The sequence below is a fragment of the Rhinolophus hipposideros genome, assembly GCF_964194185.1.
Source record: "Rhinolophus hipposideros genome assembly, chromosome: 19".
Classification (NCBI taxonomy): domain Eukaryota; kingdom Metazoa; phylum Chordata; class Mammalia; order Chiroptera; family Rhinolophidae; genus Rhinolophus; species Rhinolophus hipposideros.
In genome coordinates, this window is record NC_138065.1 from 6,395,077 (window position 1) to 6,642,654 (window position 247,578).

Here is a 247,578-nt window from a genome sequence, read left to right on the forward strand (position 1 = left end):
CTGATTTGTACTTTCCTATGAAATTACTCTTTCCCTTTTTAATTAGAATGTTTTCAGAAGCAAACCCTATCGTTAAGACCATGTGTGCTTCTGTTATAAATACCAGTTGCCAGCCATTAATTATCTCCTGATGAATTACTTTAGAAGGAGGGTGTGTGTGTGTGTGTTTTAGTGCTTGCTTTTAAAAATTGGGATTTCATTTGGAATTTCACATCATAAAGAAATGTTCCCTTTTCTTCGGCTCCAGGGGATTTGGATGGGATCTGCACTCAGACAGTATGAAGAATTTTTTTTCATACTTTAAGGTGGAAGCTTTTTGTATGCCTGGATCTCACTGCTCAAGAATGTCTTGGCTTATTGTGAGGGGAGAATATAAGAACATTGGGTAGAAACAATTGAATAGTCTCTGAGAACAAACACCTAAACATTTCAGAAATATCCAGAGTTGCATAACCATTTAGTGACTGAAGCCCTGCAGCTCATTCAATAATATTGTGGTTTGATAATTACAGAGTTGTGGATTGCTGCTGCTCTTGAATTGGGGAGATAAACCTGATCCGGTGTCCCAGCTCAGTCCTTTTCCACATCATATGTATGAAACGTATACACACATTTAGGAATTGAAGTGTAATACCTCCCAGCATAAAATAATGAAATGTTTAAGTCAGGCTATACTACAATGAGCATTCTTCTACTGTTTCCTGCTCATGGATAGCAGAGAGTTTTGGATTCCTAGTTCAGTTTTACAGGGAACATTCATCACATAGTACATGCACTGGAGAAGAGTTCATTATACACGGACAATCTTCAATTTTCCTCTCCTTGACATCCACCAAATGGAGATAATCACATTCCTAAAAGAGCAACAGTATGTCAAGAAGCCCCCATGACAATTTCTTATGTTGCTTTTACCCTTAATCAGAGCAGAGACAACTATGTCTCTGCTCCCTTGAAAGGGCCTGACTGGTTCCTAATTCGAAGAGCCAGTTTGAATCTGGAGATTGACTCGTGCCTTCTGGAACTCGTCCTCTGGTTGGCTGCACCTGATAGACCTCAACATATGCATTCACTCTGGGCTCTCTGGGAGGCAAAGAACCAGCTATGGTGGGTGGGGTTTACAACCACGAATAAGAGAGAGTTCCTTTGGTCACATTGTTTGTAGTCAAGGGGTGTGGGGACAGAGCCAGGAGTGCAGTTTCCAGGCTCTCGGCCTCATGTGGAAAGGTGTTCACTCATGTAGTAAATGGCCATCAACTGTGATCAGATGGCCATCAGCTGTGGCTAGTGGCCGTCAGCTGTAACCAGTGAGCCATTGGCCGCTAATATAACTGCCGTGGCTATGCTAGCAGCAAAAGGGGAACTAGCAAGAAGATGGTGGCTGAGCTAGCAAGAGTTGTCAAGTGAGGATGGTTGGCAGAGAGAGGTGGACGGCAGGTTGTGGCTAGTGTGGCTCCTGCTTCCTGTGTCTCCAACCCAGCCGCCGGCGAGACTATAGTGGTATGACTCCCCTATCTATGGCTCCATGGGTGTTCCTTTTAGGCCTCACCATGTCCTGCGTTCTTACGTGGGGAGCGGGACCAGAGACCCCGCATGCCACCCTGCATGACAAGGGGTATGGGCCACCTCGGTCCATTCAGATCTTGCAGGCTGGGGACAGGACAAAACGAAAGTGGCCTTAGCATTAACCACAGTGCTCTCCACTTTCCCATAGCCCTGTGCGTTATCTCTGTTGTAGTTATATTGTTTGTTTGTTGACCCCCACCCTCCACTGTGCACTGTGAGCTCCTGAAAATAAGAGCTGCAGCTGGTTCATGTCTGTATTGCCACAGAGTCAAGGGTGTGCTTTGCAGAGGGTAGACTCCCTCACAATTCCATGAAATCAAAGAATGCATTTCTAATGACAGTGGGTCAGCTTGTTCTGCACCAATATGGCAGTGATAAGAAGCTCGTGGACCTTTGCCCAGAGGTCCCTACACTAAAAATTGTCTCGGACGAGCGTCACTCTGTTGCAGAAAGAAACCGTGGAATGAGACTGAATCAGAAGTCAGACGTAGGGGGCCGACAGAGCTGAGACAGTTCTGTCACTAACTACTTATTCAACCTCAGGCAAGACACCTAAACTCGCAGTTTCCTCCTCTGGGAAATGGGGATAATAATGACTGGCTTGGCTATTTCCCACGATCGCTTTGAGAATCAAATGAGATAATAACTTAAAAGTGTTTTTTGGAAAGCCTAAAGCACGGCACAAATGGAAGGCATTATTTTGCAAAGAAACCTTTCTTTTCATTCCTGTTTCCCTGGACACTTCATCACACACCGCTGGGTTCCTGGGTTATGTGCTGAGACGTGTGGAGTAGCTCAACCTAGGCTTGATATGGACCCCAGAATCTGTTCTGCAACATCTATGGTGTTTACCTGATACATCCTGGAATGCTCCAGAACACCTGATCATTCTGGCACTCTCTCCAATTCACACGGCTATACATGCCCCTCATTCAACGTTTATTTGAAACACACATTGTTGTACACATATGTGCACTAACTACTGTGCTAGAAACTGAGGCAAAATAGACAAATAACACAGGCTTTCTGCCCTTAAGGGCTTTTACAGCCTCCTGGGTCTGAGAGAACAGACATGAGAACAAAGTAAGAGCCAATTCTGCGTTTGTTTGGGGGAGACAACTTTACATGGGAATTTTAATTAGTAAAGACATACATGCACATTTTCAGTGTCGACTACAACGAAAACGAGGGGTGGCCCTTATTCATGATTTTCTATTATTAATGGTCTGTAGATGTTAATGTGAGCTTGGAGATTGAGAAAACAATTTTTTTTTCAGATCAGGGAAGCTATGGAACTTGAAGAGCAATCACTGTAATTAGTTATAGGATTCCCTGGTAGTTTTCCGGCCAATTTCTCCTATAAAGTAGAACTTGCTTTGACTCCAAGCCGTGTCTGTGGGGAAAACCATTCCGCACTCCAGTTGAGCCGTTAAACTGCGGAGCACGTTTGGGGCTGAAATCTCCAGGCACATCCTGACTTTTCACGTCCTCAGCTGCTACTCCTGTTTTGAGACAGCAGCACAAGACCCCCTGGTTTCTGCTAGGGATCGGGGAACCAGTCACCTAAACGCACACAGTGGAATTTAGGCTTAGCTTGCGGGAGAGCTCAGTAGTAGGAAGCCTATTGCAACGCAGTTCCGTCCTTTAAATCAGTCAGGCTTCTCCAGCTCTCGCAAAAGCAGTCAGCAGCCACTGCTGCTACTCTCGAACCCAGTTTCCCTCTTCCAGCTACATCGATTTCTTATCTTGCCTGTTTATTTATCTACCAAACCTCCGTTTCCTTCTCCTGTGTTTTCTATATCCGGGAGTAGCTCACCAAGCCTCAGGATACGGAAGTCATTGCTGATGGCCCATCCACCTTTCCACTCTCATCGAAGCGGGTACTAACCTTAGGAGCCAATGCCCAGCTTTTCTGCATTCCCACAGCCCCTGCCTAAGTCCTTGCCTTCCCACTTTAGGGAACAGGCTCTGGTCACTATTGTTCACCAGCCTCTGTACTTGTTGCAAAGAAAGCGCTCTTTTAATTCCTGCTTCGGCAAGCACTTCATCACACATCCCTGGGTTATGTGTTGAGATGCGTGGGGTAGCTCAACCTAGGCTTGATATGGATCCTAGAACGTGCCTGGAAGAGTTTAGACCACTAAACATGAGCAGTCTCCTCTTCCTCTTTACCTGATTAATCTTTTGGTCCTCTAATTCTTAGACCAGCTGTTGAGACCTTCCCTGATTGCCCCTGGGCGGAGACAGGTCTCACAGTCCCTCAGCTGTCACACTGGGTCTTAATTGTTGGTTACTCATCTCTCTTGCTTTATCCCTCTGCTGCTCATACCGGAACTGGCCCATAGTAAATACTCATCCAAATGTCAGTTGACTTACGGGTTCTCAGCTCTTAGTCTTTGTCAATTCCAGTTTCTTCCCTTGATTTTCAGCTCCCCCTTGTTTTGTTTTCTTTTTTTACCAATTTATATCCATAGCTTCCTTCAAAACATATTTTTAAAAACACCTCCTCAGTCATAGCCTTCTCCTACTTCCCTTCATAACATTTTACTCTCCTTGTCCTTATGGGAATGTATGCGATAAGTTTAACATTATAACAAATCCTACAAAAGTTATTATACAAGTAACACAATGATGGCTTTCCTGAAAAGAGTCACCTTGAGAAAGTCCGCACCTATTGTCATAATAATGTCACAGCCACAGTCGTTTCTGGACCTGCTCTTTGGGGATGATGACATTTACATCCTTCTGAATATATCTCAATAGAGACAAATTTAATCTTTGTAGGTGGTTTTCAAAATTCATATACAGCCAAGTCACTGCGAACTACATTTAGTGAGGAAAGAGAACAATCAAGCTGGTAACTATCAGTCAGCAGCTAAAACGTAGTGTTATTATCTTTCTCTGAACATATTTGCACAAGGGAAATTCCAAAACAATTGGACTATGTTGTTTTGGAGAAGAATTTCTAGCATCCCAAGGTGACTAGTTTCACTAATAGCACTTTGCTTATCTATTATAAAGTGCTTATGAAAATCCGGTTTGGAATTTCAAAGGCCGCTGATCATACTGCTTTGTACTTGTTTAGTGCCATTTTACCTTCTAGTTCAACATCTATTATGTGATGGACTCTGGGAATGAATAAGGCCGTGGGCCTTACCCGTAAGGACCTCCTGATCTAGAGGAAAAGATAGAAATACAGACAGTCTTGTGTGAAAAATAGAGATGAGTGTCAGATAAAGAAGCAGTACAGTGGAGGGACTGTCTGTCAGGGGTAGGAATTGGTTACAAGGTCGGCAAAGCCTTCTCAGGACTGAAGGATAGATGATTAGAAGTTCACCAAGAGGAGGAGGGGAGGGGACTCCAAGTCATTCCAAGGGAACAGAAGGTACAGAGACTGAAAGAAGAAGATGTGTTTGGGGGGAAATCTCAACTCATTCAATACTGTTATTGTGTAAAGTTCACAATGGGGCAGAGAGGACAAGAGAGGGGGGCCAATGAAGTGAAGGCCTTGTATTGACCATTTTTAGAAGTTTGGACTTTGTCCTCTAGGAGCCAGGGAGAGGCTCTGTGGGTAGGATTTCCCTTCCTGACAGGATCATAAACCTTCCACATCCAATTAGTCACATTGGGTTGCCCCTCCCCCGTGTTTTTCTTTTTTTTTTTTCTTTCAAGATTGTCTCCAATCTATCCCTTCCTTTCTATTTTGACATCTAACTCATTAGTTCAGGCCTTCGTCACCCATGCCCGCCGGGACTGTTTCACAAACTTCTCACTAGCCCTTGGACTCCCATTCGTTCACCTTTTGCACCTGACAATTTTGCACAGGATTGTCAGAGCAACCTTCCTTTCCATCAAGTCTCACTCCTGTTCAGAAACCTTCAATGGTTTTTCTATGACCTGAGAGACAACTATCACCCCTTCCTACCCACCCCTCCCTTTTTCAGCTTGTCATTCAAGGTCCTGGTCCTGACCCCCTTTCCCTCCTTGACCCCTGTCACTGAGAATAGTGCTAGAATTCATCTACTTCTTCCCTTATCTGTACCCTTTTATGATGGCTCTCCTCTGGAATGCTATGCCCACACAAACTTTTTCTTGGATTTATTTCAACTCTTTTCTTACAAAACACAAGCCCACTTGTACCCCTACCTGATTCCGTCCCTCACTCTCCTGCGCTGGAAGTCACCGCTATTCTGGTTATATTCTTTTACTATATACTGTGTGCTGTGCACCCATAAATAATATATGGCATTGTTTTGAAATATAAATAGACATACATGGTATACTTTATATCTCCTTGTGCAACTAGTTTTTCCACTACCATTTTATGTTTAAAATTTATTTCTATTGGCGTATATGAACACGATCTTTCAATTGCTGTGTATTTTATTTTCTAAATATACTATACATTATCCATCCATTCCTCTACGGGTGGGCATTTCGGTTGTTTCCCATTTGGGGTATTGCCAACAATGTTACAATGACTATCCTTAGCTGCTCTCCTCGTCCTTACAAATTTTACCAACCTTTCGAAATCCTGCTCTCATCCCATGAAAGCCTACCCACAGCAGCAACGTCTAAAATCCTCAAAAGTAGCTTGAGCACCATGAGGCTTTAGTACCATTCCAACTGTGCCCAGCCAAGTAAGGCGCTTAAGAAATATTTGCTAAACGAGTGAATGAATGCGTGAAGAATGAATGCATGAATGAATGAATGAATGAAGGAAGGAAGGAAGGAGGCAGCACAACCCAGCTGATGGCTCTGTGCATTTTAAACGGGCTTTGGCGCCTGAGCCCCCATTTCCTCTTTGACAGCACTGGCCGTCTCCCGCTTTCCTCCAGCCAACCCGGGGCGTGTGGGTGGGTGTGTGGGTGTGCGTGGGTGTGAGTGTGTGACGGGGGCGACTCCTCGCTCCCTGGATGAGTGCAAGTTCACGACCTCAGTGCCCGTAGGTCTGGAGTTGGGCGCCGTCACCCCCACCCCGTGGGCACGGGCCGGCCCAGCCGGGCGCTCCAGCGCCGAAGGCGTTAAGGCGCGTGGGGCCCGGCGCGGGTCGGGGCCGCGGGGTCTGAGGCTCGTCGTGGATCCCTCCGCGCGCGGCTCGGCCGGGCCGGCGCTTCTTCCTGCGGGAAACCCCTGGGTGGCGGCGGGGCCGGCCGGGCGACAGGGGCGGGGCGTGCGGTGGGCGGAGGCGGCCGGGCGGAAGGACACACGGGGCTGCACACTCGGGAAAGTTAGAGCCCAACTTCGGGCGGCGGCTGAGGCGGCGTCCCGAGCGCGGCGGCCCGGGTGCGGGGAGTGCAGCCGTCAGGCCTGAGCTGCGGGGCCGGCGCGAGGCCCTGAGCCCCCGGAGCGGGCGCAGGAGACGAGAAAGTGGGGGCTCCTCTGTGGGGACCCACTCTCCATGTGGATCTGCCCCGGCGGCGGCGGAGGAGGAGGAGGCGACCGAGAAGATGCCCGCCCTGCACTTCGCTCGGCTGTGGGTGCTGCTGGTGTTCGCGGTGTGCCGCGCGCGTGGTGAGTATCGGGCCCGGGGTGCTGTCCCCGCGCCCTGGTCGCGCCCCGCCGCCCCCGCCCGGCCCTCGGGGGGCGCCCGCTCCCCCCCTTGGGTCCCCTCCGAGCTGCGAGAAGGCCGGGCTCTGCCGCCGGCGCGGATGGAGGCCACTTGGTTCCAGAAAGTTTGGGCATCGCGGGGGCCCCCTGAGCGCGCCCCTTCCCCCGCGCGCCCCGCCGCCGCCTGCGCCCCTCGGCCCGGGGCCCCATGCGCGCCTCCTTGGCCCAGGAAGGCCGGGCAGCGAGGCTCCGAAACTCCCCTTCTTGGGCGCCGGAGTTCTAGGAGTCGGGCAGCCTTGCCCTTTTGGTTCCGCGTTTCCTGGGGTTGAAGGGGAACCGAGGGCGGGCGGCCGGCGACACCCCCCGCGGGCCGCCGGCCGCAGAGGGGCCGAGCGAAGGAATGCCAGGTCCTGGCGAGGGGATCGGCGCGGCAGGGCCTCCCGGCCCAACGGCTTGCACCTTCACAGCCAGCAGTAGCTGTGCCAAAGGGGAGGCACACGGTCCGGGTGGGTGGGGTTGCTTTGGAGGGGGCCGGGGGTTCGCGGGGCGCCTGAGCCTGACACCCCGAATCCACGGTCGGGACGAATGCGATGTGTTGCACGGAGTCTTTGAAAGGTGGAGGCAGGAACAGTAGGAGAACTGGTGGGGCTGCATGCTGGGCCACATGATTTAAAAATCTCAACTGCTGTTATTCTTTCCGAGGCGCGCAGCTCGGGCGCTGTTTCGGTCTGTGTCCAGCCCCAGGAATGCGGTGTGACGATCACCGACTCCTCTAACCTGGCAGCAGGATTTGCTGCTCTTTTGGCAGGTTGGGGGTGGGGCATAGGTGGGTGAGGAAAAGTGGAGACGGTCATTCAAAGTGCTGCCTTAGCAGGCCTGTTTCTGGTTGGATATGAGCGACAATTTCTGAACACGGCTGGACCGAGGGAAGGAAATGCAATGACGTCTTACCCATCCCACCCACAATTTCAGATTCCAAGTTTCTTCCGACCGTTTAGTGGAAAGCGCTTGGGTTTTGGACCTTTATAATCCTGGGTTCAAATCCAGCTCTGCTCTATGAACGCCCCAATAAAATGGGAATGAAATTACCCAGGTAATAGGATTAATCAAGAGAATGGTGTATTAAACCCATGGCAGTCAAAAGGTATTCCGAAAGGGCAGGGCTGGGTTTTGTTTTTTTCTGAATCTCTGCTTCCAGTGGGAAGATAGCTTGTGTCTGTTTGTTGAGCACCAAGGGGCCCGCCCCTGTTTTACCTAGCCTAACCTGAAGGAGCATTTTACTTTGACCAAAAAACTGGTACATGAGCTATGTCTCTTTACAAAGAAAAGGTTAAGAGGATGATGAGCTTCAGAAAAATTTACTCTTTGTTCACTTTCAACAGGTGGAGGACCTGCCCATCATCGATGTTTGAAAGAGAACAAGGTTATTTATCACCGTGCTGGGTTGTTCAGCACCCACGACCGTGTTTCCCCGGAAAATAAGACCTAGCCGGACAATCAGCTCTAATGCGTCTTTTGGAGCAAAAATTAATATAAGACCCAGTCTTATAGTAAAATAAGAGCTGATTGTCTGGCTAGGTCTTATTTTCCGGGAAACACAGTAGGTCCTTCTTGGGAAGTTCAAATTCCATACACCTCTAGGTCCCTAAGAATTTCAGAAGTGGGCCAGGGGCTGTGTGCTGATGATCGAAACTGTTGTTTCAGAAGCATTTAACAAAGCACATAAATGTTGTTTTTGCCTTTCCTTTTTCTTTGAGTGGAAAGCTTTAGTATAAGTCAAGATTTAGGATAGAGAGGAGTATAAACAACGGGTTAGTTTGAGAGTTACAATCCTTGGTCTACCACTAACTTGTTTTAGTATTTACGAAAAGTTATTTAGCTCAACCTTCATGATTTGTAGGCATCTCACCTACGGAATAGAAATAAAGAAGCAACCTGCTTCAGAGAGTTGGAGGGAATAAGAAATATGATTGCAGAGATTTGCAAAATTAAGTGTGAAATGGTGACGGATGTCAGGCTTCTCTCATTCTAGAACCTCAGTGTGTAGAAAGACATCCTTTTTTAGACTTCTGCACTGATGAGGTATTGCTATGACTGACTAATTTTTAGGTGGACAAATTGAGTGTTAAGTCAATTAGTTCAAAGGACAAGATTTAAATATTTTGATCTTTAGGCAGGTGTTCTTCAGGTGCTAAACGGCAATAGAAGAGAGATTAGAAACCTATTTCTTAGTACAAATCTTAAAACTTTTTCAGTGTCTGGCAGGGAAGCCTTCTTCAATCTTCTTAATCTTCTACTATCATTTGTGTTTTGCCAAGATACCAATTGTAACACACCCGTCCCAACTTTTGAGTGTTCCTGCTTTTGGCTTTTTGGCTTTTTTTGTGGCCAATTGTTAATTTAAACATCACTGAGTTCCTAAAGTAAAGAGGTGTCCACCCATCTGTCTGATTGTCTAAACAGCTATCCAAGACCACCCTTTTCTCCTTGTTTTCTTTTGCTGTGCCATGTGAAGTGACTCCCTGGTTTTACAGCCTGCTAGATAATTTCTCAGCCACATTCTTCCCTTGCTTAAAAAAAAAATCACAAAGAGTAATTGTTGTGTGTGTTGTTTTTTTTTTTTTTCCAGATGGAGATGAAATTCATCCCCAAACTATTTTCCTTTATCTTTCTTCTTGTTCTTTCTATATTATTATTCGTTTTGGGGGTGGGGAGAGAGGGATAGGAAAGAGAGGGATTATTTCTAGTCTCTCTTTTCTGTTTCCTGATGTTTTGGTTTTTAAAAATATTTACTCACATCTCCTTGGCAGCTGTCAGCCCCATTCCCACTCTGCTGCCTCTTCTGTAGGATTCTTGTGGCATGGAGGAGGAACTTCTGGTTCACCTGAACTGTAGTTGCTGACTTCGGGACCTTTAGAAAAATGTTTAAATTCAGTGGGATATGCTTGGGTGCTTCAGAGCAGCATTACAATACATTTTAAAAATATCATACCCACAGAAATTCTATTTTGCCCACAGAATTTGCATTGATCTAGTTCCCACTCTCTGATGCCATTCTTAGTGGTCTCCCTTCTTGTCCTGTCCACTGTGAGAGAACAGAGCTGCACATCCTGGCTGCCTCAAAACCAGCTGGGGTGATTCTGGGAGCCAACACCCAGGGATTCTGATGCTGTCGGTTTGAGCATCTGTATTTTTCAAGGTTTACAGGCGATTCTGATGCAGTAAGTTGGTTGGAACCTACTGACAGTTCATGACTCTGCCTTCAGGTGTGAGTATGGGGCCTTTCCTTCTTAATTTTAATAATTTCCAGAATGAACCTAACCTTAGTCAGCCATTCCAGGGTGGAACCCTCTGTTGAACATAAAAGCTATAGAGTATAATGCCATTTCTTCTCATTCACCTGGCACAATAGATCCCCATTGTCTCTTTAGGAAGACTTCACGTATTTGAATAATACGATTATAAATCCTCCACCCCTTTTGCTTCTCTGTTATCTCTTTTTCTTCAAGCTTTATATACAGAGGGCGCCAAAAGAAATGTATACACATTTTAAGAAAGGAGAAAACGGTATTAAAATTGTAATACTCAATATATACCGATAACAAAAGATGAATACAAGTCATGTGTATACATTTTTTGGCACCCCCGGTATATATATATATATATCTCCTTAACGGTTTTAGAGCAAAAAATTCTAAGCCACAATTTGGATGAGCATATAATAGGAGATTTTACATTATTCAGATATTGTGTTTATACTCTTTATTTAAGTGCTTCCTTTCTTGAGATTTCTATCTGCTGTCACAACTTAAACATTTCATTTTTCTCCCACCCTTTCCAGATTCTCCTCCTCTCTTCTTCCCTTTCGCTGCAAGTGACATGACATCAAAAGGATTTTGTTTTCTTCTGCTTTTCTCCATCAGTCTGCCGCCTGCATGATAGTTTGGAAAGAGTAGGAGCTAGAAGAGCAGAGTTCCCCTCCAGGTCTCTAATTAGTCTTGTGACTTTGTGGGAAGGATACTGTCCTGTTTTGGTCCTCTTCAGACTCCCTGAGCCAATTTACAGAGTTGATGCGAGAATCTCTCTCTTTTGGTCCTCAGTCCCATGCCTCATCCCCTCTCCACACCACTTCCATCTCTTGTGCAAATGAGCTCATGTACACAAAACACTTAGAACATTCTCCAGTGCTTATCGTGAATCTGTGCTTGAGGGAAAGAATTGTGTCTCCACACCTGTACCTAGCATGGTAGCTTGGAATCTAGCAGGCTGTCAATAACTATTTGTTCAATGGAACAATTGCTTTTAGTTATTTTCTTGTTTGGTGCTGCTGTGGCACTTTGAGACAATTTTCAGAGGAGTATTTGCAAGAGTCGGTGCCTAGCTTACGTTTGGGGAAAAACCAAATTTTTCCCTTCCCTAGATGTTTCATTTAAACTTGCTATTTTGAACTTCTCTCTCTCCCCTGTAGTTTCTTCTCTCTTTTTCTGATAACTTCTGCAATTCATAAAGGTCACTTTGACTTTGGAATTTTGCCCCACAGGCCCTGGCACCCACCCCTTGCCTCTCACTTTGGTTGCCTCTACAGCTTCCTTTATTACTAGGCCAGCCATTTCTATTATTTTGCCCAGAGTTGCCATCCCTGAGTGTAGTTTGGTCATTTTCTGAACTGTTGGCATAGTATTTTTAAATTTTTGAAGTTAGAGTTAACTAAGTTTATGTTCGTGTAGGTAAGTTTTTTGAGTTGTGTTTTTTTTTTTTTTTTCATTGTGAGCTGGGTATTGCCAACTTGTACCAGCCTGAGAGAACATGCACATTTGGTAAAATTTGTTTTGTTCTGTTTTTCCCCCCCACCAAGAAAGTTCCCTGAAAACCACTACCACCAACAAAAGCTCCGAAGATGAGACTTGATCAATAAATGTCTGAGTGAGCCGGGTAGTGTGTGCAACACGATTCACTCCTTGAGGGCAGGGACTGTGTCACACGCAGCTCTTCTCTGGCCAGCAACACTCATCTGGCTCAACAGGCAGAATCAGCCAAGTGGCAGGTCTTGGTCTCAGTACCTGTGACTCCCGCTCTGTCCTCTCCACCTTCGGGCGTGCTGGAGGGAAGGCTGATGATGAGTCAGGGGTGTGTCTTTATGCTCCTTTCTCCTTTGAAGAGAAAAGATCAGTTGAAAGCTGACCCCACCTACAGACTTTTATGCTATCTCTTTTTCTTAATTAATGGGTAGCTGGACTTTTCCTCTTTGTGGATTTGTGGATTGGCTGGCACTTTAAAACTCATCTGATCTTTCTACCCATCCCATGGTGGATGTGACCCTCTTACAACATCCTGGTGAAGAGGTAGCCTGCCTTCTCTCTGCTTGAACACCTCTTATGATACACAGCTCTCTGCCTCGGGGGGCAGGTAGTACATCCGGAGACAGCTCGAATTCTTAGAAGGATCTTCTTTTCAGCTGTACTCTGTCTTCTTATGACTGACTTGCCCCCATTGGCGTGTTCTCAGGAATTTGCCTCATAAAGTCCTGACCCCGGGTGGGTGACAGAATCCCAAAGCGGGACCCTTTACTGAATTGACACCTACCCCTCCATTAAAGGAGCTTAACCCACCGAGGAGCATGAAGACGATCCAGTGTGGGGTGTTCTCCTGGAGATTCTGAGTCAGTGGGTCTGGAACAGTGTCGGAGAATGTGTGTATTTCAGAAATTAGCCAGGTGATTTTTATATTAGGGACGTTCTGGAATCAATGCAGAGTGACTCTGGGGACACTAAGAGTTTTTTGTTGTTGTTTAGTTTTTGTTTGTTTGTTCTTTGACAGTGCTAGAGAAGTGAGTTGCTTTGACTGGGTTCTGTGGTCGTTTTTCTCTCTTCGAACGTGCCTGCTTCTTGCTGAATGCCTAGCTCACTAGGGAGAAGGCAGCTGCTTGAGCTTCTCCATAAGGCTGGTAAAGTTCGTTTTGTCTTAATAAAAAGAATCTGCCAACTATCCAAAGTCTTAGGACTGCTGCGTGTGTCATGCATGACCTTGGTGGAAGCCTCCTTAACCCTCCATCGGAATGTTACCTGAAGTGCCAGAATACACAGGTGTTCCACACCCTTTTGGGTCCAGTACGGAATTCTGTCCTCAGCCCTCTTGGAGGCTGTTGCCTTGGGGATGTCTGCCTTGTTAACCCATGAAGACATACCTAATGTCAGAGGTTTCCCTCAAACGTGTTTGTGTAAAAAGATATCAGGGTCGCCCGTTGCAGGCAGTTCTGCTTCTGGGGTGTCTGGGTTGCTGTAGCAAATGGAATCAAAACAGGAGAATAGAGGAGAAATCAAGGACCTCTTGAAGCAAACAGAGCAGTCAGCACGAAGGGGCCCAGACAGGCCTTCTGACACAGACACTTGATGGGATTGTCCTTGACGGGAAGAAGGAAGTGGCTTCAGATCTGCCAGGATTTGCTCATGGCCTCTGGCTGGGACGAACTGTGATGCTTATTGGGAGAGGGGGAAGGTTTGCTGGAGATCGGTTCTTTCTCTCCTTGCTTTAGAAGGGAGACATCATGGCCTTAAGCAGAAGAGGAAAGCCAAGAAGAGGGGATGGGACAGGCCGTAGGTTGGAGTGAGAAAAGCTAAGTAGTTATTTTATTGATATATTTATACATGTAAATATATGTGTCTATATAATACTGTGGGAGGAGCGCTCGCTGTCGGCTCTAAGAGTTATCTTTGGAGCTTGGCTCTCTTGGTGGTGTGTTGGGGAGGACGGTGGGGTGTTTTCCTCCTTAATGTGTGTGTTTCCCTTAGCATCACATGGTAGAGAGTGTAGGGTATGCTGCTCTTCTAGAAGTGTGGGAATCCCTGGCCAAGTAGAAGATAGTACAGTCCTGCCCCCCAGGAGCTGACATCATCACGGAGATAAGACAGATGAGCACACAACGAGGAATACGAAGTCCAGTCATTTGGTCACTTTTCTGTGCTCCCTGAAAGCGGTTTCCTGCAGTCAGGGTGACTGAGAGCTCTGGGGTGTGGGGGAGGGGATGCTGGGTCCCCCAGGAAACAGCGACCCCCACTTCACCCCTGCTGGGCTTGGCTGATGTTCTCCTCTTCCTCTGCTGTAATTTAGAAGTATCAAAACTTGACTTGGGGAACAGACAAAGACCCCTTTGTCTGGGGAGGGTGTAAATATAAATTGGGCACACGTTGTGGTGTCTATTATGTCTATTAGTGGCTTTGTGGCAAGAGAGAGGGCTGTGTTCTCAGGCCTGGATGCCAAGCCTGATCTAGGCCACGTTAAGGTGGAAGAATCTTTGGAGGATCTAGTTCTCAGGGGCAGGAGCCGAAGGAACTTCTCGTCATAGCCCGGCGATGACTCTGGTCACACCCAGAGGTGCTGCCTTTGGTGGCATTGATTAATCACACCAGCATCTCCCTCACCCTCTTCAGAGTGCTTGTCTTGGCAAAACCCTGTTCTACCAGCTCCTCCAAGGTGGGGCTTTACTAGCTCTGACTGAGCAAGCTCTTGGTGGGGGGGGGAGGGGGTGGCCGTTTCTCTGTCCCTTGCCACTGTTGAGTGGCAGGCCAGTTCCCTTGGTCCAGCTCTGGTGATCTTGGTCTTCTGGCCAGGCAGTGAGGGGCCTGGGTCTCTCTTGCCATTGGACTGAAGCACCTTCCCCACAGGTCTGCCTGGGGCAGTTTCTGGTCTTCAGCTTTGTTCCTTTGGCAGGATATTGGCAGCTGGGCAGTCACTCTGGGTCTTTCACTCCATCAGCCAAACGTTGTGCCAAGACATTCATTGTCTCCCAAAGACAGGTGGATCCATGGGTGTTGCAGAACCTGTTTCTCGGTGAAGAGTAGCTCTCCCACCTTCACCTCTACTTATTAATGTGAAGAAAGCATGTGTGTATTTTGTGAGGTAAGGAAAACATGATGATACTATTTTGATTGGAGTCAGATGTTGTCTCCGTAATAATACGTTGTCTTTTAACAAATAGCATCCCTTTAAAATACAGTTTTGCTTGCTCAATCAAGGGCTCAAGAGGCTGTGGTTCCATTCTACAGTATGCTGTCTTGTTCAGAGGCAGGTGCATTTTTAAATCGTTGTTTGCTTCTTTTTCATCTCTTTTTATACTCATGCCTCTTTTGTGAGGAGATTCTGGCAGGCTTTTACGCCTCAAAGATGAAACAGCCTACGTATTTAAACCAGTACCTAACAGGGAGAGATTGCCCTGTTGCCAGACTTACCCAACATTTGAGGAAGAACAATTGAATACTGTTTACTCACTAATATATTCTGTTGAGTTGTTGGATATGAATAGAAAACTAGATAGTACTCATGTGTTAACTTCTCTAAATGGTAAATGTGGTAAGCTGCAAAGAAACTTTTGCTTAATTCTCTGCTTTCATAAAGTGTCAAGACTCACTGAAGTTAGAGGATGTGTGTATTTTGATTATTCTTTTGATATGTTTTTCTTTGCTGTGAGCATGCCTTTATTGATTTGCTAGATCTTCTTTAATTGGAAACATCGAGGACATTTACTTTCTTACAACATTTAAAAGCACTTTTTAAATCTTTATGAGGATTATTAGAAAAAAAAAGTGAATTGTTTGAGTCTTTGGCATTATGTTGCTATTTAAACTATGTAACAATATATCATGGCTCCTGTGACACATACTTTCTAAAAGATTTAAGGAAAATAGTTGTAACTAAAAACAAACATTGTTACACTTTAAGGTAAGTTTACATAGCAACAGAATTATTTCTTATGTTTACACATAATTAACTCATATTTATACTTTGTTCATTTTTCTCTGGCACCTTTACAAGATTTTCTGGGGTGGTTATTTTAAAAGTAATTACATTTAAAAGTAGTTAGAAAGATTTGGAAAATCAAGAGAAGTATAAGAAAAATACCCACAATCATACCACTGTTAATATTTTGGTGTACATCTTTTGGTCTTTTTTTTTTTACCCTTAGTCTTAGTTTTAAAAAGTTGTTGATTCATCATAATACATATACAGTCTTCTGCCTTTCTCTGGTGGCTGTATTTTTCATATTTTCAAAATTTTTTAATGAATTGAATTTTAAAGGTTAAATAATATTCTAATTAATGGGTTTACTATGTTTTGATTGGTCTCCTTATAAAAAGTATTTATTTGATAGGTTCCTCTTTTTATCCTTTGATTTCCAATGAGCTCTGTCAGTTTTCTAGGTATTTGTTAGCTGGTATTTTCTGTAGCTACTTCAAAATTCTAATCAGACTGTATAATAAATGTACAAACTGTCAGTTGTGCTTGCCCAGGAAATGCACGTTTACTTTACGACATTACATTTACTTTATAAAAAGTATTAAACAGTATATTCTGGGGCCAAATATGTGATTTTTGGGTGGGTGTAGGGGAATCGACTCCTGTTCTGACTTCCTAGATATCCAAGATTTGGGAAGGGTGTAACAACCCACTACCAAATCTAACATTCTGACCGTGTTTCCCCGAAAATAAGACCTAGCCAGACAATCAGCTCTAAGGCATCTTTTGGAGCAAACATTAATATAAGACCTGGTCTTCTATTATATTGTATGATATTATATAAGACCCGGTCTTATTTTATTATAACATAAGACCGGGTCTTCTATAATATTATATAATATAAAATAAGACCAGGACTTATATTAATGTTTGCTCCAAAAGATGCCTTAGAGCTGATTGTCTGGCTAGGTCTTATTTTTGGGGAAACACGGTCATTGATCGTGGTACAGTGGCCTAGACAGTCTACTTGGTCAGACAGCAGAAAGACTAAGATTCCCTCTCCTCCCCCCTCACCAAATTGATTAGTTGTGCGACAGAACGGACTGAATCAACCTGTTGTTTTGGCACCCTGGGGACACCACCTGTTTCTTCCATTTCTCCTGCCAGCCTCCCACCACACCAGTGCAGTGCTGGGTGCACAGTGGGTAGGGGATGAGTGTTGTTGCTGAGGAATGTTGTAATAAAGAAGCGTAGACAGCTTTTTTTTTTTAAGTTTGTCAGTTCTTGAGGCACCCTGCTGCTTTTGACATTAAGAGCTCCAGCTGAATGCTCTGTGCAGAAGCCCTGCAGGTCTGAAGTGTTTGATTCAGAGTCATTTTGGGCAATATGAATGCTTTCTTAAGAATTATTGGAATTTACTGGGCTGGTTGTTTGCCAGCTGTTACCATATTTAGCATGAGGAGACCTGGGGCACAAGGACATTTTTGACCAACCAAAGAAGGAAACCTCTCTGAAAGACTGAGTTTTTTTTTTTAAAGGTGGAGCTAAGAGAATGCCAGTTAGACTAGAGTGGCATTCTAGTTGGTGTCCACTGGTCTTTGTCTCTGTGCCCCATCCACAAAATTACTTCATGGATGGGAAGAGAGATTTGACAGCAAAGCTCTTTCCCACCCTAGAGTCTAATACTGTTTCTGGGAGGAAATTAGAGAATTCTTATGCCTAGATTATTCAGGGAGAGGCTTAATCAGCAAGTGGTACAGCTGATTGAAAACAGAGGTGGATGGGTGTTTCTTCTCATCTCTCTTCTGGGAGGGTTATTAGTTTTCTGCTTTGTCATGGTCTGAATTTATTTTGGCCCAGGCCTTTGCTCTATTCTAATTTGGAACCATCTGTGGCTTAAAATTTCTCTGCCTCAGTTTTTCCATTTTAAAGATGAAGGTGGTATGTGGAAGCCTTAGTCAATAGATTAACACAAAACTTATTTTTATAAAGTAAAACAACCCCAACATTTACATAACAATGTAGAGTTTACCGAGCATTCTTACCCAATTGCCTCTTTTACTCTTCACAGAGGCTTGGTGAAAACTGAACCGCAGAGGGGTTGGTTGGCTCCTATGCCATTGTTTAGCCCTAGATAATATTAAGTGACAGAGCTGGGACTTAAATGTGTGGTTTGACTTTTTAAACCTCAGCTTTTTTAAAAAAAAATTGTGGAATTCTTACTATGTGTCTGTCATTCTGCTAAGAGCTTTACATATATTTCCTCTTTTAATTCACATGGCTATCCTTTGGGATGGACGGTACTTACCTATATTACAGGTAAGGAAATTGGAGCTTAGATTCGTAGCTTTGGGTGTTGGGGTGAATCTTGTGGTTAGTGAGGGATGGAGCCAGGATTCAAACTTCTGTCAGGTGCTAGCCAGGGTCTCCGCATTCATACAGTTGCACCTCACAACAATCCTAAGAGTTGGTGAGTGGCTAAATGGGGGAACTGAGGCCTCCAACGTACTCAGGGTAACGCAATTCATATGTGGCAGCGTTGGGAGTTACTGTTAGATCTCTCTGTCTCCATAACCCTTACTCATTCCAGCACACCAAAGATGAATGTTTTTATAATAGTATGGAGAATGAAAAATCAGTTTGTAAGACTGTCCTTGGTTTGAATGTAGGGACCAGCTATTAGGAATTAGTTGTGTCTTCTGAATAAAGAAGAAGTGGGTGATTGACCGGATCTTGCCTTCTCTCCGTTGATTTCTATCACCAGGACTAGCAAATTGAATTGGGGTTGAGAGGAGGGGCGTTCCTAGTGAGGACAAGTATTGAAGCCCAATGGGCCACCACTATGGGCCCTTCAGAGGGCTGCTCTCAGGAGCAGTGGCCTAACTCTTGAGGACTCTGCTTGGGGACATTCCTGTCTGTGTTTCTGGACACCTCTCTTTGAGAGGGAGTCATCAGCGAATGCGGAGAGAGCCTGAGGACACTTACGAGTCTGGCTCTAAACGCACTAGCCCCGTGTCCTTGGGCACTTCTCTTCCACACCCTGTGCCTCTGTTTCCTTATTTAGGAAATGAAGGTAATAGCAGCCTGGAATTGTTAGGGTTGTCGTGAGACTTAATTAAGTTAAATGTTAAATTCACAGCAGTGCAGTGCCTGGCACGTAGTGAGAGCATGGTCAATTGTCACTGTTGGTGGTGGCATTTTATGTTGCAGTCTGGACAGGCTTTTTGTTGCTTTCACTTTTCTTTAGTGGGTGAGTGATTTTCAAAAGTGGATGAGTGATTTGGACTCTCGGTGAGAAATAGGGGGCTTCACCTTTTGCAGCATGTAGATTGTTCACTGGTTTCTGGTGACCATAGAAATACTTAGGGGTATTGCATTTGCCTCTGTTCCCTTATTGGGGTGTACTTCCACTTTAAAGAAATGTTGTCAATTATACAAATTGCATTGATAGATGTTAAAATCACTTCCCTATTATTTATTAACCAGACATTTGTGGCTGGATGTTATGTTTAGTACAGAAACTGATTTTTCTGAGTTGTAGCTTTGAGGAAAATATCACGTCCAACACTCTTGTTCCCTAATTTCCTTTGATGTGACAAACATCCTGCTGTCACCATGTGGACTATACTGGCCTATAAAGCCAAAATATTTGATGTTTTAATTAGCCTTCTAGCACTTCGTGGACTCTCTCTCTCAGACATTTTGAAATAATAAAAATATCCCATGGTCTGTGTTTACAACATCAAGGACTCCTGGAGATTTTGGGATCTCAGACTGGGAACCACCCATGTAGTCCATCCTTGTTTTACTGATGAGGAAACCAGAGCCAAAGCAGTAAAATGACTGGCCACTGGGCCCAGAGCTAGGTCAAGGTGGAGGCCGAAATCCAAGCTCTGGAGTCAAGGGATCTTTCCTCTACACTCAGGACTCAAATGACGTCTCAGTATGCCCACCCTCTGTTTTTAGAGATCTGAAAATGGAACAGTGAAGGAGTGGCAAGGTGGGGGAGGGGAGAGGTGTGTCTACATTGAGCACCAGTGACAGTAGGGAAAATATTTGCCTATGAGCCCCTGCCTGTCCCTTTGGACTTCTTTGTAGTCATTCAGACAACCCAGTAGGGCTGGTGTCATTAGTGATTCAGCATTGGATTAGCCAGGACTGGTGGAGTTACTTTCTCAGAAAAGGGTTTCATATTTTAACATTTGTTTCCCATGACAGTTTGCTTATTTCCAAGTTTTGGCAGGCTTGCGCAAATGGTTGTCAAGTTTTTTTGTTTTGCTTTGTTTTAAGACAAAACTCCAAATTTTATTTTGCCGATTTGGTAAACTATCTTCTACCTACCACTCCCTTCGCCTCCCTCTATCATTATTTCTAAGACTTTGTTTTTCAGTTGTGGGAGTACTATGAAAGGTTTTCTTTTATAGTCAGAGATGTTTATAAATATTGGTAAGCACACTCTTTACAGAAAATGTAAGTGGTACATATGTTGACTCAAATATCCTTAAAACACTTAAAATATTTTCCAATAATTTAAGTCTTTCCAAAATAGCATCTGAAGCCACTGACAGTAAAAGATAGGAGAGATACACTGAGGAGAGCAGCATTTGAAAGATTGATAATGAATTCGTAATTAATATAGGTACCTGTGAATGTCTTTGGAGGAACTGGACTATTTGCCTTCTTATTAATAGAGTGAACAAAACAAATGAACTTCTCTGTCCTCCTGGAGCTTATAAGAAGCAACAATAGTTTCCATATACCGAGTGCCTAGTCGTCACTGTAGGTGTTATGATTCCTATTACTGAAAGGTTAAGGGATGGCCATGTAGGTCATCCAGCTAATCACTGGTGTAGAGTGGCATTTGGAACCCGTCTTGCCTGACTCCAAAGCTCCCACACTTACCCACTGTAAATAATGCCGCTGTCTATTTGGTGGAATCGTGTCATCCCACAAATAAAAACTTTGGATTTAATAATGTTTTGTGTACTACACTGATGTTCTACTCTTCTTAACCTCTTACCTCTGAATGAACATATTTATAACATGGAAATGCTTTCCACTTCGAAATTCCATTTTGAATAGGTGCAGTTCTTTCTAAGTCTTTTTGGAAAATGGGAAGAATGGATTTATGTTTGTCGTGGTTGAAGGAAAGTTGTTGAGCATTTCTTGCCCTGTTAACGTCTTGACCCTGAAAGAAGCTCTTTAGGAGATTCAGAACAGGAATGCAGTTGTAACTTTTGTCCTTTGTAATAAAAAAAACATTTTGAAAGACTGAAAATGACACTGCAGAGTCGTACTTGTGCCAGCCTTTTTAGTTACAGGTAGCTTTTTGTTGATGGTGCACTGGTATTCTTATTGTACCATTCTGAAAGGGAGGTAAGCGGCCATGTGAATGATTGGCAGGCCTCAGCATACAAACAACGGACATAGCCAATGACTAAAACTGCCCAGTACTCACCTATCTTGGCCTGGGAACTTTGGAATTAACTATGTGCAGCATTTCTACACATATTGTTCTAGAAAATGCATGAGGATAACCTTGGTTTTTCTTCTTTTCGGCGAACGTTTTCCTTATTATTACCTCCTTTGCTACTTGATGGTCAGCTGTACTAGTAGATGAGAGAAGTATGTTTGACACCAACAGATAATCTCTTCTGTTTCAAAGCACGGGCTTCCACATGCATACTCAGACATGTGGGTCCTTTCAAACATACTGCACTTTCTCCTTAAGGTTTCGTTGTGTTAGCTGCCAGTTGAATGGTGAAGGAGCGAATGTCCAGGGATATTAAGAATAATAAAAGAGATAAATGACAGTGAAGGTTGAAATTGTTTGTTTCGAATGATCTCTTGGAGTGACTTTTAGGTCCCTTTCCCCACTACATTTTGATTTTCACTTTTGCATAGCTGGTGAGTTTTGGAGCCAGCTGGTAGACCTGGCTCTGCTTCTTAGCTAAGAATATTGGGCAAGCCACTTAACTTCTCCAAGTCTCAGTTCCCTCATTTATATAACGGGAATAACAGTAGTACCTAACTTGCAGGATTATTTGTAAATATTGGAAACAACATATTTCATTGCATGGTTCTGGACACTCAAGTGTGAGGTGGGGGCCCAGAGTTTGAACTTCACTGGCCTCCTGGTAATTCCCCCTTTGGAAGAGAAAGGCTGGGAGTCCTTGTTTCTGGACCTCCTCGTTTCAGTTTCTCTTAATGATTCCCTTTGGACTCTGCTCCATTGCCAAGGCAAGATTATGGGTCACCCAAAAAACAAACTAAAGCACTATTGTCTAGCATTTGCAAGTTTGTAGACTGACTGTGTCTGAATTAAAACCCCTTTGTCTGCAAGTAGTTTGCAGATTATTGCACCTCTCACCTCAGAAGCAATTTATTCATAGAAAAAAAATTGTTTAGTGTTTTGAACCAAAGCTGGAGAACTCTTTCAAAAAAAAGGAGGATCTGTTTGTTTCCATCTTTCACCCCTCAGTCTTCATGGAAATCAGGTTTGACATGGTAGAAGCAGTTGGTTTTCAGCATTGGGAAAGCTTATCTAATCAGGCATGTGAAGTGGCCGATGTCGGATTTCTGTGCCAGAGAAAGCGAGGGGAGGTTGAGGAGATTATCACTCTTGCTTTCATTCCTGAGCATGGTTGAGACACGAGGAGAGCGATGGGGAAATTAAAAAAAAAAAAAAAGAAATTATTAAGGTTGGTTACACTAGCTCAACACACATACATCTTCTACCCCCATTTGGGCTGCTCTCATAGGTGTATGTGACCTAATTTGAATCATATGATAGTTTACCATTTTGTGAGCTAAATGGTGAGGACTTTTTGTTTTACAGAATTTGGGATTGGGAATTTTACATAAAATCATATTCGGAGGTTATAGCTTTCCGGTTTAGAATCACTTTTCTAAACCTGATTTTATTTGAGCCACACACAAAGGCTGCTAAGGAAGGAGGACCGGGGAATATTATTTTACAGATGAATAATAAGTCTCAAATAGCTTAAGGGAATTCCTGTAGATCACACGGTGAGTATACAGCGGGGCGAAGCCAGGGTAAGACCCCAGGGCCTGATTTCTAGGGCAGCTCTTATTTCATGATACCACACTGCTTCTTCTATAATATCCCGAAATCTGAATTCTGTTCCCCATGATAGAAAAGCCTTCTTTTCTGCTTGATTAGCTGTGTCAGGAAGAATATGACAGCACTGAAGCACAAGTTGAATGAAGACTCTTTCCCCAGATGGGTCAGTTAGCTTTTCTTAACATGATCCTGTAACCAATTTTCCCTGTTCCCTACACAGGCTGTTGGTCCAAAGTGAAATAGTCAGGAGTGTGTGGCTGACTCAGCCTGACCCCAGCTTCCCTACGTTCTGCCACTGGGTCCATAATGTTGTGTTTTTTTTGTTTTGTTTTTAAATTTTTTATTGGGGAATATTGGGGAACATTGTGTTTTTCCAGGACCCATCAGCTCCATGTCAAGTCATTGTTTCCAGTCTAGTTGTGGAGGGCACAGCTCCCTGGCCCATGTGGGAATCAAACCGGCGACCTTCGTGTTATGAGCACTGCGCTCTAACCAACTGAGCCAACCAGCCATCCCCATGTCTTGTTCATTTAAAAATGTTTGATGTGCTCTGCTGTCTCTTTCTGAGTCGTTTTCCTCAGCTGTTGTTCATGCCTCCTGCCTTAGTTCTGCCTGAGGGGCCTGAAGTGACTTTGCTATTCCTGAAAATGTCCCTAAGTTCTCTCAAGAGCACACAGCATGGGCTAGTTCTTCATATAATTTTATTTCGTACCGTTTCCCCGAAAATAAGACCTAGCCAGACAATCAGCTCTAATGCATCTTTTGGAGCAATGATTAATATAAGACCCAGTATTATATTATATTGTTATGTAAGACCCAGTCTTATAGTAAAATAAGACAATATCACAATACAATATAATATAATAATAAGACCGGGTCTTATATTAATATTTGCTCCACAAGATGCATTAGAGCTGATTGTCCAGCTAGGTCTTATTTCCAGAGAAACACGCTAGCTCTTGGCATTCCTCTCTGGAATCACTACAACCTTACATTTCAAAAGCATCTAAATTGTGTATCCAGATAGGCATGTCAGGATGACACTGTCACCCACATAAGGGCACTTCAGCATTTTTTTTCTATCCTTCTAATCAAAATGAGGAAATAGAAAATGTTTTGTTATGGTAGTTTTACACATCCACCCACAAGGAAATGCACAGCTAGTCTCTGTGAGAACTGGAACCTACACATTTCACGGAAGACGATACATGATGGCTATAATTTGAACTCTGTCGCATGGTCATGGGGAAAGAAAAAACAATGATCGAACTCACACATCGCATTTCAGTGTAGTGTACTCATCCTGCTCGCTGCCTTGTGTACATGTGTTCATATGTGAAAGCGTGCTTGCCTTCCCACAGAGCACATTTCACAAGCTGAGCTTTTCCTCCAAGGGAGCCGTCTCGACAGACATTCTCTCAGGTGTACAGTGTAGGACATTTACCGCAGGAACGGCCAACTAGTGGAAGGTGTGATGTCTCAGTTTCGGCTAAGTGCCAAGTGAACCATTTGGATGCCTCTGGCAATGCAGCTGTGCTTTGGCCATGCCCTGTGGTCAGCGGAGAGCCTCCTTTAAAGACCACTGCCATCTAGCCACGTCAGGGCCATGCACCTCTGGCAGCAGGAAGAACTCTGGCAGTCGTGTCCCGTAGACCTGGGATTCCCCATTCCCCATCATCCCGAGGAGAGCTTTGACAGCAGGGCCGCTCCTGTGACACACAGATTATCCAAAATACATATAATATGTTCATAGAAAATTGGGAACTGATGATATTCTTTTTTTGTTCGTGACAGATTGAAATGAATAGACTTGTGACATCCACTGCAGTCAAGGAATATTGATGGTTTGGGTCAAGTTTTAAATTTGAAATTTGATGATTTAGGTATTTGAATTAAACAAACATCCCCCTGCTTTCAGTGTGTGTGTGTTGGGAAGAGGAAGGACCTTGGAACTGATTTTAAAACATTATCTTATAATAGTGCCTGTTCTCAGTTGCTCCAGCCTAGTGAGAAGATTTAGGGAAGTTGTAACTAGTTTAATAACCATCTGTGGAGTGACATAGATGGACACACCCAATGACACAAGACCCGAGTCTGAGAACTGTTGGTGTGCAATCCTCTCGTCAGCATCTGGTCATCATTAGTGAAAATGATAGTGACCCCACTTTTTCTTTGGGGCCACCTGAAAACACAGTGTGCCCATAGTGAAGGGTAAGTCAGACCTGACAAAAACACAGCCCTCCCTAAACCCTGCTTCCCAAACTTGCTTTTAAACATACTCTTTGGTGAGGCTTTGAAGTCATGCACTTTATTTATTGTTTGCCATTAATTTTCCTGCTTAAACACCATGTCTTTCCAGCTCCATTTTTTTGCCAGTCCAAACTAGAAAGAGCCAATGGACTCCGGGCCATTTTTCTCACATATTTCTTTGTCATTTGCGAGCCTTCATGTCTGTGGCTTCCTGCTTCTTTATGTGTACGAAAGTCTTCAGTATCTTTGCTAGTTTACATTTTTGTTACAACTGCTGCCTAACCACTTAGGACCACTTTCTAAAATAAATCATTTTGGTCACTGTGAGTGGGAGGGAAGGAATGGGTTCCCAGGAATAAATTTGCATGTTGAAAAGATGATATCTAATAGCTTGCAGAGCACTTTCATGAGTGTTGTAGCCTTTACAAGGCCATGTGTTCGTTTGTGGAGACTGATGCAGAGACTCTATGAAGCCTCACCCAAAGTCACACTATTGGTTCTCCAGGGCTGGATGGAGAACCAAAGCTGGGTCTTCTCTCTGTCCCTGGGTATATAACTGGATCATTATTTTATTGGCAGAAAGGTGGAATCTTTCAGTTTTTACAAGGCATCCTTTTGCCCTTGGAAGGTACCGGTATGTTAGCAATTCTTTCCAGAGTGGAAAGAAGATAGTTACATTTTCCTACCTTTTGATAAAAATCATTGTGTTTTCTCTAATTCTTGTTTCCAACTAGAGTCTGATGGGACTACAGGGCTTCAAACTCAGGTGCCTTTTGGAAAATTAGGGTTTTATAGAAATTAGCAAGCTTTTCCATGACTTTCTGAAGGAGTAGACTCAATCTAGTGATGTATTCATAAATGTATTCTTTGATTGATCAACCCATGACAAACTAATTTTAACTGATTGAACTAGATGAGTAACTAGTTCCTAGGACTAATGAACTTTCCAGAAGTCCCTTTGGCTGTACATATGGTTCCCCCGGATTGCTACAGGGTTCCAAGTCTTCATGGTTTGGAACAGTGGTTTTCAAAGTTGAGTGTGCATCAGGTTTCGGGGTTTGTTAGAACACAGATTGCTGGGGCGCCTCCCCCCCTCCCAGAGGTTGTGATTCTGTAAGTCTGAAGTGGGACCTGGAAATTTGCAGTTCTGGCACGTTCACAGGTGATGCTGCTGCTGTTCTGGGAATTGCAATTTTAGAACCTCGGACTTGGAGCCGTCTCAGGTGTTTGAGCTTTAGGGTACAGGGAGCTATGCAAGCTTGGCTGGGATCTTCCCACAGCTCTTCCAGTGCTTAGAGGTAGGCTTCAGATGTGTTTATCCATTCCTTCAACACATACGTGAGTGTCCACTACATGCCGGGCACTGGAATAGTTGTGAGGGGCTGCTGTGAAGAAAGCACACAAAAATCCCTTCCATGAGCACAGACCAGGGCGAAACCGACCTCTGTCTTGCTGGTTATCGATGCTTGCGGATGGCGAGTCTGTTCCTTTTTCCAGCTCCTGTCCACTTATTTTGCTGTCTTTCGGAGTCTTTGAATTTAGTTATAATGACATTGCTGTGACTAATCATCACCATAACTTTTCCTCCAGTGCTTGTTCTCTGTCAGACACAGGGCAGCCAAGTGTTTTCCATTCATTACGTGCTTAATTTTCAGAACAACCCTGGTGTTTCCATCTTTGATCTACAACAGCCACTTCGAAAGGGTTGGTGACTTACCCAAGATTATGCCACTAGTTAATGGTGGCCCTGGGTCTGTCTGTCTGCAAGGCCACGCTCTTTACTACCATGCGTTAGTCCTGCTTTGTTTAAACTGCAGATTGTGACCTCTGGTGAGTCATGAGGCCAATGTGGTAGGTCTCTCACAGTACTGTTTTTTTTTTTTTGGGGGGGGGGAATAGAATAGAATAGGAAATCATACATAGTAAGGCTAAGCATTATTTCTTGAAATTTTTGTTTTTTGCTACGTACATATCTATGTGAATATTGAGTTCTGACTTAAAATACATTTCTTGTTGTAGATCACAGTAAAAAATATTTATAAGCTACTACCTCATTGGCTATGGGACTATAGGTCATCTAATCATTAAAAAAAAAAAAAAAAAGATCAGAAAATTTAGGCCCTGGAAAAGTAAGTATATTTTCCAGAGCACAAAAACAGTCAGTGGTGGTTTGAAGACGAGATGCCTGACTTGTAGCCCTTGGTCTACTGCTTTATCTCTCACATGGGGCTGCTTCCTTAAAAGTGCACTCTAGGAGCAGCCGGATGGCTCAGTTGGTTAGATAGAGCGCAAGCTCTGAACAACAGGGCTGCCGGTTCGATTCCCACATGCACCAGCGAGCTGCATCCTCCACAACTAGATTGAAGACAACGAGCTGCCGCTGAGCTTCCGGAGGGGCCGCCAGATGGCTCAGTTGGTTAAAGCGCGAGCTCTGAACAACAAGGTTGCCGGTTCAATTCCCGCATGGGATGGTGGGCTGCGCCCCCTGCAACTAAAGATTGAAAACAGTGCCTGGACTTGGAGCTGAGCTGCGCCCTCCACAACTAGATTGAAGGACAACGACTTGGAGCTGATGGGCCCTGGAGAAACACACTGTTCCCCAATAGTCCCCAATAAAATTAAAAAAAATAAAAAAGTGTGCTCTATTGCCTGGGAATTGAGCCTTATCTTTCCACATGATGGGAAATATGCCATGCAACCTTTAGAGATGTTGACAAAACCTGAAAAGGGAAGTTGACTCTCCGCCTGCTCTGGGTAGGTGAAAATCCTGCCATGGAGCCCCCAGAGTCTGCAGAGAAAGAGGTAACATTCCTCCTGTTGGTGCTGGTGTGCTTGATAGAAGGAGGATAATAATATTTACTAACAGTGCCAGGCTGTAAGCACGGTTCACATATTAACTCATTTAATTAGGACTTGTTTTGGCGGGGTGGCATTGGCTGGGACGTGAACTCGGCTGTTTTGAGTGAGAGGGGGCATCCTACCAGCATGAGTTAACACTTCTCTATGCTGCTCCCCACTTCCTCATTTTGTTTCTGCTGAGTTCAGAGCGATTTTCCTCATAGCCTGCCATACCTAGGCATGGTCTCAACTTCATTTTCTTGGGCCAGACCGTATGCCTTCATTAGGTGGGTGATTTTAGATTCCCATTACTTTCCCCCTTCAATGAGGGGTTTTGCTGATTTGCATCAGGAGCAGGGCTGTGGGTCGTCAGCTCGATCAGGTGTTGATATATGTTGGTGCCCCGGGCAGAATGCTGCCCCGACACTGGACACCAAGGAGCTCATAGTCCATCCAGGAGTACTGGGGGGCTCTTGGAAATAACTTGAGGACGTTTACAAACACTTTACATCATGCAGACCGTCCACGGGAGTGGAGGGAAGGCAAAGGCAGGGCCTCATCAGGGAGGGAGGCAAGGCATGTGATCGGTGGGGGGGAGAGACTGATACTTTCTAGTTAGAAGAGTGACATGTAGAAGCAAGTAAGGGTGGGATGAAAATCTCAACCCGCGAGTCATAAAATTCAAGTGAGAAGGAACCTAAAAGGCCCGAAGACTGAAGCGATTGGCCTTGGGTTAGATGGCTAGATGATAGCCAGGCATAGAACCTTGGTCCTCTTTCCATGGTCCCTTCCACTCAAAGACATGTTCCCGGAGTTGTCTTCCAAAGCATCTGATTACAGAAAAGAGTGTTGGTCACTTACCTTACAGTGAATGCCATAAAGACACTAGGAATTTGTAGCAGGTCCATCCAGTGTCTGCATCCTCTGCGCAACTGCTGTGTACCCCTAGGGCTGTGTGTGTCCTAGTGTGTGTAATGCAGGGATGAAGCAGGAACCTCCAAACTTAAAAAACAAACGTATGCCCCAAGGAAAACGTTTTCCTCCTTGAGGGGGATCCTCTCCTCCAAGTAAGTAAATAAATATTTATAAATGATATGCATGTACACGACGAAACCATACATGCGGAGGTTAACTCAGTAGAGTGCAAGAACTGTTTGTTAGACTGTAAATATGTAGATAGTTTAAACGTTTGTCTGGTATCCCCAGGGGATGGGCTTGTATCCCTCCACCTCTGCGATACACACATCTCATTTTGCAGACCACTGGTCCAGAATGAACTGAAGAGTGTAATGTCAAAGCAATTGGCTCTTTCATTAGATAATTTTTTACTCCCAATATTTCCAGGGTCTCTCTGCAACATAGTTTTTGAATTGAAATTTTGAGTGCAAATGCTCTCTTTCCAGAGTAGAAGAAATGAGACTGGTGGATGTATGTAAATTACATCAACTCTCCTTGAGAAAGAATGCTGTTTTTGATCTGAGGAGAACAGTCAAGTTTCCTTTTCATGGCTTACGTTGGTGCAAAACCCTCATTTGATGTCATTAAGCCTTCCCTCCCCGCCATCATCGTGCTTATTAACCCGCTTCATAATCCATTTTAGGACGTGATAAGTGTATGCTGATTTTTAAATCATTCTTTTGGCCTGAACTAGAGAGCAAGCTAGAAATGACAGAGCAAGAGAAGGGAGAAAGTACCACTTTCCCATGGAACACGGGCGAATGATACCGGTAGCTTGCAAGCGTTGTTGATTTGTTGTAGACTGCAGTGTCATCCGGAGTTGAGCAAGGCCTGTCCTCAGGAGGAGAGAAAATAAAGTAGTTCATTTCATTTCAGAGTTGGGAAGCCCAGGCTTATGGCGATTAGCTAAGACAAAGATACACCAGAGTAAATGGCAGTGCAAGATTATTTTGGTAATTAGAAGAAATTGCGTTCTTGTAATGAAACAAAAAGGATTAACACGGGTCATCATTTGTGGAGAGGCTGCAGAGTAAATTCTGGAGAGGGCTAAAACTCACTCTGGCTCCACAGCACCCCCAGGCAAACTCAGGAACACGTATTCCATTATCTGGAGGTATTTCCAAGTACCTGCATGTGTTTTGTTTCAGTTGTGAGGATGCAGATAATTTCCATATTAGAGCAGCTTAGTTCATTACTGTTACTGGAAAAACAAGTTAAACCAAGCACATGTCCTACTGAGGGTGACTCAACAGTGTCATTTTAACATAAGGAGGGGACAGTACATTCAGTGAGTTATTCCAAGTCCTGTGGTTTTCCTCCAGCTGAGCAAAGACAGCTGTTGTTTCAGAAGTGGGGCTTAGATGCAAAAAAAGAAGTCGCCCATTTCCTTTCTTTCTCAGTTATAGCCGTTTAGTTTTCTTTTTTGCCTGCGACGTTTCAAAATCCATTTTTCTCCATAGATTTCTGTCATCAGATTTCCTGAATTAGAGAGTATATTACTTATGATAGACCGATGGTAGTTCGAAACTTTTATTTTGAATTCATCCACCAGTTCATGACCAGAGTTGGTACATGGTGTCAGATATCCTTTTAAAAATGTCATAAAAACACAGAAAAATCATCTATTTTAACATGTCGTCATTTTCTACAGTACTTAAGTGGCATGGACGTGAAGGAAGGTGGTGTTTTATGGAAAAGTGTATCAAACTGTAGTGATGAAATTTATCCTTTTGGCTTTGGAAGGCAAGCAAGAGTCTGGTATTCTCCGCTTTGTGGAAAAATAGAGCTGTGAGCTGTCTGAGGTTTGCTCAAGTGGGATCCAGTATCATTCAGGGTATGTGTCTGGATAGTTTATTTCTTGGTTTGGGAAGGTGAGTTTTTGTCTTTTTTTTCCTCTCAGTTGATTAAGTGGAGAAAAGCAGACCAGATGAAGAAAATTGTCTATCTCTTAATGGCATTCTTGGTTTACCACGTTAGTTATTACCCGCCTTCTCTGAGCAGCAGGCCACACTTTTCCTGTTTAGTGGTTCAGTTTTCGCCAGCTGAACTGCGGATGTGTTCTTTGGAAGGATTTATTTCTGATCAATTAAATTGCTTGATCAAATGGTGATGGGTGGCTCCCTTTTAATAGGGTCACCATTCTTTTGAGTAAAATCTTGTCAACATAAGTCGTGATCATTCTTATGACCTGGTTCCACAATGTCGTTCTGCATCTGTGATGCTATTCTATGAGAAGAAATGGTATCTCATTACAGTTTTACAAAGGAAGAACTCTATAAAATTTCACCCATTCTTTTACCTCACAGGGTCGTTTGTTTTTGTGTTTTTCCTGAGAAATAACACATAGCAGTGGATTGAATTCTAGAGTTGGCAAGTTATCAAAAGTGGGGTTCTTTTGTTGTGGAGGTAGGAGTGATACGAAAGAATGGATGTCAGTCCTTATTAGGGCATGTTTGTGAAGCGTGGTTCTGATATGCAGCACTGGTGGCCCCTCTCGTCCTGGGAACTCAGCCTTGGTTTTGTTTCTGACAAGCGTGTGGTCACTAGCTGATCTTGGCATAAATGTTTTTCATGTACATAGCTGGTACGTGGGTGCTTATCTACACGAGAAAGTTACAGTCACAAATGTGTATTATGGAGATTTGAAAGTCTGGGTAGATATCAGGATTTTCTGATCGCATCTCAACGGACGTAATGAATGAAAGGATGCTGGACTAGTGGGTGAAAGACCTGTGTTCTAGTCCTCGTGTGGCCATCTTGACTGGAGTGAGCTTGGGCAAGTCCCTTGTTTCTTTGGGTTGCAGTTTCCTCTTCTGTAAGATGGTGGTGATGCCAATGTGCTTGCCTTACGGGGTTGTTATGGGGATCAGATGAGATCATTGTATAAAACTGTTTATAAATTAGGAAGGCACTTTTAGGATATATGGTCTTTGGCCAGTGGACCTGGGTAGTCTGCCTCCTCAGGGCTGACAAATTGAAGGTTGTGAACGGACTTTCTGATTTGTTTGGCCACAGTGTTCTGTTTGGCCTGTGAAAGGTTTGGGTGGGGACATAGAGGGAAATCAGCTGAACATCCCTGTTGCATTGGAAGGTAGGGTGCTAATCCTCAACACTTATTGCCACGTCAACGCCAGTTCCATCTTTAGGTAGGGTAGGTGCTTGTGACTCTTATTTTCCTGGAGGGACAATGACAGCCAACTAATTTAGGATATGACTGGCTAATTCCTGAAATGCACATTGTTAGAGTTATTCCTTGTGTCTTTGGAAGGATGGTGATGGGGGTTATTTTCTGTGGTGGTGGAAGGGTACAGACAGAAACTCACTCTGCTCAAATTTATAAACTTGTTCTACCTAACATTCTAAAGCCCGATTACATGAAGGAGAGGGTACTTGATTCCCCTGATATTTTAAATATGAAACTTAGAGCATTTGAAACGGCCTATGGTAATATATTTAGGCCTATAGCCAAAGTGATTACGAAGCCTTGGTTTCAATATTTTCGATGAGGTCATGTGTGCTTTGGAGGGGAGGAGAAGAACTATTATTTAATCACTCGCATTACACTAATAACCACATTCACTAAATCCTTTGTCTCTTTGCTCAAACGGAGGGTTACTTGCTTTAATACTGGTTTTCCAAAGGACTTAATCCTGTTAAAGTGATGAGGTGATGGTGGGAAGGACGTTCCCACCGTTCCCACCCGGCCTGGAGTGGTGTAACTGGTAGAACTCCCTTTGTAAATCCCTCTCGTTTAACATATGTGTCACTCCCAGGTCCCCAGCATGAAATGAATTTTTATTGAGGAGAGTATTTTAAGAGTGATAAACAGGAGAGATTAAAATATCTCCTCGGCCAGGTCATTGTGACCTTAAAAAGCTAGAATAAACTATCATTTTGCAGATTTTATTTCTGTCTTCTTTTGTGGGAAATTAAAGAGTTGTTTATGTTCTCTTAGAGGGAGTTCGAAAACTATTGGCCTGCTCCTTCCACAGTTGGGCTTGGCACACATTTTCCAAGCATTTACCATGTGCCTGGCAGCCCAGTGGGTTGCAGCTAGGTGGAGAAGACCTTGTGTAGGGGTTGCCCAGTCCACAATCTGCCTTTTGCTGGAGCTCTCTTGGGCTGCTGGGCAGAAGGAATGGCAGCGAAGCAGACGAAATGGGAGGTGGGCCAGGGCATCTCCTTTTTTTTAAACTACTGGGCTCCAGAGAATCAACTACTCTTGCAGGATTTACCCTCCTCCCTTCTGCCCCCATTTTAATTTAATATATTGGAACTTATAGGTCATTTCTGTTGTTCTTTCTGAGAACTCTGGGCTGAAGATGAAACAAGAGAAGTCTTTGGGCCTCTGCTAGACCCCAAAAAACCTGTCAAAGGCAGTGTAACTTTTGGGTTTTCCAAATCAGGTGTTGATGCAAATGGGGAAACCTAGATCTCCTCTGGTGCTTGAAGACACAAGCATGGGAAGTTTAAGTTTTGATATGGTCATTTATTGGTGTCTTCAAATTTTGTCTTTGCTGCTTTTCTTTGCTCATCTAAAAACAATTGGATGAGCAAGAATGGACATGAACATTTGCAAACCAGATCTTTGACTGTTTATTAGTGAGTTGGTGGGTTTTATTAAAATGACTGTTACAACTTCACAGAAATCTAAATAGTCATAGAGATAAATTCTTGCTTATACTTACAGTAGAGTATGAGTAGTTGAAAAATTTATGGGGTTGGAGAACGGGGTTTTTATAAGGAATCAATTGAACATTGAAATGATCAGCTCTTCATCTACTATCTTTAAGTATACATTCTTATTTTTATGTTGATCATTCGGCCCAAGTTAGGTTGGTGTGAGTTGGCATTGATTTGTGTTTGAAGAAACAAATGAAAAGACAGGAGTAATTGAAAATAAGACTTAATAAAATTTGAAGTTTGGGGCTATGTTTTGTATTTTCTTCTCCCCTTGGTATTCAATAAAGATTTGATGTTTTTCTTCTATCTTCCTTCTTCTGTTCCAAGGTTGTTTCCCCAGCCGTGTCCTCTGGAAATGGAGACAATATCCATTGGCCATTTCCAGATTCAGATATTTTCTTTGCAAGGCTGGTTTCTATGCTTATCTGGAGTATTCTGGGTATGAGCCCAGGGTTTAGGACCTTTTGAGATCTTGGGTTTAGACAGTTCTTAGTGATGTGTGTAAGAATTTGAATATTGTCCACAGGTGAATAAGGTTTTGTTTAACTGAAGGTATAAAACCTCTATGACCCAGATAATAATATAGAAATAACCCAAATGCAAGGACCTTTGCTTCTGCAAACCCTGACTTCAGAGCGGTTAGTTCTACACGAGTGGGACCTTATGTTGGGACTCAGGCCTCCTATCAGTCATTAGCACAGTACATTGATTACGATGTTGTGTGACTCGGTTCTTATGAGTAGTTTTCATTGTTACCAACCCAGGGTTTCTTTAAAAGGCTGTGGGGTAGGATGCCTGTGGGAAATCTGAGTCTGTTCTCTGGATTTCCCCCATTTGGTTTTGGGAAGTCTCCATGATTTTATATAACAACATATAACCATCTTAGGTTTTTCCATTTTCATTTTTAACAATAATTTTGTAACTTATTCTTTTGGGGGGGGTCTACTCTAACAGATAATAGAAATTGTCTACTCCATTTAAAAAGCGTTCTACACCATTCAAGCTAAAAGAACACTTTGTTTCTGTTGGGTGGATAGCAACAAGATTATATATATTTATAAACTTCTTTTCCAGCAAGGGTACTTAAAAGCATGTATTTAAAATTAAGGGCTTTAAAAAAAAATGAAGCTGTACTTAACAAAATAGTCTTTAAAAAGGGAGCATTTACTAAACGCGTAGGAAATTGATGACAGGCGGAATTTATCTCTGATAACAGAACAGATATAGTTCATAGAACAGTGTAGAAGATCTAAGAGAAGACAATGGACTAACACTTCGGGTTGGCCTTTTTTGACCACTAAGCAGTACACAAATACATAGCCTTTTGTGTAGAGAATAAATTTAACTTCTCCATATGCTATAACTTCTTCCCCTCTGTTGGGTTTGATTACACCAAGATCCTGAACCTTTTGGAGATGTAAACCCTGTAATTATTTTGGTCAGTGTCATTTTACAAGGGGTTAGATACTTCGAGCGAAGCAATACATTGGGGCTGGTTTGGATCAGATTGATGCCTATTGTTCCATGGACGTACACCAATGAGGTACTCACAGGGAAAATGGTACTGAACAACGAAAACATACTACCTGAGATTACCATTCACTTGGAATTTTTGTTACTATGTTTTCCGCATTTTCCACGTAGATGTAAATTATTTTGGCTTCTCTGCAACCCATTTAAATCAATTCTTACCATACTTACACATGGTTTAAGATTCATGGGGAAGGGTGGGGGAGGGTGTGTCTTCATTCATGCAAATGTTAAGGCAGGAACTTCCAAAAATGTTTTAGTTTTGTGAAGACAAGTACAGTTCCACTTTCTGAACTTCATATCCCTGTTGAAGGCCAGGCAATTTGCACTATATTTGCCTTCTCATTTTCCTTTTCTACCCCTTGACACAAAATGAAATCAGAATTAACAGGCCCAGTTACACTTGGGCAGCCCTGTGTTTATTAAAATGGGAGCCTTAGAACATTCTAAACACACAGACTGATTGGTGAGTTTGTTTACAGGTTTTGCCTTAGTTACAGGGAGTTAGTTCATTGAATATCTAATGAGTATCGAGTATACCTGCTGTGCTCTGGGCACTGGGCTAGATTTCAGGTATCCAAGATGAGCCAATCATAATCGCGAACTCACTGGGATGACTATCTTTAAACAAAAAAATTCTATTAGTAATGTCAAAAATATCCCTGTATTATTTATAACTTCAGTTTTTGTTGGGTATATCTTATTAAATCAAGGCATACCTGTTTTTGAAAAGTAGTAACATTTTGCCATGAACCCAATAGCCTAAACCTTCGTTATTTGTGGGTCTGATATCAGCATCTCTTAAGTAGAAAACACATTTTCTATTAGATAATATCTATAAATGGGCATAGAAGTCCTCAGAACATTATCAGAAAAATAAAATCGTTATCTCCCTTGTTGCATTTCCTTGCCTTTTTAATCAAGACGAATTTCAAGGAGGAAGACAGATGTTTCTCCACTTTGTTTTTATTTCAATGTACCACTTGGGATTTGAAGCTTCTGTACTTTTGTTTGTTTGGATTTTTTTTTTTCTTTTCGTGGCTTGATCCCAAAAAAATGGAATAAAAAATATTTAATGAAAGCTTTGTTGTTTGAAATTGCAGGGTGCTACAAGAGTTATTGCAAATCCCTGATGTCTTCCTGTCTGCCCTCAATTCTCCTATTTTGGGTAATAATGCAAGCAGTCATTTCAGAAAACTGTGCTTTGTTCCTTTTCCTGAGCCTCGACCAGACACCATGTGCCTGAAACAGCAGCAGCCAGCCACAGCAAAAGAAAGTCCTAGGGCAAAAACTCAGACTTCATCTTTCTCAAATGCTGCTGCTTGAAATTTGCATAAACGTTGAAGAGAAAATTATTAGCTTGGCGCAAAAGTAATCGTGGTTTTTGCAATTATTTTTGACCTTTTAAACCGCAGGTACTTTTGAACCAACCTAATAAAAGGACCCTGTATACCTTCTCTTGACATGTTTTACGGAGGAACCCCAACTGTTCAACGCACTGACATGTCTTTTCACTGAGCAGTGGATATAAGCACATTCAGATACCACACTGCAGACATAGGGAGCAGGGGATGAAAAATATCATGTGAGATGGAAAACAGAGGCTTATTTGAAGAGGCTGAAAAGCAACAAGTCATGCCAATTTAAAACAATTACATGTGAATGCAACAAGGGAAACACTTTGAGGGCTGCTCTGATTACACCTGCTGGGGTATAGACTTAATTACTCATGTTAGCGATTCCTAAAACAAAGGGAGGCTTTTAAACCAATAGCTGGCATGATGCTGGAAAGCCCTGGAAAACCTAGGTAAATGCCTAAAGGTAAATTTAAGGAAGATTCCATCAAGTTTGGATACCTTGGGCCAGTCCCTAAACGGGAAAGTTTCTTGAGGCGTTGGAACTGGTTAACATCCGTGACAGCTTGTTCTGCTGTTTGCAGCTGTGTTTACAGGCAAACGGGGAGATACGGCGGGTTCGGTTCCAGACCACTGCCATAAAGTGAGTGGTAATCTTTTTTTGCTGGTGGAGGGTCTTGCCTGTATATACACATGAGGCTGATGAACTTGTATACACACTAGAACCTTGTCTGGACTGAGTGACACCTAGTGCTCAACCACAGGGGTCAATGTGTGTCTTATAGGTTCTTTTGGGAGTGATTCTGAGATGGATATGAAGTGGGTCTGCTAGAGGGATATAATGAAAGCGATTTTTATTTCGTTCATATTAGAGTCATTTGGTGGCATTCCTTCTGGCCCTACCCCTAACCTCCCTCCACTAGGCTGTAGAGACCCTGAGGATAGGAATTATTTTATCCCTGTTTTATTTTCCTGCAATGCGTAGTGGAGGGCCGTGCCTACAGCAGCTGTTCCACAAATATTGATAGAACTGTATTAAAACTGAATGACAATTTTGCTCATATGTAGTGTTTATTTTACCTTTTCTGAATCACTTCTTGGGCCTGCGGTGCTATACATTTTTTTTTTTTAAAGGACCAGTGACCTGTGACCTCTAGTTTTTTGTAATAGTATTTCAGTATGTCTTTTTTTAGATGTTACTAATGGCAACTGGGAAGAATTGCTTCCATTTATTGATATTACATCCTAAATTGCCTAGGGCTCCTCTATTTTTCCAGATTTCTCCGTTTGTTTCAACTGGGGTTTGATTGATGTAACAAGTTTCCCTAAAGGCATCATTGCCCATGCAATCAGTTACCAAGCATGGAAGTACCCACTTTGTGAGCTAGCCTTTTCTGAGCTCTGACTACATATCAGGCCTTGTTCTAAGCTCTGCAATGTATTAATTCAGTTACCTCTTGCCTAGGCTCTGAGAGACATTTTACAGGTGAAGAAACCGAAGCACAAAGAGGATACAGAAATAGATAGTAAATGATGGAGCAAGAATCCAAACCCAGATCCTGATTTCAGCAACCTATACGTCCAACCACAAAACGATACTGCCTCAAATCTGTAGAAAAGAAGACATGTTTTCTATCCTCTAGGAACTTAGAAGTGGAAAGCAGACAGAGTTAGAAGACAGTATGGAATGAAGGGCTCAGTTGTGAGTTATGAGTGTTAACAAGAGTGGGGTGGGCCTGTGAGGGCCGAACCATCAAGGTAGAGGCTTTGTGGGCGAGGCAGGAGGTGAGGTGGGCCTCCGAAGAATGAGTAGAATTTAGATATAAAGGGCAAGTAGCAATCTGAGGAAGCTGAGATGCAAGTGGAGGCATGGAACTGAGTTCAGTGGTGATCTGTTCAGGCAAGAGACTACATTCAAAGTGGTGGGAGGTCATCCTGAGCAGGTAGGGTAGGCTGCCATCTTGAAGGCGGGCATGAGGGTTTAGACTGGAAGGAGTAAGAAAAGGTGCCAAGCTTGGTGCTGTGCGAAGGCTCTGCATAGACCTCTCTACTGGTTCTTCAGAAGCCAAACTGAGAGTAAATTCTGAGAATTGAGTAAGAACTGAAAGCCATTGCAGATTACAGCGTGACAGAGTGGCATGTTGCAAGTGGTGCTTCTGGGAGGTTACATGTGATTAGAATAACATCTTTACCATTTTGGAGGAGCTTAGAAAGTGGATGTCAAGCCCAGTCTAAAAAGGGATGACTTGAGTCGGCTTACATGGGAACGGAAAAAAAACATTGCTCGCTGGAACGTTGCACAGTCGTGACATTTTTCAAACATAAATCTGATTGTGTTTTCCTTGTGTAAAGCAGCCCAGGAGCTCCCCCTCACCTTAGAGCAGAAGCCGTCATCGAACCCCTGCCTGCCTCCCTGGCCTCGCTCCTGTTACTCTCCCCCTTGTTTCATAAGCTGTAGCCATTGGAACCTGGAATGCCAGACTCATTCCCATTCCAGGACTGTACATGTACTGCTGCTTCTGCCTGGGATTCCGCTTCCCCCACATCTTCGTGATTCTTGTCCATTTAAATCTTAGCTCAAAGATACCCCCTGAGAGAGGCCATTCCTGGTTGTCCTTTCTAACGTAGGTCCCTATACCTCCAGCCTTTGTGATGACTCATAACTGGGTTCTGTTTCCAACACAATCCATTGCTTTCCACTGTCTGAAATGCTTTTGTTTATTTATTCGTTTATTATCTGTCTTTCCTATCAGCCATGGTGTCCGTGACGTCAGGGTCTACACTACACACAGTGATGCTCTGTGTTCTGAATATTAGATGACTAGTCCCCAAATACGCTGCACAGAAAATGTGTGAAAATTAGAAATCGGCTTCTAGATTTTATGTCACATTGCCATGTGATGGAGCGATGAAATTGAAGTCCACTGCTTCTCTTTGTTTTTGCCCTCTTTGCGGGGAGGGACACACACACACACACACACACACACACACACACACAGTATAAGAGGTTGATTTCAGTGAGCCAGTATTTACTGAGTGACGGCCGCTGTGGCTTAAGATGAAAATTTGGGAAAAAGTCATTCTTTTTGAGTGACTGGTTTCTGTGAGTCTATTCAAAGAATAGAAAAGAAGAAATGTTTTCTATCCTCTAGGAACTTAGAAGGGGAAAGCAGAGAGAGTTAGAAGACAGCATGGCATCAATTCCACACTGTTTGATTCCAGTCTGGAATCCAACATCAGTGGAAACATGGGTTCTTCAACTGTGGTGTGATTGAGCATTTTGTTTTTTACTCTGTCAATATAAAGCTGCTTTCAACTTCATTGCTAAATCGATACGGAGTCCATTGGGGGAAAACGGAAGTTGACTTTTGAAATGAGGTCTTTTCCAGTCGCTGTCACGGCTTTGAGTTATCCAGGTTCTAGCTTCTCCTTGTACAGCAAGTCATGACAGCCTTCGTTTAGAAATAGCCCCCCACCAAAGTCACGAGTCTCAAATTGTATTTGTCTTTAGTTTGTTCAAGCAATGTGTAATTGTCTGGGTCATCCAACACCTCTAGTAGTTTCTACAGCCTTAGGGGCTCCCTTAGAGTGGACACACGGGTCTTAGGACAGTTGAGCTCAATGTGTTCCCCAGGATGGTAGCGTCAGCGCCACCTGGGAACTTGTCAGGAATGCAGATTCCCAGACCCCCTAGGTCTACTGATTCAGAACCTGTGGGGATGGGGCCCCCCAAACTCTCTAGATGATTCTGATGCACACTGAGGTTTCAGAGCCGTGGCTTAGTAAATGTTAAAGGTTCAAGGTAGCGTGACCCCACGGATCAGCCAAATGGCATTAATTATTAGCCCCGTAAGCCCACCTCCTTTTTGGTCACTGGCTATGATTGGTTCACTAAGGCGAGGCTGTAAAGTTATTTGCCAGCTTGATTGCCACATATTGACTTTGGGTTGTTTGTATTTCTCTGAACCTGTCACTGTAATGATTTGCCAGGACACTTAATAGAAACAGACTGTGATTTTTTTTTTTTTTCACCCTGGCTTTCTGAGTCATGGGCAGCTGGGTCTTTATGCCCTCTGGATAGATGTCTCCTGCTCCCAGGCATGCTATTCATATACTTTTCATGAAGGAGGTGTCAGGGTTGGATCACATGGGACCTTCAGGAGCATTTAGTTCACCCCAGTTTGGTTTACAGGTAGGGAAATGAGCCCCCATGAGGTTGTGCTTTACTGGTAGTAGCACAGCTAGTGAGGGGTAGAGGCAGGATTTGGGGTCCCCTGACCCCCTCCACTGCACTAGGACTCCTCCAGGGGGAGGACCCAGCTGCTGTTTGTGCCTGTAGGACATTTCTTTCCGACTGAGAGGTTTTCTTGTTTGATTTTTTTTTTTTAAAAAAAGAAAGAAAAAAGTCAGGAAGTGCTCATTGTAACTAATAAAAGTGTCCAAAGAGAATGAGAAAACCAGTTTGAGAACTTTGGTATGGAGGAAATAACCTGACATTAACTGTTTTAATTATAGTTGTTGTACGGGGCTTATCAGTGTGGGAAGAGGGAGCATTTGAGCCCTACAGGGAAGTGGGATGTGGACAAGATGACCCTCTTCCTGAATCTGTCTGTTCGGGCTGCAGCCTGGTAACTGCTTGTGTCACCCCAACAGCGGTCATGGAAACGGGGCTGGGTGCAGTAAGAGACCTGGGTCCCAGGTCCCAGAGGTGTGACGCCCCATGAGGAGGCCACTTAACCTACTTGGTCTTCCTCTCTCGTGAATGGGTATAATAATGCCTCTGCCCGTCCTGAGAAGAAAAATGTCAGCTAGTGGGAAGCCGTGTTTCACTGTGATGAAGAGCACAGACTCTCGTGGGATCCAGACTTCCTAGGTTCAATGGCTCATCAATTCACTGGTGTGACAATAGGCAGGTCACTTATTCTTTCTGTGGAATGGGTACAAAGCAATGAACTACTTTATAGGGTTGTTGGGAAGATGGCATTAGTCTATGTAAAGTGCTTAGAAAAGTAGCTGGTAGTTAGTAAATGCTACGTGTTAGCAGCTATTGGTTTTTAAGTCAGCTTTTACTGTGTTTTAAATATTACTATTTTAAGCAAGGAGATTTCTGTAAACATGTTCTCGAATAGTGCATCACTTGATAATTGGCAAATACAGGGCTTTTTTGCAGTAATTGTTAATGGAGAAGCTGTTCTAACATCCGCTTGTTCCTGGGCCCTGCTGTGAAAAGAAGCTGGTTTTGGTGCCCAGGAAGGGCAGGCCAAGAGCCTCTGATATTGCATAGTTTTATCCTAGAGTGGTGTGGCTAGAGGAAACTTAAAGTGGAGAGACTTCTCCGTTCTCAACGTTTCAGGTGTTTATACATGAGCCATCCTAGGAGATGGACATCTTAATAATCTCCCAGAAAAGGTTCATGAACTTCAATTTTGATTTTTATTATTTGACTAGGTTGCTTTCTGCCTTGGCTTTCCAGTTGTTATTAGAATTATGATAAGCATTTTTGTAATGAAAATTCCAACTCTAAAAGCGAAACAATCAAGGTATTGTAATTGTACAGCAAGTGAGTGGCAGATTTTGGGTAGCTTTCCTCCTCTTTTGGCTGAAATCAATGAAACTTTCTACCACTGCTGTTTATTTCTGAGTAGTCTGTTTGGGGGAGGGATTAGGGGGGTGAAGTGCCTTTTCGTTGTCTCGTAAAGGAACTGGGGTTCAAGAATTTGAGAATCATTATTTTATCTGTTTGTATAAAATGAACTTTTCATTTTCTTTACTTTGATTCCCCCTCGTCTGCAGTCTCTGTTCACGGTCCACTCCCCACCTTTGTGTGTGAGCCCCGTACAGTGAGAGATTAGGTTTTATTTATTTCTCGATGTATTTCATTTCTCCCTTTGCTCAGGGTCCTAATATAATGCCTGGTACATACTAGGCTCTCACCTCCAGTTTGTGGAATGAGTATGATTGATGTTTGTTCGAGTGGCCTGTTCTGAAAGTTCACTTGAAGACTTGAGTAATGCGCTGGTATCATGGTAACCTGGTATCTCCCCAGGTCTCCCTAACGATGCATTGGTGAATGCTGGCATCACTTATCTGAAGTACCCTAATCCCAAAATGCTCATGGCCTATCATGGCTATTATAGCTTGGGTGTCCCCAGCGTCATTGGGAGAGAGGGTTGTAACAGCTGGGGAGACTGAGGCATAGAGAAGTAAAAGCATCCTCCAGGACCACGAAACAGTTATTGGGGGAAGAGACTTGGGATGAGCTTGCTTGCTTCTATGACCCCGGAAGCCAAAAGAAAACAGAAACTAATTCAAACTTGACAGAGAAACCCAGATCAGGTTGGATATGAGAGTGAATGTTGACCCGGATGGGATAACCTTGCTTTGCTGTCTGAGGGGTATGATTCGTGACTTATTTCTAATGTGAGTTTGTTTTTATTTCTAGCATTGCAATGTCGGGACGGCCATGAGCCCTGTGTCAACGAAGGAACATGTGTTACGTTCAACAATGGCACAGGATACTGCAAGTAAGTTTTTCTCTGTGTTTTTTTTCGTCTTCGTATGATTTTCTTCAATAGGAAGAAGAAAAGATGCCGTTCACTGGACAAGATGCCGTTCTATTCTATTTTTAATACTTCTGTGAAATGTTGTTTGTGTCTCTCACTGTTCTGATGTGGTTCTCGTGAAGGATGAGGAAAGATGAATGTAGATGTCAGATAACGGGCTACTAAGAGCTTACTGTTATCTTTTCCATTGTGAAAAAGACTTTTCAATGAGTCCTTTTAATCATTAAGCTAGTTTTGAATTAACTAAGTGAGTTAATGTATGTTGAGGGCATTCTCTTACTTGTTTCAGTTGAAGGCAAACCCTTAGAATCACTCCTCAGCATGTTACTTACGATCTTGTTTTTAAGTTCAACTAAATCGATAGTAACTTTAATTCTGCCTAACGTGCATGCATCTCATAACCACATGGAACTGTTTTATTTTAGTGTAAAAATTCTGGAAGAGAGACTGTACCAGAGGAAGATACACACACATTCCTGTAGGGATGGGGTGGGAAGCCAAGGGTGTGGGTGAGTGTCCTTCTGGGGGGTTCAGGAGTGGAAAGATGAGGAACTGGACTAGGCAGTATAGGCCGGTTCTCAAAAGTGTGTCTTATCTTGTTCTCTAACCTCTCATCTAGCTGTACTTTTTGTTTGAGGAAGTTCTGAGAGATAATCTCCAAAGAGCTTCTCTACGTTTCTTAGGACCTTTTTGGCCTTCTGTCTCAATTGAAAAATTTTCATAGGAACACGTATCCATTCTGTGTATATCATGGAAAATAAGATTTGATGTTATGAAATGTATTTTCTTGAGCACTTCTATGGGATGTGTTTATTCTTTGCTTTGGTGCAGGTATTTGCTTGGTAAGCATTTTAAGCGAGTTTATCCAACACGTTTCCGTGTCTCCCCTGGAGATTTAATTGAATACCGTAATTATAAAGATGACATTTGTGCCCATCAAGTCCATTCTGACCAGGAGCTAGGTTCTTTCATGTCCTGAACAAGAATTTTTCCAAGTCAGAAAACATTTTCTTCACCAAAGTGAAAATATTGTAAGCTGTGATGATAGTAAGGCTGAACAATAGGTTGTCTGGATTAGAATAAAGATAACACTGGAAATGAAGTTTTTTATGTAACCGGTGATGGGCTGCTCACTTCATTTTTGTAGCTGGAAAGAAAACAGCCCCAAAACATGTGATGTATTCTCCTCTTAAGAATGGAAACACAATTGGAGACAAAAGGGAAAGGAACGTAATACCTTCGAATCAGCCCCTGAAATCTTGTTTAGTCCCTTTTTGGCATCTGGTATCTTAGTTACTTGCTTTATTCCATTACTCAGCTCTCTTGTGGTAGTTAACCCATTACATTATGATTGTTTGTTGATAGGTTTCTCCTACTAGATGGTAGGGTCCTGGTCTTACGCATTTTTGTATAGTTAATGCTGGAGGTAGCTGGTGCTCAACCATGTGTTTCTTGAACCAAAAAGTGCTCAGTAGATACCAACATTCACATTTTTAAAAAATGTGTTTGTCTTAAATAAGAAGAAACTGGTCTTTCCACTGAGAATTTTATTTGTTTCACATAGCATCTAGAATGATAGAAGTATGCAGAGAGGCAATTTAGTTTATCTCCAAATTCTTTGGAGTTAATTCATCTTGGTGACTTATGGAGGGGGAATTTCACGTAGGTTCTGAGTGTTGGCCAACATTTTTGTAGTCTGACCTGGAGAGAGAGGCTCTCTAGGAGGAGACCAATTTCGGAACACTTACCAGGAGGGGACACGAAGGGTCCCTTTTGGGAGAAAACAGCTTTGTGAGCTGTTTGTCTCCAACTCTCCAACCAAGGTGATAGGGACCAAGTTACCCTCAGATCTTGGAAGAAGCATTGTGAGGGAACAGGGGACGAACTTACTCTGTCTGTGAATGAGAAAAAGTGGAGCCGCCTGAGTTCTGTCCCTGGATACTTGCTCATTGTGGATGGGTTGTTTGTGGATACAGTTCTGGGCGAGTCCCTCAGATGTGCTCCCACCCTGTCGTGAGGGAAACCAACTCCCCGAGAAAGGCAGAGCAAGGAAAAAATGGGCGAGGTCATTCTTTTGGGAGACCAATATGAACAATAGAATGTGGAGAAAAAGAGTCTTTCTCCACCTCAGTAAAAGGAGTAGTAGCATCTTCTGGAGTGGCAGTATCGACAAAAGTGGACACAGGAAAAGCACGAACAATATCAAGGAGGCCACGTCAATCATCCCCCAGTCCCATGCCAACCTCCATAGAACGTTAAGCAAAATTTAACGCAAAAAAACCCCATCTACTTAGCCAAGCTTTCAGTGTATCTTCCCCAACGTTGCATTTTCCCTGGGGAAAGAAGGTAATCCAACTTGTTCAGTAAATACTATTTTCACAAAATGGTAAATAAATATTAGAACACTTAGAAGGTTTATAAAAATTACATCAGACATGCAGGGCATGTGATTATCTTTTTATTCACGAGATTGCTTAGTGGATTAAGAAAAGACAGTTGAAGCCAAATTCCTTTTCTGGTGGGTGGGGGGAGTGGAAATTAATGGCAAATGTGTTAAAGTAGAAGGTGTCTGACTATCTGTTTAAAGAGCATAATGCTACTGATTCAGCTAAAATATAATGGTTGTTTATAGAAATTATAGAAATCCTTGATAAGATCACATTGACAGATGAGGATAAGTACTTTTAAAGGTTAGTTTTGTACACAGTTCAATTGTTTTTTTCTCACTGTTAGCAGCGTAAGTACTCTATCTGTCTGTGGTTAGGCTGCGATACCAGACAAGCAGAGTGTGTGTAATCTTGCATAAAACTCAATTATTGCTCCTAAATAGTTGTTGTCAGATTTTAATAAAGCCCTCTCACTACAGAGAGGTAAGACATTTTATTGTCTCCCTTGTCCTACTGGGAGGTGTAAATATATAATTAAGTTTGGCTGTCATTAATCACTTTCAAGTTGTTTGTCTCAGGCATTCCAATACAAACCATTCCAAATCCCAATTTTATTAAAAATCGTGGGCGACTCAAGCTCGCGAGTAGGTTGGGGGTGGGTGAGGCTATCATTGGTAAAATTCACAAAATGTGCATTTTTAAGACATGTTTATCATAATTATTTAAAGTCCTTGCCTGCCAATTCCTCCTGTCTGGTTTGTCTTTGGGTGTGTTTCCATCAACAACACTCTCTGGACTCTGGGTACAACACTTTTTCTTCGACTTCACCTCTATGGTAGTTTTTGTTATTGGGTGTTGTGGGTGATACATGTTAGAGTTTAGCCTCCACTAACGAACGTTGAGTCTTGTTCTAGCAGGCAGCCACATTTCTGCAAGGTCACCTTGATCCTCTGAAGACGTGGTTTTAGACTTTGCTCTGGTGGGTCTGTTTTACCCTTAGGCTGACAGTGTTAGTCTCAGTCTTGGGATATGGTCCTTACTCCCAAGGTATGACCTTTGGGGCGGGGGCGGGGGGTTCAGTGGAAAGCTTGAAGTGTTTCCCAAGCCCCTGTAGTTTGGTAGGACTTGAATTTAAACCTCTGACTCCCCAGAACCATGCATGCTCAGCCTTGCAGCTGTCCAGCCTTTGCCTTCTCTTAGGTCCCTAAGTATCACCGTGTTCACGCACAGTCAGGAATGATTTAAGGATCTGAATGGAGTTGTGTGCATATTTTAACGCGGGCCCCCTTTTTTAGGATTTGTCTTCTAATTCCAGCTGCTTTGACAATCCCAGACACCTTTGACTGTTCGGCCAAGGAGACTTCCATTTTCTGCTTACATTCTATTTCTCTTGTGTTATCTGGACTGGGGAATACCTTCAGGGAGAAAAAGCTATATAAATGTATGTTTCAGAAAGTTCGCTCTTCTTTTTTCAAGGCTCATATCCCTTCCAGTTTCTGAATGCTTTTGGTGGCTCTCATGTACCTTTCATATTTTTATATATATGAAATCTCTCTCTATATATATGAGATTTCATATATATAAATATATATATTTCATGTATATTAATTATATATAATTATATATATTAATATATACATATATATTATATATAAATGTATATATAAACATATATGAAATCTCATATATATAAATATATATGAGTCTATAATTGTAAGTAAGAGAGTTGGTCTGATATAAGTTACTCTGCCATTATTTATAGTGGTAAAAATTATAGTTATAAAGGAGCCCTTCAAAATTGTCTATATCCCACTTAGGAGGTAACTGATACAATGTTTGTTAAAGAATGGAAAGTCACCGTGAGCTACATAGGTTCCTGTGGATGGGTGATTGCTTCTGAGAATCTTTTTTTTTTTTAAATTTTTAATTGGGGAATATTGGGGAACAGTGTGTTTCTCCAGGGCCCATCAGCTCCAAATCGCTGTCTTTCAATCTAGTTGTGGAGGGCGCAGCTCAGCTCCAAGTCCAGTCACTATTTTCAATCTTAGTTGCAGGGGGCGCAGCCCACCATCCCACACGGGAATTGAACTGGCAACCCTGTTGTTGAGAGCTCACGCTCTAACCAACTGAACCATCTGGCTGCCCCTCCGGAAGCTCAGTGGCAGCTCGTTGTCTTCAGTCTAGTTGTGGAGGGCGCAGCTCACTGGCCCATGTGGGAATCGAACTGGTGGCAACGCTGTTGTTGAGAGCTCCCGCTCTAACCGACTGAGCCATCCGGCCGCCCAAGAATCTCTATTTTCTGCCAAAGCATCTAACTAGAAATTACATTTTAAAGTGAATCATTATAAATATAAAATGTTATAAAATACAACTTTGTGTCCCATTTTACCTAAAATGTGTCTACTAGCTGTAAGAAACATTACACGTTAATGACTGGTGATTTTCCTTGCCAGGATTAGGGAGTAATTGTGTTGGTGGTCTAGGTCTCCTAAAGCCATTTTAAAAACTGGAGGCATCGCTTTTGTCCTCTTGATACATTTCTGTATAGTTAGGAGAGACGTAGACACTCAGAAGCTTCTCGAGCCTGGCTTACAGCAGAGGTTGCATGATCAGTGTTTGCACTGTGGGGAAAGTCATTTTCAAATGTCAAGGCTGACCATTGTCCCCTTTCACTCGCCTTGTTAGTGTATTCAGTGCTGTTCGAGGGCAGTGTCAGATCAGAGAAATACAGCAGGGAAAGAAGTCCGCTGTGAAATGACTTTCCCTTTCTCCTCTGCTGAAACTGGTTCTGCCAGCAAGATTCCTTCAGGAGGGGCGCCCTCCTCAGCAGACTAGCACATCAACCGTTTTCCTGGCAGATGCCCACAGAAGGCTGACTGTGGAGAAGGCCTTTTATCTTCCCCATAAAATGAAGAAGGCTGTCTTTTGGCTCCCTGCATACTTTTTCACGTTTTTACAATGTGATGCTTAAGGAGCGATTAATTCAGGAATTACTCAGTGCGTGCTATGTAAGTATACCACATATAGTAACAGACAGCTCAATCTGTAGTGGCCATTACAAGTCAGGGATATTGGTATCACATTATTTCTCACTTCTTTGGGAACGCATCACATAATTATCAATGCACTAACCTGGACTTCTTACAGAGGTTCAGAATGAGAGTCTTACTCGAGTATTGTAAAGTCAGGTGGGAAACGACTGACTGTAATACGGTCTTTCGGTGCAGGAACCACCCGGGAATGGGGCTGGGACCAGGGTGAGGTGAGAGAGGCATTCATCTCAGGCATAAAATTTAAGAGGGGGCCCAAAAGCTCAGTTATCAGGACAAATAATATTGTTATGCAATAGTTCAATAAAAACGAATGCAAAATACCTGTGATAAAACATCCAAATTTAAAAAAAAAGAGGTCAGTCTTATTTGAGCTTTTTCTTTTGCCTCAGGCTCCAGTCTGGTTCAGTCTGGCCCTGGTGAGTGGATAAAGTCATCTGGAAGAGCCCTGCCTGGTGACATGGAGAGGACAGCATAGGTTTTTATATCACATAGACTTGAGTTGGAGCCATTATTCCTGTTAGCAACTGGACCTTCCACAAGTTAAAGAATACTATGCTCGCTAACATTTGAGCACTTTTTATGTGCCAGGCTCTCTGCTCAGTTCAGCTCTTTACTGCATTTTAGTTCTCATAGAAGAGAGTTAGTCTTAATATCCCTGAGTATGTGGAAACTCAGAAAGCTTAAATAATTTGCCCAAGATCACATAAATCTTAAGGAGCTGACCTGAGTTGGAATCTTGGAAAATGTGCTATCACTCTGAGTCTCAATTTGCCTCTCTGTAAAATGGGACGAAATTACCTATTGTAAACTGGGAGTTCAAACAGGACCTTCTGAAAAGGAAGTGTGGAACATTTGAAAGTATATGAAAGATGGCTCTTCAGATAAGGAATAAATTAGAACTCTGTATAGTTCCTGATTTTAAAATAGAAATGGTAGCATTAGGTAGGCCCGGGCAACTCACAGAATACCAGAGTTTTGAACTTTCTGGCAGCTACACAAGTGTACATGGAGCACATGGGTTGGCTATTGCTGCGTTTCTGAGAAGTGGTTTTTGACTTGAACTCTCAGTGCAATTACTGCAAGTGAAATAGAAGAAGAGGCAGTGAAGGGGGGGGGGGATAGAGGACACTGTCAGTTAAAATGCTCTTTAGTGGAGAGAACTAAATTGAAAAACTAGAAACGTCTCCCATCTTCTTCCTAATGGAAGATGAGCAAGTCCAGACCGATTTTACGCAGCTGTGAAATTGAGACAGGTCGGCTTGGAGGACTTCTGATAAATGTTGCTGCCAGCACAGAAGTCACAAGTTGTTAACCACAGCGCCTTACGTTTGCAGAGTGATTGTAGATGTGGGGCTTTCCTTCTGTACAACTTGAGCTCTGGACCTCTAACAGCGTCCTTCCAGAGTGAGTCTTCTTCTTAACACTTACATCTTTGAAACAGCCTTGAACAGGTGAGTAAGTGCCCCTGAGGAATTTTTCATAAGGGAAGTCCCAATTATCAGCTCCTTCTCACTACACAACAACAGAATTCCCATACTCTTCTCAATTCATCATTATCCTTTGGATTGGAACCTTTATAAACTTCAGTGTTAGGTTCGGAGAAGTAGGACAAAGTGGTTTGTCGGCTCTGCCGATATCCTTTTTCCTGTCTTGGGTACCTGCCAGTAAATTAAATTTTGGCCTGCACACCTGGCATGAGTAGATGTGAGTTTAGCTAGGTTTCTTTCAACACAGTCCCCAGGTTAACCACAATCCTATGTAAAGTTCCTTTCCTATTGTTCCACAGTGGCATGTCAGCACCATTAATTGTATGTTGGGATTCTCCACCCCCCCCCCCTTTTTTTTTCTTGCGACTAAGCAGGATGAGAAATACTTCTCTTTCAGGATCTGGACTAGCTTAATGAAATCCTTCGTTTTAAATGTTGGCTATCCATCTTTGATCAAGGCTGGCTAGCTTGAATACAAAGGGGTGGGGGACTGTGATAAAAATGGAATTATCTAGAAATGTCCAAGAACATTTTTCTTTGTTAAGCTAGCATAAATGTGTGGGTGTGATGGAGGTTTTCCTTAAGCCCTCTTCTCAGCATTCTGTGTGTCGGGATTTAGAAGCTAGAAATGAAGTTTAGTGTCTCCTTTACTCCCACCGTGTGTGTGTGTGTGTGTGTGTGTGTGTGTGTGTGTGTGGTGAGATGTGTTTTGTTTTCATATGTGTCTTTACATCTCACTGTAAGATACACTGCAGTTTCTCTGAGGCTCCCAAAGTTCTCTTTATCCATCCTGTTTATCCATTGCCAGTAATCTTCATTAGTGTGTCCTCCTCTGTGTCTAAAAATGTATTACTGATTCTTATACTGAGGCCGTCAGGCTTCCCGTATTAATGCAGTTACCTTCTGTTTAAAACGTTCCTCTCCTAAACAGTGTCCTACTTGAATCTTTATGAAAAGGCCTTTATGAAATAAAAGTAAAAGCAACGACTACCAAAGGCATTAGGTGGAGAAGGTAGGTGTTACTGAGAAAATAACCTGGTCAGCACTTCTGCAGAATAGTAGCACTTAGGGAACTGAATCTGTAGAGAGTCAGGCCGCTTGCTTGCAGTTCCTATACCTGTCATTCTGTATCTGGAATGTGGAAAGTCACAGAGACTCTGAAGCCCTGTACGAGCCTCACGTTTCGTCTTAGTCAGCTCGGGCTGCGATAACAAACTACCACAATCTGGTGGCTTAAACAGCAGGCGTTTATTTCTCTCTCACAACTCTGGAGGCTGGGAACTCCGAGGTGAAGGTGCCAGCCGACTCGGTTCCCTGTGGGACCTCCTTCCTGGTATGCAGATGGCTGCCTTCTCACTATAGCCTCACGTGGAGGGGAGGGAAAGCTCTGGTCCCTTCATCTACTTACAAGGGCACTAATCCCGTAGTGAGCCCCCCACCCTCACGACTGCAGCTACCTCATCACCTCCTAAAAGCTCCCCCTCCACATACCATCACAGTGGGGTTTCAGCATGTGGATTTTGGGGAGACACATTTAGTCTACAGCACTCTTCACAGAAAAGTTTCCTTTTCCCCACACTGGTATTGATTGAGTTGAGCCAGCCACTGTGCTCGGGCTCTGTGGTGGGACTCGTGAAGCGACACGAAAGCCCAGGAGGCTGTGCTCTCTGATTTCCTTGTCACAAGTACTCATGCCTCAGGGGCGTCAGATTGCTTTTCTGCCATATGACATGGTAGCAGTCCTCTGACACCTTGCCATCTTGTTGGGGACCTGAGGCATACATATACCAGGGGTACCAAGAAAATGTGTACACATTCTAAGAAAGGAAAAACCTGTATTAATATATACCGATAACAACAGATGAATACAAGGCACGTGTGACTTCTGCAATGACAGCAGGTGCTCAAAGGGGTTCCTATCAGTGCCCAGATACTTCTGATGACGGCCAACGACTGCTTGAGCAACGTTGGCCAAAGTGTCCACTTGTACACGGTTTTTTTGGCATTCCCGGGGTGTGTGTGTGTGTGTGTGTGTGTGTGTGTGTGTGTACAGTCTATAATTGCCCAGTGTAGTGGCATGGGTGTTAAGAACTGTGGCGATTCAGACAAGGGAGCAACTACTCCCTTGTCTGGGACAGAAGACTAGAAACAGATGATTTTCAGTGGTCACTTAGCTTCTAAAGCTCCAAATATTGGTGGTGTCTTAGGAGATGGACAGGTAGAAAGGCTAATGTTTCCTGGAATCATCATTACCGATATCTTCCTCACTTTCCCTTAATGACATACTTTCAAAACTTGTCTACGTGTGGGTTGCTCTCTTCTATCTGTACTTCAGTTTGTGTGAGGGTTTCCTCAACTGGTACGTGCATTCACCTGGTTTCATGGCGACAAACAAGTGATTTCAGAAATCACTCCTTTAAAAAAATAATAATTCCTTTAGCACATGTCGGCTAATGCTCGAAGACAGAATGTCTAGAGTAAGGTGGGGAAGACTGGGCAACAGCAGGAGAGTGCAGCGGGGAGCAATCACCTTCCCCCATCCCCGACCCCTAGACCTTTTTGGCTTTGACTGTTGATGCTTGTGCTGCTTCCAGAACAGAGCAGCCAGGGAGGCTGGTGGACACCGTTTACAAAGAAACTCTGAACCCAAGCATCTCTGAGGCAAGAAAAAGAATGGGTTTGGATAGGAGGCAGGATGGAAAGGCAGAGACCCGGACAACAGGCTCTGTTTTCATACACGGCCTGGTACATCGTCTCAGCTGAACGTTCAGGAGTCCCAACCTCAAAGCTCTTCTGTCCAGCATATCCCTGGCCTGATCCAGTTCATTGCAGGGGTCCCGAGTGAGCAAGCATCTGTTAACCAAATCTTTGGTTACCCCAAATTAGCTTATGTCCTTTACTGCTTGTTTCCTCTGATGATGGAGTATATATCCAAACCCTCAATTATCCAGAATAAATCCAAGCTGCCTCTTCTGTGTGGAAAACATTTGACAGTGGTTCTGTTTCTCTTGCCTAGACTGTTGTAGAGCCTTAGCCATTTAACCACCTGCCCCTTTAAGATTTTGAAATGCTGGTTCTTGTTGTGTAAGCTGGACACTTCTTCTTGAGGAATTATTTTACTGGGCAACTTGCCCCTTCTGAAACCTCAGTCATCCTGAAAAGTACCTCAGGAACCTCGTTGACTTTTTTTTTTTTTGTCTTAGTCCTATTTGTATATCATAATTGTGGTGTCTGATTCTCTGTCTCATATTATTAAAACTCCTGGCCTTGAATTTCTGGGTCAACTCTTAGAAAATGGACAGAACCTGATTACTAATGAGAAGTTGACTCATTTCCTTCCAGGCAAAGGCTGACACTGACGCTCAGAGTTCATAATTAGTCCCCACAGAAGCACACACTCTAATTATGGATAGCACCTATTCTTCCCTAAATTTTATAAGAATTAATGAGAGCACCATGAGCTGGGGGAGTGAGTAAGATAGGCCCTTAAGTGTTGAAAGGACATATATAAACAGGGTATCTGGAAAATGGTCCTACATGAACTTAAGTGGTTGATTCCCTACAAATTAAATTTGGTGCATTGTTTCACACAAACACATTGGTCATTTTTTAGCCTTATGGAATTTATTAGCAGATCGGCTTCCATCAAGAGGCTGCCGTGCCTACCACCAATCTATGGTGCAGAAAATGGGTTCTCATGTTGGCCATTGAGTTGGGGAAGATGGTAAGACCATTCCTTCCCTTGTAGGTTCAGGATTCCTTTTTATTCTTCATATTTTGTTTAAATATGCCGGGGGTGCCAAAAGAAAAAGTATACACATTTTAAGAGTTGTTGTCTTAAAATGTGTATATGGTTTTTTTTTTTGGCATTCTCTGTATTACTCTTCACCCCCCCACTTAATACCTAATGTTTATTAAAAATTAAAGTAAATATATTGTTCTTTCTCCTTTGCTTACTCTTTGCTTCCTTGTGTTTCCTGTGAGGAGTTAGCTGAAGGCGTAAGCTGTACAACAATTCATTTACACAAGTGTGTATCGAACTGTCTGCACTTAGAAGAATGATAGGTAGGCACGTGAAGGATATAAAAGATGAGTCACAAGGCACACTTCTTGCCCCAGGGAGCCCTGGCTTGGAGTGGGTTGGTAGCCAACACCTGGAAACCACTGACCCCGAAGCACTGGCATCAGCAAGCAGCAGGACATCCTTGGGCGACATTGCTGAGGGAATTCGAAAGCCAGCACTGCTGAGTGCTGAGTCATCCTGCTTCCAGGTTGAGGGGACTTTGGCGAGCACCTTTTCTACTTATCCTATTTCACATGCGAGGAGCCCAAGGCTTGCCATGGGCAAGTGACGTACCCCGTGTTCTGTAACTAATTAGAGTGGAGACTGGGACTAAAAGTTGTTTCTCCAACCTCATTTGCTGATCTCAAGGTTCAGCCATATCTCTTTTCATTCTTTGTACCAACCCTCAAGGAACTGATGTGGGTGAATGTTTTATTTACATATGTATATGCAGGAGCGGGGGAGACTCTGTGTGTGGGGGGGGTGCATGCATGAGTGTGTGTACATGTGTGTGTGCACATGCGTGTGTGCGTGCACGTGACTGTGCACGTGAGTGTGTGTGTACATGTGTGAGTGTATGTGTGCATGTGTGTGAGTGCGTGTGTGTGAGAGTGTGTGTGTGTGTGTGAGAGTTAACTTCATACTTTGGGAGAAAATGTGATTTTTAAAAGTCTGCTCCATATGGGGTTGGCTGGCTCGCTTTGAATGATTTAAGGGTGCGTGACGGTTAAGAAACCCTCTAAACATCAGGAATCTTAATTAGTTTTGATAATCCTTTGGGTAATTATCTCAGCCTCATAGTTCCCCAACTTGGAGTATAATTACAGAGTCGTTTTAAGGTGTAAAGATTCCCTGGATTCTTGCGTTTTGCCTTTTGGCTTCTGCTAGGAGTATGAGTGCTGAATAGTTGAACGCCTTCCATGTGCCAGTTACTGTATGAGGCAGCAGGAGTATGAACACCTCTAACCCTGCTGGGGAAGACGAATAATCAGGACACAGGATAATGAGTGATAGATTATGTTAGAGCTCCGGGAATATACAGCGGGGGTAGCAAGCCTGCTTTTCTGAGGAAATTACATTTAAGCGGAAGCCTGAAGGAATTTGAGGCCTTAGCTCTGAGAAGAGAGTGGGGAAAGTGTTTTGGGCTGAGTGAACAGCACGTGCAGAGGTCTGCAAGGGAGAAGCACGCACTGTGGCACTTTCTGGGAGCTGGAAGAAGTTGAGCCGAGCAAGGAGGGCACGTGAAGGAGAGAAGATCTTGAGATGAAGCCATTGCTCAGTCTCTTGTTTGCATACAACACATAATGTCAAAATCGACTAAGAATTCAGTAACCATTTTATAACACCTTTATATTTTAATAGTCATAATAGCATCGACAGCCCATTAAAATACGGACAGGACCGTGCTTCTAAAGCACTTTCTACACTCCTGGCCATGACGGTCCAGTGAGTACATAGCTGGGGAACAACTGGCTTGACTCCTTCATTTTTGCCTGTTACTGTGAAGGCTGCTTGTTGTCAACTCCTATGTTTAGAGTATGTCTGCCATGTTTTAATCACCAATAGACACTTTCTCAGGGCCCAGTGCGGTGAAATAGGGTAAAGTACTGATTGTGTGCCAGAAGACGGGAAAGAAAGACCACCTTCTGTTACGGCAGCAACATGAGTCTTTCAACGCGGTTTGTGTGCCCTTCTTGTCCAGTCTTTCGAGTGATGACTGAAGAGATTAGGGGCTCAGTGCAGCTTCTGAGTTCTGATAAATGAGCTCAGGCTGTAAGCTGGCAGATAAGGGCATTTGCGAATTCTTGTGTAAGTCAAGTCCGGTTGCCCTTTGCAGTGGTTACCGCTTTCATAGTCCTTGATGAAGGTGAATGATGCTATGAATTAACAGCTCGAAAGCTTGTACCAGTGCAGCTCCTTTCTGCTTTGGATGGATTAAAATGAGCATGTGTTGATTGCTTTCCTCAGAATGGGGGTGGAAGGTGTGGGGGTGAAAAACCTGAACACATGGAAAGCAAGTGAGGTGGAGTTTCAGAAGACGGTTCCCAGCCTCACAGTTCCCGGTGAAACTCTTTTCCTGTGGGAAACTTTTAATTTGGAAGCATTCAGCCTAATGTGGGAACCAAGATTAACATTTTCTGAAATACCTCTACAAGAAAAGCAGAAATGTTCTGTTCCGGAAGCTGGATTTACATAGTAGAAAAATGGGCTGTCCTGCAGTATTTGGTAGTCTTTGTTTATTAGTGGTGGTAAAAAGTTGTGTGTGTGTGTGTGTGTGTGTGTGTGTGTGTGAGAGAGAGAGAATGAGAGAGAGAGACAGAGAGAGAGAGGTGGATTGATTGTATATTTGTCTTTGTTTCCTTTACATCAAACCAGCAAAGCCCTCGAAAGTGTGTTTTACCACAAACCAACCAAGTATTGGGCCCTAACTCTGTACACGAATACTTTTTTTAGTTCTTTTTGTTTTTCCTTCTTGCTGAGTAAGCTGTAGTGTTTGTGTTGGGGCGGGGGTGGGGGTGGGGGGGAGGTGAGAGTGGGAGTGGGAATGGCAAGAAGTCAACATGACAGCGTTTCTTCTCTTTTCTTCCCCTCTTTACCAGGAAGTTAACTGGAAGTCTTCATGCGATGTTTCTTTTTCTTTTTTTTTTTTTTTTTGGTAACAATGTCAGTAATTAGCATAATCAGTTAGTTACTTTTACACAGGGTTACAGAATTAACAAATTGACCATCTGATGAGCTATCCAACTGGAGGGACAGTGGGAGGAGGGGATTGAGGGGGTTAGACTAGTAGGTGGGGCCTCTTGAATGCCAACCAAAGAGTTTAGACTTGATTCTGTAGGCTCCAGGGCACCTAGAACTTTGTAGTCAGAGCCTTGGGAATGAAATGTTATGTTGGAGCTTTCACTGGTTACAGTTAGCTTTGGCTGTTAGCAATTATTTTTATCTACTTGCACAGGGGGAGCAGGAGAGGGGGCAGGAAACTAAGCTGGCATTATGGTCACGGGAAAGGACAAGACTGATTTGGGGCCCTTTCAAAGTGCAGACCTTTGTTACTGAGCAATGCTTAATTTGGTTTCTGGGTTTTGTTATTTTTTTCCCCCCGTCCTTACCTCATTTACCTTAACGACAGCTCCCCCCCCCCCTAGAGCTCTGCTAGGGCAGGCTGCCACTGCAGATTGGGGGGCCAAGAGGCCCAGAGCAAGAAGAAAGTGGGTTGAAAGCAGAGTTCTGTTTAAAGAATTTTCTGCTGGAAACTAGCCCAGAGCGAGTAAAGAGAAGCTTTAATGAGAAGCAGCTGCAGGGCCCGCGCAACCCACATGAGACATTTTTTTCCCCTCCGTTCCACATTCTGTATAGTTTTTTTTAAAAAATCATGATTTTGAAATAGCTGTTTTGTAAAGCCCGCCTCTCTTTTTCTTCTTCTTGTATGCGGTGGGGTTTTGCTTTGTTGTTTTATTTTATTTTTAATAACCAAATCCTCACTCAAAGAAAACTAAAGGCAGAGCTGCAGCTAAATCCTGGCTGCAATTTGGGCTCACCCTGCTGATACAGAACATTCGGTGGAGAAAACAAGGCGAGAGAACACTGGCTTTTATTTGGGAAAGGGGCTTATTTCCTGCTCGGACTTCAGTCCTCTTGGAGCTGACACAAGCTGTTACAGTGTTTTAAGCTTTTCTCTAGACGAGTGGCCATTCACTTAGGAAACTTGAAAGAACAAATTTTTCTGTCCTGTATTACTAGGGAGACTGACCCTGAACTGCAGCCATTGCCAGATAGCTCGGAATTGGTATTCAAATCCCAGCTTCGTTGAAATCTGTAAAGTGTCTATATGTAAACGAACCCAGGCTGCCAGTGGCATGTGAGAGTTGGGATCTGGTTTTCATCTGTTTTATTGAGGGGGGCTCTCTGGGCATCCATTCTGGTTCCATTAGGAGAAATCCCTTGTTTTTCTTCTCTCTTTCCTTCCCTCCCCTTCACCTCATTCCCCATGTGTGTGTTTGAACAATAACAATGGAAGAAGGGACCTCTTCATGTCAGCAATGGCAGATTGTTTCCGAAAAAGGCATGCATATATGTGTATGGACCCGAGAAGTATTCAGAGGAGCTTACAGAGTTATTTTATAGGAAAAGAGCCCTCCCCCCCGGCCCCCCAACTTCCCCTGTATTCAGAGCCTCCTCTGTGAAGTAGAGAAGATCGAAGAGAGGAAGTCACTGGGGGAGCTACTAAAGTAGGTGATAGTTCCCTTGCAAGAAGGAGGCATTCATATAGTTTGGGGAACAAAAGACGGTTGTTAGATTTATTCAGTTTCTTTTTAGAAAAATTTTTTACATAGACCTTTATTCAAGATGTAGGCTATTTTCCAGAAAGTGTGCTGTGGTAACTTAACAGAACTATGGGTTTATGAGGGAACTTGGATGATTAGCCATGTTTCCAGCCTCTCACCAAACTCAGCTCAAGCCATCTCAAGAAGAGAGCTACATAAGCTCTTGTTTTCAGACAGAGTCTTAATTCCACTCAGATTCACAGGGTTTGTGGTGTGTTTGTATTAGAGCTGAACAGGGATTTGCAAAGATGAAAGGTCTCCTGCCTTAGGAAACAGGGGTCCTTTATTTCTCGCTGTCTCACCCATTTCTCCCCTTGTCCATAATTCCGCTTAGCCTTCTAGAGATGGAGGGATAATCGTGTACCTTAGGAGGCTTCTTAGGGATGGTCTGGCCTGTGTTCTACTAGGCAGCGCACAGTGTGGGGTTGGAAGGGGGTGGCTGTGTGGCAGATTTGGGCTGAGAGGCTGACTACCCATCACAGGAGATTTAACCTGCATCGGAACCAGTTGCTCAATGGTACGTAGGTGTTCATGGTATTCAAAGCACCTGCACCAAGGTCTCAAGACATGTCCTTCCCCACAAAAAAAAGTGTCACAGAGGAGTCTGAGAGAGGCACAGGAAAGACATGACAATGGCTCAGAGGCAGAAGAGCCCGACTGGTTGGGATAATGTAGGTGTGACATGGCACCACCTCAACTGTTGGGGGGGATCAGAGATGGGCGAGCAGGTTTGGAGGACACAGGTTTTGAGCAGATCTTTGAAGCAAGAATGGAAGAAAGGAACATACATTAGAGATGTGATAGATGGGAAAGCATGCTATTTCTCAGTGGAAATTAGAAAGATTTATATATAAGGCACCAGGAGAGTGGAAATAATCTGGAGTGTCTGAGTTATGGATGACTAAGGAGGGAGACAGTGGGATGGTAGGAGTGGTGCCGTCAAGCACGTTCTAGATTCGAAGGCACTTGGATTTGAAGGGCTGGGCATTCATGCTCGTTTCTGAGCAGAGAAGTGAGCTGACCCAAAGGATGCTTGAAAAGGAGTATTCTTTAAGTCGTGTGCTTCTCCTGGCTATCCGTACGGATAGGTGTGAATGTGATGCTGGTCCAGTGAAGAGAATGAGGCTGACTGAATAGGTGCCAGTCTTGGAATAAGACCTAGCAGGACACTTTCGGTGAAGTGCTCTTTTAGGCTTTGATGAAAGATCTAGGCAAAGAAAGAGATATAGTTGTAAGTGATACACAACTGGGAAAAATTGCTAGATTCGGACAACAAACTTAGGGTCAGTTAGCTTTGGTGTCCTTATCAGTGCAATAGTGGTTCAGAACACTGACTTCAGAAGTATGGTGCACTGCTGCAATACTGTGATTTCTATGACTAAAGTCTACAAGGCATCTCAATCAGAAACATGGGGTAAAGATTCAGCATGGCGAATTTAAAAGGAACAACTGATGGGTCCCATTACCAGTTCAAAAATCATGTTATACAAGCAGAGGATGAGAGAAATATGGTATGGAAGTAGTTCATGTGAAAAGAAGAGAAACATCTGGACTTTTCAATGGACCGTGTGTTCAGTGGCACGTAATAGTATTTTGTGGCTTCTGAAAAACGTGAACACGGCTTTAGGCTGCAATAGGAGAAACGTAGTGTCCAGATCATCGGAGGTGATGGCCCAGCTCTGTCCTGCTCTGGGAAGAATCTAGGTGCTGTGTTTTCTTCCATTTGGGGCCCCGCATTTTAAAGAGGTATTTGAGGAGCTAGAATCGTCTGGTTGGGAGAGCAGGATAGTCTGTTGTGAAGTACGCAGGCTCAGGAGTCATGCTGGATGCCTCTGCCATCTCTCTACTAGCTGTGAAATCTTAATCTTTCTAAGCCTCAAGGTCCTCATGCACAAAATAGAGATTGTAATGTACTGTTGGAGGGAGTACTAAAAGAGATAATCGCGGTAAAATGCTTAGCAAATACGTAATTCATAGTAAGTGCTTCAAAAATGTTGGTCACTGTTTTAACTGTGGTTGTTTTAAGTATAGAAGAGCCAATGAAATGGTGAGGAAATCTGAAAAAAATTTCAGACTGAGGAACAGTTCAAAGCACTGAGTCCCGGAAGAAAGAAAACAAAGGGTCAACATAACTGTCATCAAATTCTTGAAGGGTGACATGTAAGGGACTCTGCCTTTTTGTTCTAGAGAACAGGGATAGCCAGTTGGTGGAAATTGTAGGGAGGCATTATTTTAAAAAATAAGGTATAATTCACATGCTACTAAAATCACCCTTTAAAAGTGTGTAAATTAATGGTTTTAGTATATTCATGGTGATGTATATAACTATCACCATTATCTAATTTCAAAACATTTCATTATCTCCCCCCCATCCCCACCACCCCAAAAAAACTCTCTAGTCCTTAGTAGTCACTCTCCATTTCCCCCTCTTCCCAACCCCTGGGCACACTAATACATTTTCTATCTCTGTGGATTTGCCTATTCTGGACACTTCATAAAACTGAAATCATACCATATGATTTTGTGGCCTTTTGTGTCTAACTTATTTCACTTTGCGTGATGTTTTCAAGGTTCATCCAGATCATAGCATGGATATTCATTCCTTTTTATGGCCAATTAATGTCATTGTACAGAGATACACCACATTTTATTATCCACTCATCAGCTTACAGACATTTGGGTTGTTTCCACTTTTTGCTATTCTGAATAATCCTGCTATGAACATTCTTTACAGATTTTTGTGTAGACTTATGCTGTCAGCTATACTTGGATATAGACCTACTAGGAGGGGAGGCAGAATTTTAAGACATCTGAAAGAAAGAGCTTTCTGACAGTGAGATCCACCCACACTGAAGACTTGTTAAAATAGTGAGCCAGTAATTCTATTTTCCTTAACAAATGGATGGTGTTTACTATGTGATAGATGTCATTCTAAGTGCTTTACAATTATTTAAAAGCCCTATGAGGTAGACATTATTAAATTCATTTTAAACAAGGAGGTTTAGTAACTCGCTCAAGGTCACTCATCGAGTAAATGGGTGGCTAGGGTTGAAATCCAGGTGGTTTGGTTCTAGCATCTGTATTCTTAATAGCAGGAACAATAATAACTTCAAACATTTGTTAAATTCTGTTACTCAGGTACCATGCTTAACTGCTTGTATTTAAGCAGAGGCTGGTAATCATCTTTTAGGGGTATTTTAGAAAGAAATATCTCACCGGGTAGAAATTACCTTAAGGTGTCTTGAATCCCAAGGTTCTATTATTCCAAGGGTGGAAGTGAGGAAAAAGCCCGCAATGAGATGTCTGTCCTGAGGCATTTAAGATGATCAGAATTTATATCAAAAGAGGAAACTATGAGCGTAAATGATAAGTATTGTAGGAATTCAGTTGACAAGAGTTGTCAGAACGTGGTAATAAATGATGTATAACTTAAAAGGATTAACCCAAAGTGAGTTGTCCGATTACGGATGGACGCCTTAGAAAAATGGAGTCAAGTCTCATGGGAAAATGATGCCACTCTTTAAGTGTTTAGTTTCAAGTATTGGCAGGATATATTAGGTAAGGAGATGACTTTTAGTAAACGGAACATCTGGAACTGAAGCTGTATATTTGGGAGTCAGATACATGACGGTAGTTGTCTCAAACCAAATGAACAATGACAATAACAAATACACATGAGAGAAAAGGTCAGGGCAGCCCAAACTTAGCTTTAAGGGGGCCATAATTGATGAGGAAGAAGAAGGGGAATAAACAATCAAGACTAAACATGTACCTAGATAGACAGAGGGAGTCAGAGAAACCAAACATAAAAAGATTAAAATGATAGCAGCAATACCTCCTATAGGAGGGAGAATTTCCTTATGATGAAATCTCAGATGAGACCACTGAACTTGACCAGGGGAAAGTCATTGCTCTCACAATATAGCAATGACTTCTGGGCAATAATTAGAAGGAAAGTTTTGTTGCAAAGGGACAAGTGAGAAGTAGATGGAAGAGACAGGGAAAATACCTGTGAAACTAGGCTACAGTTGTAGAAGTTTGGCTGTGAAGGAAGAAGAATTTGCAAAGGGGGAATGGAGCTTAGTGAAAATGTACGTTAAAAGAGACGTGTACATGGTTTAAGGTAAAGAATCAGGCTGATGTCTAGCCCTCTAGAACATCTTAAATAAGAAATTAATTTTTTATTATTATGCCAACAATAGGTCTAGTTTCACATAAAAATAAGATGTGGTTCTATACCTGGGCCCTAGGAGAGTAAGTCAGTTGTACTCATATATCATACCTAAATATTGTCTCACTAGAGTAAAACCCTAAATCCTTCTTTATAGTGGCCTAAAGGTCTCCCATGGTCCACATTTCGGTATAGGTCTCATCTGTTTTCTGCTAACTCTTTTTCTTAAATTCCTTTTGTAGAGCCACAGAGGTCTCCTTGCTAGTCCTCAAACATGCCAGGGCCATTCCTAATTTTCGGGCTTTTGCATTTGCTATTCCCTCAGCCCTGAACACGCTTCCCCTAGATGCCTGCATGGTTATTTGTCTCACCTCATTCAGGTGTGACTCAAATCTGCCTTCTCAGCGAGGCCTTCTCTGGTTTTCCTATTTAAAAACCAAATACAGTCTCTAATTCCATCTCTTCTTATCCCCCTTTCCTGTTTTATTTTTTTTAGCACTGATTCCACCTAACAAATTATGTGGTTTACTTACTGATTTTTTTGTCTTCTGCTATTTGAATTGAAACTTCACAAGTTCAAGGATTTTTCCTAGCACTATAACAATGCCTGGCACATAATAGGCACTTACTAAACATGCATTGCATGAATAAATGAGTGTGATAGTCTTGTGGAAACTGATGTGAGAACATTCTTTTCCATTACCACAAACATCGTTCTTAATGAGCATATTAGATGCTATTTATAGAATTAGGCTTCATATATTCTCTCACTCAAGAGTTGACAAACTTTTTTTGTAAAGCCCCAGAGAGTAAATATTTCTGTGGGCCACATAGTCTTACTTTAACTGTACAACCCTGTTATCGAAATGCAAAAGTAGCCATAGGCAATCCGTAAATGGGTGAGTGTGCCTGTGTGCCGATAAGACTATTTATGGACTCTGAAATATGAATTTTACATACTTCTCAAATGTCACGAAATATCCTTCTTTTGATTTTTCCCCGACCATTTAATAATGTCAAAACTATCCTCCACTCACAGGCCGTACAAAAAACAGGCAATGGGCCAGAGTAGACCCGCCAGCTGTACTTCGCCAAGCTCTACTTTTACTGGTTTCTTAAACATATTGTAATTGAAACATACTTTTCCATACAAGGAGCAACTATGTAGATTACATCCTAGTAACGGATAAGAAAGCAATACTTTTGTTTGGCTTCAGACGCTTTCACAGTTTTTCATTTTTGTTTTCCTGGGAACCTTCTGTTTTCATTATGTGCTTATGAGGCCAGTATTTCAATGAGTTTGCATTCTCTAAGCAGATAGCACTTGGTATTATTGGGGAGGTGGTTGTGTAATAGTCCAGTGTAATAGTACAAAAACTGGGCACAGCCTACCCATATTAAAAAGTTTGTCATGTGGAGGTTCCTCAAAAAATTACAAATAGAATTACCATATGACCCAGCAATCCCTCTCCTGGGTATCTACCCAAAAAATTTGAAAGCATTTATCCATAAAGACATGTGTGCTCCAATGTTCATTGCAGCTTTGTTTACGGTGGCCAAGACATGGAAACAACCAAAATGTCCTTCGATAGATGAATGGATAAAGAAGTTGTGGTATATCTACACCATGGAATACTATTCGGTGGTAAGAAAAGATGATATAGGAACATTTGTGACAACATGGATGGATCTTGAGAGTATAATGCTAAGCGAAATAAGTCAGACAGAAAAAGCAGAGAACCATATGATTTCACTGATAGGTGGTATATAAACCAAAAACAATAAAAGAACAAGACAAACAAATGAGAAACAGGAACTCATAGACACAGACAATAGTTTAATAGTTACCAGAGGGTAAGGGGGTTGGGGGAGGGAGATGAGGGTAAGAGGGATCAAATATATGGTGATGGAAGGAGAACTGACTCTGGGTGGTGAACACACAATGGGATTTATAGATGATGTAATACAGAATTGTACACCTGAAATCTATGTAATTTCATTAACAATTGTCACCCCAATAAATTTAAAAAAAAAAAAGTTTGTCATTATTTACAAGGTGAGTAATTCCGGTGTTGGAGAAGCAAGTATCATCAGCAAGTGTCACTGTAAATGAGAAGTGTGCGACAGTTTTTAACATTATCCATAACAGAGTTCTCGAATAAGTTGCAAATGCTTTTAATAATATAGCTCAGGGTTAATGTTAGCCATGCTACATTGGCAGGTTTTACTCCCCTATTTAAAAAAAAAATCAGAAAATAACCTATTCTATTATCAAATCAAGCTGTGATTTAAAGAATGCATCCTACTTTCCTCAATAAATGCAAAGAGAGAAAACATGCTCTTCATTTGCAAAACTTTTTAATGGAAGGTTATTCACACACATGATTTTATTTGATTCTGACAATAGCCCCCTGATGTAAGGTGCCTTACAAATGATATAAAATCTGTGAGAACTAATAATAGTGAAGTTAAGAAACTTGTCCGAGGTCACAGCACCAGTATTCCAAAGAGACCTTCTGACCACGCGAGGGGCCGCCTCCCCCTGGAAACCTGAGCCAGTCTTTGGTTTCAGGGCTGTGCCTTCTCTGCACTGCCTCTCTGTCTCTAACCTCAGCTGCGGGAAGCTGCTCAGAGCCCTAACTGCTCCTGGGTCTGCCACACTGACAGTACCAGCTCTGGGGCTGGGGAAAGGGCCTGCGGCCAGTGACATCCCTACTTACCAGCTCCGTTTCCTCCTCCAGCCATTTTAGCTACTGCGTAATTCTTCTGGCATATTCAGTCTTAGTTCCCTAATATCTGGTCCTCCTTCTTTCTCAATAGCTGTGACCTCTAAAGACCTCCTCTTGCCAACCAATGGCTCACTAAACATCTTGGATACGATTGGCCAAGACAGGAAGGAGGAAACATGAGCTCGGTGCTTTGCCATCTGGGTGTTGGGAGAATCAGGACACAGTATGGACACAGGAAACTGTGATAGGAGCTGGTTTTGAGGTAGAAGATTTACAGTTTCAGTGTGTTGTCTTTGAGGCAACTGTGGAACAGCATTGTAAATTTAGTTTTCTATCCTCTGCAGAGTAAAATGGGGAAATCATTTGAACCAAATATCTAGGGCAACAGCCAAATGGTAAACTTTACAGTCAGAATCGAAGTCGTTGGGTTCCTTGTAGATGCTTCTTAGAGGACCCATTTAAACAACCTCTTCGTTCTGAAAATAGAGAGTTCCCATGCCTTTTATATGCTGTTCAGAGAGAATTGTCATAAAAACTGCAGACAATTTGGAATGGTTGTGTATGTTTTGATTCAATGGGTGGCACATAAAAAGATTCCTCAACACGCCATGTGGAAAATGTTATGGAATGCTATTCCTGAATTGTTTTTTTTCTTCTTTACTTTGGTGTCTATATAGTACCTTAGATATTTTAACGTCATCTTAGTTATACTGTGTGCTTTTTTTATTTGGTTTAAAAAAAAAAAAAAGCTGCCTGCTCCTCATATAGTAACAGATTTAAGTAAAAAAAAACAAAAAAACACACAAACAAAAAAACCACACAAACAAAAAAACCACAAAAAAACGCCGTACAACCCTTCCCCATTCCTGTACCATTCTTTCTTTATCCCAGTCTCAAGCCCGTGAACATAACCCAGAAATCTAGGTACAGACCAACTGATGTCTCAGTGGAAACGGAAAGAAAAACTTGCTATTTCTTAGTGCTTAATTGTGAGAAGACATGTGGTATTTTATAGAATCCAAATTGGAGAGGATGAAAGGGTCAGGCCATGCATTATCATGTGAGAGTCTTAATCCTGTCAGTGGCTTAGTCCCAATGAAAAAGTTAACGAATCTAAATAGACAAGTATCAACAATACTGCACGGAAAGGTGCCGTTCCACCATACCGGCCTTGTCCATACATGAAAAATGCTGCAGTTGTCTTTTGCCTTTGAAGAAAGGTCATGCTGACCGGCCATAGCAGTTAATGTTGGGTCACCACCCGGTATTCTGTCACCAGCCTAGACTCCAAGGGACATGGCAGTGTGTGGTTAAGCTCGCTAAACACTTCTGCTCTTAAAGCGAGGCAGTTTTCTAGGTTGTGCCTTCAGGTCTCTCAATTCACGGTCTGATGTTTTCTTGAATGGACGGCATTACCTTGTAAGTTTTTGGACTTGCAGGAAGTCACGTGTTTTCATGGACTCTGCTCTTTTCCACACAGATGTCCAGAGGGCTTCTTGGGAGAATATTGTCAACATCGAGACCCCTGTGAGAAGAACCGCTGCCAGAATGGTGGGACGTGTGTGGCCCAGGCCATGTTGGGGAAAGCCACGTGCCAGTGTGCCCTGGGGTTCACAGGCGAGGACTGCCAATACTCGACCACTCACCCCTGCTATTCGTCTCCATCCTGTCTGAACGGAGGCACTTGTCGTGTGCTCAGTCAGGATGACTATGAGTGCACCTGCCAAGTCGGTTTTACAGGTATCAAAGGGGACGCGGGCCCATACTGTCCTATTCTCAGCAGGTACCTTTATTTCGCATCTTTTAAATCTTGACATCTGGCTCTTAAGGGTCTCCCAACTCTGGTGTACATTTCTTGCCACTGTGGTAAGAAACGTGAATGTTTCTCTTTACCGTCCTGCTGAGAGTTTTAAGAGGGGAGAAAGAGAAAGGGTCCAATACTCAGAAGTATTTGACTGTCTAAGGTCTACGTGTCAGGATTGGGCATCAGAAATCCCTTCACCGTTCACAGAAGGCAAGCCGTTCGTGCTATGTATTGATTACTTGCTTCTTGAAATCTCCTCTCTCTAGACACGCAGGTCATTGGCTTTTCTGGCTTCCGGAACTCTGATGGTTCCTTTTGCTTCTGCCATTGCATTTCTGTTTCCCTGGAACTCTGTTCTGAGACCCCGTTTGAGCCGGATCACGGGGACTCTCGCTGTCTCCGATTGCACAGCTGTCCTCATCTTCACCAGTTGCTGATAACTCTCCCAGTCAGCCTTTTCGCTCCACCCCACCCTGACATTCAGGCTCACATTTCTGACTATCTACTGTGTGTCATCCCCGGAAATTCAACAGGTGCCTCAAACTCAACAAGTGACGTAGATAGGTTACATCCTCTAAGGCAGGGGTGGCCAAACTGTTTTCAACGTTTTTTTTCCAAGGGCCATATACGGTAACATACACAAATAGCCGGGCCACTCACTCGAGGTGAAGTACGTATTGACTCACCTGGTTTATTTAAGTAAACTAAATATATTTTTGGAATTTGCTGTGGGCCAGTTAAAAATGGATTGCGGGCCGCAGTTGGCCCGCGGGCTGCAGTTTGGACACCCCTGCTCTGAGGACTCCAAACTCCTTACTCTTCATCCTTAACCCCCTAGGACCCAGTCACCCAACACACCCTCTGAATTCCCTCTCACCTGTCTTCCTCCTCTCCATCTGCTCTCCTAGCCTGCAGCTGAGGTCCCTGTCATCTCTCACCTGGACTCCTGCAGTCATTTCCTAACTGGTTTCCTTGCCTTTATGATCTCCCCACGCTGTTCACCTGTCACATTACCATATCTTCAATTAGAAATGCAAATCTTCTCACACATTCACTTGCTTGCAATGCAATGACTTTGCATTGACTTTCCATCGTCCACAAGGTAACTGCAAACTCTTCTGCGTGGCTTCTGTAGCCCACCACAGACTAGACCTGACATCATTATATAGCCTCACCCCCCCACAGGCATCTAGCTCTCGTCATGCCATCATCCCCATCATTTCCTGAAAATGTCATACTTCCTGTTGCCTCCATGCTATTACGCACCCTTTGCTGGGACTTTCCTTTTCTATAGTTGGCGATCGCCCAGCGTTATTTAAAGCTCTGTCTTAGGGGTCCTTTCATAGTTCTGTAGGCAGTCAGTTCCTGTGAACCCTAAGTGTTTATGAAGTTGGATGAGAAAAGGAGACCCAGTCACCATTTTCCCCCCCACCCCACCAATAGTTCTATAAATCGAATAAGCCAAAAGTGGAACAGCGTACTCCGAAAGCTAGACTGGATCAGTTCATTTGGAATACTTGCTTTGTGGATTTTTTTTTATTAAAAAGTGTGGGTAGGGGTCGAGGAGAGTGCGGGTGATCCATTATCTCCGTCATGACTGTGGCAGCATTGGTGCTATGAGTCACTGAAGAGACTGGGTGGTTAAGAAAATCATATTTTCCTGATGCGTGGTTTTGAGCTGTTTTGTTCCACAAAGCAAAGGGAGGGCATGTCCATTTAAAACACTTTAATCCTAACCAGTGGAAATGGCCCTCAGGCCTTCTTCATAATTAAAATGTTACTCTGAAATGCTCCCCCAAGTTAAAACTTCTTCCTTTGCCGTTTGAAGGGTTTCTTCTTGGTTTCCTGTGGGCTTCTGATCACCTTGTCACATCTGCCACTTTCGTCTGTCACTTCAGGAATCACCACAGGTCAAGTTCACCCTTGGTTTTGTGACAGCCTCTTAGTCAGACCTTATTAGCTAATCTCTACTCTCAGATGAAGAAACAGTGGCAGGAAGTTAGTGCCTACATGACGTCACATTTATGGGAAGCCAAGTTCAAGGACCTTTCTGTTTCAGTTATAGGCGAACACGCTGATACACATGGTTGCCAGAAGTAACCATTTTAATCTCTCCTCCACTGTAGGTAACTACCTCTCAGACAAAAATAGGAAGGAAAATAGCGATTTCTTAATCTTCCCTCTGCTTAGCACCCTGAGATATATGTGCTGGGCCCCGTGTTTGATTGCACCTTTCCCCTTTGATTTGACTTTCCTTGATGGGCAGAGAGCACTTCTCTGTGTTCATGTCACCCCTTTTTCTCTTTTAGAAAAGCTGTCATAGCTCTCATTTGCTTCTCTGTGGGGATCACAGATTTGTATGTTTGCTTTGACAACCTATTGGAGTAATAACAAATTGGGGGGGGGGCGGGTATCACATCTTTCATTTAAAAAAAAGCTTAAGCTAATGACAACAAAAAGTCACATGAACACCAAATTTATTAATAGCATGGGAGGTTTTAGGGTTTTTTTCCCCCTCTCGTTCTACCTCAGAGAACCTGCTTTGCTTCCTTGGAGTTATGCCTTAATATTAAGCATGTCAGAGTCTTCCTGCTTCTTCTGGTACTTTTCTACCTGAAAGAGTCTACTAGATTTACCTTTCTAGACCTTTATTCTCATGACAGCTTCTAGTTTTGTCTAGTTTTCACATACCAGGAGTCAGAGATTCTTCAAATTCCTCAAACACATCAAGCAATGTTTGTAGCAAAAGCACAATTAATAAAATGTTTTCCAGAATACATATGCATGTGTATTGTATTTAAAGGAAAGAGAAGTCGTATTGACTTATTTCTATCTTCAAAGAGGTCTACTTAGTAACTATATAGTGCGGAAAAAATATCAATACATTTTATTCATTCAAAAGACATGGTGTGAGAGCCTACCACAGGGATACGGCCCCTGGCTTTTTGTGGCAGGTGATATAACAAAAGGAGACAGAAAACTTGGCGTGTGTGTACACATGTGCAAGTGTGTGTGTGTGAGAAAGAGAAAGAGAGAGAAAGAGATGATAGGTAGGTAGGTAGGTAGGTAGGTAGATAGATAGACAGACAGATAAATAGATGTAACTTCTAGCTGTGCTGGCTTATGAGTGGAGTTGTCTAGGTAAACCAAAAGGAAGCTGGCACCCAAACTGCGAAGCAGCTTATGCAAAGACAAGGAGGTGTGAAACAATAGATGAATCCAGACTCTTTTGTGCCACAGCGGTTGATGGAATCCTGCAGAGCTGTGCTTCCTGTAACCAGCCCACGGTCCCCTCCATGTACGCCATTGAATCCTTGTATCTATGTCAAGTGGCTGGGGGTCTGGAAGAGTGCCTGTATCCCATGGTCTTGAGGGGGCTCTGATTGGGGCTCCCTGTAAAATTCAGAGAGCTCAGGGATTCTCCATGCAAGAACTTCCCTGGGTGGGAAATGGGCTGACTCCCATTTCCGTGGGCAATACTGAGGCCTGTTATCCTTCCTTCAGGTAAGCTGTGCCAGTGGACGGATGCCTGCTTGTCTCATCCCTGTGCAAACGGAAGTACCTGTACCACTGTGGCCAACCAGTTCTCCTGCAAATGCCTCGCAGGCTTCACCGGACAGAAATGTGAGACTGATGTCAATGAGTGTGACATTCCAGGACAGTGCCAGCATGGTGGCACCTGCCTCAACCTACCGGGTTCCTACCAGTGCCAGTGCCCTCAAGGCTTTACAGGCCAGCACTGCGACAGACCCTACGTGCCCTGTGCACCTTCCCCCTGTGTCAATGGAGGCACTTGCCGGCAGACCAGTGACTTCACTTTTGAGTGCAACTGCCTTCCAGGTAAGGAGTCGCCCTAGTGTCCGGCGATGGGGAGACGCAGGTCCTGCACAGAAGGAAGGTGGTGGGTGTGGCTCAGCGGCTCCTTTAGGAAGTATCGTTCCCGGCAGGGAAAAGGAGAAGTGAGAATTTGGGGTGAGGTGGGTTGCTGGTGAGGGAGCGGTTTTATGGGCCCCATGTGGTTCATAAACTGAGCAGAGGGTAACTGAACGTGTCAGGGTTTATGATGATGAGTGGCGAGGAAATTGTTTATTGTGCTTCCTGGAGAAACAGCAAGAAGTAAGAGAAACCGCTGTGGGAAACCGATAGACAAGTCTATGGAATGGAAAGGAACACAGTGAGAGTTAGACATTGGAAATCATGCATGTGTGATACATAAAGTGCTTTAAACTGAATTAACAGTCACAGTTGGGGATCGATCAGCTTTCCTCTATGCTTTCACCTCTGATGGAATAATACAGAAGGTGCCAAAACAAATGTATACACATTTTAAGAAAGGAAAAACCTGTATAAAAATTGTAATATCAATATATACTGATAACAAAAGGTGAAGGCAAGTCACGCTTGACTTCTGCAGTTACAAGAGGTGCTCAAAGCGGTTACCATCAGTGTAATTTTCATACAGTTTTTTTCCATTTTTAAAATGTGTATACATTTTTTGGGCACTCTCTGTATTTTCCTATCTACCTAAATGTACCCACCTACCCTTTTGTGGTTTTCCCCTGGACTTCTGGCCCTCCAAACCCTCTCCAAGCACCCTCTCTGACTTTGGGGTAACCCTGCCCTGATGTGAAGCTAGAGAATTCTGAAACTGGGGTGAGGGTGGCCCTCTGTTACTCAGTGAGTACTTTTGGATGAGCGCTGATAGATTACCTATGGCACCATCAGACATAACCCCAAGATAGAAGCAAAAAGGGGAGCATTGTATGGGAGCTTGGGGCCCAGCGTGCCGTAGAGATGGAGAAAGAAGCGGGCCCGGCCAATTCACTCAACTCCTTTTAAAAATGACAAGGCGGCCAAAGACCCAGAATTTTGATTGGGAACAAAACACAAGCAGCTGGAGCCGATGAATTACTAAGCAACAAAGATTCTGTTTTTATACAAATATCCTTAGTACAAAAACAAAAGAAGGAAAACTGCAGGGGGGAATAATGTGCTAAGTAAGCAGAATTGCCTCAGAAAGCAGTTGTCCCTGCTCTTTCGGAATGGGAATCTCAGATTCTGGTGGTGTACATATGGTTCCCATGTAACGGGGACGGTGTGTTTTATCTTTGGGGGATTAAAGGTCATATGCTGGTCCTGGGTGTAAAACCAAATAGTAATTTATTCATTTCATTCAGTAAAAATGTATTGACTGCCAGCTACATCCTAAGCATGGTGCTTTGGGCTTGGGATACAGCAAAAAAGTCACTGCCACATAATAGCAAACTTAGACTGTTTAACTGTGAGCCACAAGAAGAAACTATTATTATATTGCTTTCAGTTTCTCTTTCAATGAACAGATAATGCTATCATTCTAGACACTAACTGACGTTTTACTGACATACTGTTGCTATCATCCACATTATCTTGTAGAAAGAATAACTGAAAAGCCTCTTTCTTCACTCCTGTTTTCATTTTAAGGGTTAAGGAAGGAAATAGAAATGTACACAACTTAATGTTACAAATATTCTAATGGTTTGATATTCTCATAGTCTACTAGTCTAAGTGGCTAGTAATTGAAGTCAGTGTGATTTATTGGTGAGGGCTAAATGTGTTTTTTCAGTTTCAAGAGAGTTACTTTTCATAGTTGCATAGACCAAGAGGTTGATTTGGCAGCAAAATACTTACGGGAAGTTCGAGAAGTCAATAAAGGAAGTTTTTAGCTAGGGGAGAGTGATTATTCACTCCCATAGTCTCTGCATTGTTATCCATCAGCCACGATAAGAACCTTAGGGAATTCTGAGAGTGTGTCCAGGAAAGGGTCTGTCAAACCAGAATAGCGTCTCCTCCTTGAGAAAGGAAATAACCAGGGATTCCACAGCTGAGAGGCTGCCAGGGCTAGTGGGATGGACTAAGGAGACCGTGGCTCTCTCTTACCCTCTGCTTGTAGTTTAAAGCACGCCCTTTATTTACTCACTGATGGTATGTGAGTGTGTGTGTGTGTGTGTGTGTGTGTGTGTGTGTGTGTGTGTGTGTGTTTTGGGGATTGGGATGAAGGGGGTAGGGAGAAGATTTGGCGAAGAGAAAGCTAACATTTATTTAATTTCTTTTATGAGTCAGGCACGATGCCAGGTACTTCTGCGTCCATTAGCTCATTTACACAAAACCTTGGGGATAAGTATTATTTTTCCAGTTTTCCCAGGTGAAGTAACTCAAGTTGGGAGATGTTAAGTGATTTAGCCAGAGTTGCACAGCTGACATGTGATCAGGCTGAGTCCTGAAACGCAGGCTGGTTATTTCCAAGGCCTGTGCTTTTACATCGCCCTACATTGCCTGTCTACCCCTGAAGGTGCTTTGAAAATGTGTGCAACTGTTTGTTATATGCTTTGAGATGTTTGGGTTAAAACTAATAGGTTTGTGTTGTAAAAAAAAGAAACACAAGATACTTCTAATTATGACTGAATAGTATTTCTTATATATCAGCCTCTTTATGACATCGTGCAAACATTTAAAAATAGTTAAGTAGTCTAGTCCTTGCCTTTTGGGATCCCACGTTCTATAAAACAGATGACATCAGCTTGGACGATGTATAGAAGAAAATTAAAAAACAATCTAAAACAATAGATGATGTAGCAGCACTGAATAAATACGCATTTACCCAGTTTGTAAGATTTTGTGCTCATTGTTTTTATGTCCTGGGTAGAGTTTGGAAAATATTAACTTTATGTCCACATAGGAAAATAGAGCCTGAATGTGATTTTCTTTTAGAAAGTCGTCTTCATAATGCAACCTCATTTTCCTTGCCCCCTCCCCTCCATTGCCTTCGCACTATTCTACATGATTAAATGACTAAAATGTTATTTAAAATAATAATCACAACACGCAATGTGATTTATAAATGCTATAATACAGAACTGTACACCTGAAATCTATGTAACTTTGCTAACAATTGTCACCCCAATAAACTTTAGTTAAAAAAATAATACTAATCACCATCTCAGTGTCCATAACACCCTTATTTGAAGAGAATCATTATTTTAGTTCTAAAAATGTTATCAATAATGTTGTAAAGATTTTGTAGGGTATCCGATGGACTCTTGTCTCATTAGGGAGACCACCTCAGGGAAGATGTAGATGCCTGATCACTGCACTGTACACTTGAAGCTGAAGCTGAACAATAGTGAACGTCAACTACAAGTTATATATATATGTATATGTATATACTTACGAGAAGCGGAGTACAGCATTAGGAATAGAGACAGTGGAAATGTAATGGCTCCGTGCGATGTCAGAGGGATAATGGATGGGGGGAGGGGGGTGACACAGTGTGAGGGATATAAATGATAAACGTGTAAGTATTACTTTGTTTTGTGCACCTGAAACTAATAAAAAAATAATAATAAAAAAATTTAAAAATGGGGAAACCAAGTCAGCAGGAGGCCAAGTAACTTGTTAAGTATTCTGCAACTCCTAAATGGCTGCTTCCCTCCACATTTCAAGTCTCTGCATTTTGAATTGAGGCCTACTCTGATCACCCCATTTCAAATTGTAATGGTCCTCTAAACCCCCTTAATTACTTGCCCTTGTCTACTGTTCCCTTTTTCTATAACACTTTTCTTCTTACTATATAATTTGCACTGTCTAATTTACTCCACATGTCTATTGTTTAGTGTCTATCTTTTGCAAATTCTGCCCCCTCTCCCCCTCTCCACAGTGAAAGCTGGAACCTTTGTTTTTGTTTAGTAATATGTCACAAACACTTGAAAACAGTGTCAGGTACATAATAGGAGCACAAATATTGACTGACTGACCGAGTTTAGTATATTGTCACATTATCGAGGCTGTCACTTGGGTCTTCTCGTTTTCTTTCTGGCATCATGTATCCTACACTTCGTTTGGCTTCTCCTGTTGTTTTTACATTCTCTAACACTGGAGGAAGCATTTTAGAGTCCTTTTCCACTCTGAATGTCAGTGAGCCCCACATAAGTTAGTGATTATGTTTGAATCGTTGTTAGTTCTTTTCCTGCAAAGGACACTAAAGTTACTGAGAGTTGATTTTAGTATTATTGTAAGACTCACGGAGAGGGAATCAAAACTGCTTAAATGACTCATCTTGGGTGACAAAAAAAGAAGTCTCTCTCCATAGAGGGAAGGAAAAAAAAAAAGAATCCATTCAAGAGGGAACTAATAGAATTAAACCAAGGAACCATATTTCATCTTCTCCTTAGGTCAGCAATAATCCAGACCTTCATGAGGAGCCATTAAAGAACGTCTTTAGCAGAAGCCCTGAAGGGGGGGCACTCAACCAGCATACTTTTTATATGAGAGCAAAATAGAAAATAAATTATTGAATCACTGACTCCCAGTATTTGGGGGTTAGGGCCAACTGTAGGCAGAGAATGAGTTAGGCTGGTTTTATGTTTGTGGCTATTTTGAAAAGTGGAACAGGTACTCAGGAAGCAGTGGGTTGTTTGAACCTCCTGGCTCGTGCCTTGGGAATTCACAGTTGGACTGGACAATCCTCAGTTTACTTTCCCTTCTACTTTCTCTCCCACAACTTTTTATTCCTCTGTGAATTTTTTTTTTTAAACTTCATAAAAAGCTGTCTGATCTGTCTTCTCCAAACAACAAAGCTTTATGCTTTGTAACCCACTCCTCTCTTTCACAAGCTGATTATGTGTAATATCCCCATGTCATTGAAATAAAGCTTAAGCACATTTTGTGGCTTTTGTGTCTGCTCTGTTGTTGCTGAGCTTAAAAGCTGGTAGAAATAATTCCTTCTTGCATTCTTACACACAGGGGCATGTGATGTTCTCTTGGATATTATACTAATCATATCTTGGCAGGTTTTTCTGGAACAGATGCAGAAACGATCATACCACTTTCCAGGGTGCATTATTTCAGCTCCTTTGACTTGGGCACCAAGTCCAGTTTTCCTCAGTATTCCTGGAAGTGTTTCCTGTTCTCCCACGCTTGGCAGTTTGGCCCACGCGCAAAGGCACCTTTTTCACCGAAATGCCTTCTCTAGTCCCTACTCCCTTTGGGGATTACAGACCGTTTAAGGTCTTTTAGCAATCTGCGCTTCTCTAGCTGAACACTTAGCAAACTGATTGTTTATTTGTTCATCTTTCTCAGCAGACACTCTTGTTTTCACTTTCACCCCCAGCATCCAACTTCACGCCTGGCACAAAACTGAGACTGCATGTGTGTTTGACAGATGAATGAATTGAACGTGATAGAGAATTCCTATATTATATAATTTTTTAAAAATGTACTGAATTTATTTCTTTTGAATCCCCATATTCATTTCTGTGACTTCTTTGGTGATAAAATTAGAAAGGAAAGTAGAGAGCATTAGGAAGATATTAAGGGAAGCAGTGGGAGCAGCAGCCTGGGTGGGGGGTGGGGCTGAGGGGGGGCGGCGGGTACATGGGTCCGTCATGGGGGTCAGTGAGCTTCTCTGGGCTGATTCAGAGGATGTTTGCCAAGAAAGTCAGTTGGACAGAGATGGGACCAGTTTGCTTTTGTGATAGGCTTCTCCCAGGAGGTGGGGGGGGGGGGCGGGAAGTACCCTTGTAGTGTCTGCTTTTACCTTTGTCCCATTCCAGGTATCCTTGGGTTTTTCCTCACTCTTTCATCCGGGCGTACGGAAGATTTTCCTAAGGACTTTCAGCCTGGCCTGAGAGAATCCCCTTTCTGCTCTCTTCTTTGTGCCTCGCCACCAAACCTTTCCACTCTCGCACCTCCCAGGGTCTGAAAATGGAAAGATATGGATGCTCTCTTGAGACATGCTATTCTGTGTGTGGGATGGTACACTCAAGACTCTTCTGCCCCCCACCTTTACTGTCATCATTTATCAGTTACGTGGCCCATAGTTGTATAACAGCCCTGTCTTAAAATGTTCCTTCTAAGTTTAATTTCTCTCCTTTTGGCCTTTTAAGGCCGTGAATTGGCTCAAAGCAGTGGATTCCTTTTAGTATGGTCACGTGAGCCTCTCTGTAAGTCGGCTACACACGTCCCACCCACAGGTCTGGAGACTTGTCTGTTTCCCTTTTCCCTAAAACCTTTAAATATATTTTTAAGAAGTGGTTGCTCAGTAACCTATTCATATAAGCCTTACCCCTTCCCCCTTGGATAGACTTTCTTGCAAGAATTTATTTACCAGCCATTTCCAAAAAGAGTTCTGTCTCTCTATTTTTAAAGCATAAATCCTGTCTTAACTTTGGAGGAGAACTGATTTGGCCTGAGTTTTTCTCAGACATGGGAACTTTTGACCTAAGGTCAGTCTTTCAGATTATTGAAAGAGAACTCAGAGGTCCCAGAGCGCATACTGAATGAAACTGGGTAATGTTTTTAGTTCAGTAGTTTAGACTCCTACCTACTAGCCGTGTAAAATTGGATAAGTCAGCCACGTGGCTTTCCGCTTCTTCACCTGTAACTTACAACGGCTAGATCATCTCTAAAGAAGGCTTTGATCCCTTTGATATGTATAGTATTAGCTAATATGTGTAGACGATTTACTAGGTACTGTTCCATGTTTCTCCTCCTGATGTAAGAGCTTTATTGAGATAATTTGCATCCCGTATAATTTGTTCTTTTAAAGTGTAGAATTCATTGGTATTTAGTATATTCGCAGATATGTGTAACCATCACCATGATCCATTTTAGAACGTTTAGTCACTACAAAAGAAACCCTGCACCCCGCAGCATTCACTCCCCATCCTTCCCGAATCCCTCCAAGCACTAGGCAACGACCAATCTAAGTTCCGTCTCTATAGATTTGCCTATTCTGGACAATTCATATCAATGGAAACACATAATATGTGGTCATTTGTGATTTGCTTCTTTCACTTAATGTTTTCGAAGTTCATCCGTGTTGTTGTATCAATACTTCATTCCTTTTTATGGCTGAATGATCTTCCATTGTCTGGATTTACCACATTTTATTTAGTCATCCATTAACTGACATGTGGGTTGCTTCTACTTTCTTGGCTATTATGAATAATACTGCTATGAACATTCTTGTACAAGTCCTTCTGTGGACATATGTTTTCATTTCTTTTGATTATATGCTGTGTTTCCCCGAAAATAAGACCTAGCCGGACCATCAGCTCAACGTGTCTTTTGGAGTAAAAATTGACATAAGACCGGTCTTATTTTACTATAAGACCAGGTCTTACCTGGACTTACCTGGTCTTACGTTATAGTAAAATAAGCAAAAATATTAATTATATTATAGTAAAATAAGCAAAAATGGTAAGTTTTGCTCCAAAAAACACAGTAGGGCTGATGGTCCATCTAGGTCTTATTTTTGGGGAAACAGGGTGCTTAGGAGAGGAATTCCTGGGTGATATGGCAACTCTGTTTAACCTCAGGAACTGCCAGATGGTGTTCCAAAGAGGCTACACTATTTTCCATTCCAACCTGAAGTCTGTGAGGGTTCCCAATTTCTCCACATCCTCACCGACACTTGCTATTATCTGTCTTTTTGATTATAGTCATCTTCGTGGGAGCAAAGTAATATCTCACTGTGCTTTTGATTTGCATTTCCCTGAGGACTAATGATGTTGAGCATCTTTTCTTGGGCTTAGTGGCCATTTGTGTGTCTTCTTTGGAGAAATTTCTATTCAGATCCTATACCCATTTTGCAAAATTGGGTTATTTGCCTTTTTATTATTGTGTATATTGTATTTTTATTGTTGTTATAAGAGTTCTTTATATATCCTAGATACAAGTCTCTTATCAGGTGTATGATTTGCAAATATTTTCTCCTATTCTGTGGACTGTGTTTTACATTCTTGGTGGTGTCCTGTGGCACCCACATGTTTTTAATTTTGATGAAGTCCACCTATTTTATTTTTTCTTTTGTTGCTTGTGCTTTTGGTCATATTTAAGAAAGCTTTGTCTAGCCCAAGTCACAGAGATTTACTCCTGTGTTTTCTTCTAAGAGTTTTTAAATGTTAACTCTTACATTTTGAGTTAATTTTTGTGTACGGTGTGAGGAAAGGGGTCCAGCTTTATTCTTTTACATGTCGATATTCAGTTGTCCCAGTACCATGTATTGAATGAAGTGCTTTTTATATCTAAATCATTTCACCTTTACAACAGCCCTTTGAGCTAGGTCTTCTTAATTCCCCCAGAGAGGAAAGGTATAAGTCTGTTGCTCATGTTCACTCAGGTATTGTCTGGCAAGGCCAAGAGCTGAACCTAAGCAGTTTGGTCTCAGAGGCCATGCTTTCACCATGAATTAATCTTTCACCTACCTCTCTCCCTATTGGCAGAGAAGAACTACCTCAGAAATAGTCAGTCAGTCCTAAAAAGAAGACATTTGATGTCTTATAGATTGTGATTATGCTAAAATGTTTCTGTTGTCTTCATTTGCCTGTGGTTGGTGAATTCAATTAGTTGTAGCATTGGCTAATAAAAATTCAGGGTCACAGTTTCAAATCCTCATGGTTTGGCTTCAGGGACTTCCTCACTTCCCTGCCATCCTAGTGAATAATATTTAGTCTTAATCACCAGAGAGATCAAGTTACGGGGGGAGGACCTTACCAGTTCTATATCATCACCAGACCACACAGCTTCTACAGTGGGGGGGCAGGAGCCCCATTTCCCTCCCACACTCTAAAACTCTACCTTTAACTTTTCTAAAGAATGTTTCTGCTAAGAGCACTCACTAGACTAGGAATGCAGACCTCAGTTCTTGTTCAGGGGCCCCTACGTGGTGATTCTGGGTAGTTTTGCCCTCACTTTATCAGAGTTCGTGGTGGGCTTAACCAATTCACCAGTCTCTGACTCATTAGTCTGTCTGTGAGAGGTTCATAGGATTAAACAGATGTGTGAGTAATGTGATCATTTTTTAAAACTCTGAGTCTGTAAAAATTTTTCATACTTTCTCAAGTTTACTTAGTGATTCATCTGCTTGAATGGACTAAGTACCAAATACCAGGAGAAACAGAATTCTCTTCAGTCAAGCTTTCAACCACCACCCCACCCCCTCCTATGAAGTGATCTTTCTTTGGTCTCTGGGTAATTTTTTTGACCACTTGGTTTGTGCTTATTTACATGACTGCCACTATATTAAAAGAAACCTGCCATGTTCCAGTGTAACAGAGCAGATGTAGAATGCCACAGTAGCTTGTGGTAAGGAAGGAACAAAGGAAGGTGGATGGATTTCTTTCCCAACCACCAGGCTGAAGATGCCTCGAAAGCAGGAACTCTGTGTCTCTTTTACTCACTGCTATAGCCCAGTGCCTCGTGTAAGACCCAGGAAGTGTTTTGAGTGAGAGAGAGCAGTCTTAAGGGACGTTTTGAAGAGGCCAAATACTTAGTCATACTCTACTTCGCATAGGAGAAGGTTCCGTGACATTCTCTTGTTTTAAAGCTGGTAGGCTTCTCTTTTAATAGCTAAGGCATTTGGTAGCGAGGACAGAGGAAGGAAAAAGCCCAGTGTATAAATTACACAGGAACACACTGAGGGCAGTTGGGGTGAAGTCTGATGTGCTAGTTTCAGTTTTCATAAAAGGGGAAAATCAAGAGGAAGGAAGCAATGCTATAGAGAGAAGGATGAAGAAGTGGAAGGGTTGGTACGTTTAATTAGTAATAATGCCACCCTGTTTTCAGATAGCTTTTTAGATTTCTAGTGCACTTTACTCATGGTGTGGCATTTACAACAACCTAGCAAGGTGGGCTGGGCAGAGAGAATCAGCCTCATTTTACAGACGAGGAAGCTGATTCAGAGTCTGGAATTTGCCATCTGTTAAATAGCTTCCAGGTACTAGTGAGGTTGGAACTTGACTTATATCTTCAGACTTTAATATTTTTCTTACGCCCTCTACCCCCACCTAGATTTCCCAAACAGTCATCCGAAGGGAAAAAAAAAAATGGAATGTAAACTTAATTAGACAATTTTTTATCTGTTCTTCTCATTAATTTAGCATGGAGCTGGGGTAAATCTAATACCCCTCACCCCCCTCCGATTTTTTTCTGGAACCAGGGACTAGGTATCCCAAGTAGAGAAGCAGGGAATTATCTTCACTGGGATTTTATGAAACACTTTGAAATACTTGTGAGGGAACTGTGAAAGCGTGCCATGGGCATAATGTGTTCCTCTAACTGTCTAGCTATGCTGGTCGCCAGAGAAGACAGAAGATGGGGGGATTTTTTTTTTTCATTGGGGTGACCAGCTGCTGGCTATTGAACCGAAGTAATGAAGCAGGTCTGTTCTGAGGATCATGCCCTGTGGGAGAAGAGCAGATCATTGCATCCGTGTGAGAATTCACCGTTTCTCCTTGCTCTCCTCTTACCAGGTTTTGAAGGGAGCACCTGTGAGCGGAATATCGATGATTGCCCCAACCACAGGTGTCAGAATGGAGGCGTTTGTGTGGATGGGGTCAATACCTACAACTGCCGCTGCCCCCCTCAATGGACAGGTAAGTACAGTGCGGGCAGCGACCAGAGCGGGGCATGGATTGGTCCCCAGAGGCAGGCTGTTCCTGAAGTGGGCACCTTCTGCGAGCGTCTCTGTGCTATGTCACAGGGGGTTGTGCTAACCCTGTATGTTCTCCTTTGTGCACTGGGGCAGCTGCTCTGAACTCGGCACCGTGTGGCAGATGTGAGAGACGAGTTATAGACAGACTGCAGTTATCTGGGCAAAGCAGCTAGAACATTCCCTGGACCATAGTAGATGCTTAATAAATATTTGAGAGGAAAGGAGCATACTTAAATGTGAAAATACAAATGTTCTCACCACACACACACACACACACACACACACACACACACAAATGGTAACCAGGTGAGGGAATGAATGTGTTACCTAAACTTATTGTGGTGATTATTTTGCAACATATACGTGTCTCCAATCATGTTGTGTGCCTTAAACTTACACAGTGTTGTATGTCAAATATATCTCAGTCAAGCTGGGGGAAAAGAAGCAGCAAGAACTTATCAAGTTTTGGTATAGTATCAAAGAATACTCATCATTAGATGAAAAGGCTATTAGAATAGTCCTCTTTCTTCCTCAGCTGAAAAAATAAATAAGTTATAGAGACTGCAAGAGTTTAGAGCTTGTTGTTTGTTCAGACAGAACTCTCTCTCGTCTTATTGTCATGTCCCATAATGAGGCAAAGGCCTGGGCAGGTACTCCTGATGACAATATTTTTATGATACCCATCTCCATTTCTATTTCTTGCCTTTTCTGTGTCCCTTTTTTGCACATAGGGCACAAATAGATTTTTCTACTTCTGACATTAGAAGAGTAGCCTTGCTTCATTTTACAACCGCTTGGAAGTTTCTGATGTTGTCTTAGGCAGATTTTCCACTTCTGTTTGAAAGTTAAGTGATTTTATGCAGACACTTGGTTCCAATTTCTGTTTATTTATCCAACTGAAAGTGGAGACAATTAAGAGCTGGTTAAGTGATTAAGAAATGAGCCTTTTTGAGAGGACTTGATTGATTTAATGTGGAAAGCCAAGAATTAGTTATGTTACGAGGAAGAAACTGCAGTACCAGTGATGGGTTTTGCCTAGCTGAGAAGCCTTGATATTGGATGGTTACCAGTCCTACTGGGGTACTTTCGTATCTCTGGGTTGCTTTCCCTCATGGGCAGCAGCTAATTATTTTGAGTACTTTTTAGAGTTGTAGACAGTGAATAAAAAAGATTAAAAAGGTTTAAAGCTTCAATAACCTTATTTCCTAGAAGGGCACACATTTCTGCCTTTTAATCCCCAAACTGTCCTTTTTCATACTTTCCCACCGGGTTTCCCTAGAATTGGACTTCCCCTAGAATTTCTTCTGGGTCTCTGGATCCTCGGACCTCACTCCCAACGCTCTGCTCTTTCTGTCATGTTCTCTCTTTATCATTTGCCATTTCTCTGGTAGATTTTCCAGAGGCTTTTTTTTTTTCTCTCCCAACTTAAAAATGACTGTGTCGTTACTTCATGACAAATAATAACTGAGAAGATTGGAATTTTTCTCTTTTTAATGATGCTCACCGTGGTATTGAGTGGGATAAGATACTTGTTAGGAACTTGGCTCCATTCTAATCTCTCCCTTGCCCTGCGGGAGAGTGGCTCTGTGTGGCACTAAAGCTTCTGCTGGCAATCAAGGTGAAACGATATTATGATTTCATTGCTGATTTTTCTTTGATGCCACAGTCAATTTCCTGCTTTGATATTAATCACGAAGGCTCAATCTTGGGGGACACTTTCCCAGTGAAATGATAGTTTGCCAAAATTTCTTCCCTGAGGATGTTTAGTAAATGACTTGTTTTCTGTGAAAGTCCTTCTAAGATTTTTCGTTCTCCATGTATTCTCGTGTTTTCTAGCAAGGATGGCAGAAATGATGGATAAGTTCAGTGTGGCGATATTTATTTCTTTTGTTCTGCTGTCATTCAAAGTAGCCCTTGGTCTTTGGTTTCCCACCACAGGTTTCCTTCCTCTATTTCACTCGCGCCAAATCTTTGATTTCCAGTGACAACCTTATCTTTTATTATCCCCATCACCAACAGGAGAACGTCCAAGCTTCTTCCACTGCATATAAATGAAGTCCTTCCTGGCCTCAGCCCTGTCTGCTCTTCTTCTCATGTGCACCCAACAGCACTTCATATTCCAGCAATAAGAACAGTTCCCAGTTCACCCTGTGTCTCCATTCACACCGTCCCTTTTCTCTAGATTTCCCTTCTCCACTCCTCTCCCTATCGTCCTCGGCATGTTTGCCTGCCTGGCTCCGATGAAGTGGTTACCTCCAGGAAGCCTTCCATAACCTCTCTGCAGGCCGAGCTAAGTGTTCTCCTCTGGGCTCACTTATTACCCCATACATTCCTCTGAGGTGATGCTCACCATATTAATACTGGCATTATTATATGCTTGGGGTGAGGGAAGTACCGAGTCGTGGGGTGGTTGAACGGTTGATGACACTGGTTACGAGAGCTCTTTGCACACTTTTGTTCTCAGTAGCATGTAGCTGAGCTATTTACCATCCCAGCCCCCAGCCCATTCTGAGAGGAATAGAAAGAAAACTTTGCGTCGCAGGGTTCCTGTTTCTACTGATATTAGAGCTGTAAATTCCGATTAGTATTTTCTGCTTTATACAAATTAAAGAAATGAATGGGGCTGGAGGCTGGAAGTTAACTAATGTTTATTAACACCCAAATATGGTGCTAATTACAGTGTTTTGTTTTGTGTGATCTTTGTAAGAACTGTATTGGGGTAGAGTTTATTAAATATCCTTTTTACAGATGATGATAGATATTCAGAAGGGTTAAACAGTTTACTCAAGGCACGTGGTGGTTAGGTTAGCATTTGAATCGGGGCTTATTGAACTCTGAGTCTATGGTCTTTTTCCTGTAAAATTGGTTGTCTTTTTAATATATATATTTTAAGGACTTTGAATGATTGAACTTTTTAATTGATTGAAATTTCAATTTATAGTTATATTGTTCTAGAATATGGTGATTTACTCTTTGGGTTTTTTTTCCTTTTTAAAAATTTACCTGGTTACTTTGAGATAAGAAGTTACTATTAAGTGACTGTTTTATATTCAGTCTGGTGGTTTTCTCACTATACCTAAGAGCCTTATTACAACTTTGTTTGAATTCTCCTTGCAGTTTCCAGCTGTAGAGTGGAAGCATGAACTGCTTGATCTGGCTTTTGACAAAATAGAAAAGGAAGGGTTAGAGTTGGCTACTAGGAGAGGAAATGAAGTTGCCAGGTAGCTGAAAAAGAATGGATGAGGTTCTGTAGCTGGAAAAACTAGGTATCAATTTGTAATAAGTGGAGATGTGGCAATTTGGCACATTTTTAATGAGAAGAGCCTGATGGATACCGTGTTATTTTATGGCTTGGTCTTTTTTAGCGAGTTCTGGACTTCAGGATGACCAGACTTTTTTCCCAGTCTATTTATGGTTTGATTTGAGGTAAATGAGTCAGCATCCTTTTTTTTGAAAGGCTTTATTTGCCTTTCATGGGACTAATATCTGTTAGTTACTTTATTGGGGTTTTGGGCGAATAAATGCTGCAATAAAGAGCTTTTCGAGTGTTTCATTTCCTCAGCAAACAATTGTCATGTAGCAGATTCCAGCACCTGAAATGTGACTGGTCTGAACTGAGATGAGCCACAGCTGTACAATGCCGGATTTTGAAGAGGTAGTATGGAAAAAACAAAAACAAAAATCGTAAAATGTGTCAGTCATGTTTTAAATATTAGATGCTAAAAGGATGTTTTAGCTACGCTGAGTTAAATAAAACACAGTATTAAAGTTAATTTTACCAGTTTCTTTTTCCCATTTTTAAGTGCTGTCCCTGTGTCTCTTACGACATTTCTATCGGACAACAGTCCTTTAGATGCAAAGATGGTCGATAGGTATTGCTGCTACTGTGTGGGCGCCTACGCTCTGACGCTGGGGTGGGGGACAAGGGTGGACGTGTAGCTCTCCATACAGGGGGTCTCGTGTTGGCCTCACTAGAGGAAAGCATGGTGGTCTTGTTCTGGTGTGGACAGAGCTGTTTTCTAGTCCAACAAAGGCCTCTTTACCTGACATGGCTATCTAGAACAGTATTCCTGTGTGCCTTCAGCTCCTACCACTTTTCTGGATGAGTGGAAGCCTACTGGAAGAAAGAAAGGGTGCTGGGTCAGACAAATGTTTTCCTTTTTTATTGGGATCTTGTTATAGAGATACGTTCCTGTACAAAATGGAAGTGTACCTAAGCATTGGATGACGCCTGAGCACAAATGTTTTTACTGTTACTGTGTTTGGCCCCAAGCCATCTTAGGAGAGAAGTTCTGCTCTGGCAGATACCCACTTGAGAAACAACAACAAAAAGTTATAAAAGGCCCCCAAATTAATTAAAGCAGTGTAGATTAATGTTTTGTCTACGTAGACTGTTATTTGAATTTTCTTTTTAAAGGTTCATTTCCTTCAGAATTAAAATTGCCTCTCTAAGCTCCACTCACAAATTCCTCTCTGGCAGCTTTTGGTTTTGGGTTCACTCCTAGGGCAGACGTGATTTATTTTCCTGTGCTTGTTCTTAACCCAGAAATGTAATTTCAGCTTGGGCTTAGAATAGTGTTTTGGGACACTAAGCAGAAGTGAACAATGGAAGTTAGGTGGACATGAGTCAAATAAAACCAACCACATTTTCTCTCAGCTCTCCCTTATAACTTGATGAGCCTAAAGAGTGGCTTAAGATTCCCTTTGCTGCTTGTTGCTCCAAATTCAGTAAAAATTTTTGGCATGAATCACCAAGTACATCCTGCCAGAGATGGTGCTTGAGCTCCTTTTGCCTGGGAATGGAGTCCTTTCATGGTGGTATTTGGATTTTGAACTAAATGCCCCATTTCAATCTAGCCTCTAGTTGGTTATCAGCTATTCTCTAGGATGAGGCTTTTCTCACAACCACTTTTTTGCGTGTTTTGTTTGTTTGTTTGTTTGTTTAATCCTATAGGAATGGAGCTTTTTGGTTGAGAGTGGAAACTATTTAATTATATCCAGGATTGCAAAAGTGTTCTCATTTGCATTCTGCATGGGGGAATGGGAAAATGCATCTCCCATTTCAGTTTCTCTGCTGTCAACTCGGTTATGAGGGCTTGATAATAAGCCTGTTTTCTGGAATCCTGCTCCCCGATCCCCGATTTCACTTTGCTCTCAGTTAGGCAGACTGTCAGAGTGCTAACCTGCAGCACCATCATCCCAGAGGTCTCAGAACTGATTAGTGGTTGTGTGGGTGGGGACAGGGGTGAGTGGTTAGTGTAGCCCTCCACCAAATGCAGGAGGTGAGGCTGAGGGGTCTTTCCTGCCCTGGCCCATGATTCTGTGGCTGGCTTTAGCTACATTCCAGGCATGATCCAGTTTCACTCATGGCTTTTCAAGCCCCCATAGAAGGGTTGTGAGGTAACTTCAATAATAGGCATTTATTGCATAAATGTTATATTCAGTATACCATGCTGGATGCTATAAGAGACACAAAGGAGAAAAACCAAGGTGTGATCAAGAAAAACAGTGAATGCTGCTGCTGAGTGCCATCCAACAGAATGGCAGGGATCTTCAGTATGGGAGTGGAAGAAACAGTGTGTGACAACTTTCAACTTGTTCCGTGCAGTCAGTTGGGTGTGAGGTATGGTTGAGAGAAGGTGTGTTTTAAAGTGTGCCATAAATCATGGGTCATGAACAACGCATTAGCATGAAATGGGCAAATGGTTTCATCCTCCATCATGACAATGTTCCATGTCCCACATCACTTCTGGTATATGGCAATTTCTGTCAAACAAAAACATTACGATGAGTCCTCATCCACCTTATTCATCAGATCTGGCACTGTGTGACTTCTGGCTCTTCCTCAAAGTAAAAATGACCATTAAAGGGAAATGTTTTGAATCTAGTCAGGACATTGAGGCAGCCACGACAGCGCAACTAAAGACACTCACAAAAGAGGACTTCCAGAACTGCCTCAGAAAGTGGCAAGAACGATGGGATGTGTGTGTTCGAAGCGAGGGGGAGCATTTTAAGGGGAATTAACAGCAATGTGTCTTTCACTATGATAATTTTTTTATTTAAACATTCACCATATTTTTTAATCATACCTCATATATAAATTCCTATGTTTCTTCAAAGAATAATCAAATTCACTAGGCAGAAATAAAAAAATTGCACATAACCACAATAGGAGGTAGAAAGTATAAATGCACGTGAGTTTGAAAGAAGGATGGATGGGAATGGGGGACCATCCGAGTATTTGGCTGGGTGAGAGGGGAGATTGAGAAGAGACAACTTCTGTTTTGAATCTGAGTATGCGGGAATGTGGGAGCTATTGACAGACATAGAGAAATGGGCTAGAGTTGATGGTGATTTTGAGGTGAGTTTTCCAAATGAAAACATTCAGCAGTAAGACCCAGGCGGTCAGAATACAGGTAGGGGCTAGAGACTCAGAATTTGAGTCTTGCTTTTGGTTGCCTTGGGAAGGTATCAAGTCTGTAAGGGAAAGTGTGTGTGGTAAGAAGAACAGAGTTGTGAGAAATGTCCACACTTAAGAAAATGGATGAGGAAAGGGATCCAGAAAAGGAAGGTGAGAAAAGGGGATGTGTGAGAACTGGCAAGAAGCTCTGCCATTATAGATAACATCACTGCCTGCGTCAGGGGGTACATTTTAAGATCGTACGCTTAACGCAAGACTACATGCCTCAAATGTAGCACCTGTAGCATCTTTCCGCTCTTGCAGGTTTATATGCTTGCCTTGCCTGGTAGATTCTCAGCCTCTGGAGGACTGGGAACTGGTCTTACTTATTTTGCCATTCCCAGGACTGATTTTAACAAATGGTGGTTATTGAATGGATGACAAGCAGGACACTCAAATAAGAATAACTGCAAAGAATGAATCAGAGTTTTTGAAGTCATTGAAAGTCTTCTAAAATGTAGTTTCAAGGGAAAGGAGAGAAGACGGCCAGATTGCAAGGGGGACTGCTAAAAAGGGGAGAGGGGCAGATCCATGGGGAACAGAAATGTCATTCATGTGACTGACCATAGACCCTTAGCCCGGAGTCAGAGTTAAAGCAGTTAGAAGGGGGTTGGTTACTGAACTGGGTGATTTAGGAGAGGTTTGCTTTTACAAGTTTCAGTGGGGGATAAATTAGGTGAAATGATTGTTGGGAACGGGAAAGGAGGGAGATGGGAAATTATAGTCAGAAAATGGAAATACCAAGTTTGAGATCTTGGAATTGGAACACTGAATGTCTCATAATGAGATCCAGAGTGTGAGTATGTTTGTGGGTGTGGAGGTCTGTTGAGTCGAGAAAAGTAAGAGCTCTTGGCTCAGATGACCTTCTTGGTCCTCAATCCAGATGTTTAGTTGATGGGAGATGGGAAAGGAAAGAATGAGAACATAAGCCATGTGCTTAAGTCATTCAAGGAAGTGGAAATTGGTCCATGAGGACAATAGATAGAGGTGAAGTGATTTCATATAGTATTTAGTTCTTTGCAAGGTATACATGTTTAGCAAAATTTGGATTTGAATCCCTCTATATACTTTTTAAAAAGTGTCAAAAATGAAACTGCATGTACTAATTGTCTTTTCTGTAAGATGAGAAATAAGCATGCTTTTACCTCTCTTATATCTTCTCTTCACTCCACAGTTTGTATGACCTGGGATCTAAAAATTCGTATTATTGCATTATTATTATTGAATTTAAAGATTTTATGCACGTTCTTTTGAATTTATTCTTAATATTTACACTGTTTTATAATCTAATTTATAGTATTTTAGTTCTATAGACTAAAGTTCTATGCGTAACTTGTTTTGTGTTAAATACCAGTACATTTATATCACAACCTTTTCATTCCTGAGTTCTTAATTTTCATTTAGTTTTTCAATCAAATGAGTACATCTTTGCATATTTTTTTTTCCAGAAAAGGTACATGTTGGCCTATCTTCAGACCTCTTGGATATTTGAAAAATATCTTTTGATTTCGTTGCCTTTATACACAAATGGCATCTTGTCTAGATATTGAATTATTGGGTCACAAATTAATCTTATCAAGTTTCTAGACATTGTTCCTTTGCTTTTTGTTGTGAGTATTATGGGGAAGTTCAATGTCAGGCAAGTCCGTCTCTATCTCTTTCTCTTCTCTCTCAAATCAAATCTTTAACCAATGTTGGTAAAGGTATATTTTCTATTGTTTTTTTATCCTAATATTTTTTGAGCCCTTTGGATTTGCACACTTAGGTCTGTTCTCACCAAAGAAAATATTTTGTTTTTCATTTGTTTTTGTGTTTTCGGGAACACCTGTTACCTTTTCATTCGGTCTTCATTCTTTCCGAGCTCCAACTTTCTCTCCTCACTATTTTAATTTGCCTGTTTTCTCCCTTGCAATTTATGCCAGCTTCTTGAGCTTTTCCTTCATAACACTGATTTGTTTTCCTTCATTGTCAGTTTTGTTCTTTATAACTTCCAATTCTGGTTTTTATTTGAACTGCATTTTATTTTATTATAATATTTACTCATTGTATCTATGTCGTCTCCCTTTTTGCCTGTCTCTCCTCCTGCCTCCTTTCTTCAGTCTGATGTCCAATATTCTTTTCCATTTTTTTTTAGAACCTACATGCGTCTAAATTTCTTGAGAGCACACAACCAGTTCTTTCTAAACTGTTTTCATTTCTGGAAGCAAATATTTTCACAAGTATGCTCTTTGTCTGCATCTTCAGTGGTCTGTTCCCCATCTTTTATAATTGCAGGATGTTTTAATAGGTGCCATTTTCTCCCCCATTTTACTTATTCTGCTCATAGTAACTGCTTGCCCATAAGTAGAGTAGGTTGATTCTGTATGAAACCCCTGCTGCAGAGTTTTTCTCCCACTGAGATGAGGGACTCTTTATGTAAACTGGTTTAACAGCCCAGCAACCCAAGGAGGTGAGGAAAGAAGCAGAGTGTGGGCCTCCCAGCAGGGGGACTGAAGCTTGGCACCATTTTCTTCTCTGTGTGGAGAAGCCTCTGTGCCAGGGGTCAGCTTTCTGAACGTCCAGCGTTGGCACAGCGTCCATTGCTCTCCATAGTGACTGAGCCTGGATGTGCTTTGATGCTGCTGCATCCGGAATTTGCCCCAGATGCACTGAAGACTTTCTCGTTGCTATGGCAACCACAGGAGCCCAGGGACGGACTTCCCAGTGCTTTAAGTTGCTGTTAACCTGGAGGGGTGAGATGGAGTTCAGTCCGTTCTCCCCACAGCAGCAGAGTGGGCTTTCTGAGACACGGATTGGATCGGGCTGGTTCTTCCCTTAAAACGCTTCCCTGGGTCCTCCCTGTCTCTGGCCCTACGTCTAACTTCCTCTCCGGCCATATCTCCCAACACACACCTTGTATGACCACCCTGATTTTTTTTTTCATTGCCTCAAATGAGCCATGTTCTCTCTTCTATTCAAACTTATACGCAGACACTTCCTTCTGCCTGAAGTACCCCCCTTCCCTACACACGCTGTCTCACATACCCACTCTACACAACCTGGTTAGCATATAAAGTCTCTCTAACAATAATTTAAAGTTCATTCAGCTTCAGAATAATCATGCAGGTTATTCTGACTTTAAGCATGGCATGGTATACTTCTGAGTCTGTTCCCGAGGTATTTAGTTGTGCTTATCTCTGTTTTACAGATCCATGCAATCTCTGGCACTAGGGGCTCATCTGAGTTTGGATTACATAGCAGTGGAAAAAAGAACTTGAGAAATAGTTAAAGCAGGAGACCCTGTGATCTTAGAATATGGAGCCAAATGCTGCCATTGCTATTAATGTTTGAACGAAAGATTATTGTTAATGCAGACTTAGGTGGTTTGAAGGGGTAGTGTGTAGGAAAATGAATTGTCACAAGAAATTGAATTGTCACACTGCTTTGATATGGGATGTCACTGGGTCCCATAATTGTGGCTTGCAATGAAACATACCATCTTCAATTGGACCTGCAGAACATAGTTCTTCTCTGTTCTCCTACTCTGTGCTCCCAATCAAGATGTTTCTATTAGGGCACTTATCATCCTCTATTATAATTGTTTGCTTGATTCTAAAACCCATATTTGTCTATAAGTTCTGCAGCGTAGAAGCCACAACTGTTTTGTTTGCCACTGTCATCTCAGTGTGTCTCGCTTAGGACCCGACACATAGAATATACGTGTTTGTTAAACAAGTGAATGAATGAATGAATGAGTTGGATTATTATATTTCCCACCTTCAACCCTCCAAATTTAGGGCTGTTGTTGGGTTCTCTTCTTCTTACCTGCCTGAGATATTTCAGTGTCTTTCCTCAGTGTGGACCAGATCTGTGCTGCATCTGGAAAACGACACCAATTGTAGGGGAAGATTTGGTAATCAGTGTAAACACTTATCACAGGGTCTGGTACTTAGAAATAGCTTAACAAATGAATTTTACTGTTTAAAGGCAGTAGCAACACTAGGGAGTAAAGAAAAAATGGATTCTCTGCCTGTTTACCTTCGTGCAGATGGAGGCGATTGGAAGAGGAGGACTTCTGTTGAAGAGGGTTGACTGGAATATGGTCTTTAGGGAAATCTTAGGTTTCAGTTGAAGAAGGAAGGCACCCATCACAATGTAGAGTCACCCTTGAGACATAGTTGAAGGATTGGGGTCAAAAGGCAGGATGAATTTGTGGTACAAATGAGATGGAGTTCAGCAGCTAAGGAGGCGGTGGAATGAAAAGTTTTGTGTCTTGATGGCTGGATGTAGACAAGGGGACGATGGAAATGTTGGGAGTCTGAATAGAACAGAGACACCCTGAGGAATGAGGGAGATGAACTGAGGGGTGATTATGGGGCTTAGGATGACTCCAACCCCAAGAGAACACAGGAGCAGATAAACCATTGTTTAACAAATATTTTTGAATACTTCTGAAGAAATATTATTAGCTGGACACTGCTAAGGTGCTGGGGAGCCACTGACGAAGTAAAAAGCTACCACCTGTTTCTTCGTGGAACATACAGTTTAGCAAGGAACACAGACATAAATCATATGATTATGTGTAAATTTTGAACTGTAATAAATGCCTTCGGGAAAAGTAAAGGTTATTAGGAGAGCATACTAACAAGCAAAAATAATTGAGTTTGGGGTAGGTGTGCAAGGTCTCATTGAGAAGGTAATATTTCATCTGTGGACAGTGAGTTAAGAATTAGGGAAAGGTGGGGGTAAAAATGTTCCAGGCACAGGGAACAGCATGTGCAAAGACCCCAATGGGAAGAAAGATTGTGATCATATTCAGAAATGAAAAAAGAAGGAAAAAAAAAGCCAGACTGACTAGAGCTAATGGCGTTTCAAAAGGTGAACCTAGGGAGGTAGTCAGGAAACATGGCTAGGATTTAGAATTTTATCCTTAGTGTAATGGAAGTCATCAAAAGATTTGAACAGACAAATGGCACAAACCACACCACTCCGGGGGTGACTCTTTAGGAAATATATTGACCAGGATACAGGGGAACCAGGCTTTGGAGGCGTCTGGAAAAAGATGATGGCATCTGGCATTAGTGGGACCATTCCGTGAGATGCTTGCGTTTCTCCAAACGTGTATCCCCCACCCCTCCATGATCCCCTTAACCACTGCATACCCCAGGCCTCGTCTACTCAATCATGTGCTTGCGTGTGTGTGCACACACGTATTCTCTCATGAGACCAGTGTTTATACAGAATGTTTCAACCCGCTTGAGTCCCAGCAGGCAGTAGAGTCAGCTTGTCCTCTGTTCGTTCACTTCAGCAGCGGAGTGGAAAATCCCCAGTGTTTGGAGGAGAAGGTTTTATAGGACAGAGGTCTGCTATGATGTAGAGAGATGAAATTCCGCATCTCAGGAGCTTGGGTAACTGTCGGTTGGACGGCTGCATTGGAGACCGAATTCTCTTGCTTTAACCCTAGAAGAGGAGGTAGCAGGGTCAGGGCGAGGGCCAGCCATGCTCTTTTTATATATGTTCTCATGCGGTGATTGTTGTTGCAATGAGAGTTGACCCTTAACGGGGCCATTGATGTGATAAAAGTTTTTCCCACACACTTCACAGTTGAGAGATGACTAGGGAGGGTGAGGACTTCTTCTTCCCAAAGTGCTAAGGCTCAGTGATCATTTCTTTTCCTTTTTCCCCCTCCTCCTCTTACTTCCCAGTCCCTTGTAACTCCGTCAGATTGATGGTTTGTTTATGGTATCTTGAGAGAGCCACAGCGGGCTGTTTGTGTCCCGGTCTATTGTAGCTTCCAAATGGTGTCTGTTACGTGCTCAGTGGCTCACTGAGCTAGAACCTGATGTTAATGAGACCCAGCTCATGGCTTCCATTTCAGTCCGATCCTCTTGGGTTCACGTTCACGCTGTTACAGTTACTGCCACAGCTGTACCCAGAACGTTAACCAACCTGTGGTTTTCAGACAGTAGGATGAGGCAATAGGAAAAGACCAGCGTGAAAGTCACCCTACTCCCGGAAAACCAATTCAGCATGCTCATTTTTCTCATGGTGATTTAACAGTCTCATTTTCCTTAGTTGAACTACTGAGGTGTCTCACTGTTCCCTCATGTGTCCCAATCCTGCCCTGTCCCCCAGCAGTCAGCTCAGAGTCCCCTTCCTCATTTTAAAGGCTAATGTGATAGGCCGTGATCTCACAATCTCAACAGCCATTTCAGCACTTCACGATTTCCGTTTTGAATTTTATCTGTTTCTAATTCTTCTTCCAGCTAGCTGTGCAAATGTGGACAAGTCACTCTGCCTCTCTGGTTCTCATTTCCTCATCTGTAAAATGAGCACTTCAGATGAGCTCTAAGGTCTAGGGTTTAGATTACCACCGATCAATCCCAAATGCCTACTACAGTGCCTGACATGTCACAGTTCCCTGCCCTTGTGGAGATGATAATCTAACGGGCAGAGCCTATAAAGAGTAAATAAATGTAAAATTACAACTTTTGATACACGATTGAATGGAATAGATGCAATGATGGAGAAAAATGGGAGATGTGAATTTGGAGATCTACCTAACTTATAAAAGAAGTCACAGGATGAAAAAGAAGTAGCCATATAAAGAAGAGGGGGAAACATATTTGGGATGAAGAGAACAGGATATACAGAGGCTCTGAGATTGGAAGGAAGTCATGTTCAAGGAACCAACAGTGAGCCATCCTGGCTGGAATAAAATATGTGAAGGGAAGATATGTATTTGACATAGATTTATGAGGCAGAACTATCAGCCAGAGAATTCTCAGTAGGTACAGGAGGCGCTGAGCAATTAAGGTACCAGCGAAGGATTTGGTAGTGTGACATTTCCTACCAAGGTAGTCTAGACTCACGGGGGCAGGAGAAAAGGGAGTTTCTCAAAACAAGTTACTTCTCTTTCTTTCGCACATAGAAAATGAGAAGGGCCTTACAGCCCACTGCCTTAGTGCCAGTGTTAGATGGCAGCACCTGCGAGGTGAGATTACTAACAGGGATAATTGATGCCCTCAAAAACGTGCCTAACTGAGCTTCGTACAGCATATTTTGGGAGTTGACCAGCCAAGTGTGTGTGTTAAGACAGGTGATGGCACATGCTGAGACTTGTTGGGACTGAAGATTTAGTAGCTTGGCAGGACATGGACAACGCAGCTCTCCCTTTTCACCAGAGGCTTTTATGTGCTAGGTCGCTCATAACTTAGTGATCTCTCCCTCTCTCCCTGTGAACAGAAAGTCATTTGCTTTAAGTCCCTCCTATATTCTACTGGCAGACTGATCTTCAAAGGCAGTTTTGATCATGTCTTCCCCCACCCATGAATCTACAGCAACTGCCCTTTGCTTGTTGTATCAAGTTCAGAATTCATAGTCGAACTCGAAGCTTCTTACAACCTCCAACCTTTCTCTTTTTAAACCCCAGACAAAGACTACACACTTCAATCATTGTGATATCTTCAGAATCTAACCTTACCACTATCACCGAGCATCTCCCTCCAGCCCAGTGGAAAAAGCTGGGTGACCTAAATGTACCCACCCCCTCTAGACGATCACCGAGAAATTTTCTTATTTCAATATTTAGTGACCTTTTGCCATTATTCATTTCTACCGAGGGTGTCCTTTAACTGTTTCGTGCTTCCAGGCCTTCTCAGTGTGCTTTAAGACCCTAGGATCCCCGTGACTATATAGGGTGCCAGATGGGTATGGGACTTATTGGGGGGATCACTTCATAGACGGTGTAGATGCCTGACCATTGTGCTGTACACCTGAAACTAATATAAAATAATATTGTCAACTATAATGAGTCAACTAGAATGTCAACTATACATATAATACATATATACCTCATATATATATACATATATATATATATCATTTTAGAGAGTGCCAAAAAAAACGTACACACATTTTAAGAAAGCAAATCTGTATTAAAATTGTAATACTTGACAGAAAAAGCAGAGAACCCTATGATTTCACTGATATGTGGTATATAAACCAAAAAGAACAAGACAAACAAATGAGAAACAAAAACTCATAGACACAGACAATAATTTAGTGGTTACCAGAGGGTAAGGGGGTGGGGGGGTGGGTGATGAGGGTAAGAGGGATCAAATATATGGTGACGGAAGGAGAACTGACTCTGGGTGGTGAACACACAATGGGATTTATAGACGATGTAATACAGAATTGTACACCTGAAATCTATGTAAATTTACTACCAATTGTCACCCCAATAAATTTAATTAAAAAAAATTGTAATACTTGATATATACCAATAACAAATGATGAATACAAGTCACATTTGACTTCTGCAATTACAAGAGGTGCTCAAAGTAGTTCCCACCAGTGTCCAGACACTTCTGATTACGGCGAACTACTGCTTGAGCAACGTTAACCAAAGTGTCCACTTGTATGCATTTTTTTGGCACCCCCGTTATATATAGTCACGGGAGGTAAAGTACAGCATAGGGAATATAGTCAATGATATTGTAATAGCAACATACAATGTCAGATGGGTCGTAGATGTGGTGGGGTTATCACTTTGTGAGGGGTATAAATGTCTAATCATTATGTTGTTTTGTACACCTGAAACTAATAAAAAAATAAAATACCAGTACAAAAAAAAAAAAAAAGACCCAAGGATCAGGGACCTAGCCTGCAAATCTTGTTGATCAAATGCAGGGCTGGATACAGTGACCGCGGTGGAAAAAGGCACAGATTTAGAGTCAGCCTGAGCTGGGTTTGAATGCCAGCATTCCCACTCACTGGTTTATGACCTCGGGAAGGTTACCTCACCTCTGTAAGCCTCCCATTTCTTAGTTTTAGGCTTTGGCATTGGTTTCCTCCTGGGCCAAGAGGGTGATGGCGCGCAGGCAGTGCCTTCTCCTAGGTAACAGACGTGCTACTGGGAACTTGAGAACAAACAGTTGTCATGGCCGCCTGGGTTACTGTCTTCAACTTTCTGCACTTAAAAACTAGTTGATAGAACTCGAATGAGGAGGAGAAGAAAATTCTGACAGAAATGAACCTGGGAAGGAATGCGGTTCTAGAGAAATGTGCCTGAAACAGAGAAAAATGATCCATCCTATAGAAAATCACGTGTACGCCAGTGTGATCAAGGTGATTTGCTAACAAACTATCAAACAGAGAGACAGTTGTAGGGTGTCCAGTGCAGGTATCTCACCTTCACATAGCCGTCTCATTCAAAAACTGGTGAACTCTACCCAAACGTACATTTGAGTTTTGCATAGTAGTTTGCAATCAGGAGATTTTCCAGCCATCCAACTGTGTGGGTCATGATTTCGATCTTCGTTTTCTTCTTTATCCTCTCCACTTCCCCATGCCTTTGTGTTCTTGGGAGACAGACATGCAGAGGTGGTGGTGATATGGTCAGGTTCACACCTCAAGGTTAAGAATGTTAGAGGCGGGCAGGTCTAGTTGAAATCCCAGCTCCTTCCGTGCAGGGCACCTCACACTAGGCAAGTCAGTTTACCTCTTAGAGCACTCTTGGGAAAGGAAACCAAAGCCATCGATTGCCGACTATGAACCACGCATTGTGCTTGAACTTTAACAAAAATTATCTCCTGTATAGTTGAGGAGCTCAGTTTGCTTGCAGCCAAGTGATGAGAGATATACAATTAAATAAGTGCAGTAGAGTGGTGTTGGCTCTGTAATATGGGTGTAAAGAATGGTGTAATAATGGAAGTAAAGAATGGGTGGTCCGTTAGATTAAATCAGGCACAATTAGCTCCTGCCAACAGTGATGGCTCCACAGCTGAGCACACTTCAGGCTTTCTGAAAGTACTTGAGCCGGTTGAATTATCGTCAGGTGTTCTGGGGACCAGGGATAGCCTCGGCGTTTTCTGAGTATAAGCGTCATGCGCTTTTTTTATTAAGCGGTCTCTTCATCAGAATGCCTTTCTGAATTATTCATTGAGTTCTTTTACAAAAAAAGAAAAACCTCGAGGTATTTTTGAGTTTCAGCCACTTGTTGGGTTGTATTTTAGAGACTTCAGGTGACCTGAATATGAGTTCCCTTTGACAGCTCTCTAAACCGGTATTAGAAAACCTCCAATGAGACCAATTCATCTACATAGTCAAGAGTATTCAGCCAATTCATCAACAGATCAACGGGCCTGGCACTAACCTGCTTGCTTGTCAGTTGCTGACGTGCACTTTTTCCTTGTCATGGGGCCCGAGAGCCTTTGCCACAGCCCCCCACCCTTTAGTGACCTGCAGGAAGTCCATATGTGCTCACCTGTTTTGCATTCTCCAGCTTGCTCTTTTTCAGGCAGAGCATACTGATCCTTTTTCCATCTTCTCTTGCATTGGGGTGACTTTTTGCGTCTTAATCTGCAAATCCACATCCTTAAAGCTTGGTTGCCTCAGGCTGAGCACCATTTGCTCCAGGCTCATTCTCTTGGCTGTGTTTTTCACGTCCATATTGTACCATGGCTTTTATTGTCCTTAATCTCTCCTCTCTACCTTTGCTTGCCCTTGCTTTCATGTTTAATTAAACTTTTTATTTTGAGATCACTGTAATTTCACATGCAATAATAAGTATTAATTAATACAGAGAGATACCCTGTACCCTGTACCCTCTACCAAGCCTCCCTCTTGCAAAACTACTACACAATATCATAACCAGGATATTGACATTGATAGTCAAGATATAGAACAATTGCCCTAACATTTTGACTTTTAGATTCCTTCTCATTCTTCTTTTCCTTACTCATCTCTTAGGCTCTTCTCTCCTCGCTCTTCTCAGTTATATAGTCATTGTCCCAGGAATTTAACTGAGTCAGGACCCTAAAAGACATGTTCTCTTGGAAAGGTGGGCTAAATCCTCGTGGTGTCAGAGTTCCTAGGGACAGCAACTCCTGTACACGGTCTGCCTAGAGTAAATGTCACGTGGAAGGCTTACAATTTACGTGAGGCCCTCATCTGCAGTGAGTGCTACTTGCCTTGATGTCAGGCAAGTCGCACGAGGGTGAAGAATGTGTGGGGGCTGGTAGAGGACGAACCCTCTCAGACTTAAGAGCCCTAATCCAAGGCACGTTTCCCCCCAAAGGGCAGTTCTGCACCGAGGATGTGGACGAGTGCCTGCTGCAACCCAATGCCTGCCAAAATGGCGGCACCTGCACCAACCGTAATGGAGGCTACGGCTGTGTGTGTGTTAATGGCTGGAGTGGAGACGACTGCAGCGAGAACATCGATGACTGTGCCTTCGCTTCCTGCACCGTGGGATCCACCTGCATTGACCGGGTGGCCTCCTTCTCTTGCATGTGCCCGGAAGGAAAGGCAGGTAAGGCCAGCAGAAGGACAGAGGGGGCCGGTGAGCATTCGGGCTTTCTGCCTCCTTCTCTCTCATCCCCATAGCTGTGTCCTTTTAACGACCGTCTGTAAGAACGGTCGCTCAGGATTGTTCTTGAAATGTCATCGTTAGCCGCAGTGTTATGAAGTTAGTCTTCTTCCTGAGGACGTTTCGCTCTCATCTCAAGTCTGTGTCCCTTAGCTCTTCATCCTAAGAAAATGAAAGTTTGTTACTCTTCCCTGGGGAGCCTCTGTTGACCTTCAGGTCTGAGGCTGAAAAGCACCTCAGCAATTAAGATTAATGTCTCAGAAGTTGAGACAAATGACTAATTGAGACAAAAATGACTAATGGACTTCGGGACTTTGTTTGAAGAAGAAATAATGTCTTTATTCAGAAGGAGTGAGCAGGAGAGACGCAGTTAAGTGCCTTTCAGCTCTCAGTGTCTGTAGCAATAGTCCTGTCAGGGAGGATTTTACTGACTGCAACGTTAACGTTGCTCTACTCTCCCAGTGTAACAGCTTCTAGTTCTAGAAGTCGTGAGCGATGAAGGGCGGAATGCGATGGAAGGAGATAGCTTGGGTGAGAGAACTCTGGGCCCAGCTATTCTGAAATGTTCTCCTAGCTGTGCCTTTCCAAGAGCCCCGCCTCCAGCTTTGTAGGAGAAGCCTTAGTTACCTGTTCTTAAGCTAATTGCAGACTGGAAAATCCAGTTCCCATGTGAACCGCGCAGAACACGGGGCTTAATAGTATCTTCAGAGTGCTGAGGGCACTTGAGCCAAGAATGCTGACACTGTTAAAAGGCTGACCTAGTACAGGCTGATGACGGTTGGCTGTTTTTTCCTTCTGAGACTAGTGAAATGCTGGCGGCCCCATGATCAGCAGGTAGCATGATTTTGGGAAAGCAGGTTGCCAAATATAGTAATAGAGGATGAATGCAATATTTGGGACATAGAGTAAAACATTATTTGGTGTTTATCTGAAAATCCTGTTGAATAGAGTATAGACATCCTCTATTTTTATTTGCTAAGTCTGTTAGCACCGTGGGAAGATATCCCCATTTTCCTATCTCTGTCATCTAATCATTTCCCTTTATGGCTGCAGCTATGACTCTCCCCTTGAGGAAAGGTCTGACTGCGGGTTAGTCAGAGAACCAGACAACTAGGATTGTCTGCAGAAGCTCTTTGCTTGGCTGCTGGCGGCAGCATGTCCCTGAGGCAGGATCAGGCAGAGGAGAAGTGGCCGCCACTTCATAAAATCCAATCTCCAGATTGGATTTCATGAGCCAATGTAAGGTTTTCCCTCCTTCATGAAAGAGACAACTCTTCCCCAAGTATAGGGACATTTTCTCTTTGTTCTTGCCCCAACCTGTGACAGGTCTCTTATGTCATCTGGATGACGCATGCATCAGCAATCCTTGCCACAAGGGAGCGCTGTGTGACACCAACCCTCTGAACGGGCAGTACATTTGCACCTGCCCCCAAGGCTACAAAGGGGCCGACTGTACTGAAGACGTGGATGAGTGCACCATGGGTGAGTTCACGGAATCTTTCCTCTTCCCCATGTTGTCTGTCGAGCTCAGCAAGTGTTTAAACCGAAGCACATTTTCCTCTAGGAGCACGTTTTACCCAACATCAGATCTCCCCTGTTACGTACCCACTGTTTACAACTAACCTTTCAGCGTAACCATGTATTTTCTTCTGGGAGTTGGGCTATATGGAAGGTCTATGCTTGATTCTTAATATAAAGCCCTACCTTAGTGACAGTTTGGTCAAAAGAGCAGTAGAAACGCACAAGAGTTGAGATTACCCTAGTCTTATTATTTAATCAATGTGTGAATCAGAAAATAGGAAATTGAGAAGCAGACTTTTAGTGCCTGGCCTTTTAATGCTGTCACAAGCAGACCTACTTCTGTGGTCCACTTGTGTGGAAGCTCCATTGAGTGCTTTGGTCCCTGTAATTGGTGCTTGTCTCTTCCAGCCAATAGCAACCCTTGTGAGCATGCAGGAAAATGTGTGAACACAGATGGTGCTTTCCACTGCGAATGTCTGAAGGGCTATGCAGGGCCTCGTTGCGAGATGGACATCAACGAATGCCATTCTGACCCCTGCCAGAACGACGCCACCTGTCTGGATAAGATTGGAGGCTTCACCTGTCTGTGCATGCCAGGTACTTGCACCCGTTGGTGTGTGGGGTCTGGGCTGGAGGCACCAAACTGCACCTCTCTTAGATGGGGCACTCTATAGACAGCGGCAATTCCATGAGCTCTGTCAGCATTTAATTCCCAAGGAAACAGGGGTTCCAGCCAAGAGGACCCTTAAGGAGAGAGGCAGCGTTAGAATTCTTAGAGCTGTGGAGACCAAATTAAATAAGCCCCTCTGTCAACATGAGTTGCATGTAAGGGAAAAGTTCAGAAGTGATTGTTTTTATGCAAATGCTCTTTAATTCAATAAAGAATTTACCATAAGAATCCTTTCAATAGCAAGCTTTCCTGATTCCCTTATATTTTACAAAGAACCATACCATCCCCATTATGGAAATTCATTTAACCCATAATTATATAGGAACTTACCATTTATCCACAGTGACGTACACAGGTTCATTGGTTGTATTGTGGAACTCTTCTGCAGAGACCATTTCTTAAATCCTCAGAGAGCACTGCTCAATCCATCTTATAGTGAAGGCTGACAGTGGCTGCTTTGCCTCATTAAGGATGCTAGCTAGCCGCTCTGGCCTCGGGAGGCCCTCCTGCCCTTGATTTACATCCTGAGAGCAGCGATATCTCGAACTCTGCTGGTCTTCACCAACACGGAGTGGGGAGCCCATGGCCCTGGCACTGCTGAAAGCAAAGCCTGGGCTGGTCAGGGAGTGCAGGCAGCCTCTGATGGCATGCTGGGCCCTGCCAGTGTCTTTGGAGGTCGCCACTTCCCTCTCTCCGCAGTGACCTGATGTCCCTGAGCATTCCCATCCGATCTAACGGTCACTATTTCCCATCGTGGCAGAGCCCCCTTTGCCCTCTGCAGAAATGTTCTGCTCGTCGCGGATGTAGTCATCTTTGCACATTTGTGCTTTCTTGGCTAGAATGCGCCTTTCGCTCTTTCTGAGCCACTTGTGTGGTCCGTTTTGTTCAGGTTTCAAAGGTGTGCATTGTGAACTGGAGATAAACGAATGTCAGAGCAACCCTTGTGTGAACAATGGGCAGTGTGTGGATAAAGTCAATCGCTTCCAGTGTCTGTGTCCGCCTGGTAAGTGCCCACCACCTGCCCCTGTTTTCTTTGAAAGCGCAAAATGGACTGACCACAGGGAAGGGAGGAGGGAGAGAACGTGTGTGGGCTGGGCATGAGGAAGTCATTAACGGGAGCCCTCCAGAATGGGAGTGTGTGTGCACAGAAATGGGGAATTTGGTCAGCGAGTGTGTCTTTCAAATCCTTTGTGGCCAGAAGTCCAAGTCTGTTCTGAATGGCCCGTGACCTCGCTGTCTGTGTGTGGATTTCACAAAGTTCGTACCTCATAGAAGCCTTAGTTTTAGGCTACTCGGCATTTTATGTTTTTCCCCTAGGGTCATATTCTTGAAACCCCTTTGTGAGATTATTCTGTTCAGACATTTCAGCCCTGGGTCCAGAAACGGACAACACAAGTCACTTTTTCCAGAGAAAGCTCTGCCTCACCTTTCACTCCCCAAATCTACTGTTGAAGACTTGGCAAACGTTCTGCCACAGACTGTAGCCTTTCTTCTTGTTTCTTCAGAGAGAAGGTCCCAGGTCTTCTGACACACCCGTTTGAGGGTGCCACCTATGACCTTTCAGTCCCTATTTTAACTAGAAGGGAATCTGTGTGGGGAAGACGCAGAGGTGGAGACACACACAGCACAGGTGGTCTCCATGGCCTGAGCTTCTCCCAATTCTCCCCATTACCTGTTCGGGGAGAATAATTCTACTTTCGCTGACCCATTGGTGTAAGCCCTGCCGGTAACTTCACCCAATGTTTCTTTGGCATCCTTCTCACCGTAACAAAAGACATAGGATAATCCTCTGACTTGTGCTATCACTGTTCCCTTTTAAGGTTTCACGGGGCCAGTCTGCCAGATTGATATTGACGACTGTTCCAGTACTCCCTGTCTAAATGGGGCCAAGTGTATCGATCACCCGAATGGCTACGAATGCCAGTGTGCCACAGGTAAGGCTTTCCTCACCTTTTATTCCCCTGGGAGGCCGACCTGAACAAACAGGAGTCTGTCCTCTTCTCACTGCCCTACGAGGCCAGTCCCATAACAGGGGCTGCTGTGTTTAGAGCCATCCTCTTCCTGCATATGTTCTGCACTGTTTCCTTCTACAACACCTGCCTCCTGCTCCAGCACAATAGTGGCCTGGCCTGGACACTTGGTGTCCAGATTTTGGCAGAGCTGAGTTTCCAGCTGGCGTGACTTGTCTTTTGGGAAAGGGAAGAATTCCAGTTGAAAGCTATTTTTCATTGGGGCTTCTCAGCGGGAGGCCTGTCTCTGTGTTTCTTGAGGCAAGTGACTGAACAAAGGCCCAGAAATCTAAGGGCAGTTGTGTGCAAAGGCAGAGGTTTACTGCACGAAAGATGACTCATGCAGTGAGCGGCAGGTGTGTATCTGAACAGGAGAGAGAGCGCCCTGTCTGGGACAGTTTGGGTCCTCGTCTCTGACTCCCGCTACTGAAGTCAAAACGCGTCTGTTTACAAATGTGTGGCCACATTTCTCATTTGGAAGTGAGCTGAATATGCCAAACATCCCCTGTGACACATTTGCTTCTGCACAGACCAGTATTATAGAGAAGGACTAGAAATTATTAGAAAAGGTGATTTGCCAATTTCCTTTTTATCCCTCTGCGTAAGAGAGAAAGGAGTCATGAATCTAATTCAAGACATTTTTCTTATTTTAGAAAATGGGTTCTTAAAGGATCTTAAACATCACGTGCATGATTTCTATCTGATCACAGAAAAGCAAACCAAGTCACAAAAATAAACTCAGAGAATTTAATATTTCCGTAGTCTCAGGACATCACCACTAATAAAGCCTACTTAGATTAGGTCCTGTCAGATGAACCGCTAACTTCCTCCTCTTTTCACAAACTGTTGTCTCCGGTTGGTGACTAGATTTTGTCATCCTCTGGCTCCCAGAGAATAACCTTTCCGGGGGAGAGATGAAGAACCTTGAACTCGTGTTTAAAAGGGAGGAGAGAGCCTTACTGAAATGTTTAAAAAGAGACGTAATGTTGAATGAAGAAGTTTTATTTGTCCCTTTTTCTTTTAAATGCTCATAACTTGTTCATTCATTTTATTCAAGTATTTGTTGAAAACTCACTATGTATGGAAAGGACTCTGGGAGGGGTTGAGAGGAATAAAGAAAAGCTGTCTGACTTCTAAGAAGATAATGTCCATGAAACCATTAATGCAGTACCTATGTAGTGGGTGTGGGAGGGAAGGAATATAAGTGTAAAGAGGACAAATATCGAGAGCTATTCCCCCTGAAGCCCAGTATGAGCTGAAGAGGCAGTTAAAGCATCTCTACAACGAAACCATAGATCGTTTAGGAGAAGGTGTTTGAATTCTACAAATCTGATTTGAAAACCTTCATTTTTAAGCACAACCCCCTAGACCTGCCTTTTAAATCAATGCAAGTAGTTTAATTTATCCGCTCACTGGCTGCAGGATGAATGGCGGTGCGTGGGACAGGTAGGATGAGGGGCATGGCTACCCTTCGGTCCAGGTGCCGAGTATCCGCCTTGGTTCTTACGTCTCCCCGGTAAAATTCCTTCCAAGGATTCACTGGCGTGCTGTGTGAGGAGAATATTGACAACTGTGACCCCGACCCCTGCCACCACGGCCAGTGTCAAGACGGGATTGACTCCTACACCTGCATCTGCAACCCTGGTTACATGGGCGCCATCTGCAGTGACCAGATAGACGAGTGCTACAGCAGCCCTTGCTTAAATGAGGGTCGCTGCATTGACCTGGTAAATGGCTACCAGTGCAACTGCCAGCCGGGCACATCAGGTAAGCCCGCTCTCCTTACGTCCCCTTTGGAGGTTTCACCGCTTCTCAAAATCCATTTACACAGATGTCTCAGACCTTCTTGGTTTATGCTTAGATACGTAAAAAAAAAAAAATCGTCCTTTTTTTTTTCTGGGAAGTACAGCCAAAGCCATGGCCAGAAACATCTCGGAGGGAGGTGGCACTAGCCAGGGAAGAAATTAGAGACGGTGGCTTTAGGAAGCTGCCGGTTTTGTGTATGTGTTGTCTTTCAAAGGAGTCACGCCACTTCAGAAATATTGCAATTAGTATTTAAAGTTGAAAAGCCTCTTGCTTTTGTGGCTTGATTTCCTTGTGGGTTTTTATTTTTCTTTTTTAACCCCCGCAGCACTCAGACTAATGAAGTTGGTGGTTCCCCCGCCTTCCTCTTCCCCTCGCTCCCCCATCTTTCCAATACTTTTCTCTCGATTTCTGAGTCCACTGTCTTTAACCCTTTGCATCTGCCATTTGTTTCCGGTGGGCTTGGGCATTTGGGGGGATTGTGAGGGAGAGGACAGACTTTGCAGTACACCCCAGTCACTGTAAATTAGACTGCAGGCCCAACACTTGTCATCCTGAGTTCATTGCCATTTCCTGATGCCGGGTAGCAGGACTGTTTGTTGGCTGTGAGGGCATGCTACTCCTTGCTGGGGAAATGTTGAATTATTTTCTCAGGCAGCAGCATTTCACAGGTCTTACTGGATTCTGTTTTACTTATTCGAGGAGTCATTATGGTCACAACTGTGGTTAATGGACAGAGAAGCACTATGTCTCAGATCAAAGGAAAATGTATTAGTGGAAGATTAACTAGTGTGTGCCGTTGTTAGAAGGGAACCTGCCCATACCAGGGAGTGATTTATTGAGAACTCGTTCTCAATTTAAGGAAAATGGCCCAGGGACGGGGGAGAGGTGGGGGAGGTAGTTAGCTGTTCTCATTTTATTTTGTTATTTCCAAATCCATTTCTTCAAACTTGTCAAAGGCCCTGGTCTTCCTCCAGGACCTCGTACATGCCAAGTTTGAAAACAAAGTCCTTTTTGAGTTGCTCAAGCATATGAAAAACATGCCATGCCTTCACAGTTGAAAATGCCTTCCCCCACCCCCCGTTTAGATAACTCACTAAAAGGGCTGAATAGATCTTTGTGAAACCTTCCAAAAGCAATTTGCTTCCGGGCTGGTCCCCAGACATGAGAAATTGCAGTCCGAAAAGAAATTTGAGAGATTTACAAGCAATTGAATGGATGCCTTTAGAATGGCGGGGCTGTTTTAGGCCCTGCTATCATGCCCATTATAACAAGCATACTGGAAACCTGGGTGAGTGGTGGGTTAGCAAGCACTTGTTTGCTCTGTGATTATATCAGCATGCCAGGATGTATCAGGTGTGTTCCCTGGGGAGGACAGCGCAGGCAAGGTGTAAGTAGCTGTCACTAGAAAGGCAAGAAGTAAATACGAGTGGTGTGCGGGCAGCAGAGAAAAGAAAGGCCCAGAATCTCTCAGAAAACTGCCAGATTTATTCCTGTGGGTGTCAGGAGAATTAAAGCAAAGAGATGCAGGCGACATAAAGAAATCTTGTAATGGGTGGATTGAGACCAGGCACATAGGGGTCTGCGTGAAAGGATTCATTCGATCAATCATTATGAACAGACCCTCGAGTTCTAGAGTCAGAATTCACAACGCAGTCATAATATGGTCCTAAGTTGGCAGGTTGGGGTTTGGGTGAGTGTATAGACAGAAGGGATACTTTACAAAGTGCTAATTAGAGCCGGTGTCTCACTGACTGCGTCCTGAACATGAGATGTACTCTCCAAAGTCACTTCTGGTGTCTTCTTCACCTGCGGTCTTGTGATGGGAAACTGTTTTAAGTAAGTTTTCCTTTTTGGTTTCAAGTCACAGAATCCAACTTGACTAACTTAAAGAATTATTAACAAACAACAACTACAAAACAGAGAAATAGAAAGAATTTAGGGAAAGCACAAGAAGCATCTTACGGATTTCAAGTGAGTTTTGAACAATAAGGCTTTGCGGAGATTAGCAGGAAGCAGGGCCATTTGCAGGCCAGAGGTCCCACAGGTCATAGTCCTACGTTCCAATGAGGAAATCTCATTGGCCCAGCTTGGGCTGGCTGTCTCTGCTCAGATAAAACATGGTCTTGGGGGCGGAGTCATACTGGACCACCATGGCTTTCTGGGGCCTGTTTGGTGGAACGTGGGTAAATGGGGTTGTCAGCCAAGGGCTGGACACATGTCCTAACGGGGTGCACTTGTATACAGGAGTGTGGAAACTCTTGTCTCCTTTGTGTCCAGTGAAGCAATACAGCCTCCTTATTCACGGAGTGACCAGTTATGATGTGGTGAAGCGTGGCGTGTCCAGAGCACCAAGTTCACGTCCCACTGTGCTGCCGTAATTGTACAAGTTGTTATAAAGCAGGTGCAACACAACTTGATTTGGCAGTTAAGGGAGAAGTGGACAGAAAAGTTATGTAAAGGGAGATGCAGCGTGCTTTGCATATAATGGCTCGATACATTTTTAATGTAATTGCCGTTAGTAATAAATATTAACACAACGTGTGAGTGAATAAAAATTATGGGATTTTGTCATGGAAGTTTCATTGGTTAGTTTATAATCCTTATTACCAGGCTTTATTTTCAGACTCTCTACACTACAAAAGTATTCTTCTATGATACCTAAAAAAAAACAAACAAACAAAAAAAAAACACTAAATTCATGTTGAATAAATAATGAAAAATCATGAGTATTTTTACAAAATAATGGTAACAATGTGATTAGCATATCCCTACCATTTATTTATCCATATGTTCAATTAAACCTTTCATAACATAGCCAAATTCTGCAGTTCACAGGGAAATAAATCGGGAGGAAGCAGCATATTCCAAGAGGGGGTTACCAGACTCGTAAAGATTTATCCTGAATTTTAGCCCAGAATAGTGACTGTCAGTTTCAAGCTTACAGTGGTGGGTACAAGTTCCAAAATCCTCATTTTCATGTGAAAACTTAAATCTTATCTTTGGAGCACAATGCAGTCACTTGTTTTCCTTGAAATGACAGGCTTGCTTTCTTCACTTAATATGAGCTAAATCCTTGGGTCTGAGTAGCCCTGGTTTGTCTGTCTGTCGTTCTTTCCATTAAAATGGGACTCCGTGATAAAAGCAACTGCTTCAGTTCAAAACTCAATCACATAGCTGCTTTTCCTGGAGACAACTCTGTACTTCAGATACCACAGCATCGCTTTACGTAGACTTTCCATTTCATCACCCAGCACAGTCAACATACGAGGTGTGGCAATTAAGTGCGTGAACTTAATTGTCCAACCTCGTAGACTCCAGGATCAAGATACAATAAAATAATGAAGTTAATCATTTTGACCGCTTCACCAAAGTCGTCCTTAAGCGAAACTGTCTTTTTGTTTGGTTTTTACTGTGTGTGTGTGGAGGTGAGGGATACAGTGACCACTGCCACAGTTTGGTGCCGAAGCCTTAATTCCGGCTAAGTTGCCAGCAGTCCTACCCCCATTGCTTTTGCACCATCAGTGCAAATGCCAACACAGTGAAACAGGCACCTCTTCGCTTAGTAGGGTGACGAGGATCATTCTGACCTCATGGTCCCCTGGTGGGGCCTGGGGACTGCAGTTTGAGAGCTGCTGTTTTACTCTCCCCAGGGATGCCTGGATACGCTTAGATTCTTAATACCCAGCATTACACTCAGAGATACCATTGGTATCTCTGCGGTAATATTTCACGGTCTCGCTTGGCTTTTATCTTTGCAGGTGTTAATTGTGAAATCAATTTTGATGACTGTGCAAGTAACCCTTGTGTCCATGGCATCTGCATGGATGGAGTTAATCGTTACAGCTGTGTCTGCTCACCAGGCTTCACAGGTAATGCTCCTTTTTATTGGGAGGACCCACCTGCAGCCCCATCACTTTGGGCAAAGGGCATCTAACGGAAAACTACTTTTCCAATGTTTCCTACTTCTTTGTCTCTTGGAAGGTTAAATGTTTGTTCCTGTGTGTCTCCAGATCGGTGTTCTGCTTACAGGCCTTCTATACCGTACCATGAAACTTTTCATTCGGTAGGGTTTTTAGGCCATAGTGTATAGCTACCTGAAAAGAATTTCTAGTCAGACTATAAGCTTCTGTCACTATGCTTGAGTTATCTAGCTTCCAAACCACCTTGATTTTTCTACCCTTAGTAGGGAATGCTTTCCGTGAAGGCACAGCCAAGCTGAGTCTATGCAAAATCTCGATGCTTTTTTTCTGAGAACTTCTTTCTATGGTGCTTGTTGGATGAGGCTAGAACTTGAGAGGACCCACCTAATTTGGCTGCCACCAGTGATATATTTTCCCCCCAGGAGGAAGGAAGGAAGTGCCTAAAATAAAACTGCTTATAATTCCTCTTAAATTATAAGCAGCTACAGCATTTACACACGTACACGTGTGCACACACACAAATGCACACACATCCTCTCTCTCATTTGTTGTTAATCAGATGACCTTTATCTTTTACCGTCCTGATCAAACAGTGCCAGAGACTCCTGAGGACACCCGAGGCCCCTTGTTAATGACATCAGAGGGCATATACTGGGCCCGTCCTCCAGAGAGTGCCACATACAGGCAGGCACTAACCTATATGTGATGTTACCTTTTCATAAATACCATGTGGTCATTTGCAACCAGTGTGACTAGCTTCGCTCAGAGCTCTTTAAACGATGGTATCAGAAGGCAGCCGAAAGCAAGGAAAGGGACGTCTGCCTGTCGCCTGCCAGGAATTTACTTTCCTCTGTATTTCACAATCCTCACTCCTGCTGTACGATGGTGGGTGCGGGTCCCATGAGTCACTCTACTCCCTGGGCAGTGAGAGACACTCAGAAAATGGGCCTGACGGAAGCTCTCCCACTCGTATGCCCAGCACTGCTGCTGGTCCCCAGAGATACTTCTGTGTCCTGAAATGCATTTCTCCAACATTAAGTAACAGTCACCTGAATATACAAAAATTCCTGCTAGATAGGATATTAGGGGCATTTTTGTTAAATGGGTAGTGAGGAGAGAATTGCTCCCAATTATTAAGAATTTCTTTTGAGCTAGGCATTCCATTACGTGCCTGATCTCATTTAATTGTCACTGCTATTATCATTCCTATAGTATTGATGAGAAACCCAGAGCTGAGAGAGATGAGGTTAACATTAGCAGTGCACGCTGGGTCGGATTCTGCCCAGGCATTCTTACTCTGGAGCCCATGCTCGTTCCCACTTCACTGGATAGCCTGAAGGCATGCCTATTGTGGCTTTTTAAAAGATACATAAGCCTTAGACTGGACCTTTTTTTTTTTTTTTTTTTTTTGAAATGCCAACGAATCATAGCCCCTCTCTTTTTAACATTCAGCAAACTTGGAAGGTCAAGGAGGGAGAACATAAGCTTAAAATATTCTAAAATAAACTTAGGTGTAGCATGAAACTACATAACCAAGAAATGGAATGTTTTGGTTACTGGGTGGTACCCTGTTCTTGGAACTGTTTTCTATGTCTGGCTTTTTTTTTTCCTTTTTTTTTTTTTTTAAGTCAGCTGCTGAAAATATCAGAGACAACTAACTGTGGTATATGCTCATGAGCTGTAAATGTGAGGTGGTTTATTCTTTGTTTTGTTCTAGTACTACTACTTTTTAAAAACCCATTTTGATAACAGCTTTGACAGATTTGAGGGAGTTTTTTAAAGACTAAATTCTCTGTTCTCAGGCCTCTTTATAATACTTGCTGATTGAATGGGAAAAGTAAGAAATCATGTGGTACCTCTATAAACTACTTTTCAGTTTTACAAACTACTGTCTCAGTTTTACCTTCATATCTATTATTTTGCTGGCTTCTCATTACAGTCCATAAAAGTAGATAGGTTGGATAAGAAACAAAAAGCACAGTCAACAAAAACAAAAAGAAACAAGTGGGACTACATTAAACTAAAGAGCTTCTGTACAGCAAAAGAAACAAATTGAAAGGCAACCTACATAATGGGAGAAAATATTTGTAAAGAATATATCTGATAAGAGATTAATATTCAAAATATATAAAGAACTCATATAATTCACTAGCAAAGAAGCAAATAATCCAATTAAAAATGGGCAAAGCACACAAAAAAGGATTTGTGTCCAACATACAGCGGTAGATGTTAACTAGACTTATGGTGATCATTTTGAAAATACACAGATATCAAATTATGTTGTATACCTAAAACTAATGTAATATATGTTAATTATACCTCAATTTTGAAAAATACAGTAGTCAAGAGTAGCTAACCATAATTTTAGAAAATATTATTGGACAATAATTTCCTGGTGGAGAATACCGGAAGTGTCCACTCTAATTTTCAGAGCTACCCAATTTAACCACAGACTGATTGTATTTTTAAGCTATAAGTCATTGTTTGTATTTAAAAATTCAAAATCATCTGAAACAGGTAAAGTTCTGAAAGCTGCATAATCTACCAAACTCTAGTGATTTTCAAATAGCATTTGAAAGGCTAATCATGAGTAACAAATCTACCAGATAATCTGTATTACAGATAATCTGCATTACAATGTCCTTATAAAACCATGTAAAATCAGCAAAATACAATTTTAAAAATTAGGCATGAGTTTATACTCTCTTCTCTGTCTAAATCTCTTACAGTAGTTTTAATCAGTAGTAAAGTGTATACATGTTTATAAATTATAAATTTATGAATGTTAAACATACAGTAGCTGTTTTGGTTCTCTGGCTGAGTCAACCCAGTAATGGCATATTTCTGCAGAGGCACACTGCTAAGACCAGGAGAAATGAGGAGCATTGCATCGTAGCAAAGGTGGTAGAAAATGAGTTCATACTTTTACAAAGATTTGAAGTATAATCAGAAACCCAGATTGTATACATAAGAAAATGACCAAAGACTATGGAAGAAAGTATAAACCATGTGGCGACATTCAAAATGCATAAATGGTGAAGGAAAACAAAGAAATGTTTAGAATCAGGGGGAAAAAAAGGGCAAATGACCTCCTGAATAGATATTTTTCCAAAAAAGACATACAAATGACCCATAGATATATGAAAAGATACTCATCGTCACTAATCATCAGGGAAATACAAATCCAAACCACAATGAGATGTATCACCTCCCACCTGAGAAGATGGCTGTTATCCAAAAGACAAGATATAACAAATGTTGGCAAGGATGTGGAGGAAAGGGAGTCTTTATACACTGTTGGTGAGAATATAAAATAGTACAGACATTGTGGAAAACAGTACGGCAGTTCCTCAAAAAATCAAAAACAGAACTGCCATATAATCTAGCAATTGTATTCCTAAGTATATATATATCCAAAGGAGATGAAATCATTATCTTGAAGAGATATCTGCACAAACATGTTCTCTGCAGCATTATTCACTATAGTCAAGATATGAAAACAACCTAAGCGTCCATCAGTGGATGAAGGATAAAGAAGATATGATACACACAGACACATACACACACACACACACACACACACACACACACAGGAATATTATTCATCTGTGGGAAACAAGGAAATGCTGCCATTTGGGACAAAATGGATAGACCTTTAGGGCATTATACTGAGATAAGTCAGACAGAGGAAGACAAATACTGTATGATATCACTTATATGCAGAATATAAAAAACCTCAACTCTTAAAACCAGAGAACGGTGGTTACTGGGTGCTGGGAGAGGGGGTGGGGAACTGGGGAGATGTTTAAGAATACAGACTTGCAACTAGTAGAAAAATAACTTCTGGAGATCGAATGCACGATGTAAAGGTATCAAGCCTTCAAGTTACACAATGTTATATGTCAATTACATCTCAATAAAAAGTTAACACAGCAAAAAAAAAAAAAAGTAATAGGGAAGTTTTATTTTCCCGATTTAACAGAAAAGCACCTGAGAGCTAGAGCTTGATGTGTCTCTGTGTAATCAGCGAGTGAGTCACACCGCTAGGACTGTGAATTCCCAGAAGGCAGGGACGTCCCTAATCGTCTTTCTCGGTCAGTGTCTCAAACAGTGTGTAGCACAGAGGAAACACTCAGTAATGGTTGCTGACTGAATGACTAGACCTCACGTATGGGACTTTCTGACATCCAACCCCAGACTCTCGAGTCTGCACTGTACTGTGATTTCATTCATTGAACACTAATTTGCTGAGTGCCTGCCTACAAGGTGAGAAACTGGTTCACTTCTCAGTCAATAGTCTCTAAGCCCAACCAGTGCAGCCCCTTGTGCTAGGCGTCTCTGATGTTGGGTGGAGACTGGAGACAGCTTGAGGGAAGGAACTAGATGTCAAAGCAGCTGTCAGTTGCATAGTCGACTGCACATGGAAGCACTGAAGCCCCTCCGCTCAAGATGGCTTTCAAAGTGATTCTGGAAAGAGTATTGAAAGCAAATGAAAACTTGGGAGCACTGGCTTCTGAAAAGATGCTTCCCAAAAAAGGACAGAAAATGAAGAAGGCCTTTTCCTCTCCTTCTCCACTGCATTGCAGGCTGAAGGCTTCTGGCTCACATGTTGGTGCCAGTGGCAAACATCTAAAACACTCAGAGGTTGAGGCGAAGGAAGTAGTATTTCAAAATAAGTTATTAATAAAACACTTAAGAGGAAAACAGCAACCACTACCAGATTATGGGTCTTTACCACAAGAACCACCAATCATGGTTTAGAGAGCAATGGAGAGTGAAAAAATGTTAATACCCATACTTTAAAGGGGTGTGTATCTATTTCATTTGGAATTTCCTGTTCCAAATGCAGGGTTACTCTTTCTGCAATAAAAAAATGCATGTTTTTATCTGAGTCAGAACATTGTATTCTTTGAAATGTATAAATTCCTTCAGAGCAGTAGCTTTTGTCACTCATTTACAACATTGTGGGTTATTGTTAAGTTTTATATCATTTTGGAATATATAGTTAAAGCTCAATTATTCAAAATTTAACAAAAGCAAAACTATTATATAACTGGCATACTTTATTCAGCTTGAGGGAATAAAGGTCAAGGTTATAGCAGATGTCTTTTCAAAGTGCAGTCTTGGGTATATTTTAGAGGAACAGCATATTCACTTCAATTTCATCTGTTCTGAGCATTTACATGATTGCATTATGATAAAGTAATAATTGTCTGTATCAGAGTTTCTCAAAATGTAGTATTTGAACCACTTGTACTATTTAAAATGTGGGTTTGCTAAACCCTACCCATCACAGTCCCTGGTGATGGTATCTAAGGATCTCCTTTTAAAACAAACACTATAAGCAACTCCCTTTGCACATGAAAGTTTGAGAACTACTGGTCTAGATTGAAAGACCCTCAATTGTTTTCTCAATTATCAGAGGACAATAAAATTATATTTAGGATACTCTTCTTCCTGAGGCAGAAAATGGATTGATACAACTCTGAGAATGAAAGCAAAATGGCTTTTCTTTTTAACCAAATGAATCATTAAATTATTAGTCCATTCACTAAGCATTCCAGTCAATTGAGATTTACCATATGTAGAAATGTAAGAGCTTGACTAACTGAAAAAATGAATTTGCGGTAAACCAGCTGAAAACAGTGATAAGGTAAACTGCTTTCTTTAATTTTTATTTTTTCAATTACAGCTGACATTTAATATTATATTAGTTTCAGATGTACAGCATAGTGGTTAAACATTTATATAATTTATGAAGTGATTCCTCTGCTGATTCTAGTACCCATCTGGCACCATGCATAGTTATTACAATATTATTGACTATATTCCCTCTGCTGTACTTTATATCCCCATGACTATTTTGTAGTTACCAATTTATACTTCTTAATCCCTTCACCTTTTTTATCCGTCCCCCACCCTATCCCCATCTGGGGACTATCAGTTTGTTCTCTGTATCTGAGTCTGTTTCTGTTTTGTTTGTTGATTTCATTCTTTAGATTCCACATATAAGTGAAATCATGTGGTATTTGTGTTTCTCTATCTGACTTATTTCACTTCATGTAAAATCCTCTAGCTCCACCCATGTTGTCACAAATGGTAAGATTTTATTCTTTTTTATGGCTGAGTAATATTCTGTCGTACATATGTACCACCTCTTCTTTTTTTCTTTTTTTTTTTAATTAATTTATTTATTTATTAGTTTCAGGTGTACAAAACAAGGTAATACTTAGACATTCATCATTTATATCCCTCATACTGTGAACCCCCCTTCCCCCATCCACTATCCCTCCGACCTCACACTGAACCATCACATTATATATATAAAATTATAGTTGGCATTCATTAATGTTTAGCTTCTGGTGTACAATGCCATGATCAGGTATCCACAGTATCTCTGAGTGTACCACCTCTTCTTTATCCAGTCGTCTATTGATGGGTACTTGAGTTGCTTCCATATCTTGGTCATTGTAAATAACGCTGCAGTTAACATAGGGGTGCAGATATCTTTTTGAATTAGTGTTTTGAATTTATTCGGATACATACCCAGAAGTGAAATTGCTGGGTCATAAGGTAGTTCTATTTTTAATTTTTTGAGGAACCTCCATACTGTTTTCCATAGTGGCTGCACCAATTTGCAATCCCACCAACAGTGCATGAGGGTTCTCTTTTCTCCACATTCTTTCCAGCACTTGTTTGCTGACTTATTGGTAATAGCCATTCTGATAGGTGTGAGGTGATATCTCATTGTGGTTTTGATTTTCATTTCTCTGAGGACTAGTGATGTTGAGCATTTTTTCATGTCTACTGGCCATCTGTATGTCCCCTTTGGAGAAATGTCTATTCAGGTCCTATGCCTATTTTTCAATTGGATTGTTGGGTTTTTTTTGGTGTTAAGTAGCATGGATTCTTTATAAATTTTGTACATTAACTCCTTGTCAATTATATCATTGGTGAAAATATTCTCCTATTCCGTACGTTGTCTTTTCATCTTGTTGATGGTTTCCTTTGCTGTGCAAAAACATTTTAGTTCAATATAGTTCCATTTGTTTATTTTTTCTTTTGTTTCCTTTACCTGAGAAGATATACCCCCCCAAAATATTACTAAGAGCAATGTCAAAGAGTTTACTGCCTATGTTTTCTTCTAGGAGATTTTTGGTTTCGGGTCTTACATTTAAGTCTTTAATACACTTGGAGTTTATCCTGGTGTATGGTGTAAGAAAGTGATCGAGTTTCTTTTTTTTTTTTTTTTGCATATATCTGTCTAGTTTTCCCAACAGCATTTATTGAAGAGGTCGTCTTTAACCCATTGTATAGTCTTGCCCCCTTTGTCATAATTAATGGACCATATAGGTGTAGGTTTATTTCGGGGCTCTCTGTTCCATTCATCTATGTGCCTGCTTTTATGCTAGTTTTGATTACTGTATAGTAATCAAAGTATAGTATAGTTTGATATCAGGTATTGTGTTAACTCCAACTTTGTTCTTTTTTCTTGATTGCTGTAGCTATTCAGGGTCTTTTGTGATTCTGTATAAATTTTAAGATTCTTTGTTCTAGTTCTCTGGAAAAAAATGCCATTGATACTTTGATAAAGATTGCTTTGGGTAGTATGGACATTTTAATGATGTTAATTCTTCCCATCCATAAGCATGGTATGTACTTCCATTTATTTGTATCTTCCTCAATTTTTTTATTTAAATGTATTATAATTTTCCAAGTACAGGTCTTTTACCTCCTTGGTTAAATTTATCCCTAGGTATTTTCTGTTTCTTCTTTATTCAGCCTTGGAGGATTGTATGTTTATAGGAATTTAGCCACGTCTTCCAGGTTGTTGAATTTGTTGGCATATAATTGTTTGTAGTACTTTCTTATAATCTTTTATATTTCTGTGGTGTCAGTTGTCACTTCTCCTTTTTCATTTCTGATTTTATTTATTTGGGTCCTCTCTTTTTCTTGATGAGTCTGGTTAAATGTTTATCAATTTTGTTTGTATTTTCAAAGGAGTAGCTCTTGGTTTCATTGATCTTTTGTATTTTTTTTTTAGACTTCATTTTGTTTATTTCCACTCTGATCTTTATTATTTCTTCCTTCTACTCACTTTGGACTTTATTTGTTCTTCTTTTTCTAGTTCCTTTACATGTAAGGTTAGATTATTTACTTGAGATTTTTCTTTTTTCTTAAGGTAGGCCTGTATTTCCCTCTTAGGACTGCTATGGATGTGTCCCATAGATTTGGGGTCATGTGTTTTCATTTTCTTTTGTCTCAAGGTATGTTTTGATTTCTTCTTTGATCTCGTTGTTGACCCATTCATTGTTTAGTAGCATGTTATTTAGCCTCCTTGTGTTTGTGTGTTTTTCCGTTTTCTTCTTGTAATTGCTTTCTGGTTGTGATCAGAGGTGCTTGGTATGGTTTCAGTCTTCTGAAATTTATTGATACTTGTTTTGTGGCCTAACGTGCTCTATCCTGGAACATGTTCCATGTGTGCTTGAAAAGAATGTACATTCTGCTGCTTTGAGGTGAAGTACGCTAAAAATATCGATTAAATCTATCTGGTTTAATGTGTCATTTAAGGCCACTGTTTCATTCTTGATTTTCTGTTTGGATGATCTGGCCATTGATGTCAATAGGGTGAAAACTTCCCCTACAATTACTGTATTACTGTTGATCTCTCCCTTTATGTCCATCAATATTTGCTTTATATATTTAGATGCTCCTATTTGGGTGCATAAATACTTACAAGGGTTATATCCTCTTGTTGGATTGATCCGTTTATCATGAAATGTCCTTCCTTGTCTCTTGTTATAGCCTTTGTTTTAAAGTCCATTTTGTCTGATATAAGTATTGCTACTACAGTTTTTCTTTTTCATTTCCATTCACGTGAAATATCTTCTTCCATCCTTTTACTTTCAGTCTGTGTGTGTGTCTTTCTATCTGAAGTGGGTTTCTTATAGGCAGCATATGTATGGGTCTTGTTTTCTTACCCATTCCGCTACCTATGTCTTTTGATTTACCCTTAAAGGATTGTTGGTAGATATGTAGTTATTGCCATTTTATTATTCATGTTTATGATTATTTTTATTCTTTTTTTCCCTTCTTAAAGAAGTCCTTTTAAAATTCCCTGTAATACTGATTTGGTGGTGATGAACTCCCTTCACTTTTTCTTATCTGGGAAGGACAAGCTTCTTTGAGAGTACTTAGAGCAGCGTCAAAAGGAGCTGCCTATTTTGGTAACATTTGATGTTCTCTTTCTAAATCCTTGTGAAGTGTCCCCCATTTCACTGCAGGAGTGAAGAAGAAATATATGTCAAAACACTATAATACCATTCCAGCATTGTGTTAACTTTGCTTCTTTACCAAAAGACAATGCTGTTTGCTCCTTCCTCTCATGGCAGTCTGTGCTTTTGGGTGTCTTATTCCTTAAGTCTTGACATGTGGCACCAATGGCTTCTTAAGTCCTGTGTATATGAAGGGTCAGCACAACAGGTCTCATAGTTCTGTGTCTATTCCCTAAGCATTTTGGATTTGACCGCAACTGTCCCCCTTCCCTACAGGGCAGAGATGTAACATTGACATTGATGAGTGTGCCTCCAATCCCTGTCGCAAGGGTGCCACATGCATCAACGACGTGAATGGTTTCCGCTGTATATGCCCTGAGGGGCCCCATCACCCCAGCTGCTACTCACAGGTGAACGAGTGCCTGAGCAATCCGTGCATCCACGGGAACTGTACTGGGGGCCTCAGTGGGTGAGTAGCTGCCGTGTATTTATACTTTCTTGTTGACTTGTGTCTTATTGGCCAGTTGGGTTTAAGTCCTGGCCATCCCCTGTAGAAACCAGTCAGCAACTTGAGCTGGCACTTGGCGGAAGAGTTTGATAGGCTGTATCACAGCCTTCCAAACTATCCCTTCTTCCCTAACTTCCATGACTGAGCAGGTAGAAAAGAAGGAAGAATGTTTTCCTCCTGTGGGTAGTCAGCACCTGGGAGGTGTCCAGGGTTGTTTTATGAGTCTATGGCAATGTTGCTTTGCATACTTATTGCAAAATAAAGTTCTGAGGGATGTTCCCTTTGGTTTTTTCCCCCTGCTTAAAAAACAAAAAGCTCAACTCTGTTCTAGCGCAGTTCTAGTGTGTGCCGCTGAAATAGAGGTGGTCTCTGCTAATGTGAGTCATGGCCCTGATAAAACGTTCATAGTCCTCAAGCCCCATGGAGTTAGTTGTGTGATGTGTTGGTAGGTGACTTTCTAGAATCACAGCATGTGAATTAAGCCCCAGGAGGTAGTCCTCTACTCTTGCTATGGTTGCCAGAGGACAGGGCTCTGGGCATTGCCATCTGCTGTTCTTAGAATAAGTGAAAGAATGAATTTAAAGAATTTAAAGGCAAATGGGAAGGGAAGTGACTTCCAAGAGGAATGACCTCAGTGTTTATGTTTTGGAGATGACAGCCTTCAAAGCATCCCAACCCCTCCACATTTCCCCTGAGGATCCCCAGACCAGGAGCCTATCTCCTGATTCCACATTCTAAGTGCTAATGAGGTTCAAATTGTGAACAATATCTATTGATTTCCAGTACCTTCATTTTTTGCCTGTTCCTGCCTGGTACCCTAGGTGCTTTCTGGGGCAGGGATTCAGGTCAGCACAAAGCATAGAAAGTCAGGCATGCCAGAAGATCTTCAGAGTGGCTTAGAGGCTCTCCTACGAGCCTCCTTCCTGAGTGAAACAATTGATCCTAAGGTTTGCTTTATTTTAGTTTTATTTATAACTAAAGGAACTGTGCAGATTTACCCACGTTAATGTGTCTTTCGGATTGGCCCACTATGTTGTACCAACAACCACTCTTTGCATATGAAAGCTCCCTGTAATGAATTAATTTCTCTAGCATCTTTATGAACCGGGGAAGCACCAGGGAGGTCTGTTTCCTGAGTACTCCAGATGGGCCCACGTGATTCATACCGTGTCCACGGCGATCCACGTATAGGTTTCTAGAAGAGCAGAAATGAGCTCCTCTGTCTCTGGTTTCTTCACCAAGACCTGTATTTGAACTCAGTTGTACATTCATCTACCATAGTAAATAATGTCATCTTTCAGATACAAGTGCCTCTGTGATGCAGGCTGGGTTGGCATCAACTGTGAAGTGGACAAAAATGAATGCCTCTCTAATCCATGCCAAAATGGAGGGACTTGTGACAACCTGGTGGATGGGTACAGGTGTGCTTGCAAGAAGGGCTTTAAAGGTGAGGGCAAAAGCACCCATTTTCATCTCCCTCTCTGCCTTTTTGTTGTTGCATACTGTTGGCCTTTCTTCTTCCTTTCCCTTTCTTTTCTTCCGTTCATTCATATGCCAAAGATAATTTGAGCACTTACTATTTATAAGACACTTGGGGAACAAAAATATACACGGATACTGATTCCACGTTCAGCCTGGGAGAAGTGAGCTATAGAAACAGTAGTGTTTCAGGTGAGCAGCCAGGACTCCACTTAACACGACTTTGGACAGGCGTTCTAATTGTAAGCTTCTTGGTGCAGCTTTGGTTCTAAGATAACTGAAAAGAGATATCGGTAGGAGAAGGAACATATTGTCTTACTGTAATTTTGATAACGATAATATCATGGAAGAACCCATGTGTTCAAAACCCAACAAATTCTCTTACACATTAAAGTAGTCTGAGATGCATAGTCACCTATGGCCTTCTGGAAACATATGTCATAGTGGGTATTGTGTAAAATCATTTTTGGAGTGGTCCCTGTTGTATTTCTACCATGGATTTTCTCTTGGAAACTCGTGAGAGAGAAATCTGTGGGTAAATCATTCATATTGGCACTCCTCTGTTCACCTAGTCATTGATTTTTCTCACTCACAAATTGTGCCAAACTGCTGTGAATCATCAGTGTGTTTCAGAGTCACTTTGTTTGATTACTTGACAATTTTCTGATACCATATTTTAGTGATTCATTTATTGACATTTTACATTTGCAAAAAAACTTATATACTTAAAAGCACTTTTGTTTCTTGATCTCCCTGAGACTTGCTAAAATCAAAACAAGCAATCTATTGTTGTATGGATACTGAGTAGCCAAATCTCTGTACTCTCTGGGCATCTTTCTTTCTTCCTTTTTATAATAGTTCCTCTATTTTAAGGCCCTGTGCCAGCCTCTATTGAAGATGCAGAGGTGTGTAATATTTGGTACTGTCCTATCCCCAATAATGGTTCTTTACTTTTCTCTTTTTTGTAGTGGGAGTAGTATCTTGGATCAGGGGAGGATATCTTTGTGGCTTCTGGAATACTACCACATCGATAGTAGACTGTGCATATGAAAGAGGGGGCATAACTCTGAGGCTTTGATTAATGAATTAAAAAAATGTGATCCCTTGATCACTTCTACCCCCTTTTTAAGCCCAAAGCAGATGCTTTGTCTAGAAAGAGCACATATATTTAGATACAGCAGCAGATTTTTACCTTAATGAACTTCTTGGTCCGTTTTTGAGAAATTGCTTGAGCTGTCTCTGGAGCTGCATTAGACTTTCAGGCTATTAGAATATGTTGTTCTTCCACTGATCTTTTTGACTGATGAAACACTGTCTTTTACTGACTGACTGTCAGGGACCGTCCCTGAAATGAATGCACAGGTGTTGTAGTGACCTGAAGAAATTCATGTGGTTCTGAGGTGTTTAAAATTTACCACTGAGAGAATTGCTTAGTAATTGAGATCATCATGAGGAGGAGGCCAACAGAAAGCTTCACTGTTTTTGGTTTTCCCCCTTTTCTGTCTCCAGGCTCTAACTGTCAGGTGAACATTAATGAATGTGCTTCAAATCCGTGTCTGAACCAAGGAACCTGCTTTGATGACATAAGTGGTTACACCTGCCACTGTGTGCTGCCGTACACGGGTGAGTCCTGCCGGTGAAGAGCTCCCAGGGGAGGCTTGGTCTTGCCTTCTCGTTTCAAACCTCTGAGTCTCAGAGACGGGATCTGGGGGACAGTGATACTGCTTTGAGGAATCCCTCGCTGGTCACCCATCCTACCCGCTGACTGGATCTTGAACTCTGAGAAGACACTGTGGCCTCCCTACATGCAAGTGCTGGGGAAATTCACTTGTGTTCTTTGTACTGTAGGGTTTGGAATGTTTGTTTGATTCTATGTGGCTGGGACTGACGCAGCGCTGATAGTTTTGTCTGCTATCTGAATGGACCCAGTGTCTCCATGGCCTGTGGTCTTAGTCTGAGTTTCACCAACACAACAACTATCAGTTACTGGTAATTTACTATGTGCCAGACACTCTATGTACTTTGGATCATTCACAAGAATTCTACAAAGTCGAAGTTCCCGTCACTATTTTATACATGAAGAATCCAGGGCAAAGAGAGGTTACTTGTTGAAGGTCACGCAGGTATGTGGGAGATGTAGGATTTGCCCCTGAATCTCTGAAGCCCAAGCGTGTCCTCTTAACTGCCATTCTTCTCCTCACGTTCAGTACCACTGCGTCTCCTCCAGAGAGGGATTGCCCTGGATGGCGAGCACACACAGAAGACATGGGTGTGACTGCATTTCCTATCAGGTGTTCTTTGTTTCAGATGGTATTTGAGGAATGTGCTTGGACATTTCTTCTTTGTGTTCGCCTGCCTCATTACTGCCATCTTGTGATTGGTTGTATCTGTGTGGCTTGTTTACCTCATCATCTATTTTTTTTTTTGTTTTTTCATCTGTGGGAGACAAAACCGAAACATGGCCGATGGCTTTGCATGTTTCTCCGGTGTGCAGCATGCTGAATCCTCACTTTCTTGGAGTCTTGGGCTGTTCGGGATCGCTGTTACTAGTGATTCGAAGCAGTTTCGGGTGGCAGAGTGGCCCAAAGCATGACTCTGTTACCTGAGAGACTTGATATCACCTCCTTACCCTTGCCCCTCTTTAGAAATATTCGTGCAGGGAAACTGCATGTAGCCAGCCTGGTTGATAAAATCAGTTATCAGAGATCCGTAACTATCCCCAGACGAAGACAGTCGAAATCATATCATTCCTTAGTGACGGTGCTGATCACATTTGTGGGTTATGAGATCGTCTCACCTACAACCATAAAGACCGAGAACTGACGACATGTGGAGATGTACGCAGGTGTCAGTATTGTCAGCCACATGGGAAGCTCACCTGAGGGTGACTTAGGTGTATAGCTCATCTTGAAAATGTTTATGTTGTCTTCTTGCTCTTCAGATACTACAGGAATATTTGACTATATGCTGGAGGTTGGTTTTTCTTCAGATTAGGATCCCAATAACAGAATTGACTACGTGTGAACTTTGAGAAATTATGTTAGACTGAAAACCTATATAGATTAAAATTTCAGCACTGAGTAGAGCTAAGGGTTCTAAGTGTCATTGGGTTTGGCCACCAGGAAGGGAACTAAGCAATACTGCCTTCCCCTGTGAGCCACTATTCTGACAGACATTAAAAACTGTTTGGGGATGTTGGTGAAAACTTATGGTAATTTCTTTTTTCTTTCTGAATACAAAATTTTAGTATAAAATTGTAAATTGAATTAGTTGTAACTTAACTTTGAATACAACCTCATCTCTCTTTTAATAAGAGCATTCTTTTTTTTTTTTTTTTTCTGGAAGCTTACATTCCACATACTACTAAGGCAGAAAATATTGGTGGGCAAACATTGATGTCATGTTGTTGATGTCAGTATAAGGAAACACGTTGCTAGGCAGTCAGAATGACTTTACTGCTCCCCACCTCGATGGACTTCTGATCCACCCACTGCCTTCTGGGACCAGCAGAGGTTGTGAGGAATAGGAGACCGTATTGTTGTTTCCTCCTTGCTCACATGGAGGATCTGTGCAGCTGAGCTTCTGAGTAGCTGAATCTTTGCTCCTGATTGATGCAGGTGTCCAAATGCACTTAACCACTCATGGTCCCTAACATGAAGATGACAGCTGCCCACCACGTGTTGAACACTCACTGTATGTGCCAGGCTCTGTGCTAATAAGGACTTTGTAAGCGTTTTTCATTTAATCCTCAAAAAGCCTCTGTGAGTTAACATGCCATCCTCATTCCCATTTTACTTACGTGGAAGGCTCCGAGAAGATAAGTAACTCACCTGAGGTCACACTGTTAGTAATCAACTCGGAGCCAAGATTCAGGGGACCACAGGTCTTTCTCTCAGGTTCCAAAGCCCTCAACCACTACTTTAGATTTGCATACGGAGAGCATTCTTTGGTATAGAATTTGGGGTAATTTCCATTTCCTTGGCCACTTCTCTGTCATAAACTTTTTTTTTTTTTGTCATTTGCTTTACAGGCAAGAACTGTCAGACTGTCTTGGCTCCCTGTTCCCCAAACCCTTGTGAGAATGGTGCTGTTTGCAAAGAGGCACCAAATTTTGAGAGTTACACCTGCCTGTGTGCTCCTGGCTGGCAAGGTAACAACACTGGAGTGGAGACGCCAAAAGTTTTACACAAAGTGGTCAGGTCATCAGATGCCATGGAAAGCCCTGCGCTTCTGAGGCCTGCCCTTCTTTGTCAAGGGCACAGGCTTTGTCCAGGAGCTGTTAACCCGAATGGCTTAGAAAGCCTTTCCGTTTTGCATGTCTGTGGGGCCCCCTAGTGGCCGGAAGACTCCAACCTGAGTCTGAAACCTATGGTGAATTTTGGCACCTGGGCAGCAACGTGCCAGGGGCACAGAAGCCTTAAAGTATTTCCCAAAGCAGGAGACCAACCAGCATACCCTTGGAGTAGCCCCATCCACCCCAGCCGAAGCTCAGGCCCCGCATAAAAGTCCGTGGGAATCAGCTTCCATAGACCAGACCATTCATTGCCCCTGTGTTTCCAGGTCAGCGGTGTACCATTGACATTGACGAGTGTGTGTCCAAGCCCTGCATGAACCATGGTCTCTGCCATAACACCCAGGGCAGCTACATGTGCGAGTGTCCTCCAGGCTTCAGTGGCATGGACTGTGAGGAGGATATCGATGATTGCCTTGCCAGTGAGTATGCCAGGCAGCTCCTCAGCCCCCTGGGGGAGGGGCAGGAAAGCACACACACGGCGTCCAGAAGAATTCAGTGCAGGCCACGGACTCTCAGTGCCGAGACTGGCCATCTGAGTAGTTTCTCACCTGTCTTACACATTAGTATTAGGTTGGTGCAAAAATATTGCGGTCTAAAAGGTTAAAAAAATTTGCAAAAAAACACAATTCCTTTTGCACCAACCTAATATTTTTAAAACCTTCTTTTTGAAGCTAGTAGCTTTAGGAGTTGAGACGATGACATCTCTTTGAAGCATGCCTTTTTACTGATTTACGTTGACAAAGTGGGGACAGTGCTCTGATAGCTTTTTGTTTTTAAGCAGATCTAGTGAGGTATAATGAACATATAATACACTGCCAATATTTTAAATGTACAATTCAGTCAGTTTTGACATATGGTGACGGAAACCATCACGCAAAGAGAATGAACAGATCCATTCTCCTAAAAGTATTCTCATCTCTTTTGTCACTTAAGCCTCCTTTCCACATCCCTGCCCCGGGAAACCAGGGATCTACCTCTGTCATTATAGATTTGTTTGCATTTCTCACAATTTTATATAAATGGAATCAAAATGAAAACTCTTTGGGGGAGAGGGAACGTGACCTCTTTCACTCAGCATATTTTTTGAGACTCATCCATGTTGTGTGTATTGCTAGTTCATTCTGTTCTATTGCGAGTGGTACCCCATTGTTTGGATATAGTACAATTCACTAGCAGGACATTGGGCTTTTTTCCAGTTTGGGGGTATTGCAAATAAAGCTCGTAGGAATGAATCTGTGTGGACAAGTGATTGCATGTCTCTTGAGAAAATATCCAGATGATAGATTAATTATGTGGTAGGTATATGTTAAACTTTTTACATTATTGCCTAAATGTTTTCCAAGGTGGTTGTACCGTTTTCTCTCCTCCTAGCGTTGCATGAGAGTTGCAGTTAAACCACATTTTCAGCAACACTTGATGTGATTACTCGTTTTAATTTTAGCCACTCTAGTGGGTGCATATGTTATTTCACAGTGGTTCTAACTTGCATTCCTCTGATTATTAATGATGTTGAGTATCTTTTCATGTGCTTATTGGCCATCTGTATATCTTACTCAGTGTAATGTTTATTCAAATCTTCTGTGCATTTGAAAAATTGAAAATTTGTCTTATTGTTGAGTTGAAAGATTTCTTTCTATCCTAGATACAAATTCTTTAAAAACCTTTAAAACTCACACTATATGTACAAATTAACTCAAAATAGATCGTGGAACTTTAAAGGTCAGTGCTAAAAGTACAAAACTTTTAGAAGAAATCAAAGAAGATAAACCTCAGTGACCTTTTGTTAGGCAAAGACTTGTTAAACAAGACACAAGAAACATGAACTAAAAGAAAATTACAGGGATATTGAATTTTATTAAAACTAAAGCCTTCCTCTTCAAAAGAAAATCAAACAGAAGCTATGTAAAAATAGTTATAAAGCAAATATCTGAAACGTCCAAGTGCAGAAAAGTCAGAATCGTTACGGTTCTCAGTATGACTCAGTTCAGGTCGCTCACCTTTATGAGTCTAAGATTAAATGGCTGCTGCTTTCAGAGCTCTAATTCTCGTGTCTAATGGCTTAGATCCTTGCCAGAATGGAGGTTCCTGTGCAGATGGAGTGAATACTTTCTCCTGCCTCTGCCTTCCGGGCTTCACTGGGGATAAGTGTCAGACAGACATGAATGAGTGTCTGAGCGAACCCTGTAAGAACGGAGGGACCTGCTCCGACTATGTCAACAGTTACACTTGCAAGTGCCAGGCGGGATTTGCTGGAGCCCACTGCGAGAACAACATCGACGAGTGCACCGAGAGGTGAGCAGCCCATGCACTCAGGCACCAGTGTCTTATGGGAAAGGGGAGAAAGGACTGGAAACTACAAAGCACAATACTCTGGGGGGCAGGGACAAGGCATCGCTTGGGACCCAGTCCACAACCATACCCTATTGCCCAGTTCCTGGTTTCTTGTAGACACGCAGTAAGCAGGTCAAGCTTGGTGGGATGGGTCGTCATTATTTCTTGCATAAGGAACAGAAAGAGCTATAATTCTGTTCCATTCTCCTTTTGTTCACTGTAGTTGACAATTTAGAAATTCCCATTTCTTCACAGATTTGTCATTACTCTGGGAGGTATTTTTCTATTTTTTTTATTAACGAGTTTTTTCTGTGTCTCTTTCATAAAGAAATCTAGAGCCAAGAACTACATATTTTGCACTTTTCTTATAAACTGACTTAGGGAAAATGAAATGTAACACATGGAACACTGCAGAAGGACTGGGTAAAATCTGGATACCTTCACTTTCTCTAGGAATCTCTAATCAGCTCAAGCCTTTTAAATATTCCTCTAAGCTGCTTGGTTGTAGAAAGGACAATCAAGGCCAATTGGCAACCAGTCTAGTTTGGAAAAAGGTAAAATCTGCTGGATGTAGGCATTGTGGGTGCTCAGGAGTATTGGCCTGTGTAACAGCTGGGATTCCAGCAGCCTTACTTTCTAAATGGCAGGTCAGAGGAACCAGATGACATAGCTGATGTTGCTCTCCCTGTTTATGTCTTAGCTCCTGTTTCAATGGTGGCACGTGTATTGATGGGATTAGCTCCTTCTCCTGTTTATGCCCTGCGAGCTTCACTGGCCCTTTCTGCCTCCATGAGATCAATGAGTGCAACTCTCACCCATGCCTGAATGAAGGAACATGTGTGGATGGCCTGGGTACCTACCGCTGCATCTGCCCCTTGGGCTACACTGGGAAAAACTGCCAGGTAATTAAATCCATCCTACTCACTTAGCTCCCTCAGAGTCACAGAGTATTACACCTATTTCTTTTCTAGACAGAAGAAGACCCTCCTAAAAGAGAAAGTTCTGAGTCTCAGGGATGTCCCTGAGATAAATCTGGGTAACTTCTCCATAGCTGGTAGATTCCAAAATGGTAACACTGTCAAGATTGTACGGATTCACAAACATAAGATAGTGGTAATAGGCTCACCGAGAACTGCAGAAAAATACATGTGGGACATAAGCACGTAGATGTCATTTACATTGGAAATACAAATATGGAAGTAAAGAACGATCAGAATTAAATCTTTAAAGGTCAGATATAACATCTAAGGGGATAATAATAATTATCATGTCTTACAGCATTGTAACATTCTCTAAACCAAGCTATTCACATATGCTTTAAATTCAAATATATAAATATACATTTTCGTAGACTCTTAGGACGGGAGGTCCCCTCAGAATCAACTCGTCTAGCCTTTCATTTCATGGAAGAAAAAAAACTGAGTCCCTGAGGGACAAAACAGCTCTTCCAAGGTTGCATACCAAACATTGTGTTTAAGTTAATGCTATTTCACGTCTTAAAACAATAATAAAACGACAGAATGACAGAACTCAAAAGAAGGGAAGAATTCTCGTTCAAATGTAACTAGCCTTATAGAGTACATGTCACTAAAACTTTGGCTATTGTGGACATGCAAATACCCACCTCTGCACATCAAACAGCTTGTTGCTGATTCCGTGGGTCGGGAGGACAGTCTTCATTGGGTTCCTGCTCGTTTTCATGGTGTGAGGTTATACATGCACGGGGAGCGTTCTGCCCTTGCCCCACGGGCGCTTTCTTTCCCCGCGCAGTCTGTATGGTGAATTCAGCCTTCCTCTCCCCAGAGTCCAAGACGCCACATGTGAATTGTGGAAAAAGGCGCTAGTCCGCTCTCCCCCTGCCTCAGGTTTTTCATAAACCTGGTTTTCTCCCCTCACAATAAGCTCTTGGACCATTTTTAGGTTTATGAACAGACTTGAAGTGCTTTTATTCATTTTCACCACTGACAGATTTGCTCAAGACCCACGTGGATTTCTCACCCAGGATTAGCACAGGGAGTTGTGGACCTGACAGCTTTAACTCTCTTGCTTCCTAACCCTACAGGGTGGACATATATCTAGACATAATCGTAACATAGAGAATAACTCAACCTATTGGGTTTCCTCAAGTTCTTAGACTTCTGTGGTAAGAACTTTTCAAATAGCAGAGCTAAGAGGAATTGGATGACAACATGATTAGATTACGGGGGAACACTGGATCCAGGTTAAGGCTTGGGTGAGGACTTTAAACAACAACGAAAAAATCACAGTCCTTTTCTTTGATTTCTTAAAATGCAGTGTCACCTATTTTTTTTTCTTCCGGTATGTGGCTATTCACGTATGAGTTTGTCTCTGTTTCAGACCCTGGTGAACCTCTGCAGTCGATCTCCATGTAAAAACAAAGGGACTTGCATTCAGGAAAAAGCAGAATCCTGGTGCCTGTGTCCGTCCGGATGGGCCGGTGCCTACTGTGACGTGCCCAATGTCTCCTGTGAGGTGGCAGCCTCCCACAGAGGTGAGCTCCACCCCCTTGGGCGCCAGGCTCATTCCCTGAAGTATTTACTGAGCCCCAGCGTTGTAGGGCAGCCCCTGTGATTGTGGGACAAAGGGGAAGGGCAGGCAGTCATGGGGGGTAAGGCTCTGGAGACAGAAGGTGAAAGGGCAGAGAGGAACAGATTGAGAGATTCCCAAAAGAAATGTATTTGTACACCATCTTTTCTTTGTCTATTTATCTATCAATGGGCACTTGGGTTCCTTCCATAGCTTGGCTGTTGTATATAGCACTGCATGAACATAAGGGTGCAGATAGCTTTTCGCATTAGTGTTTTCATTTTCTTTGGATAAATACCCAGAAGTGGAATTGCTCGGTCATAGGTACTTCTGTTTTTAATTTTTTGAGGAACCTCCATACAGTTTTCCATAGTGGCTGCACCAATCTGCAATCCCACCAGCCATGCATGAGGGCTCCCTTTTGTCCACAGTTTTGCCAGCACTTGTTGTTTATTGATTTATTGATAATAGCCATTCTGACCGGAGTGAGGTAACCTCTTATTATGGTTTTGATTTTCATTTCCCTGATGATTAGTGACGTTGAGCATCTTTTCATATGCCTATTGACCATGTGTATGTCCTCTTTGGAGAAATGTCTATTCAGGTCCTCTGCCCATTTTTTAAATTGAATTATTTTTTTTTTTTGATGTTGAGTTGTATGAGTTTTTCATATATTTTGGACTTTAACCCCTTATCAAATATGTGATTTGCAAATATCTTCTCCCACCCAGTAGGTTGTCTTTTCATTCTGTAGATGGTTTCCTTCTCTGTGCAAAACATTTCAGTTTGATGTAATCTCAGTTGGTATTTTTGCTTTTGTTGCCCTTGCCTGAGGAGAAATATAATATATATATTGGAGAAATATAATACATATATATATATGTATGTATATATGTACATACATATATATAGTTAAGACTGATGCTATAGCGTTTACTGCCTGTGTTTCTTCTAGGAGTTTTATGGTTTTGGATCTTACATTTCAGTCTTTATCCATTTTGACTTTATTTTTATATGTGGTGTAAGAAAGTGATAGTTTCATTTTTTTGCACATGGCTGTTCAGTTTTCCCAGTATCATTCATTGAAGATACTGTCCTTCCCCCATTGTATATTTCATCATAGAGGAACAGGTAAAGAAGATTCGGCATATATGCATGTGTGTACATAATAGAATATTACTCAGTCATAAAAAGAAATGGAAATCTTGCCGTTTGCGACAAGCATAGATGTACAGGGTCTGAGGCTAAATGAAATAAATCAGAGAAAGACAAATACTGTGTAATTTCACTTATATGTGAAATCTTAACAAGCAAAACGAAATTGTCTCATAGATACAATGTCTCAGACAACAAACCGATGGTTGCCAGAGGGAAGTGGGGAGGCAGATGGGTTAAAAACGTAAAGGGATGGAGAGCTACAAACTTCCAATTAAAAAACAAATGTCACAGGGATGTAATGTACAGCATGGGGAATGTAGTCAGTTACATCGCAATAACCTTGTACAGTGACAGATGGTTACTAGACTTATTGTGTAGTGATGCAATAGGTAATGCATTGATATCACTTCATAAGATATCAATGTCAAATTATGATGTTATACGCCTAAAACTGATAAAACATGGTATGTCGACTGTACTTTAATACCAAAAAAAAATGTATTTTAAATGAAACAAAGGCATATTCGTATTTCGGGGCTTGTTTCTTTTCAATGTATATGTGGTGTTTAGGGTTGTGAACCAGACGAGAATAAAATTTGATGTGTCCGCTGGCTGAGATTACTTTGCTCGTCAGCTGGTGCGGCCCTGACTTGTCCTATGCTCCCCTGTGATGTTCTTCCTCCACACCGTTTCCCAGGGTTGCCTGTGGACCGCCTGTGCCAGCACTCCGGTGTCTGCATCAATGCTGGTAGCTCCCATCACTGCCAGTGCCCCTTGGGCTACACGGGGAGCTACTGTGAGGAGCAGCTGAACGAGTGCTCGTCCAATCCCTGCCAGCACGGGGCCACCTGCAGTGACTTCATCGGAGGATACAGGTGTGAGGTGAGTGGGCCGAGCGGCCTGTGTCAGAGACCTGCCAGGAGATGGCGCGGCTGTTGTGAACATTAGCATAGGGACAAAAAAAAATGTTGCTCAGCCTGTTCCATGTAGCATCATACTAAGTGTTACATGTATATATTTGAGGAAGTTTGTGTCTTTTCAGGGAGATGTGACTGTCTTCTCAATGTCTGGGCTAATAATGATTTGGGCAAGACATTAACAGAATAGCAGAGACCTGAATTGGATACCAGTTCAGGCTACCAAGCAATGCTGAGAAAAGCTTTGTTTTCCTTCTTCTCCTAAATGAGCCTACATTTGCCGCTGGATTATTTACATCTTCACAGCAGGCTGGAATCTGTTAGCTCAAAAGCCACCTGCACCAAAATCAAAATTTTACACATGCAGTTGTCTTAAACATAGCCGAAATAAGCAGATGTCTAGCCATTTAGAGCCTGCGTGCTTTGTATATTCTGCAGAACTGCACCCAGTTATCTGCTAGCCATAGGTAAGATAAGCCCCAGGAACTAAAGACCCCCCAGCCACTGCTGCCCTTCAGAGACCCCAGGCTGGCTGCTGAGTGACATCACCAAACCCAGAAGCCCCGCTCAGTTTTGCCTTGCCTTGGAGTTCACTTGCCCTCCCCTCCTGATCCTCCTCCCCCATTTGGACGACCGCATGCTGTGAGAGACTGTCCTCACATGCAGACCTGTCACAGCATTGCCCAAATAAAGCCACCCCGGGGTCAATATCTTTCTTCTTGATCAGCCCTGAAATCCTTCTACCCGCCAGCTCTGCCCCAGCACGCTAGCCCCCTCCCCTGCCCTCACCCCGTCTCAACCAGTTTCTCACTCATACTTGTAGTTTCCTGAACCTGGAGATCACCACGCAGTGCCTTTATTACCGTCCACTCATACTACCTGACTCAGCGTTAGGATCCACCTCCTCATATGCAGAGGAATGCATACTTTAAAGATGGGGAAAACCTGCCCACAGGAGGGACAAAAGTTTGGCACAGGGGTCATACCTGAAATATCCCTGCTTTCACGTTAAAGTGGCATTTTCAGTGGGCAGAAGCTGATAAGCTGGAGTTGGCCCTGCCCCGGATGACGACCAGGAGTGGGGCAATGCCGGAGAAACACACAAGCCCTGGGTGAGGGCTGGGGGCAGAGGGTCACAGGAACCTTCCAGATCTCATTTGCTCTCACGGTCCTTTTCCAACAGCGTTCCAATTATTTATTGTCTTTTTTGCTTGCTCCTGGCAGTGTGTCCCAGGATATCAGGGTGTCAACTGCGAGTATGAAGTGGACGAGTGCCAGAATCAGCCGTGCCAGAACGGGGGCACCTGTATCGACCTGGTGAACCATTTCAAGTGTTCCTGCCCACCAGGCACTCGGGGTAAGAGATCAGCCTTCCCCATTCTCTGTCCAGGGCATTCTCTAGGTTATACATCCAATTTTAGTGTTGAGGGGGTGTTTAAAAAATCAGACCTTTAATTCTGAATCCTGGTCGTTCCGGCCCTTTCATTCGCACGTCTCTTGCCTGGCTCTGAAGTTCTGACTCACGTTCTTAGGGCTGTCTGCTTCTTGTTGACATCTTAGGTTCCATGAAACACAGAAGGTGGAAATGATTGGATATAATGTTGCAACAAAATTAGCCTGGTTAGCAAGATTCCTTGGCAGTCCAAGGGAAACCAACCAGGGGCCCCTTGAATAAATAATTCACATTTACCAGCTTATAAAACTTGCCAAGTCTTGCCTCCATAAAGTGGGGCAATGAATGAATGAAAATGTCTGCCTATTTTCATAAGGCCAGGGAAGGAGGCCGATGGCCTTAGGCTGTAACTAAGAATTCCAATATGGCCTGCTGAGACCCAACCCTAAACTGGGAAGGTAGAGCATCATTCTGCCATGGGCATGGCCCCTGCCTCCCCAACAGTCTCTAGGAAAGAGCTTGGATTATTGTTTGTTAGAAGACATGTAGTTATAATGGTACCTGTTCTGAGCAGCCTGTGAAAGAAAATGTAAGAGACCATCCACAGTGATGGGAAAGTCATTCTCAGTGTCAAAGAGGATAGAATATCAGGACGTTTTTATTCTATCTTAGACCTTTGTGTCAGTGAATGTGGATAATTTACCTTCCTTGAGTTCAGAGTTTGGCTAAATTAGAATAGAAGAGCACCCCACAAGTAGGCTAGTGATTGAGCAAGGAGGTTAAAGGGGGAAAGAAAACTAAGGAGATACAAGCCTTTAAATGTTTGAAGATTTGTCCCAGGAGAAGGAGAGTTCTTTCCTGCTTTAGAAATCAGTAGTTGAAAGAGAAGTCGAAGTCAACTTAGTTTTGTTTTTAGTTTGTTTCTTTGAATAACTGTGTTGTTTAAGACAAGCTACGATTCTGGTGGTAGCAAGTTCAACCTCAAATTTCAGTGGCTTAACACAACAATGTGTTGTTTTTTGTTTGTTTGTTTTTTTGTCACTCAAACTCCTGAATGTCTTGGGCTGCCTCTCTATCTATATACAGAGGGTGCCAAAAAAATATATGCACATTTTAAGAAAGGAAAAAATTGTATTGAAATTGTGATAGTCAATGTGTAACAAAAGATGAATACAAGTCATGTGTATACATTTTTTTGGCACCCTCAGTATTTGAGATGTGTGGTTAGAAACATTTGGCCTCCAAGGCCTCCACAGTGGGGGAAGAGAGAGAACGTGTAAAGTCAGGCAGCAGCTTTCATGACCTCAGTCTGGAAGTGATTTCCATCACTATTGCTCACAGTATATTGGCCAGAGTTAGTAAAATGCTCTCAACCTTACTCCAAGGGAGACTAAGAAATGTGGGCGGACACGTGCATATTCATTGAACGTTAAACTGCTCTACTACCACGAACTTTTGATTAATGACAGATAGTTTTAGGATAGATCATTTCTTAAGGCAACAAAATTTCCCTCTTCTAACCGTTTGTTAAGGGTGGCTTAAACACCAGTCTGGCTATTATTATTGACAGGCTTTTTCTTTCAGCATTCTTGAGTTTGACATCCCACTGCTTTTGGACCTCCATGGTTTTTTTAAGAAGAAATCAGCTGTTAACCTTACTGAAGATCTCTTAAGATAGCTGCTTCTCTCTTTGGCACTGGCTGTCTTTGTCTTTTTGGTTCTGATGTGTGTAGGTGTGGGTCTCTCTGAGTTTATCATTCTTACAATTCATTAAGTTATTATACTACGTTTGGTTAGGTATGTGTACTGGTATTTATTTCTCCTGGCTTGACTTCTCTAGTCGTTGGTCAACATTACAGGAGACTCTCATTACAGACCCGTCACCTCATTACAAGAGTTACCACAATGATTGTTTTTATTCCTATACTCTTGAGCAGTGGATGTTGCCTGGGGACACCTCTAGTTCCCAGGTCAAAGGCTAACTGTAACAATCCTGCCTGGCCCTGCTACCTGGCTTCAGACTGAGGTTGAGCTCATTTTCACTTGTACAGTTTGTCCATTACCGCCAGCCCCATTCTATCGGGAGATAGGCATTTATGTTCATTTTACTAGCAATCCCTAAGTACCAATATCCCTAAGTACCAATATTTCTATGAGAGGGGGGAGTATATACTGGTTTTATTTGTTTTTACTTTCTTTGTTTCAATTTAGTTTATAAATAGGTAACGTGCACATGGTCCAAACTTTTTACACACACACACACACACACACACACACACACACGAAGCATGCAGTGGTCTCCTTCCTTCCCAATCCCCTCCCCCATACCTAGTTCTCCCTCACCCACAAACAAGTAACAACCACTTTTTTTTTAGTTTCTTATGTATCTTTCGAGATTTGTTTTTATATATCCTTCAGAATTTCTTTATGTTTATAGAAGCCAAAGATATTTTAATTTTCCCCACTTCTTACTCTGAAGATAGAATATTAGAAACACTCTTTTGCACTTGATTTTTTTTTTACTTAATTGGATATGTTTTCATATCAAAATACATGACTTCCTTAATTGTTTTTATCCCTAGAATTCCTTTTTATGGGCATACCATATTTTTACTTAACCAGTGCTCTAGCGATAGAAATTTGGGTTTTCTTGCATGTGTGTAAGTATATTTGTAGACTAAATGTTCAGAAATGGAATTGCTGGATTCAAGAATACGTATGTGCGTTTGTAATTTTGATTGTTGTTGCTGAGCTAGGGTGTCAGCGTACCAGCTTCTCCTCAGTGTGGATGGACATATTCTCTTTTAAGCGTCATTTGGTTTTCCTTTGTCTGTGGTGTCTCTGTTCAGATCTTTAGCCTTTATTTCCACTCCATTCTTGGTCTTAACGTCTTACAGAGATTAGCTGTCTGTGGTGCAACATGTAAATATATTCCGAATATATTGCTTTTTTGTCTTTTGATTTTTTTTATGGTGATCTTTTTGTTTGTTTGTTTTTCATGCAGAGCTTTTTATTTTTAATCAGGTTGAAGTTATCAGTCTTTTCTTATGGCTTCTGGCTTTTGAATCCTGGTCAGCAACGTCTTCCATACTCTAAGATTATAAGGGAATGCTCCCATATTTTCAAGTGCTAGAATACTGGCGAACTCTTCCCCCAGTGCTGCTGATTTTCGAATATTTGATCTTTTATGCAATGATTCAACCTTTATTAAATTACAAATTCCCAGATGCATTTGGAAGTCTCTCTGGACTTCCTTTTTTATTCTTTTGTCTATTGATGGATCAATACGACCCTAGAGGTTTTCATTACTATGTATCTTCTTTTCCGAGGGTTTCCAGGCTATAGTTATCATTTATTTTCCCATATAATTTTCGAATCAGATTGTCTCTTACAAAATCCTGTTATTATTTTTTTTACCGGGGTTATATCAATTTTGTGAATGTGTATAGAGAAAACTGACCTCTTTGTGATGTAGAGTCTTCTTAACCAAATCATTGTGTCTTTCCATTGTTTTCAAGTCTCCTTTTGTGTCTTTCAGGACTGTTTTAAAGTTTTCACATGGGTGTAATACATTCCTTATTGAGATTATTCCTAGGTATTTTATCTTTTGCTGCTGTTATTGAAAATGAGGTCTTTTCATTTCTTCTTTTTGATAGTCTTGCTTACGTTAGTGTATGCTACAGATGCCAGAGGTAGGAATGCAGCACGATTTTCCGTTCTTTTGTAATTTTTTTCTGTTGATCACGGGATCGTTTCTGGAATAGTCATTGATTTCTTTTGTTTCCTGCTCAAAAGTATTTACAGATATTTATACTAGATGGCTCATGGATATCTATAGTACATTAAATGTGTTCTGTTTTAAATAAAATCACCTTGAAGCTCTCAATAGGATATTTCCTCCTATTTTTTTTTTAATAAGAAACTAGTGTACTTACACTATTTTACAGAAAACAAAGTCAATGGGTATTAAACTTAAAAAACATCATTCAAAATTTAGTGCTAATTTCTACCAATATTTTTACATACTACTTGTAATCTGTGTATTTATGGTTATATTCTCTTTGGAGCGGTTTTATATTTTGAATTAAATTGAATAAATTAACAAAAAATTTTAGTCTCTTTGAGCTCGTTTCTTAGTCTCTCAGGTGGGATAAATAATTCTGGTTGCTCCATAGGGAACCATTGCATTGAGTGGGAGAGTCCATGTGAAGGCATAAGCATCGTTTTTCCTAGGCTCTTCCTGGTCACCAGGAGAATGGTGGTTGCCATGGAACAAGAGTGTGCTTTGCTCTGCCTGACCTAAAAGGTCCTACCCCAGATTGAAAAGTATAACCCAACCAATTGTGAAAGAGCCAACAAGGGTGGCTCTCCCTTGCTGGAAAGCAGTGTTCCAGGAATTGGCGTAATGCTCTTCCTCTCTCCTCTCTTTCCTCCAGGCCTGCTCTGTGAAGAGAACATTGATGACTGTGCCAGGGGACCCCATTGCCTGAATGGGGGTCGGTGTGTGGATAAGATTGGGGGCTACAGTTGTCGCTGCCTTCCTGGCTTTGCCGGAGAGCGGTGTGAGGGAGACATCAACGAGTGCCTGTCCAACCCTTGCAGCTCTGAGGGCAGCCTGGACTGCATACAGCTGGTCAACGACTACCGGTGTGTCTGCCGCAGCGCCTACACTGGTGAGAGCCTTCCCACACTGCCGGGTCACTCTGCGGAGGGGCTCTCAGGGAGGAAACGGGGCCCCTGGGACATCTCGTACACCCATGGGAAGCTTCTCCTAGACATGAAAACTAGCCCAGCTTCATTCCAGGGCCCAACTCTTTCTTTGGTAGGCGCTCCTCAGATGTTATGACCCATCTCTCTACCTTTTGTTTTCCCGGAGACAGGTTTTCTCTTTCGTTATACACTGATGTAGCAGAAATATATTTTCAAAAAGAAATAGAACGTTGGGAATAGTTGAGCAAAATAACATCTCTCAATTACAGTAAGATACACATAACAAAGTTGACCGTCTTAACCATTTTTAAGTGTACAAGTCCGTGATACGAAGTACATTTATTTACATTGTGCGGCCATTCCCAGCGACCATCCACAGAACTCTTCTTCTGAGCAAAATAACATGTTGTTTTCAGGAACCTGCCCTCAAACTCCGGTTTCCTCACTCCTCCTCCCTTTGGTATGTAAGGCCTTGAGTTACTGAGTCATCACTGCCACTGTGACCTTTTCACCTGGGGGGGGGGGTCCAGAGAGGCTTAGAATCTTCCAGGACACCTAGGGGGAAGAGGTCCTGATTGGAGTGAGTTTAACCAAAACTCAGTTGATGGAGTGTAAACCGGAAAACGGCCGTGGTCACAGGTATGACCCGTGGTGCTAAGACTTGGCCATGTTCCCAGTCTTTTTTCAAGCTTTTTTGTTTTCATTACAGACCATAAAGGTGACCAAGCCTGGCCTCAGCATAGGGGCTTTCTCCTAGGCTTACTAAGTACTTCCAGAAGAGGGCAGCTTGGTGACTTTTGGGGACTGAAATAGGTGTTCGTGTCTACGTGGTAGAATCATCAGATGCTCCATTTAGACAACTGTCTTGCTTTTCTGGGATCATTTTGAACCTTATGCTGTAGTAATCATTGGGAGTCAGATTGTGGGCTGTAGTGGTCTCCTGACTAATAATGTGGCACATTGGACCCTGCTACATTCTGAGCCTATCTCCAGATTTCCTCCCTTCCAGTTTTAAACATATGCTACCTTTAAGACCTTTGGAATTTTGTCAAGAATGGGAAGGATTTTGCAATAGGAAAGATGCCTGGATGAATATCAAAAGAGGAACAATCCATTATGAACACCTTAGTTAGTGAAGCAAGTTGGGCAGAAAGAGTGCAATCGTCTACAGCCTCATACCAGCCACAATGTGCGTGGGAAGCCACAGCTGCAAAGCTGGCTCCTGCTCCTTTCTTTGCCTCTGAGGCTTCCTTTTTCTGGACTATTGACGGACACTTACAAAGAAAGGAGAAGAGAGATGAAGGGAGAAATGGAGACCACCTCTTCCCTTGCAAGGGCCGGCCGGCCAGATGGGGTCGGTCCGCTGTATTTGCCACGAGGTCCCACCTGGGCCTCCATGGCCCCCCCATAGTTTCAGTTCAGTTGCTTGATTCCCTTTATCATGGAGTAGTGGCCTGGAGATACCTTCTGTTTTAGAATTGTTTCTGGAGCCAATGAACTCTGGGAAAATGAAGCTTTATTTTAAAGCAGTGCCAGTTAGGTTACAGAAAGGCTAACAAATGATTGACGGGGGATGTTACAGATGAAAAGTCTCTGTAAGTTGCCACTCACCATTTATATGTATTGGTCTGGTATAACCTCTCCTGTGAAGTAGAAGATCTGAGCAAGACGCAGTGAAAAATGAGTTTTGTAAATGTTTCTTTGGACTTATGAAAACGAAGTGCCTTGAAGAAAATCTGTTGTTCTCCTTTTTTTTTTTTTTGGTGGTATTAGAGTCATTTTTCGCATCCGTCCGGTCTTATGGGTGGGTTGGGAATGTGTGCCACGTGTGCTTCTTGTGTAGATAAGACAGGTGAGGAGCCTGGCCTGAACCAGTGATAGGTCAACCGTGTTGAGACCCAGTGATGGCTCCTCCATCTTCTCGTGTCCCCTTAGGCTTAGGACTAAAGTTGCACACCCCTCCCTCCATCTCTGATCCTTGGGCGAGTTCACTTCCTTCCTACTGCTGCCTTTCCAAACGCCTTTTTGTTTTCTGCTTCAAGGTCGTCACTGTGAAACCTTCGTCGATGTGTGTCCCCAGATGCCTTGCTTGAATGGAGGGACTTGTGCCATGGCCAGCAACATGCCTGACGGGTTCATTTGTCGTTGTCCCCCGGTAAGTGCTGTTGTAAGGAGCCTATTTAAGGCGCATGGTCTCCTCCAGACAGTCCGTGACAAAGCTGAGAGCAAACCTGGTTTTTCCAAGTTCCATTGGGAGGCTTCTTTATTTTAGCTCCTTCAGAAGCAAATGCGTGGGTTTTCCAATCACAGCTGTTAAAATACTCCCAGAAACAGTGAGCTCCCTAACCTGTGACTCTGTCTTCAGAAGCACCCAGGGAAAAGCACAGGAAGTGGTGGAATGTTCCCTTGAAAATAGGACTAGTGTCTCTAGCTTCTAGTCTTGCTACCCAGAGAGGGGCAGAGTTGGTTAGAAAATGCTGCTCGGCTTACATTTGTTAGCAGGGGCTATATTTGGGAGCAAGCTGCTTCTGAAACTAGAAGGAAGCCTGATTTTAGCCATTTGCTATGCAAACGCTTTTGCCACGGCCAGAGGCTGAAACCTTCCGACAGCAGGAGGTTTGTGGGAGATACCAAAAGGAACTCTAGGCCTGGGCTAAGCAGAAAGTGTAAGAATAAACTGACATGGGAAACGTTTTTAGATTCCCAGAACTCCTAATACGATTTCCCCCCAAAGCGCTCCCTGCCAAGCCATTATATGAGTGATCTAATGATGGTTAGAGAAGCTGTTCATACGTACCGTGTCACCTGACTCTTCCCCCAGCGTGACCTGTGGACTTAATTTAGAAGTGATCTCTTAGATGGATAGAATCTACATCATCCCTCAAAGTCTTCAGCCCTGACCTACAGGTTGACTTGAGGAGGCGCCTTCCCAGAACTTGGTCCAGGAGGCTGCATGGAGGGACCTTAGCGAGGTGTAGAGGGGTGGCGGAGGGGGCTCAGAAGGCAAGGGGGGCCTGCCCTCAAGAGCCACCCACCGTCCTCATTCGTTCACTCGTTTCCGCAGGGCTTCTCCGGGGCGAGATGCCAGAGCAGCTGTGGACAAGTGAAGTGCAGGCGAGGGGAGCAGTGCGTGCACACGGCCTCGGGACCCCGCTGCTTCTGCCCCAACCCCCAGGACTGCGAATCGGGCTGTGCCAGTAGCCCCTGCCAGCACGGAGGGAGCTGCTACCCGCAGCGCCAGCCTCCTTACTACTCTTGCCAGTGTTCTCCGCCGTTCTGGGGCAACCACTGTGAACTCTACCCCGCCCCCACCAGCACCCCGCCTGCCACCTGTCTGAGCCAGTATTGCGCCGACAAAGCTCGGGATGGCGTCTGTGATGAGGCCTGCAACAGCCACGCCTGCCAGTGGGATGGGGGGGACTGTTCCCTCACCATGGAGGACCCCTGGGCCAACTGCTCCTCCCCACTTCCCTGCTGGGATTACATCAACAACCAGTGTGACGAGCTGTGCAACACGGCTGAGTGCCTGTTTGACAACTTTGAATGCCAGGGCAACAGCAAGACGTGCAAGTAAGGGTCCAGGGTCCTGAAGCGGAGGGACGCTGTCACTAACACACCTCGGTTTCTTGTTTTTGCTCCTAAGTACTCCAGGGCTCCCGCCCAAGCTGCCTCTGCTTTGCAGACTGGTGCCCCGAGGCCCTCTTCTCCCTGGGGTCAGCCCTGTCCCCTCGCAGGCTCCCCTCTGCAGCCCTGCTGGCAGAGGCCCAGGAATGCTCATTGCACAAGCACCCTCTCTCTGCCTCTCTCTGCCTTCTCACCTGCTGCTCTCGTGATCTCCCAGGGAAATAACTTTCGGAAGTAGTGTTACTCACGCTCAGGCAGCCTCTCACATAACCTGCCTGCAGGATGGATGGAAAGATCTGTACCTCTCTCTGTTCACCCCTTTCCTTTCCCTGAGACCCGCGTTCCCCGGCTGGATTTCTCAGGAAGCCTAAGCTAAATGAGGCCTCTTCACCCTCCTGGTCTTTCTTCACTGTTGCAGTGAGAGGGTGCTTTATGGTGTACGTAGTACTTGCCTTTTAGCCATCCATTTAATCTGACCCCGATTGATTCTCAACAACCTCGTGAGGCATAGGTATTGCTAATAGTTTTTCACAGGTCAGGGCACCGAGACCTGGGAGCTGGAAGAGCTTGCCAAAGCACATGCAGCTCTTCTGGACCCCTTGTGTGTTCATTGAGCCTGCGAAGCAGGTTGTCCCAATGGTATAACTATCAGTGGGTGGCAGTGGGGGCAGAGAGGAGAGGAGAGGGGTAGGGAGGGAAAAGGAGGGGAGGGGAGGGGAGGGGAGGGGAGGGGAGGGGAGGGGAGGGGAGGGGAGAGGAGAGGAGAGGAGAGGAGAGGAGAGGGTAGATGAAATGGTTTGTGCAGCATTTAGGTTTGGGGACTCAGTGTCCTTTCCCGGTATTCGAAAGGGGCTGTACGAGTTAGATCTAGTATCCTGTGTGGGACACAACCCTCCTCACCTCCCTTCCGTAGTTGGGATTCAGTCTTGATTGGAACAGACATCAGCCACACTGCCATGGTCCTGTGCCGCAGCTCTTGACGGTTCAGAGCTGTGCTTTGGTTTCTGGAGGCACCTTTCCCTTCCGAAAGCCCATCGTTACCTCACTGGGGGCAGTAGGTACAAAACTAGAGGAAGCATGTCCGGGGCTGGTTTGCATTTCAGGGATGCAGCTTTGTGGACCAGTCTGCCTTCACAAGAGCACGAGCTGCCAGGGGGCCCTAGATGCATGTGGCATAGTGAGCAGTGTTGTTTGCTCAGTCAGGGAGCACCCACGGATGTTGCGTGGCGTAGATGCTGTGTCCTGTAAGATGTCGGGGACAGGAAACCCAAGAAGCCTTCACGAGGCATTCCTCAGCGCCCTGTCCCGGGCCACAGAGGGGTAGGAAAATTCACAGTAGCTCCCCGTGTCCCCTGAGCCCCTTTCCTCCCTCTGCCTCCTCTCACAGGTATGACAAATACTGTGCGGACCACTTCAAAGACAACCACTGCGACCAGGGCTGCAACAGTGAGGAGTGTGGCTGGGATGGGCTGGATTGTGCTGCCGACCGGCCGGAGAACCTGGCGGAGGGCACGCTGGTGATCGTGGTGCTGATGCCCCCGGAGCAGCTGCTGCAGGACGCACGCAGCTTCCTGCGGGCCCTCGGCACCCTGCTGCACACCAACCTGCGCATCAAACGGGACCCGCAAGGGAACCTCATGGTCTACCCCTATTACGGAGAGAAGTCAGCGGCCCCGAAGAAGCAGCGCATGGCACGCAGGTCCCTTCCTGGTGATCAAGAGCAGGAAGTGGCTGGGTACGTGTTTGGTGGTCGCGCGTCCTGAAGCTTGATTTTAGAAAGCCGAGCACTGTGGTACACAGAAGAAGTCATAACTGACTCCCTAAAAATACAAAGCTCGGACCCGTGGAAGAGCCCACTGAGCAAAACGTAGGCATTATCCCAGTATTTGTGTGTAAGCGTGAAGCTTTGCGGAAAGGTGGGCGAGAGCACGCAGGAACGCGATGGCAGGAAGGCCTCCTCCAAGGCTAGAATCGCTGCCCCTCGGCCAGGGTGGCCTCAGATCCCTGTCGGAGGAGACCTCTTTGGTCTTAATCCTTTGGGTTGTGTTGCCTAAGTCAGACGGCCTGGACTCAGCCGGACCCAGGAAGGGGAGACATTCCCTAAGTGGGACTTAGCGTTTAGGATCGAAAGGGACAGTGTTTTCGTTTCTGAGATCTTTCTGGAGGAGGCAGCATCACAGAGGTGGAGGGGCCGACCCTGAGTGTGAGGAAGGAAGGGTCAGTGACCCCTTCTAGCTCGGCTCGCTTGGCTGGCACCCTCTGTGTTACTCACCGTTTCCCTTGGCACCCACAGCTCTAAGGTGTTTCTGGAGATTGACAACCGCCAGTGTGTTCAGGATTCAGACCAGTGCTTCAAGAACACAGACGCAGCAGCAGCTCTGCTGGCGTCACACGCCATCCAGGGGACCCTGTCCTACCCTCTCGTGTCTGTCATCAGTGAGTGGCACTGCTGTGAAGGGGGGAAGGAAGAGAAGGGAGGCCTCAGGTGGGGGCCGAGAGAAGAGGGCACCCTTTTCAATGTACAGCTCTTTAATTTTCAGGGCTGGTGAGGTCAGGGCTGCCCTCTGAGTAAGATTAAAGCTAGTATTGAGAGGTTGGTGTCTTATGCAGCACTTTCCTGGTCTCTCTGACTTGCAGGCGAGACTCTGAGTCCAAAACGCACTCAGCTTCTCTATCTACTTGCCGTTGCTGTGGTCATTATCCTGTTTATTCTCCTGCTGGGGGTCATCATGGCCAAACGAAAGCGGAAGCATGGCTCCCTCTGGCTGCCTGAAGGCTTCACCCTTCGCCGAGACTCCAGCAACCACAAGCGTCGTGAACCAGTGGGACAGGATGCCGTTGGGCTGAAGTAAGAGGGTTTAGCCACAAGCTACTGTTCACAGTAGAAAAAAAGCAGGGTTACATCAAAAAGCAGATCTTGCTGAGTCATGATTTTAAATCGTGAACTGTGGCCACGCCACGCTACCTCATTTGACCATAACTCTCAATGCCCATTGAATGACTGAAAACCAGTCAGAGTCTGGGCTTCCATTCTGTACTAATTGTCCCATCGGGGTCAGCTCCTGTGTTCAGACACACTTTGGTTGTAAGCTCTGGAGCGGTGGGAAAGGAAAGGATGATTGCCCGGGTATTAAAAATACTGGCCATCCTTTTTGGGCCAAGGCCCCGAAAAGTCTAACAATGGGAGTGTGTCATGATGGAAAAAATATTGAAAACCACTATATACGTTGATGGCATAACCTCTGCTCTTGTTTTTCCCCTTCATAATCCTGTCATTTCAGAAATCTCTCCGTGCAAGTCTCAGAGGCCAATCTAATTGGTTCCGGAACAAGTGAACATTGGGTTGATGATGAAGGACCTCAGCCAAAGAAAGCCAAGGTAAGTCGGTAGAACCACCATTATCAGTCATTCTCTGGTCACATTTCAAATCTCTGTCCTTGGTAGCTGGAGTGTCCCAAATGGGAGTGATAGTCTTTCTATGTTGCCCAGGCAGTGGTTATCCCATGTTTCATGAAAGCCCGGAATCTCTAGGTCATTGACTATGGCCTTGGGTTATCTACGCATGTTTGCAACAAGAACTCTAAAAATAATAAAACAAACATGCTTCTTCCTCAAGTGCCATGCAGATGATAGTCGAATAAGGACCGAGGTGTGTACAATTTCCTTCATGGCTAGACGTCTCCCTTATCCTGTCTGGGCACTTCCCTTTCTGGAAGGGAAGGTGAAATTAAACAGTAGAAGAAAACCAGTGGCCATTGAGTTTGGAGGCTCCCCATCTTGAGCCTAGGAAACTAAAACCATTTAGAAGTCAGGGGTCGATTAGGCTGCGGCTGATGTAAAAGGAGACCATCCATCGGCAACTGTCCATGCATGGCTGGGATATGTATGTGTCCCATGGGTATTCTAAATGAGCTTCAGGAAATGAGTACTTGAGGAATTACAGGCATGCCGTCCTATAGACATTGCTTTAGTTACAAGAGAACTGGATTCAAGTCCAAAACTGCTACTTAGCAGCTGGCAAATTACTTAACCTCTTTGTAGTTAATCATCCATAGCTGTAAAATAGGGATGATAATAATTCTTTCCTCCGAGTTGTGATGAGGATTAAAGGCACCAACACATATAAATTGCCTTACCTAGTTGCTATCGCATACTAAATATTCAATAAAACGTAGCTGCATTTGACATTATAATAATAATTATTGCTCACCACATGTTTCCTGAGTGCTTGCTCTATGCTGGGCGCTGTTCGGTACAAGGAGTTAACCTTGAACAGGGCTTATTCCCTATTCTCACGACCCTTACAGTCTGGTAGAGACTGTGTAGTCCCATTGAGCCATCGCGGTGAGGTAGAGGTAAGCAGAGTGTGCTTTTGTGGACCAACAAGAGGAATTTATTGGAGGGGTAGGTAGGAGTCAGTCACATAAATAATTGGGAGAGACCATGCATGGCAGGCACTGGAAACAACATAAGCCAAAGCCCAGAAGCAAGAAAATGGTGCTTTGGGACTCTGTAGGTAGCGTATCAGGCAGGTAAGATGGGGCACATATTAAAGCTGAAGCCCAGAGTTTGGGATGGGGACGTTGGGAGAGTTGTCCAGATGAGGCCACACAGGTGAGAGCTGTGGGAAGCTGATGTGGATAAAAATCGGGAAGGCTGGAGTGGGAGGAGAGAAAAGACTAGGTGGGACATTAGGAGAAGTGATGGAGCCTGGGCTGTGGGTCCTGGTGGTAGGCCAGACTGATAGGGACAGCTGTCTCCCCCTCTCAGGCTGAAGATGAGGCTTTACTCTCAGAAGAAGACGACCCCATCGACCGACGTCCGTGGACACAGCAGCACCTTGAAGCTGCAGATATCCGCAGGACTCCGTCGTTGGCTCTCACTCCTCCGCAGGCCGAGCAGGAGGTGGCCGTGCTGGACGTGAACGTCCGAGGCCCAGGTCAGCGCCCCACCTGCCCAAGTCACCAGGCCAGGCCTGCCCGTGGTTCTGTGTTATCCTTCCCATGTTGTGTCCCGCTTGGTGATATGCCCCCTGCCAGTGTCACAGACTGTAAATCAGCTTGAGGAAACAATGCTGAAGGGATACAGGCGCACAGGAAACGGGCACTTCCATGGCAAGAAAGGGAAGGCCTTCGCATTGCTTCGCAGACAGTACGCTTGAAAACAAATAGGCTGAATGGGCGGGATGGATTTTAGTAGGATCCCCAAATCAGAGGGGTAAAGAATTCGTTTACTTGACACCTGACTTGTATTCATAGTGGGTATTTTTTAATGTTGTCCCTTTTAAATTAACCCAGTGCTTAGAAACTTGAACAGAAAAACTTGTTTAGCTTAGGGAAGAACCTCCAGCTTAAAAAGATGCTTGCTTTCCCATTACTCTTTACAGAAGGGACATTGTCACAGGACAAGCAGGTGGCCCATATAAAATGAATGGCCAGTTACCACAAGAAGCACAGGTCTATCTTCCCCATCAGAATAGCTTTTTTCAAATTGAAGTATCCCAACCCTAGGGTTAATGGTACATGAACGTCCTTCTCTCCTCCTTGAATACTTTTGGGGATTTTCCTTTCCTACAGATGGGTGCACCCCACTGATGCTGGCTTCTCTCCGAGGAGGCAGCTCAGATATGAGTGATGAAGACGAAGACGCAGAAGATTCTTCTGCCAACATCATCACAGACTTAGTCTACCAGGGAGCCAGCCTCCAGGCCCAGACAGACCGGACCGGGGAGATGGCACTGCATCTTGCCGCCCGCTACTCAAGGGCAGACGCTGCCAAGCGTCTCTTGGATGCAGGTGCCGATGCCAATGCCCAGGACAACATGGGCCGCTGCCCCCTGCATGCTGCAGTGGCAGCTGACGCCCAAGGGGTCTTCCAGGTAAAGGACACGAGAAAAGCTGGTTCCCTAGGGAACCGGCTATCATGTCTTATCTTTGTTAAAGGCACTTGATACCCATTGTGTTTGCTCAACGATCCTTTGAGAGAATAAGGCAGATGGTAGAGTCATACTTGCTGGGAGGGAAAGTGGACAACGGGGCAGGCAGATGGACCCACGAGTGTTATCTGCAGCCAGGTAGCGATAGAGCCAACAGCAGATCACAGCAGTCTTCTAATTTTTAATCACCGTGGGGGGTTTTTTGGTGTGCTACAAATGCTTCCCAAATAAGTAGATCAGACGGGAGTGATACCTGTTATGAAGCCTTGGGTGGTGCCAGCTTCCACCTGTAGGTTTGTCTGACCATGTGGCCTTCCACCTGTTCCTTAAGTGGTTTTCTTGGCATGAGTTCACCGTGTACTTTTTGTTTTTACCCTTATGAAGAAATGGGAAGCATTCTAAATCATCTTAAACGGTACACCATAATAGAGGTGGTGGCATTTTCCCACATCCCTCTTCTTTGTTTAGAAAGTAGAAGTTCTTCCCTTTGCATGAGCCATTGTCTTTGGAGCACCCATTTGTTCGTTTGTTCATTCATTCATTCATTCATTCATTCATTCATTCATTCATTCGACAAACATTGGTTGCTTGACCATGGTAGAAACTTGGGAACAAAAATAATAAGATATTTCCTGCCGTCCAGGAACTTACAGTGTAGCCTCAGCTATGACGCTCTTTTTTCTTCCCTTAGCTTAATTATATCCTTTAATCTAGGTGACTCTCTTTTCCGTACTTTCTCCTGTTCTAGATTCTGATCCGCAACCGAGTAACTGATCTCGATGCCAGGATGAATGATGGCACTACGCCCTTGATCCTGGCTGCCCGTCTGGCCGTGGAGGGAATGGTGGCAGAGCTCATCAACTGCCAAGCAGATGTGAATGCAGTGGATGACCACGGTAGGGGCCAGCCAGGGATCTGGACTCTTACCTGCACAGCATGCCTCTAAGGAGGAGAACTGGTCTACGATCCGTAAAGACCCATGTCACATCCAAGTCCAGGGAACATTCATTCATTCATTCATTCTTCCTTTTAGCAAATTGAGAGAGCCACTGGGAGGTCTGTAGGTGAATATGGAAAAGGGATTTTTAGTGAGGGTTTTTGGTTCTCAAAGGTCTCCCAGTGTAGGTTCCCTGACATACTACTCTTCCTATGAGGGCTCCTGAGAGCTGAATTCACTGGGGGTGTTGTGAGATCTCCCAAATATACATTCTGGCATGTAATAAATAAATAGGTTACTGTCTTCCGTGTGTGACAGGGTAGACTCTGCCATGGGGAGGACAGGGGTACCATAGACAAATGATCCTTTAACCTAGAGGTCTTCTGCAGGCTAGGCAGCCTGTACTGAAGTATTTGTAGAACAGAGGGGAAGATTAATGCTTGGATTTTTTCCTAAGGGCCCCCACAGAGAACTGGCTTCCTGCTGCTCTCTGGGAAGGTCACGGTCTCCTTGTACAAGTCATGGTGCTTCCTTGTACTGGGAATAGGACATGTTCCTTCTCCGACTGCTTATACACATGTTTTTCCACACAGGAAAATCTGCTCTTCACTGGGCAGCTGCTGTCAATAATGTGGAGGCGACGCTTTTGCTGTTGAAAAATGGGGCCAATCGAGACATGCAGGACAACAAGGTACAGCCTGGCTCTGAGCTGGGGGGCAGACATAGCAGTGCCTCGGAATATAGGGCCTTCCCTTTGCACCCATGGCTCCTCTTGTGAAAAGTACAGACAAAGGAGGAAGCAGGTAGGACAGGAACAGGGTCCAGAGAGCTTGAGGAAGGCTGTCGGGCTTATCCCACTGGGGTGGGTCAGTGCTGAGCCTACTCAGTATTATTCAGCCTGATCCAGGCAGGCTGTCCTGTAAATCACTTGAGTATAGCCTTCTCTGCCTCTCTTTTCTTTGACATTTCCTTTTCTGCTGTTCTCCTTTCTGCTCCCTTCTTTTTCACTTGTTTGTTTTTGTTTTCCTGCTGTTCTTTTTTTCTTTCTTGGACATCAGGATGTCTTCCTGTGTGCTTTTCTTGCTCTGAGTTTTAGGTCGTGCCACCCCTCTCTGCCTCATCTTCTCTCATTTATTTCCTCTTTCCCCCTATGTTAGCTCTTTCTTGTACATATTGTTTTGTTTGTTTTTTTTCTCCGCTTTCTTTTGCTTTCTCTTAGTTTTCCCAGGTCTGTGCGTGTTTTCAATTCTTCCTCTCCTACCTGTCTTCTTTCTAACTCTTTTTCCTCTTAGAACCCTATTTTGATAAGCTCAGTGCTCTTTTAAGTGGATCTCTGGTTCAAGGGCATGCTTTATTTCACACATTCACAACAGAGGAAGTATTGCCCTCAATGGGGCAAAATTGGTGCTTGGGGAGGGGTGAAATAATCTTACTCTTTTTATGTATGAAGCACAGATATCCATTCAGCACATAGCTAGATACACAGTTTATCTGTGGTATTAAAACTTCATGTAGGAGACAGTTTGGAAAAAGTATCTAAGGGGATGATAATAACAAAAGATTGAGAAACACTGCTGTATTCTTGCGGGTTATTAAAATGTGCTGTTCGTGGGCCTTTTCTGCAGGAAGAGACACCTCTGTTTCTTGCTGCCCGAGAGGGGAGTTATGAAGCAGCCAAGATCCTGTTAGACCATTTTGCCAATCGGGACATCACAGACCACATGGATCGCCTTCCCCGGGACGTGGCTCGGGACCGTATGCACCACGACATTGTGCGGCTTCTGGACGAGTACAACGTGACCCCGAGCCCTCCAGGCACTGTACTGACCTCTGCTCTCTCACCTGTCATCTGTGGGCCCAACAGATCCTTCCTCAGTCTGAAGCACACCCAGATGGGCAAGAAGCCCAGACGGCCCAATGCCAAGAATGCCATGCCCACCAGTCTCCCGAACCTGGCCAAGGATGCCAAGGATGCCAAGGGGAGTAGAAGAAAGAAGTCTCTGGGTGACAAGGGCCAGCTGTCGGAGAGCTCAGTGACTCTGTCCCCAGTCGACTCCCTAGAGTCTCCTCACACATATGTTTCTGACACCACATCCTCTCCAATGATTACATCCCCTGGCATCTTACAGGCCTCACCCAACCCTCTGTTAGCCACGGCCGCACCCCCTGCCCCAGTCCATGCACAGCACGCACTGTCTTTCTCTAACCTTCATGAGATTCAGCCTTTGGCTCATGGGGCCGGCACTGTGCTTCCCTCCGTGAGCCAGCTGCTGTCTCACCACCACATGGTTCCACCAGGCAGCGGCAATGCTGGGAGCCTGAGTAGGCTACATCCAGTCACTGTCCCAGCGGATTGGATGAACCGCATGGAGATGAATGAGACCCAGTACAATGAGATGTTTGGTATGGTCCTTGCTCCAGCTGAGGGCACCCCCCCTGGCATAGCTCCCCAGAGCAGGCCACATGAAGGGAAACATATACCCACCCCTCGAGAGCCCTTACCCCCCATTGTGACTTTCCAGCTAATCCCCAAAGGCAGTATTGCCCAACCCGCTGGGGCAGCCCAACCTCAGTCCAACTGCCCTCCAGCTGTTGCGGGCGCCCTGCCCACCATGTACCAGATTCCAGAAATGGCTCGTTTGCCCAATATGGCTTTCCCCACTGCCATGATGCCCCAGCAGGATGGGCAGGTTGCTCAGACCATTCTCCCCACCTATCATCCTTTTCCAGCCTCTGTGGGCAAGTATCCCACACCCCCTTCACAGCATAGCTATGCTTCCTCAAATGCTGCTGAGCGAACGCCCAGCCATAGCGGCCACCTCCAGGGGGAGCATCCCTACCTGACACCATCCCCCGAGTCTCCTGACCAGTGGTCGAGTTCATCACCCCACTCTGCTTCTGACTGGTCCGATGTGACCACCAGCCCTACTCCTGGGGGTGCTGGAGGAGGTCAGCGGGGACCTGGGACACACATGTCTGAGCCACCACGCAGCAACATGCAGGTGTACGCCTGAGTCTGCCTCCGATGTAGGGACAGAACTGCCTATCGGAAATGCTGCTGAGGAACAAATGAAGGTCCTCCGGGAGAGAAATGAAGAAATCTCTGGAACCAGTTCCTGGAGGCGGGAGAGAGGAGATGCTCTCACTTTTCAGATAATGCAAGGGAAGCAGTTTTATCAGCTTCACTGGGTATTTGCAGGGTTTCGAGGAGGAGGGACAAGGCTCCTTCTAATCTCTTGCCCATCAAGCCAAGTTCATGGAAATGCAAGATGAACACAAGACTTGGAACCATGTTTACTGTCTCTTATTTGGAGAACTGGATGGATGCCTGTCGTCGCCCAGACATTCTTGCAGCTCGAACTGCATTTTAAGCCCCGGGGGCTTCTGCCATATCCATGAGAAGATTCTACAGTAGAATCCTGTTGGCAGTTGTGCCCTGGAATTCTAGCTGAACTGACCTGTCTCATCTTCTCATCCTTAGAAATTCTTTTGGCTTCATTTGGTACTTTAATTTTTGCACCTTTCTGGTTGTAGCCCCACCAGCAGTTATAGGGCCTGGCCTTTGTGCTTCTAATCATTCCTGCCCTGAAATGTAACTTCAGCCTCCTCTTCCCCTCCTCTTTTCCAGTGTCCCTGGAAGTCTCACAGGTTTACTTTGGTTATGGTTCTCCGTAGAAACCTTTCTAGTACATTTCTTTAAAAAATGGGCATGTTGCATTCCCTTCCATAATAACATTCCTAGAAGAAGAAGGGGAGCAAATTATTTTTCTTGAAACCCAATTTGGGGACAGGCAACCCCTTCAAGAAGCTGCACCGAAGTGTCTTGCCTGCACGTAGGGCTTCCTATAAACCTTCTAGGAGGAAGGATAAGAATCAGTTCTGTTTCCATTTGTGGGCCTAGTCAGTGTGAAGTTTTATCCTTGACAAGCTTAGGTACTATGACACCCTTAAAAAAAAAAAAATTGGAATGTTGGAATGACCAAGAGATAAGCTAACTCATGCAAGAAGTGTTACCCACTGACAGGTCGCCTGCCTTCCTGCCAAGCATTGCACTGACTGTCAGCGTGAAACACATTTGTTCCCAGATCTCAGAAGCCTCAGGCTGCTTCTGAGCCTTTGCTCCCATCAATCCTCACAGAAGAAAATGTCGCCAACTATATTCCCTCACCATCTGGAATGGAACTTTCCTCGGCTCAAGGGTAGTCTCGCCTTCATCAGGTGGTCAGTCTGTACTTCCTGATTCCTTCTGATCGCAGGCCCGTTCACCAATCTTCCTTCCACACAGAATGGTCTAAGTTACTGGTGCACCGAGGAGGTTCTCACAGAACGCAGGGATTTTCAAGTGCAGGAAATAGAACTTGAGTTCATTTTCTAGAGCCAAAGCCAACCCTCTAAGAAAGTTGGAAAGGGAGGAACTCGGTGGCAGCCTTTGCTAATTCTTGCTACCATTTCTTTTCCTTGGAAACAGCCATGGCATCTCCTTTAAGACGACTAACACAGAAACTTACCAGGGACATTTTCCTTTCCTAGAGTCACCTTCTAGATGATAAGGGACAATTACAGACTCACTGTCCTTCTCATCTTTGTGTTCAGATTGGGATTGTCACGCACGTAAGTCTGCTCTCTGTATTTGTGGTCTTGACAAATTCCTCGACCCTCTATCAAGGGCAGAAGCCTTCTCGTCAACGCTAGAAGAGGGAGACAATAGTTTTTTTCCTCTTCTTCCTGAGTCAGCACATAAATTGGTCCTGTGACCACACTGCCACATCTACCCGGTGCTATAATGTCATGACATCCAGAAAATTAGTTCCCCTGGGGCATTGGGTAGATATTAATAGGTGAATTGCCTACTTTGTTTCAGTTTGAATAATAGTCCTCATTTCTGCCTTGGCAGGGAGTGTTGAGCGCTTCCCACTTACTTATCTGTCTGAGGCCCCACATAGCAGCCCTGTGTGTCTGTTAGCCCTACAGGTGACTTTTTCACTCCTGCCCAAGCTCGTGAACCAACAATAACAGTTCTGCTCGAATGTGAGCAGATCGTTTATTCATTCCGTATTTTCTTCTCTCACGTGGCAACTCGACCAGTCCCTTCAATAGTACGTAACATGTTATCACTCTAAACCGTGACTCTATCCTGGGACTCATTTGTTAATTCACAGATGGGGAGAAACCATGTGCCTGAATCACCATGGACCCCATCACGCCTGCCCTGGTGTCGTCCTGTTCCAGCCTCACTTACCGAAAGTATCAGTCTCTGGTCCAGCAGCTCGGATCTTTCCTAACCTCCTCTCTCTCCAAGCACAATGTAGGCCCGCCTTGCAGGTTTCTCCTGGGAATCCTTTGGGTTTGGGGGAAGGAAATGTGAAAGCTGCCATTACAGACAACAGGCTTCCTTGGTGAAGAGGAAGATACTGCCTTTCAGTCATTTGTCAGTCTCGTAGGTTTTTAAGGACCCTTGAGTTGTATCATATCTAATCAAAGAAAACGTAAGATGGAGACTCACTTTCTCATTTGGATTCTGAATTGAAGACTAGCTTATAAGGGGACACATCTTTTATGCCATGTATAGGTCAGCCCGCCGTTTTTGGTTTTTTATTTTATTTTTGTAAGTTCTTCCTTTGATTCCTGTCAGCTTCTGGGTAGAGATGTTTTTTTTGTTTATTTGTTTCTTCTGTTTTGTATTAAGCATCATTTTCTGACTTACATGATGGCGAGGGGGTAGAGGTTTGAAGAAAAGAAAGACTAAGACTTAAAGATTTTAATGTTAAGCAATCATCTGTGATGCTTAAGTCCTCTATATCTTCTTACTATTAAACTTGCCAGTTCATAATTCTTGCACAGAAAAGAACCAAAGGTGTAATGTTTTGTTGGCAGGTGGTTTGGGGGGAATTTGGCCTTAACCAATGCATTGACTGCATGGTGACTATTGGGTAGGATGTGTCCTGTGCCCTGAGGCTCCCATCCCTAATTCTGGTACTGTGGCTCCTTCCTTGTGTACATTTCTCTTAAGAGTGATATCGTATCTGTTTGTATGAGAAACCCAGTAACCAATAAAATGACTGCATATTCCTAACTGTACATAGTAAGGAAAATGCACACTTTGTTTTTACTTTTCAAAGTTTCATTCTAAAAGTAGGTAAGATGAAATTTATATGAAAGCATTTTTATCACAAAATAAAAAAGGTTACGTGTCAAGCTCAGTGGCCTGGCTGTTTTTCTTTTCCATTCCTGTATCCCTGGTCTTGCAGTGATTTACCTCGTGATGTCATCATTTGCTTAGGGAGAAATCCTTTTCATTTGGAGTCCCAGCGAGCCTAGCACTGGGCTTCTATCCTTTCTCCAGGCAGACCATAAATAAATGCTTTCGAGGAAGGATCTCCCGCCAAATAGAAATCATCACAAGACTGAGTTACCTAAACCATTATTAGTTCGCGACATTATTCCTCAAACTGAATTCTGTGTAGACTTAATATATGCAAGTATAAGATAGTATTCTGCATACAAATGTGTTCCCAAGTTCATGCATTGCATTTATTTGTAAAGTCAATCAGTAAGACGTTTGAACACAAATATTAGGCATTGGTGATATCGATGGCATTAGCCGTCCTCTATCAACTTTAGCATCGAGTTCATTTCCATACTCTATTAGCTTTGCAGAAACTTCTGAATTGCACAGACATAATTCTGAAGGGTAGCAGCCTTTTTTCAAACGACTTGACTTGAATTCTTAGGATATGCTTCAGTTAATCAGATGAAGGAGCCTTATTCAGGTTCTGCAAAATATGTTTTCACACAACTGCCAGCACATATTGGTTATCCTGAGAGTGTTGTAATATTGTATAAAATTATATCACTTGAGTCTTCATGTGGGGTTTTGTAATGGTGTAGAAAGGAAATGAATTTGAGAGCTAAGGAATGACTCACCCAAATCTGGTCCTCTAGGCTGGCCTCTCAGACCTGCAGTTACCTCTTCAGACTATTTGGGAACTAAAACTCACTCCATGGAAACCTGCTCCAGGGGATCTGGGCTGCAGGCCACTAGTGCACTCCCCACATCCTACCCCTGCCATACAAGCCCAGAAACCTAGCTCAGGAGCAGGCGGGGAGAATCCAGGGCTCTTGAAGCCATGAAATCCAAGGAAGAAGAGCAGGTGGATAGTAAAGAGATGGAAAAATATTTTTTATGTGAATGGAAACAAACAAACAAACAAAAAGCTGGGGTAGCGATACTTATGTCAGACAAAATAGACTTTAAAAGGCTATACCAAGAGAAAATAAAGGACCCAGCTTCTGAGTATTTATTTGAAGAAACCCAAAACACTAATTTGAAAAGACATATGCTTCCCTATGTTCACTGCAGCATTATTTGTAATAGCCAAGATATGGAAACAACCTACGTGCCCATCAACAGACAATTATATAAAGAAGAAGCGGTACATATATACAATGGAATATTACTCTACCATAAAAAAGAGTGAAATCTTACCATTTGCAATGTGGATGGACCTAGAGGGTATTATAAGTAAAAGAGGTCAGACAGAGAAAGGCAAATACCATATGATTTCACTTATATGTGGAATCTAAAAAACAAAATCAATGAACAAACAAAACAGAAACAAACTGATAGATGCGGATAACATTTTTGATGGTTGCCAAATGGGAGGTTGGAGGTTGGGGGCTGTGTGTAAAGGGGGAAGGAATTAAGCTGTGCAAATTGCCAGTTATCAAAACTGTCACGGGGATGTAAAGTACAGCAGAAGGAATATAGTCAGTAATATTGTAATAACTATGGATGGGTACTAGATTTATCGGGCGATCACTTTGTAAGTTACATAAGTGTCTAATCACTATGTTTTACACATGAAACTAATATAATACTGTACATCAACTGTAATTGAAAAATAAAAAATTCTTAATTTTTAAAAAGTTAAAAATGTAAACTATTAAAACCCGTTGCCATCAAAGAAGATAAGAGAAACTTAAAACAAAGAAATCAGACTCTCGTTAGTGATTAGTTGAATACAACCCAATGGTGAAGGAAATCAGATGCATTCTCGCTGTGGGGTACAGGTGTTATCCACTCAGGTCAGGTAAGAGCACCTGGGTTGTTGAGGGCTTGTTGGGTAGGATGTGGGTTAAACCCTTATGGGTTTAGGGACCTCTGTTGACTTAATAGAGAACGCAGGAGATAAGAGTTCAACAGTTCCCTTTGTGCCTCAGGAAGACTCATCCTCATCTGTTGTCCCAGCCTCGAACCTCTGGGTGAGAGCAAACAGAGCACTAACTAGAATTCTGTCATCTTGCCTCTCCTGGCTGGCCGACTGTGGATTATCAATGTATTGCCTCTTAGCTCTATCATCAGTCTTTCTGCCTTCTTTGTGAACATGGCTCTGGGCCCTTTAAATATGTTTGCTTTGCTGGCAGGCACCGTGTTAAGCTTTTATCAGTAGAGGGTGCTGGAGAGAGATTTTAGGAGTGAAGGTTTTCCTTCTTGGTTCCTCCTGCCATGAGAGTAGCTTCCCAAGTGCCAGGCTCCTGCAGGGCAGGCAGCTTCTCCCTCACCCAGCGTCTGCAGTGTATGGCAGCCTGAGGTACCCAGCAGTCAGTACCAATGCCAGGCACCCACGCCTCCCCAGCTGGTTTTATAAGAGAGTGGATCAGAGTGCCCAGTGATATACCTTCCTGTGAACAGCTCTCCCCAGTCCCTTAGAGGTTGGATTTCTGGCAATATCCAATAGAGTGATACCACAGTGTTTTCTCTGCCAGTCCGTGACCAAAGCTGTGTCCCCAACAAGATCTGCCTCTCAGCCTTGGAAGGAGGATAGCTCTTCCTTGGATGCTCTATTTCACCCATAGGGGTGGTAACTCTATCATATATCATATTGTATCTTATGTACTACGTCCACTACTCCAATAGTCTCTAGAGTTCTCTTTACATTTTAATAACCAATGCCTAGTTATTCCAATCTCCTGTTATAGTTAATAATTCTTTATATTACATTTTCCTTCAATTACTGTGTGGTTTCTTTCTCCTGACTGAACCCAGACTGATAGATACAGAACATAACTTATGTAGCGAAATAAATGCACTGTGGTATGCTTAGTTTTATCCTGATATCAATAAGTCAGAGGCATCTGCAAATCTATATAATTTTCTTTAATTATTTGTTTTCCAAAAGGGTCAAGATGGACATCTCAAAATTTTAAGCTATTTATGTTTAACTTTCAGGGGGAAAAAGATAGAAAGGGACCAAATACATTTGTGATATATATGTGTGTGTGTGTGTGTGTGTGTGTGTGTGTGTGTATATATATATATATATATATATATATATATATATATGCAAAACAATGTAAGTAAAAAATATTAGCCATATGTAATCTACTAGCACTAACCCTTCAACAATATCTTTGTAAGTCCAAGCTAATTGGTCAACCTAAAGATTAATGATTCCAAAGCAGATTTAATCATCTCATCTCAGAAAATAGGCCAAAAAAACATATTAAAAGTTTCTTTCATTGTGAAATATAACATGTAGAAATAAGTATAACAGTTTTAGAAATGGCTCAACAAATATGTGCATCAAACCCTAGTGTTCAAGAAATATATAGCCAACAACATAGCACCCTAGCTGTGACCCCAACATACCCTGTCCTTCCCCCATTCATTGCTAATTACTGTCCCTTCCCTGCATCCTAGAACTAACAACACACCTGAGAGTTCTGTTAATCATTTCTTTCATTTTCTTTTATCAACTATGCATGTATCCTTAAAATTAAAGTTCAACTTCGCCTGATTTTAACCTTTATATTCATTTGTGTCTTGTTGTTTCTTATAATATCCCTCCATGGTATTGCATAAAACCAATTCAATGTTGGCTATCTGAATTTCTCTTTTCTGATGTGCCTATACAAGTCTTTGGCTGGTTTTTCTATTATACTAGCTGTTTCTTTGTTGTTGATATGTCAGAACCATTTATAGTGCCCTTGTTCAGTCTATAGGACTTTTCAACATTTGATCCGATAATAAGACAAAATCATTCCATAGCCAAGAGACAGAATTTTATTTCATACAAAGATGTACTAAATCACAGTGGTACTAAAAAAGATGTATGAAACCACATATTAATCAGACAGTTTTACAATCCTAAGATGAGGAAGGACAGAAGAAGGATATGAAACTCAGAAGCTGGAAGGGCATGAAATTTTCTGTGTGGTGAAAGACACGATAAAAGTTGTGACAAATAAAAGATTGGCAGAATTGTTTTGCAATTCATAAATAGCTCCAATAAATCAATAAAAGCAGTAAATACTATGTGATAGAATAATGGGCAAAGGATAAGAACAGGCAAATTTAAGGGTTATATAACAATATATCATATATCTGAAAGTTCTGAGAGAGTAGATCTTAAAAATTCTCATCCTAAGAAAACTGTGGGACTATGTGTGGTGACGGATATTAACTAGACTTACTGTGGTGATCATTAGCAATATATACTTACACCAAATCCTTATGTTGTACACCTGAAACTAATACACATTATAGTCACCAATACTGCAATGAAAAAAAAAAGAATTTAAAAAGTCGATTGGCATTAAGCTACTGTAATATACTCAACCTCACTAATAATTAGAGGATGCAATTTACAATAACGAGCTGTCTTTCTTTTCTAATGTGAGTCTAGATTAAAGAGTTGGATATTAAACATCGCTGGGAAGTTGTAGAAATATGGGTGGTCCATCGCTCTGCTGTCTATAAATTTGGTAGCTAGCAGGCACATGCAGCTATTTAAATTTAAAATAAACGAAGTTTAAATTCAGTGACTCAGTCACAATAGCCACATTTCAAATGTTCCATAACCATAGGTGCCTTGTGGCTACAGTATTGGACTGTATTGACATGTTTGCCATTGCCAAAAGTTCCACTGACCAGACTACAGACATCAGCAAGACAGCAGAATAGGAAGCTCTAGACACGCCTTCTCCCACAACAAACCCACCAAATATCGCTGTGAGAAATCCAGAAACCAATTAGAAGGTTCGTGCAGTGCAGGTGGGCATGAAGCCAAGCACGTGGAAGCCGCGTACAGAATGTGCAACACTCGCCACTCTCTCTGGTCAGAAGTCCTTTCTCCAATCACACACACACTGCAACATAATTGGGAGGAAACCCTGAATTCCCATCATCTCCTTGGGGAGAGAAAGAAGTAGAATGTGAGTCCAACTGACACTCAAGAGGCTGCGGGAGACCAGTGTCTATCTTGCCGGTATTCCAGTAATGACAGAAAAGAGTGCCTGGGAAGGGGTCCCAGAGGACCAGACACAAACTATGCACCAGAGTGTGCAGCACCACAAGCACACACGAGAGGGCGCCCCAGGACGGTGATTTGCTACAACCCCAGCGAGGCAGCAATATTTACACACCCACTAGTGGAAGCTCCAGTAGAAACTGGCAAATCTCTTCACAAATTATACACACAACCCCAAAAATGACACATACACATTACACACACACACACACACACACACACACACACACACACACACACACACACAGAGAAAATAGTTGAGTGGTCTCCAGACTCTCTAGCCTGGCTGTGTGGAGAAAGTCCACCCTTTACGAAACCGGACAGCAGTCGGTTGATTCTTTAGGAGCCAAAACCTGACACATAACAACAACAAAAAAAACACAAGACAGACAAGCAACCATGACATGCTTCAATGAATCAACGCCATTTCTAGAAACCAAACCCACAGAATTGGTACAACATCTGATTCCAGCTGATGGAAAACCTCGGGGGAGCCCTGGGTCCCCCGACGACACGGCCCAGGATGCAGTGACCCTTCCTTAAGACGTTCTCTTGTGTTCCTCCTACTTCGCCATTCCTTCCCCTTTCCCAGGCTGCTCCCGGCCCTTCTCCACCCCTCCTGCCAACAATGCCCCTTTTCCTTTGCTTCTCGCGCACTTTCCTTTCCCTCGTTTCTTCCACGTGCGCCCAACGGCGCCGTTCGAGAACACCGAAGCAGATGCGTTGGACGGGACGTGCGCCTGTTGGGAAAATCAGCCAGAAGGAGCCCGGCCCAGCCTTGACCCGGCGGAGGAGGCGGGGACTCCCGCACGCCCCGCCCAGGCCGACCCGCACCCCGCGCTCCAGCGCCTCTGGCGGCTGCGTGCCCGCCAGTCTGACTGCAAGGCCCCAGGGGCCCGGCCCGGCTCCCTAGGGAACAGGGCTGCGCCATGAGGTCAGCGGGGGCCTCCCCGGCCCCGGGCCGGCCCCTCCCCGTGCTGGTCCTGGCGATGCTCCTGGTCGACTCTCTTGGCGAGGATTTCACGTTTCAGCCGGAGTGGGGCTTCGACTCCTATGAAATCACCATCCCCAAGAAGCTGAGCGTCCGCGGAGGGGAGCAGGGTGCGAGCCGCCGCGTGTCCTACCTCCTGCAGGTGAAAGGGAAGCAGCATGTGGTCCAGCTGTGGCCCAAGAGGTTTCTGCTGCCGCGCCACCTGCAGGTTTTCTCCTTCACCGAGCAGGGGGAGCTCCTGGAGGAGTACCCTTACGTCCCCAGGGACTGCAACTACGTGGGCGTGGTGGAGGGGACCGGGGAGTCGGAAGCCACCGTCAGCATGTGCATGGGGGGGCTCCGCGGCATCTTGAAAATCGATGCCAAACATTACCAAATCGAGCCCCTCAAGGCCTCGTCCACTTTTGAACATGTCGTCTACCTCCTGAAGGAGCAGGAGTTCCACCAGCACCTCTGCGGCCTAACTCGGAAGGAAGGAGAACAGCGGGCGGCCCCCGGTGACCGTGACCGTACCGCCAGGCTGGGGGACTTGACCGGAATCATTAGACACCAAAGGTACTTGGAATTAGCCTTGCTCTTTGATCATGAGAGATACTTGTTTTCCAATTCCAATCTGTCTGAAGTCACAAGTGATACCATTCTTCTGACTTCGATTATGGACACTTACTTTCAGGAACTCCATATGAGGATACAACTAGGCACAGTGGAAGTATGGACGGATCAAAACAAAGTAGAGCAGTGGAGAGTGGAACACTTTCCACCAAAGTGCCCCCATGTCTGCTTCCAAATATTCCCTCCCCTTCACTCTGCGTTTTGTGGGGAGAAGAGAAAGACTGAGTGGCTCTCTGGGGGAGTCTGTGTCCATCTCTCATGCCCAGGGAGGGTCTCATCCTTCTCAGACCTGTGTCAGCTCCAGCGTTTTCAGTCTCATTCTAGGCTGAGCCCTCCTGCTGTTCCCTCACCTTGCCCCAAGAGCACTACAAGTCTACTGTATCTCACCCCAGTCTCCTCTGTGTGTGTTTCTATGTGTTAGACCTGCTATGTCTCCCAGTCTTGGCGGGGTGGCATTATATAGTAAGTGCCCCGTGGGGCCCTGGCACAGTCTTCCTGGTCACCTGTTCCAGGGGCTTCAGGAGTGTCCCTCGTGTGTGTTGTGTGTGCCCTCCTGTTACAGTTGAGCCTTGATTGCTATTGGCACGTACATGGGTGGGATTAACCCTCAGGCTGACTGCCTGTGGGGTTTGTCCACGTCCACAGCTGATGGTCTATAGTGCAGAGGGCTTACCCCACTGAGTGGGATTTGCCCCAGTAGGCTCTGGTGCCTGTTGAGACTGCCCTTTGTGTGTACTACTGTAGGGATAATTGGGCAATGCTCTTCTGTGATCTGAAGCGAACTTCCAGGTATGTTGGTTCTGGGGCCTCTTGGGAGGGGCTCGTGTAGGAGCAGGTCACCCACGGCCTGTGACCAGCTGAGGGCTACCTGGTAGGAGCTATAAAGTGATCCACGGTTGTTCACTTCCTGTGCTAACCCTGGAGGTGCATGGGAAAGTCCATGCTACAAACCGAGGATGTCTGCCACCAGTACCATCCCTGAGGTAGCTCAGCAAAAAGGACACCCTGAGGCCTGCTGCCACCTGCCAGCTCCCTTTAGGGTCAGCCACTGGAAACGCCTCATGTGGTATGTGTGTTGGAAGAGGCAGGATCTCAGGGAGTCACTAGAGTGGGAAGAGTTGTGTTCACTAGATTAATGTAGATTCTGGTTTGGTGCCAGTGCTCAGCATGGAGTTACTCAGCGAAAATCTCTGAGTACACTGAGGCCAGTCATCACTCACCTGGGGTCTGTCAGACTCTGATAGTTTTCCAAGAAGAATGCAGTGCAGGTGGGGCTGGCTGCTCGCCAAGAAAGTGCCCCTACCATGTTTGAGGACTTGGGTGGGGCGGGGTCCCAGCAGAGCTGACCGAGCCAATCAGATTCAGATTTGGTTGTGGTAGGGGAGGGCTCACACAGGAAAGATGGCGCCAGCTTCCCAGTTTACTGACTGGCTTTCCGGCAGCATGGGGGTAGGATTCTACACAGGGAAAATGGAGACTGCTCTCCAGCTCTCTTCCCGCAACCACACACCTCAGTCTGCGCCCCCATATGTCTCTGACACCCCTCCGCCAGCGCCCAGAATGAGTGCCCGCGAACGAGTGAGTCTGTGCGCCAGCCGTTTAAGAGGACGGCGGGGTTTCCCGCAGCCTTCTGTCCCATACAGATGGTTGGAATCCCCACTGTTTTACATAGCCAGAAGTTGTGGGGGCCCCTCTTGCCAGCACCAGTACTGGAGGCTGGGGAGGCCAGTGTGGGGGGCTGGGTTTTCTCATTCCTCCAGGGGGAAAACTTCACGGCCGAGATACCCCTCCTGAATCGTAATTGCCACAAAGAGGTTTGGGGCCTGTTCTGTGTCTCCACCCCTCCTACCAGTATCAACGTGGCTTCTTCTTTATATCCTCAGTTATAAAACTGTTCGGCTAAACTTCAGATGGTTCTCCAGGTTGATTGTTCTATAATTTAGTAGTAATTTTAATGTGTTCCAGAAGAAAGCAGACACAGTGTTTATCTATTCCGCCATCTTGGATCGTTCCTGCAGGAGGAGATAGTCTTAAAAGAAGAAAAAAGCCAACCGTACACTGAAAGAAAATATTTGCAAAACACATATCTATTGAGGGACTTATGTCAGGAATGTAGAAAGAACTCTTAAAACTCAACAATAGAAAACAACTCGGTTAAAAATGGGAAAAAGCTTTTTTTTTATTAGTTTCAGGTGTACAAAACTACATAATGATTAGATATTTACACCCCTCACAAAGTGATACCCCCCAGGTCTACGACCCCTCTGACATTGTACATAGCTATTAATATTACAATATCACTGACTATATTCCCTATGCTGTATTTCACATCCCGTGACTATATATGTGTGTGTGTGTGTGTGTGTGTGTGTGTGTGTATGTGTATGACATTCAATATTATTTTATGTTAGTTTCAGGTGTACAGCTCAATGGTTAGATATTTATATAATCTATGAAGTCAACCCCTAATAAGTCCAGTACCCATCTGACACCCTACACAGTCTTTAAAATATTATTAATTATATTCCCCAAACTATTTCACATCCCTATGACTCTTTTGTGACTACCAATTTGTATTTTCTAATCCCTTCACCTTCTCTCCCATCCCTCAACCCCCTTTTCATTTGGCAACCATCAGTTTTTTCTCTGTATGAGTTTATTTCTGTTTTGTTTGCTTGTTTATTCTGTTCTTTAGATTCCACATATAATTGAGATCATACCGTATTTTTCTTTCTCAGTCTGACTTACCTTACTTAACATAATATCCTTTTGGTCCATTCATGTTGTTGCAAATGACAGGATTTCATTCTTTATTATGGCAGAGTAATACTCCATTGTATAAATGTACCACCTCTTCTTTATCCAATCATCTATTGATGGGCACTTAGGTTCCTTCCATATATTGGTTATTGTAAATAATGCTGTAATGAACATAGGGGTGCATATATCTTTTCGAATTAGTGTTTTGGATTTCTTCAGATAAAAACCCAGAAGTGAAATTGCTGGGTCGTAAGGTAGTTCTGTTTTTAACTATTTGAGGCATCTCCATACGGTTTTTCCATAGTGGCCACACCAATTTGCAATCCCACCAAGAGTGCATGAGGGTTCCCTTTTCTCCACATTCTTTCCAGCACTTGTTGTTTGTTGATTTATTGATAATGGCCATTCTGATACGTGTGAAGTGATATCTCATTATGGTTTTAATTTGCATTTCTGTGAGGATTAGTGATATTGAGCATCTTTTCATATGTCTATTGGCCATCTGTATGTGTCTATTCAGGTCCTATGCCCATTTTTGTAATTGTTAAGTATTTTTGGTGTTCAGTTGCATGTTCTTCATAAATTTTGGATATTAACCCCTTATCAGATATATCATTGGTGAATATCTTCTCCCATTCAGTAGGTTGTCTTTCTGTTTTATTGATGGTTTCCTTTGCTGTGCAAAAACTTTTTAGTTTGATGTAGTCCCATTTGTTTATTTTTTCTTTTGTTTCCCTTCCCTGAGGTAACATATCATTATCAGAAAAAAATATTATTAAGAGCAATGTCAGAGAGTTTTCTTCTAGGAGCTTTATGGTTTCAGGTCTTACATGTAAGTCTTTAATCCATTTTGAGTTTATTCTTATATATGGTGTAAAAAAGTGGTCTAATTTCTTTTTTCTTTCCTTTCTTTCTTTTCTTTTCTTTTCTTTTTTTCTTTCTTTTTTTTTTTTTTTTTTTTTTTGCATGTATCTGTAGTTTTCCCAACACCATTTATTGACTAGACTATCTTTACCTCAGTGTTTGGTCTTGCCTCCTTTGTCACAGATTAAATGACCATACAGACATGGATTTATATCTGAGCTCTCTACTCTGTTCATTTGATCTGTGATCTGTGTGTCTGTTTTTATGCCAGTACCATGCTAATCTGATTACTATAGCAATCAGACACTTGTAGTATAGTTTGATATCAGGTAGTGTGATACCTCCAATTTTGTTCTTCTGTCTCAAGATTGCTGTGGCTCTTTGAGGATTTTTGTGATTCCATATAAGTTTTAAGATTATTTGTTCTAGTTCTGTAAAAAATGCCATTGGTATTTTGATAAGGATATCATTGAATCTAGAGATCGCTTTGGGTAGTATGGACGTTTTAACTATTGCCAACGCAGATTCAGAATTGGCCATGTCAGGGAGGGCTTAACACAGGAAAGATGGTGCCCAGCTGCATGGCAAAAGGATTTCACACAGGGAAAATGGTAACTGTCCCTCCAGTCCTTGCCCTGAGGCCACACAACTTAGTCTCTCCCTGTATGCCTCTGACAACTTCTGAGTGACTGTCCCTCTGCCAGAGCCCAGGGTGAGTGCCTGCAAGCACTTTAAGTGATGTGGCTTCTTCTTTGTTTTCTTAGCTATAGGACTGCTGTTCGGCTAGCCTTCAGATGGTTCTCCAGGCTAATTGTTCTATAATTTATTTGTAATTTTAATGTGGTCATGGGAGAAGGAAAGCATTGACCTACTCCACCATCTTAACTGGAACCTCTCCCCTTCTACTTTTCTTATTTCTAGCTCTTTTTCCTCTTAGAACCTTATTTTTATCAATTATGCATATATCCCTGAAAATGAAGTTCAGTTTTGCCTGATTTTGACATTTATGTTCATTTGTTTTGTTTTTCCTTGTTTGTCATACTCATCCATGCATGCTATTGCATAAAATTCTGATTTATTATCTCCATTGCCACAGTCCCTGCAGTTATTGGAAGTTAGGATTGTTTCCAGTTTGACAAATATTACTACATCCATGTATCCTAATGTACATATGTACACATTTCTATGTGGTATACACCTGGGAATGGAATTTTTGAATCATACAGCATATTTTCAACAATATGAGATGATGCTAAACAGATTTCTAAAGGAATTTTACTAATTTACATTGCCACCAAAGGCTACGAGAGTTCTTATTAGTCTGTATCTTCACCAAAATTTCATATTATCAGCCTCATGAATCATTGTTAACCTGATGGGCATAGGTTCAGATAGCAGCTTTAAATTTCAATACACTCTTTAATAATGTGACTGAGAACCTTCCATATGTTTATTGGCTACCTGAATTTCTCTTTTGTGATGTGCCTATAGAAATCTTTTACTCATTTTTCTATTAGAGTATATGTCTTTTTTCTCATTGATATGTCAGAACCATTTATAGTGCCCTTTGTCAATTATAAGATTATTCAATTTTTGATCCAATAATAAGACAGAATCATACCACACCTAGGAGACAGAACTGTATTCCATATAAAGAAAATCAGAGATGTACTAAAAAACTGTATTAAAGCACATATTAAGCAGGCAGTTTTACAATCACAGGTTGACGGAGGACAGAAGAATAATATGAAATTCAGAAGCTGAAAGGGCATAAAATTTTCTGTGTGGTGAAAGACACTATAAAAGTTGTGACAAATGAAAGATTGGCAGAATTGTCACAATTATAAATAGCTACCACAAATCAATAAAAGCAAAAAAAACTATATGATAAAATAATGGGCAGAGGACATGAACAAGCAAATTTAAGAGTTATTTAACAGTACATCATATATTTGAAAGTGCTAAGAGAGTAGATCTTAAAAGTTCTCATCATAAGAAAAAAATGGGACCATGTGTGGTTATGGATATTAACTAGAATTACTGTGGTGATCATTAGCAATTAGCAATATATACTTACACCAAATTCTTATGTTGTATACCTGAAACTAATATACAATGTTATATGTCAGCAATACTGCAATGAAAAAAAAGAATTTAAAAAGTTGATTGGCATCAAGCTACTAAAATATACTCAACCTCACTAATAATTAGAGGATGTAATTTAAAATAACAAGCTGTCTTTCTTTTCTAATGCGAGTCTAGATTAAAGAGTTGGATATTAAATATTGCTGAGAAGGTGTAGAAATATGGGCTTTCTATAGCTCTGCTGTCTAATTTGGCAACTAGCGGGCACATGTGGCTATTTAAATTTAAAATAAATTAAATGAAGTTTAAATTCAGTGACTCAGATACAATAGCCACATTTCAAATGTTCCATAACCATAGGTGCCTTGTGGCTACAGTATTGGACTGTATTGACATGTTTGCCATTGCCAAAAGTTCCATTGACCAGACTACAGACATCAGCAAGACAGCAGAATAGGAAGCTCTAGACACGCCTTCTCCCACAACAAACCCACCAAATATCGCTGTGAGAACTACAGAAACCAATTAGAAGGTTCGTGCAGTGCAGGTGGGCATAAAGTCACGCACGTGGAAGCCGCATACAGAATGTGCAACACTCTCCACTCTCTCTTGTCAGAAGTCCTTTCTCCAATCACACACACACACACACACACACACACACACACACACACACACACTGCAACATAATTGGGAGGAAACCCTGAATTCCCATCATCTCCTTGGGGAGAGAAAGAAGTAGAATGTGAGTCCAATTGGCATTCAGAGGGCTGTAGAAAAGGCTAGTGTCTGTCTCACCTGTATTCCAGTACTCAGGGACAGGGATTCAGGTTTGGGGGTCTCCTAGAAGAAAGATAAAAACCATGCACCGCGGTGTGCAGCACCACAGACAGACACTAGGTGGAGGCCCAACACCAGAGAGACCAGAGCAAGTTCCTGAGTAGAAACTGACAGATCTCTTAAAGTAGATTTTATACACCTAAGCCCAGAAAGGACTTGAGAGGTGTCCAGAATCTGTAGCCTAGCTGTGTGAAGAAAGTCACCTTGTATGAAAGCAGACAACAGTCTCAGAACGTTAGCTGATTTTTTTAGATGCCAAAATCCCAAACACAACAATAACAACAGGACATAGAAAGAAAGAGGCAACCGTGACATGTTTAAAGGAACCAATTACATTTATAGAAACCGAACCTAAAGTAATGGAGATATAAGAATTGACAGACAATGAATTCAAAATTATTATTATAAGGATGCTCAATGAACTCAAAGACACCACGCAGAACAACAATTCAGCAAACTCAAAGACAGGGCTTTCATAGTTAATGAAAGAGAGGAAGAAATATTAGGTTGGTGCAAAACTAATTGCAGTTTAAAGGGTTAAAAATAATTGCAAAAACCGCAATTGCTTTTGCACCAACCCAATAGAAAAGAATAAAGAAAAATGAAGAGAGCCTAACTGATTTATAAGATGCCATCAAATGAGACAACATATGATTTATGATGGTCTCAGAAGGTGAAGGAAAGACAAAGGGGTAGATAGGCCATTTGGAAAAAGAATGGTCAAAAGTTTTCCAAATCTGAGGAAGAAAATGGACGTACAAATTCAAGAAGCTGAAAAAACTCTAAGACCAATTAAAGGGACCTATACTGAGACACAGCATAAACTGTCAAAAATCACAAATAAGACAGAATTTTGACAGCACTGAGAAAAAAGTGACTGTTACATACAAAGGAAGTCCTACTAGATTGTCAGCAGAGTTCTTAGCAGAAACCTTGCAGGCTATAGAAGAGTGGGATGATACATTCACATTACTGAAAGAAAAAATACTGTCAACCAAAAATACTATATCTGGCCAAAGTATCCTTCAAAAAAAAAAAAACTAAGGAGAAATTAAGACTTTCCCAGATAAGCAAAAGCTGAGGGTGTTTATTACCACTAGACCTATCCTACAAGAAATGCTGAAAGGAGTACTACAAGTTGAAATGAAATAGTAATAAACAGCAACACAAAACCATACCAAAAAAAAATGTAATTCCCTGTTAAAGGTACATACTGAAAAACCTTTAGCTAGATTGCCTTTGAGAAAAAGAGAGGACTAAATGACTAAAATCAGAAGGTGAAAGAAAACTACAAAACATTGCTGAAAGAAATTAAAGAATACAGAAACAAATGGAAAGACAGAACTGTCCATGTATTGGAAGACTTAATGTTGTTAAGATGTGAATACTATTCAAGTTGATCTACAGATTCGGTGCAATCTCTATCAAAATCTCAGAGACTTTTTTTCTTCAGAAATAGGAAAAGCCATCCTAAATTCACATGGAATCACAAGTAATCTTGAATAGTCAAAACACTCTGGAAAAAGAACAAAGTTGGAAGTCTTACATTTCCTGGTTTCAAAATTTACTACAAAGCTACAGTAGTCAAAACAGTGTGGTACTGTCATAAAGATAGACATATAGTCACATGGGTCAATGGAATAAATGGAGAACCCAGAAATAAATCCTCGCGTGCACGATCCAATTAATTTTGACAAAGATGCCATGACCTGTCAATGGGGGAAAATCCAGGCTTTTCAACCAACAGCATTGGGAACACTGAAGATCCCCTTGCAAAAGAATGAAACTGAATGTTTACCTTACACCTTATTAAAAAGTTAAGTCTAATTGGACCAAACAACTAAACATAAGACCTAAAAAATGTAAAATTTAGATGAAATCATAGGGGGAAATCTTTATGTCATTGGATTTGGCAGTGATTTCTCAGATGTGACATCAAAAGCAAACACAACAAAATAAAAGAAGTATATAAAATCGATAAAATGACTAAATTAGACTTCATGAAAATTAAAAACTTTCATACAACAAAGAACTTTACTGACAAAGTGAAAGGCAACCCACAAAAGGGAAAATATATTTGCAAAATATCTGATGAGGGATTAATATCCAGAATATACAAAATTCCCCATAATTCAGCAATAAAGAAACAAATAATCAAATTAAAAGATAGGCAAAGGACTAGAACAGACATTTCTCCATAGAAGATACACAGATGGCCCATAAGCACATAAAAAGATACTCAACATTGCTTGTTATTGGGGAAAATGCAAATCAAAATCACAAGGAGACATCACTTCATACCCGTTAGGATGGTTATTACCAAAAACAAAAATAAAAATAAACAACCCCCAACCCACCCCCTGCCCACACACACACACCCCAAAAAATAACAGATGTTGGGGAAGATGTAGAAAAATAAGAACCATGGTTCGTTGCTGCTGAGACTGTAAAAATAGTGCAGCTTCTATAGAAGAGAGTATGGCATGACCTCATAAAATTAAACACAGAGTTACCATATGATCTAGTAACTGTACTGGGTATATACACAAAGGAACTGAAAGCAGAGGCTCAAATAGATATTTCATTGTATGTACAGATGATCCCCAACTTATGATGGTTTGACTTACAATATTTTAAACTTATGAAGCATGTATGTTTACCATCGTAAGCCAAGCAGCATTGTATATGCCACATTTTGATTATCCATTTATCCATCAATGGACATTTGTGTTGTTTCCACCTTTTAGCTTTTATGAGTACTGCTGCTATGAAAATGGGTGTACAGCATAAGTTTAAAATATTGTAAGTCAAAAATGCATTTAATACATCTGACCTACCAAATTTCATAGCTTAGCCTAGCCTACCTTAAATCTTCTCACAACACTTACATTAGCCTCCAGTTGTGCAAAATAATCTAACATGAAGCCCATTTCATAATGAAATATTGACTATCTCATGTAATTTATTGATTACTAACAGTGGGGAACCAGCATGGCTAACTGGGTATCACTTTTACACCACTGTAAAGTAAAAAAAAAAAAATCGTAAGTCAAACTATCATAAGTTGGGGATCATCTGTACATACAATGAAATATTATTCAGCCATAAAAAGCAAGGAAATTCTAACACATGCTATGACAGGGATGAACCTTGAAGACATTATGCTAAGTGAGATAAGGCAGACACAAAAGGACAAATACTCTATGATTCCACTTGCGCGTGGTACATTGAGTAGTCACATTCATAGAGATGGAGAGTAGAATAGGGGTTTTGGGGGACCGCAGGGAATGCGACCAGGAAGTTGTTATTTAATGGGTGGAGAGGTTCAGGTTTGCAAGATAAAAAGAGTTGTAGAGATTGGTTGCACAATGAAGGTATCGAACACTATTAAACTGTACACTCAAAAATATCAGACCTGAAACTGTAAAACTTTTAGAAGAAAACGGGGAAAGATCCTTAATGTTGGAATGGAAATGATTTCCTAAATAAGACACTGAAAGCACAATAACAAAAAGCTAAAACAAACAAATGGGGTGACATCATACTAAAAAGCTTCTGCACAGCAAAGGAAACAATCGATAAATTGAAAAGACAACTTACAGAATGGACGAAAATATTTTTGCAAACCATATATCAGATACGGAGCTAATATCCAAAATACATAAAGAATTTATTCAGCTATAAAAATGGAAATCCTGCCATTTGCAATACCATGGAAGAAACTGGAGGGCATTGGGTTAAGTGAAAGAAACCAGACAGAGAAATACAAATTCTATGTGGTTTACTTATATGTAAAATGGAGGGGGGGAGCACTGATTTCACAGAAACAAAGATTAGAAGGGTGGAGGGTTTGGGGGAATGAAAAATGGGTAGATGTAGGTCAAAGGCTACAAACTTTCAGTTATCGGTAATATAAGTGCTGAGATTCTAACGTACAGCATGGTATCGCTAGTTAATAATACCTGTAGTTAAAAATATACCTAAATTGGCTGAGAGTTGCTCTCAAGCATTCTCACCCATCCAAAAAAATTTAACTCTGTGAAGTGATAGATATGCTAATTATCTTGATCTTGGTAGTCATTCCACAATGTTTATGTATATTCAGGACTCTACTCTGAAAACCACTGTAATTCTATGAAACTCACAACATCCAGAGTTTTAGTGTTCTGAAAAGCCACCAGGGTATTCTTTTCAGGATATCCAAAACTTGATCACAAACCAAGGGACAAGGGAATACTAGGAAAAGTAAGTGCACTGTTTTATTTCCTGAACAAGAATATCGTTTATTTGCTGATCAATCTTGAAGGAAAATTAAGTAAAAAAGGATGAAGAGCCATTTGGATAAACAATAAGCTTGTTCAACGTTTGACCTTTGGTTTTGGAGGGGCTGGGGATTTCTTGATTACTTTTTTGGTTTTCACAACTTTTTGTTGCTTTGGTTGTTCACCTACAATAGGTTGTTTACCTACAATTGGTTGTTCACCTACAATCGGTTGTTCACCTACAATCGGTTGTTCATCTACAATCAGTTGTTTATCTACAATGTCAGTCGGTGGTGGTGTTTCTTTCTGTTTGGGTTTTAAGCAATTTCCTATCAATTGCCTGAAAATCACAATAATCACTGAAATGACTAACAAAAGAAGGCGTCCTAATATAAGTGGCACAACCTTCGCTGAGGCGGGCACCTCCGGTTTTTGCCATCCAGGCGGCCCACTGTCAATGCTTCCTCCGTAACCCATCTCCTCACAGAACGGAGGCGCCCAGCCATACATGCAGTGACAGTTTCTGTTATTGTTGCAGGTGCCTCTGTGGTTACACTTCTCAGGCAGGCAGTCATACTTCAGGATTGAGGTACTGAAACAAGTTCTGTTCACACATATCCGGTTCTCACCACAGAAGGTGCCATCTTTTACGACACCAATGTCAGGTATCCCCAGGGGTACCAAGGACGTATGATAGCCTGTGCCCCAGCACATGAGATTTTCATCCCGCAGGTGAGTAGAAACAATAGTCGTATAATCTGGCATATCAGGGAGGGTTTTGACATTTATACACTGCACCCTGCCACATAATGAATCCCACTTTGTACACTTTTTATAGGAACCACTCCCCTTAATACCACAGTTCCCATGTTGGTCACCTATTAAATTAACTACGTCATAGCACTGATGACCAGCCTCCCTGGCATCAGATCCAAAAATGTGTTGGCACTGCAAATACGCCGATCGGCACCCCTTGCTGAAACAAAGGGCTTCGTACTTGCACGGGGTTCCATCCTGCTTGTAAGTGTCATTGGGGCAGAGACCTGACGTCCCATCGCAGTACTCTGCAAGGTCACATTCATTTTCTTCCTTCCGACACAAATACCCAGATGGACGAAAGTGACAGTTATGACAGCAAAGTCCAGTGCTACAGTTGACACCGTGTCTCAATTTACAGCCTGGTTCACAGCAGCGGTCCGCTTCGCAGTCCTGGACGGAACCACAGTCACATTGCTCATCATCTTCCACGATTTTGTTTCCACATCTCTTCACCACATAACTATGTCCAGGGATATCACTTAGACAGTCTGCGTGTCTACGCACGTGGTTTAAAAACTGGATATAACTACAATTACTGAACCCAGTTCGTCCGGTGCCCATAATGCAGCTACGCCTTCCCTTACATCGGCAGTATTGTACGTCATGGCTCATTCCCACGCTGTGGCCCAGGTTATGAGCACCCCACGTGGCAGGTCCAAGGACACTTTCATCAGGAAAAACGGTTATAGAAGCAGCATATTCCTTAGTACACACTCTTCCCCAGGACCACGCAAGCGCATCAATATAATGTCCTTTAACGTAGAGTTGTACCCAATCTGCTGAAAGCTGAGCACTTAGTATATATTTTTGATAGATCAGAAACTGGCCTAAAGCCTGCTGTAAGGTTGGAAAATTGACATTGGCTTTGTTTTGATCCGTCCATACTTCCACTGTGCCTAGTTGTATCCTCATATGCAGTTCCTGAAAGTAAGTGTCCATAATCGAAGTCAGAAGAATGGCATCACTTATGACTTCAGACAGATTGGAATTGGAAAACAAGTATCTCTCATGATCAAAGAGCAAGGCTAATTCCAAGTACCTTTGGTGTCTAATGATTCCGGTCAAGTCCCCCAGCCTGGCGGTACGGTCACGGTCACGGTCACCGGGGGCCGCCCGCTGTTCTCCTTCCTTCCGAGTTAGGCCGCAGAGGTGCTGGTGGAACTCCTGCTCCTTCAGGAGGTAGACGACATGTTCAAAAGTGGACGAGGCCTTGAGGGGCTCGATTTGGTAATGTTTGGCATCGATTTTCAAGATGCCGCGGAGCCCCCCCATGCACATGCTGACGGTGGCTTCCGACTCCCCGGTCCCCTCCACCACGCCCACGTAGTTGCAGTCCCTGGGGACGTAAGGGTACTCCTCCAGGAGCTCCCCCTGCTCGGTGAAGGAGAAAACCTGCAGGTGGCGCGGCAGCAGAAACCTCTTGGGCCACAGCTGGACCACATGCTGCTTCCCTTTCACCTGCAGGAGGTAGGACACGCGGCGGCTCGCACCCTGCTCCCCTCCGCGGACGCTCAGCTTCTTGGGGATGGTGATTTCATAGGAGTCGAAGCCCCCCTCCGGCTGAAACGTGAAATCCTCGCCAAGAGAGTCGACCAGGAGCATCGCCAGGACCAGCACGGGGAGGGGCCGGCCCGGGGCCCGGGAGGCCCCCGCTGACCTCATGGCGCAGCCCTGTTCCCTAGGGAGCCGGGCCGGGCCCCTGGGGCCTTGCAGTCAGACTGGCGGGCACGCAGCCGCCAGAGGCGCTGGAGCGCGGGGTGCGGGTCGGCCTGGGCGGGGCGTGCGGGAGTCCCCGCCTCCTCCGCCGGGTCAAGGCTGGGCCGGGCTCCTTCTGGCTGATTTTCCCAACAGGCGCACGTCCCGTCCAACGCATCTGCTTCGGTGTTCTCGAACGGCGCCGTTGGGCGCACGTGGAAGAAACGAGGGAAAGGAAAGTGCGCGAGAAGCAAAGGAAAAGGGGCATTGTTGGCAGGAGGGGTGGAGAAGGGCCGGGAGCAGCCTGGGAAAGGGGAAGGAATGGCGAAGTAGGAGGAACACAAGAGAGAACGTCTTAAGGAAGGGTCACTGCATCCTGGGCCGTGCCGTCGGGGGACCCAGGGCTCCCCCGAGGTTTTTCATCAATTTGGTATGCGATGTTTTAGAGGCCACTGTGTCCACCTCTCCCGTACACCGTCCGTTTCCCACTGGGCTGGCTTATGGCAAAGGGAAGGGGCCGGGAGCAAGTTCCACCCACCCCCACCGGCGTCCCACACCCGCCTGGGCAGCACCTGGCTTCAGGCAAGAGAGAGTTTCCCAGAAAATTTCATTTTGCCAGGTGATTTTCCCTTTGTGTGTCCTTGAGTGTCAGGGGTCATCATGATTTGGGGTGTGTTTGAGCAGTAGTGGGAGAATCTAGGAAGAGGAAAGTACCTGAGAAAGAGCAAAACTCAGGAACTTTCCCAGAAAGACAAACAGTTGTTTGTAGTATGAAAAGGGTGAGGGAGGAGATCCCAAAGGTCCGTGGAGGATCCCTCCTCAGGCAATGGAGGGCTTTGCTTCCATGGAAAGAGTACATAACAAGGTCCTAAGGTCTGCTTAGGGATTTCCTCATAAGAGAAACATTTCAGTTTTGTTCTTAGGGAATTCATTCTGGCTGCATTACAGGGATAGGTTAAAAAAGGACCAGGCATGGGGTGGCCGGTTAGCTCAGTTGGTTAGAGCGCGGTGCTGATAACGCCAAGGTTGCTGGTTTGATCCCTGCATGGGCCACTGTGAGTTGTGCCCTTCTTAATTAAAAAAAAATAATAATTAATTAATTAAAAAAATAAAAATAAAAAAAGGACCAGGCTCGAATCAGGGAGACTAGTTAAGAAGCTGTGGTAATAATCCAGACAAGGCATGTTGTCCGTGGGCCAGAAATAATGGCGTTGGGGCTCAGTGTTTATGGAAGGCGCTCTGTGTGTCAGGCACCATTCTAGGCCCTCTGTATGAATCAGCCCATTCATTCTGCACATTACCCCATCATGCAGGGAATGATAACCCTATGGTTAGTATTTGTGTTTTACACGCGAGGAGACTAAAAGTGTACTTTGCCTCAGATGGTGAGGTTAGGTGACACAATTGCTACACACATTTAGGCAGTTCCACCCCAGAGCCTGTATTCTTTACCAGTCACCTCTTTTGTCTCTCTGGGGAAGGACACAAATGGACCGCTTCAAAAAATATGAAGGAATGCACATTCTGCCAGACTCGATGATTGAATGGATTCTCCCCGCATGAAAGAGGCAAGAATTAAAGAATACACTCACATTTCGGGGTTAGACAAATGCGTGGGTGGTGGTCCCCATCACTCAGGGAAGGAGAAAACATCAGAACAAGTAGACTGAGGGAATGGGAAGAAATACGACAAGTTCTGCTGGGGAAAGTGTAGATTTTGAGGTGTCAGCAGAGCACTGAAAAAAGGATTCTAAACTGTGGTCCAATAAATGGACAGCGTCTCGCTGGGCTACAGCTGATCTGGAATCCTGCTGACTGAAGCCACAAATGCTGATCACTTGCCTCAGGGGACCGTGTGCAAAGGAGCTCAGAAACAGACAGGACCGGAACCGTGTGGTGAGCGAGGATTTAAGGCCAGGCTGAAAAAAGGAAGCCTGCCGAAGAAGGCCTGGGAAGAAGACATCTATGTAGGAAGAAAGCCAGGATCAGAGGTAGTCACGGAAGCATTTCATGCAAGACATGGTGGCCAACAGGCAAAATACTGAGCAGAGTTGAAGAAACACTGAATTTAGCCAAAGGGAGATCAGAGTCACTTTAGAGAGAACTGAACGATGAGCCAGTGCTGACGAGCGAAGCCAGATACCAGAAGGTTGTGACGTGACTGGGGCATTAGGAAGGGGCGGTCACAAAGCTCGACCACATCTTCAAGCAATTGGATGACAAAGAGAGAGAAGAGATAGGAAAGTAGCTGGAGGGCTACTATGTGGTAGGAAAAGAGATTGTCAGAGGAAGGGTCCTGGCCACCTTACATGCTGATGGGAGAACGTAGATGATTCTTTCTCCATCTTTTGATCTGTCATTTAAATATAAATTAAATAGGAATTTAATTTAAAATATAAAATATAGGAATTATGTCACATTTAAATAGTACACACTATTCAATAGTTTTGACACTGCTCTTTTTCAGGAAACAATATATTGTAAATAATTTTCTAGATCGTATTTATACAAATTTAGATCATTACCCCAATAGGTGCATAATACGCTGTAGCATTCACAGAATCATTTACTTAATCATTTTTGTTATGTATGGATGATACAGTTGCATTGTTCTAATTTTTACATTTCTTTGTAGTTTGTATTATGGCAATAAACGTAAATATATGTATATATTTAAAATAATTTATATATGTAAATATATACATACCTACATATACACACACACATTCTTTCCTTCTTATGATGGAGCTCTAAAATTGAAATTTTGAGATCAAAGAGAAAGCAAGTGTTTAAATTGAGCTCTCTAAAAATCAAATAGATCTCTCAAAACCATGTGTTTATTTACAAACTATTTATCAATCAGCACTGTCCAGTAGAATTTTTTTTAAATATGGTCAAACACATACCATTTTTATCTTAATCATTTTTAAGGTACACTTGCCTAGTGTCAACTATAGTTACACTTCTGTGCAACAGGTATCTAGAACGTCTTCATCTTGCAACACTAAATCTCTAAGGCTATTAAACACTAATTCTGCTCCCCTTGGCCCCTGCTCTTGGTCACTACCTTTCCGCTTTCTGTTTATATGATTTTGACTATATATTTTATGCGAGTAGAATCATACAGTCTTTTTTTTAATTAGATTTATTGGGGTGACAATTGTTAGTAAATTTACATAGATTTCAGGTGTACAATTCTGTATTATATCGTCTATAAATCCCATTGTGTGTTCACCACCCAGAGTCAGTTCTCCTTCCATCACCATATATTTGATCCCCCTTACTGTCATCACCCATCCCCCACCCCCTTACCTTATGGTAACCACTAAATTACTGTCTGTGTCTATGAGTTTTTGTTTCTCATTTGTTTGTCTTGTTCTTTTGTTGTTTTTGGTTTATATACCACATATCAGTGAAATCATAGGGTTCTCTGCTTTTTCTGTCTGACTTATTTCACTTAGCATTATAAGCTCAAGATCCATCCATGTTGTCACAAATGCTCCTATATCATCTTTCCTTAACGCCGAATAGTATTCCATTGTGTATATGTACCACAACTTCTTTATCCATTCATCTATCAAAGGACATTTTGGTTGTTTCCATGTCTTGGCCACCGTAAACAAAGCTGCAGTGAACATTGGAGTACACGTGTCTCTATAGAGAAATGCTTTCAGATTTTTTGGGTAGATACCCAGGAGAGCGATTGCTGGGTCATATGGTAATTCTATTCGTAATTTCTTGAGGAACCGCCACACTGCCTTCCATAGCGGCTGCACCAGTCTGCAGAATCATACAGTCTTTTTGCCATTTTGTGACTGGTTTATTTTGCCTAGCATAATATCCTTAAGTTTCATTCATGTTGTAGCATCTGCAAGGATTTCCTTCTCTTTTAGGATGTATAATATTCCACGCAGGTGTTTACCCCACTTTCTTTAGTCATTAATCTGTTGATGGACATTTGGGTTGCTTCTTCTTCCTGACGCTTGTGAATAAATGCTGCAGTGAAAATGGTGTGCAAATAGGTTTCTAAGACCCTGCTTTGAGCTCTTTAGGATTGAGCTCTTTAGGACATACACCCAGAAGTGGAATTGTTAGATCATGGGGTAATTCTATTTTTAATTTTCAGAGGACTTTCATACTGTTTTTAAAAATGGCTGCACCATTTTATATTCCCACCAACAGTTCACAGGGTTCCAACTTCTCTGCATCCTTGCCAACACATATTATTTTCCGTTCTTTTCATAGCAGCCGTCTGAGAGGTGTGAAGTGATATCTGATTGTGGTTTTGATTTGCATTTCCCTAATAATTATATTGACTATCTTTTCATGTGTTTATTTGCCTTTCGGTATATCTTCTTTGGAGAAATGTCTATTCAAGTCCTTTGCCAATTTTTAAATTGGATTATTTGGGATTTATTTGGTGGTGGTGGTTGTTGTTGTTGTTGAGTTGAAGAAGTCTTTAAAATATATTCTGGATATTAGCTCCTTATCAGATATATGATTTGCAATTATTATCTCCCATTCTGTAGGTTACCTTTTCACTGTGCTAATTGTTTCTTCTGGTGCACAGGAGTTTTAAAGTTTGCTGTGGCTCTATTTTGTCTTCCCTTATTTTCTGCGTTGGACTAGCTAACAGTTTTTCAATTTTGTTGATCTTTCAAAAAACCAGTTTTGGGTTTTATTTTTTTCTACTGCTTTTCTATTCTTTATTTCACCTATTTCTGCTCTAATCTCTATTATCTCATTCCTTCTGCTACCTTTAGGTTTAGTTTTTTCTTCTTTTTGTAGTTCTTTGAGGTGTAAGGTAAAGTTGTATATTTGAGATCTTGCTTCCCTATTAATACAAGCATTCATCTTAGTACTGCTTTTCCTGCATCCCGTAAGTATTGGTATGTTGTGTTTCCATTTTCATTTGTGTCTATATATTTTCTAAATTTCCTTTTGATTTTTTTCACTCATTGGTTGATTAAAAGTGCGTTGTTTTATTTCTACATAGTTGTAGATTTTCTTATTTTCCTTTAGCAATTGATTTCTAGTTTCATTCCATTATGATTGAAAAAGATACTTTGTATCATTTCAATCTTCTTAAATTTGTGAAAAATTATTTTGTGGTTTACCCAGCAGAATATTTCATGTGTCCTTGAGAATATTCCATGAGTGTATTCTGCTGTTGTAGGGTAGAGAGTGCTGTATGTGTCTCTTAAGTCCAATCAATCTATAGTGTTGTTAAAATTCCTGTATCCTTATTGATCTTCTGTTTGATTTATTTATTTATCAATAACTGAAATTGTAATATTGAAGTCTCCTACTTTTATTGTGTTGCTGTCTATTTCCCTCTTCAGTTCTGTCAATGTTTTCATATATTTGGGTCTTTAATGTTAGGTGAGTAAACGTTTATGACTGTTGTATCTTCGTGGTGAATTGGCTCTTTTATCATTATATAATGTCCTACCATATCTTTTTCTGACATTTTTTGCTTTAAAGTCTATTTTTTCTGATATCATTATAGCCACCCCTTTCTCATTATGCTTCTGTTTACGTGGTATCTTTCTTCACTTCTCACTTTATCTTATGTCAGTTCTTAAATCTAAAGTGATTCTCTTTGTAGGCAGCATATATTTGAATCTTGTTTTTCATCCATTCAGCCAGTCTATATATTTCAATTGGGGTGTTTAATCTGTTTACACTTAAAGAAATTACTGACAAGGAGGAACTTACTACTACCATTTAAAAAATTGTTTTCTGTATTTCTTCTATTTTTGTTGCTTTTTTTCACCTCTTCATATCTTCCTTTGTGTTTCATGGATATTTTGTAGTGACATGTTTTGATTTCCTATTCATTTACTTTTGTGTATATTCTGTAGATATTTTCCTTGTGATTACAATTGCCATTACCTAAAACATCTTAAAGTTTTGACAGTCTATTTTCAACGAATAACAACCTAACTTCAAGCACACATAAAAACTCTACCCTTTGATGTCTCTATCCCTCTCCATTCTATTTTATTGATGACACAAATTACTGCTTTTGCATTGCTTATCCATCAACATAGATTTATTATTACTTTTAATGTTTTTTTAAAGATTGTGTACCAGATTTATAAGTTATTACCTCACCTACATTGCAATACTTTAGGATTCAATGCCAAAGCAGGGAAAGGGAGAGATTCTGACCTCACCTTCCTCTCGCCTTTCATGCTCCCATTGGCCCTTCCCACTGGATCTTCCTGGGAGCCTGCAGGCAAGGAAGCCCAGGGCATGCATTCTGAAGGGGACAACCGTCCAGTGGCCCAAAGCAGGATAGAGATGAGTGGAGAGTAGATCTGGGGGCAAGTGGTAGAGATGGTGAGAGGGGAAGAACAGGAGAATAGCAGATAATATTAGGTAACACAAATATCATGCTTTCTCGGCATTGTTTTATGCCTTTTACGTGTAGTAAATGGATTTAATCATCACAAAAACTCTGCAGGGTAGAACTATTTTTATCCCTGACTTAGCAGTGGGGAATCTGAGGCTCAGCTGTCCCACTGCCTGTGCTCGCATTCAAAAAATAAAATTCAGCATGGTCGTAAATGGCTAACCAGGAGTCAAGGAAGATGCTGGGATTTTCAACTTTCATTCCAACAGACATCCAAGAGCCATCCATTTCATGCTTTTTAATTTTTACCTAAAGGTTCAGGGAGCATTGGGGCTGGAGCAGCCATATTCAGTTATGTGTTCAGGAATATACAAAGAATGCCAGGCTCAGGGAAGAAGCAAGAGAGTAGAATAGATGCCCAAAGGGAACCACAGACCACACAATCCCAGAGTCACTGGCTGCAGCCGTCACTGATGGCTTCTCCTGTCCCCGGCCGAAGCCCATAAGGCACAGCCATGCTTTGTTTCAGCAAGATGCTTCTTTCTCCTTTCAGCAAACCCACTTGAATTTGAGCTTGCTGGAGCATGGTTCTCTTTCATCACAAACAAAATCTTAACTGGAACAGTCTCAAATAAACTATGACCACAGAAGTCAGGCCTACCCTTGCTTCAGTTCCACTAGCTCCCTTGCAAGGTGAGCTCTGACATTCCCTGATTCCGGATCCTTTTCAACTGCTTCGCTTTGGGAAGCACATATCCTAAAGGAGCCAGCTGAACACCTCCTGTCTCCTGGGTCCAGGCATTCCTAGGGTTATTTCTGATAAGAGAATCTCGGGTTGCTATACTCACAAACATTGAACCAACTCTATGGCCATCTGTGTCGTGGCCAAATGTTTGCCCACTTGATGTGTACATAAAGGGAGGAGACAGACAGCAAGCTTGCACATTATCAATTATGTTATCTTTAAAAGGAAACAAAGGCAAGACTTTGCAATAAAACCATAGATTTATTCATTTGAAGGCTGAACCCCATGAAGGATGCCCATAAAATTCTTATCTAAAGAAGGTTAGAGAATTGTTGAACAAGCACACCGTCATTGGAAGAGATACGAAGACACTTTCTCAGCTAAGCATATGGCTATAATACAGAGGAAAATAAACAAAGAACCCATCTATGCCCTGGAAAAACAACTAGTGGCTTTTTCCAAAAAGAAAAAAACTCAGGTATTTGATTCCACGCCTTGACCCACAGGCTCAACTCTGATGCCCCCTTTCTGTCACTTGGCACTAACCCTGCATTTCTCCCTTTTAAATCTTACCAAAACTTGGGTTTCTAGATATGATTTTTTTTTTTACCATCTTTATCTTCAAGGGTTACCAAGAAAGAACAAAGAATGTATTTCCCGGCTCCCATGGGCACAGGTGTAATGACTCACCAGGACGCACTCCCCTACAGGTGGTGACCCCAGGACCTGCTCTGCTCTAATCTGTGTGGTCCAACAGGAACTTATGATGATCCTAGAATTCCTTACACAAGTAACCTACTTTCTAAAGCCCAGGGTGATGACAGTGGTGGAAGTGTCCCTGTAGCCATGTTCAGGCTCCTGAAGCCATCAGCCATGTCTGCCGTTAGAGAAATTCACACGTGTAGATAGAAAACCTCTGTGGAAGTTGCAAAAGCATTCTCCCCTCTCATACATAATTGGGGGGAATGTAAAATGGTTTAACCACTTTGGGGGCAGTCTAGCAGATTCTTACAAAACTAAACAACTATCTATTCTATGATTCATTAATTCCTAGGTATTTATCTGAGTGAAATGAAAATATAGCCACAAAATGATTTACTTGAGAATGTTCACAGCAGCTTTATTTTTGTGGCAAAAACTGGAAACATTCGGATATCAAGAGAATGAATCAACTGTGGTATATTTATTCTGTGGAACACTAAAAGAGAACAATAAAAAGGAACGAATTACTGATACACAGACTACTCATAACAACATGGATGAATCCCAAAATCATTTTACTGAATAAAAGAAGTCATGCACACAAGAATATATACTCTTTAATTCCAGTGATAGAAGTTCCAGATTTTAAAACTAATCTAAATGATTTTTAATTTTTTCCAATGGAAAAAAATCAGAACAGTGCTTGCCTCTGGATGAGGTAAGAATTGATTGAGAAGGGGCATGAGGAAATTTCTAGGGTGATAGAAATTTTCTGTATCTTCATAGGAGGTTGTTTTACACGATTGTATGCACTTGTCACACTGCAAATATATATGAGGGATTTGTGCATTTCATTGTAAATTTTGTCTCAAAATTTAAAAAAAACTAAATAAATATTGAACTTTAGAAAATGACATGTAGGATGAAGTATTTAGAGGAAAATGCACTGATTCTACAATCTATTTGAAATGCATCAAAAAATACTCAACATGGATTAATGGGTTGATTGGGAGATGGGTAAATGTATAAATGAGTGATAAAGCAAGGATAGTAAAATGCTAATGATAGAATCTGTGATGAGTATACACATAAAAGTATACCACCTTTGTAAAGTCTTTCCACTTTATGTTTGAAAACTTTTGTAATAATGTAGTACTTCGAGTCTTTGGAGATCCCACAAGGAGGAAACTGTCCTGGTGTATAATTAACCCTTGGTCATTTTCAGAACATGAAAAGTATTCACGAGACTCTACAAGAACAAGAGAAGCTTTATTGAAAGTCAAGCAGAGAGAGAGACAGTTTAGTTTGGAACTGGCAAAACTCCTTTTGATAGAGCTGCAGCGGGTTTCTGTTTAGCTTGAGTTTTATATTTTTCTAAGAAGGATGTAGGGTGTTTGTCAGCTTGCAGGGGGGCTGCCGTTACAATTATCTTCTCCTGGGAACTGTCCTGTTTCCATCTATGATGGATGTCAGCTTGCAGGGGGTTGCTGTTGCGATTGGGAACCGTTCTGTTCCCATCCATGATGGGTGTTTGTTAGTGTGCAGGGGGTTGCAGTTGCGATTGGAAACTGTTCTGTTCTCACCTATGGTGGATGTAAGGTGCTTGTCAGCTAGCCAGGGGATTCAGAGCCAAGCTGTTAATTTTTAAACTCATTCCTGCTAACTCACAACTTCTCTCCTGTTAACTCTTTACTTGTCTTACCAGAAACGACCATCCATATCATGTCAGCTACACTAAGGATCAGCCATGTTAATTAAAACACCACCGTCTCCCCCAGAATATACTTTAAAAGTGTCCATTTTAAAAATTCTGACATTTACTAAGTTCTTGCTATATACCAAGCACCATGCAAAACTCTTTGCATGCATTATTTCATTTAATAGTCATGACTTTCCTATGGTCCATGTACAATTCATATCCAATTTTGTTAGTAAGAAAATACAGTATTATACTATTCAAAGCCCCCCCCCGCCCCAGCTAATAAGTGGTGGAGGCTGGTGAGAACCTGAGTCTCTGATGCCAAAGCCTGTGCACTAACCACTACGCTCACCTGCCTCCCTCCTTATCTATTATTTTAGTTAAAAATGCCTCAGAAATCATCCACTCCAGTGCCATTATCTTAATGACAATAATGAGGGTCAGAAAGGAATACTGATTCACCCACATATGAATTCCCTTCTCTCTATAGTCAGGGTCACTTTCTTTGGTAGTTTTTTATTATTATTATTATTAGTTTCAGGTGCACAAGACAAAGTAATACTTAGACATTTATCATTTATATCCCCCATCCACTATCCCTCTGACATCACACCGAGCCATTACATTTCCACTGTCTCTATTCCTAATGCTGTACTCTGCTTCTTGTAAGTATATACATATATATAAACACACACACACACACACACACACACACACATATATACACACAAACTTGCAGTTGACATTCATTATTGTTCAGCTTCAGCTTCGGGTGTACAGTGCAGTGATCAGGCATCTACATCATCCCTGAGGTGGTCTCCCTAATGAGACACGTGTCCATCGGATACCCTACAAAATCTTTACAACATTATTGATTACATTCCCCAAATTAATTTTCAAAACCCTGTGGCCATCTTGTGGTTACCGACTGTTTTCTAATCCCCTCACCTTCCCCCTTATCCCCACCTCCCTTCCCATCTAGCAATCCTCAGTTTTTCTTCTTTGTCTCCAAAACTGTTTCTGATTAGTTCATTTGCTTATTCTTTTCTTTAGATTCCACATATAAGTGAGATCATATGGTACTTGTCTTTCTCTGTCTGACTTATTTCACTTAACATAATGTTCTCTAGGTCCATCCATTTTGTTGCAAATGGTAAGATTCCTTTCTTCTTTATGGCTGCGTAATACTCCATTGTATAAATGTACCACAGTTTCTTAATCCAGTCATCTACTGATGGGCATTTCGGATGTTTCCATGTCTTGATTATTGTGTATAGTGCTGCAATAAACATAGGAGTGCATAAAGATTTTTGAATTGGACTTTTAGATTTCTCCGGATACCTAGGAGTGGAATTACTGGATCATAAGGTAGTTCCATTTTCAGATTTTTGAGATACCTCCATACTGTTTTCCATAGTTGCTGCACCAATGTGCAATCCCACCAACAGTGCACAAGGGTTCCCTTTTCTCCACATCCGCACCAGCACTTGTTTGTTGATTTATTGATAATAGCCATTTTGACTGGGGTGAGGTGGTATCTCATTGTGGTTTTTATTTGTATTTCTCTGATGGTTAGTGAGGTTGAGCATTTTTTCATATGTCTGTTTGCCATCTGTATGTCCTTTTAGAAAAATGTCTCTTCATGTCCTCTGCCCATTTTTTAATTGGGTTGTTTGGGTTTTTGGAGTTGAGTTGAGTGAGTTTTTTATAAATTTGTGATATTAATGCCTTATCAGATATATCATTGGCAAATATCTTTTCCCATTCAGTAGGATCCCTTTTTGTTTTATTGATGGTTTCCTTTGCTGTGAAAAAACTTTTTACCTTGATGTAATCCCACATGTTTGTTTTTTCTCTTACTTCCCTCACGCAAGGGGATATGTCAGTAAAAATCTTACTCCGGGTAATGTCTGTGAAGTTTCTTCCTATATTTTCTTCTAGGAATTTTATGGTTTCAGATCTTACGTTTAGGTCTTTAAACCATTTTGAATTTATTTTTGTATATGGTGTAAGGAGGTGGTCCAGCTTCATTTTTTTGCATGTGTCTGTCCAGGTTTCCCAGCACCATTTATTGAATAGACTGTCTTTACCCCACCGTACATTCTTGCTTCCATTGTCGTAGATTAAATAGCCATATAGGCATGGATTTATTTCTGGACTGTCTTTTCTGTTCCATTGATCTATGTGTCTGTTTTTATGGCAGTACCATGCTGTTTTGATTACTGTAGCCTTGTAGTATAATTTGATGTCAGGTATCATTATACCTCCCACTTTGTTCTTATTTCTCAAGATTGCTGAGGCTATCCAGCGTCTTTTATGGTTTCATATAAATTTTAGGATTATGTGTTCTATTTCTGTGAAAAATGTCGTTGGTAGTTTGATGGGAATTGCGTTGAATATGTATATTGCCTTAGGCAGTATGGACATTTTAACTATATTAATTCTTCCTATCCATGAACATGGTATGTGTTTCCATCTATTTGCATCTTCTTTCATTTCTTTCTTCAGTGTCTTATAATTTTCTGAGTACAGATCTTTTACTTCTTTGGTTAAATTTATTCCCAGATAGTTTATAATTTTTGGAGCAATTGTAAATGGGATTGCTTTTTAAATTTCTCCTTCTGATGTTTTATTATTGGTATATACAAATGCAACTGATTTCTGAATATTAATTTTGTATCCTGCTACTTTACTAAATTCATCTATCAGCTCTAATAGTTTCTGGGTGGAGTCTTTAGGGTTCTCTACATATAGTGTCATATCATCTGTATATAATGACGATTTTACTTCCTCCTTGCCAATTTGGATGCCTTTTATTTCTTTTTATTGTCTGATTGCTGTGGCTAGAACTTCCAGCACTATGTTGAATAGATGGAGAAAGTGGGCAACCTTGCCTTATTCCTGATCTTAAGGGGAATGGTTTTAGATTTTCCCCATTGAGTATGATGTTAGCTGTGGGTTTATCATATATGGCCTTTATTATGTTGAAATCTGATCCCTCTATCCCCACTTTCTTAAGGGTTTTTATCATAAATGGCTGCTGAATTTTATCAAATGCTTTTTCTGCATCTATTGATATGATCATGTGATTTTTATTTTTCATTTTGTTAATGTGGTGTATCACATTAATTGATTTGCCGATGTTGAACCACCCTTGCATACTAGGGATGAATCCCACTTGATCACGGTGTATGATCTGTTTAATGTATTGCTGAATTCTGCTCGCTAATATTTTGTTGAGGATTTTTGCATCTATGTTCATTAGAGGTATCAACCTGTAGTTTTCTTTTTTTTGTGGTGTCTTTGTCTGATTTTGGGATCAGGGTGATAGTGGCTTCGTAAAACGTGTTTGGGAGCCTTCCCTCCTTCTGGATTTTTTGGAAGAGCTTGAGGAGAATACGTGATAATTCTTTTTGGAATGTTTTGTAAAATTCACCTGTAAAGCCATCTGGTCCAGGGCTTTTGTTTGTTGGGAGATTGTTGATTACTGATTCAATTTCCCTGGTGGTAATCAGTCTATTTAGGTTTTCTGTTTCTTCTTCAGTTAGGCTTAGAAGGTTGTATGCCTCTAGAAAATTGTCCATTTCTTTCAGATTGTCAAATTTGTTGGCATATAGTTGCTCATAGTAATTTCTTAAATTTTTTTGTATTTCTGTGGTGTCTGTTGTCACTTCTCTTCTTTCATTTCTGATTTTATTAATTTGGGTCCTCTCTCTCTCTTTTTTAAAATTAGTCTGGCTAAAGGTTTGTCAATTTTGTTTATTTTCTCTAATAACCAACCCTTGGATTCATTGATCTTTTGTATTGTTTTTCTGGTTTCTATTTCATTTATTTCCACTCTGATCTTTATTATCTCCTTCCTTGTGCTCCCTTTGGGCTTATTTTGCTGTGTTTTTTTTTTCCAGATCCCTTAAGTGTGAAGATAAACTGTTGATTAGTGATTTTTCTTGTTTCCTTAGGTAGGCCTACAATGCTGTGATTTTCCCTCTTAAGACTGCTTTTGCAGCATCCCATAGATTTTGGGTTGTCGTGTTTTCATTTTCATTTGTCTTGAGATATCTATTGATTTCTTCCTTGATCTCCTGGTTGACCCATTCATTATTTAGTAACATGTTATTCAGCCTCCATGAATTGGTGTGTCTTCCAGTTTTTTTTCCTGTGGTTGATTTCTAATTTCATAGCACTGTGGTCAGAGAAGACAAATGGTATGATTTCAATTTTCTTAAATTTATCAAGACTTGTTTTGTGGCCTAACACATGGTCTATCTTGGAAAATGTTCCTGTGTGCTTGAGACGAACGTGTATTCTGCAGCTTTGGGGTGAAATGCTCTGAAAATATCAATTAAATCCAAGTGGTCCAATGTGTCATTTAAGGCCATTGTTTCCATATTGATTTTCTGTCTGGAAGACCTGTCCCTTGTTGTCAGAGGTATGTTGAAGTCCCCTACTATGATAGTGTTACTGTTGATCTCTGTCTTTATGTCAGTCGATATCTGTTTTATATATTTAGGTGCTCCTATGTTGGGTGCATAGATGTTTACTAGGGTTATGATCTCTTGTCGGATCAATCCCTTTATTATTATATAGTGCCCATCTTTCTTTGGGTAGTTTTTAATCCCTTTGTCTGTGATCAGTTACAGCACAAGCAACGAATATCTTACTTTTCGAGTTAAGAGGAAAGAAATAAAAGACTGACAAAACCAAGTGTTATTGAGGATGTGAATGCTTGGATCTCTCATCTGTTGCTGGTGGGAGTGTAAAATGGTTCAAAAGCTGCTCTGGAAAACAGTTTGTCTCTTTTGAACAAACTCAAATATATACCCATCCCGTGACCCACCCATCCTACTCCTTGTCATGGAATGAAAACACGTCCCACCAAGAGACTAAGAATGTTCACAGCAGCTTTAGTCAGAAGCTGGATATTTCCAAAATGTCCACCAATCAAAGATGAGCAATCAGAATAACAACCCGTGCAATATTCATTCAGCAGGATGCTGCTCAGCACGATGAAAGAACAAATTATTAATTTGGAAGATGTGGAAGAATCATAAGAACCTTGTGCTCAGTGAAGCAATGCAGACATAACAGAGTACATATGATATGATATAATTCATATAAAGATTTTTTTAAAAAAACAAAAAGACAAAACTAATCTATGGTGATAAAAGTCAGAATAGCGATTGCCCTGGTGGGGGGATTGATTGGAAAGGGGCAGGAAGAAAGTTTCTGAGGTGATGGAAATTGTCAATAACTTGATCTAGGTTACTGTTGCACAGGTGTAGAGATTCAAGCTTAATATTTAAGATGTGTACATTTTATTCTATATAAATTAAACCTAATAAAGTAATGTCACCATTAAAAAAAATCTTTTTAAACTGCAAAACAAGTACAATGAAATCAGGAATTTGGCAACAAGGGGAACTACATTTTTACCTGGTCGTTTTGAAGGCATGACATAGCAAGACACCACAGATGAGAAAGAAGTATATAGTACAGAGGAAATAAAGTGACTTAAAGAGCACAGGGAAAGGAGGGGGAGAGGGCGGGAGAGTGAGAGCGAGGGAGCTTGTCATGTATAGACTTTTCCATTTTCATCTCTGTGGCATAACTTCCTTTGTACCTCCTGAGCAAACCAGCTGATGTTTTCTAGCTGGTGGAGCTTTCCGCAAATACGGATAATAGATTTCCCAGGAGATGTGAGGGGAGATTGCTCTGTGCCATCTGTCTTCCACTTCAGGGCTGAGTGAGTGGGCATAAACTCTCCTGTCCTCGAGACCAGAGTTTCTCCATAACTGTAAAAGTTAATGAACACATGCTCAGTGACTCATTTCCTCTGTCCCGCTGATAGGATGTGTTCCAGTTTTGTGGGATGTTACAGGGCTTGCTCACAGCGGGGATCATAATCAATATCTCTGTCAAATATGAAAGGACAAAGTCCAACACTGTAAAAAATTTGCATCCTAGGGGGGCGAGGGGGAATTTTTCAAGAGGTTTTTGGTTTTTGTTTTAATAATAAATTGTGTATGCTGTTTTCTTAGAATTTAGAATTTTTAAAAAATTTAAGATTCATCTTCTCATTGTAGAGTCACTGTAGGTTTTTCCCAAATCCCTCCACCAGACTTCATTTTTCATGTTCTCCTAAAACCATCTGTCTTTGATCTTTCTCACACTGACCCATTCTGTTACATAGGTGCTACCCATCCCGCTGCCCCTGCCTGGCTGAGGTCCTTTTTTTATGCCCATCTGAAAGTGTCAAAATGTTTAGATGTCTAAAATTAATCAACCCTTTCAAGAAACTTCCAATAGGCACCCACAGTAAATTAAAAACTGTTCATGAGTTAACATGGGCACTAAATGAGTTGCCCTCACACCAAAGCTGGAGACGATTTATCCTTGACCTCAAATGAAGACACAGTGAGATGCTCCACTATTTGAAAACGGAGTTCATTGGTCATTTGAGGAGGAAGGCAAAGGGTCACTATCATCCAATCTTCAATCAGGACTACTGGAGTCAGAGAATATCCTGCAGATATAACAAAGATTTCTTATTGAAGTACAGTCTGGGTGTCAGCGTGGAGATCTAATTAAATTTGAGTCAAATCCAAGTTCTACGCTTTCCCCCAGAATTCCTCACAATTCCTTCAAGTTCTCAGGACGTACTTCTCCAAGGTTTCCCTCTGTCTCTGAGCTTCCTCACAAATAAGAAAAGTTTCTCTTTTCTTTCACATCCACTTGTTTCTACAAGAAATCTGCTTCCGTCTTCTTGCTCTTTCCTGTTCAATACGGTAGCCACTAACCACAGGTAGCTGTTTACATTTAATTGACAAGAATTAAATAAAAATTTAAATTTAGCTCCTCAGTGTGACTAGCAACATTTGAAGTGCTTGATGGCCATACGTGGTGTGTGGTACTAATAGCCCCGATTAGAACATGTCCGTTATCACAGAAAATCCTACTGGGCAGTTGTACTAGCATGTTATCAATTGAAGAGAGTGTTAAAAAACAAATTTTAATTGAGTATCTTTGAAAATCTAATTGGGTTTCATGAATCGGGCAGCATCCCATCCAGTATAGTAAATAGGAGGTGTGCTCTGAGGAGTTGTGTAAAACGGAAAGTTTTTATAGGAAACTGGGTAGGCCAGGAAAGTTATTAGCAAAAGTAAGGGTTGTTTCCAGTAAAGTCACCATCTTTGGAGGAAGGGGGACAGAGGTCTTATCAGGCAGATGACCTCACCGTTGATCAGGAAATTCCAGTTTAAAATACCACTCCTGAGAGAGGAGAAAACTGCTACTAAGTCTTGTTTTGCTGTCCTGGGGGCAAGTGGCTCTACCTGGGTAGGGCCTGTTCTTTCTTTTTCTTTAACAAGAGCTAACTGAATATTTGTGGATACATCTCAAGAGGTCATATTTTTGTTTTCCCTCAGAAAATTCACTTTGTTCTAACCATTTTTAACCACTCTTCTCTTTTCAGAAATGTACCATCCATCTATAGAGACACGTCCTTGCAAAAGTTTCCACTTGGAAAAGTGTTTTTTTAAAGAAGTCAAGTAGAATCACCACAGAGATGAAGGTAAGATGCTTCGAGTGTGTTCAGAGCATGAATCCCTCCAAGAGAGGAAATAAAACATTTCTCTCTGAGAAAGAGATGAATGTATTCTTAAAAAAAAAAAAAAAAAAAAAGTTAAGTGAAGCCTAACTGTGGGAGAAAAAAAGATAGGCATGCTGTTACATGTCCTCTAGAAGGAAACACCTAAGAAGAAAAGGGACAGGTTTGGAAACAACTACTCTTTCTTAGGTTTCTGGTTCTTTTAGCACTCAAATGTCCTGAGCATAAATAACGTTATTGAGATGATCCCGGACCGGAAGTAGCTTCAAGATTTATTAGCAAGATAGCAGAGAACAGAATTTCAATACAAGCACACAGTAGGTGAGCACAAGGAAAGGTGTCTCTGCTGGCAGGGAGCACAATAAGAAAAACCTTCCAAAAGAACCTGAGACCCCAACCAAACTAAGCCATTGAAAGCTCCTGCAATCAAAGATATGGTGACGGAAGGAGAGCTGACTCTGGATGGTGAACACACAGTGTGATATATAGATAGATGATGGATTACAGAATTGTACCCTTGAAACCTCTGTAACTTTACTAACCATCATCACCCCAATAAAGTGTAATTAAAAAGAAAAAAAAGAAAAAGAAAACTCCTGCAGAGCAGGGCAGGAAACAGATGGGTCATTTTTTACTTTGTCTTACCTCTCATTCCCTTCTCCACTGCACCCACACCCACACATCCCCCCACACACACACACATCCTTGCACTTGATAGCATTCAACATTACCGAGTGTATTCATGAAAAGGTGAATTAACATGACCAAACAACGCAAGTGAAGAGAGTTGCTGTAAGAACAATGACGCGGATAAAAGACAGGGAAGCCTGGCCTTGCATGGTGTGTGGATGAAGCCAGCACTTGCCTGAATGAGATGTCAGGAAGCTTGCTGCCCTTTCCAAATAAGCGATTTCTTACTAAGACTGGGATTCAGCAAACAAGAGCTAGATTTAAAGTCACACGGCCTGGACTCCATGTCTTGCTCCACCACGGACCATCACTGGAAACCTGGGCAGGCTTTCTTGGGTGTGAAATGGGGATACATGTCCTGCGTGGCTCCCACGGATTCCGTTAGAACCTCATTTGATGATTTCGGTGAAAACACTTTACTAAATATTCTATCGGTGTGAGCTATTTTTGGTATAATTGCCCTGTGTTAGGACAAGACTTCCTTGCCTGTGTTTCAAGAACAAGGAGAAGGAACTCAGATATGAGAGGAGCCAGGTGGTACATGCTGCCTGGGGTGAGGCTGGTGCTTTAGAGAGAAAGTCTGTATGACCTTTTCAAGGTCATCACACGGGACATAACCTGTGTCCGGTCCCTGAACACCGCAAATCCTTTCTGCCAGGATAGAAACATGTGGCTCTCCAGAGTCGAAATGGGGCATCTTTATAGAAAGGAAGGAGAAATAAAGGAAATCAACCCCACAAAGGGATCAAAAGAGAGACAAAAGAAAAAGTAAATAAGGGCAGAGGAAGATGGGGCTCTAACAGATTACAGGCTATGTATTGTCGGTGTTGATAACATGGGACGGACAGAAAAGATTGTGTTTGCAAATAGGGAGAGGTTTTCCTCCCGCTTATTAAAAACGCCATTTAGATCCATTCTCAAGCCGTCTCTCCTATGGTTCACTTTAACTGTAGATAAGACTTTTATGGATGGCTGATTATTTTTAAACAAAATGATTGCTCTAGGATTAAAACCAACGTCATGTGATTCTGGGGAGAAGAAGGTATAAGAACTCCAGAAACTGCCTGGGCTGCCTCTGGATACCGAAGAAAGCAGGGTCCTGAGAGCTTGAATACCGACCAGGTAATTCTCCATGAAGTTGAGGGCAGAGGGCTTTCTTTGAACATCTGTTTTCCTCTGCCAGCTATTCACTGGGCCAGAAAGGACAAGTTACGGCTCTGATGATGTTAGTCATGCTTTTGTTTTTATTTGAATGACTTGTTTTCTTTTTTCCCCACCCGGTTATAAACAGCCCTGGCTTCGGTGTCACACAGTATTGGGTTAAATCATGGCTCTGCAATCCAGCAGCTGTGAAACTTTGGGAAAGTCACTTAATGTTAATGAACTTCAGTGTCTTCCTGTATGAAATAAGTTAAGGAGAACTGCGCTGTGTGGCCTCGTTATGACAATTAAATTAGATGAGATGTGAGCATTCAGTGACTGTCAGCTTGTGAAGATTCATTTATAGATTACTCGAAGATACAGTACCTCTCTTCCCCCAGACAGTCGGCTTGACAAAGAAGTTCTTGCTGTTTGTCTTTAAAGGGGGGGTTCAGGATGTTGAAAATATCTCTGTCACTTTTGGAAGGGAAATTTGTCAGAGGAGTGCAGGGTTAATGCAATGATTTAAAAAAGGGGAAGTCACCACAGCGCCACACATTTTACCCTTTCGTTTTCCTCTTTATTAACCCTGTGTAAGAGAGACCATGTGGACCCTAATATGAAGCTAAGCTTTAGATTTTCCAGGAAAGTCTCTATCTTAAATATTATGTTCCATCATTCCCCTTGAACAATCTATTATTTGGGAGTTAGAACATGTATCCTGATTTTGGGATCATAAAGCATGCTTAAATGAGAATTTAATGAATTGCCCATCTTAATAATTATTTAGGGAAAAACCTTAGACCTAATCCCATGCTTACACTAAAATAAATGTCAGATGGATGAAAACAGAAGAGAATATCAGTGGACATTTTAATCTTATATAGGTGATGATGGCCAGTTTTTCTGATATAAATTCCTAAAGTTAAAAAGGAGAAGATAAATATGACAATTTTTCAAATGTTGAGTAGGGCATAAAAAGCATAAACAAGAGAAATACAACCCAGGAAATATATATAAAAGACAATGGATATACAACAAAAGGCCTCACAGATTCCAGAGGAAAAAAAGATAGAAAAATGTGCAAAGCTGTAAACCAAAACTCCACAAAAGAAAATTTAAAAGCTAATCGTTACATAAAAAGATGCTCAACTTCATTCGTATTTTTTTAAATGCAAACAAAAACAATGAGGTTTTTCTTTATACCAAAATTATCAAGAAAAATAATTGACAGATTGGGTGTACGTCGAGGTTTGGGGAGACCAGCACTCTCTTGTGCACTGTTAGTGGAGTCTGCAGGCTGGTCCACGTGGAGGGCGTTTTAGCCAATGTAGCCTTGTGACAATATGCAGGTTCTGTGAAGCCGTAGCCCGGTGTATGTGCATTTTTACTAAAGAGAGAATCAAAACTGCATAAAAGTTATGTGAGTGGAAGAGGGTTCATTACAATCAATCAACTTCTGAGAAACAAAACCAGGTTACAGAACTATGTGGCTCCATTTGTGTAAGGAAAGAGAGAGAGAGGGAGGGAGGGAGGGAGAGATTTCTATAAGCTATTCGCTATATTGTTTATCTCTGGGAGATGGGATTTACTTCCTGTTTTCTAGGTTTTCATCGATCATTTAATAATTCGTGTACGGTTTCGTGATGGGAAAAGATAACAAAGTTATAAGTTATTTTCTTTTTTAAAAAAATGTGGTTTCACCTAAGTGTAAAGGAAAGAGGGTTGAGCTGAAGTCAGACACTCGGGCTGTCGCTGTGTGACAATGAACGAATGACTTCAGACCCATCAGCCTCAGGCTTTCTCATCTGTAAAATTGGGTATTGGACCATATAGTCACTTTGAAATCGAACATCAAAAAATTCACTGTTGGGGCCGATTTGATTTCATTGACTTGGCTGTAGGAAGCCCATTACGCCTCAGGTGTGAGAAAGCTTGCCTTGGCCGCCCTCTGCTGGCTCTCCTGAGAATAGCAGGGGCAGGCTCTCCAGAAGACACCAAATGCCTCCATTCAGACTTTTAAACTACTCAGCCCAGTACAGTTAGGTCCCTGGCACTGGCGCAGACCTTGCAGATGACAACCAAACCTCATGAGTTAAAATTTCCTGATTTCTACATTGATCTTGATATTCCCTTTTATTGCACAATCTGGGTTTCGCCAGAAAAAGATGTTTTTTTTCCTCCATGTGTGATTTGGCATCTGAATTCCCGGGCCCGCCTCACCCGTGCAAATGTGTTTAGATTGCAGATCTAGGTGAATCCAGGAGCTTCAAGGAAAAAACTGACCAGGGCTCTGAGATCCTTTTAGTCACGGTCTCCAAAGCACGTCTGTCCCAGGAGAAGAGGACAATGGCTTCTAGAAGCGTGCCCCTGCTCCTCCTGTTAAGCTGTATAGTCAGCACTGATGTCCTGGGTGGTGAGTACCTGTCACTCAGCTGGAACTGAGCCCACAGCCAGTGTTCACGCAGCTCCCATGGCATAGCCAGATTCATTTGCCACCCCCCACTATCCCCCCACTTCCCCAAAAAATATTTAGGCACTGCAGAAAATAGATGTTAAAGGCAGGAATGAAAGGCAATGTGATGTGGTTAAAAAATTAAAAAGTGCAAGGAATTTAGAATCAAACAAACTCCAATCTTGTATGATTGTGAGCCAGAGTTAAAGCATCAAGTACTTGTAGACTATGATAATTATTTTGCAAGTTTATGATGAAAGGTAGAGGTAAGGTATTTAAAGCACCTGACACCTAGAACGACCCAATGTTTACGCGTTGTTTTCCTATTGGAAGCTATCAGGAATTCCAGTTTGCAAGGGACTTACAACCTCGTTGGAGGGATGGCTCCTCCACGCGTACGGACCCAGCAGCCAGTATAAAGTGACATGTCGCGAAAGTGGGAAGCAGTGCCCTAGAATCTACCAGTAGAGAAAGCAGGGGAAGAAAGTTGCCTGAGTGAGCTAAGAATAAGTATCATCGAATATCTAAAATGGAAGGAAGTGAAATGTGGGCTCATCTGGTGTGACTCCTTTGTTCTATTTATGAGGGAAATGAGGCCCCCAGAAGGGTAGGGACTTGCCCAAGGTCACTCAGCAAGATTAAGTGATGCTCTGGGTGCCATTCAATGGCCTTGCTGGGCGTTGTATGTGGTGGAGTGAGCAAAGAAGTCATGCCTGAGTGGCACTTCTGTTGAGAACAGGGCCTCTTGAGGGCGTCCAATGCCCTATGTCACCTGGCACTTCTCCCAGTGGAAAATACGCTGGCCAAGGGGAAGAGAGACTGGAAGGAAATACAAAGAGAAACAGGCTTCTTTGAGCATCTTGTTGATAGCTGCGGCTACCAACGGCTACCAAATCTGCTTCAGCCACCAGTTGTCTCAACTGTCTATGGCAGCTCAGGACCTAGGGAACTCAGCCCCCCTCTCTGAACCAGGCTAGTATGTAAGCAGCTCTGAAAAGCTGCCCCACCCCGTCCCTCCCACGGAGCCACTTTCCATGGCTGTTTCTAACCAACTGATCAGGTAGTTTCCTGTTGCTCTGATTCTGGCTTCTCTAAGGGGGCTTGAAATTTGCCCTAACTATATCCTGGGAAGTGAGAAATAGGCCACCCAGCTCTGGGATTAAACCAAAGCTCCCTGGTTTCTCTCCTGGAGGAGGTAAAGCCAGAACACTGACCCCTGGTCTTTCCATCAGTTTTCCACAAATCTTCCTCCCCGCTGCAGAGAGACTTTCTACTTTACTGTCTCAGGAGAACCTCTCTTACGACACATCCTATATTTTCTTTGCACTGTGGCTTATGGAAAAAGTTCAATCTGACACCTAAGGGAAGTACGGGGAACTGAGAAACGCATTTTCTCTCTTGTCTGGTGGTCAAGATTATTACCCTTATTGCCCCAGCAGCAATTTCTTTGTGCTGGCCCGTAGCTGCCCTTCACCTGAAGCAATCACATGCGGGATGTCAGAGAGCAACATGATTCGTGGATGATTAAATGCTCCATCCAGTGACTATTTTCAAAAATACTACACTGGTTATAGTGATCACATTATTGTTTTAATAGCGGTAATTTATTAAGTAGCTACTAACTATTGAACAATTACTACACACTGGCTCTGTTCAGACATCATCCCATTTAGGCCTGCCAAGAATCCAGTAAGGAAGGTACCTATGGGCAGCCCATTGTGCAAACAAGACAACTAACGCTAACAGAGGTGAAATAATGGGGCTATGCACCTCTGTCTCTCAGGAGGGTTCTGGTCGTCAAACCGGCAATCGGAATGACTCTGGTGGTGCGGCCCATTTGCCAGTCACCTGGCAGCAAGAGCCTGCGCCTCTCTGATGACGGCTTCCTTGGCCTCTAGGCCCTTCCCTTTCCTTCCCTTCTGACTGTGCTTGCCTGACGGATAATTGAGGCAAACCCGTGCTTGCTCTTTCTGTGCATATGTCTTGCACATTCCTGCCTCCATTCCTCTACTCACCCACCCCTTTTGCTTAAACTGTTCCCCTCCCTTTGCTACTGACTCACCTATTCTCAAGTTCCAGCCAAGTTGCTGTCGAACCCGTCCCGTGTCTTCCTGGCCCAAAATGCCACTCCCTCCTTGCCATGCCTCATGCCACCAATGTCTGCCCCTCGTCCACTCTTGCGATGGCTTGAATTAGGCCTGCTTGACCTCACTACCAGTGTGGGGGTTCTGCCGGTTACTGAGTATGTCTACTTAGCAATGCATTCAGTAACTGGGGAAATAGCTGCAGGATGGGTGTAGGGACCCTCTGGGCCCACTGGGAGATGGACCTGAGCTAAAACTCCGTTGATCACCTGACCTCCATAAGCCCCTGCTCTGACTAGTGGACTCTAGTGACATTTTGGGTCTCCTGGAGTTAGTGTCTGTTCAGAGCTAGTGCCTAATAATCCTCAAAAGGTTTGAATATTTCCTTTCCCCCAATGTACAGCTACCTCAGTAAAAGGCCTTTTGGAGAAGGCTGGGAGAAAGATGAACAGTGTAACTTTTTTTTAGCAGTGTGCCAGGGTCCAGCCGAAGGGTACCCAACATTCCTTGCACTCAAGGGGTTTTAGGTCCGTAAACTGGCTCCAGTCAGAATTGATTGTTTTTGCCATCATAACTTGTCTTCGCCTTTCATTTTTGTGCAGTCATCCTCATGAGGCCCAGCTGTGCTACTGGATGGTTTTATCACAAGTCCCATTGCTATGGGTACTTCCGGAAGCTGAGGAACTGGTCTGATGCAGAGGTAAGACATCTGGCCTATCGTTGCACTGCCTTCTCTAAAGCTAGGGGTCGTGCTCGCTTCGGCAGCACATATACTAAAGCTAAGGGTCACCCAGAGCTCCAGGACACGCTTCACTCAGAATCCACAGTCCTTCCTTGGCATTCTGAGAAGTCACCTGGCTGGTGAAAGGGAGAGAAGAGGGTTGCGTGTGTTCAACTTATTCAATTTTGTGAGCACTGATGGGGCACGTGCTCTAGGTCCAGACCTTCGATGGGCTGCAAAAATGTAAAAGTGAACAAGAAACAGCCCCTTCTCTCCAGGAGTTCGCTGTCAGTGAGAAAGACAGGAACACATATATATCAAAGGAGGAGGAGAAGATGAGGAACTTGCAAAAAGAATAATTGAATTGCAGTACGAGATTTACCAGAAAGAGAACCAGTGTGTAGACAGGCCTGGAGCACCGGCCGCAGAGCCACCTGCTGGAAAGCGAAGAAATCCAAACAAACTGGAGGCTTTACTGTCTCTACACCCAACAAATGTATCCCTTCTATTTCACTGAGGCTTTGTCTGACAGATACCCAAATTGCCAGTCAAAATAAGTTTCCTCAGAAGAGCCTGGGGAGTCAGTGCTGCTATCTCTCTGAGCTGTGGTGGTTTAACCAAAGTGACTGTGGAGGAACCACGGGGGGCAACGTGGCGAGATTGGGGCCCCAAATGGCCTCAGAAGCCTGGAACAGGAACGATTCAGTGATGATGGGAAAAATATCACTCCCCCATGACAGCTACGGAGAATACAAAAGCCATGTCTGGCCTTACAAAGTGCAGAATTAATGCCCGATTGTGGCACTTAAACAGAAAATTCCAGTGCAGTGCGAGCGTAAGTGATTTCTCCAAGATTATACCGAGAGTAGCGAGCAGAGCAAACCCAGGGAAATCGGCTCTAATGCAACACTTTCCTGAGCTGATGTGAATGACAGTCTCTAGTAAAGGCCTAAACAAAGTCAGGGTTCCCCAGACTCTCCACTGAAAGAAAAAGAAGTCATGGGGAGCAATGGACTTTCTCCTCAGTTCTTGGGCAGCAACTTGAAGAAGTCTTGGAAAGACATTTGAAGGCCTGTCCCCAGAGACTCCAACACTAATTCTGCCAAGACGAAGAGGAAGCTCTTGGAGCCTTGGAGGTCTATGGATCAGAGCTTAAATCATGCCTCTGCCAGACATAGCTCACTTTCACAGTTTTCTTGCTGTAAAATGGGGATAACTGATAGCTGTTACCTCAAGGGGTTGTCAGGAGGATATATCAAAATACTCGTAACTTGCCGAAAGTGGTAGACACTCAATTCAGCTTGTCCAGGCAAAAACGGTCCACAGGATTGATACCGAGCCCGGGCAGAGTTAACCACTGCAGAACCGGAGGGCAGAGAAGGTACAGGGAAAGGACCCGCCAAGCCGACACCACGGCTGCTGCTGCGCCATGACTCCTGGCTAATACCAATGGCCAGTCTTAGTTCTCGAGACGCCTGGAAGCCCATGGAAGGGACACTAAGAATGACAGGTAGATCCGGTCTTGAATTTGAGGTGGACGTCTGAGTTCTTTTCTAGCTTTGTCATGAACCTGGAGGAAAAAATATCACTTCAACACACTCCAAGACTGTTTCCTCTCCTGTCCCGGGAATTTTCTGTGACTGGTACCCTCACTAATTGTTAACTGGTAATCTGGTTTCCATGCCTCACAAATTTGAAAGTCAAATGAAATTCCGGGTATAAAAGCATTTTGGGATTGTAACGGGTACGGCAAGCGTGAGGACGAATTAACATTAAGCAGTAACCACAGCTAATCCCAAGCAGGAGCCTGAAGGCAAGCGCATTGGAATACAACCACAGCCTAACCATGTTTTTATTAAAGTCAAGGTTTATCACGTAGGCAGATCCTGTAACATAAGCTCAAAAGAACATAAAATAAAGTATTTTATAGATAGATAATATCTATTTTATAGATAGATAGATAATATCTCTATTATCTATCTATTAAATGTGTATGTCTAAAATGTTTGCCTTGTTTAATCAGGCTGTTAAGTTTCAGATTGGAGAATGGCACATTTTAGAATCAGGGGTTCCTTAGATTTATTTGAAATGCCGCACGATAACATGTAATTATAACAATTACATCCTCCTCATAACTCCCTATGTAATTCTGTATCAACTTCCAGTAATGATTTTCTCCATTTAGAGATAAGGCAACTGCGCCTCAGAGAGGTGAAGTGACTTGTTAAGGTCACAAACTAATAAGAGGCAAGAGCAGGACCCTAAAATGTGTGCCCTTGCCTGGAACTGCCTCTTCCTCTGAGACCTGACACTTGGGCACTTGTGTTTTCTCCCGTGGTGACAGGAAGTCTTCTCTGGGATTTAGATCACAACTTCTGGAGGAGATGAGGGCTAGGTGACTCCATGCTGCTTGGCACACTAGGGTTCTGAGGTGAGGGCTATGCTTTTAAATCTCAAGATGTCATTAACATGACTTCCCCCCCACCCCACAGCTCGAGTGTCAGTCCTTTGGAAACGGAGCCCACCTGGCATCCATCTTGAATTTAAAGGAAGCCAACATCATAGCAGAGTACATAGGTGGCTACCAAAGAACACTGCCCGTATGGATCGGCCTGCACGACCCACAGAAGGTAACCTCAGACTTGGCCCACAAATGTCCCCTTGGGAAAGCCAGAGAGATAGCCCCTCTCTGGGAAATGACCTCCAGGCCTCCCGACAAGGGGCACACGTAACTGATCTTCAGTTACGTGCCTCCTACTGAGAGGGGACACGGCCTCAAAGTCAGGGTCCCAGTTCCGGCTCTCACTAGACGATATGATTTCTATGGCATCATTTTACAAACCTTCTATCTAATTAAACACTTCCCAAACCTTAGGACATGAAATTGCCAGCTTTTCAGAGCCTTCCAAAAAAAAAAAGTTTGTGTAAGTATGTATGATTATATATACATATATATATACATATATATATACATTATATACATATATATATATATATATATATATATATATATATATATATATATGTAAACGCTCACAGAGAGAAACTGAGACCTGTTGCGGGACCTAGCTTAATGAAATCCCTGTTAGATCTGGACTTAAAGTTGGAAATTTTCAGCTAAGCTTTTTCCTGGATGCTATTATATTTTTAACGTTATCCTTAGCTTTTTTTACTGGACCCTCATTTTACTCTTCATTAAAACCCCCCTGTGACGAATGGCATGTGAGGTCTTCAGGCTTGTCACTGAGGTCCCTGTGGGGTCTGCAGTTTACACATTCTTTGTGGGGCTTCTATAGTTACCCCAAGCAAACAAGGAGCGCACAGAGAGAACACTCCGATTTTCTGTTTCTTGATAAAACATGGCCATAGATGTTGTGTGTTTTTTTACAATTAATTTTACATTTTTATATATTCATACTGCTATCAGTCAGGATGCCCTCATTTAGAGGTAAAATAAATATTTACATCTATTTCTACCAGATTGTTTTTGTAATTTAATTTTTTAACACTTACGACTGAGCAAAGTAAGTGGTGGATAAATGTTCTCAAAAATGTACACTGTCTCTAGTTATCAAAGAAATGCAAATGAAAATAACATCTAGCTTGACTTGTCGTCTTATCCAACTTTTGCTCTGTGTTCGTAATAAATAGTATTTTGCAGGATATGGAGCAATTGCCCAGTAGGTGGGGTTGTAAATTCCTCCAGCTGAATTGTTTTGGAGAGCAGTGTGGCAATGCATATCAATACCCTCAAAATATCCATGCCCTTTGTCCACTGGTATCCTCAGAAAATAATTTTAAGTACAGAAGGAGCTTTACGAACAAAGCTGTTTGTCGCAGTATCCTGTGTCATCATTGTCACCTGGAAACAACATAAACGTTCATCAACAGGAGAATTATTAAGTGGTACATCCCTTAAACCATTAAAAAAATGTTTAGAAAGCAAGTTACAAAGGTGCATGTGTATTTTAAAGAGCCCCACCTTTGTAGCACATACAACTATTGTGGTTGACAAAAATGTTTACACCGGAAGTAAATGTACTACAATGTCAGTAACGGTTTCCTCTTAGTGGTCAAATGAAGTGACTTTTCTGTTTTCCCTTCTTTACACATTTTTGCACTTTCCCAATTTTTACAATGAAAACTGCGTTGTAAAGGGGCCTGAGGGGACCGCCAGGGGTTGGGGGCCGGTGGGGAGGCTGATCTGTACATGTTTTCCACCTCCTGTCATCGGCAGAGGCAGCAGTGGCGGTGGATCGATGGGGCCACGTATTTATACAGAACCTGGTCTGGCAAGTCCGTGGGTGGGAACAAGCACTGTGCTGAGATGAGCGCCTACAACAGTAAGTTCAAAACGCGATGCCCGCCCCCAAGTGGCAGCTCCGTCTCTTATCCATTAGAGCAAAAATGAGCATGGCTCCCTCTCCCTCCATTTCACACAGCAACTCGTGTTTTCTACATGGCGGTGGCCTTGTTACAAACGTTGTGCACCAACCTTCCTTGTAAATGGTCCTTGGTGACCATTTACAATCTGCATTATTAATGTACCAGCTGTTCAGTTTTTTACATAATATTTTCTTTAAATCCAATCACTTTTTTCTTAAATATATTTATTTTTAAATCCTACTATATGCCATGAGGGGGGAATATGTCACATTTTGGGAAGCGCAGACCACAGGGAGCACGTGTGACTCCCTTCCTACTCCTTTACAATCAGGTTCCCCCACACGAGCCCTGGAAAGCTCACTTTTGCCCTATTCCTCCCTCCCATTTGTTTCCCTGAGTTTCATCCCCGAAACCCAGCGCCCAGGACTTCAGCTGCAGGCAGCACAGTTAAGCACCCTCATTTCTCTTGCCCGCTTTCATTCTTTGCTTTTTATGCTAATAAGTTAGTTTTCTACCTTGGTGCTAATGACATTGGGGCTGGTAATTCCTTGTTGTCGGGGCTTCCCTGTAATAGTCTCTAATCAGCAGATACCAGGGGCACCCCCTTACATACAGGTTGGTACAACCAAAAATGTCTCCGGACATGGCTAAATGTCCGCTGGGGGAGAGGGAGTGTGCAAAATCACTCCCATTTGAGAACAACAGCTAGTAAGTGCTGTGTAAGATTTCAATTGTAAAACAAGAAAACAGAACATTAAAGATGAAAAGGCGACTCGGTGCCAAAGAGACTATCACAGTGGGTTTAGAAGATCATCATAGCATCACCAGGACTCCCTCCCAGACAAGCAGTGAGCCCGGGCTGAGGACCCCAGTACTGGGGCTCAGGTGCAAAGGGACATGGCGCAGGGCTCACTGTTGTCTGAGGAATATAGTTTATATGCACACAAGATAGCGTGAGAGAACATTCTAACAGCAAAGGATGAATGGGGAACACGAGGAGACAGACTTTGAGGCCAGGTCCAGAAACTCCCTCAGAGATAACAGCATCTTATCACAGACGAAGAAAGGACTTTCCACATACTCACAGAGACCACAACTGCTGCTGTTAAAGGCGTCAGTCAGCTCAGAGGAAAGGAACACAATCAAGACAATAGGTAGAAGCTACCAAAATGGGGGTTTCTGTCCAAAGTAAGGACAAAACTTTGAGCGATGAGCAGTATCCAGAAATAGAATGTGCTCCCCCAGAAAGCAGTGAGACACCGATCGCTAGAGTTAACGAAGCAAAGTGGACATTGTAGTTGCAGCACTCAAAGTGTTTGAAGAGAGGCTCAATGGCAGATGAGACTCGAGTGAAGAACATTTTTAAAATACGAATTCCAGGGACCGCAGAGGACGTACAACACAGAATCTCTTGGGCTGGAGGCCGGACCAGCTTGGGGGGAAAGCAGTGGACCAGCAGTTTCCTAAGCCCCTCCTGTGATTCTGAGATTTCAACTGGACAAAGTTCTCCAACAAAAATCTTTCCCCTGTCCGTCCCCATTCACATCTGCAAAGTGCCTGTGTGGGAACCAGAAGCCTAATGTGCGCCTGAGAAGACCAGGTCTTTTGGACTCTCTTCCTTTCCAGGTTCACTCAACCCAGGTCTGAGCTATCAGAATGCAGGCTCTCCAGACAGAAAAGCACAGGGAATGAAACAAGGATTAGAGAGAAACTGGTGGAAGGTCGGATTTCAAAGGACCTTCTCCTCAGCCCCGTCAATGTCATTTTGTATTTGTATAACAGAGGGAGCCCCACCGACTCAGGGACTAAATTGTTTCTTTGAGACTCAAAAGTATAGTATTAATATCTCAACACACAGCGACACGTACACACATCCTGTGTGTGCAGGTCTGTGTGACTGGACTTGTTCCTTTTTTATCTGTTTAAAAAGGACCTTAAAGGGCATTTTATTGTATTCCTCCTTCCCTCACTCTTTCAGAGTCTTCTTTTATATCCCAATGTAACTCTTTTGTGACTCTGGAAAATTGCCTTTCACCATACTTCTGGACTTATCCACTGGTTCACTTTGAGACACTTAATCATGATCACTAGGATTCCACAATTTTAAAACGAATTTCATATTCACGTACTTTGGGTCAAGACCATGGGCTCTGAATGCCTGGGGTGAGGTTCCAACTCCTTCGCTTAGCTGGGCGGTGACTTTGAGTAGATTTCTTCCCTCTGGGCCTCAGATGCCTCTCTATAAAAGGGGAGAATTAATGGTCCTGATCAGCTCAGTATATGTAAAGTGCTTATCAGGTATATGCTCACTCGTGGCTCTCGTGGCCTTGAGGTTGGAAGCAGGAGAGTTAAGCAGACATCTCCCTAGGTTAGTGCCCACGGGTGAGCCGGCTGTGTGTTCTCCTCGGTTGTTTGAAGGCTCGTGCTGTGTTCTCTTTACCCCACACTGTGACAGTTCCCAGAAAGCTTGTAGTCTCTATTTTGTTTACACTCAGTGGCCCTAGCTCTGAGCCCCATGGATGCGAGCAGGGACTGGCCCCATTCCCCTATACTTCCTGGGATCTAGGAGCCAGAGGGGGCGTGCCTCACCCCCCTTTTCCTGTTGTGCCATCGTGTCCTGTCTCGCCAGGCCCTTGTCCACCCACCCAACCCACACTGGTGTCAGAACCAGATCTGTAGGTCAGCCCAGGCAGACAGCTAGTGCCTTGTCACTGCGACAGAAACCCCAGGATGACAAAGGAGTCTGTAGAGCTTGGTTTCTGGAAGGGATATAGTTGGACATCTCAAAAAGACTTCAGTCTTTCAAAAATCCTCCTTGCTGTCAGTCCTTCTTTGTAAATGAATGGCCTGTTGGGACATGGCTGGCTTCAGCAGTTTCTAATTCTTTGAACTTCGAACAGGAGCTTCTTAGAGCCTCAGCTGTGGACTTGAGGAAAGGTCAACCCCTCTGTTCCGCTCAACATCCTGTCTGATACACAAACGGGCACCCAGGTTTCAGGGGCTTTTGTGGAGCCCGGCCTTCCCTCAGAAGCAGCGCTGGCGGGGAGCTTCTGCATTTGTGTGTGACATTTAAACCATATTTCTTCCTGTTAGCAAAGTTAGTACCTGTATTCGTCAAGGTTTTCCAGAGAAAGAGAAGTAATCGAATGTACATATATATAGAAAGATGGATTTATTTTAAGGAATTAGCTCATCTTCGTCTGGACGGGCAAATCTGAAATCCACAGGGAGATGGATTTGCCTGCCAGCTTTGAGGTTGTAGTCTTGAGTCCAAGGGCAGTTTGGGGACAGAATTCTCTCTTCCGCTCCTCTCCTCTCTCCTCTCCTCTCTAATTCTCTAGGGACCTCCATCTCTACTCTTGAGAGGTTCACTGATTGGATGATTACCCACATAATGGAAGGTAATCTGCGTTACTTAGAGTCTACTGATTTGAATGCTAATGACATCTGAAAAAAAATACCTCACATCAGCATTCAGACTGGTGTGTGACCAAACCCCTGGACACCACATCCGAGCCAAGCCCACACATAAGATTAACCATCACTGCCCCTTCTCCATGGTTCCAAGCACAACACCCAGAAAATGCTGACAAGCTCAATGGAGAAGGACTAGCTGGACTTAAATGTCTGTTTTTTTTTTTTTTTTTTTACAGATTTTTTAACTTGGAACAGCAACGAATGTAACAAACGCCAACACTTCCTGTGCAAGTACCGGCCATAGTGTGAGAACGGACATTCTGCCAGCCCGGGCACAAGCCCCTTTCCACTTCCTGCTCTGCTGTGCCAGCTCCATCTGATCACTGTCTCAGAAAGTAAACAGAGTAACCCAGGCTGATGAAGTTCTTACTGTACTGACGTTACTAGGCTGAGAGGCGGACACCTCCACACCAGTATGACAGGGGCTTCTAGCTCTGAATGTCACCCACAATCCCTTTCCACAGGACCCTTCTCTACACCTCCCCATCTCCATCTGTCTCGAGCAGACGAGGAGTGTGCTTCTCCTGCCCCCATGGATGAAAGACCGGCGTCTTTGTCCATCAGAGATAAAGGTTTGCGGGCGGGAGGAAGAAACTCAGGAATGGGCCTCTAGCCCCTTCCGCTGCTGCACCCCTCTGCCCTCTCTCTGTTGCCCACATCCTGCTCCTCAGCCACCCGCTTAGTTTTCCTTTTGTCATGGGGAACGTTTATAGTAGAGTCTCCACTAGGCTGATGTGGGCTACAAATTCCGGGGCCATCTTTTAACAGACGGTTGTCTGCAGAGAAGGTTGCTCTGTTCCAGTTCAGTAGTGAAGGGAGGAAAAGGTGACATAAGATTCAGAAAAGCCACCCAAGTGTTTCTTCATCTCCTTCCTCCCAGTCTGTGCCTCCCACCTCCTCAGAATAGCTCCTCCCCAGCTGCAGCCCTGATTTGAATAGAGGAGCAATGGAGGTGACATGCCTGCCCAACCTCCGAGCAGGGGAGACTGACTGGGGGGTTATTTAATTGTGCAGCCTGCAGCTTATGAGGGGAGATGAGCCGGTCTCCCCTGTCAGCCACCCCTGGGGCCTTGCTCTGGTCTCTGCCTGTGAGGTCTGATTCCTGATGAGGTGGTTGCTCCAGCACTGAGGAGGTCATTTTGCCCTCATGCAGATGAATGACTCCTCAGTCAGGAATCTCATTGGCAGTGGAAGAAGAAACAATACAGACTTGTCAATCATAAGAGGGTGGCTTTGGTACAATCACGTTTGCATTTCTTAAAGGGAAACACCACCAGAGAAGGGAGGACATGTGGCAGGGCCATGTGTGGATGGCAACTTGCTTCACCCATGTTGCACTGCCCACCAGTCAACACACAGAGTTTATACCCTAAAACCTGAGAACGTTCCCCATCACCTCAGCAGGCTGAGACCAGCTGTCGAGTGCTGGCTGAAAGAAGGGTACCATGAAGGGAGAGAAAATAAAACAGACAGAGCACTGGCCCTCCGCACTTCCCACCCCCTTCTCCTTTCCTTTCTTCTTCCTTCCTCCCATCACATCCTTGTCACTCTCTGGTTGTCAAAGAGGAAAACAGCAGAAATAATGTATTCTTCCCCCCAAGCATTAAAAAGCTAGTGAACCCAAAGGAAAATCCCTTCATAGTGAGAGTGCAGACAAGATGACAGACAGATGGAGAAGGGTCATCCTTTAAAAGCACACAGTTACTTCAGCAAAAGCAACCACAGGCTTCTAAGAGGGTTCTTTCTGGGCGGAGAAACACAAAAGTATCAGATTCCATGATGGAGATGGTCGATAAATGGAGTTTAGTAGACTGACGTGAGCCGAAAAACAACCCTGTTGGATTAAGTGCCAGGTTCTGTGATATTATCTGTTAGAACTAAAAGAACTCAAAGGAAACAGATGACAGTATCTCCCAAAAGGTAGAAATTCTCAGTTTTTTCTGACGATGGCACTTAGGAGAGAGAAAAGACACCTTGACCCACCATATTCATTTACACTCTCCAGGAAACAACAAAAAACAAGAAAACTTCATGACAACAAAGAAGTAGAAGATGAAGAAAATAAAAACACAATAAGTCACAAGAAGCAGATACACCAACACAAAACAAAGGAAAATTTAACAGTCATTCTATAAAGGTATTAAAAAAATATTTCAAATAGATTTAAAAACAGTTCCAACTGAAAAGCAGCACCTTTAAACAGTCTTGGTGATAGAGCGATAACCAGGCTCTCTCCCTGAAATTGCTGAAGTGTCAACATTTTGCAGGAATGCACGCACAGTGGGAGCACATTCCCAAACAGGGACCTGCAGCTACTTGTCTTATTAGAAAGCTGGGTTGATGCTGGAGCTGCTGATTTTCATTTATGCGTACAGAACGTCTGTAATCCTTGATAATCCATTGAGGAGGCCTAGCATTCAACAAACTTTTACCGAATGCCTGGCACGTGCTAAGAATTCATTTCAGGGACTAGGAATCCATCAGTGAACAAAACAGATCAAATTCCTGGCCGTTATAAAACATACACGTCAGCGGGGGTGAGGAGCGGAGGTAGAAAAACAATGAACTAAATAAGTAAATACCATAGTATGAGAAGGTGACAGGTGTGATGATGAAAATATAAAGCCAGGAACGGGTATAGGACGCAGACATCTGGGGGTACGTTGGAATAGTTAGTGTGTTTTGGTCACAATTGACAGCCAGACTGTCTCAAGCCAAAAAGAAAATGTATGGGTTTATGTTACTCCAGCCTTGGGCTTTAGGCATAACTTGACCAAGCACTCAGCAGAGTCATCAGGATAGGGCTTTCTTCTGCATTTTTTTTTTTACCATTTTTGCTGAGAATAAACTTCATTATCAAGCCCCATCTAGTTGCAAGATTGGCTGCAGCAGCTCCAGGTCTCGCCTTATCAGGAGAGAGATCCTCACATGAAACCTCCAAATTAAGCCTCGTCAGCCAAGAGTCTCCCAACACAAGTTATGTACTCAGGCTCCAGCCTGTCACGACGGCCGGGAGGATGGGATGTGATGGTTCACTTAGCTCTGTTACATCACATGCAACTCCCCTAGAGCCCAGGGCTTTAGTCAGCCTTATGGGAAGGACAGGGCCGCTGCTGCAGGAATTAAAAAAAGGGCACCCCTCTGGGAAGACACAGCCCCATGGACCCACAGGACCAATGCAGGCTGGGTTTCAGCCCCTACCTGCCCCCTTAGTCGTGTACTTTTGTGCACTGCACAAACCGCACAACCCTCCCCTGTGGTCCTGCTGACACGTGTGGCCGACAGTGGGTAAAGTGGTTCTCTCCCTGGGGGCTAAGGGCCATCCTTTGGGAGACTCTGTCCTGAGGGCCCACTGGAGGACTTTAGGATCAAGCATCTGAACTGAGACTGGAGAAGCATCTGATGCAAGAAAGAGAAAAATCAGGTAGACGTCATTTTGGAAGAGGCAGTCACTTATATCAACCGCCTATCGCAGTTTGCTACAATGAGAGGAGCAAAGAGTTTGGAACTCAGCTGTTGTGGACCTGAGTGACTATGCCTCCAATGCGCTGTGTGACACGGAGCCTGACGTCTGTGAGCCTTTGTTTCCTTTCTCAGGAACCGAAGCGTTAAATTAATCAAAGAGTTTGGAATGGGGCCTGGCATAATGAACAAATGTAGTTGTTCTCTGAATGTCACACGAACTGTCATGATTACCTGCTTGACCACTGGGACACAAACTAACATCCTCTGTGGGTGCATGGGAGGCCAGCAACACAGGAGAAAACTTGGATTCCAGAAAACTCTGTGAATGTGTCTGCCTGGTGTGCGCACGAGCACCTAGGAGGCAATACAGACAGATACAGGAAAGTGAAGGAGGTACATAGCAGGCACGAATGCAAAAAGTCAGGACATATTTCCATCGGACTGACTATAAATGAAGTGTCCGGAGTCGCTGCATAAATGAGGGCAAGGAGGGTAATCTGAGAACACAGAGATTAGGCTGGACACCATTTCTTTTTAGGTTACATAGAGATGAAAATCATTGTGATCTTGAGTTAGATGTTCTAGAACACACAAAGCAGAAGCCATAGAAGAAAGAGTTTGATAAATCGTACTTTGAAATGTAAAACTTTTGCTCTTAAAATATACTGTTAGAAAGCTGAAAAACATGGCACAGAATTGGAGAAAATGTTTGTCGTGCATCTGAGAAAGGGCTTGCAATTCCATAAGAAGACAACTCAATTTTTTGAAATGGGCAAAACAGGTGAACAGGCATTACACCCAAGGAGACATACAAATGGCCGATAAGCACATGAATAGATACTCAATGTCACTAGACATTAGAGCGCTGCAAATCTAAACCGAATGTGGTCATCCCCAGAATGTAAGTGTGATTCAACACAAGAAAACCAATCAGTGTAATAAATCACATTCATAGAATGAAGGAAAAACTTCATATGATTATCTCAATTGGTGAAAATAAAAAAAGCAAAATCCATTTGGCAAAGTCCATTGCCCTTTTATGATTAAAAAAAAAATCTCAGAAACTAGGAATAGAAAGGAACCTACTCAATGTGATAACAGACATTTTTTTAAAACCTTCAGGCAACATCATACTGAAGGGCTAAATACTTTCTCCCAAAATCAGGCACAAGACAAGCATGTCTGCTTTCACCACTGCTATTCAACCTTGTACTGGAAGTTCTAGCTAGAGCAGTTAGACAAGAAAAAGGAATGAATCATCCAAATTAAAAAGGAAGCAGTAAATCTCTATTTACAGATGACAGGATCCTATATAGAGAAAATACCGAATAAGAAAGTTGTGAGAGCTAAAACATTGAATTCAGAAAAGTTTCAGGGTACAGAATCAACATGAAAAACTCAGTTGTGTTTCTATACACCAGAAATGAACAACCCAAAAAGCAAATTAAGAAAGCTATTCCTTTTATAATAACATTTCAAAGAATAAAACACTTGGATAAATTTTACTAATGAAGTGAAATGTGTACACTAGAAACTACAAAGCATTGATGAAAGAAATTAAAGAAGACCTAAATCATTTCATAAATTATAGAAATGTCTCACCGCTAGGCTGTACACTGAAATTAATGTAGTATTGAATGTCACCTGTAATTGAAAACCATAAAATATTAAAAAAAAGAAAGAAAGAAGGTCATCCTGTGTTCCTGGATAGGACAATTTAATATGGTTAAAGATGTCAGTACTACCCAAAGCAATGTACAGATTCAACACAACCCCCATCAAAATTCCAACAGTCTTTTTTGTAAATAGAAAAGCCAATTCTCAAATTCATACATAACCATAAGCCAAAACAATCTTGAAAAAAACAAAGTTGAAGGATTCGCACTCTCCAATTTCAAAACTTACTTCAAAGCTACAGTAATCAAAACAGTGTGGTATTGGCATAGGGACGGACACACAAACAAATGGAATAGAGGTGACAGTCCAGAAATAAACCTACACACCTACGGCCAATTGGTATTTCATAAGAGCACCAAGACCCTTTAAAAGGAAAAAATAGTTTCTTCAACAGATGGTGCTGGAACAAATGGATTTCCACATGGAAAAGAATGAAATCGGACCGCTACCTCACACCACATACAGAAATCAACTCAAAGTGCATCAATGTCCTAAATATAAGAGCTAAGCCATAAAACTTTTAGAAGAAAACCTGGGGTAAATCTTCATGACCTGGGGTTTGGCGACGGATTCTTAGGTAGTACATCAAAAGCACAAGCAACGAAAGAAAAATGATGAATTGAACTTCATCCATAGGGACAAATACTCTGCCTCCCAATGTATAAGAAAATGATCTTCCTGTATTAAATATATACAGACATTAAAATACGTATATATATATATATATATATCCTTTATGCTTATTGCTCTTATCAAAACCAAGAAAAATGATATAGTAAATAGACATAAAGCTATATCTCTAATAAACTTCAAATTCACATTAATGTGACTTAACAGGGAATGCTGGTTTAAAGCAACTTAAGTAGGCTGACTAAAGGAGCCTGGTATGTTTTGCTACAGTTCAGGATCTTCTGGAACTCAGCGGTTACTCTGTGGCTCACATATCATTTCGCTCTTCTCCTGGGAACTACAACAAAGCCTTCTTTCTTTGAAAGCCCTGCAGGCACACTTGGCTTCTACTCTACACTGCGTTACCTAAAAAGGCAGACTGTGTTCTCTCCATTAGTTCATAATTAAAGTAGTCCAACTTGGTGCCAATGGATTTTTACCACAAAGGCAAATACAGCCTGAAAATCTCAAGACCGCGCGGAACATAATCAGGCACATGCAGAAAATGATCTTGCTCCCCACCTCCCCACACCACATTACCAGCAAAACAAAAATATAATTTTGGAAGTTTTTTCCCCCCTGAGAACCAGCAAACTCCTCAGGTTATTCCACCAGGGTGCATGGCTCTAGTCTGAGAAACACCTCTTAGTAGTTAGGTTCATAAAGGCAAGTGTTTATGTCAGAATACAAGGACAAAACATGAATTTTGTTGTCAAACGCACTTGGATGCTAATCCCAGCTGTGTCAGTGAACTTGAAGAGCTCCTTTGACCTCTCTGAGGTTGTTTTCCCGTCTTTCAAATGGGGTCTGGGGGACTTTTTACATGATGATTGAGTACATTTAATAACATTGTTTGTCAAGGAAGGTATTAAACTGGGAACACAGTGACATGTGTCCCTGGCCCCCTGTAGCAAATCTAGTTCAAGAAATAACACACTCGAATGGCTACTCTCAGGGTATTGCAACTGTCTATTGCCTCAGGCGGTCAGCGTCTTGGGACAAGGATTTCATAGGAAGTTTTTTGATGCTTGATTAAAGGTCCTGATTCACAGTAAGAGGTGGAGCATGTGCAGAAGCATTTCCAGAGCGAGGATGCACTCTGGAGAGTGAGAGGGTGGGCAGCAGCCCAGCGTGTGGCTGGCTCTGTACACTTCTGGAAGCAGCTCTCCCAACATTATGCTTGTTCTCAGGGGGACACTGGCTGAGCATGAGAGGGGAGCCTGAAGCGGTGGTGTGATTAGAGCACATGCATGGGCCACCATCTGAGCCAGCAGTGCCTTTCCTGGGACATTGGACAAATGCAGCAACTGGATGTGGCCTGACCACTCTCCAACGATCAGAATAACAGTGAGACCAAGAGCGAGGGCAGCAGGTCAGTCGCTGAGACCACGGTCTGCTTCTGTGATGGGTCTGTGTAGTCGGGTGGCATGGACGCTTAGAACCGCTGCTGATTTTTTGAAGAGCAGTGGACTGTGATGGACTGGATTTGAAAGGATTCTATCCGAAGACTTTTTTTTTTAATGGGGCCAAGTAACTTGCAAAATTATTCCCAGAAGAAGAGAGGATGAATACAGCTTTATTAGGATAATTATTTTTCTAGCTTTCAGTGTGATCATAGAGCAGGGAAATAACCTTACCATGTTTCTCCGAAAATAAGACCTAGCCGGACAATCAGCTCTAATGCATCTTTTGGAGCAAAAATTAATATGACCTGGTCTTATTTTAATATAATATAAGACTGGGTCTAATATAATATAATGTAATATAATATAATATAATGTAATATAATAAATATAACAACGAGTCTTATATTAATTTTTGCTCCAAAAGATGCATTAGAGCTGAGGGTCCGGATAAGTCTTATTTTCGGGGAAACATGGTAAAAATGATTTTTTAAAAGATTTTGAAACCTTTGTCTCCGAACTTCTTAAACTTCTTAAACTCTGAACTTCTTAAACTTCTTAAAAGATGAACCTTCTTCTTCAGACTGCTACAAGCAAACACAGTAGCAGCCTGGGTTTCAGGAGCACGTTTACTGTCCAAGCTGGTCCAGCCAACAGAGATGAGGGTGGGCAGAGGCAGCAGTCAGGGGAAAACTTCATTTGGCTTGATTGAAATGCTGAGATACCGGAAAAATCTTCCCCCCTCACTCCAACTTGCAATCCATCCACAGGAAAAAATACTTTAATCTTGACTGGAAACAGTACTGAAATGCTAGATTAAGTAGCTATCAGAAAGCATGAACAAGAGGAGGCTAAGTTGGTTTGACTCAGAGTTCTTGAAAGCTTGTAAAACAGTATTTGAAACTATAGAAAGCTACCAAATAATACTGTTAGATTTCTTATAACTTCCCAGAGGACGGAGGAGAGAGCCTCACCTTAGAGCATTTTAGAGGACTGCCCAAATTTGTAAATTAAGTTGCTGACATACTCAGGAAGAAGAAAGAACGTACTGTATCAGGTTACAATCCAACAAACTTTGAAATGTGCCGTAGAACAAAGTCCTGTGAACCTGGACCTGGTCCTGACCTTGGCAAGACCACGGAGTGCTGGATCAGGCCCTCCAGAAAAAGTTTATAGCGAAGCATGGTTGGAGAATCTTCTATTCACCAGGGAATTGGTGGGCCATCCAATTCAGAACTTGAAAAAGTAACAATCTTGGCTGTCCTCAGATAACAAATTAAAGAGCAAAATTAGACCTGGAGGCATGAGAGTTCCTGCCAATAAGTCCTGACAGAAGAGGGCTCCACAGAGAATGCAATCGTTTTCTATTACTTAATAATGTACCATAAACATAGTGGCTTAAAAAAACACCTAGGTATTGCCTCAGAATTGCCATGGGCCCAGGGCCTGTGCGTGGCTCAGCTGATAGTCTCACAGGCTGAAAACATACAGTCAGTGGGGCTCCTTTCTCATCCGGACGCTTAACTTGGGAAGAGTCTTCTTCCAAACTCACTCGGAGCATTGGCAGAATTCACCTGGTGGCTGCAGGCCACCATCTGAGCCAGCAGTGCCTTTCCTGGGACATTGGACAAATGCAGCAACTGGATGTGGCCTGACCACTCTCCAACGATCAGAATAACAGCGAGACCGAGAGATCCCTGTTGTCTTGCTGGCTGTTCTCCAGAGGCAAGACCCAGATCTGAGCCACCCCAAGTTCCTTGAGGGACCTCCAGAGGCATCTCAAACACGGTCGTCTGCTTCTTCAAAATCAACGGAGACTCTCCCTTCTCCTAAAATGTCACAGAAGCACAGCAGTGACTATCTCATCCCTCTGCCCTTTTCTGTTGGCTAGAAGTAATTCACCTGTTCCAGCTGCTCTCAGAGGAAGGGTGTGACTTGTGGGGATCACCTTAGGGTGTGGTGATCACCACCACACTAATGTAACTCATTGTGTGTGTACATAGCAGCACAGGGCCTGCATGTAGGTTTATCACCAGCGTGGTCTGCCCCTCCCAACTCAAACACTGAGACAAGGACTTACATGGAATTGCGATTTGATCCTAGGAGCCCTGCAGGGCTGTGGAGAATGGAGATAAGGAAGGGAGGCAGCTACTAAAGGGTGTGTGGCTAAATTACAAACTGTGGGCAACTTGCGCTTTCATCCCCATGGAGACCTCTGGAAGCCCGCCTACTACACGTGCCTCAGAGTGACCACATGCAAGGGGTAAGGGCGATGGCGTGTTTGTACACCAACAGCAGGCACAGAAAATGGTGAGGCCTGAGCAGAGCCTGACAATCCCAAGAGTCACAAGTGTGATCACGAGAGTCCCACCCTTGGTCCTTAGCATCTAATTTCCCTAAGGACAGGAAAGCAGAGAGGGGAAAGAAGATGAAGAAATGTGTCTGACCCGTCTGTTTGGGGAGCACAAGGTCTCTTCTCATCCATTCCCTTGAGATGAAGTGAGAATTTGTGAATCCAAAATGATAAGTATTTGTCAATACTTTTCTCAGGTGAAAATGTAATGGGGTGGACAGCATTTTATTCACAAGAACTGTGGAAGAGCTAGTGAAGGCCAGACATCCAGGCAGGGCCGTGCTGAGAGAAGCAGAGAGAACAGAAGACTGAACCTTGAACCCTACCCAGGGCAGGGTGCGTGTTTGGAGCAGGAGCTGAAAAGGTCCCCGAGCATGAGGAGTGCAGTGGGGATGTGGCTGACACAGGGCGAGAGAGGACCCCGAGTTGCCCAGGTGGCCAAGCAGGACCCTTGGGAAAAACAGGAATGCCTAATACAATTTTTAAAAAACTTTTTATTGAGGTACATAAAACACACACAAAAAATGTGCATATATCAAAAGTGCAGCAAAAAACCAATGTCCCAACTTCAAGGTAGTCAGACAGGAGGAATTTCCTCTCATTCGGGGAGGGCCAGCCCTTTTGTTCTATCCAAGCTTCCACTGACTGGATGAGACCCACCCGCCAGAGAGAGGGCAATCTGCTTTCCTTGGTCCATCGATGTAAGTGTTATCCTCCTTCAAAAACACGCTCAGAGAAACACCGAGAACAATGTTTGGGCAAATATCTGGGCACCCCGTGGCCAAGCTGTCACATAAAATTAACCACTGCAATTACGAACATTTATTGAGTATTTTCCAAGTAATAATTACTTACAAATTATCTCATTAAATCCTCACAGCAAACCTTAGAATACTGAAAATTATCATTCCAATTTTACAGGTGAGGAAATAAAAGATTAGGATGTTTAAAAAACAGCACTCTGGGATCCGAATCCAGGATTTTGTATCCTCCCTTCCATTTTCCTTTCCTTCCTTTCTTTTCTTTTTTTTACTCTTCGTTTGCTTTCTTCCTTCCACTACAAATGACTGCCTGAAAAAATGAGCAGCTCTTACGTCACATAAGGGAAAATTCTTTGTGTATTGATCTCTACGTACCATGTTTCCCCGAAAGTAAGACCTCGCTGGACAATCAGTATAATGCATCTTTTGGAGCAAAAATTAATATAAGACTAGTCTTATTTTACCATAACATAAGACTGGGAATATAATATAATATAATATAATATAATATAATATAATACAATATAATACCGGGTCTTATATTAATTTTTGCTCCAAAAGACTCATTAGAGCTGATTGTCCGGCTAGGTCTTATTCTTGGGGAAACACAGTAGGAGGCATTTGATTTGTATCTGTTGACTCAATACAGGAAGAATTGAAGTTTCTGCTGTGGTAAAAAGTGAGAGAGTTTCTAATTGTCCTCCAACCCCTATTGTGCCAGCAGCAGGACAGGAGGCATGAGGGAGATGGTACTATTTGAAGAGCTGTCATGCAGAGCCCGGAATTTACAAATCGGGACTAGGGCCTACTGAGAAATATGACACTCTCTAGAAAAGTCAATTCTAGAGGTCTAGAAGTGAGCTGTGGTGGTTGGTCTGGAAAATGTCTGGTGAGGATGAGTCAGGCTCTGGAGAATCGGAAATAAGGGGAGACCCTTTCTTTGGGGAGTACACCACAAACAATGTAATAGTATATAAACAGAAAGTGGGGGCCAGTCTGGTGGCTCAGGTGGTTGGAGCGCCATGCTCCTAAGGCCGAGGTCGCCAATCTGATTCCTACACGGGACAGTGAGCTACACCCTTCACAGCTAAGATTGTGAACAGCTCTCCCTGGAGCTGGGCTGCCGTGAGGAAGCCAGAGGTCGGCGTGGGCTGCTGTGCGCTGCCGTGGGCTACCGTGTGCTGCCAGGAGCGGGCAGGTGACCGACAATTGGCGACCAACTGCCTGGGGGGGCGGGGAGCACAAAGCTCATAATCCCAGCATGGGCCAGGGAGCTGTGTCCTGCACAACTAGACTGAGAAACAACAGCTTGAACCGAAGTGGGGGCGAAGAAGGAAGGGGAAATATATATATATATATATATATATATATATATATATATATATATATATATATTTCAGAAAAATATGTCAAATCTCTCCAAAAATTCAACTGGAGTTTTTATTGGATTGCACTGAATTTGTGGATGAATTGGGGAAGAATAAGTATCTATGAAGATGATTGATTGAACAATAAATGCCAGTTGATGCCAGGGTTTGCTCACTGAGACTCATGGGCAACTATCACTACACTAATTCTCACTGGTGGGTACAGGATAGTTAATAGCATTTTCAGAGCATATGTCTTCCCCATGCAAATATTGAATCTTTCCCATCTGAGACATCATCCTGTTCCCTACATGATATCATAAATGCAAGATAACACCTGGAATGATAAAACGTGAGAAACAACAGAACACCAGTGCTCAATGTTTTTCTTTGGAGAAATTTCATCAGACTCCATGCCCTTTCCCCTACTTTTCTCAGGACTTCTCACCTAATTAGATAAAAATCTATACATATTAATCTATAAGCCTCAGGACTCCTCCCTCTTAAAACTCTAGTCGCTTGGAATCAAAGATCTGAATGTCGCCCCAGGCAATCACAAAAAGATAAAACCTGGCAGATAAGAGATTGGTTAACCAGTAGCAATCCAGAGCACCACTGGCTCCTTGGACTCTTCCACAGCAAATCCACCCGTAAATGCAATGGAAGAGCCTGAGATTTGGAGATACAGCTGTGACATCTACGCCCAGCCTTTGCCACAAACTAATCACATACCCCCTTAATCTCTGGAAGCCTCAATCAATGTCCAAATCAACTTAGAACTATTGTGGATACAGATTGCATGGGAAAGATTCAAAACTGGTAAAGCACCAGATATGCTTCTATAATATTAGTATTATTACAAAATCAACGATGTTCATATCCAAAAACTATAAAGACTAGATCTAGACTTGGCATAAAAATAACTTTCCTACCCCCTTGCTGATGCCTCGAGATCTGAAAGCTTCTTTCCTTAGGCTGAGATGTAAAGCCTAAACTTGCATGGGAGGAAAAATGCTTTGTTGTTTTGTTACAGAAGTCTCAGTTCTTACAGAGGAAGTGAAGAATCAAAGGTCAGCAAGCTGATTAATATGCAAGCGGGGTTTGTTAGTGCTACATTCTCAGGGAAGAGAATGGGCCTAGCTGAGGTGGGGGAGAGAGGGAGAGGGAGAGTGAAAGAGAGAAAAAGAGAGAGAGAGAGAGAGAGAGAGTACACCTGGGCGAGAAAGCTGGCTCAAAAATGGCGAGACAGTTCTTGTCTCAAGGATTTATAATTTGCTGGGTGTGGGGAGGGAGTTACATATTGATTTGGCGAGAAAGGTGGTGCTGCACATCCATGGGAAGGGATGGCCTCCTAAAATGGGTGGAGGTCTGTTGACTCAGATCCTTATCTTGCTCTGTGGCTGGAGGCACTTAATCAAAGCTAGTTATGAGCTTTTTCTGTTAGGTGCTATGGACCTCCTCCCACACCTCCTCCTCCTCCATTTTCTAACTTCTTCCTAACAATGTCCTGGAAACTTTGTGGTAAATGCATTTTCAGAACATTTGTTGAAATGAGGACCGTGAGTTTCTGAGGTAGAAGAGAGGCAGACAGGGCTCAAAAGGGTACATCCAAATGCCTGGGGACCTTGTTTATAATTTTGTTCTCCTCAACCAACTCTCTTGGCAGAATCGTTTCAAAAACAAACATTATGTTTACAAGACTTCATCCTAGGTGTCTAAACTTAAATCCCTGATAATCCATTTCTCTGATTCTTAATATTTATCCAGCACCTGACAACATTTTTTTGATTAATCAACACTCTACCACTCCAGGTGAAAAGATGCCGCCCAGTGTTGAAGGACCCCAAAATCTCACAGTAAAACGAAACATGTCTGTTTTCATTTAAGAGATATAAAAGGTGAGTTCATGGAAGTGTTTGAGAGGTATCTTCTTTAAACACAACGGCCAGGTGTTGTAACCTATTTCCTTCAACACTTTGGGTAAATAACATGATAGAAAAACTAGTTACTTGATTGTGCTTGAGTCCAGTTATGTGACTAAATCAACTAAATTCCATTCACTATGAAAAACTACCACATGGTGGTAGCTGTTATTTCTTCCAGTTTGTACTTTACATATTATATTCCTGGTACATCCCCAATCTGCAAGTTTCCCTTATTCCAAAGGAACAACTTAATATTTGGTTGAACCACATGGAATTGCCACTTTTTCAGGTCAAAATGGTTGAAGACTGGCTCAGATGATGTGTAGAGCCAGACTAAATTCCAAACCCACTTCAGCCACTTACAAGGTCTAAAACAGTTGATGGAAAAGGAGCCACATGTTAAATCTGACAAGCTCGGGAGACTGAAAATAACCACATAGGATGGCGTAAGCATAAAAATTCCTTACTAAGGTGGGCCATGGCAGGAAGTCACATCCTTGGCCTGTAGCTTCCTTGACAAAGGTCAGTCTTTACCTTAAGTGAGCCTGTCTGTTGTCTTTTTGCATCTAAGATAACATACCCTTGGAATGTCAGAGTAATCTCTTTTTCCAGACCCCCCCCCCAGGGGGCACAACCCATCAGACCAGAGCCGGCAACTACAAAATTCCCCATTGTTATCTTGTTCCCCAAATACCATCTCTATGTGCTGTAAATGCTATTAACTATCCTGTACCCACCAGTATAAAAGAAGTGTGTGTCTTTCCACTTTACTTTTTATCCAATCCCAGAGATTCCCCATCCCCCGCTTTGCTTTCTCCCACAGCCTTGCTTTCTCCCACAGCCTTAATCTACAACCAATGGATTTCATGTATCCCCCTCCTTTGATTCTAATGCACAAAATAAGTTGCAAAACAGCCTTTTGCTGGAGCATTTTCTCGATCCATTGAAACTGCTTCCCGGCAATTGTCAGTTTGGCTCAAATAAATTCTTACAAGCTTTCTCTTAGGCTGGATGTTTTTTCATTAACAAAACCAAAGGTAGTTCTATAATTTTTCTAAACCTGCTTCCTCATCTGTGAAGTAGATGTAGTAACATTACTAGCCTTAGATAGTTGTGGAAATTAAATGCACGAACAATGCTTAGCGCAGTGCCGAGCTCACAGGAACTGCTTAGTAGATGCAGGCTTAAAAGAGAGAAAGAAATAAAGTTGATCTACCCATCTGTATTTCCAGGGCTTAACAAACCTAATTTGGGATACATACGAAATGAAGTTTACATTAGATTGACTGATTTTTTTCTTCAATTTTATCAAAATGAACTATTATGTGTCTATAATCCTGCGTGAATATTTGTGTATGTTAGTCTAAGAGCTTAATAGTCCTATTCAGTTTCTATTTTCCTAGTGAAATAAGGAATTGTCTGGAGCGCTTCAAAAGTTAGAGGTCAGAGAGAGGAGGAGCATCCGTGAGAATTTAGAGGCAAACCATGGAATTGTCAAGTCTTTAAGCCAAATAGGGGGGGGAAAAGATTTCAAGAAAGAGGGAGTGGAAATCCTTGCCATGAGTTCCTAAGAGGTCTAGTAAGCTGAAGGTTCAGGACAAACCGTTGACAGTTGGTAGTATGTCATTGAGGACCTAACAAAAGGAATTTTAGTGGAATGCTTGGAACAAAAGCCTAAGTGGATCAATTAAAGACAGAATGAGAAGTAAGGGTGTGAAACGCTAAGAACTGACAATATCTTTAATGGCTTTTGCTACAGAGGGGAGCCCAGATTTGGTGGCACACTCCGTGAGACATATAGGGTCCAGAGGGGGGTTTTAAAGATGGCATTGTACACTGCTAAGAACAACCTGTAGAAAGGGAAACTGATCAGGAGGAAAATGGATAAGTGCAGGACCACAGCCCTCACATGGAGCAGAAGTGATAAAATTAGAGCACAAGTGGTGACATTGGCCTTTAATCAGAGCAGGACTGTTCCTTTAGATAACAGAGAGAAGGCAGCGTATGGGACCTAAAGGCATGAAATTTGCTGAATTTGCTAATGAAAGCTGTTGTGATTGTCTTCTGATATTTTTTTTCTATTTTCTTAGTGGAATAGGACTCCAAATAATCAGCTAAGAATGAACAGAGGCACTGAAGACAGACGAGAAGTTGGGACTGGTTCCCTTGGGACTCTGGGAGGGAATGGACTGGGAAAGGTAAGAAAATGGCCAGGTCATGCTGAAGGTCCACTTGAGATGTGCGGTTCTATCGAAACATAAAGGGAACCAGTCATTATAATGTGTTTTTCTTCAGTCATGTTTAGCAGCTCAGCTATGGGTGGCGTGTAGATTAAGGGAGGGTAAAGTGGAAGGTTTGCTTGGCCAGTCTGACAGAGAGAGTCCACGGCAAGGTGTGTGCGAAGGCTTGTTTCTGGTTATGCACCAGGGATCATCTGAGCTACGTAAAGGGAGAAAAGAAGTTGTGGGGTATGTATGACACACGATGAAAAAGTGGAGGTGTCAGTGGTGACCCCAGTATGGGAAGAAGGTAGGGGGTACATTAAAAGCGAGCTGGGAAGATAGAGGTTGTTAGAAAATGGGCTGCATGAAATTAAAATTTTGGATGCGGTATAGATTCTATGATGACAAGGTCAGGAATCTGAATGTGAAATGGGAGACTGCAGTCACGTGGAGGACACGATTGTGGAAGTGGGAACTTAAGCGAGAGGCCAGGGTGGATGAATGATCTGTGTGGAGATTGACAGCTCCAAGAGTGGTGAGAGCACTGAAGGTGGAGAGGAAGACATGTGCTTCAATCTTCATGAAGGAAGAGAGTGAAGCAAGATTGTTAGTTGACTGAAAGAACAAAGCACACTGGGTGGCCCAGACTGAAGTACTTGGAAACAGCAGGGCTTTGGGGAGGAGGGAGAGGAAAAATCAGAAGTATTTCTGTATCATTGCAAAGTGGACAAGTGTCTTGTTCTGAGCACAGAGACTCTTTGGGTATTGGTGGCCAGGAGCTGGACATCACAGGGAGGCGAGAACACAACCACCATGTGAAAACGGCCTTCTGAGACAGCATTTTCAGAGAAGGGATTGGATTTTAAAGTGACAGAACTTTGCAATAATGGCACTTACTGCATTCCATCTGGAAATTGTGTAAGTTATACAAATACAAGCGTGACGATAAAGATAGGGGAAATAGAGCAGGCTCCATAGCAGCGTTTTACCTATGTGCCACTACCCCCTCCCAATCTCTGAAAGGGTTTGAAAATTTTCTCTTATTAGGTGGAATACATTAAAATAATAATAGCTCACTCCACAGAGAGCATTTTGGACCACCAAACGAGAGTTACTCAGGTGAGGAGCCAGAGTCCAAGACAGGCCAGGTGGGATTACCTTCAGATATGTTCCAAGGGACATCATAGCCTCCTGAGATGTCTGGGCATCATTAAGGCTGCCACAAGAGCGCGGGAAAGGAGAAATCAGAGCCATCCATTCCCACACATGCCCAGGAGCAGGGCAGCTTTGTACATGTTGCAAAGATGACGTTTTTCTTTGACTTGCCCATGTTCTGAGTGAGACCTTTGGCCCAGTTTTAGGAGCCAACTGCGCCTCGATAAGCAGGGGTGGGGCTTTCTGGAGGCAGGAGTCTCAGGGCTCTATAAAGCCCTACTGGGCACTGCCGGACATCTCTCCCACGGACTGTCTGGCTTTCTACTCGCTCCACTGAAAATGCAGCGGCTGCTGACTCCAGTGAAGCAGGTCTTGCAAGTGAAGAGACTGATTCAGGAAGCGTCTCTCATCCCTGGTCACCTCTCAGCAGCCCACCAAAGGTGAGTCATATTGTTCCCAGGAACTATCCAGGCCACGCTTAGAGAAGCATCATGGAACTAGTAAAAGATAGGTAGAGCTCCTGCCCTAAGGAAAAAACCCCTGGAATCCCAGTCAGAAGTTGGCAAGGTGTGTGCACAGCCTTAGAGAAGCGAGTTAATATCTCGGGGTCTGTTACCTCATCTCTAAATGGACAGCCCCTCTCAGCTACAGAGTTCCAGGATCCCAAACCTCTGACACCTGCTATTTGTAAAGGAGGACATCCTTCACTCCCCCAGCTGTGGAAGCAGTGGAAGTATCAGTATCAGGGCCCACGGCATTCTCCCCTCCACCTCTGTTCCCACTTTTACCCCCAGCCCCTTCAGGATTCTGTGCAATGGCAGGGTTGGTAAAACCAGCTGCTGCAACCTACTGCAGCAACACTCGAAATGGACCGAGGACACGAAGCGTGTTCCTCAGCCCCCTGATTTCCTGCAATGGGGAAATGAGATGTGTGAGTGTACACGCGCACGTGCAATCAGCTTGTGCACGGAAGCACACGTGCACTCCTTTTCTTTGTAAACATTCCCCCAGTCTGGCCCCAAGTGCTCGCAGTCTCCCAGTATGGATGGTAACATAGCCGTGGCTAGTCGCCCCGGGACCCCTAAACCATCCACTGCATTCTAAGATTCTAGGGCTAGCCCTTCCTTTCCTCTCTTTTCTACACTGCGTTCCATGAATACTGAGAAAAATGACTGACCTAGGTCTCCCCTTGCCTGGTACCCAGGGAACCTGGGTGTGTGGATGTGCGGGGGAGGAGGTGATACTCTTTAGGCCTCCTTACTTTCTTTATGACTCACCACCTTGTCCACACTCTGCCCCACCCCCTGCATACAGGTCAAATGTCCCTGCTCAGAGTTTCACTTGTTTTTTGTATTTGTGAGGAGGGGATTGACGTGGGTTTGCTTGTTTCAATAAATAACAGTTGGCTGCCCTCCAAGAGACAAACCTCAGCAATCACCACTAGCCTGCCCCTCCTTCTGGCGTTGTTGGGTCCAACTTTTGGAACCATCGTCCACATTTCCCTTGTTGCTGTACTCACAGCTAATCCCGTTTCCTGCGGTCTGAATGAGAGTTTATGGGTTTATGGGTCTTCTTCTCTGGATGTCTGTCCCCTCTAATCCAACCTGCAGCGGCTCTAAAGCCCTGATCCCATCTCAGCATGTGCTTCACTGCCTGGAAAATGAGGGAAGAATCGTGCCCTCCACTCTGTGGTCCCCACCTGCTTTTCTCATGCATGGTCTCCCTACTCCCTTCACTCTCCACTCCAGGCATCCTTACCTGTTCGATTGCCCCCCCCTACTGTGGCCAATGCCCTTTCAAGTCCCCTCCAATTCTTCATCAGCAGAAGCTACACTCACCCATCAAAGTTGACCTCACATGTAGCCTCTTCCATGAAGTCCTTCCTGACCTTCCCATCCACAGGGACTCTGCTTCCTTTGGACACCTGTGGGATTTTGCCCACGTCTATCTTGTGACCCTGGTCATACATTGTGACTCTCAGTTGGGGTACGTGTGTGTGTTTATCTCATCCCTCCCTCTGGTCAATGAGGTCCTCAAGAACCTTGACTTCCTCTTTTCTTTGCCCCTTCCCTGTGCCTGGAATGTAATAGCTGATTTTGAAACAAAGGGGATGGAGGTGAGGTGAAGTAAAGAAGTAAAAGCTTGATGCATGTTCTTGAACCAAGCGACACCAGAACAAAACCGATGTTAAATTAAATAGAGTGTTTGTTCTTTAGAGAAAGTACAAGATTAAAAGCGTACTCTGAACTCCAGTGGTCTAGTGTTTCTGGACCTCTGCAAGTTAAGTTTTCCTCTGAATGTTAAGTTTTCTTCAAGGCTCTGTAATCCATTTCTGGATTATATCTGGAATAGCCCCCTATGCAAATAGTCACAAAAGTTACCAAGTGACTGATTCTTGGAACCTCTCCTTGCTGCCTTAGGTTCCTAACTGGGAAGAGAGGAAAAGAGTGATCTCAGAGAAGGCAGAGTGAGAATGAGGCTGAGGCTGAGGGAAAAACCAGCCAAGCACAGGACTGGCTAACCATTAGCTCGTAGGTACTAGGGAAGTTCCTCCACAAATATCTGAGAGTACAAACTCCAATTATTGGGGGTTGGAAGGACACCAAATAAGTAGGGCATGTAACTAAACCCCAAACCTCTCCTGTCAGATATGGGTGAACATTTATCACGTTGCCTCACTGTCTTGGGATCATATGATCTACTTTGCTCACAGTAGTCTTTCACAGTGACCCCCTCCCCCATGGGAGAACTGGGGTTTTCAGAAGCCCAGAATCCTCAGGATGATTGACAAACACACTCAATCTGAGTTACAGTTCCTATGGCATACAGCTAAATTTATAAGCCTGGGGAGCCATCCTATCACTCTTCCATGGCCAGATACAAGTTAAAGGGACTTGGTGGCACTCATGAGTGTAACACACACTAGATGGCACCCAAGGCAGTGAAAGGACAGAAGATTTCTAACCTGTGACAAACTGTGAAGTTACTCTGAGCTCATCACTTCACCAGTGTGTGCTTTGATTTCACCAACTGTAAAATGAAGAGTATCATTAAAGTGACCAGATTTCACGTACTTTCACGTGGGAGCAGATGGGAGGAGGACTTGGTGAGCTCTGTATTTGTAGCTGGAAGGAGAAACTCCAGATTTTCACCAGAGGTTTTGAAGACAGGTAAGTGGGTCCAGGAAAAAAACAGATTCTCCTTCCTCTTCTACTGACCCTTTCATCATTTCATTTCTGCTCCCATTTAGAATTACTCTCTGCCCTCTGTATTCTCATAATCTTTGTTTGTTCCACTATAAATTTTGCTATAAAAATGTCTGCCTCGGAGCCGACCTGTTGGCTCAGGTGGTTGGAGCACCGGGCTCCTCACACTGAGGTCGCCCAACCGATTCCCACATGGGCCAGTGAGCTGTGCCCTCTACAGCTAAGATTGTGAACAATGGCTCTCTCTGGACAGGTCAGCGTGGGCTGCTGAGCTGCCATGAGCAGCCGGTGGCCAGCGTGAGCGGCCGGCAGCCAGTGTGAGCTGCCATGAGCAGCCGACCAACTGGCAACCGACTGCCTCAGCCAGAGCGGGGGTGGGGGGGAGTGCAAGGCTCATAAAACCAGCATGGGTCAGGGAGCACAACTAAACTGAGAAACAATGGCTTGGATGGGGTGGGGGGGACAGAGGCAGAAGAAAGGGGAGAAAGAAAAAAAAGGTCTGCCTCTTCCACTGGGCTGTGCCCTCTTTGTAGGCACAAAAGATATCTTATTCACTGCTGTGCCTCTGGAACCCAGCACTGTGTTGGGCGTGTTCAGTAAATATTGGGATGCCCAATCAGAAAAAGCAGAGAACATAACATCAAGCAGAAAACATCCTTAAAGAGTAGAAAAATTGTAGGTATGTTTTTGCATAGAAAACAGAAAGGAGGGGAGAAAGGGGGATAATGAGAAGGACACTCTAAAAATGGATGAAATCTTTAAAATTATGGCCTGTGGGGTTTATAACATATGTAGAAGTAAACTGTATGACAATAATAGTTCAAAAGTTTAACTTTCAAATGAAGTTTAAAAAGTAAGGATTTGCACTGTTCACAAAGTAGCAGAAATATTAATCTGAGTTATAATAAGTCAAGTGTGCATATTATAATCACTAAGGTCATTACTAAAAGAAAAAGAGGAGATGAAATGGAATGATAAATACTTGCTTAATCCAAAAGAACACAGAAACGGAAACATAAAGGACCTATGAGGCAAATAGAAACAAATTGTGGGATGGTAGACTCAATTCTAACTATATCAGTAATTACACTAATTATAATTGGATTAATTACTCCAATTAAAGCACCAATATTGCAAGACTTGTTAAAAATTTAAAAAGGCCCTATGCTGTTCAGAATAGATGCATGTTAAATACAAAGACCTTTAGAAATTTAAAGTATAAAAGGACAAGAAAAGTTATACCGTACAAACAGTGATCAAAAAGCTAGGGTGGCTTTACTAACATCAGGAAAAGTAGACATTACAGCAAGATTATCACAAAGATAAAGAAGGACATTTAATAAGGGTAAAAGGGTCAGTTCAACAGAAATGCATAACAATCCTAACTTTGGATTCATCTGATAACATATATATATATGTCTTATATAGAGAGAGAGAGACAGATAGACAGAGACAGAGACAGAGAGAAATTGCTGTGTTGTTTTTTGAGGAAACTGACTAGAGACCATTAGTGGGATTCTGACTGTTATTTCTACTGCAGGTTTTCTACAGTCCCTTCTGTCCCCTTAGCCAAAACGGATGCTTGGCCAAAAGATGTGGGCATCCTTGCCTTGGAGCTCTATTTCCCAGCCCAATATGTCGACCAAACGGACCTGGAGAAGTTTAACAATGTGGAAGCAGGGAAGTACACAGTGGGCTTGGGTCAAACCCATATGGGCTTCTGTTCCGTCCAAGAGGATGTCAATTCTCTGTGTCTGACAGTGGTGCAGCGGCTGATGGAGCGCACGAAGCTCCCATGGGACTCTGTGGGCCGGCTAGAAGTGGGCACTGAGACCATCATCGACAAGTCCAAGGCTATCAAAACAGTGCTCATGGAGCTCTTCCAGGATTCAGGCAACACTGACATCGAGGGCATAGATACCACCAATGCCTGCTACGGTGGCACTGCCTCCCTCTTCAATGCTGCCAACTGGCTGGAGTCCAGCTCCTGGGATGGTATGTGCTGCCAGAGGTTACACAAGAAAGGAGTTGGGCCTGGAAACTAAATCCTCAGTTTTGCTTCTCCGTTCCCCAGGGAGGGCGGGACAACTTATTCACACTGCTGCTATCAACCAACAACCACAATGATGATAAGCGCTTAGACTTTTATAGCTTTATGCAGTTAATTAGGTAGCATGTTCACAGAACCGTTCCTTTAGTCCTTACTACAGCCTAGGAAGTGGTTGTTATCCCTGATTTACAGATAAGAAAATGGAAGATCTGATATCTTACTTACAAGTTAGACATCAAGGGGAAAACACCCTGGTAAAAATAGACCCAAAGAATCAACAGATAAGCTGTTACACAGAGTAGTTCTACTCTTTCTCCCTTGCTTGGTTTCTAGGAAATTGCTTTTTGCATATTAACGTTACCCTGGATCTTACTTATGTTTTTCCTCCGTGCTATATTGGAAGGAAGAACCCTGTTGCGATAGCATAAAAATGTCCAAGGGAAACAGTACAAGTGGAGAGTTAGAAACCTAGCTCTGCCAATAATCATTGACAAGTGCCTTACCCTCTTTGAGCCTCAGAGTTCTTATTTGCCTACCTGCCTTGAAGGCTGGTGAAAGAACTGAATAAGATATCCATGGAGATGTAAAAGAAGAGTACCTGAGCAATCAAAGCACTCTATATTTACTAAGTTGGAAACTAAAAATAAAACCTTAGAAACCATAAGGAACACTAATAATAAAAATAATTACGAAGCCTTGATATCGGCTGGAACCTTAGAGATTTTCTAATCCTGTGTTCTTTATTTTTAAAAGAGGCCAAGAAGAGTTTAATGGTTTGTCTATGTTCCTGCAGCAAGGCAGTGCATGTCCATACATACACCTGTTCAGTGTTTTTTCTGAGTGCCCTACATATAGCCCTACCCTTAGTGGTTCCATTGATTTGGGATATGCCAGTCTCTACATCATGAAATCTGTTTTCACAGTGCTCTCCCTGCTTGGCACTTATATTATTACCTCACCAGCAATCCCTATGATCACCACCAATGTTTCCAACCAAGCATTTAGTTGGAGAGTAGCAATAAAAGGTAAGGGACACTCACCAGCCTTTAAGCAAATATCAGAGCCTATGTTTGGGAGCATCGTCATTTCAAATAAGCAGATTCTGCTGAATGTCTGGGCATTCCACAGAAGAGGGCTACAAATGCATCCTCGTTCAATATAATATTTTGGTGGGCAAAATACTGAAAAAAAAAACCATTGAGATGTGGATTGTTAGTTTGTATTAAAACAAAAATCATATTAAGCCTGAGCCTAATGACAACCGCCAATACCAGACAAGGCCAATGTCGATGAGATCTCTGCTTCTGACTAACCTGGCCAACCATCCCCCTGGGACACTTGGATAAGAGGAAGTGTTTCTGAGACTCACCAGGAAGTTTCAGATCATTCCTGAGAGACAGCAGGGTGTGAGGGAAGGAAAGAGTGGTACTGGCTCAGATGCCCTGAGAGACCTCATCTGCCCTATCTTTTTTTAATGAAAGTAATTGAAATTTATAGTTTTAAAAAAACATATACCCATACACAAAAGGGAAGAAAAAGTTCCCGTTGGCACCTCATTACCATTTTCAGGAATTTAACACTAACAGTTTCTGCGTGTTCTTCCAGATTTTTCCTATGTACCTGCAAGCATACATGTATCTATTCAGTTTTAGTTTTTAACATTGTGCATATTATTCCTCATCTCTATGATATCTTTGAGATCATTATCTATCTCTATCTCATATACATTATATATATATATGTATATATATATATATATATACACACATATATATGTGATTTACTGCATTCTTTTGAAAGCTACATATTCTATTGATGGATATGCCTAACTATTTAACTGGTGCCATATTGATGGATATTTTGATAGTTGTATGTTTTTTGCAATTATAAGTAATTGTTTAAATGAACATTGTACAATAGCTTTGCGTGCTTGTGATAATGTGCTGTAAGAATGGATTCCTAAAAGTGGAATTGCAGGATATGTTGATTTAAAGTATCGATAGAATGTGCCTGATTGCTCTTCAAAATGTTGTACTAGAGGTGACCTGTTAGTTCAGTTGGTTAGAGCGCGGTGCTCTTAACGATAAGGTTGTCAGTTTGATCCCCGCATGGGCCACTGTGAGCTGCGCCCTCCACAACTAGATTGAAACAACTACTTGACTTGGAGCTGATGGGTCCTGGAAAAACACACTTAAAAAAAAAATGTTGTACTAAAGTACATTCCTGCAATGCATGTTATCAAACTTTCTAATCTTTGTCAATTTAATAAGTAAAATAATATTGTCATTGATTTGCCCTTTTTTCACAAGACAGCTTCGATTTTTTTACAATGTTTATTGGCCATTTTCCTATTACATACCTTGTATTTTTTATGAGACTTTTATACATGAAGGAAATTAGCTTTTTTTGGTTATAACTATTGTAAATACTTCCCCAGTTTGTCCTTTGAGTTTGTATCTGATAGAAAGTTTTAATGTTTAGGTAGCCAAATTTACTGATCTTTTTTTTAATGGCTTTGAAATACTTTTATAGTTTCCAAATATATATATATGCTACCAACTCCAACCCCAACGAAAAATATATACTTTCATTGTATATAAAAGTACATACGAAAAGTATATATATATATATATATATATATATATATATATATATATATATATATTCTATATTTCTCTATATATATTCTATCTATAGAATATCTATCTATCTATATATATATTCTATAATTCTTAAGAAAAGGTTCTTGGGTTTTGTTGAATTTGGGTTGGAATCCTGACTCTGAATCTTTATCGTACTATCCATTAGCTGTTGGCTCTGGCCAAGTGACTTCAGTTCTTTGGGCCTCAATTTCTTTGTCTATAAAGAGGGGATAACTGTCTCTGATATATAGGCTTATTGTGAGGATTCAATTATATAGAAATATGGCTCCCAACACAGTACTGGGGTAAATCCCGGGTCTTCCTTACAGATGAGATAGAATACTGAAATCACCGCCATTATCTGTCCCCCAGACTCAAGTGGGGGGGCTGGCACAGTACTATCAGATGAAAGGGGGAAAATAATAGTCAAGACCACAATCATTTACTGACTAATAGTCTGACTAATATAGAGGTAGTAACTATGGATCACCTACATTAAATGCAGTTACTCAACATAAACCCTTTTCTCAAAGAAAGTAGTACATTCAAAGCACATGGTTTGCAATCCTGTCAGAACTGGGTTTAAAAATCAAATTCCATATTCACTAAGTGGGTGACCTTAGACAAATTACTTAATCTCTCTGGAAGGCAGTAGGTGTTACCTACCTCATTGGATGGTTTTAAGGATAGTTTGATAATAACTAGTGTCTAGCTAGTATTTCAGATGTTAGTTTCCCTCCCTATCCCTTGACCTTCTATTGGAGGGAATTTCAGCCACAGAGGACTAGAAGGTGATGGGTACAAGCATAAATTATCTCCCAAACTGCCAGTTAATACATTTTTCGTGGAATTCAGAAACGGAATTCTGAATAAGTGAGTATTGTGCAGCTAGAGTAACAAGATACTGAGTTTTGACTTTGCATTTCAAATGTGTCATGCTGAGTCTCACAAGAACATAAACTCCATGAGGCAGGGATTTTGGGTTTTGCTCGCTGGTCTATCTTCAGTATATAAAGTTGTGCTTGGCACACCGGAGGCACTCAGTCTACTCAGGATTTGGTAACGATGATGATATTTCTTGTCTCTCGTGACAGGTCGCTATGCAATGGTGGTCTGTGGAGATATCGCAGTCTATCCCAGTGGTAATGCCCGCCCCACAGGTGGGGCTGGAGCCGTGGCAATGCTGGTTGGACCCAACGCCCCTCTGGTCCTCGAGAGAGGTTTGTAGCGACCTATGGATACATGGTACCAAGAGACTGTGCATGGCATGGCCAAATGCATAGCTCCTAATCCCAAACTGGCATACCACTACTCAGAGCTGAAGGATGGGTTTGGGGACGATGTCACTTACCTTCAAAAGGCCTGACTGGGGAGCAGAGGGCAGAGAGAAAGGGAAGAGAGGCATCAGCGAGGTTTCCTCTTCTGCACCATCACATGGGGATGATGAAGGGTGGACTCAATGCTGACAAAGACCTTTGGGAGCTAAACTGCCCATTGAAGATGAAAGAAGATAATTGGGAACACAGGGAAAGCCTTTCCTTGGAGACTGTTGGTGTCTCCTCCAGATTTCGTTAAGCCCATATAGGTGTGGAAAGGAAAGTGTAAGCCTCATTTACATAAGAGCAACAATCTAGTCAGCTCCCTTGAACATGTGAGGAATGTTGAGTGGGCTCGGGTTGGGCACGAGACAGGTAAAGACCAGGAGACCATTTGCACGTGGTTCTCCCGTCCCCATTGCTCTCTCTATGTGGGCTGCACTGGAATCCCTGAGTCCCTTACGTGCCTTGCCAGGGCTCCGGGGGACCCACATGGAGAACGTGTACGACTTCTACAAACCCGATGGGGCTTCAGAATACCCTCTGGTGGACGGGAAGCTCTCCATCCAGTGCTATTTACGGGCCTTGGACCGATGTTACATGGTATACCGACAAAAAATCCAGAACCAATGGAAGCAAGGTATGCGGCTCAGAGGGCGGAAGTGGGGCTCTGTGTACGTGGGGCCAAGGGTTTGTCCTAAACGCTTAAGATAAGGTCTCTTCTTGCCTCTGAAAATGATCTCAAGAGAATTGTTTCATGTCCCCTTCTTCTCATGCCTTTCCCTGGGCCTATGCTCAAGTTAATTTGAAAGTCATCCAAACTCAAGTATGAAATTGCCTCTGACTTGAGCTAAACGAAAGAAAGTAAACAACATAGTTCAAAGCCACCAGTAGGAAACCAGTGGGTGTCAGCCACCTGGGGAGGTAGGATGGTGAGTAAGCCACCACATCCGACTGGGTCTAGATTTGTTTCTGCTGAAGTCAGGAGTGATTTGACTGTTGGTTTGTAGTTTGCCACCTTTTAAAGTCTTGCTGATGTTAAAAAAAATCTTACTGGTATTTTCGGTATGCTGCTATCCGTGATGTTCCTCTGGGTGGTACTATTGCAAGTTGATTTTATTTTCACTTTTAGTTTCAGAATTTTCTGGCTAAAAAAATATGTCCTACTTTCATCATCAGAAAAGAAACAAAGTTTATTTTAAAACTACCCTGAAGGCTGCTTTTAAGAAATAGAAAGGGTGCTTACGTGCTTAGCCATGCAAAAGGCAGATCTCAGTGTGGGGAAAAGCATGGGCTGAGCATGGATGCTGTACGGGTGGGAAAAGGAGCCACTTCGTGCCCCTTTCCACCGCACTGGGTGAAATGCTAGCTGCCACAGCCATCCGCCATGGCTGAGGAGTCAACTTGAACCTCTCTGGGCCTCTGCCCATCCACTATCAAATTGCTGCTAGCTAATTGTTCTGGCCTCCTCTGAATTCTTGTGGCATTCTAATTTTAGTCCTTATTCTCATACGGAATTTGATCGATGCAGCCTGGGATCTCAGCACTAAATTGTCAGCTGTCCCAGTGGCAGCAGATGCACTGCCCTGCTCTTTGAAATGAGAGGAATAGTCTGTATTGCTGAGTCAGAGACATCAGAGCCTAAACCCAAAGCCAGCCATTTTCAAGCTGGGTGACCTTGGACACATCACTAAGCTTCGTATTTTTGGAGACTCTTCTTTCCTCCTCTGGGAAATAGAGGAGAATATAGAACACAAGTTTGATTTGGAGCCGTTATCTGTCGTAGAGGTTGGCAATAGTAGATAGGGAGAATATATTTGTTTCTTTCCCTTGTTTCTTTATAAGGAGGGTGCTCAGTGAAATGCTTGCAAAATGAATGAACTAACCTTATGCGTGTTTGCTGGAGGTAAGAGCTAGTTGTCCCTCGGTACAGTTAGATCTTGGAGAGTAGGTCGCAATGGCTTATCTGTCACGCCACATCCTTGCTGTCACACTTCCTCTTCCAGCTGGCATCGATCGACCTTTTACTCTTGATGATTTACAGTTTATGATCTTCCACACACCCTTCTGCAAGTTGGTCCAGAAATCCCTGGCTCGTCTGATGTTCAATGACTTCCTGTCAGCCAGCAGTGACACACAGACCAGCCTCTATAAGGGGCTGGAGGCCTTCAGGTGAGTCCTCTTGATGTGGGGAGCCTAGAGGCTCGTGAGGGGTGAGGAAGGAGGAAGTTTCTGCATGCTGTGAGTCTGGACCACAAGCCACTGCCGTGGGGAAAAAAGGACAATCCTCCAACACAATAGAGTGACGCCAAGTCCTTACAGGGGTTCTTGTCTGCGTGGCATGAGGCCCTCCACCTTTTATCTCAGGGAGCACAGGGAGTTAGTTGGCCAGGACCTGTAGATCAAGTGACTATTAGAAGCTTCAGAGAATGTGAAAAGGAGGAAAGGGAGTATGGTTATGCCATTCAGTCGATAAACATCTGATGAACATCAGCTATGCCAGACATCATACTAAACTCTAGGGACACAGAAACCAACGTGACACCATGATCCCTCCTTAGAGGCTCTCACAGTCTATATGGACAGAAACACCTAGAAGCAAATAATCAGAGTCCAAGATGGCAACTTGGGGAGGATCCAGTCTCATTCTGACTTGCCATCGACCTCATGAATGTTTTGCTTATTGCCTCAGTTTCTCCCATCTATGAAATGGAGATCGTCTAGTGCATCCCTTTAAATGTCAATAAAGCAAAAAGGATGCCATTTATTTATGGATTACTCTGAGAGTTTAGAAAAGAAGAATCTTCAGTACAAAGAGTTCCCACTGGGAAGGGCATCTTTCCCTTTCTTCCTGATAACTGTTCATTTCAAGGTTTGTAGTATTCTACCAGTATCTGCCGCTATTACTAACTACTGCTACTAACCCTGACACTAACTAAAACATCCAAAGTAGCATAAACACTGCTTATAAGACCTTCCTCGTGAGGGGAAAAGAAAATTCTAACATATAGCAAAGAGAATAGCTTAGTATCTTTTATATGCACAAGTCTCATAAATAATAAGATAAACACTGCAGTAGAAAACTAAAAAAAAAGATATGGATAAGAAATTCCTCAAAGGAGAAATGACATAATCATATTTTTAAATGTGCACGCTCATTAGTAACAAAGTGAAACAAGTTACCGTGTTCCTTACATCGCTTTTTTAAAAAAATTGAATACCCAGAATTGGAGACACTGTGGAAAAATGAGCAATTGGTGGATGTATAAATTGAGACACGGGTTTGGGGGAGGAATAGGAAAACATGAAGTTAAGGCCTTAAGAAGGTGCATGCCCTTTTGGCTCAGCAATTTCACGTGTTTAAAAGAACATGAAGCTTTTCACTGTGGTATTTTAACTAATTAGAACAGGAATGGGGAGATTGGTCAAAGTAGGGTTCCCATCATGGCCCATTCTACAGCCTTGAAAAACAATGTTACAGAAGATAACTTAATGTCATAGGGAAAATTAACTAAGGAAGCTTGTTAAGCAGATTGTATGGTGTGGTTTCTATTTTCCAATAAACTGTATGAAAGTAAGGATGGATTCCACAAGGAAAATAGGAAGCAGTGCTCCCTCTGAAGGGTAGCACTAAGTGACATGTTCTTCTTTGCATGTTTCTGTATTTCCAAACATCCTATAATGAAAACATGCGCCCAAAAGTCTTCTCTCTGGAGGCTGATGCTTCTCCCCTCGTTGCCTTCCTCCCCTCCTGTGGCTTCTCACCTGGCCTATTCCTCTGGCTGCCTCACAGGGGCCTAAAGCTGGAAGACACCTACAACAGCAGGGATGTGGAAAAAGCATTTCAAAAGGCCTCTCTAGACATGTTCAACAAGAAAACCAAGTCCTCCCTTTACTTCTCCACACACAACGGGAACTCATACACCTCATCCCTGTACGGCTGCCTGGCTTCACTCCTGTCCCAGTAAGTTCTGTGCCTGCCCCCCACAACTCCCTCCAACCCCTCCCACCTTCCCACCCCCATCTGAGAGGCCAGTCCAGTAGAATTCCTCTTATGGTTCAGATTTTTTTTTTTTTTAAGAAGGAAGGAAGGAAGAAAGGAAGGAGGGAGGGAGGGAAGAAGAAAGGGGAAGAAAACTTGTTTCAAAGGTATATGTATTATAGGCAGGTTTGTTATCAGTATTAAACAGTTGTCTTCCAAAGTGAAGTACATGTGTTACTTCACTTTGTACTGTGAAGGGACTGTGCGATTTTTCTCAGGTTCTATTTGGTGCAGCAAGAAAAGAGAACTTTTACGCATATTTTTCTCTCATCTATTTAAAATCTCTGTACTTAGTAAAGCATGGTAGTTAAGAAAGCCTAGCTTTGGAGCCCACAACCAAGGTTCAAATCTCTTTATGGCTTATTAGCTTTGACCTTGGAAAAATACTTAACCTCTGTATGCCTCACTTCCTCCAGCTATAAAATATGTACAGTAACAATATGTACCTTCTAGGGTTTTGATGAGTGTTAAATGTCTAAAGCAATTAAAACTGTAATGCTCAGCAGATGCTCAAATGTTATCTGTTATTTCTATTGACATTCTATTTTGTGGGTTTTATAAGGAAATACATGTACTATATAGTGCATGCATATAACATAGGAGATACAGAGGGTGCCAAAAAAACTATACACATTTTAAGAAAGGAAAAAACTGTATTAAAATTTGTAATAATATATATCTATAACAAAAGATGAATACAAGTCATTTGTATACATTTTTTGGCACCCCCAATATACATGAACTTGATGAAATTATTATAAATGAGGGAATGAATAAAAGAGTTACAACTGGTAAAGCATCACCAGTCTACATGGAAGTCTTGAAGGAGAGTCCAGTGGTCTGAACTCCACTTGGAGATGCCTTCAGAGCCCACTGAACTCATCTTGTCCTCATGGGTGGGGAGAAGTTCCCTCTACACCCCGAAATTCCGTTATGCTCACTGTGCCTTCTGTCTCTTGGATTTCAGCTGCTCTCCTGTTAGCCCATTTTCCTCCTCCTTGGCCTATCCCCAGAGTCTTTCAAAAAACCCTTTGTGTAGAGTGCCCAGAAGCCATCTCTAAGTTGCAAGAGGTAGACTCGCTTGGGCTGAAAGGTCGGTGGTTTATTTGATGGGCAGACTATAATGCCAATGTGTTTTCTGGGTTCTGATTTCTTCTCCTGCAGGCACTCTGCCCAGGACTTGGCTGGTTCCAGGATTGGTGCCTTCTCCTATGGCTCTGGATTGGCAGCAAGTTTTTTTTCATTTCGAGCATCCCAAGATGCTTCGCCAGGTGAGTCCCGTCTTTCTAGCAGGGACTTCCAACAAGATCCATCTGCTGGAAGAGACCATTTTCTACCTCTCTGCTACTGAGACTCCTTCACTCCCGCCTTGGCAGAATAATGTGATTGAGAGCAAAGGAAATCCCTAAAGGGCTTTAAACAATGGAGTAAACTTATCTGATTTATGTATCTGAGGCACTCCCCTGGCTACTATGGAGAGACTAGATTGAAGAAGAGCAAAGGTGATTATGGGGAAACCAGACAGGTTGTTCCAGCAAAGAGTCCAGGCAAGAGGTAATGATGGTTTGGTTTCAGCTGGTTATAGAGAAGTTGGTGGGTTTGAGATATCCAGTGAATATTTGTTGATTGTTTGATGGCAGGTGTGATCTGAGGCATGCATCTAAGTGCTACATGGGATGAACCTTGATGACATGAGTGTCTGCCCGTATGTTTTGCTAACAGGATGTGTTCTGACCCTTATTACTTCTTGGCGTTGTAATCTGCATACTGAGAACTTCCGCCAGTTCAAGCTCCCACAGAACCTGGCTCTCTGTTGGACTCGGGAACAATAGCTGTGATCGCGGCACTGAAGCATGAGTTTATCAATCTTGCTTTTGCTTTCCAGGCTCCCCCCTGGAAAAGCTGGTATCCAGTATCTCGGACCTGCCACAACGCCTGGCCTCCCGGAAGCGTATGTCTGCTGAGGAGTTCACAGAAATAATGAACCAAAGAGAACAATTCTACCGCAAGGGTAAGGAAAAGCAGGAGGAGGGAAGGAGAAGGCAATTTTTCCCAGTATCTGAGAGCCCAGGTCTCCTCAGAAGACTAGAATACCATAGGTCAGGGTGGAGATGGCTATGAGGTATGATTGGCAGAAGATCTGTTAGGTGCCCAGGGGTGAGAACTGGGTGGGGAAGCAGAAGGCAGAGCTGTGAAAAGGAAGGAGGCAGCAAGTGGCTTCTCAGTGTAGACTGTAGCTAGCCACCCAAAACAGGGCACTGGACAATGTAGTCCCTTGGACGTCAGGTGTGTGGTCTTTGAAAATGCCATCTTTGTGACCGTTGAAAGAGCCCAGACTTTGGAGCTAGATATCCAAACCTAAACTGACCTGTGACATTCACCAGCTCTTTATCTTGGGGAAGATTATGGAACTTTCCATTGTCTCATTTCCAAAATCACACCAATTTTGCAGGGTCGCCAGACAGATTGGATGAATTCATGTCCTCAATAAGTCATCGATAAATTGTACTGTCTCCGCCCCACTGCTCGCTTTCCCTACCAAACAAAATATTGCCCCCAAAAGCAACGAAAGTAAAGTAAACCAATGCTAAAGATACAACAGGAGAGACCAGATGGTGGTTTTAAAACCACAGTAACCATATTTTCTCAAGCGAAACTTGGGACACATGGTGTGTAGTGTGGTCTGCTTCCGGTTCTTCTGCTGGCCCAGAGCTACGCTGGGTAGTCGATGACTTCGCAGCCCCTGCAGCACGGCTAGGAGACTGTCACCATGAATAGGTGTCCTGTTACTATTTTGTCTCCCCCAACCCCATAGAGCGCTTGATGAGTATTGCCTCTTCTCTTCCACAGTGAATTTCTCACCTCCTGGTGACCTAAACAGCCTCTTCCCAGGCACCTGGTACCTGGAGCGAGTGGACGAGCTACATCGCAGAAAGTATGCCCGGCGTCCAGTCTAAAGGTAGTGAGTGAGATTTTCCAGGGTTGGTGGCATCAAGCTTTTCCTCCGGGAAATAGATGCAGTTCTGATGGTGGAACCAGGCCCGAGAGGGTCTGTAGCTCCCAAAATGATCAGAGGTGGGGAGTTTGTGCCGTGAAGACTGAGTGAAAGTCTTGGAGCTCTTTGCCCTGGAAAGCCAAACTCGGGGTGGGGGGGTTGGGGGGGTGGGGGAAGGCATGTTCTTAAATTTTGAATGTGAAGAAAAGAGTCAACTTGTTTACCTGATCTGTTCATAGTAGGACACTTCCCCAGACACTTGAGAGAAACAAAATGAGCGCCCAGAAGGGAAAGCAGGCTGTGAACCTGAACCTATAGAACTCACTACTCCAAAGGGGTGAAATCAGTAGCTTCAGAAAAGGTGTACAGCAGTGTGTTGGGGACAGAGTCATAAGGAAACAGGGTGTTGGGGACCTGTTAGAACCAGACACCTTGGCTGGAGGGAGCCTTAAACCTAGGCAACCGTATACCTTGTGCGGAGAAGCAGTGAGGTTTTAGAAATCAGTGGGGAGAGGCGTAAGGCAAGCAGAGTTTATGGAAGAGAATTCGGGTGAGTGAAGAAATGGGAGAATTCTTAAAAAAAAAAAAAAAGAAATGGGAGAATTCTTTATGGTACTTTTAAAGGAAAATCAAGTATTCGGAATTAAAATCTTATAGTTTGTGGACCGAGATGCCTGCCTTCAGTTTATCTTCCAAATTGGCAAGGTACACCGAATGGAAGAGTGAGAAGCAATTTCTTTTGCAACACATACATCTCAGTAAATACAGTCCCAATGCCCAAATACATCCTCTATGTTTTTCTGGCTTTCGGATTGCTGCTATCCTTTGGCAAGGGATGGGGGAGGAAAAAGGAGGTTTGCTGAGGGCAGGTTGTGGAACAGGGCCTGGAGCAAGAAGTCTGCAGATAAGGGAGATACCCAGAGAAATCAGGAAAAGCACAGGACAGGGTGCCCTCAGTTCCTCATAACCACTGAAGCCCTGGGGTGTCAGGGACCGGATGGGCGAGGTGACAGGGGGCCGTAGGGTGGGGCTGAGAAGGCAACTCTGTAAGCAGGTTCACCAGCTTTTGGTACTGCCAGGAGTTGTTTGTTTAAAACATGGTTCTGAAGGGCATATCAGCAGCAAAGAGGGGGTTATTAGATGTATCAAGCTATTTCCGCCACCAGAAGCAGAGCAGGAGGGGGACAGAGATGGGCAGGGAGAGGGGAGGGAAGAAAGAGAACTTTGGGATTCTCAAGGCAGAGCTCCCTCCCTCTCGATGTCCACCAGCTTCTCTCAGTGCTTAGGCAGCACTGTGCCTGGTGTACCTTAGAAGAGAAAAGCTGCAGCTCAGTGGACTTGTCTCATGCCAATGGCTGACATGAGCCATAAAGCTACCCCAGTGAGATTTTAGCTGAAATAAGGATTTTATGTCGGTCAGCGCTCTGTGGAGTTCTGCACTGCCCAGGTTGCTCTCCTATCAGGCAGAACGCGTCATGGGGACCCTGCCCACCTCCCAGCCTCCGCTCCAGCTCTGGTGGTGGTGGCGCTGGAGTAGGGCACAGGTCCCTCAGGCATCCAGGCTTGGGGCTGAGGGGAAGGGGTGCAGTGGAGCATGGAAGACCTCAGGATGCACTTAGGAGAGCCCCCCACACACCCACACACTCACACACCACACAGCCCCCTGCCCCAGGCACAACCCCACCACCTTGTCACCTCAGGCAGGAAGAAGGTACTGCTGGTGGTGATGCCCAGGATGAGACATTGAATGTCCTGCTTTTGTTTGTTTCAATTCTGCAGCTCCATGGAGTGGCTTCTGGGAAGAGTGTGCTAGCAGAGCTCTCCCCCAGGAATCATAAAAAAAAAGAAAAACCAACAACCCACTCTTAGCTGGTAAATAGATTGGATTGGACACCTCTGCCTGCATAAGCATGGGCCTTGTAGAAGGAGGGGCCACCCTCAGGGGGCCTTTTATGTCTTTTCTTGCATTATCACTGCCCTGAGCTTGTGGTGCTGTGGACCAGGGGCCCTTTGGGAAAAGAGATGGAGAGGAGGCCTAGCCTTGAATCACTGACCTCCAGAACTGTAGCTTGATCGGCTGTCTCCTTCAAGATCCAGCCAGCTTGCTTATCATTTGGTATAGCTTTGTTATTATTGTTATTATTATTATCACATTTCTGTGCTGTTATACTTTGATTCATTTCTTAAGACTTTCTGTGAATTTCTAAATGTTACATCTGGTACGAAGCTAATATAACACAATTAAAAAGATAGAGAAGTCAGGGGCGGGGGGTGAAGGGAGTCAACTGTATGGTGATGGACAGTAACCAGACTTTGGGGGTGATTACTTTGCAGCATCTACAGATGTTGAGTTATAATGTTGTACGTTTGAAACTTATATAATAAAAAATCAATAAAAATGAGGGGCAACTAGGCCCCGATTGTGCACAGAAACAAAACTCACAAGCAATAAAGTTATACTCAAAAAAAAAAAAAAAAGATTGAGGAGGAAATGATTCCTGTATTTCCTGGAAACCAGAACATGAAAAATGCCCCAGCTGACACACAGAGAATCCTGCCAGACCTCCTGGCTCTGGGGGCCCTTACTCTCCCCTGGGTATGGAAAAAGGGACACATGTTAAACCTGATAAGCTCAGGAGACTGAAAATAACCACATAGGATGGCGTAAGCATAAAAATTCCTAACTAAGGTGGGCCATGGCAGGAAATCATATCCTTGGCCTGTAGCTTCCTTGACAAAGGTCAGTCTTTACCTTAAGTGAGCCTGTCTGTTGTCTTTTTGCAACTAAGATAACATACTCTTGGAATGTCAGAGTAATCTCTTTTTCTGGACCCCTCGGGGGACACAACCTACCAGACCAGAGCAGGAAACTACAAAATCCCTCATTGTTATCTTGTTCCCCAAATACCATCTCTATGTGCTGTAAATGCTGTGAACTATCCTGTGCCCACCAACGCAAAAGAAGTGTGTGTCTCTCCATTTTGCTTTTTATCCAATCCCAGAGGTTTCCCCGCTTTGCTTTCTCCCACCCCTTTAATCTATAACCAATGGATTTCATATAACCCTCCTCCTTTGATCCTAATGTATAAAATAAGTTGCAAAACGGCCATTTTCCGGAGCATTTTCTCAATCCATTGAGACTTTGCTTCCCGGCAATTGTCGTCAGTTTGGCTCAAATAAACTCTTTCAAGTTTATCTAAGGCTGGATGTTTTTTTCGATGAGACCCCCGACCGGATCTTGCAGCTGCCCCACAGTAGTAAAATCGAAGAGCACTCAATTTACAATCCCCTTCTCTCCCTCTCCCCTTGCCACACCATTCTCTGGGAGGGGAGGGGAAACACAGGTGGTGAAACAGCTGAGGCCTCCTGCTTCCCTTTTCTGACGGAAAGATGCCTGCAGGGGGCAGAAAGCACTGGGGGAGCTGTAGATCAACGCTCCTTGGCCACGGCGTGCCAGAATTAATCTGGACAAATAAACACCGGTTAACGGTAAGATTTTGGTTTCTCAAGCCCCCCAAAAAACCTTGTGATACCTATCAGGAAATTTTTCTGTTAGAGGATTGTTGGACTGCTTGGGTTAGGGCACTGCTTTTCTCAGGATCCGCTCATGAAATAGCAGTGGTTGCGGGAGGTGGGGAGGGAGATAAGGATGGGAGTGGCAAGAAGGGGAGGCTACTATGCTGTTGTCATTCATTTCCTTTTAGAAAGTTCAGCCATCCTAAGAGAAACGGATACTTTGGAGAGGAGAATGGTTTCCACTGGTGGGGAGCAGGGCTGGCTAGGGGTGGCTAGCGTCGACTCTGGGAATGAGATGCTGGGCCTGCTCACTTCACTGCTCGCCCAAAGCTATTCGTGTCCCCCAAGGCACCGGAAAATCCGAGAAAAAGCCACATTTAAGCAGTGAATCCAGTACCAGCAGACTCCCTTTCCAGGCCCTCGCCCATGCTTGCTCAGCTCCGACCCCGTTACACCAGCTGTGGCTGCCGCTTAGCAGCCCCTCTTTGCTGCCACTGGCTGCCTGCTCCACTTTGCATCTTGGTTGGGGCCCTCAGTCTAGTGTGGCACTCCTGGCGAGACACCATGTGCGTTTCCTAAGATCTCCCGAGTCGTGTCCATAGTCCTGGGAGAAAAGCCCACATGCACCTGTGCTGTGGAGAGAAGACTCTGGGCCTTGCCTTCTGTCCATATGGGAGTTCACCTGGAGCTCTTGGTGCTCAAACCGCCTCCATGGGCCTTAGCGGCCAGGACCTCCCATAGCACCCAGTGCTGGGGCCAAGCCTGCCTCCACTCAGCAGTCATTTGGACACAATGCAGGGGTGATGTTAACACTATTTTAGAGGTGGCCGGATGGCTCAGTAGGTTAGAGCGTGAGCTCTGAACAACTGGGTTGCCGGTTCGATTCCCACATGGGCCAGTGAGCTGCGTGCTCCACAACTAAATTGAAGATAACGAGCTGCCACTGAGCTGCTGGAGGGGTGGCCAGTTAGCTCAGTTGGTTAGAGCGTGAGCTCTCAACAAGGTTGCCGGTTCAATTCCCGCATGGGATGGTGGGCTGCACCTCCTGCAACTAAAGATTGAAAATGGCAATTGGACTTGGAGCTGAGCTGTGCCCTCCACAACTAGATTGAAGGAGGACTTGGAGCTGATGGGCCTTGGAGAAATACACTGTTCCCCATTTTTAAAAAAATTATAACAGGGGTATTAGGATGCTGACCAGTTGAATGGATGGTACCCAGACCCCTGCACACTTGCTGAATATCAGCCCTGGTTCAACTGAGGGCACTCAGGATGGCACTGGTTACTGCCACCATCACACAGAAGTTTCCACCCCTTCCTTTCCCCTTCTTCACTCCCCAGAGCCTTCCTTGATAGCTCTGGGATCCACCTCATTAAACGTGACTCCTTGTGGGGACAGAGCCAGGAGTGCAGTTTCCAAGCTCTTGGCCTTATGTGGAAAGGTGCTGGCTCAGGTAGTAAATGGCCATCAACTGTGACTGGATGGCCATCAGCTGTGGCTAGTTGGCCATCAGCTGTAACCAGTGAGCCATTGGCCACTAATATAACTGCCGTGGCTACGCTAGCAGCAGATGGTGGCTGAGTTAGCAAGCACGGATTGCAGTTAGCAAGTGGGGTTGGTTGGTTGGTTGGTTGGCAGAGAAGCGGACGGCAGGTTGCAGATCGTGTGGCTCCTGCCTCCTGTGTCTCCAACCCAGCCACCAGCGAGACTACAGTGGTATGACTCCCCTACCTGTGGCTCCGTGGGTGTTCCTTTTTGGCCTCACCATATCCTGTGTTCTTATGCGGGGAGCGGGACCAGAGATCCCACGTGACACCCTACATGACACTCCTGCTAGCTCTCAACAAATCCCTCTTCCTGTGTAAGGTCAACGTAGGAGGAAATGATTTCTCCAGTTGCCCTGTCACCACTTTCACCCTAAGTGGTGTTAATATGCAGTGTAGGGACAGAGACCCAGAGAGCAGTTTCCAGGCTCTCGACCTCACGTGGAAAGGTGCTGGCTCGGTTATTAGATGGTCATCAGCTGTAATCAGATGGTCATCCACTGTGGCTGGGTGGCCGTCAGCTGTAACCGGTTAGCCATTAGCCACTAATATAACTGCCGTGGCTACGCTGGCAGGGTGGTTGGCAGAGAAGCAGTCAGCGAATTGCAGCTAGCAAGTGTAGTTAGCAAGTAGATTGTGGATTGCAGATCGTGTGGATCCTACTTCCTGTGTCTCGCTCGGCCTCCAGCGAGACTGGGGTGCAGGAAGAACCCTCGTTGGGGTACTGGTGGATGTTTGTTTTTGTGTCTCGACCAGCTGCCATTAAGAATGTAGCGGTATGACTTCCCTACCTGTGGCTCCATTGGTGCTCCTTTTTGGCCTCACCATGTCCTGTGTTCTTGTGAGGGGGAGCAGGAGCTGAGATCCTGCATGACATGCAGATAAAGAACTTCCTTGTGTGGGCAAAAAAACAACCACCCAGGGTGACCTAGAGCAGGCAAGAGGATGGAGTGATTCCTGAGACAGGACATTGAGCCATGTCATAACCACCTCAACATGTTGTATTCAAAGAGATGTGAAGAATGGACCAGCCCACTGACCACGAGGCAACCTCAGGTCTCCAGGGGACGCACTGAACACACACACACACACACACACACACACACACACACACACACACACACGTCTCAGTTTCAGAGTTCCAGGAGTCAGCACTCTGAGGCCAATTCCCTCCTGTTCCAGCATTTGCCCTGCCTCCCCCACTGAGCTTCCACAAAACTGCTTCCCGGCCAAGATCCACAAGAATGAAATTCCACTTGAAAGTTAGGCAGTGCCACAAAGCCAAGTAACACAAAGGAGTCAACAGCATCTTCTGTGTGGCACCAGCTGAATGGACAGTCACGGGACAGGGAGATGCAATGACACTGTCCTATTATGTGTCGTGCCACCCATGTCTGGGAAGACATTTTGGAATGCTCAAGTAAATTGGGTTTCTAGAACGGATCTGACCCCATTAGAGCACAGAATATGTTTGTTTAGGGAGTTTTGAGGAGAGAGGCCAGGAGGCTGAGAATGGAGCTCAACTTAATTTCATCCATCTCAGCCTATTTTTCTAGCTATCAATGGGCTCAAGGGACCTCCTCACCAGAGGCCACGTGATCTCTTTCCAATAGGAGCGGATGGGTTGTCTGATAGGACACTCCGTCCAGATCTGGCTGAACATTACAAGATCAACGGGCGGGCGGGCTGTGTGGTGCAAGGATTTCTATGCAAGGGCATGAGTGAGACCTGCTCCTCTACGTTGAATGAAAGGCGCCAAAATGAAAAAAGCAAGTTCGCCAAGTGCCTCGGGCACTTCCCATGAACCACTTTAATCCCTTTCATCTTCACGCAGGTCTATGAGAGGCATCATTGTCCCTCTTACTGACAAGCGGAGACAAAGGCTCAGAGAACTCAACAGCGTTCAAGGTCAGAGCTGCTCAGACAACCTTGCTGTTCAGGTCCACGCCATCCCCTTCCGGGTCTCTACAACAGTCACAACACATGCGATCTGAGCTCACTGCAGTTGCTAGCACAGCCCTGGCTCAACCTCAGCACCAAGGAGGCCCAGAGGGTGGGTTCGCGCCTGTCAGTGCCAAGCAGCTGCCCTGTGCCAGGCCTTAACGCCGGGCAGGAATCTCAAAAACATACGCTACTGAGCATATGGCAGGGACCAACGAATGGGGGGGAAAACCCTGAAAGGGTAAAACCCTTAGGACAAGCAAGTGCCATTCAGGCATGTTTCATGAAAATCATCTTTAAGAAAAAAATCAATATACCATCCAACCCCTATGAAGCTAGCTTTGTGAATTTGCCAGATACTCTCATGTCCCATGCCTTCACTCACAAGCTTTCTTTCCCCTGATGAAATCCTCCCAAACATCTCTGCTCAATTGCTTCCTCCTCTAGACTCATTTCATATGCACGTGCTGTAGCACTTTCCTTACTGCTTCCAGTAGCTTGTGGGCCGTGTCCTTCCCACAAGATGGAGACAGACGTCTTAATGAGCCTCTTAGGCAAATCTTAGCCCAGCGCCTGGCACAAAATGCTGTGCATG

General features: G+C 43.1%; 4 protein-coding genes across 5 annotated transcripts; 3 read left to right on the plus strand and 1 right to left on the minus strand.

Moving 5' to 3' along the window:
* Positions 1 to 6,787: 6,787 nt before the first annotated feature.
* Positions 6,788 to 154,637, plus strand: NOTCH2 (notch receptor 2). Its single transcript, XM_081026861.1, has 34 exons — positions 6,788 to 7,077; positions 42,983 to 43,064; positions 66,799 to 67,058; positions 70,627 to 70,962; positions 81,411 to 81,533; positions 99,112 to 99,345; positions 100,729 to 100,884; positions 101,332 to 101,520; positions 102,483 to 102,596; positions 103,414 to 103,527; positions 105,136 to 105,369; positions 109,167 to 109,277; positions 118,880 to 119,072; positions 120,413 to 120,558; positions 122,100 to 122,213; positions 124,621 to 124,740; positions 125,151 to 125,303; positions 126,948 to 127,176; positions 127,916 to 128,117; positions 129,574 to 129,727; positions 131,618 to 131,802; positions 133,062 to 133,194; positions 137,667 to 137,903; positions 139,983 to 140,095; positions 141,005 to 141,510; positions 142,952 to 143,299; positions 143,858 to 144,000; positions 144,202 to 144,412; positions 144,846 to 144,942; positions 146,335 to 146,503; positions 147,141 to 147,442; positions 148,248 to 148,395; positions 149,030 to 149,127; positions 150,062 to 154,637. The coding sequence occupies exons 1-34, from the start codon at positions 7,014 to 7,016 to the stop codon at positions 151,448 to 151,450; spliced, it is 7,407 nt and encodes a 2,468-aa protein (XP_080882987.1). The 5' UTR covers positions 6,788 to 7,013; the 3' UTR covers positions 151,451 to 154,637.
* Positions 154,638 to 172,252: 17,615 nt separating this feature from the next.
* On the minus strand, positions 172,253 to 174,637 carry ADAM30 (ADAM metallopeptidase domain 30; the record flags this gene model as incomplete). The annotated part of the gene is made up of 1 exon (XM_081025262.1): positions 172,253 to 174,637. The coding sequence occupies one exon, from the start codon at positions 174,635 to 174,637 to the stop codon at positions 172,253 to 172,255; it is 2,385 nt and encodes a 794-aa protein (XP_080881388.1).
* Positions 174,638 to 195,959: 21,322 nt separating this feature from the next.
* On the plus strand, positions 195,960 to 206,977 carry REG4 (regenerating family member 4; the record flags this gene model as incomplete). Its single annotated transcript, XM_081025137.1, has 5 exons — positions 195,960 to 196,026; positions 198,752 to 198,849; positions 201,363 to 201,500; positions 203,108 to 203,213; positions 206,910 to 206,977. 5 exons carry the CDS (start codon positions 195,960 to 195,962, stop codon positions 206,975 to 206,977), a joined length of 477 nt encoding a protein of 158 aa, XP_080881263.1.
* Positions 206,978 to 224,017: 17,040 nt separating this feature from the next.
* On the plus strand, positions 224,018 to 243,175 carry HMGCS2 (3-hydroxy-3-methylglutaryl-CoA synthase 2). 2 transcript variants are annotated; one of them, XM_081025112.1, is made up of 11 exons: positions 224,018 to 224,170; positions 228,477 to 228,931; positions 229,910 to 230,011; positions 232,723 to 232,848; positions 233,420 to 233,584; positions 234,951 to 235,116; positions 236,738 to 236,908; positions 238,151 to 238,257; positions 238,872 to 238,997; positions 239,837 to 239,945; positions 241,761 to 243,175. In XM_081025112.1, exons 1-10 carry the CDS (start codon positions 224,070 to 224,072, stop codon positions 239,941 to 239,943), a joined length of 1,626 nt encoding a protein of 541 aa, XP_080881238.1. In that variant the 5' UTR covers positions 224,018 to 224,069; the 3' UTR covers positions 239,944 to 239,945; positions 241,761 to 243,175. The 2 variants fall into 2 exon arrangements, with proteins under 2 accessions (XP_080881238.1, XP_080881239.1); XM_081025113.1 differs by lacking the exon at positions 229,910 to 230,011.
* Positions 243,176 to 247,578: the final 4,403 nt, after the last annotated feature.

Coding starts and splice junctions, on each gene's coding strand:
- HMGCS2 (XM_081025112.1), top strand. CDS start 224,070: ATGCAGCGGCTGCTGACTCCAGTGAAGCAGGTCTTGCAAGTGAAGAGA. Junction 232,849..233,419: donor CCCTCTGGTCCTCGAGAGAG/GTTTGTAGCGAC, acceptor GTGCCTTGCCAG/GGCTCCGGGGGACCCACATG. Junction 236,909..238,150: donor CTGGCTTCACTCCTGTCCCA/GTAAGTTCTGTG, acceptor CTTCTCCTGCAG/GCACTCTGCCCAGGACTTGG.
- NOTCH2 (XM_081026861.1), top strand. CDS start 7,014: ATGCCCGCCCTGCACTTCGCTCGGCTGTGGGTGCTGCTGGTGTTCGCG. Junction 119,073..120,412: donor TGTACTGGGGGCCTCAGTGG/GTGAGTAGCTGC, acceptor GTCATCTTTCAG/ATACAAGTGCCTCTGTGATG. Junction 143,300..143,857: donor CAAGAGCAGGAAGTGGCTGG/GTACGTGTTTGG, acceptor TGGCACCCACAG/CTCTAAGGTGTTTCTGGAGA.